The sequence below is a fragment of the Somniosus microcephalus genome, chromosome 1, assembly GCF_052327205.1.
Source record: "Somniosus microcephalus isolate GS21.2 chromosome 1, FLI_Smic_1.0, whole genome shotgun sequence".
Classification (NCBI taxonomy): domain Eukaryota; kingdom Metazoa; phylum Chordata; class Chondrichthyes; order Squaliformes; family Somniosidae; genus Somniosus; species Somniosus microcephalus.
The window spans coordinates 395,273,338-395,561,695 of NC_140987.1; the positions used below are offsets into that span (position 1 = coordinate 395,273,338).

The following is a 288,358-nucleotide window of genomic DNA, read 5'->3' on the forward strand; positions in this document are numbered from 1 at the left end:
TACTGCACCTAGATTTTTGTGCTCAAGTCTCTGGAGTGGGATTTGAACCCACAACCTCCTGACTCAGAGGCGATAGTGCTACCCACTGAGCCACAGCTGACACTCAGACATCACAGGTTAGCCCAATTTTGTCTTTGCACAATGACTAAATGACACATTTCCTATAGGACAGTGATCAGAAGTGGAAACCTTGACTTACATTTTTCCCCCTTCCATCACTCAGAGGGGCTAAACCCAACCTCCTGGCCGAGGCCGGCTAAATTAGTACAGACCAGGAATCAAAACTGTTGCCTTCCTGGTCTGTACGGCTCAGCAGCCCTCTGGGCAGAACATTTACTCACTGATCATTACTTCCTCTCACTCTCTAGTGTACTATTTGAGCCTCAGAAGGAGGGCTCGGTGTTTTCACACATGCAGGCCTCTGCCATCATGAACCTGCATCTGATCATTTGATGATGCAGCACCTCGCCTCGCCTCTCCACTGTTCAATTTTAAAATTATTTTTCACTTTTACTATGTCGACAGTTTCTACTCTTTTTGTAACAACAGCACTACTAAGAAACTGTTAATTTGGCAGAATTGTTCTCCAGACCTGGCTAAATTCCAGTGGAACACAGATCTCAAACCCATCCTCTACACGCACAACATATCATTATCAACCCTTGGAGCCAACAGCAGACAAAATGTGTTTTCATCTCGTCTGATCAGAAGGAATTGAGGAAAACTACCCAGTTTCACTGTGACGCTACTTTGTGGAACTCAGAGTTCAAGCAAAGTTCCTTCAATCTCCCTTTTTTTGTGGAAATAATAGAACAGTATTTTTCAAGTTTCATCCCTGGTATGTACGAAGTTAGTTGTGGGAGTGAATATCTTCTGTTTACCCAGCTTGACATTCAATCCTCCGCATTCCCAGCAATTCCCGGTTTCCCCAACCACTGACACCCGCCCACTCCCCTCCTCCCACCCCACAAATATCAGGGCTATCGTCTCCTTCACTGTGGCAGTTTCACAGGCAGCATTTGCCTTCAGGTGCCTTGCCCCGGTGGCTGTTATTCATGTGTGGGCCTTGATAGCAAGTGCCAGCAAGCTATCAGACTGGAGGACATCATAGCCGAGCCTGATCCTGTACTTAGCTGGCATTCACACAACAACTTCTACTGGAAATGTGCTTGGATGAGAAACAGCAGTGGTAAATCGCCAACTTTCCCTTCTCCAATCTCAGGACACTGAAATCAGTTTACTCAGCAGATACTAGCAATTGAACCAGAGAACCTCCAGGTATCGGAGTGATCTCCAGTTTACATCCCTGTGCATACCCCTCAACACTAGATTACTTGCTACTTTCCCATTCCTGCCTTTCCACCATTGGTGACTGCTCTTTAAATCATGGTGCCTCTACACACTGGAATTCTCTCCCAAAATCTTCTCTTCTTGCCACTCACCTTCACAAGCCTCCTACAAACCTTTCCCTATGACTATGGGCTGAAAATTCAGTAGGGTTAGCGCCCATTTTGCGGCGCTAGAGGGCCTAACGCCGCAATGATAGCCGTTTCTGAAATTCACTTCGGCGCTGCCATCGGCGTTAGCCGGTTGCGCTGCGCCGGCACCGATGACGTCATCGGTGTGCGCAGCGTCCCGGTTGCCGTGGCAACGCGCCCGAACGCCGAAATTCAGTTGCGGCCGCCTCGCCCGTGGCAGCCGCAACTAAGACTCTGGCAACCGAGTCTTACACAAGTTAGCGCCGGCGCATTAAGGTCGCGCGGCGGCCGGCCGCTTTCCCGCCGGCCGCCTGCCCGCACCTCCCTCCCCGGACTCCTCCACCCCCCCCGCCCCCGCGGAACAGATGCGTCTGGCCTGCAAGCCCGGCACTTGTCCGAGGTGCCGGGCTCATTTTTGAAAAAAATCAAACGGCCAGCGATCGGGTGAAGGCAGCGCCTCCTTAACGGGAGGAGGAGGCCTGCACTTCCCCAGCCTGCCGCACCGCATCGGGTGCCGCAGCGCCGGATTAGCGCCACAATGCGGCACTCAGCGCCCATTGGGAGGCACTCACGCCCGCCAGTAGCGCCGGCAGCTGTCTGGGCGCGGCGCTACTGAATTTTTGGCGCGCGCAAGGGAATTAGCGCCGGCGCTAAATTTCCGGCGCTAAAGCCCTGGCGCGGCATCAACTCAATTTCTAGGCCTATGTCTTTAGCCTTTCCCCCAAATTATTTTTCCTACTTGGTCAGTGTCCACCTTTTCCTGTGCAGTGCTTCCAAATGTTTTCATGTGTGCATAAAATTGTAAGCTGCTGCTCTTGCATCACTCAAAGACAAAGGGCTAGGTTTTCAGGCACATAACCACTGGTGCACCGTTAGCACGTACCCCGAACTGGGAAGCTCAAGGCCAGCCCAAAATTGGGCCTCAAGCCTCATCAACTATTTGGAGGAGCTGCTAGTGCCTGATGTGTCTCCATAGGCAGCTCACCCATTTTAAATAGATGAATGTCAGGCCGCTTGCCCCACCGGCATCGGCCCCAAGTTAAGTCCCAGGAGTGGGGGGGGGTAGAGTGACAATGAGGCTAATCACGTGTACTGTGGAGCTGGGGGTGCACTCCTGCTCCTTCTGGCTCCCCAACAACGTTTTTTTGAAATCATTTATAAAGTAAAGTTGACTTTTTTTGGTAGTTGCTGTTTAGGCCGCAGCAATGGCAATTCATCACAATCCAATTTCTCCATGTGGGCCTAAAACAGGTGTTAGCCTCCTCATGTACTTATGCAAGGGGCCCAACACCTGTTTTAGGCAGCCTCCAAGGACACCTGAAAAATAACCAAACCCAATATTGGGTCGAGTGTCTTTCAGGCGTCCTCGGAAGGCAGGATGTTTATCCCCAAAATTAACCTTCGTTGTGCCCATTTTACATCCATAAAACGGGCAAAATTAGGTCTAATTTCTATCCCAAAGACTCTACTCCACATCTTTTGGGACAGTTACTAGAGAAAAACAGTTAACAAAATCTCCTGGTTTTTTAAATCCCCCCTATTATTCCCTCAGACATCCTTCTGGGATAAAATGTGGTTATTAAGCACTCATCAGCAATTAATGGCTGCTCCCATTAAGTACAGCGTTTACTTGAGAAGCTGTAGATAGTCATGAAAAGGAAGGATTGGCACAAAAAATGAGGAATGTACCTGCATCAAATAGAAGTGACTTAAAAGTTGAGCCACCAACATGTAGTATTATCAATATGTACAGAATTATGTAGGATCCTCAGTGTAGCTATTCGCAAAAGCGATGTAACTTATAACGCACTATGCACAAAGAAAACAGATATCCTTCTGAACTCAATAAAAATACAAGAAAAAATAAAATACACAATGGTGCAGTTTCAGATTGAGCAAAAACTATTGCAATTTTTTTCTTCCCACAGATGTTATTTGAGCACTATGTTATACAGATTAACCCCCACTCCCACACCAAATGACTTCTCCATTAGTGAAACACAATAAACAAATGTGCTTTTTATTAGAGCTTGTCATTCTTGGACAGTGTTAAAGAAATGGGGTTGGAGGAAGAGAGATCGGATGCACTTTAGATGATAAAAGATGCTTATGAAAAAAATGGCAAACTTATATTTAAAAAATGAAAAATAAAATTTGTATCTAATTTGCAGCAGACAGTGTTACTATCTATTCTATTTACTAACCTGGTGAAATACCTTGGAAAGCTTTTACCAGTCAGCAATGCTCATTTTAAGCATGAGAAAGGTTCTTTAAATTGGCTAATTCTTCCCTCATGGAAAGTAGGGTTGCAATCTATCTGTTGTTGGATCGGACAGCCAGTTTTAGAGTGATCTATCTGATATGTCCAAGATATAAATTGGAAAGTGTTTACATTCTCTACTCAACAAAGAAAAATTCAGAACTCAAGCCATGATCCCATCCTCTATGTCTGTGTGTCTTGGTAATCCTTGCAAAATCATAAAATCATTTCAAAGGAGGCCATTCAGCCCATCATGCCTGTGCCGGCTCTTTGAAAGAGCGATCCAATTATTCCCACTCCCCTGCTCTTTCCCCATAGCCCTGCAAATTTTTCATTTTCAAGTATATATCCAACTGCCTTTTGAAAATTACTATTGAATCTGCTTATACCACCTTTTCCAGATCATCATAACTTACTGCGTAAAAAAAAAAAATCTCCTCCTCCCTGGTTCTTTTGCCAATGATCTTAAATCTGTGTCCTCCAGTTACTGGCTCTCCTGCCAATGGAAAGGTTTCTCCCTACCTACTCTTATCAAAACCTCTCATAAGATTGAACAAGATTCAACCCTGTTGAAGGATCTTTTGGATCACTTAAGATTGTCCTCCAAGCACTGCCACTCAAGTATGCATACTCTTGTTTCTGAGGCAGTAAGTTGTGGGTTAACACCCCACACCAGGATCTGGGCTGACACTACAATGCAGCATTGAGGAAGTGCTGCATTGTTGGCGATGCCATCCTTTAGAATAGGATGCCAAACAAAGGTCCTATCTGCCTGTTTAGGTGGGCATTAAAAGCTGCAATGGGAAAGTTGAAATTCTGCAAGAAAGGATGAGATTAAATGGGCTAAACAGCCTGGTCATTCATAATCTAATTTCAGGTTATAACATTGAATCCGAATTGATTTCTAAAAGTGTTCTCAGATAATGAATCTCCATATACTGTACCTTAAGTTTGTCATATCTATCACTCAGTGAGGAAACCTGGTGCTCCCGGTGACGTCCTACAAGTTTGCATAAGGCACAGATCAGCTGATCGTCCGTGACACAGTACATATTCACCTTTTCGTCTTCATGTTCCAGACACATTAGTCCGCGGAGATGAGAGTCCGGGATGGGCTCAATCAGCCGGTGGCCGGTGAACGGCTTCTTGTTGGGGTGGGTAGCCCTGAGGCACCGGTCACAGTAGGAGACCTCACAGGTCACACAGGTCTTGACGGCGTCCCGCGGTGGCTCTTGCTCGCAGAACTGGCACTGGATCCTCTCAGAGGACATGGTGATGGGATCCTTGTAGGGTCGCTCACGGCGGCATTCACTGGGGGAGTTGGGTCCGCTCAGTGAGGCTTTCTGAAAGCGATCGATAATGTTCTGCAGAGTTACATTTCGCTTCAACCCCTCCAAGCCACGGTGGTTCAGAGATATAACATACCGGCAGGTCGGGCACTGGAAGGCAGCAATTGATTGGATCGTCTCGTTGGAGGTGCAGTGAGAGACGAGGATCCGGTGGGCGCAGTTGAAGCACAAGCTGTGGGCACACGGTAACAGCAGAGGATCTTCAAATAGCTCCAGACAAATTGGGCAGGTTAATTCAGATTCAAGTGTTTCCATCTTCAGGCAAAGCAATCTTGCATCATCAGCAGTACCCAGGGAAGCTGGTCAGCTACCTACAAGGAAAAAGAAAAAAAAAAAATAAATCAACTTGAACTGACTCTACACCATTTAAAATGCGGCAAGGATATTTCCCTTGAATACAACTATAACATTAAAGAGAGCTTAAGATCAATGTTAAAGAGGCACCATTGGTTCTCCTGATGGTTCAGTCGGTAAATGTACTCCCCAGCGCAGTACTGAACAAGAAAACCCATGCTAAATCCCAGGTCTGCGCTAAATTAGTTATTAGCTTATGGTGGAAGTTCTAAAAAAAAACAAAGACCTTGATCCTACTCGATACCCAGTGACCCCTGCTGGAAATTGCATGTGTGTATAGGTGTCATGTGAAAAGGGGACCCGGTTAGGATGTGATACTCACCCTGGTTTCCTGCTAATATTTGCTCTTCTGGCTCATAGGGAAAGAATGGACACTTGGGCAAATTACTGAAGGGTCACTGGTGTCCATTGCAGCTGAGCCCAGTAAGAGTCAACATTTTCAACAGAGGAGAGGATGGTGGAGAGAATTGGAGCAGGGGGTGGGGCAGGGCTCATCTTTATGCAGAATGTGGGTGGCAAACCTTTTCCAGTTTGGAGTGCAGCAAGAGCCATAGTGCTGTGTCGTATGATGATAATGATAACGTGCAACTGATGCCATGATGTGTTTAAACTCGATTCAGAACATCTGTTTATATACAAGTGGGAAACGATTTGATAAGCAAACATTTATTTCTTTAAGAAAAAACAAACCACTGTAATAAATGACTAACATATTAAAACAGTTTAGCCGACAGGCTCCTACTTGGCCCTGAAGGAAAGAAAATCTTTCACAGGAGCACATATTGACTTTTCAAAGTAAAAACACAGGATCTTTGTAAAAAGACACCTCATACACTAGGAAGGGCGTTGGAAGTCTGTTACATCATTCTATGGTGCTCCAGCTCATTCTTACTCAAGTAGGCTTGTGCTTACTGCCAAAGATCAATCTGAGTTGTAGTGTGTCTTTTGGAGCACCATTTGTGGTCATTTGTGCAGCAAACACTCTATCCCAGTTCAAAAGCTGTTTGACGTGCACGGCTGTAAGTTCTATCATCTTAGAAATAATAATATTCTCTTCCTGTCTGTATCTAGACTTATCAATGTTTTAATCCAAAGAATGCTTTGGGGAAAAGGGGAGGTTGGGCAATGTTGTGAGGACAAAGAACAAACAGCAGGATTGTTTTGGATGGAGGACTCAGAGCAGACAGACTGTGGTTGTAAAGCAGATGTAAGAAGTCACACAACACCAGGTTATAGTCCAACAGCTTTATTTGAAATCACAAGCTTTCGGAGCGCTGCTCCTTCGTCAGGTAAGAGACAAGGTATAAACTGGAAGAGGCAGAGAAGAATGCACAGGTGAGAGAAATAAAAGATGGTCATGTACTGTGGGGGGTGGGGGGTAGAAAATGGAGACCGGGTTGTAATTGGAAGAGGGAAGATGGAGGAGAATGATCAGTTCACCACTGAAATGCTGCCATGTCACTGAGTTGGGGAGACATTTTTTGGGCCCTTCCTAGTCTGTATGGTGGAGTGCCATCTTGGACAGTGCCAGTTACCCATTGAGCCAACCTTTCTTGTAGAGACAAGGTTGATAAGTCAGTGAGTGCATCATTCTGTTTTTGTTTTAAATTTAGGCCTAAACAGTGTGAGAAAAGAAATAGCTCTGAGGAGTTGCCGAGCTGTCCGATTTCCGATTTTTCTCTCTTAGGCGAAAGTGCCTCAGCTCCAGTCAGTGCCTCCCAACAGACTAGCACACCACACAGAAAGCAGTGGGTACAGATTTGCATCCTGCCACTTCATACGGTGCTCATCCTACCTTTCAATCAATCAGTCACATTGAACAGATTTCAGATACCAGCCCAAAAGGCCCTAAGCAATAACTGAGGACACCATAAAATGGACTAGTCTGCTGCAGATCACTGCTGGCATCTTGTCAGAAGATCATAAGGTACATATGGACAGGGAAGACCATTTGGCCCATCCTAGCTCCCACACCAGTTATCCAATTGCTTCTTAACCAATTCCAATGTTTTTGCCTGCACTACTCTAACTGAAAGTTCATTCCAAATGATGATCACATTGAGAAGAACTTCCTGACATCAGTCCTAAATTTGCCTTTCACCAACTTGAACTTGTGACCTTTTATCCTACTGTTTCAGCTGAACTTGAAGTGGCAACCCAGATTTATCTTTTCTCTACCATTTAATATTTTATATATTTCTATGAGTCATCTCCTTTCAATGAGGAGCCCACATTTCTCCAATCTTTCCTTGCAATTCAGTTCTCGGACACTAGGGCCCCGATTTTCTGGCCGCCGTCGGGCGGCTTTTCATGCGGCCGGGGGCCGAAAATGCGGGTCGCGACCCCCCCCCCCCCCCCGCCTGATTCCCTGCCCCATCCGACTTTCGGACCGCCGTTTCCCCGTACCCCGCTTCAGTCCCGGCCGCCGCTGGCGGGACTGGTCATCGGCACACTAATTACCAATAATGACCTCGTTGAGGTAGATTTTCCGGGGCCGTTGCGACTTTGGGGCTTTCCCCACATGAAACCCGCCTGCGGGGAACCCCGCTGCCGAGAGCTGGCATGAAGCTTGCTGGCTTGCTAGCTGTCAGCTGCAGGTCAATGGAGAAGCTGTGATTTAAAGGGACAGCACTTGTATGTTGAAGGACCTTGTTGCTGAAGGCTTGGGGCTACTTCAAGGCTTAGGCACAGCTGTGGAAGGTTGGAGCCTCACACACTCCTCCAATGTGATCTCTTGGGAAGCCCCTCTCACCACCCTCACTCAGCGCTTCCTCAGCGGAGGCATCTACAAGAAGCATGGGACACCTTTTTTTCCTACCCTTCTTGCCATTAGAGGATCTCCAGCAGCAGAGGCGGCAGCAGCAGAACCAGGAACTGCATGATGAGCACCAGGAGCACCAGGCTGCTGCTCACTCACCTGAAGCTGCACAGGCCAGAAGGGGCCAGCGCTTGGAAGTGGCTTGAGAGCACCTTGCTGCACTTTAGGGGGCCATGGGGACCCATTTCTGCACTGGCAGTCCTACTCAGAAGGACTTCCATGAAGATCTGGTTTCTCTGTTCAACTGATGACCAACGCTCCTCAAGAGATGTCATTCTCTTATGAGCACTCACCATGTTTTCCGTACCCTGGCGAGTTATCTCCTCCATGGAGGTTGCCAACCTTTCCATGGTGATGCGTTCATGCGCCAATGACTCCACAAAGGCTCTGCTCATGGTCGCTATGGACTCCTCCATTCGCTCCACACTCGTAGCGACCCTGGAGACAAAACCTGCCAGAGACTCCTGCATCTGTGCATGGAGATCCATCACCTCTTCTCTTGCAGATGGACCAGAGGCAGAGGGTCGACATGCAGCGCAGCTGAGCTGGCAGAGTCCTGCGCCCTCTGACGAGGACTCTCCACTGCTGTCCCTGTCTCCAGAATCTGCTGAGGCTCACTTGTGAGCTGTGAAACACCAGGTGACAACACTACTCTATGTCCCAAAGGTCCCCCCGAGGTGGGAGTGTCTGCGCTGGTGCTGGGTGCGCTTACTTCTGATGACCCTGCGCCCTCAGAGGTTGGAGCTTCCTCTGAGGAGTCTGGCTGCACAGACTCTTCCTCCTCCAGTGAGGACGGGGGCTCTGGATGGTACTGTAGGGGAGTTAAGGAAGGAGTTAGAGATGTAATGCCAAGGTTCTTCTGGTGACTCCCAGCGAGTTGGCATCTGCTGACACCTGCATCCATGCAGCATTGGTCTCAGTGGGAGTCCTCTTCCTCCCTGACCTAGGGAAGAGGACCTCCCTGTGGGCCCTAACCCCATCCAATAATGCCTGCAGTGAAGCCTCATCGAATTTGGAGGCAGCTCGGGGTCTGGCACTGCCCACAGCTGCTGCAGGCTCCTCTGCCATCCTGTATGGTTCGTTTGGAAGCCTTCGGAGGATGCAATGCTTGCTATGGACCTTGAAAGCACCACGAATGATGACATCATACTGTGGGGATTTTTGACTCGAATTGGACAATTAGCAAGGCTTCCCACATGCTGGGAATTAATTGGCCACTTGAGGGAAAATTGCGTGGCGCTGGCTGACACTTTGTGTGTCAGAAACCCTACATTCGGGGAAGTCCGACCATTCCCCACACAAGCCGAAAATCGGGGCCTAGGGATTAGCCTGGTGATTCTAGGGCTTGGAATGTCTTCCTTATGGCTCAGTAATCAAAACTGGACACTTATAATCAAAATATGTTCTGACCAGACATCAAGTTGAAAGATTCTCTGCTGATACTGTAGTCCACTGATTTAGAATGACAGTTCAGCATTCAATTTGCTTTGTCGATTGCTGCTTCAGTGTGACTGGATATGTTAAGTGCCAAATCTACTAACTGTCACTACATCCCAATATTGAATACCACATGACAGAATATCATGTAAAAATGATATATTAAGCTGAAATTGTGAATCTGCTTATGATGGCAAAGGCCCTTATTAAACTAATTTATTTGATGAGATGCAGAATAATATGATCAGAAGGTGGCCCAGGAATCAGAATACAGTTATTTGTGAGTGAAGATGTATCTTGGATCAAAAAGGAATTTCCATTTGAACTTTCAGACAATTAAGTCTGAAAACCTATCCAGTAACCCACTCAAAAGGGAAAGGAGTGGGTAAACTCACTGAATGACCAATGAGCAGTTGACCCATACAGACTGGACAGATCTCAGGTTCAATCCAAGGCCTATGTTAAGTTATCTGATTTCAGCTAGGGTGGTGATAGATGCACAATGACCCACCTAAGTGTCCCATGGTTACAAACAGGAAACAGCCAGAATTCAGACTGCTGATTACTATCCAGCAGTCACTGCTGGAAGAGCATCTGGACTAATGTTGGGTGAGGGCAGGAACAGGCTTGATGTGATGCCCCTATTCCCTTGGTCAAATAGCCTGCCAGCACTCATCAGTCTCATACATGAATAATAGCCACTTGGGCAAGGTACTAGCAGACAACCAGTGCTGTAGAACTGTACCTCAGCAAGGAGGCAACACCTTTAGGAGTGGGGGAAGGGGAGAATTTAAAAAAGGACAAAGTTAAAGAATGATGTCAGCATTTTATTTATTCCCACACTCTTAGCTAACTCAGGGATGAGTGTCCATGTTGACACACTTGTTTATTCCATCCATCTGGTCGAAATCTCATAATAAAAACACCAATGCACTAGAAAGATAGATGGAAATAGAAATGGGGGACCATTTACACAAAACCAATTGAAGAGTCAGTGGGCTGATAATGATAAAGAGATCACAGGAAAAGACAGAATATTCAGAAAAGCTTTTTGTACTTTAGGTGATCAAATATTGACAGGGCACAGGTGGATTCAACTGTAACTCCCATGCTTGACGAGAACACAAAAAAACAAGATTATAGGGCAAGCCAAAAGGCACTAATGGATGTTTCAGCAGGTCGATGGTTATCTGTGCTTGAATGCCCCTGGCCATGGGTCAGAATTACAAGTCTGGAACTAAGGAAATTTTTTGGTAATAGAAAAACATTGGTTTAGTGAATTAAGAGCACTCGTCTTTTATCTACAAAGTTTTGCTCCAGTCGAGGAGCCAAAAATGGATAGCTTGAAAGACCACTTTGCTGACAGCTGCATAAGTCACATGTGAAATGCATTTGGGCCAGTATTAACCCAGGTCACAAGCATACAGCTGTCTATAATTCAACACTATTTGGCACTGAATTACCAATCTCTTCATCAGAGGCTGTAAGTAGCATTGATGTAGGAAATATTCTGGTGCAGAGAGTGGTGCCATTCTGAGATTGGGGTTAAGGCACACTTCAATCTAATTCATGCTGCATTTGACCTCGCAAAACTTGATGAGGTAGTTTGGAGGACTTTACACTGCATCTAATCCATGCCAAGGCTAACATGGCAATGCTTGATAAGGCAACGTGGAGGGAGCTTTACAGTAGATTCAAATCAATGCTGTAACTAGTATGGGAGTGCTCAGAAATGTAGGTCTCAGACTCTGTCATTGAAATAAGAACTCATGTACCAAGAGGCTAAAGCCAGGAAGCTTGCCACATGTTTACATGCTTTAGCAGTCAGGTTTCTGAAATGTCACAGCCTAACGACGCAATATAGACCAGCACCTCATGGAAAAAGGGAGAATTGGTGCACTCACAGGTCCTCTGCAGATTTGGCTATTTACATTAGGAGTGCAACTGGCGCAAGGAGGCGCTCACGTCTCCTGCCCTCCTCTAATGTAGAATTGTCTTAAATGTGATCTGATTGGAAGCCTATCCCATGAGATAATCTTCTGGATTCTTTAGAGAGAAGGTTTTATGAAAAAGCTGCTTCAAAACCACAAAACATTCAAAGTCCTGCGTTTTCTACATTGGGAAAGCTCCTGTGAGGTTTTAAACATCAAATTTTACTCTGCCTCAAAACCGATTTGAAGATTGATAAAAATTAAAACAGAAAAGTTTCTAGCAGTCAACCATGAGCATGATGGTTTTATTTCCCCCCTTGGGTATGACACATGTACTTGGAGATTAGACTGCTCATGTGTGAAATGTTTCTCAGTGCTGTCTCGGCCTCACCAGCAATCAGGCCTGACTTCAGATGGGAGATCAGGAATTATCTCACGCTTGCGCACACACCTGCCTGCTGATTTGGGGAGGAAAGGGTAAATAACACACAGAGGCCATTACAGTGCCTTTAATACCCCAACTCTAATAGAAGTGAAATCTATATTTGCTCTGCTTTAAAACAAATTGGGGGTGTGGAGGTATGGGTGGCATAATAAATCTATCACGTTGTCCTTTCAGCTTTGTGAGCCAGGTTCAAATCTAGATCAGATTGATGTGGGAAAAAAGAGTTTCCTTTTTCTCGCTGCAGTGAAGTGAATTTGAGCAGTTTTACGCAATTTCTTCTAGGCATAAGCAAAAAAACTACTCACTAATTGACAGTTCTTTTAAGAGAGGTTCTAAGGATGGCTGTTGTGAGAAATGGAAATGTCACAATGTGCATTTGGGGTTAAGGTACATTGTTGGTGTTCACTAGAGGCAGCTACCCTGCATCTAACCTATGCTAACCCTGACCTGGAAACACTTGATGGGATAGTGTAGGGGAAGTTTTACTTTGCATCAGCTCTGTGCAATATGGGAAGTAGTTAATTCTTACACTGGGTGATAAAAGTGGTAAATAATGTTATTCCTAAGCACTGAGATCCCTCACCTTAATGAGCACATTTCTTTTCAAGGGTGCATTGTGAATTGCCATGGAATGTATCACAGACTGCTGTTATACTCAATACTTTACACAGCAGCAATCCAGAAACCCAGCCTCTAGACCATTTCAAAGTTTACTGATGAGCAACCAACAAAGAAATAGGGAATTCAGAAGGAACTCCTTTACCCAGAGAGTGGTGAGAATGTGGAACTCGCTACCACAGGCAGTTACATTTAAGGGGAGGCTATAAGCATGAGGGAGATGGAAATAGAGGGTTATGTTAATAGAGTTAGATGAGGAAAGATGGGAGGAGGCTTGAGTGCAGCATAAATGCCAGTATGGACTGGTTGGGCCGAATGGCCGGTTTCTGTGTTGTATATTCTATGTAATGTTGGTTTCCTTCACATTGGTATATCCAACCAGGAATACTTCAGAATGGTTATGTTTTACAGGGAGCCTCGATTTTGGTTGAGTAACAGGTTTACACTATACCACATAGCTAGATGACTCGTGCCTTGCATCTATTAATCGGGGTCAGAGCTCACTCAGATCCTTCTCTTGGTTCTGCAGCTTGCTTGTGTTACTGTGCGTTAGAGTGCAGTCACTGACAGTCTGTGAAAATGAACTATGCAAACACTAATCAATGCTCTCCTATCTACAGAGAGCTTTATTTTTCGGCCCGGCATAATCTGGCCAAATTGGTCACAGAAAGCAAAAATACTAAACTAATGAGATTTGGGAATCTCGGTCTATTTCCAAAATAACTGCCTTGTGTTTCTACAGTTTAAAAAAAATGCTGTAAGTTACGTGTGCCATGCAAGTGATGTTACAGACCAAATTAAAGGGAGGTCAGAAATGTTTTGAGGAAGGAAAAGAGCCCAGAAGTGTTGTGTTACATCATCATGGCCTAAATTACTTTACCATAAACACGGTTGGAAAGTTGGTGGCAAGGTCCCTTGAAGTGATTGGAATACTTATTTTCCCTCCTCACCTGAAGGAGTTGGTTCTTGTTGGGATACAATTTTACAAGAATCAACTGCTCTTCAGTAATTTGCTCCAGTGGCCATTCTTCACGTGAGCAAATGCAACAAGCTATTTGACCATAGTGGGCATCAGCCTAAAGACAATCCTGCTCTTTCCCTTCTGTCCACATATGCAGACTTTCCAGCTGTTGTCACCAGAGAGTTATCAGGAGCCAGGACTCTGGATAGATTTCCAGAGGCCAATTATAGTACCCGTACTGATGCCCTGGCTGAGTTCAGCTGACTCTGCATAGATCAGGGATTGAATCTGGGACCTTTAGGGTCTGCATAGCTCAGTTTCACACTAGCCAGAACATTTATTAACTAACTCGTAGGGGGGAATGTGGGTGGAGCTCTTTTGGACACTTAACAATTGACTTCACTGCATACCAAAATGTCATCCAGGAAACATCATGGATTTACAGGGAAAATACAGCATATTGTACAGGAAAAGCCTGACCATAATCTGGGAACAATGCAGACTGAAACTACTTGATATGCCAAGCAAGTATCCTGTTTGGGATGCATGGGTGGACACAGGAACATGTGCACTGTGTGTACATAAATTAGATAAGAAAACGCCATCCATCGTCTTGCCTCCTTGACTGAGCATCAACTTCAATGAAAAAAAATGTAACGTCAAGTTCATCCCTGATTTAACAGGTATATAAATGTAAGTGGACAGACGTTAGCAAAACAGAAGAGTAAATTGCAGATGTTTATTAGAGGATATCTGGAGAGACTGGATGGTACAATCCATTAAGTGAAAAGGACAGTTAGCCCACTGTCCTTTCATTTATGGGACTCGAGCTCTAATCCAGTCACAACTGAATAGTTGCAAATTGGTTAGCTGTAAGGATCCGATGTGAAATGATTTTGGAATGATCTCAATTCAATTCCTTGGGCACGTCCCACCAATTAGCACTATGTTGTCAATCTCACTCAAAAAGGCCATAAGGATTATTGAGGTATGGAATGGAATTGTCACAGCAGCACTTGCTCTTCTGATTGAGAGACAGAATAGAGGGCACGTTAACTTGCATCTAACACACATTGCACTTGCTCTGACCCGCAGCCAGGAGGCTGCGAAGAAAGAAAAAGGCAATGTGGAAAGAGGAGAGAATATATTAATGCCACTTGAGCATTTTTACGGCCCATGTGATGGAAAAACTGTGTCACTCTTAGCCATGTTTATGTTTTGGTGCAAGTCAACGCCTCCTGTATGTGAGTCATGACTGAAAACCTTTCACTTAGGATTTGTTCTTTGTTAACAGCTCTTGCTTTTAGTGCTGCCCTTGTTTTTAATGTTGCCCTATCATTCTCTGGTATTAAGTGTGTTACACAATTTCATTCTTTTGTTCCTTTTCTTTTCTGGTGTGCAACGGCACCAAAAACAATGACATTTTGCTGATGTTTTGCTAAATCGTGCAATGAAACATGGGGACTGGCATATTTCATTAACCCACAAGTGCCTCTTCAGAAAAGGGGCCAGTGAGTTCAAAATTGTTAGTCTGCTGATTCCCATATAAATCTCAAAGTTGCACAGATCCTGCCTGTAATATCAGTTTAAAATTGCTATAAATTTCAATGGTTTGTCAGTGGGACACCAGAGCACTTCTCAGTTTCTTTTTTTTTGTCTTTCTGTTTGTGTGTCCCTGTTACTTGTTCTTTCTTTCTGTACTCTGGCATGCTCTGCTTCTCTTTCTTTATTCCACATCCTTTTTCCTTCTGTATTCCATGTCTCTCTCTCATTGTCTGCACCTTTCTCTGTAGGTCTGTTACTCTCTTCCCTTTCTGTCGACTTCCCTATACATTATGTATCCCTTTTCTGTATTTTTCCCCCCTCCTTGGTTCTCTCTTCCTTTATATATTTCAATATCCCTTTTTCTCTCTGTTCTGTGTCCTCACACTGACTCTTAGTATCGGTCTCTTCGAGGACTTCTCTTTTATTCCTTTTTGCATATCTCTTCCTATATTCTGTGCCCCTTTCGCTCTCTCTCTATTCTGTCTTGTCAGTCTCTATCACTGCTGTTCTTTGTAGCTCATTGTTGCTCTTTCCCTTTTCCTCTGGTTTTGCTGTAGATTACTAGTTTTCCTTCTTTTAGCAAAAACTTGCATTCTATAGTGCCATTCATTTAATAAAATATCTCAGTGGTTTACAAAGGCAACCAAGGTGTGATAGGAAAGAAAAAGATCAGGCGAAGTGACTGAAGACCTGGTCAAAGGGATAGGTTTTGATGTGGCATTTGGAGGGAGAGAGACAATTAGCAAGGTGAAGGGGTTTAGGGAGAGGGTTTCAGTGGAGTAAAGGTGGCTGAAGGCTCTACACTCAAAGGTGGAGCAATGGGAATGTGTTAGAGTCAGAAAAGAGTGTGTGTGATACCTTGTAGGGCTGGAGAAGGTTATAGAAGAAGGGAAGGGCAAGGCCATGGACAGATTTGTGGACAAGGATGAGGAATCTTGAATTCTAGGTGTTGGTGGATGGGGACCTAATGGAGGTTGCTGCAGATGGGGTGATATAGGTAGTAGGATTCAGTAATGGCTAGAACTGGAGTTTATGAAGGGTGGATTTCTGGAGGCTAGCAAGGATAGCACTGAACTAATAAAAGGTGTGGATAAGAGTTTTAGTGGTGGTGGGAGTGACAGAAGGGCAAAGGCAGCAATGTTGCAAAAGTAGAAATAGGTGGTCTTAGTGGTGGCTAAGATTTGGAGTTTGAAGCTCAGCATAGTGTCAAACAGGACATCAAGGTTGTGAATGGTCAGGTTCAGCTTGAGTGAACCAGGGAGGGAGGGTTGGAATCAGGGGCCAGGCTGTGGAAGTTTTGGTGGGAACTGAACAGGATGTCAGGTTGAAGAAGGTTTTTGCTCATCCATGACCTTATGTCAGATAAGCTGCCAGACAGCACAATGATAGCCTTAAAAATCAAGGATAGTGGCAGAGAAAGAGAGCTGAGTGTCATCAGTGTAAATGTGAAAGCTGACCCCATGTCAAAGGGTAACATGCAGAAAGAGGAAAAATGGGAACCATGGATGGGGCCTTTGTTTCATATTCAGATACTTTTTCCTGTGAAATACAAGAATTCCCATTAACGGCACAACTACTTTTTTCTACTGCATTATATTTGCTGGATAGTTTTTCCCATATAGCTAGCAACCCACTCAAAAGAAAACTGCATTTAACTGGACAGTGAGAACATTTAGTATTCAGTGCATGATGAGAATAAAGGATCACATGGAATCAGATACAGATTCTTCAACCATAGCACTGTACAAATGCAACAAAGGATGACATGATAAGATTTAGAGATTACAAATAAGAAAATAGCATTTCTGTAATGATTTTAATTAATGAGTCTTCTACTTATAACCACGGTTTATAATATATGCAGGATGTCATACCCAGTAACACATATTGGAAGTGAACCTACTCTGTTTATTAAGTGGGAGTTAACATTTATGCTAATTTTTTTTTAAACACACTGCCAGAAATGCACAACTTTCCTCCGTGTGCTTTCTGGAAGCTTGGATGCATTAGGGTGCACTAATGCTAATGCCAAATTGAGTGGTCAATCGGAAAGCACCTCCAAGAATGCTGTTAAATGAGCTAAACTGCCAATTAACTGGTATAAATAGTGCACTGTGGGCCAATTTCTGCTGTAGAGTATACGGATTCTGTGAGAAATGGAGGTGGAGTGCCTGAAGGTATAAATCAATTATCAAGTCCAGCAGATCATAGTAGACAGTGTGAGGGCACAGCAGAGTGCTGTCTACAGAATAGAGAGGCAAGCCCAAAAAAGCAGATATGGAAGGACATGGAAGGTCAATATGGTGTCTGGAAGAAGGTGTCACACATGGAGAAAAGGTGGGAATGAGTGTGAATAAATATAGCCTGCCAAAGTAGGCACTGATGACATAAGCAGTAGGTTACAGGTCTCAGACAAGTTTGCGTGACCTTAGTATATTAACCCAAATTGACCCAGCAAATGCAGCACAAAGAAATATTAAACATGGTTGAGAACTAGCACAGCAGGATCTAAAAAAAGGAGAAAGCATCAAGTAGCAGAGATGGATTGGAGACTGACTATAACTATTCACACTTACAGGTGATTGTTACTAACTATTCACACTTACAGGTGATTGTTACTATGTACCGTGTTAACTCCCAAACATTCTGCCGGTTAGATACTTTACATTCAGGCAAAATATGCATAAGGCCATAAAACTGTGCTGCCGCCACCTAAAGTATATAGCGCAAAATATTCAATGTATATTTTCCTTACAGAAAGGGCCACCTCCAACAGACAGCAGTGTGGAGGAACTCAGCAGGAAACCACTCATCCCCTTCTAAAATACTCAAGCACGTCATTGGATGGGAAGGTGCACACCATCTGGATGATGTGTAAGCTGCAAGACTGCACAGCAACAACATATGTGTAGTGATTTATCACATGCCTTTTCCTTCCAGTTACAGATATGCCACAATCCCACAAGCAACAATCTGCATCCCCCTTACCAGCAAGGCTCAACACTGCACCCAGTGTCTTCACTACATGATATAGACAGCAACCCACAGACACACAATCCAAAGCAAATGTGCACATTCACCTTTATTCCCAACTTTACATACCCTTAATAGGCCAAAAAAGACATTAACACGAGGCCTGTGTTCTCGTCTGGTTTGACCCTGGAAGTAATGTTGAGAACATGGGCTAAAATGTACTAATATTCCATTAATGCTAACACACCAACTTACCAACAGTTAATCCACTTAGAATGTGCATTAACCCCAAAGCAGAGTGGTTTCACCACTAGTGTGTTATTTTATAGTAGCACTCTATCTTCCTGTTAGTCAATCTTAACCTAGTGTTGTGAAGTTGAAACATTGCTCTTCTTTCTGTCATGTGATGGGGCCAATGGCACCCATAATAATGGTGCTAAAATAAATTGGTGGCAGGAATGGATGCTCTGATCCATATCTGTAGTATGGAAACTACAAAACTAAAAGCTCTATATTTAGAATAACACTTCTTGTGCCGGTTATCTACGTAGTGACCATTGAGCATGTGTGTCAATTTTCTTCTTCCTGATTGTTTACATTGCCGTGTTTTTCTTTTCCATTTGGCTCTATCTACGTTTGTTATGCAACAATCATCTTACACACAATCTTTCTCCTCAATTTCAATTTTCACTGCAATCACATTGTACCAAAATAATCTGTCCAATCTCATTTTCTCTGAGAAACAGGTGCTATGACACTCCCCATCCAAGCACAGACTACGAAAAGCTTTTAATAGTATTGATAATATCTACACATCCCAAACCTCACCTCCCCTGCCAGATGACACTGCCCCACCTCCTCCTCAGATTGCGTGCAATGCCATGGGGAATAAAATAGTAATCATTAAAAAATGATTGTAGACTTAAACAATTGCACACTTAAACAATTGCACAAAGAACCTGGAATGCAGATGAGTCAAAACTGCTTGATGTTATAATCTCAACGCTTGTGACATCATCTGAGCTCCTTGAATGTATTACAACTTTAAATCTTACAATTTTGACCCCACTAAACTTGGTAGCTGTTACTGGCATATAGTTCCATAGACTTCAGCAGCTCCATTATCTAACACTGAACAGGAAACCTGGCTCTTCCCCTTTCCTTCCTATAATCCCTAAATCAATTGTAACATGACTGTTGCTCCAGCCGAGATCAACAAAATCAACACAGATCAGGAATTGAAATAAAAACAGAAAATGCTGGAGATACTCAGCAGGTCAGGCAGCATCTGTGAAGAGAGAAACAGAGTTAACGTTTCAGGTCGATGACCTTTCGTTAGAACTGGAAAAAAAGCAGGAAATGGAACAGATTTTTAAGCAAGTATAAGAGCTGGGAAAGGGGGCAGGGGATGAAAGAACAAAAAAGGTCAGGAATTGAACCTGGAAGCTTCTGGCCTATATGGCTTACTACTCAGAGCCTTTAAAAATGGAGCCACTGGCACCCGTCATTTATATTCCCTAACGGTATACCTTGGCTGCAGAATCTTCTACTGTTCAGCTACATGTGGTGCCTCCAAGGTTTCCGTGATTGGCACTGTTCATCTTGTAATGTGATTGTTAGAGCATAAACCTACCTCCCTAACACCTGCCCCTGCTATCTGCACACCCACCCTTTGACTTCATCCTGGCTTGCACGGAGTTAACTGACCTCCGTATTGGCAGTGGGGGCAGGTTTTAAAACTGGCCTCAATACTTCTGGGAAAGGAGGAGGAAAATAAATGAACGAGGATCTTGCTCCTGATCACTGTCCAGTGACACCCGCTGTGGCTGTTAGCAAGGATTGGATGGGCTCGGCCATGATGCCTCCATGGTAGAATAGCCTGTTGCCACTCATGGTTTAGACTTGCACATAAACAATAGTCACTTGGACAAGGTTATGGAGGACTGTGGCCATGGAAATAGATCCAACAGATTTAGTATCATCAGAAGAGAAGAGAAGAAAATTGAAATGAATACATCAGGAAGTTCTTTCAAACTTCAATATAGTATCTAACTTCAGAAACCAGTTGAGCTTCACTCTTGTTATATGATTACCTCAGTGCCTTGTAGCACATTGCTGGCTAGCGTGTGTTCTGAATTTAATCCATATAAACAAATTACCCATTTAATGCTTTTCCTGCCCAGAAATGTTAGGAACGCCCATTGTCTCCAATGGGAATTTACAACTGGCTTTAGCCTCGAAATGGTGAGAAAGGCTCACATTTAGCTCAGCATTCCTGTAATATTCCACATACAAACTGTAAACAAGATAATAATATCCAGTTACCTTGTGCATCATGGCCGATACATGCACAAGCAGCCCGCACGACTTTGGAAGGAGGGCGAGGTAAATAACTGACTGATCAGCAGAGGGGCTTTTGGGGGCAGGCAAGGGGTGATATTTTTAATACTACATGTCTCCAGATCAGATATTGTGCTTTTGCACAGTAAACCACAAACACATTTCGAACAACGCACACATTCTGCAGTGAGTCATTTCACTGATATCCAACCAGAAGCAAGCCATCATCCCTCATCTGTGCCCAGCCTCAATGGTGCAAAAGATCTGAGACACATCTGATTTTCTGTTCAAAAGCACACACAATGATTTTCTTTTAATAGTTTTAAAAATTAGAATTTGCTCAAAGCACGTACTTTCTTATAGGGGAGTCTTTGTAATTAGACCCTCCACATAACCCACCGCCCCCAGACTAATTTCCACTGTGGCCCGTTTCAAAATGCAGTTGCACGAACAGGGCATGGAGCAGGCTGCAAACATACTTTGGAGAATTTGAATCTGGTCAATAGAGCCATAGATATCGAACACAGCAGCTACTCATAATTAGCCAAGCAGAATAAATTCTATTATTAACTGACTGGAGCTCAGTGGAAACATATGACTGCATTGTGTGTAGCTTAAGTAACTATTGAGAAATAGATAAGGATGGAAAAAAAGCACGCCTAACTTAAGGAGCCACATAATGCATTCTAATCAGCACCTCATGAGAGTATTAACAAAAGTATCACACATTACTACAAGTTTCTACAGCAAAATTAGGATCAAATTAAAGATATACAGTTTATTTACCCATGCTGGTGTCTCCCTCTCTCTTTTCAGTTCACAGTATTGTACCTGCACACTGAGCCAGAAATCTTTCATTTAAATAATCAGTCAGATCACAATTGCATATCATATAAACCTTAAACACTTGCCATAATTTCAAATGAAAAGAAAAGGCAGCATGCAAATTTATCTAGAGACCAAGCTCGAGCTGTGAGCATGACAGCTCCTGGCTGCAGAGGGAAGGTACTTTTTAAACTGAGCTTAGGCTGCCTCTGTTCAGTCGCAAGTCTTTTCTAGTCCTTCTCTCAGCCTCTCCCCTCTCCCCTCTCCCTCACCCCCCTCACAATAAAGAGACCGATACATAAACAGGAATGAAACCTGGTACCCAAGACCCCCCTGGTGGGAGGGGTTACTTACCAGCTGACTCTGGTATGCATCTGACTGTCCTGTCATCGTGGAGAAGTAGAAGAGCGAGAGAGAAAAAAGAAACACACAAACACTGACGAAGCAGAAGAATGTAGAAACAAGGTGGGAACAGCAAAGCAGCTGCTCCGAGTCCTGACAGCAGCACACTGAGAGCTGGAATCGGAATATCCAACTTCTGAAACGACACAATTGCAGGAAAGCAACTCCTCCCACTTTACCTCACCGACACAAAGAGAGAGCTAGCTGCAAGATTTGCTGGCGCATTGGAAGCCTGCTGAGAAGGGGCTATTTCCTTTACCATCTCCCGTGTAAATTGAGTGGGAAAGCCACAATAAACCACTTGTTAGTGACTGTGACCACTGCCTCACATAGTTAATATAATTGACCTCTGCCCACTAGACTGGGGATACTGAAACAGTCCCACCCCACCCCTTTTTCTCTCTTTTAATTCGCCCAAAAAACAAGTTCACACATAAAGTGACAAAAACCCAATAACCCTTTTAAATAGCCCTCCACCAATCAAATTAAAATTTGGTTGTCCCGATTAATTATGCACTCCAGTCCCCGCGGCGCCCACCGGTCACGAAAAAGCTCGAGCGTGCCGGCGGACACCGCGTGTCCACCCCTTTTTCATTCCCATGATTTTAAAAACAGCTGGTCTCTTAAGGCCAGCAACAACTCCTGACACAATTTAACTCTTGCAGTGCTGTGGATTTTTGTTCCTATTTACATATTGCAGAGGATGACTCCGGAAGGGGACGGAAAGGTAAAGAATGCTTCAATGGCTAAGATGGTAACTGTCTAGCATGAAATGGGCCAGAAGATCCCAGGCTCAATTCTTGATCAGTTCGGAGTTACCTACCCTTCAGGAGTATTGGTAGGACCACTACAATTTGCCTAAGCATCCTGGATGAAGGAAGGAAAATCAGCCAGGTTTCCTCCTCCTGATCGCTTTCAAGTGACATCTGCTGCAAAGTATGTGTGTGTGGACAGTAGGTGAGCACAGAATCAAGTTCAACTGTGATGCTCTCCATGATAGAAGAGTCTGTTGATACTCGAAGTATGAGCTTAGACAGTGAGTGAGTTTATCAGAGGTGCCCACACAACTGTACCCCAGAAGAGGTAGTGTCTTCAGGGGAGAAAATTGGAGGTGAATTCAAAAATAAACATGTAGTAAAGCGCAAGTTCCAGATAACAAGACAAAAAAAGTTAGAAGAACATCACTGAAATTGACAACTGTATCACAGCTGTGAGAGACAAGTTGCTTAAGAAGAATCGAGCTGCCCAAAACACTTTAATTACTGTGCAGTGTAGCCATTGTGCTATGTAGGAAAATGTAGCTACTAATTTGCATGCAGCAAGGTCTTATAAACAGCACTGAGATAAGTAAGCAGTTAATCTGGTTTTTTTTTGTGATGTTGGTTGAGAGATAAATGCTGGCTAGGACACCAAGAGAACTCCCGGCTGTTCTTCAAATACTGCCATGGGATTGTTTACACTAGCCCGAGCAGACAGCACCTCAGTTTAATGTCTCATTCAAAAGACACTACATTTGACAATGCAGCACTGCCTCAGTGTCAGTCTATAATAGATGGTCAGATCCTGACTTAACACCACAACCTTCTGATTCAAAGGCTGAGCCAAATTGACACTTAGTATATCTGCCACCGTTTTATATTGTGAATTGAACCAAGATGGTAGCAGTTGTCTGTATGAGCCACATAGCTTTTGTTTTTTTTCCCTTCTGATTTATTCTTCTTACTAATACTGTTGTGAAGGGGTGACTTAGGTTGTGATACTGTTACATAAGGATTGGCTCCAGTGCCCCACCCAGATGGCTTTTCTTAGTGCATGAACCTGGGCACTAATTTTGAGCTACATTCTTTTAATTTAATAGTTATTATTGTTGTAAATGAAATCTGATATTTCGGTTCAAATCGTGTGACACAACCTCATTAGCCTGCTGTCTTTCAATATCCAGCACGACATTGCTGGAAATAATTTTTATTCAGACTTCTCCTAATGGAATTTAAGAAAGTAGCCACAGGGTAGCATGTGAGCAGAGTACAGTACACACAGGATTGTGAATGGGGTAGGCTAATTTACACAAAGGATAGTACACTGGTCAGAGCATGTTTTATATAGAATAGTGCTTAAACTGTAGCTGCCACACACAGGATAGCACAAAGATTGGCAGGTTTCATGCAGGGTAGTGTACAGGCCAGAGTTATTATGCACAGCATAGTGAATAGAGTAGAATGCATTACACACAGGATAACATACAGGTAGACTATGTTATACACAGGGTAGAATACCAGCTAGCCTATGTTACACATAGGACAATTGTCATCTGAATCCCACAATGTATTATTGTTATGTACGAGACACCCATTGTTCCACACACATGAAGCTCTCAGTTATAACATTCTGTAATACGTCATCTTTATTATAAGTCTTAGTTTAAAACTCTGTTTACCCAACACTCATTATAAGGCGCTCAGATTTAATACACTTTCAGTTACACATCACACCCTCATTACTGAGCTTTCAGTTATAAAAGAAGAAAGACTTGCACCTTGCACTTACACAGCACCTTTCATGACTTCAGGATGTCCCAAAGTGCTTTACAGTCAATGAAGTACTTTTGAAGTGCAGTCACTGTTGTAATGTAGGAAACACAACAGCCAATTTGCGCACAGCAAGCTCCCACAAACTGCAATGTGATAATGAGCAGATAATCTGTTTTAGTGATGTTGATTATGGGATACATATTGGCCAGGACACTGGGGATAACTCACCTGCTCTTCTTCAAGATAGTGTCACGGGATCTTTTACGTCCACCTGAGGGGGCAGATGGGGCCTCAGTTTAACATCTCATCCAAAAGACGGCACCTCCGACAGTGCAGCACTCCCTCAGCACTGCACTGGAGTGTCAGCCTAGATTTTTATGCTCAAATCACTGGAGTGGGACTTGAACCCACAACCTTCTGACTCTGACTTTAAATTGCTTCACTTTATCCAGATGCTAAAGATTTTGGAACACATTTCCGGAAAACACCAGCAGCTTAAACATCCCAGTTGGATGTTGTGCGCCAGTTGGTTCAAGAGCATAATTCAGGCACTTCTGGGACTGGGTTTTGGGGCCAGGCTGCCTCCATTGCTAGTTATGCGTCATCACAATTTCATCGCAGGGATCTTTTTCTTGGCTTAGTTGCAAATTGCCATTATTGCAAATTCATTGGCCTGGCCTAGGTGCATGGTGGGTTTTGGATACTAAAATGCAACATCATGGTGTGATGATTCTGTTCCCTCCTCCACCTGTGATGAGTTCCTGATGTCAGCTCAATCACCAAATGGAAGTGAGGCGTTTCCCATGTGGGAGGAATGAAGAATTAGAGCCAGCCTATCTGCTATCATGTGCCCCTAGCATTCAGTTTGTACAATCCAGAGGTTTCCAGACAGATTGCCTGTTAGCAGACAGGGTGTGGTATGCGATGGAAGAGGGGAACCTAAGGCAATGCACCAAAATTGTCTTTATTCCAAATGTATAGCACCCTAATGAATGGAAATGTGTTAATTTGTTGAATGAGACTATCTGTTTATGGTATTTTCTTAAAGAGCGAGAGTCGCCCCACTCTATGCACATTTTGAGATCAAGAGGACAAGAGACCTGTTCCCATGCTTCTGCTGATGTTTCTGAAATACCAGAGACCTGCTTCTGGAATGATGAGACTGTTCCCATGACTTTCAGTCCATTCCTGCAAGGAAGCACCTGATCTCCACTTGGCACCTCCCAATTTTAATAAGTTAGAATCTCAGCAATGTGGATTACCATCATTTGCCTTGTTAATAGCTGGCAAGGGCAAGATAGGAATGAATTGAAAACCTTATCATCATAAGGCATCATAAGTGGACTGATATTCTTTAGAAAATCAACAGACATGTGTGTCCAGTCTGTATTTTGTCAATTTCCAAACAACCTACTCAAAAACTGAACAGGTGACAAACTCAGATATATTGGAGGTAATAAGTCCCATCTTACTACTACTACTACTCTGTGGTGCAGTGTAGCACACTGAAACTTTTTATTTATTCCTGTGTAATGTTTCAAATTTATCAGCTCTAGATTCTTCAGCATCTTATCTCATCTCGTAAAATGTTCTTGCAAAAAATTTGTCAAGAAATGTAAAGGGCTCATTTTACATACCTGGACCCGCAAATGAGAAGGCAATCCCACGTGACCAGCCTCCCAAGCACCATTCGTTTGGGCTCAGATTGAGAACTTTGAAGACAGGCCTGAAGAAGGAGGGAGGGGAAATTAGCTTTCGAAAAGAACGGGTGAGTTCAAAGGATCCTTTTCTCAAGGGTATCCCAGATAGCAGACCTCCCTGACACAGCCAGTGCCTATCGTTCAGTGCAGGTTTGTGGAAGTTATAAAACGAGAATTTTTGTTTGGGATAGGCTTTGACTTGATGAACTGGATTCAAATTACAGCTCACATCAACAGCGACAAGTGAGGCAGTCTCATAATTAAAGATAGTGCCAGAAGAGGTTAGGAGATTTACACGGACTCTCTGCTATATATTTCTGATTTTAACAAAAATCAATTCTACTTAGAAGTGGTTTGTTTGTTTAGAATTTTTTTAAAACATGTGGTCTTGTTTCTATTTCAGTCCAAGATCTCTCAGCGGTTGGTTGATTCTGAATTAATGAAACTGACCTGAAATTGACAAGTCATTCATTAAGAGGTAGTGTAGCATGGCTTTAATGAATGCTGATTAGTTGGATTTGTAGTTCACTGTGTTTGCCAGTCAGTTAAGGGCTCTGTTTACACAAAGCACGACATTGCTTCACCTTGGCTCCACTAGGCTGTGTTTGCACTGCTGCAACGAGCCAAGCTCTCCCGACTGCAGCAAGGGTGGTGGCATTTTGACATACTCAGTAGCCTGAACTGAGATTTCCCCTGCCGTGCTCTTCCACAACCCTGTGCCTGGATTTGCATGGTGCTCAATTGACGAGAAACTCCTGATTGACACTCATGGAGTCTTGAAGTGAATCTATAATCTATGACAGCGGCGCATTCAATTTGTAGCAGCAGATGGTGGTTGGATACAGGATAAAACTGGTCGAAGTCCAACCTCCATTTGGTCAGAACAATCTCCCAAATTCTAAATAAACAGTTTAGTAGCTATGCGACTTAAGTGGGGGAGAGGAGGGCAGGTCTTCCTCAGATGCCCATTCTGTGCAGACATTAACTGGCAAGAGGATTCATGACCTGAATCTGTAACATATTTCCTCTCCTCACATTGTCGCATTCTGGCTTCTTCTGCAACAGCTGAGAGTTGAAAACTAAATTGAAATATCAAAATAAATTGTGCCTGTGCACCCCCACACAATATCTATCATGTGTATATTCTGTGACCTCAGGTGGGCAGGGAGATAGGATCTATAATTAGCCTCAATGTCCCTGGGCTAGGAAGGGGAAAATCAGCCGTGGTTTCCACTCCTAATCGCTGTCTAGTAATATAAAGTGCATGTTAAGATGTCAGATGAGGACAAGACTGGGCTCAGCTGCCCTCTCTTGACAGGTGACCTGCCAAAATTCACTGTGCAGGATCACACGTGAAAAATGGCTTCTTGGGGGAGATACTGGGAGCTGTTGGCATCCTGGATCCACATCCCAGCATCTTTAGCAAAGAAAGGGAGAACATTTGGGAGAGGGTCGACAATTACTTCAAAAGTGATTGCCAGATGTTTCTGTCCCTACCCTAACAGCCATTTTGGAGGGAAGAGCAGCTGGTAATAACTGAATCCTGTGCACCCATAACCACATACAGAAGCCAACATGATGATATTATCTCTCACCAAGACATCACACCAGCACTAACAGCCTGTAGCTGGTAGAAGAAAATAAATAAGAAGCTTTAAATAAAATAGAAGCATTAAAAAACACATTGCCTTCAAAGGCTAGTTTTGCCCACAAAGACCAGTTTGTCCATCAAGCCAGGCTCTCACCATGATGGCCGGAGCATCATGACTAAACACTTCTTCCCTCCCCCCAACCTCATACCCACCCCGAAAATGACAAAAATGATACTTGACTACTCATCCTTCTAAAAGAATATAAACATTTCTTTCAAGGAGACTGTCCCTTTAAAAATGAAACAGTCAAAAGAATTTTGACTAAACTTTAAAAGAAAGAATGTACAGTACATTGATATAAAACCTTTCATGACCTCAGGACGTCCCAAAGTGCTTTACAGCCAATGAAGTACTTTTGAAGTGTAGTCACTGTTGTGACAATTGCGTACAGCAAGGTCCCACAAACAGCACTAAGATAATGACCAGATCATCTGTTCTAGTGATGTCGCTTTAACATTCTTTTGTGTTTTGCTGTCTATTTCTTTTTGAAGTTTTTTTATTTTAAACATTGAGAGCTGGTGGCATCACCAAGGGAACTGACCAGGAGGATCAACCAAACAGTGCGAGGGGGCTGAATTAACACACAAAGCTGAAATGACACAATCACCCAGGGCCTTTGACCATAACTCCACTCATGTTAACCCATCTCCTTTACTCTGTTGCACACAGCAATTTCTCCCAGCAGATGCCTCAGTGATACTGTCAACACATGTTTAAGAGAAAATATTCAAACAGATATGGGTAGATACATATAGTAATGTTACAGTTAATTCAAATTCTTCCTAATAGTTTAAGTGTGTAAAAGGGAATCTGATGGTGAGACACTCTTTACTTAAAGGGGCAGAGCATTGGCGACACTTGCAGTTCTGGCCATCATTTTGTCCAAGAAATGCAGGGGGTAATTGTAACCTAACCAGCCCGGTGGGAAACTGACGGGATTGGACAACCGCCCGTTTTACAACCCACCCAATTTTACTTTTCACAATGTTTCCCGCCAGAGAGTTAGATTAAAATTACTCCTGCAATTTTCTAACAGGTGTCGGCCTTGGTTTAGTTGGTAGCATGTTTGCTTCTGCATTAGAAGGTCGTGAGTTCAAGCCCCACTACAGATGAGTATATAATCTAGGCTGGCAGTTCAGTGCAGCCCTGAGGTAGGATTGTACTGTCGGAGGTGCTGCCTTTTGGCTGAGGCGTTAAACTGAGGCCGTCTGGCTTTTCGGGTGTAAAAGATTCCATGGCATGATTCAAAAAAGACCAGGGCAGTTTATCTTGTATCCTGGCTAACATTTATCCCTCAACCAAAGACAAATGATCTAGTCATTTCTCTCACTGTTACTTGTGGGACCTTGCTCTGCACAAATTGGCTGCCACCTTTGCCTATAGTACAACAGTGGCTATGCTTCAAAAGTATTTAAATGGTGGTGAAACTCTTTGGGATGTTCTGAGGACATTAAAGATGCTACGTAAATGCAAGTTCGTTCTTTAATTGATGGCCTTTAGGACTTTCCTGTGATATCAAGGAAAGTCCATAGTCAGGAAAGTAAAGTTGCAAAGGTATGCAAAGTTGCATATGCAATTGCTTTAAAGCTGACTTGCAACTTCTGAATAATTGATAAAGAAAAAAACTTTTGAATACTGAATTATTGTGGTGCCCTGAATCCATTGTGGATGAATACAAAACAGAGGGAGCCATGCTACACTGTGGAATGTATTCGTGCCAATATAGAAAACTAGCTAAGACTGAGCAACAGCATCAAAAAAGCTGACACATCTCCAAAAAAGCCCAGAGCTCAAAACTAGCCCTTAATATAGAACTTTTTGGCATTTGAAGACAAGGAGTTAGACTGAAAGTGCATCGGGAGAATGGCTTGTCATCACTTACACAGCAGGTGTACTCAACATTCCATCACTTATACTGCAGAGGGAAAAAAACTACAGTTCACAAAAAAATGCATTTTTCAGCAATGGATGATTTAGAGATTACTGAGGGGGATGCAAGCACTGAACCTTTGAGGTTCATTTTCTGGCAGAGTATGGGACCATGCTCAACTCTCCTTTAGGACATTTTTACTTTTGGCATTTTAATTGGCACATTTTCTAGCAGTTTGTTCTTTTGACCATGCCAAAATAGGTTTATTTCTTGTGCTAGAAATAAAAATCACTGCATCTGCAGTCATTAAAAAACATGCCTGCAAACATGTTGCAGGAATAGTTATGGATGTTGGATTTTGTGCTCTCAGATGGACCTGACTGACTGCTTTCAACCTGAGGTTTGTAATCTGTTACACTCAAAATACTCTTGCCAGACACAACCCAAGTCTGGAAGGACAAAATCTATAATTGTACTGCTGTTGGATTTTCACAGTTTAAATGGGCATAGTGCAAAAAATATACACACACATCGTGTGCTTTACTGAAATCCTAGTGACAAAACTGTTTCTATGTTTTCAATAACAGACCGAGTCCCAGAAAAGAGAATACTCCCACTGTAAACAAATACACAGCAAAGAGGATAGAACACAGTTTGATCACAAAATAGTTCCGTGCCATTGCTAATAGTCACTAATAAACTTGTAGATTCTTTTTCTGAGGTAAGTGCTGGTTCCTGAAGCTTGCTCTGCCACAACTGCTGCAGAATGGCCAGGCCATGAACTCTTTAACAATTTGGTTCTGTCTGATCATCTGAAAGCCCGAGTGAACAAATAGGGTGAAGCCCACAAGTCAGGACCCTGTTATCAATGCCCACACTATGCTCTGTGTTACAGTGAATTTTCTCTGCTGTGTGAGAAGCCAAGGAGAGATCGTGTGGTGAAATGGTACTTGCCTAACTGCGGCTGTCTCTGTGATTCCATGCATCTGTTACACTATAAATAATGACAAAAGAAATGTACTTATTTCGACGAGTGTGAATAAGGCACTCGAAATCACCACAAGTATTGATGTTCACACAGCAGTAGCAGATTGATCATTTCTAGGAATTCAATCCCTGGGACGTTTTAGATAAACCTATCAAGTAAATCAAAGGAGGAAGAGGCTCCCCTGATGATTCAGCTGGTAGATGTATTATCCATAAAGAGCAAAATACTGGGTTCAATCTCTGGTCTGTGCTAAGTTAGGTAAAGTCACACAGGCAATGCTAGGGAGGTTCAAAGTCCCTCGGCTAGAGAGGGGAACAAGTGGCCAGGGTACCCACTACTGGTGCTAACCGGTGACTCCTAGAGAGTGTATGTGTGTAGGCAATGGGTGAAGACTGGATAAGGCTCAGTAGTTACGTTCCCTATGGTTGATTAGCCTACCAGCACTGTTTAGACGTACACTTGAAAAGTCACCACTTGAGCAAGATGCTGGAGGACTGCAGGGAATAAGCAGTTTAGATCAATTTTTGGATGAAGTTTTATAGAATGTGAAGGTGAGGTAATTTAGAAGAATATTGCCATTATGAACATTTATTGGTGGAGTTTTTTTGATTGCTTTACAAACATATGATAATTCATAATGATAATTCATGCTGAGATATATTGTCATGTTTGATATAATTGTAACTGAAATATTGTATAGAACTCCCTCACCAATGAAATAATTGTTGGCCAAACACTTTTTCATAAAGACAGTGGCCCTTTAAGTAAATTCTAATCAGAATGACACAAGATAGGCTGTGAGGTGCTTGCACTTATCTGGCAAGACCCTGATGGTATTTCATTGTTTGACGGCTCAATATTTTCAGGATGACAGTAGACATACTCGATCTATTTAATCAAGTTTCTGATGGATCACACCACTGAACTCAACCAACGTGTTCGCAAAAGGGGAGCGTCTGTGATAGGAAATCAATCCTGCTAATAGCCCTGTCATCAGCTGCACTCCAACCATGCATGTAATCAGATCAAATTGTCTTGGAGACAGGAAGGAAAAATAGAAAGGTGTATTTTCGACAGGAAACATTCACATTAAAGTGATAATGGGCCACGAAACTGACTGTTAATCCTATCTCCACAATCCCTGAGCAGTGCTCCCACTTCTAGGGGCCTGCTCCATGTGGATTCGCTTTAAACTTAATGGGCACCTGAGATTGAAACTTCAAAATCCGATGCTGCAGTTTTACTGGAAATACAAAGCTGTAAATCTATGGCAAGTATCTGCTTTCTATTGGTGTCACATAAGGCCATAATGCAAAATCCATATTTTATAAAATAATTAAATTATGCATCTATTTGTCTTGCAGCATTGTACAGTTTTCACACAGCCAACACAATTATTTTTTTCCCCATTTCCAATTGTCTTCTCCTCCTCTCCTATGAGAGACCCTTGGTGTACAATTCCATAGGTGCCAGGCACCTGTTGGCATCTTGCTCAAATGGCCATTTATCAGCTGAGATAGTGAGTGTTAGTTAGCTATTCAACTGAGGGTGGAAGCACAACTGAACCAAGTCCCATCCTCAATCGATGCTCTCTGATGTGCATTTTCCACCACAGGTCACTGAATTAGGATCAGGAACCCTGGCTAATTTATCTCTGCCCTAGCTGAGGCCAATTGGCTCAATGCAGACAAGTGATCCAACCTGGGGCCTTCCTGGCATCTGCCGGTGCACTTAGCTACTGAGCCATTAGATGAGTTTCAAATAATTTCCTTCTGGCTGTGCTAACCTGGGACCCAATTGTGGGTTGAGAGCTGACTTTACTCTAATATGATATGTCAGTGGGCTATTCCGTTTATTTTGGGGTTGATGGATCAGGCTGTCAACCTTGTTTCATACTGCCAGATTCAAGGTCAATTGAAAAACAAAACTGCTGGCAGAGTGGATTCTTCAGTGGGAGCTGGGATATATTTAATGCCTTCCCACACCCTCATAATAACTATTTACAGGAAACTTTGTGCTATCCGGCACCGACGGGACCGAGCTGTTGCCGTTCCCTCAAAACTGCCGGACACTCCAGCTCTAATGTTGAAACATACGGAGATTTTCAGCTCCATGTGAATCAACAAACCCTGTTGCTTAGCAACAGCTTCTAAACAGTCGGCAAGCGTCTCTGTAGCGTCTCTAGCTGAAGCTGTTGCTTAGCTACAGACCTTGCAGAGCTTGACTGTTGAGAAAAAAGCAACGAAAAGAAACAAAAAGAAAAAAACGGCTCCTGATTTTTGCCGGTGGCTCGAGCTTGCCGGACATTTAGCCTCCGGATAATACAAAGTTTCCTGTACTGCATTTAGATCATACAATGTTATATTTAAGAAATTAATTTGCTTGTCCACCATTTGTTTTCTGGTGCTTTCAAAGATCTGATGCTTTCAGGTATCTAGAGGTGTAGTCATATTACCTCAACCATGTTTGAAAGGGCTCTGGTGGGTCATTCAAGGGGTTGCATTTGGCAAAAGGTATAATCATGTTTTCTCTGCTCCGCATACATTATGTACGCACTTTTGTTGTTGACCTTCCCTAGTAACCCTATCTACACCATTTGTAGACTGCTGCTGGTCTGTTTATTTACTGTGGGAAAGATTTATGTGCATGTATTGTACATCTGCTTATCAAGATCAGAAATCTGACATCTATAATTCTATGAATCATGATATTTGGAGATTTAGGTGTGGAGTGAGCATTCCTGTGTGACTGTTCCGAGTTGGTCTGGACCACTGACTGGGATCTGAAGTGTGCCTGGACCAAACCCGAGAGCAGGAGTTCACAAAGGTTAGGCTACAAAGATAGCTTTTGAATTCAAAAGAATTAGCTTGCAAATCCAATGCTTGTTTGAAATCCAAAGAAGGCTATAGCTTCTGAATGTTAGCCTTAGCGCTGCCCTTTGCGGGAAAAGCAATAATTTAATCCATAAAACACACAGACCAGTTTGCAAACAATCGTAGAATTAGCATTCAAAGGGGCTCATCTTCGGAGGCAACTGATACTAACATGATTATTATTAATAGAAGCTCAGTTTGTGAGAAGGACAAGTAGTTGTCTTTACATTATAGAACCTAATAAAAGAGGGAGTGAGTTTGTCTGAAGGCTCAGTGGTTAAATGCACTGTGTGGGACGATACACAGACCAGGAAGTTCTCAGATTCAATCCTTGGTCTGATCTGTGTTAGGTTATCTTAGCCAGGAAGGTGGCAAGCCTGCTACAAATGGAGCAGGCCTACCATCTGGATTAGGGAGGAGGAAAATCAGTAAGTGTCCCTGCTTCCTTGCTGTGAGCAAACATGTGTGGACATTGAACAAGGATAGGATTCAGCTCAGCTATGATGGTTCCTCCCTCAAGGTTGAATAGCCTGATGACTGGCCACAAGGGGGTGCTGTTGGCACTCACAAAAAAAAACCCTCAGGATTAATCACAACTTGAAAAATGTATGGTAAGAGAAATGGAGCCAGAGAGCAATGGTAAAAAAAGGAAACTGAAAGGTAACTGGGGAGCTCAGAGAAGAGAAACTGGATATTTTTTGACCTCTTGCACATAGATTTATTTAGCTTGCCTCCATTGATTGTACTCAAATCAAATCAAATCAACTTTTATTGTCATTGTTAGTGCACAAGTGCAGTACAACGAAATGTAGGCTTGCGGCTCCCGAGAGTGTACAATTTGGATTAGGACACTTAAACATTTCAACATACATTTGTACATATATATTAGCATAAATATGACCATAATAAAGTGCATCGGCAGATGTGCAGGCTTTAGTGTTTATTTGTGGAGTTCAGTAGGATGACAGCCCTGGGAAAGAAGCTGTTCCTAAATCTGGTCGTACGGGTGCGAATGCATCTGTAGCGTCTTCCAGATGGTAGGAGGGCGAACAGACTGTGGCTGGGGTGGGTAGGGTCTTTGATGATGGACCGTGCCCTCCGTAGGCAGCGTTTCTGATATATATGTTCTATGTCGGTAGCCGGGTGCCGGTAATGCGTTGGGCAGTTTTGACTACCCGCTGCAGGGCTTTCCGGTCATGGGAGCTACAGCTGCCGTACCATACCGTGATACAGTTTGTCAGGATGCTCTCTATAGTGCAGCGGTAGAAGTTAGAGAGGATTGGGGGTGACAGATTACATCCCTTCAGCCTCAAGAAATATAGGCGCTGCTGGGCCTTCTTCACCAGAGAGGAGGTGTTGAGGGACCAGGAGAGGTCTTCCGTGATGTGGACTCCGAGGAACTTAAAGCTGGCCACCCTTTCCACCTCCGCCCCATTGATGTGGATGGGGGTGTGACTTCCGCCTTTGGACTTCCTGAAGTCCACGATTATTTCCTTTGTTTTCTTGGTGTTAAGGGCCAGGTTGTTGTCGGCGCACCACTTCACGGGATGCTGGCTCTATGTCGAAGGGTTGTAGGTTTAAGTCCTATTAAGACTTGGACACACAACCTAAGTTGACACAGCAGTGCAGTACTGAAGCACTCTGCATTGTCAGAGGTATGTTTTTCAGGTGAGATATTAAACTCTTCTGGGGATTCGGGTGGCTGGAAACATGCTTTTTGAGGTAGTTAGGTTGGAAAACCCCGGGGGAGCTAACAATGCTTTATCTGTATGAAATGTATCTCTGAAAAATAAATGAGGGAAGGTAGACTAGGAGAGAGTGCGGTAAAAGAAGGCAAAAATGTTATCTCGATCGAGTGGATGATGAAAAGGTGAAAAAAGCATCCTACCATTAAGACATTCATGTTTTATGGAAGCATGTACCACTGCGGGGCATGTGCAATGTATGAGAGCACAAAACGTTTAACAGTGCTGCACATCTCACCTCACATAAAGGGAAGGCCTGGGCAGAGCTGTGTCCTTTGCTTTTGGAAAGGACTTTGTAATCCAATGTTCTCCCACACGATGTAACAGTTTGTCAATTACAGTACAAGAATAGGGACAAATTCAAAAGGATTTAGACCAATTAAATGTAGTTGGCTTGAAGGACGACAGATAGATTCCAATTTTGGCAAATGTAAGGTAATACACAAAGGAGAAGGAAAACTGAAATGTCAGCATGATGAAGTGCTCGTGTTTTGAATGAGCGCTGGATTGTGGGATATGGTAACCACATGGTGAAGTACCCCACGGGCATTTATCATCAGGTATCCCCAGGTACAGTTAGCATTTTTGATGGGAGGGAAAACAGGATTGGACCAGCCTGATATTTTAAACAAAACAAGTAAAAATTTAAAATTACAACAGTAAAAACCAGGGGAAATAATGAAAGAGTGGCATTAGCAAACGTTGAATAGGAAAAGGATTTGGATGTGATTGATTATTTCAAAGTTTCCTCTTTTCCAAGGAAAACAAACGCAACATCCTTAACTTTTCCTCATAAATTAGATAATCTATTTTGCTCACTTCTGTATTCTCTTAAGACGTATAATATCCTTCCTATGATTAGGCGACCAGAACTGCACACAATATTACAGCTAGAATGAACTGCTGGAAATATGCTTTGACAACATTAAATAGTGTCCTGTTTGGAGAGGACGATTACACAGATTTCTGACCATTTGTGCATTTAAGACCACACATTAGAAGCTGTGTGCTATTCATTGAGACCATTAACAATTTAAAGGAATATCACAATTTTAGGGTTTTACGCTAGATATTCTCTTGAGTTCAGAATCACTGGTTATTCCCATAAGTAGAGCTCACATTCCCTACTTTCAGACTCATAACAAAGAACCCTTGCTCTGTATATCAGCATTGAAATATCACAGGTACCACCACATGCATTCTCCTTTCTTTATAGAAGATGGACAGAAATACGTTCCATTGAGATGAGGTATGACTTTAAACTAACCACTGGTTTATTTTACACAGGATGCATGACTGAACATTACACAATTTCCTATACTCCTCGGTTATGAAAAAACAATAAAGACACCACCTTAATATCTTTCTAGGCATTGGCTCACTTTTCTAGCTAAATTATTCCAAAGATAGCTAGTTTACAATTTTCCGTTATGTGAGTGTGTGTGTGAGAGAGACCTAGGCCTAGAAATTCAGTCGCGTTTGCGCCCACTTATGGGCTATAGAGTGGTTTGCGCCGGAAGTTTTTTAGTGCCCGAAATTCAGTTGGTCCCTAACATCAGCGTTAGCCGGTAGCGCTGCGCCGGCACCGATGACGTCATCAGTGTGCGCAGCGCCCCGGTTCCAATGGTAATCCGTCCCGATGGCCAAATTCAGTTGCGGCCGCCTCGCCCGTCGTGGCCGCAAACAGCGTTTGCAAAACGGTGCCTTGCAGCTCCGAGAGGCCGGCGCATAAAGGTGGAGGGGCGGCCGGCCGCTTTCCCGGCGGCCACCTGGCCGCACCTCCCTCCCCGGACTCCTGCACCACCCCCCCGCGGCATTGGTGTGTGACTCCCGCGAGCCCGGCACTTCTCCGTGGTGCTGGGCTCATTTGCCGGGGGAATCCAGCGGCGATCTCACGGCTGCAGGCAGCTCCTCAAGAGAAGGAGGAGGCCTGCAGTACCCCAGCCTGCCGCACCGCATCGGGTGCCGTAGCGGCAGCTGGACGCCTGAAACTGACTTTCTTCGCCCCAAACGAGGCGGCCAAACCCTGCAATAGCGCCCGCCTCCGTCTTGGGGCGGCGCAACTGAATTTCAGGCGGGCGCTACGGGAATCCGGCCGAGCGCAAAATTTCGGGCACTAAAGACCTGGCGCGGCGATACCGAATTTCTAGGCCCTATTGCTTTTCATATTTTGCAATTTGAACAGATCTCTCAGTTATCCTATTGGATTGTGAGTTTTTAGTAACATAGGGCATGACTATATATAGACAAATAAAGTTCAGAATTTCAAACCTGGAACAGTTAGAATTCCTTGGACAGTTAGGAGTGTCACAGTCACCCTCTCAAGCTTGCCGTTTCACGTGGCCTATCTACTCCCATTGTCTTGATTACAGACAAGGCCATCTCTGGCCATTTCTTTTTGTGTCACCACCCAGATCTCATGGTCCCCTTCCAACACCATTTCATTCTGCATCCAGCCCTAGAATAACTCTCTCCCCCAAATCACTTATAACTGTACTTTCAAGCTCCCAACCGTTTAGCCTTTGGCCCTCAATTTACCACAATACTTCTGCAGCTGTAGGTCTGCTTAATCACTCCTTCACCTCCACCTTTGATGCCGTTTTTTCCAGTAAAACCCTTACTGTCTCCCATCCTGGTTGCTACCCCTGGTAAGGCCCCTATCTTTGCTCCTTCAAGTCCAAGGGATGCAGACTTGAGCGTATCTAGTTTAGTCATTGACGTGCCTCAATAACTTCAAGACTCGAAGTTAGCAGAATAAAACAAGGCTTTTATTAGCAAAGAAAAGATGCCGGTGGCTGCACCTAGCTTCACCTGGCGTGCTGCTGTTCTACTGCAGGACAAGCCTGGACTTGTTTTAAGTAGGGCCAGGTATGAGCGGAGCCGACACACAAAGGAGGCGGTGCCCTGTACACAATACAAGGTACAAACACCGGAGCAGGCAATACAATATATACAGTTACTACAGAGCCTGATGAATGACATATTTCATCACAGTCATCCATCGCCAGATCTGGCTGGAAACAAGACTGCAGGTTGTCCTGTCCCTACCCTCAATTTTACAGTGCATTGGCTGCATTGCCATCTATTTATTGATATTTTGCTATTTTAAAAAATCACACCTATCTCCACTCCAACAATAGTGAAGAACTCTTTATTACTGTTGGTACATAAAATGGGCTCATTGGTTGACATCCTGTCAGGCACCAGAGCAGCTCAATTGCATATTACTCTATTCACGCCATTCTGTTCATACAGTGCTCAACCAATCAAAATGCTTCATCTTCAACATCTGCGATCCGCCATCCAAAAATGCTCTTTAGTTCCATATTGACTGGAGCATCATAATGTAGGAGCTGCTCATCTGAATGTGTACGCACTGCCTGGGCCCTGAGATCCAGCCTGTGACGTTCTGATGGGAAATTATCCATGTGTGGGATTGTTCAGTCACTTGTGAGAGGTGTGTAGGAGGTACAGACTCTCTCCACATTTACTCCATGCTCTTTCTGGTATCCGAAACTAACCCTTCACCTTTCCTTTCATCTTTCATTCTGAAGGTCACATTCACACTTGGCATTTAGTATAACCTTCAAATATTAATCAATGTTTTTAAAGGGACATCATTGAACAGTTCTAAAGAAATGCCTTTTTCCACTTTGTGAACCCTACTGTTTTTGTGAATTTTTTGCTATTCGAGACGAGAGATGTCAGTGTTGGGAAATTAAATGCTTTCCATTTCAAACAACCATCAGCATCACTCACTCCCACGTCAGGTATAACAGGTTGTTATGAATTTGGGTCTGACGTAGATACCTTCTTGGATTCAGCGGCGTCAGGCACCCCTGGAAGGAGTCTCACTTTTATGGGTGTTAACTCACACTGCTTTGTATCTACTTGTACGATTGTGTAAGCCAGGGATGCAAGAATAGCATTCCCTCCCCACCCCCCCGGCCGGGGATTTGAGCTTGGTATTCATTTCTTTCCCACTTATTTCTCTCCAACGATGGACTGAGTTAACATGTGGTGAGGTGCCGTTTGATAAGGATCATTAAGCGGCTTTACTTCACAGCAAGTCGATGTACAAAGCAACAGTAATGATCAGATTCATTCAGTTCAATCAGTACAACTTATTTTCATGTGTGATACAAAACAAAGAACTACCATGTTTCAGTGGGCTATCATGTTTCACTTGAACAAGATATTGTCTAAATATTCTCCAGCATTTCTGAGCTCTTCACCACAGCAAAGGGCCCTCACAGCTTTCCCTTTAACAAGCTGATTGCCCTTATAGACCTTCCTGTTTCAAAAGCCTTTCTTTTTGTGTTCCCAAGTGTCTCTTTTATTTCCCTCTTCATAAATAAAGAGATAAAAGGGCTTTCCACCACAATGGGTGTGAGATGTTGTTTGATTACCCAGATACACTAATAAGTTGGCTTAGATTCCGGTGAAAATAGCATCAATTTAGTATTTTAACCACATTTTAACTAGTCATTTTTTGTGGGAATATGCTTTGCTAAAAACCGAACAGTATTTTGAAGTCATTTCTGTGGAAAAGTGATCCAAAAATCCTGAACTATGTGTTAAGTGCAGAGTAACAATCCTTCTGCTTTGCCCCATGTGTCTCTGCCCCAAACTCAGATAAGCAACCCTTAGATCATCAATGTGACTGTTTTCCATTTCTCACACTAGCCATCCTGTGACCTTTCTGAGTGGGATTGCCAATTAGTTTTGATTTAGGGGTAATTTTGCGGTGTGGATCCACAGCCTGGGAACTAGAATGTAGTAACTTTTATCATGATGAAAAATGCAGAAACTATTCCTGGCCCAGAATGCTGTTGTTCTATCCTTTGATACTTCAAAACCTTTCAGATGGATGCTTCGCCCCTTTATACAGTCTGTGATCCAGCCATCCACGTCATCAAATCAACAACACATTGCATGCAATGTTACGCAGTATTGCTTTTATCTTGATGAAAATACAGTACCACAATAGAAAATAAAGAAAATAAATGCGGCATGAAAGCTTTTTCTGTGGATATCTGTGCTAATCAAAGGGAGTACTTGGTGTACAGCACATAATTACATGGAATAGTTAAAACAAAATTAATGAATTCACTACTACATTATCTTGCAATCGTCATTGTCATTGGACAACTGATGCTTAATTTTCTGCACAAACGCCTAACAAAACGGGTGTAAGTATGAAATCAAACTAAACAGGGGTGATAAATGTGAAAAAGAAAATAGTATCTAATTACAGAGCTCACTGAAAGAAGGGACGATGAGACACTCACACATCTGTCTCCCTGCATACAATGCTAGGGCGTGTGTAGCTGGATGTGTAGAAATACAGAGCTTAGGTTATCTTACTTTAACAGGACATGGTAAAGCAGCTGAAACCTGTGATGTCTCCTGAGAGTGACTGGAAGAGTCCTGAGGTATATAAATTGAGGTCATTTGATGATCTTTGCTATCACTGGCAGTGTGTGACAGATGGTTTATTGCCCCAACAGATTTTCTTGGATGATTCAAAGCACAATCACCCTTATGAACCTCAACCTTTTCAGTCACTGCTCCTATGCCATGACCTGGTAGTTGACTCTATTGCAGGACACCTCCTACTTGCCTATGCATAATCCACATTAAAGCCAAGTCTGAACTTCCATAAAATACCTTCTGTTGTGCATCAGTAACTGCAGGATGCCCATTCATGACTTTTAACAAGGTCTTAACAAGTTCATTTGGTCTTTGTTTCTAGTGTTTAGCACCTGTTTTTAAGGAGCAGGAATGCTCACAACATTGATAATTAATCCTTTGATGTTTGCTCTCGACACCATTTCTTGTGAATGATACTTTTTTTGTAAAGTTTCCCAGTGGATTGTTGACTTATGATATATTTAAATGTTTGTTTTCTTAAGGAAACGTGATTCTAAGCAACTGTTGGCTCGGCTGTTGAATGAGATTCTGCCATCTGTTTGTTTTGACGGAAATTGAGGATTATTACATGCACTGTTTAAAATGTACATAGTGAAAGTGGTCTTGACTGGCACAATGCCACATCTGTCTTTGGTCTTACACCGTGCAGCATCATTGTACGGTGTTGGGTGCATTGCTAGTGTCTCCGCACTAGAATTAGTTAAGAAATAAACTGAGGAAAAATGTACTTTTGTCTAATGAAAATGCAGACATTCTCATAAGAAGATAAAAAGCATGGATTGTGAAAGGGTAATTCAGCACATCAACCCTATTCCTTCCATAGACCTTGTACAACTTATCCAGGCTAGCATAGAATTGGCACTACCCATTTACTCTCCTGAGGGATAGTTCTGAATAAATCAAGCAAGACTCCTAAAAATTAATTCTCATTATTCAACATCAGCCAGCTGCCTTGAACAGACAGCATTCCACCCCCTTCCCCGTCCCAACACCTTCCCTGGTCCCAGCATATTTGGTTGGAAACAGTATTGAAGTTTGTAGTGAGAAGCTAATGTGGAGCATTTGACCAGTTCTGATGAAAGGTCATCGACCTGAAACGTTGGGGTCAATTTTAACTCAGGTGCAGGGAATTGTCGGGTTCCCCGAATTTGGTGTTTCCCACACGAATCTAAATGGGTGTGTGAGATTGATGCAATTTTAACTCAATTGGCCAATTGATTTCCAACGTGTGGGAACCCTTGGCAAATGAGTATTTCCAGTCAGAAAGTCGCATAATATGACGTCATTATTGCTGCTGCATTTAGGGTCTGCAACAAGCCTTGCTTCTTCTGCAGGCTGCCAACCTTTTGGCATTTGCTGATACACTGAGCTGGAAGCAGAATGGCAAGAGAAAGACCGAGGTCTGCACCCCGTTTTGATGACATTGCCCTGCAGGCTTTAGTGGAGGGAGCAAGAGCTCACAAGGAGGTGCTCTTCCCTTCTTCAGGGAGGAAGATGCCTCCCCAGCAGACAAAGGCTGCATGGCTGCAAGTGGCAGAGGAGGTCAACTCCTTATCGGCTACCCGCAGAACCTGGATACAGTGCAGGAAGCAATTTCATGACCTTCAGCACACTGGAAAAGTGAGTATGAAGTTCCCATCACTCTCAATCTGATCTCCATTGCCTCTCCTCACCAGCACTCCGCTTTAGCAATCTCTTCCTCCACATCCCACTTGACACTGACATCCATGCACCCTTACCCATTCCCTCTCTCTCTATGCTCACATTCACCTAACTATTCGACTATGCAGCCCTCACACTCCCTATCACTCTGATGCTTTGAAAACAACTGACAACACACAGGGAGGGCCCTTGGTCTTGCCACCTCACTCCATCTTTGTCTCCTTCTAAGCATCTATGCTATGGATTTTCTACACTCACTCCTTCATTCTCACTCAAACTCCACTTGTCTTCCTCATTGCAGGAAAAGAGAGCTCACAATAAAAGAGAACGAGCGAGGACAGGAGGAGGGCCACTATCAGTAGCCCACCTCACCCCCTGGGAGGAGGCGGTCCTGGAGATCGTAGGACTGGAGGATGAGGCGCAAGTGGGGGACGGACAGACAGGTGCATCACAGCAAGCTGGTGACAGAATAGTTTTCCATCTCTCTCATTGACATTGCATGAGTCGCTGATAATGATTCTGAAGCTATAACAGATGGCCCTATGATCATCTGCAATAAGCAATGTGCATGCAACCTTGACCTCACATCTCTAACTCTTTCCTTTACTCCCCCACAGGACCATCGAGAGCCCCCGTCTCCACTGTCCAGGAGGAAGAGCCTGAGCTTCCAGACTCCTCAGAGAAATCTGCAACCTCTGAGGGCGCAGCGTCAGCAGAATTCAGTGCACCCAGCGCCAGCACAGACACTCATACCTTGGTGGGACCTTCGGGACATAGAGTAGTGTTGTCACCTGGTGTATCACAGCTCACAAGTGAGCATCAGCAGATTGTGGAGACAGGGACAACAGTGGAGAGTGCTAGTCAGAGGGCGCAGGACTCTGCCAGCTCGGCTCAGCTGCATGTTGACCCTCTGCTTCTGGGTCCATCCATAAGATCAGCGGGGCTGGAACTCCAGGAACAGATGTAGGAGTCTCTGGCAGGTTTTGTCTCCAGGGTCGATGTGAGTGTGGAGCGATTGGAGGAGTCCATAGCGAACATGAGCAGAGCCTTTGTGGAGTCATTGGCGCATGAACGCATCACCATGGAAAGGATGGCAACCTCCATGGAGGAGATAAGTCGCCAGGGTATGGAAAACATGGTGAGTGTTCATAATAGAATGACATCTCTTGAGGAGCGATGGGCATCTATTGAACAGAGAAACCAGACCTTCATGGAAGTCCTTCTGAGTAGGACTGCTAGTGCAGATAGGGGTCCCCATGGGCCCCTGATGTGCAGCAAGGTGCTCTCAAGCCACTTCCAAGCGCTGGCCCCTTCTGGCCTGTGCAGCTTCAGGTGGGTGAGCAGCAGCCTGGTGCTCCTGTTGCTGCTGCTGTTGTTCCTGGTTCTGCTGGTGCCGCGGCTGGTGTTCGAGCTCATCTAATGCCCAGAAGGGAAGGAAATAAATGGCTCCCATGCTTCTGGTATATGCCTCCGTTGAGGAAGCGCTGAGTGAAGGTGGCGAGCGGGGTTTCCCAGGAGGTCACACTGGAGATGTGTGTGAGGCTCCAACCTTCCACAGGTGTGGTTAAGCCTGGTAAAAGTTGCTCCAGGCCTGAAACAACAAAGTCCTGCCACCTGCAAATGATGACTGATCAAATCTCCTCTTTAATGGTTGACCTGCAGCTGATAGTCAGCAAGCCAATAGTGCTCACGCCAGGTTTCACAGGCGTGATCCCCACCAGGCGTGTTTTACATGGGAAAAGGGTTAAAAATGCAAGGGCCTGTTAAAATGGGATAATAAAGGTCAATTATTGCTGATTAAGGGCCTTAAAGACCAGTCCCGCCTGTTGGAGGCGGGACTGATTCGGGACCATCAGACATGCCTGGGTTAAAATGGCTCGGGGTCGGGAACCAGGCGAGGGGGGGGTTTGCGATTTTAACCCCCCACACGCCTCAAAGCTCGCCTCACGGCTGAGTTAAAATCGATCCCGTTAACTCTGTTTCTCTCTCCACAGATGCTGCCCTGGCTTCCAGCGTTTTCTGTTGTTATTTCGGATTTCCAGCATCTGCAGTATTTTGCTATCGTGGAGCATTTGATTATTTGTCTGTATTTATCCCAATAATCTTCATTTTTGTTCCCAATCAGATATTTATCCCGCTGTTTTCTAAAGGGGTTAATCAACACAACATGAACTCCATGAATTTTATAGATCAAAGATTTCTTCTAATCACTTATGGATTGATAGTGCTGGATGACACAAATGGCTTATTTTAACCTGGCTGCTAAAATGAAACAGGAGTTTCATACGAAACAACAACAACAGAAAACGCTGGAAAAACTCAGCAGGCCAATCATACGAATGCTGCATAGCGTAATTTCAAGGCATTAGTCTGACTTCAAGCTTGTTAATTTTAAACCTGTATTTTCCAGTTCTGTGCTCACAGTCTAAGTTAAGTAGCCTACTTGTATTTGCATTATCTATGCCTTTCAGCATTTTAAAGGTCTTTGTACAAAGTAGTGCAAGTTTTTGCTTGTAGCAATCCTTAAAAAAAGTGAATCGACAGAAAGCTTTCTGACCTTTCAACTCTGGCACTTGGGTTCAAAGCCAGCCTAGAGTGATAGAATGAATGTTCTCTCACACCCTGACCCATCCCACTGGGTCTAATGAATATTCCCAATCTTGGCTACATCCTTCCCCGATACTTCACAGTTCAGTCACCCATACTATAATTCTCACCAACCACTGCATGACCTAGTTTCTGTAACAAGGCATGTGCAAAGAGCTGTTAGCAAGATAACCAAGCAATCAGACTATAACTCCCAGAAATCATTACATGATCCCAGATTCCAGACTTCCCCACACCCTCTCATCTAACCACCCCAAAGTAGCTAAGCTTACTGTTATGTCCTGCAGAATTTGACCAATCTGTTGCTGATATAAACAAACATAGAATGATACAGCACAGGAGGCCATTCGGCCCATCGTACCTGTGCCAGCTCTTTGGGAGAGCTAGCCAACTAGTCCTGCGCCCCTGCTCTTTCTCCATAGCCCTACAATTTTATTTGTGAAGCTGTCAAACAGTGACATTCTCTGTAGTTTGATCAACAAACTTCTTTCTTTTTCAGAAATTAGATGGCTGTTGCATCTGAGAATGCAACAGCCATCTCTCATCTGCAACACGGAGGTCCAAGACTCTCCGCATAGACACCAACTGAAGCCTGCAGGGAGAAACAAAGGTAAGTACACTTTTACTAACACTTTGCACTTACCTCAGATACTCACCTCTCCACTCTTGCACCCATCACTTACCTTCACACCACACTTTTGCACCCCCCGACCCTCACTGACCTAGTACTCGCCTCGCCTTGCTGACGGGTTCTGGAGCCTTCGGGAAGCCCGCACTTGTGAGGGCAAAAAGGGGATAATCCTATTTTCTGCCTATTAACTATCTGTTAACAGGCAGTTAATAAGCTTTAATCCTTTTCTGCCTCCAAGGAGACGGGACCTGGTGTGGGATGGCTACCCGTCTCCTGGGAAGATGGCATGGCGGCGGGTTGGGGGCGGGTTGGGCACCCGCCCTCAAATTCTGCCATCTACCCGGCAGTCCCGCCTCCATACCCGCCTCCCCAGGGCTGGCAAAATCACCCCCCAATGTCTCTGGTTTCAAGCTTGAGAAGTAATACACACAATTTCAAATATATACAGATTTATGATTGGTTTAGTTTATATTTGACTGATAGCTGCTTATTATTTTGAGAGGTATTCATAATCCAGTTAGTCCTTGGATATTCTGGGCTAGTAAAAGGAGATGTTTTCTTCAAAAGGGCAGTTAGCAGTTGGGAATTCATAGAATTTACAGCACAGAAACAAGCCATTCGTCTGTGTGGGTGTTTATGAGCCTCCTCCCACCCTCCTTCATCTAACCCTATCAGCATATCCTTCTCTTTCTTTATCCCTCATGTAACTATTCCTATGAGAGGGACATTTTTGAGATTGAGAGATGCAAAGAAGCTGTTTGAAAATCTTAGAAGAGTCAGGTTGATATTTCTGAAAGACAGGACTCTGTGTATTCAGTCATTCCCTTCAGGAGACCTAGGCCTTTGATTCAGGAATAGCTTTAATGAGACTTGACAAATTTATAAAGCCACATGCTGCTGGACACTGAAATCATAAAGAAGTAATCTTACATCCATATCATTTTACAAAAATGTATTAATTATGGTTAGTTGTCCTGTTGGTCTAATGGTTAAAGGCACTGCCTGGTATAGTACTAAGCCATAAAGACCAGAAGGTCCCGGGGTCACTGTTCTTATTACAGTGGTTGATGGCAATTCCCATCACCAATTAAGAGGTAGCAGCTGCCCCCTTCTTAAAGGGGCACAATCAATAAAAACTGTAACTTAACCAAAATTAAAGGAAACTTAACAAATTAAATCAAAACTCTATTTTCTGGGGTGAGGATGCACTCCAGTCCCTCCAGTGCCCACCGGTCACGGAAGGCCTCAAACGTGCTGGTGGACACCGCGTGCTCCATCTCCAGGGATACCCGGGCACGAGCATAGCCGCAGAAGAGAGGCAGCCAGTCAGGCCGAACGACCCCCTTGACTGCCCGCTACCTGGACCTGCTAATGGCCAGGCCCAGGAGCAGTCCTACTAGGAGGTCCTCCGACTTGCCCGCTCCCCCCCGCACCGGGTGACCAAAGATCAGGAGCGTGGGACTGAAGTGTAACCAAAAATTGAGAAGCAGCCTCTTCAAATAGTTGAAGAGGGGCTGCCACATCTCTAACTCGATGTACATGTGAAACATGGGCTCCTCCAGGCCGCAGAAAATGCAGGCGGCCTGGGAGTCTGTGAACCGATTTAAAAACTTACTGCACAGGACTGCCCCGTGCAACACAAAGGTCCCAGGGTCAATTCCAGTCTGATCTGAGCGAACTGATCTCAACTGGGGCAGCAGTTGGGTACCACTGTGAAGTCTCAGCGCACCTGGTTTGGACGGACAAAAATCAACCAGGGTCCTAGCTCTTGATCATGATCTAGTGACCCCCTACTGGAATGTGTGCGTGACTGTGTGTGCAATGGGTTACGGCATAATTAGGCACATTGTGATGCTCTCATTGCCAAATAGCCTGTTGGCACTCACTGTCTAGGTCCACAAATGAAGAATGACTATTTGAGTAAGTTATAAGAGGGCTGCAAGTCATAGAGTCATAGAGTTATACAGCACGGATAGAGGCCCTTCGGCCCATCGTGTCCGCGCCGGCCATCAAGCCCTGTCTAATCTAATCCCATATTCCAGCATTTGGTCCGTAGCCTTGTATGCTATGGCATTTCAAGTGCTCATCCAAATGCTTCTTGAATGTTGTGAGGGTTCCAGCCTCCACAACCCTTTCAGGCAGTGAGTTCCAGACTCCAACCAGCCTCTGGGTGAAAAAGTTTTTTCTCAAATCCCCTCTAAACCTCCCGCCCTTTACCTTGAATCTATGCCCCCTAGTTATTGACCCTTCTACTAAGGGAAAAAACTCCTTAGTATCCATCCTATCTATGCCCCTCATAATTTTGTACACCTCAATCATGTCCCCCCTCAGCCTCCTCTGCTCCAAGGAAAACAAACCCAATCTGCCCAGTCTCTCTTCATAGCTGAAGCGCTCCAGCCCTGGTAACATCCTGGTGAATCTCCTCTGCACCCTCTCCAAAGCTATCACATCCTTCCTGTAGTGTGGCGACCAGAACTGCACACAGTATTCCAGCTGTGGCCTAACCAGTGTTTTATACAGCTCCATCATAACCTCCTTGCTCTTATATTCTATGCCTCGGCTAATGAAGGCAAGTATCCCATATGCCTTTTTTACCACCTTATCCACCTGTTCCGCCGCCTTCAGGGATCTGTGTACTTGCACACCCAGATCCCTCTGACCCTCCGTCTTGCCTAGGGTCTTACCATTCATTGTGTATTCCCTTGCCTTGTTAGTCCCCCCAAAGTGCATCACCTCGCACTTTTCCGGGTTAAATTCCATTTGCCACTGTTCCGCCCATCTGACCAACCCATCTATATCGTCCTGCAGACTGAGACTACCCTCCTCGCTATTTACCACCCTACCAATTTTTGTATCATCCACGAACTTACTGATCATACCTTTTACATTCATATCCAAGTCATTAATGTAGACCACAAACAGCAAGGGACCCAGCACCGATCCCTGTGGTACCCCACTGGCCACAGGCTTCCAGTCACAAAAACAACCTTCGACCATCACCCTCTGCCTTCTGCCACTAAGCCAGTTTTGTATCCAATGTGCCAAGGCACCCTGGATTCCATGGGCTCTTACCTTCTTGACCAGTCTCCTGTGCGGGACTTTATCGAAGGCCTTACTGAAATCCATGTATACCACATCCACTGCGTTACCCTCATCCACACACCTAGTCACCCCCTCAAAAAATTCAATCAAATTAGTCAGACATGATCTTCCCTTGACAAAGCCATGTTGACTATCCCTGATTAACCCTTGCCTCTCCAAGTGGAGACTAATTTTGTCCCTCAGAATTTTTTCCAATAATTTTCCTACCACTGATGTTAGGCTCACTGGCCTGTAGTTCCCCGGTTTTTCCCTACTCCCCTTCTTGAATAATGGTACTACATTAGCGGTTCTCCAGTCCTCTGGCACATCCCCTGTGGCCAGAGAGGTTCTGAATATATGTGTTAGAGCCCCCGCAATCTATTCCTTTGCCTCACACAGCAGCCTGGGATACATTTCATCCGGGCCTGGGGATTTATCCATTTTTAGGCCTGCTAAAACCGCCAATACCTCCTCCCTCTCGATGTTAATATGTTCGAGCATATCACAGTCCCCCCGCCCTATTTCTATGTCTACATCGTCCCTCTCCATAGTGAAAACAGATGCAAAAAATTCATTTAGAACCCCTCCTACATCTTCCGGCTCCACACACAGATTGCCACTTTTGTCCCTAATGGGCCCTATTTTTTCCCTAGTTATCCTCTTACCCTTAATATACTTATAAAACATCTTAGGATTTTCCTTTATTTTGCTCGCCAGTGTTATTTCATGGCCCCTCCTTGATCTCCTAATTTCTTTTTTAAGTATCCCCCTGCACTTTTTGTACTCCTCTAGGGCTTCCTCCGTCTTTAGCCTTTTGTATCTGCCAAAAGCCCTCCTTTTTTTTCTAATCCATTCTCGTATATCCCCTGACATCCAAGGTTCCCTGTGGTTTTTGGAACCACCCTTGACCTTTACGGGAACATGTTGCCATTGTATGATCTCAATCTCCCTTCTGAAAGCCTCCCATTGCTCCGATGCGGATTTTCCTACAAGTAGCTGATCCCAGTCCATTTTGGCCAGATCCTGCCTTATCCTATTAAAATCGGCCTTCCCCCAATTTAGAACCTTTATTTCCGGCCCATCCCTGTCCTTTTCCATGACCACCTTAAATCTCACCATATCATGGTCACTGTCACCAAAGTGCTCACCTACTAGCACTTCTTCCACTTGGCCGGCCACATTCCCTAGAATTAGGTCCAGTACCGCCCCCTCTCTTGTAGGACCTTCTACATGCTGGCTCAAAAAGCTCTCCTGGATGCACTTTAAGAATTCTGCACCCTCTGTGCCTTTCACACTCTGACTATCCCAGTTAATATTGGGGAAGTTGAAATCCCCCATTATTATTACCCTATTATTTGCACATTTCTCTGAGATTTGCCTACATATCTGTTCCTCTATCTCCCCCTGACTGTTTGGAGGCCTATAGTACACTCCCAGCAAAGTGCTTGCCCCCTTTTTGTTTTTAAGCTCCACCCATATGGCCTCATTAGAGGAACCTGCTAATATGTCATCCCTCCTTACTGCAGTAATTGACTCCTTAATTAATATTGCGACACCCCCTCCTCTTATACCTCCCCCTCTGTCTCGCCTGAAGATTCTGTACCCCGGAATATTGAGCTGCCAGTCTTGCCCCTCCCTCAACCATGTCTCCGTGATAGCAACAATATCATACTCCCATGTGTTTATCAACACCTTCAGTTCATCCACCTTATTTGCAAGACTCCTTGCATTAAAATAGATGCCATCCAGCCTTGCCCTTGTATATTTGGCCTGCCTACGAAGCTGACTTGTTTTTCTCTCTATAATTGGCAGCACATCACCCCCTATTTCAGCTCCCCTCTGTATCCCATCCCCCTGCCAAGTTAGTTTAAACCCCCCCCAACAGTGCTAGCAAACCTCCCCGCAAGGATATTTGTCCCGCTCTGGTTCAGGTGCAACCCGTCCGACTTGTACAAGTCCCACCTTTCCCAGAAGCAGGCCCAGTGACCCAGGAAACTAAAACCCTCCCTCCTGCACCAACTCTTTAGGCACGCATTCATTTGTTCTATCCTCCTATTCCTATACTCACTAGCACGTGGCACTGGGAGTAATCCAGAGATTACAACCTTTGAGGTCCTGTTTTTTAATCTGCTACCTAGCTCCCTAAATTCTTGATGCAGGACCTCATCCCCCTTCCTACCTATGTCGTTGGTCCCAATGTGGACCACGACCTCTGCCTGCTCACCCTCCCCCTTAAGAATGCCCTGTAGCCGCTCAGTAACATCCATGACCCTGGCCCCAGGGAGGCAACAAACCATCCTGGAGTCACGTTTGCGGCCACAGAAACGCCTATCTGTTCCCCTTACGATAGAATCCCCTACCACTATTGCTCTCCCACTCTTTTTCCTCCCTTTCTGAGCAGCAGAAGCGTCCCTGGTGCCAGGAAGCTGGCTGCTGCTGCCTTCCCCTGGTGAGTCATCCCCCTCAACAGTATCCAACTTGGTATACCTGTTTGAAAGGGGGATGTCCGCAGGGGGCCCCTGCACTTCCTGCCTGCCTCTTTTGCTCTGCCTGATGGTCACCCAAGTTCTTTCTGCCTGTGCAGCCCTACCCTGCGGCGTAAATGACCCAGAAATTGCTCGACTGTTCCAGCGGACTCCCGCATCCGGATACGCTGGGGTCGATTTTCAGTGTGCCGTGGAGTCGGGATTGGAGGCGTGCGGGGGGGTTAAATTCCTGAATTCGGGGGTCCCGACACCATTCCGCCAAAAACCCACCTCCATGTAAGTTTCAAAGGAGGCGGGTACCCGCCCCGCACTGGGACCCGCCGACCTGAGGAAGGAAGGGATTAGTGCCAATTAACTGCCTGTTAACAGGTAGTTAACAGGCAGTTTTTAGCCTGATCCGTATTTTGAAGGTTGTCGTGTGGGATTCCCGACGGCTCCAAACCACGCCAAGTTAGAGGAGTCGGGCCGTCGGGTTGGAGGACTTGGAGGCGTCGAGATGTCGGTGCTCAGGTGAGTGATGGGTGCATGAGTGCAAAGGTAAGTGTGTTTGGTGTGTCTAAAGTGTGTAAAGATGTTTAAATTACCTGTACTTACCTTTACAGCCTTCCTTCCTCTAGGTTTCGGGAGTCCATCATTCAGCTGACACAGAAAGCAGAATGGCTGCGATCTGTCAAAAGTGACAGCCTGCAGCTTTCAGCGCTGGTGAGATTTCTAACTGAATCCGCGTAGAAGGACTCAGGTTAGAAGTAAGACTGTCAGTGTTTGACAGCTTCAAACAGCTGTGAAACACTGATATTTCATCTGTCAACATGTCTTGACAGATGAAATTTCAGTCTGTGACGTCACCTGTTGCTGGGTGGCCCTTAATTGGCCTGCTGAGCCCGCTGGGCGGGCTCAACAAGGTTAATCAAGTGAAAATGGCGTGGATTGGCCGCATCTCGATGAGGCGGGACTACAACCCTGAAAGTTGCAGTCCCGCCTCCTTCCCGACTTCTGAATGAAAATCACCCCCGCTGTGTCTCAGATTTACACTTGAGATTCCTGTGGCCTTGTTTGAGGGGTTGAGCCTCTTCTGGTAGTTCCTTAATCCTCAGTCTCTCAGAGGCTTGACGTAACATGTCGGTACGCCAAGAAGGAAGAGGCATACCAGCCTTTGGTGTCCAGACCTGGGTTGTGGTTAATATATTACATGTTTTTAACACAAAGGGAAAGGTTTGTTAAGACAGTCCTTCTTTATGTTTTGTTTCGCAGTATAGCACAGTTATGTGATTTATGTAACTTCATTATTATAATATTATGGCCACACTGTGTAAGAATCTGTTGGATTTTCCTGGAAGGGCCCAGAGGATTCACATAGAATTAATCATTTTTTACATTTGAGGAATACCGCTGGGAGGCAAACACATAGTTCTCCTTTCCATTGTGTTCACTTCTAAGTGAAAACAACTTGATTTGCAGAGAAATGTAGGTGTATGAGTGAACTGACCCCACGCATCGGCACTCTGTAGCAATTGACCCTCGGTGCAGCCCAGCCATCCCACAGAGTTCGGCACTTGACAGCAAAGTGTAAAGGGGAAAAGTGAGTCAAGAAGTTCACTCTCCTGAGACAGGAGTTAAAAATAAGTGTTATAAAATTCCTTGCCAGGCATTGCTGTGTGTAATGTGGTAAAACATCTTACCCCAAGATTAGAGTGCTCATTTCACTGAACTTGGACCCAGAACAGAGGTTTTTTTTAGTCATTTCTTTTCTATTCCCTTGTCCTGACAGGATCTGACAATGTATTGGGCGAAGTCATAGAAAAAATTCAAAAAGGGCGGGGAAAGGGAACAGCAAACGGCTAAAAACAGAAAAGTTGCCCAAAAACTATAAGTGCCCTGCTCATCCAGGACACTCCTGCAAGTTTAGTCAGCGAAAGGCCCTCACATTCAGGATGATTGTCTCTGAAAATCAATCACAGCTCTCCTTGTCTACATATCCTTACTTCTTCCATAATTATTCATAATTAATCTGAGTATTATCTGCATGTGAATGTTCAAGTTCAACGATGAAATGTTTTTAATATTATTTACACGGGGATTTGGTTGAATGGTCTTATCTATTGTGTGCTTGCTGTACGATGGAATGGTGTTGACAGCTGCATTTCTGTAGGTTTAACATGATTTCCTTTGGTGGCTTCAGGTCTCAGTTTGAGACAACTTAATTGGATTCACTGAACCCTAGTAGATGCGAAGGGGATAATTAAAGGCGAGGTGAGGAGCAGAAATCTCAGTTGTCATGTGCACCGACTGGGAGTCAGTGGGCTGTCAATCATTATCAGTGGCAAATTGCTTGCTCTCAGTAATCTCCAATAATCATTGTGATCTAACACTGAGGGGGCATGACTTGCACTGTCAATGTAATAGAAATGATGAGTGAGATCAAGCACATTCAATTGACATCAGGGCCTAGAAATTCACTAGCCTTAGCGCCGCTTTTGAGGCGCTAGAGGGACTAGCGCCAGAGTTATGGCCAGTTGAAAAATTCCCTGGGGCCCTAAAGCGGCGTTGCACCGGTAGCGCTGCGCCGGCACCGATGACGTCATCGGTGTGCGCAGCGTCCCGGTTGCCATGCCGACGGGCCCCAGCGCCGAAATTCAGTTGCGGCCGCCTCGCCCGTGGCAGCCGCAACTAAGACTCTGGCAACAGAGTCCAACATGTGTTTGCGCCGGCGCATTAAAGGCCCCGCGGCGGCCGGCCGCTTTCCCGCCGGCCGCCTGCCCGCAGCTCCCTCCCCGGACTTCTCCCCCCCCCCCCCCCCCTCCGGAACAGATGCAAGCCCGGCACTTGTCCGAGGTGCCGGGCTCATTTTTAAACAGATTTGCGCGGGCCGCGGCCGGGTGCAGGCAGCTCCTCCTTAACGGAAGGAGGAGGCCTGCACTTCCCCAGCCTGCCACACCGCATCGGGTGCCGCAGCGCCGGAATTGCGGCGCTAAACGGCAGTTAGCGCCCTTTTCCAGGCGCTAAGACCCTTCAGTAGCGCCGGCAGCCGTTTGGGCGCGGCGCTACTGAATTTTTGGCGCGCGCAGGGGGACTTAGCGCCGGCACTAACTTCCGGCGCTAAAGCCCTGGCTAAGCCAAAACCCAATTTCTAGGCCCAGGTCTTTCTGGGGCATATTCCCTAGTGGCTTAACAAGCTCATCCAGTGAGTTGCTCAGCCATAAAGACCAGGATGATTCCAAAGCCGATCCCTGGTCTGAGTTCAGTTACCTGAGTTCAGGCAGGGTTGCGGTATGGGCACTATATTTGCCGACAGTGGGTTTGTGTTCAGGAGAGAAAAATCGAGCACGATTCCCACTCCTGATGACTATTCAGCAACTTCTGTTGGAAGTGTGCATGTGTAGACTTCGGATGAGGATTATTACGTCCATGTAATAATAAGAAAAGGACTGCAGAGAACGGTACAACAGGTGTTTACTCAACGTGGTTCAAACTGCAACTGAAACAACAGATTACTACTCAGCGTTATATACAGGTGTGGTCACTGCCGGTACTACAGGATGCATGAGCTGTAGAAAGTAGTTCCCCCCTTAAAGGTACATACATTACAATTCCTCCCCTTTTAGATTAACAGTACCATAACACTCATTTAACAATTAAATATCAAACTAATTACAATTAACACTTTTAACATGCAACATTAGCTGAAAATAGTCTATTTATAAATTCAGTCTTTGGGGAGGCTTCCTGATCCTTTCTGGATAGTGCCTTTCTCGAGTGTCTTGCTCTTGGTGCGGAGGCGATTCTGGCCCCCTGTCGTCGGTTGGTTCATCAGCTTCCGATGCTACTGTTTCTGGGGTAGATGCTACCTGTACGTCGGGTTCATCACCAGGTACGTATGAGGCATGGAGTTGACTTGTTCCTGTGACTCTAGGATCTGGTCAGCATGGCGTCTCACGATGCTCTCCCCAATGTCCACTGTGTACATTAGTGGGCCCTGCCGTGTGCATATCGCTCCTGGCTGCCATTTTTCTGTTCGGTAGTCGCGGGCCAAGACTGGTTGCCCTACATTGAAGCTCCTTGTTGGCTTCTCATGGATGTGCTGGAATTGCTTACTCTCAACATCTCTTCGTACGTTTGGTCTGAGCAAATCCAGGTGAGATCTTAACCTTCGGTTAAAGAACATCATGGCTGGGGCCTGGTTGGTGACTGCATGTGTCGCATTCCGGTAGGCGAACAGGAAATTGTCCACCTTGTGCTGCAGCGGAATGTTGTCATTGCACATAGCCTTTATTGCCTTCTTAAAGGTTTGTACGAAACTCTCAGCCAATCCATTTGTGGCTGGATGATACGGGGCGGATGTGTAATGCCTTACCCCATTCTTTTTCAAGAACCTCTGGAACTCTTCGGACACAAACTGTGGTCCGTTGTCAGAGCAAATCTGTTCTGGCAAGCCATTCCTGGCAAAAATGGTCCGTAGGACTGCAATAGTTTTCTCCGTGGTGGTGGAGGACATTTTGATGACCTCAGGCCATTTCGAGTGTGCATCCACGGCTATTAAAAACATTGAGTCCATGAATGGACCAGCAAAATCAATATGCACCCGTTGCCATGGAGATGAGGGCCACTCCCATGGGTGTAGAGGGGCCTGTGGTGGTGTATTTTGGACTTTCTGGCATCCTGAGCAGCTCTTGGTCAGGTCCTCGATTTGTTGATCGATCCCCGGCCACCGCACATAAGCCCTAGCAAGGCTTTTCATTTTTACCCCTCCCAGATGACCCTCATGACGCTCATTGAGCACTCTCTCCCTTAACTTGGGTGGAATTACCACTCGGGATCCACACATCAAGGTGCCCCGGCACACTGACAGCTGTTCTCTCCTTGTCGAGAATGCTGGCAACAGTGAGTCGCCATATGCTGGCCATCCCTTCACCGTCAAATCATATACCCGAGACAGTGTCGGGTCATTTCGGGTTTCCTTTTCGATACAAGCGTTAGTTACCGGTATGTATTCAACTATAGTTGAATGGAATATTTCGACAGGATCCACTGCTGGTGCTTCCTCCACAGTAGGCAGTGGCAGGCGTGATAGCCCATCAGCATTTCCATGCTGTTTCGTGCCCTTATATTCAATCTCATAGTGGTGCGCCCCTAGAAAAAGTGACCATCTTTGTAGTCGTTGCGCAGTCATCACCGGAACGCCCTTCTTCGGATTAAAAATGGAGACAAGAGGCTGGTGATCGGTCAGCAAGGTGAATTTCTGCCCGTGCAGATGGTGATTGAACTTTTTCACTCCCCACACTAGGCTGAGTGCCTCCCTGTCAATCTGGGCGTAGTTACGCTCGGCTGAGGTTAGTGATCATGACGCAAGGCTATTGGCCTCTCTGAGCCGTCCGAGAATTTGTGCGACAGCACCGCTCCAATGCCGTAGGGTGACGCATCACAAGCCAACCGAATTGGTAGTGCTGGGTTGTAATGGGCCAATACCTCTTTCGATGTGATTAGTGTTTTGCTCTTCTGGAAAGCTCGTCTACATTCGTCATTCCACTTCCATGGCATCCCAGTTTGCAGTAGGGTGTTCAGTGGGTGTAGTATTGTAGACAAATTTGGCAAGAACTTATGGTACAGGTAGACTATCCTTTATCCGAAAACCTCGGGACCAGCTGAGTTTCGGATAAAGGAGAATTTCGGATTTCGGAAGGTGGGTCGGCGGGGGTCCGCGGGGGGTCGTGCGCACGACTTACGCTGACGCTCAGCGTAAGTCAGTCGGGGTTGGCGGGGGTCGGGGCTGGCGGGGTACGCGGGGGGGGTCGGCGGTTGTCGGGGCTGGCGGGGTCCGCGGGGGGGTCGGCGGTTGTCGGGGCTGGCGGGGTCGGCGGTTGTCGGCGGTTGTCGGGGCTGGCGGGGTCGGCGGTTGTCGGGGTCGGCGGGGGGGGTCGGCGGGGGGTCGTGCGCACGACTTACCCTTTATCCGAACTTCCGCAACCGGAACCCTCTAAAAACCGAAGGTTTTTTCGTTCAGCGTAAGTCGTACGCACGACTTACGCTGAACGAAAAAACCTTCGGTTTTTAGAGGGTTTCGGTTTTCGGAAGTCCGGATAAAGGGTAGTCTACCTGTAGTAGTTTACCAGCCCGAGGAACGACCTCAGTTGTGACACATTTTCCGGTGCTGGAGCCTTGACTACTGCCTCAATCTTCTCTGGGGACTTATGTAACCCCTCTTTATCGATAACGTGGCCACAATACGAGATCTGTTTTCTAAAAAACTCGCATTTGGGGCGGTTAGCTCGGAGCCCATATTCCTGCAATCTAGTGAGCACCTGCTCCAGGTTGGCAAGGTGATCACTGTCATTTTCGCCCGTGACCAGGATGTTGTCCAAATAACACTGGGTCCCTGGGATCCCTTGCACGACTTGTTCCATTGCCCTCTGCCAAATAGCCGGAGCTGATGCTACCCCGAATACCAGCCGGTTGTATTGGTAGAGACCTTTATGGGTGTTGATTGCGAGGTATTTTGTTTTGATGCTTCTTCTACCTCCATTTGCAGATACGCCTGGGCCAGATCAATCTTAGTGAAGTGAAAATATCTTCAATCCGCGGAAGTGGATATTGTACGGTGTGAAGGACCGGGTTCACTGTTACCTTAAAGTCCCCACAGATGCGAACCTTCCTTGGATCCCCAGGCGTGCTGCTCAACGACTTTTTCATCACGGGGACGATGGGTGTAGCCCACTCGCTCCAGTCTACCTTGGACAGTACACCTGAACGTTCCAGACTCTCCAGCTCTGCTTCGACGGCTGGGTGGATCGCATAAGGTACCGGTCTGGCCTTAAAAAATTTTGGGCTTGCGTTTTCTTCAATTTTAATCGTCGCTGTCATGCCTTTTAGTGTTCCGAGTCCTTGCTGGAACACTTCTTTCGCGTCAGTTAGGATCTTTGACAGTCGCCCAGGTGTGACGTCATCATCCTTTTTGTCAGCCACAGTCAGTGCCTGTATGGAATGCCAATCCAGTTGTATTTTCCGGATCCATTCACGTCCCAGTAATGGTGGTCCTCCATCTTGCAATGCATACAGTCTAGTTTTGGTGTTTCCTTACTGTTATATATAACAGTCACCCTTATTTTTCCTTTGGGGTAGACTTTTTGCCCCGTGTATGTCTTCAAAATAATTTTTGTGTCTCTCAAGGGTATGTGTGAGAATAGCCGCTCGTAGTCCCGTCGGTTTATGACTGTTAGAGCTGATCCTGTGTCCAATTCCATCTTTACCTGGACTCCTGCTATCTTGAGAGTGACCCAAATGGTTCGGTGATCCTCCATTGTGATCACATTATGTAGTTTCAGACAACTCAGTTCCCTGCTTTCAGAGTCGTTATCACTCTTTTGTTCGTCTGAACTATTCTCCGTTATCTTATGTACCTTCTTGTACTTCCCTTTGGTCGGTTTCTTATTGCTGGTTTTCTTTCCCGACCTGCAGACTCGTGCTATGTGTCCTACTTTTCCACACTGTCTGCACACTTGGTCCTTGAACCAGCAATCATTATGGTCGTGTGTTGTTCTGCCACCGCGATAGCACTTCACTGTTCCGTATGACATTTCATTTGTGCCACATCCTTGCGGTCTCCGTTGTATCTCTGCAGCGCCCCGTGCTGCTGCTTCGTGTGATACTGCAATGCTGAAAGCCTTGTCCAGCGTAAGATCCTTTTCTGATAGAAGCCGTTTCTGGGATCCTTCACTTTGAAGCCCACACACAAACTTGTCCCTTAAAGTATCTGCTAGTCCCGTTCCAAACTGGCAGTGTTTCGATAGCTTGCGCAGTTCCGTTAAATACTCAGCATTACTTTCATCTTTATGCTGGTTCCTTTTGTGAAACTTAAATCTTTCTGCTATCAGCAGCGGTGTGGGGTTTAAGTGGTCCTGTAGGATTGACACTATGTTTTCAAAATCCTTTTCTATAGGCTTCTCTGGGGTTACTAGGTTTCGTAGTAAGCCATATGTTTTTGCACCCATTGAATTCAACAATACCAGCGCTTTCTTGTCATCTGGCACTTTATTCGCCTTGCAGTATACTTCTATGCGTTCGACATATGTCATCCAATCTTCGACTTCATTGTCGAATGCTGTGATACTGCCACTCTTCGGCATTTTTGGGTGTGGTTAGACTGGCTTAAAATGGTGTCTCCCGCGCTTTCCTTTCTTCCCCGCTGCGGCTTAAAATGGCGTCCCCCGCGCTGCTGCCAACGCCGCTGTCGGCGGTCCTCGTGGCAAATGACGATGCCCTGTGGGTTTTGCGCTCTGCTCCTGCGCTGCTGCCAAAGCCGCTCTCTGCGGTCCTCATGGCAATGACAGCGCCTCGCGTTTTCCTGCGCGCCTCTCTCCCCCGTTGACGCTGCTCGGCCCTTGAACACTGGCTGCGCTCTGCTCTCTCTCGCCTCTCTCCCCCGTTGACGCCGCTCGGTCCTGAACACCGGCTGTGCCCTGTGCGCTCTGCCCTCTCCCTCTCCCCCGTCGACGCTGCTCGGCCTTTTTCTGTGCCGCTCGGTCGGGCTCTAGCCCGTCGCTGTCTGGGAAGGGTCTGTGCAGTACCTGTTGCCAGCCCGTTTCGCTGGACCACCGTGACTGGAAAGCCAAGCCTGGCTCTCGACAGCCTCCCCTGCGATACTCAAATCTCTGCTGGATGACTGGGTGGTTGCCCGTGGTCGACGCCCGTGCTTCTGGACTCGACCTTCTTCCACTGTTCTCCAGGAGCGAATCCCTGGGAGGTGATGCAGAGTTGCAGGTAGGTTCGAACTTGCTCGTCGCCACTGTTACGTCCGTGTAATAATAAGAAAAGGACTGCAGAGAACGGTACAACAGGTGTTTACTCAACGTGGTTCAAACTGCAACAACAGATTACTACTCAGCATTATATACAGGTGTGGTCACTGCCGGTACTACAGTATACATGAGCTGTAGAAAGTAGTTCCCCCCTGAAAGGTACATACATTACAAGGATCAGGATTGGCTGCTATGCTCATCATGGTTGGATAGCTTGCTAACATTTGTTGTGACGGCTTACACGTAAATAATGGCAATGTACTAGAGGGTGAGCAACACCTATGGAATTATACCTCAACAAGAGGTCAGTGCTTTCAGGAGACAAAGAGGGGAGAAAATTGGTGGAAAATGAAATAAGATATAAATAAAAAGCTGGAGCACAAATTGAAATGTTTGTGAAACTTGACTGACTGCATCACCCAGTGTAATCTATTTCATTTCTGATAAGCTTTAGTGACGGGAATTTCTCAGTGAATGCCTGTAGAGACTACATTGGTGATATGTTCTGAATCTTAAGGCAAGAGAAGTTCATTACTAGATAAACACAAGCAGAGCATATGATATAGAAGACATCTCCCTGAGACTTGTCACTACACCCTGTATTGGTAATGAATGTCTTATGATGTCCTAAAGAATCCCTATTTGTGCTCCTACCTTGTAGGATTTTCCTCATCCAACTGTGGTAGGCAATTCCTCTGACCTCTTCTGTAGAATCCCTTTTTCTCACTTGCTTCCTTTTTAACTGCAGTATTCTACTCCCCACCATTTGAGCTTGAGCACTTCTTCCTTTGCTGAGGAATAATTTGAACATCATGGCCACTTTTACCAGGTTACTGCTGCAGTGTGACAGAGCTGAGTGCTAAGGAGCAATGATTGCCCCTTTTGCAGGATAGCTTGAGATGTAGGATTGCATGGGAAGTGGAGAATAAAGGCATGGTTAACAATTCATTGGCACACTTACGATCCAAGTACTGAATTAGAGAGGGAAAGTGTCCATGATGTGGATGACCGGATGTGTGGAGTGCATGGATTTTTCTGAATTCTTATCTTCTGAACTTATGCATGTATGCAAGTGAACAACACGGTGAAAAGATGGATTTCTATTCCTCCGATAGTGTGGTGAGTAAATGCACCACATTTTATGATATGGAGATCAGAAGATCCTAGGTTCAATCACGAGTTTGTCCTGAGTTAGCTGATGCAACAATTGGCTTCAGATCACTGGGCTAGGGAGGAGAAACAGCGGCGTCCACAAATTGTAATTGCTATTCAGTGACCCCTGCTGGATATCAAGTAAGGGTACCTTACCCTGTGGCCAAACCCTGCTGGTTCACAAATGAAGAATATTCACTTGGGTAGGGTGCCTGAGCACTTCTGGAAACGGTGGAGCTGGTTTCAGAGAGTTAATCCAAGAGAGAAAGGGAGAAAATTAGAAAAATATGTCTTTCCTACAAACCATTTAATCATTGAAGGATTGTATCTAAAAAGGGGCATAAAATATTGAACAGATTGGGGCCAATTTTCCTGGAATTAGTGACCAGGAAAAAACATTTCCTGGCAAAGGCTAGGAAAAAGGGGACAGAGGCTTTCCAAAGGGACCATTCCCTCCATGACACACTGTTTCACTCTTTTGTCAACCGTACTACCTGCTTTTCTTCCCCTGGTACCTTCCGATTGTAAGTGCAGGAGATAATACACCTGCCCAATCACCTCCTCTCACAGCAGTTTCCAGGGCCCCAAACACTCCTTCCAAGTGAGATAGCAATTTATATATACTTCCTCCAATCTACTATACTGTATTTGTTGCTCACAATGCGGCCTTCTATACATCTGGGATACCAAATGCATATTACTGTAGTTGACTTTGCTAAAAACATCCTTAAACCACAATCCTGAGCTCCCTGTCACTTGCCACTTCAAGTCTATGTCCCGCTCTTACTCTGATCTCTCTATCTTTGGCCTTCTACACTGATTCAATAAAGCTCAACACAATACTGCGGATGCTGGAAATCTGAAATAACAACAGAAAATGCTGGAAAAACTCAGCAGGCCAGGCAACATCCGTGGAGAGAAATTAGAGTCAACGTTTCGCAACACAAGCTTGAGGTACAGCCCTTTGGTCTTAATATTGACTTTAACAACTTTGGACCTTAACAATAGCTCCCATTTTCTCTCCAGCAGGAAGTGCTAGCAATGTGGGATGGGTGTGCCAGCATTTTTGGAGATGGGGGAAGGAATGGGTCGGTGCTTGGGGTAGGGACCCTCTGTTGGAACAACATGCTGGCTGGGTGGTCTACAGCATTTGTGTCGACCTATTTTCTTCTATCAAGCCCTTGGGCCACTGGAGCCTGTTCCACTTTTTCATGTTTCCCTTTGTTCATGTTTTCCTTTTCATGTATGTGTGGATGTTGGGTTAGGCTCAGCGATGATGTGTTCTGTGGTCAACGGCCAACTGGTGCTCATCACTTGGATGAGGTTAGCAAAGAATGAACAGATCCAGTTATTGCCTTCTAAGAAGACAGGAGAAATGTAAAAAACACAGGGAATATTGTTTTTACTAAAAATAAGAATGTTGAGCAAACATTGTAATTGATGCAAAATTTTATTTTTTTGGTGTATCTTTTGTACACATGAATCCACATGTACAAACACTTTTAGAATTGCTCTTCATAGTCTCCTGGCTATATCAGATTTTATGCACCATATGATTCCGGTAATAGATGTGAATTCAGATCAGAAACAGTGCGAGAGGCAAAGCATGTTGCACTGTCTGCCTGGGTTAGCGTGCAGTTGTATGTTTGGTTTACAATGTATTACATTGATAAGAATGAATCTCCTAGCATACCTGTGCCTATTGATAGAGCATCAGAGAGGGTATAACTTAGCAAGGAGTGCATAATCACAATGCAACCTTTCCTGGAGGCATTGTTGAGTTAGGCCACTATTCTTGTGGTGCACAAAATACTTAAATGGCCGTGACTGAGCATTAGAGAGATTGCTGTCGCCACAATTTCAGAATTTGGATGCAAGCTAGAACATGGAATACTTTATCTGCTTCATTAGGCAAACAATGTCAGTCACTGGAGGAGGTTTTCATTGTCACACACGCTGCATCTGTTGTAACAGAAACTCTTTTGACAATTTTCCATCATAGTGTGTGGTGAGCGTGTGACAGTTAATCACCAGGAGAGACCTGGAAGATGTTAACATCACCATGCACCCAATGATATATTTTAGTATATCTCACTTACTGCCATTTCAGCTGCAAGGTGTGCAGCAGGCTTCACCTAATTTACTCACAATGAATATTGTCACACATGTTTGTTTGGTGAACATTATGCTCATCACAGTGAGGGATATTAGTGCTGGGGAAGAGGGCACTTTCCCTTTCAAGCACCCAGTGTCAGCATAAAGCACTTCCACGTTTGACACAACATATTTAGATGCAGAGTGAATCCATTTTCTTTACCCCAACAATCTGAATCAGATCCAAACTTAGAACAACATCCATTCCTACACCAGAGGTGTTGGGCAGTTGGTTTATCAGTTAGAGGGGGAGTTATCGTCTCCTCCCAGTACAAATAAGGATACACTGTTGCACATCTCTGAAGCTGCTTTCATACTGGCCTTGTTTTATTTGGATTCTGGGAGACCAGAGTCTGCGATCTGGCTTCTAGCATTTACACTGATAAATTCAGCTCACCTATCCTAGTAGTAGAATTGTAGAGCCAAGGGGCCTGCATTTACCAAACAAGGGCAATATCAAAGCAGCTTAAGCTCAACCCAACATTCAGCCCAGGAATACTGCATGGTGAGGAACAATCATGTATTCCAGAAAGAGCTCCTGAAAACACAGACAGTATCTTGACATCTAACAGTTAATATTTATAATGAGATAATGCACTTGAAGTGCTGATCTGATGAAATTTCAGGAGTAATGACAGAAGTCCAAATTTCACATTATAAATTCGTGGGATCCCATCATGGACCTTAATTTGAAATATTCTTCCCAGCAACAGTGCAGTCGCTGGAGTCAATCTCCTATTGAGTCTACTCTGCTGCCATCTGCTGGTGATTGCAAAGTTCAAAAACACCTTTTTTAGGGCCCTGGATGAGATCATCTGCTTATTATCTTGGCTGATGAACAGTGCATGGAGCAGATGGAAGGAATCTGAAGAAGGGAGAACATTTCTGTTAAAGAAAATAAATCACAGGACAGCTGGGTTACCAATGACTCCATTATTTGTTTCTTTTTGCAGTTGAAGTTAGCTAGGCTATAATGTGCTCTGAAAGAATCACACTGTTAAACACGGGACTGCTCTCTGGGCCTCTTCAACAGCAAAAGAAAAAGCTGTTCTTTTGTTGACTATAAAAGATTTGTTGTGATTTTTACATCCTGTATAGTTGGTGTGTTTCATATTAACCTTCTACTTGGAGCAGACAAAGCTTGACCATCAGCTTTCTCTTTTCTGTCACATCTGATTGCTTCCTGTATTGGGAAGGTATGACGTGGAGGGTCCCCTACAACTACCCCGCAAATAAAAGTATACCAGCCCCCCAATTACTCAGTGGTAAATGCACTGGTCCATGTGTAGCTGCGCTATACAGACCCAACAAGGTGGCATGTTTGATTCTGGTATCTGCTGAATTAACGGATCTCAGCGGGGGAGGTTGTAGAACCACTACAGTTGTCTCAATGCTCTCTGAATTAGGGAGGGGAAAAAAAATCAGCCATGATTGCTCTTGACTGCAAGGACCCCAACAATTGAATAGCCTGCTGTCAGTGGCTAGCTAGGCTCAGACATGGTGAACGGTTACTTCAGGTACTGGAGGGCTCCAGGAATTTTCAGAAGAGGGAGGAAAGTTATAAATGAAAGTAAAACAAAATGAAGCATATAGTATATTATCTCTTCTAGAACCATAGACACAAGTTACTCCATCTGTCTCAATGTTTTAGTCACTCAGAATCTGGGAGGATATCAGGGGACAGGGAGGGAATATTTGTACTTTAGGACTAGTTTAAGTCTACGTGACTGGAGCTCGCACTGTTCATGGGGTTGAGGCTACAGGTCTGGAGGTGTTAAGACTAGGTGGTCAGGACTACCGTTCCCCATAGGCTAAACTTTGCATTGTCAATGCAGTTGGCATTATCCACAGGCTGCACCCTCATTAGATGTAGATCATGATTCAGTGCCATCCAAAGATTGGAATACCACTACATTAGGGATCCATGAGGGTTAGGGGAAGAGGCCAGGGAACATGCGCTGCTTCAAGTGGGGTTAGGGGTGAAAAGAGAAGGACTCAAGATATTTGCACCATAAGTCCTCCTGAGTCCAGGGCATTCAAGTGTATCTCAAATCGCACAGTTCAAAAACACCTTTTTTAGGGCACTGGATGAGATCATCTACTCACTATCTTGGTTGATGAACAGTGCATGGAGCAGATGGAAGGAATCTGAAGAATGGAGAACACTTCTATTAAACAAAATCAATATCAAATACAGAGTTAATATTTATTCGAACAAAGCAAATGAATCATTTTGCTGGATTTTTTCATAAAATTCTTGGAGTTATTTAATGCAAATTTAAAAATTAATTTCCTGATGTGATCTACCTGCACAGCATGTTCCAACTGAATAGCCGCGCTTAGCAAGATTTATACATGGAGCCACAGCCTAGGCAATCTCTGGCTTCCATAAATTACACCGCGGCAAGAGAGAAAATCTCAGCCCAAGAAACTTAATTCACTGCCGATGTCATGCGCCCAAGCTTTCCTGCTTTATTACTAGTCCAGTTTAACGAATGGCTACAATGATTTGTACAGTGAGTTTGGCAACCGCCAAACCTCCCATTGGTTTTCAGACATATCGATTTATCATTTGAAATTCATTATCATTTATGGGCATGCCTGAGTGTTTGACACAGGGTTGTTATTTATAAATCACTATAAAGTTCCAGACTAGTGCCACGTTATGCTTGGTTGGCCTGGATGTTGTGGGTTCGCATCTGCTTCCCAGATGTAAAATGTACAGGAAACTGGTGACATGTGTAAGAGAGCAATTACATTACTTGGCTGAGGCAGTGATCCCATCCTTCCACCTACAGGACTTAGACCTTGCTTCCAAGGCTAATCAATTCAATAGACTCAGTTGATGTATTTTCTATTTGTGTGTGTCAGTGTCAGATGTGACTCAAAGCACAGTCTGTTTGCTGAGGTATAATAGTAAGTGGATCTCATGCGCAGTGGGAAGTGGAGTTTCAAGATGATCAAAGTTCCAGCTTGGCTCAGTGGTAGCATTCTCACCTCTGAGTCAGTACCTTGTGGATATAAATCCTACTCCAGAATTTGAGCACATAATTTAAGCTCACATTTCAGTGCAGTACTGATGGAGTACCCAGGGTGTGGGATTAAAGAGAACATTTCCTGGCGTTCTCAAAATAAGTGGGGGACATCCTGGCTAATGGGCCAATTGACCTTCGTTGTATCAGTATGAGATAGACTCTGAGCTGTAACATTCCACATCCTGGCCCATCTGGCTTTAATACACATCTTCAATGCATGCAGTGTGTGGGTTTTTTTAAAAAAGAAACCTGTGATTATTCACTTTGTTTTAAAGCACAACACTTAAACGTAACTCAATCCCAATATCATTTCTGTGTAGAAAGGAATGATAAAAAATCCAGAATTGTGTCACAGACCAAAGTAGCATCTACTGGGCCGATTTCAACTCCCCGTCTGGCAGAAACCAGGCAGTAGTGATTTAATATCGTAGCAGTGGACATCTTGCCTGCCACTGTATTCCCTCCCAAATTTCCATGGGCAACCGAGGCGCTTGCTTAATCGGGTATCACGTGCCTCATTAATTCAGGTGGACATAGGACCACGATAGCACTTTAATAAACCTTGGAGGTACAGCATAAGAGGCCTGAAAAGGTAAGTGTTGATTTATTATTTTTGTGGGGCTAGGAGGAGCAGGAGCAGTCCTCCAGGATTCACAAACAGAACGTGGACTGCTGTCGCCCTGGGCTCCCCCAATTTTCCTGTCTGGGTCGACCTCTGGGTTGCCTGATATAGCGCGCCACGGAGCCAGTGAGCTGCATCGGGATGCCCGTCTGTGGTGTGCAGCTTGTTGCATGTATGTTAATGTGGCCCAGCCCTCAAAATGGATTGATGTCAGGCAGTTCTTCACACAAAGGAATAGATTTGTACTTTGTGCAGTAGTGTAAAACAGGTGACAGCAAATCGGCAGCCTGTTTTACACCTCTGCCGCAATTGAAATAAAACTCGGTAGAGATGTAAAACAGTCTGTCGACTCGTTATAACCCATTTTACACAATTGCACAAAGTCAATATCTACCGCTAAGAGTGGTCAACATGTGGAATGGACTTCTGGGCAGAGTAACAGAAGCAAAAACCCTGGAATCATTTAAGAAACAGCTGGTAGACTGTGGGGTCTTTCTGAATGGATGAGTTGAGATAGGACCAATAGTATCCTACATCCCTATCTATCTTGTGATGTGGCTGAACTGGAGACTGGGTGGTTCAGTGGATTAACACACAGCAAAAACCACCACTACAGCCGAGAACCACTACTGGGTTTTTTTTGCTGCAGGGAACTGTGACAGTAAATAGGCGAAGCACTTTTTCTCTCCTTGCACCCCTTCCCCCATCCTTCTTTATGACAAGATTGATTCTCTTTTATTCTTTACTAATCCAAAAATAACATTGTTTATAGTAATACATCTGGAACACCTGTCCACATTTAAACTGGACACCCATTATTAATGCAATACAAATTGTTCTTTTTATTTTTCTATTTCTAGAATCAGTTACACATTCAGAGCATTGTGCATTCACTGTGAACCAACCAAAGTAGGCTAACGTCTCCCGGAGGTGGAAATGACTCAGGTTCTGAGACGTATTTATGCACAAATCATCCGGTGAAGTGAATTTTGTCTCCATCTCCCACCTAGAACTTTTTTTAACCCATGTAAATTTCTAGGGAGACTGACTAAATGGATTAGCACATTGATCTTGTATGTCTGGGACCTTTAGTTCAAATACATCTCAGGTTGAGAGAAAGAAAGAACATAAGAATTAGGAGCAGGAGCAGGCCATACAGCCCCTCAAGCCTGCTCTGCCATTCAATAAGATCATGGCTGATCTTCTACCTCAACTTCACTTTCCTGCCCAATCCCCATATCCCTTTATTCCTCTGGAGTCCAAAAATCTATTGATCTCAGCCTTGAATATACTCAATGATTCAGCATCCACAGCATTCAGGGGTAGAGAATTTTAAAGATTCACAACCCTCTGAGTGAAGAAATTCCTCCTCATCTCAGTCTTAAACGGCCGACCCCTTATCCTGAGACTATGCGTTCTAGACTCTCCAGCCAGGGGAAACAACCTCTCAGCATCTACCCTGTCAATCCCACCCAGAAACTTTTTGGGGAAAAATTGGGTTGCTTTGCGACTCATTAGCGCCCCCTTGGGGCGCAAAGCAGATAGCGCTTGAGTGCGGCGCCCCTCACACCTCCCACAAAATTCAGCGGGAGGTTAATGGTGGCAGTAGCCGGTAGCGCCCTATGGTGCTGCACCTCCAGCGATGTCATCGCCGTGCGCAGCACCCCGGCCGCAAACTTGGCTCGCGCTCCCTGACCTAGGACCAGACACTATGTTCGACAAGGCCAGGGTGCCGTGTTTGCAGTCAGGGCGGCGCAAATTAAAGAGCAGGTGCCGGTCGGTCATTTTTTTTGGTTCGCCTACCAGCACCTGCCTCCTTTCACCTCCTGCAGGGTGCCGGCTGCGATTGGTCAGCCCGGCACTAGAATTCCCGCACCCCGCTCCCCGGTGGTCCAGCACAGCCTTGGTGCGCGCTGCGCTAGGCCCCTCCCCTTTATTCAGGGGTGGGAGGCCTGCAGTACCATGGCGCTACATGCTGATGCCAGTGGCACTGCTGCATGTAGCACCGTGATATTCAATGGGAGTGCCCCAAGAGGGAGGGGGAGCACTCCCAGTAGCGCCCCACCTCCTGCTTGGGGTGCTACCATTCAATTTACAGCACGGGGGCGCTAACATTTTTGGGGTGCTAAAAGTAGCGCCCCGGCGAAGCTAGTGCCCCAAAGGGGGCGCGACCCAATTTTTCACACTATGTTTTAATGAGATCACCTCTCATTCTTCTAAATTCCAGAGAGTATAGGCCCAATCTACTCAATCTCTCCTCATCAGACAACCCTCTCATTCCAGGGATCAATCTAGTGAACCTTCGCTGCACCGCCTCTAATGCAAGTATATCCTTCCTCAGATAAGGAGTCCAAAAGTGTGCACAGTACTCCAGGTGTTGTCTCACCAAAGCCCTGTACAATTGTAGTAAGACTTCTTTACTCTTGTACTTCAACCCCCTTGCAATAAAGGCCAACATGCCATTTGCCTTCCTAATTGCTTGCTGTACCTGCACGCTAACTTTGTGTTTCCTGTACGAGGACACCTAAATCTCTCTGAACACCAACGTTTAATAGTTTCTCATCATTTAAAACATACTGGGCTAGATTTTCAGTATAGACAGTTTTGGGGCGCTAACCTTAGCGCCCGCCCGAAGTTAGCGCCCGCCCCAAAGTAGCGCCCCGTTGCCGGAAATTCAGTGGCTTCGCCCTAAGAGGTTGGTGGAGCGCTAAAAGAGGCGTTCCACTACTATCTTTAGGCGCTAAGCCGGCGGTGCAGACACTCTGGTGCCAGTGAGCTCTTAAAGGGGAAGGGTGCATGTGTTTTTTTCGGAGGAGGAGGGAGGAGGAGGAGGAGGGAGGAGGTGGTGGAGGTGGTGGTGGCCGGAAACATAAATACACCGTTCACAACAACACACTGGATCCTTCCACACAACACATGCAGACTGCCGTTTATAGTGCAGGAGGAGTGCCCTTTAATTTGCGCTCCCCAGGGTGTGTTGCGTTCCATTTTACAAACGCTCTGGACGCCAGCCGCAGAATGGGGCGGTCCGACTGAAGTTTGGATTCGGGGCGGCCAAAGGGCGTTGCACGAGGATGTGACGTCATTTTCTGCGCGCGCATCCGGGCGGCCGCTAAACTTTGCGCCGGCGCTAACGGGCAACTTAATTTGGGGCGGGGCGCAAACTGCGCTGCGCCCAGGCGCTACACGAATAGCGCCCGAAAATCACTTCTCTTAAGGCGCTAACTGCTGGCGCAAGCAACTGAAAATCTAGCCCACTGTTTTTCTATTCTTCCTACCAAAGTGAATATCCTCACATTTCCCTACCTTATACTCCATCTGCTGCCGTATTGTCCATTCACTTAACCTGTCTATATCCCTTTGCAGGCTCTTTGTGTCCTCCTCACAGCTTACTTTCCCACCAGCTTTGTACCATCAGCAAACTTGGATACATTGGCCCAGAAATTCAGGTCCCAACGTGTGAGTACGCACGGGATACTCACACGTAGGCCCAACGAAAGTGCCGGTTTCATGCATGCACTGCGCATGCACGGGAAACCAGCACTTCCGTTCCCCTGAAAGAAGGGGTTGAGAGGTGGAACGCGTGCGCCGGAGAGGCAGCGCGTGCGCATCGAACTTACGTTTTTTTTTTGCAGGGTTCTCCGGGAGGGTAAGTCTCCAACAGTTACACTTTTAAAAAGTAGGCGCAAGGCCTGCTTTTAACAGGATAAGTGGTGAATTAATTAAAACATTTTTTCCACAGGTTTATTATTTTTAAATACTTTAAAGAAAGGTAAGTTTATTTTTAGCCCCATTAGAAAATGTAATTAATTTTTTCAAACATTTAAATTATTGTTTAAAATAGTTATTTCATGTAATTTATAGTTTATTTTAAAAATTTGATTTTTAAAAAATGTATTTGAGGTTTTAGTGATGTTTTGGGCCTTATAGTATTTATAGGTTTGACAGCTCTTCCTGTCAAACTTATGAATGAAGAATTCCCTGCTACCATTGGCTCTCCATGGCCCACATCGAACTAACTGCGCTCCTGGGATACGCAAGCACTGCGCTCCGGCAGTTGGAGGAGGCCCAGGATCGGAATCCCATGCGGGCCCACAGCTCAACGGCCGGCGCGCTAGGTAAGTGCAGGTCGGGGGCTTGCACCCGCGGGAAGCCCCCGACCCGAATTTCTGGGCCAATATACTCGGTCCCTTCATCTAAGTCATTAACATAGATTGTAAATAGCTGAGGCCCCAGCACTGATCCTTGCGGCACTCCAATAGTTACAGCCTGCCTACCGCAAAATGACCCGTTTATCCCTACTCTCTCTGTCCGTTAACCAATCCTCTATCCATGTTAGGGTGGGAGTGACCTGGGAGTGCTTGACACCGTCCAAAAAGACTTGCATTTATATAGCGCCTTTCATGACCTCAGGACGTCCCAAAGCGCTTTACAGCCAATTAAATACTTTTTGAAGTGTAGTCACTGTTGCAAGGTAGGAAACGCGGCAGTCAATTTGCGCATAGTAAGGTCTCACAAACAGCAATGTGATAATGACCAGATAATCTGTTTTTAGTGATGTTGATTGAGGAATAAATACTGTCCAGGACACCAGGGATAACTTGCCTGGTGTCCTTTGAAATAGGGCCATGGGATCTTTTATGTCCACCTGAGAGAGCAGACAGGGCCTCAGTTTAACGTCTCATCCGAAAGATGGCACCTCTGACAGTGCAGCACTCCCTCAGTACTGCACTTGAGTGTCAGCCTAGATTTTTGTGCTCAAGCCTCTGGAGTGGGACTTGAATCCACAACCTTCTGACTCGGAGGTGAGAGAATGCAAGTCTTCATTCACTATTGGCTGTAAGGGGCCACTGTCAAATGTGTTAAGAGCAATATTAATCCAGTTTCTGAAGGGCATGAGCCAACAGCACAAACCTGCCTATCATTTTAGCACAAAATTGGCAATCTAACAGTACTCTTGGTGTATGAAGTGCAAACAAAATCACACTGATGGTTTTCTATGGTTGGAATTGAGGCATGTTGTTGGTTCACAGTAGCAGGAGATTTACCCTGTGACTGGCATTAGCAAACCTGACCTGGGAGTGCTCGACACCATATATGTCAACAGTTAACATTCCACTCTGAAAGTCAGTGTTTTGCGGGCCAGTGTTTTTTGTGTCAGCATTTGCTGACACAAATCAGTGCAATCAGGACACCAATCTGCTCTACATTCTGCTCCTCCCTTCCTGAGTCTAGTGGCTAATGTACCAAACAGATCCTGTTCCTCCCCTTCGGGATGCTAATGGCTCAGATTAATGTAGGTGGGTACACCTGCAAGAACAGGAGTTCCCTCCTCCAGTTTGCAGCAATGGCAATCCCAGCCATTAACACTAGGAGCATGCTGAAAGAAGGAGTGGGACCTGTCTCATGTATTAGCCACTGTACCTGGGTAAAAGTGGACAGGGGAAATGGATGTCAAGGAAGTGGTGGGGGGGCGGGGGGGGGGGGGGGGGGATGAGGTGGTGGAGAGAATGCGGCCTAGAAATTGGTCCAGACAGTGCCCGTTTCTCGGGCGCTACTCAGACTTAAGGGCCCCAACATGGAGAGCAGTAAGCATGTAGACATTTCCGGTTGGATGTGCGCCATCCGCCATATTAGATAAAGGTAAACTAAGAGACAACCTTTACCCATACCTGAAGCAGGCATTAGACCCTTTGCATATGCAAATAGGGGGCCTTATGCCTGTTTGAGGTCTCCTCTCCAAGATTGGCATGCCCTGAGGCAGCCCGCACCCTGCACTCAGGGAAACCAGCCTTCAGATTACCTGCAACAGAGAAGGTAAGTAACTTACCTGAATGTAAGCACTCCTGCTCCTCCCCATCCCACCTTTAATTCCCCTCCCCCGCTTCCTCTCCCAACCCGATAAACCCCTGCCCCCACCTCCTCTGTCAACCCCCAATCAGCCTCCTCTCCCTCCCCCAGCCTCTTCTCCCAACCCACGATCCCGGACCTCCTCTGCAGGTGCCTGGATCCGACTCGCGGACCCAACCCCGGACCCGATCCTGACCCCTGACAACTTTGACAATGCAGTATTTCCTCAGTACTCCATTTAAGTGTGGACCATGACTATTTGGTTAAATCTTGGAGTGGAACTTGAATCTCAAATTTTCCAACTCAGAAGCATGAGTGCTACCAAATGAGCCAATGTGACACTTAACAGTTGCTCATAGTGAGCAATTTGTCTGGATCGTCTGTCAATCCTTTTCATAATCTTTACAGCAACAATTAGACTACCTCAAAGTGTATTCTTCCAAATAAAACAACCTTAACTTCCTTAACCTTTCTACAGAACTTTGGCCTAGAAATTCGGTATAGCCGCATTTGGGGCACTAGTCCTGGCGATGCGCAAAGTTTAGCGCCAGGCGCAATTTAGCGCCACCTAGCACGATATTGGGTTGCAGCGCCCCTAAAGGTGATTGCGGCGCTAAATCAGGTGCTGCACACTACTCTTAAGGCGCTAACCCGGCGGCGCAACTCAATTTCGCGGCGGCGGGGCGCAGCGAGGGTGCTGTCAATAATCACTTTCCCTGAGACACACTGGCGCCGGCCAGCTCTTAAAGGGGCAGGTCAATTGGCATCACCAGACACACTCACTGCCTTGTAGGCCTTCAAAGCGGTGGGGGCCTACCTGTGGCGCACCAGCCTAGCAAGACATGGAAAGGGTGAGGCAGAGAGCGGAATGTCTCACTGATGGGGCATTGGATGCTTTGGTTGGCGCAGTGGAATCAAGGCCAAGGAAGATGGTCGGAATGTGATTTATGTTTTGGACAGTCTCCCGGGTGTGAGAGGCAAGTTGCCATAGCTTTCTCATGTTTGAAGGAACCACATTTTGTGTAATGAAACACTTTCTTCATTTACAATGGCTATGCCTTCTATTTACATGCATCTTGCCCTTCACAGGCTTGGGGGTATCAGACCGGTTCCATTCCTGTTCTTGGAATGGCAGCAAGCATTCCGAGAGAGTGGCCTAGAAGCTACTTCTGATCAGCCTCTGATGCGCAGCCTGAGAAGAGCCGCTCGCGTAGAAGTTCACGCCAGCACGCATCTTCTCAGCCACCGACAGAGACGTCCTGCACCTTATTTGAGGCTGCAGATCTGGCTGAAGCAGCTGGCACAGCTCAGTCACCACCTCCTTTCTAAATCGCAGCCGTCTGACACACTGCTCCTCCGGCATGTTCATGTAGGAAAACTGCTGTCGGAAAACCCTGCCAGCGTAAGGTCTGCTGTGGCGACGTCTGTTGGCCCGCCTCCGTCTGGCCATGCCCACCCCCCTCTCCCAGCGTCTCAGTGCCCTTTGCAGATGATTAAGCAGCAGGATCGTCTGCCTGCGCTGGCTCAGTGGTCAAATGGCTCTCAGTGTGCAGCTCAGCAACGCTTTGTAGCTCTCGAGGAAGTTGTGCTCCAAAAATGGCTGCCGCTTTTAAACCACACCAGTCCCCTTTAAATAACGCTCCTCCAGCCCGAGAGCGACTTGGTAAGGTCCAGGTAAGCTGTCACTATTAGCGCCAGGTGCTACGGAGGGGGGCGCCACTGAATTTCCAGTCCGGGGTGCCCAAAAGGCATTGCACACTCAAATGACGTCATAATCAGCCTGCGCCCATGAGCGGGCGCTAAGATTTAGTGCCGGCGCTAAATGCATGCTCAATATGGGGCGAGGCGCTAGGCGCCTCGCGCCCGCCCGGAAATTGGCTAGCGCCCCATTTCTCGGCCTCTTTAGGCGTAAATCGGTGGCGCTAACAACCGAATTTCTCCCCCTTAGATTCCTAATATAGTGTTGTCTTTAATATTTCAATTTCAGTTGTTGTGTATCATTGTGATTTTGTTTCAATTTTCTTTTAACCTTGTAAGGTCAATGCAGACTGCACACGATGAGATGGTAAAGATAAATAGAACTATGTCCTCCAATAAATGAAAGAAGCTTTGCCATCTGGTTTATGAGGGTCAGTTTAACCTTGGCTGTTCTTAGCCAGGTTGAAATTTCCAAAAAGAGACAATAATTAAGAAAAACTGGTCTGTTTGAGTTTTGAAGATCAACTTAAGGAGGGCAAGTGAGGCTATTATATTTTCTTTGGAGCCTGTTTGCAATAGAAATCCCATTTTTTCCAAATCCTGTCTCAGACACAATTCCAGAGCTGACTGGGCTTTCACTGCTGTGACACAGAATGTCCTGAGCAAGTGCATATTACAGGTGTGTTTGTATATTGATGTGGAGTATATTCCAGCAAGGTTGGTCCAAGCTGGAGCAAAACTTTTGTTTTTGTTCAAATGAGGGTCATTTTAAGCTATGGCCTGTCTTGGGAAAATTCAGGAAATATTAGAATTCAGAGGCAGTTGGGACTAATGGAGAATGAAGATGAGGGATATAAACACCCCAATGGATACGTTTGTGGGCCAATTCACAAAAAAGCTATATTTTTGACAAATTGAAAAGACAATTATCTTTTTGTTTAATGAAGGTATGTAATCTCTCTACTTTCCCTCTTCTTCACACTGTACAGCTCGCCCTGGGCTAAGTGCTTCCTGGACCAAGGCGTTGGGCAAGTGACCTGCTCCCAAGTCTCCATCAATGCCACTTTTCACCCAGTGGATGGCAATAATTCTCCCCAAGGAGAGGCACCTGGCCTCCACTCAGCACCTCCCACAGTATGCCACGGAGATATATGATGCAGCACAGTGGGAAAGCTTGATAGTAACCCATGTCCTGTCCTTCAGTGGTGTGCTTCATTGGGCAGATCAACCAAATACAAAGCATTAAGCATCCCTGAAAAATATGTTCCCAGGCCGGAGACAATAAATCTGACACTTGCTCATTTTAGCTAAAAATTATAAGCTCTCACACTCTATGTCACTCTTTTCAGGCATAAATTTCAGGCCAAATATTTCCCCAACAGTGACAGTTCTAGTAACATAAATCAATGGCTCGAGCACTTGTTACGATGGCCTGAATTTTAACTACCAGCAGGAAACCATTCTGGCAAGTTAATTTCCTGCCTCCCCACAGCAAAATGGGGCCCGGTTGACATTAACAGCCGGGCCTCATTTAAATCCTGGCAGCTGACTTCCTGCCTGGAATGGACAGGAAGTGGGTCGGAAGGCTGCCCGCTGACACAAAGTGGATGGTGGGACCAGGTTCCGGGGCACCTCGCATTCAGGAAGGAGAGGGGAGTCCAGAGGTAGGAGGCCTCAGTTGTCCTTGTGGAGGCCCCAAAAAGGAAAGAAAAGCACTTGCTTGTTTTGGTCTCTTCTGGGGCTGATCCACTTCTGCCCTGAGTCGGCCTGGTGGGAAAGCCGAAGCGATTTCCCCACTCCAACCTGAGCAAATATTCGAGTCAGGTCAAGAATGACATCTTCGGGACCCGACATGTACTGTATATGTAAAGAAGGGTTCTGTGGCTTTGTCCTTGGTGAGCAGGAGAGCAGGTTAAAATTGTGGACAGTGGGATTGTGGTACCTCCAAGTCAGGTAAGTAGCTTGGGGCATTTTAACTGCCTACCTGGTTTCTGGTGGGTGGGGAGTGTTAAAATCACCCTCCATTTTATGTAATTACATATGTATCCAGCAGAGGGAGCGAAGCCCTGGAGGTAAGACTGTTACTTCATTAGTTAAGCTCCTGGTTAGGATACAGAACAGGACATTACAGCTTCTGAATGAACACACAGATAGCACAAATATATTTGCAAGATCAGTCTAAGCTGTACACACAACATTGGAATGAAAGATTCCACACTCTGCTGGATGTGAGGACTTCACGTGAAATGACTGTAGCAAGCTCTCTGCCCAGTTTCATTCCCAGAATTACATAGAGATTACAACATGGAAACAGGCCATTCAGCCCAACCAGTCTATGTTGGCGTTTATCCTCCAGGCGAGCAGGGATTCTAAAGCCTCTTCCTATATCCCCTTATCCTTCTTTCCTTTATCCTCCTAAAAATATTATAACTCAATATATTTATTTTCCACTCCTGCCAAGTTGATAGCCATGTCTGCTGGTGCTGTTAAAATCTATATCTTCCTGTAACATAATTGCTTCTAATTCACTCACTTTAATTTCCACTGAGCATTACAGTACATGCACTTTATCTTCTTTTGCTCGTAATTAATGCTAATCCTTTTCCCTTGATTATGTTTGTTCAAGCCAGCACATCCTTTTATCTCTTCATTTCCTTGCATATTATTGGCCACTTTGATTTTCCTTCTCTACTCCATTTACTCCTTCCACATACTATCCCTTTTGCTAAATTATTTTTTAATTGTATATTTCTCTCATCTATTTCTACCTTCTCTACTTGCTCTTTCTGATTGCTTTTATTTTCCCTGCCCCCTTCATTCCTGGTTTAAATGACTCTTCACTTCCCTATTTATCTGTTTGGCCATTACATTAACTCCCTTCCTATTGAGATGTAGCCCATCCTTGCGGAACACCTCCCGTCTTCCTTAGAACTGATGGAATGCCCTACAAAAGAAACTCTCTTACGATAGCAAAATACTGCAGATGCTGGAAATCCGAAATAACAACAGAAAATGCTGGAAAAACTCAGCAGGCCAGGCAACATCCGTGGAGAGAAAAAAGAGTCAACGTTTCGGGTCAAACCCTTTGTCAAGACTGGAGAAGCACAGGAAATGAAATAGATTAAAAGGCCGGGCTGGGAGAGAACAAAAGAGAAGTGAAGAGACATTAAGAGGTATTCAAAATGAGACGAGATGGTGATAGGACTAGTGGAGACAAAAGACGGCTCTGGAAACTCTCTTCCTGACATGACCCTTTTAGCCGTGTGTTTCTGTAATCTTCCTGTCCTTCCCCTGAAGTCCTGCTCCTAAACCCGCTTCTTAATCTCCTAAACTCCTTTTGCATTTTGATTACAGGCCATTCCTTTCCGATACTGTAGGCTCCCACATGGACCACCATGACTGGTTGCTCTTCCTCCCCTTCCATAACCTTTTCCAGTCTTTGCAAAGTGTCCCTAACCCTTGAGCACAGAGCTGGGAGATTCACAAACAGAGTGTTTCACAAACAGAGTGGATCGCAAACAGAGTGAGGAATTTGGTGAGCGCAGGAATTTGGTGGAGAGGAGGAAGGCGGGTGAGATGTCTAACTGAAGAGGAGTGGAGCCACAGAAACCAAGGTCTCTATGTTAATAGACACGAGAGCGGGCCAGCGGGTGAGCGAGAGGAGCAGCCACAGATAAAGGTAGGTTCCAGAGCCCGGAGGGAGTGTGAGTGTCAAGGAGCAACGTAAGTGACATCAGCGCAAGGGAAGGAACAGATTGGTGAGTGGTTGCTGATTGGTCTTAAGTTTATTTCTGTTAAGTTACTTAAAAAAAAAAGTTAGTTAATAGTTGAATAAATAAAGGCATGGCAGGGCAACTCGGTGAAGCGGAATGCACATCCTGTGCCATGTGGGAACTCCAGGATGCTTCCCGTGTCCTGGACAACCACATGTGCAGGAAGCATCGTCAGCTGGAGGAGCTCGGGCTCCGGATTTCAGAGCTTGAGCAGCAGCTGGCGTCACTGCGGTGCATCCGCGAGGCTGACAGCTACGTGGATAGCACGTTTCAGGAGGTGGTCACCCCGCAGTGCAAGAGTGTGCAGGCAGAGAGGGAATGAGTGGCTGCCAGACAGAAGAGGAGGACCAGGCAGGTAGTGCAGGAGTCCCCTGAGTGCATCTTGCTCTCCAACCAGTATTCTGTTCTGAGTACTGGTGGGGCAGTGGTTCCTCTGGGGAGTACAGCCAGAGCCACGGGGTCCATGGTACCATGGGTGTCTCAGCTGTACTGGGGGGGAAGAGGAAGACAGGGAAAGCAGTAGTGGTAGGGGATTCGATAGTTAGGGGAGCAGACAGATGTTTCTGCGGCCGCAGACATGATGACAGGATGGTATGTTGCCTCCTTGATGCCAGGGTTAAGGATGTCACTGATCTTATGTTCATTAATAAATAGACATTCTTATTATGAACACAGCTAGCTTTTGCTAGTTACTTTATTGAGCACATGTGGACTAGGTACAGTATCTGTAGAGGCTTCCATCTTGACTGCTGCCTTCTGGGTAGCCTAGTGCCTCATGGGTAATGTAGTCTTAATATGCATACAGCTAGGTAGTGTAGTCTTATACATACAGCTATATACAGCTCTACACAGCTCTACGGCCCCACCTAGTGTCCACTATAGAATGACATGTTATTGATCATTACATCCCCCTTTCTTTGAGGTGTAACAAAATCAATGTCAATCAACTTTCAAGAAAACAATAAAGATAATATCAGTAACACTTTTGTTAGTGCTCTATAAACATAAACATTTTCAAAACAGTCAACACATTTTCAAAGCTTTACATTGTACTCAAAGATTAAGTCTATCAGGCTCTTTTACTTCACGTGTGGATCTTCTCAACACGGGTAAGTCTGATGTGTCTTCATGAGATTGTTCTGGCGGTGAATGACAAGATGCAGTTGCGGCATTGTCATCAATCTGGTCTTGAATAGTCTCTTGTGTTTTTAGGAGGGAACAGCGGTTCCTCCTGAAAATCTGTCCTTCCTCAGTTCTAACAGTGTATGACCTTAGTCCTACTTCCTCAAGAACTGTAGCTTTCCTGTTCCATGCATCTGGATCCTCAATCCTGACAACATCATCCCTTGTCAATGGTTTTAGATGACTTGTCATAGTATGATTTCTGTTTCAGCTTTAACAGTTGAAGTCTCTGTCTCAGTTCCTCACTTTGCTGTTCTTTTGCACAGCAGGGTAGCATGGTGCACAACTTGCGACCCATTAGTAGTTCAGCAGGTGAAGAACCACAGTCTAAATGTGAGGCTCGGTAGCTCAGCAGGGCGAGATAAGGATCAGACTTGCTTTCTGTCGCTTTCTTCAGTAGCTGCTTGAGAACTTGAACACCTTTCTCTGCCTTACCATTTGACTGAGCATACAAAGGACTGGATGTGATGTGCTGAAAGTCATAATGTGCTGCAAACTGTTGCCACTCCTTGCAGTTGAAGCACGGACCATTGTCGCTAACGGCAATCCTGGGAATTCCATGTCTGGCGAAGATGGATTTCACAAGCATTATGACACTGCTTGCTGTGGTGCTTGAGAGCAGCGCCATCTCAGAATAGTTAGAATAGTAGTCAATCACTATTAGATAGTCTTTACCATTTAAATGAAAAAGGTCCATACCAACCTTTTGCCATGCTGCTGTTGGTATGTCAGCTACTATCATTGGTTCCTTTGCTTGTTTGTTTTGGTGTTTCTGACATCTCACATTTGCCTATCATGTTCTCAATGTCCTTATTTATGCCAGGCCAATAAACAGTGTCTCTTGCTCTCCTTTTGCATTTTTCAATTCCGAGGTGTCCCTCATGAATCCTTTTGAGCATGTCTTGACGTAGAGCCTGTGGAATGACTATTCTGTTCTGGTTTAGTAATAGTCCACTTGCGACACTCAATTCTGACCTTGTGAAAATATTTTGGACAGGAACCTTTTGGCCAACCATGATGAATGTTCTCTATTACTGTTTGTAATACTGTATCTTTTACTGTTTCTTCTGCTATTTGCTTTGATTTTGTGTCTGACACAGGCAGCGCAGCAGTGACCATACTCACATGAACATCCACGTCTTCTTCAGTAGAGCTCACATGACTCATTGTGGGTGCTCGGGACAGTGCATCTGCTAACACTATGTATTTGCCTGGTGTGTAGATCAGTTCAAAGTCATATCTTTGCAGCTTCATCATGAGTCGTTGAATCCTTGGAGACATCTCATTCAGGTTTTTTTTTATGATGGCAACCAGAGGGCTGTGGTCTGTCAACTGTGAAGGTGGGAAGTCCATATATGTAGCCATGAAACTTTTCTAGTCCAACTACCAAGCCTAGACATTCCTTTTCAATCTGGGTGTATCGACACTCAGTATCAGTCATAGACCTGGAGGCATAGGCAACAGGCTTCCAATCTTCACCCTCTGCTTGTAGCAAGACCGCACCTAGGCCATCTTTTGATGCATCCGTTGACACTTTGATTCTTTTTGTTGGGTCAAAGAAGGTGAGTACAGGTGTGGTTGTCAGCACTGTTTTGAGGTTTATCCACTCTTGTTCATGTCTTTCTGTCCATGCGAACTCATTTGTTCAGTCAATAACATGTCATTCTATAGTGGACACTAGGTGGAGCCATACAGCTGGGTAGTGTAGTCTTATACATACAGCTATATACAGCTCTACGGCTCCACCTAGTGTCCACTATAGAATGACATGTTATTGATCATTACAACTGAGTGGCTGCAGAGGGGAACTTGCAGGTGGTGGTATCCCCATGCATCTGCTGCCCTTGTCCTTCTAGGTGGAAGAGGTCACGGGTTTGGGAGGTGCTGCCGAAGAAGCCTTGGCGAGTTGCTGCAGTGCATCTTGTAGATGGTACACACTGCAACCACGGTACGCTGGTGGTGGAGGGAGTGAATGTTTATGGTGGTGGTTGGGGTGCCAATCAAGTGGGCTGCTTTGTCCTGGATGGTGTCAAGCTTCTTGAGTGTTGTTGGAGCTGCACTCATCCAGGCAAGTGGAGAGTATTCGATCACACTCCTTACTTGTGCCTTGTAGATGGTGGAAAGGCTTTGGGGTGTCAGGAGGTGAAACACTCGCTGCAGAATACCTAGCATCTGAGCTGCCTTTGTTGCCACAATATTTATGTGGCTGGTCAATGGTGACCCCCAAGATGTTGATGGTGGGGTATTCGGCGACGGTAACGCCGTTGAATGTCAAGGGGTGGTGGTTAGACTCTCGCTTGTTGGGAGATAGTCATTGCCTGGCACTTCTGTGGTGCGAATCTACCTGCCACTTATCAGCCCAAGCCTGAACGTCATCCAGGCCTTGTTGCATGTGGTTATGGACTGCTTCATTATCTGAGGAGTTGTGAATGGCACTGAACACTGTGCAGTCATCAGTGAACATCCCCATTTCTGACCTTATGTTGGAGGGAAGATCATTGATGAAGCAGCTGAAGATGGCTGGGCCTAGGACACTGCCCTGAGGAACTCCTGCAGCGATGTCCTGGGGCTGTGATGATTGACCTTCAACTACCACAACCATCTTCCTTTGTGCTAGGTATGACTCCAGCCAGTGGAGCGTTTTCCCCCTGATTCCCATTGACTTCAGTTTTACTAGGGCTCCTTGATGCCACACTCGGTCAAATACTGCCTTGATGTCAAGGGCAGTCACTCTCACCTCACCTCTGGAATTCAGCTCCTTTGTCCATGTTTGGACCAAGGCTGTAATGGGGTTGGGAGCCGAGTGGTCTTGGCGGAACCCAAACTGGGCATCAGTGAGCAGGTTATTTGGTGAGTAAGTGGCGCTTGATAGCACTGTCAATGACACCTTCCATCACTTTGCTGATGATTGAGAGTAGACTGATGGGGCGCTAATTGGCCAGGTTGGATTTGTCCTGCTTTTTGTGGACAGGACATACCTGGGCAGTTTTCCACATTGTCGGATAGATGCCGGTGTTGTAGCTGTAATGGAACAGCTTGACTAGAGGCACGGCTAGTTCTGGAGCACAAGTCTTCAGCACGATAGCTGGGATGTTGTCGGGGCCCATAGACTTTGCTGTATCCAGTGCGCTCAGCCGTTTATAAGAACATAAGAACATAAGAAGTAGGAGCAGGAGTAGGTCATACGGCCCCTTGGGCCTGCTCCGCCATTCAATAGGATCATGGCGGATCCGAATCTAGACTCATGTCCACTTCCCTGCCCTCTCTCCGTAACCCCTAATTCCCTTGTCTGCTAGGAAACTGTCTATCTCTGTTTTAAATTTATTTAATGTTGCAGCTTCCACAGCTCTCTGGGGTAGCAAATTCCATAGATTTACTACCCTCTGAGTGAAGAAGTTTCTCCTCATCTCAGTTTTGAAAGGGCAGCCCCTTATTCTAAGATTATGCCCCCTAGTTCTAGTCTCACCCATCAGTGGAAACATCCTCACCGCATTCCCCCGATCAAGACCCCTCACAATCTTATATGTTTCAATAAGATCGCCTCTCATTCTTCTGAACTCCAATGAGTAGAGGCCCAACCTACTCAACCTTTCCTCATAAGTCAACCCCCTCATCTCTGGAATCAACTGAGTGAACCTTCTCTGAACCGCCTCGAGAGCAAGTATATCTTTTCTTAAATATGGAAACCAAAACTGCACGCAGTATTCCAGGTGTGGCCTCACCAATACCCTGTATAACTGCAGCAAGACCTCCCTATTTTTATACTCCATCCCCCTTGCAGTAAAAGCCAAGATTCCATTGGCCTTCCTGATCACCTGCTGCACCTGCATACTAACTTTTTGTGTTTCATGCACCAGGACCCCCAGATCCCTTTGTAATGTAGCACTTTGCAGTTTCTCTCCATTTAGATAATAACTTGCTCTTTGATTTTTTCTGCCAAAGTGCATAACCTCACACTTTCCAATATTATATTCCATCTGCCAAATCTCTGCCCACTCACTTAGCCTATGTCCTTTTGCAGGTTTTTTATGTCCTCCTCACTCACTGCTTTCCCTCCCATCTTTGTATCGTCGGCAAACTTGGATACGTTGCACTCGGTCCCTTCCTCCAAATCGTTAATATAGATTGTAAAGAGTTGGGGTCCTCGCACTGACCCCTGCGGAACACCACTAGTCACTGATTGCCAGCCCGAGAACGAACCATTTATCCCAACTCTTTGTTTTCTGTTAGATAGCCAATCTTCCACCCATGCCAGTATATTACCCCCAATCCCGTGATTTTTTAATCTTGATCAGTAATCTTGTGTGGAACCTTGTCAAATGCCTTTTGGAAGTCCAGATACACTACATCCACTGGTTCCCCTTTATCCACCCTGTATGTTACGTCCTCAAAGAATTCGAGCAAATTTGTCAAACATGACTTCCCCTTCGTAAAACCATGCTGACTCTGTCCTATTAAATTATGTTTATCCAAATGCTCTGTTACTGTTTCCTTAATAATGGACTCCAACATTTTGCCAACCACAGATGTTAGGCTAACTGGTCTATAGTTTCCAGCTTTTTGTCTACTTCCCTTCTTAAATAAGGGTGTTACATTAGCAGTTTTCCAATCTGCCAGGACCTTTCCGGAGTCCAGTGAGTTTTGGAAAATAATCACCAATGCATCCACAATCCCTACCGCCACTTCTCTCAAGACCCTAGGATGTAAGCCATCAGGTCCGGGGGATATCACGTGGAGTGAATCGAATTGGCTGAATATGGATCATCCACTCGGCACTTATGGCTGAAGATGGTTGTAAACGCTTCAGCCTTGTCTTTTGCACTCACGTGCTGGTCTCCACCATCATTGAGGATGGGGATATTCATGGAGCCTCCTCCTCCCGTTAGTTGTTAATGGTCCACCACCATTCACGACTGGATGTGGCAGGACCGCAGAGCTTTGATCTGATCCGTTGATTGTGGGATCGCTTAGCCCTGTCCATAGCATGCTGCTTCCGCTTTTTAACATGCATGCAGCTTCCCCAGGTTGGCACCTCATTTTTAGGTACGCCTGGTGCTGCTCCTGGCATGCTCTTCTACACTCCTTATTGAACCAGGGTTGGTCCCTTGGCTTGATGTTAATGGTAGAGTGAGGGATATGCTGGGCCGTGAGGTTACAGATTGTGGTGGAATACAATTCTGCTGTTGCTGATGGCCCACAGTGCCTCATGCATGCCCAGTTTTGAGCTGTTAGATCTGTTCTGAATCTATCCCATTTAGCACGATGGCAGTGCCACACAACATGATGGAGGATGTCCTCAATGTGAAGACAGGACTTCGTCTCCACAATGACTGTGCAGTGGTCACTGCTACCAATACTGTCATGGACAGATGCATCTGCGACAGGTAGATTGGTGAGGACAAGGTCAAGTAGGTTTCTCCCTCGTGTTGGTTCTCTCACCACCTGTCGCAGGCCCAGACTAGCAGTTATGTCCATCAGAACTCGGCCAGCGATGGTGCTACCGAGCCACTCTTGGTGATGGACATTGAAGTCCCCCACCAGAGTTCATGCTGTGCCCTTGCTACTCTCAATGCTAGTGCTTCTTCCAAGTGGTGTTCAACATGGAGTACTGATTCATCAGCTGAGGGAGGGCAGTATGTGGTAATCAGCAGGAGGTTTCCTTGCCCATGCTTGACCTGAAGCCATGAGACTTCATGGGGTCCGGAGTCAATGTTGAGGACTCCCAGGGCCACTCCTTCCCGACTGTATAGCCACCCCTGGTGCCAGTGGGACAAGAGATACCCTAGGATGGTGATGGAGGCGTCTGGGACATTGGCTGAAAGGTATGACTATGTCAGGCTGTTGCTTAGCTCTCCCAATTTTGGCACAATCCCCAGATGTTGGTGGTGAGGATGACTTTACAGGGTCGACTGGGCTGGGTGTACCGTTGCCGTATCTGTAGCTGGTGCTGGCCGGTTTCATTCTTATTATTTTGTTTCGTAGCGGTTTGTTACAACCGAGTGGCTTACTAGGCCATTTCAGAGGGCAGTTAAGAGTCAACCACATTGCTGTGATTCTGGAGTTATATATAGGCCAGACCAGGTAAGGACAGCAGATTTCCTTCCCTAAAGGAAATTAGTGAATCAGATGGGTTTTTACAACAATCCGATAGGTTCATGGTTACCATTACTGATACTAGCTTTTTATCCCACATTTATTGAATTTAAATTCCTCAGCTGCCATGGTGGGATTTGAACTCTCTGGATCATTAGTCCAGGCCTTTGGATTACCAACCCAGTGACATTACCACTGTGCTACCATTCCCTATTATTCTACTAGGTGTATTCTATAGACCACCAAATAATGGAAAAGATATGGAGGAGCAAATTTGCAGGGAAATTACTGAGAGATGCAAGAACTATAGAGTAGTGATAATGGGGTCTTCAACTATTGTAATATGGACTGGGATAGTAATAGTGTAAAGGGCAGATAGGGGGAAGAATTTCTGGTGTGTTCAGGAGAACTTTCTTGATCAGTATGTTTCCAGCCCAACGAGGAAGGAGGCATTGCTGGATCTGGTTCTGGGGAATGAAGTAGGTCAAGTGGAGCAAGTGTCAGTAGGGGAACATTTAGGGAACAGCGATCATAGTATCATAAGGTTTATATTAGTTATGGAAAAGGACAAGGAGCAATCTAGAGTAAAACTACTTAATTGGAGGAAGGCAAATTTCGATGGGATGAGAACGGATCTGGCCCGGGTAAATTGGAATTAAAGATTGGCAGGCAAAATTGTAGTGGAATAATGGGCTGCCTTTAAAGAGGAAATAGTTCGGGTACATTCCCACTAGGGGGAAAGGTAGGGCAACTAAAGTCAGAGCTCCCTGGATGACAAAAGGGATAGAGTAAGATGAAACAGAAAAAGAGCGCATATGACAGATGTGAGGTCGCGAATACATCTGAGAATCAGGCTAAATATAGAAAGTTCAGAGGAGAAGTGAAAAAGAAAATAAGAGGGGCAAAGAGAGGGTATGAGTATAGAATGGCAGCTAACATAAAGGGCAATCCAAAAGTCTTCCATAGACATATAAATAGAAAACAGGTAGTAAGCAGAGGGGTGGGGCCGATTAGGGTCCAAAAAGGAGACCTACACATGGAGGCAGAGGGTCTGGGTGAGGTACTAAACGAGTACTTTGCATCTGTCTTTACCAAGGAAGAAGATGCTGCCATAGACATAGTAAAGGAGGAGGTAGAGGAGATACTGGATGGGATAAGAATTGATAAAGAAGAGGTACTAGAAAGGCTGGCTGTACTTAAAGTAGATAAGTCACCAGGACCAGATGGGTTGCATCCTAGGATGCTGAGGGAAGTGAATGAAGAAATTGCGGAGTTACTGGCCATAATATTCCAATTTTCCTTAGAAATAGGGGTGGTGCCAGAGGACTGGAGAATTGCAAATGTTACACCCTTGTTCAAAAATGGGTGTAAAGATAAACACAGCAACTATAGGCCAGTCAGTTTAACCTCGGTGGTGGGGAAGCTTTTAGAAATAATCAGGGACAAAATTAACAGTCACTTGGACAAGTGTAGATTAATTAAGGAAAGCCAGCACGGATTTGTTAAAGGCAAATCGTGTTTAACCAAATTGATCGAGTTTTTTGATGAGGTAACAGAGAGGGTTGATGAGGGATTGCAGTTGATGTGGTATACATGGATTTCCAAAAGGCGTTTGATAAAGTGCCACATAATAGGCTTGCCAGCAAAGTTGGAGCCCGTAGAATAAAAGGGACAGTGGCAGCATGGATACGAAATTGGCTAAGTGACAGGAGACAGAGTTGTGGTGAAGGTTGTTTTTCCAGACTGGAGGAAGGTATACAGTGGTGTTCCCCAGGGGTCTGTTTAGGACCATTGCTTTTCTTGATATATATTAATGACTTGGATGTGGGTGTACAGGGTGCAACTTCAAAATTTTCAGATGACACAAAACTTGGAAGTATAGTGAACAGTGAGGAGGATAGTGATAGACTTCAATAGGACATAGACAGGCTGGTGGAATGGGCAGACACGTGGCAGATGAAATTGAATGCAGAAAAGTGTGAAGTGATACATTTTGGTAGAAAGAATGAGGAGAGGACACAAACTAAAGGGTACAATCCTAAAGGGGGTGCATGAACAGAGAGACCTAGGGGGGGAAATTCAGTATCGCCCCGTTTGGGGCGCAATTATCGACCGGGCATAAAGTGTAGCGCCTAGCGCTAATTATCGCCTCTGACTGGAAACTTGGCTTCTATCACCCCTGGAGGTGATTGGAGCGGTAATCAGGCGCTACACACCTCTCAAGGCGCTAACGCCGAGGAGCGAGGCACTACCTCAGAGCACTGGCGAAGCTCAGGTGATGTCAGTCAGCAATGGAACACAGACACACTGGCACCAGTCAGTTCTTAAAGGGGAGGGTCGATCTTGCTCTCCATCCACATCCTGCTCATTGCAGCCTTAATTCTCAGCCTGGAGAGACCTGTACATCAAATCTGCTGGAAAGAACAATGGAGAGACCCAGGGAAAGAGCTCAGAGTGAAGCCCCCATAGTCTCTTCTAAATCGATGCAAGGAAGGTCAAATCAAAATGAACCTGGAAAGTGCTGCTCAGTACCCAAAACTCCTTCACACAGCGTTGAATCTCTCCAGAAGTCTCTCTCTCTCTCTCAGAATGCGTGGTGCAAAAATGTTGCTGACAAAAAAGGCAGGAAACGGTTGCCTTTAAATAGCGCTCCCCAGTCCCTTCCCGACTGCAAAACATTCCCCTCAACCTGTCATTGCTAGTGGCAGGCGGAAAGGCAAGGGGCGCCACTCAATATCCTCGACTGATGTCACGATCTGCGGGCGCAGGAAATCGTGGCGGTAGTGTTTAGTGCCGTCGCAAAATCTCTGGTCAATTTTGTGAGTGTCGCAAACATCGCCACGCCCGGGCGCTAGTTGCTGTGTGTCCCATTAGCGCCCTCTTAGTGTGCTAACAGGAGGTGCAAAGCAACCAAATTTTTTCCCCTAGGGTTTTATGTGCACAAATCGTTGAAGGTGGCAGAGCAGGTTGAGAAAGCAGTTAAAAAGGCTTACAGGATCCTGGGCTTCATGAATAGAGGTATAGAGTACAAAAGCATGGAAATTATGATGAAACTGTATAAAACATTGGTTCGGCCTCAACTGGAGTATTGTGTCCAATTCTGGGCACCACGCTTTAGGAAGAATGTGAAGGCCTTCTAGAGGGTGCAGAAAAAGTTTACGAGAATGATTCCAGGGATGGGGGACTTCAGTTATGTGGTTAGACTGGAGAAGCTGGGGTTGTTCTCCTTAGAGCAGAGAAGATTGAAAGGAGATTTGATAGAGGTGTTCAAAATCATGAGGGGTCTGGACAGAGTAGATAGAGGGAAACTGTTCCCATTGGCAGAAGGGTCGAGACCCAGAGGACATGGATTTAAGGTGATTGGCAAAGGAACCAAAGGCGACAAAAGAAAAAACTTTTTTACGCAGCGAGTGGTTAGGATCTGGAATGCACTACCTGAAAGGGTGGTGGAGGCAGATTCAATCATGGCTTTCAAAAGGGAGTTGGATAAGTACATGAAAGAAAAACATTTGTAGGGCTCCGGGGAAAGGGCGAGGGAGTGGGACTAGCTGAGGTGCTCTTGCAGAGAGCTGGCACGGGCTCAACGGCCTTTGTCCGTGCTGTAACCATTCTGTGATTCTATCCTAGCACCTAGGAGGCAACAAAGCATTCTGGGCTCCCGGTCTGAATTGCAAACGATAAATGTTCAAGTCTCCTGTCACTACTGCATTCCCAATTGAATTGCTAGTCTTCTCCTCCCTGTTTTTTTAGTGGCATTCTAATTCTTTTAATAGTCCTGCCCAGAGTTCTCATTCTCACAACAGGAAACCAGTACTTCAAATGTGTTGGAGAGGATAATTTGCACTGTGCATTCCTGCTTCAGCCTGTCCCTGATTTGTGGATAGTCACTACTCCTTCCTCTCCCACTGCCAGCTCCCAATCTCTTAATGGGGTGACTATCCTCTGAAACTTGCTCTGAAAACCTTTCTCCCTCCATGATGTGTCAGATTGTCTCCAACTCAAGTTCTGAGATCGTGGGTTCAAGCAGTCCCAACAGGCGACACCTGTTGCAGTGTTTATCTGAGTCAATTTGTCTGCTGCTTAAAACTCCTCCATCCTGCAGGAACCATGCATCACTGTGTTGCCATTCGTATTTTAAGTTCTAGTTAAGTTTTAAGTGCATACTCTTTATCTACTTAGAATTTCATTTAAATTCCTCTGTTCCTCCTTACCACTACTCAGCAGTGAATTCCCACTTTAGTCAAATTCCCTTTTTTTAGAAGTACAGTTCTCACTCTGTTCCCAGCTCACTTTGTACTGTGCTCTCCGCTCAAGCTGGCGTACTCCCCGTACTACCTCTCATCATACTCATACCAATTAGGTCACAAACCAGTTCCAACTGTCTGTCAGCCTAACTACACAGTAGATTAATTCACGTGGGAGTGAATCCACAGCACAGAGCAACCCATAATTTGATACAGAAATTGACACAAAATGCCAGCCTCACACAGAGAGCCCACAAGGTTGCCTCAGAAATGGAAACAATACAGAACACTCCATGCGAGTGCACATTGGAGGTGTGTATGTGCTGATGCTGTCACGGCTACATTCTGTGGTCAGAATGAATGTACGTTGATGGGATAGTGTAGAGGAGCTTTACTCTGCATACTTGACCTGGAAGTTTTTTTAACATCCATCTAATAAGAGTTGGGTCCTTAGTTTAATGTCAAATTTTTGGTCTTATAATACTCCTGTGAGGCACCTTGGGATGTTTTACTACGTTAAAGGCGCTATGTAAATACAAGTTGTTGTTATGTGAGGGACAACACCTCTGACAAGGCAGTGCTGCACTGGAGTAGGCACTCAAGTCCTAGCATGGACCTGAAATCCACAACTTCCTGACTCAGAAGTGAGAATGCTACCAGTTTAGCAGTAAGTTTGCTTTGTGTAGGTCCACGACAGTAATTTATTTTTGAATCTGGCTGTGTGTTTGGCAATTAAATAGCATCCTGGCATTACACAACACTGAGTGTTTCTGATTATATCAGCAGGGGGCAAGTTTAAGAGGGAAAACCTGACGCTATATCATTAAATATTGAGGTTTATTACCAGACATAGTACAATAGATTTTTATGAAAAAAAATAGTTTAGACCTTTCCAAGAGTTGTTTGTGTTTTGCTCTTACTGCTTTGAATTCCAGTAATATTTTATTAACTTTAAATGGGATTGGGCTTTGTTGTGATGCCCTGTGGTTCATTACCCATCCACACTATCTGCATGAGGTACTGGAGATGGCTAGCACTTGTGGAACAGCAGCCCAGTAAAGAGTCAGCAACACATTCTGGAGAGGAGGACTAACAGAAGAAAACTGATGGGCTCCGTCAGCCCGAGAGGTCTAGCTGATCTTGGCAAAGTTGCTATCAGTGATGTGATTGGCTAACAAGGTCCCTGGTGGATTCAGTTGCATTGGAATCTTTCAACTTGTGTCATTTACTCTCAGAGGAGAATATAGGACAGTGAGCTCCTCACCATAGTTCCTTGCCCACCCAGAGCACCAGCACACTCTTCACACTCTTCAAGCAACACTTCCACAACAAACCCTTCACACTGCACTCCGGTTAAGGGGGCTCCAACTTGGTATCTTGCACTATGCCTACCCAGCCCCCCAAAGCAATTATTAAATGCACAACTCAAAAACTCCTTTCTCCAAACAGCCTTGTACCCGGGGCATCTCATAGTTCACCCCTCCACTGCCACTTGGCATATAATCCACAACCGCTAGCCTTTAACACATTCACTTTATCTTCTTACAGGGCAAATTGGCACACAATGCCTGCCAAAGGTAGGCCACAGGAGGGGGCATCCCCACCTTTAAACCACTCACTCTCTTCAAGGACAAGGCTATGCAGCTCGTGGGCACTCACTTCGCTCTTGCAATGTAGGCAACGTCTTGCCAGCACCAGGTTCATAACCGAGTACCTACACTGTGACTCTGGCATCCCTTTGAAGCAGCACAAAGACAGAACCTTCCATCCCTTTTCTCTATCTCCTTGATCCCAAGGGAGTAACGCTCACCCATTCTTAGCTTTTGCTTTTCTTTCCTGCAGATCCACCAGAGCAACGGGGGGCACAGGAGGAGAAAGATGGTGATGATGATGAGCAGGAGGATCTGGGGATTTTTTTATTGTTGTTTAAATTTTCAGAGGATCACAAAATGTCTTCATGTAAAGAGTGATAAATGTTTCAAATATTCTGCCAGGGAGGGTAGTGAAGATATCGGGGTGAAATTCCCCCAGAGGGCCGTTTGGGGCGCTAAGTAAAAAATGTTTGGAAAGTTAAATTCCCATTTTTTCTTCCATGAGGGAAGTGGAGCGCTAAATCAAGCGCTCCACTTGTCTCTTGGAGTGCACGAGGTGGAATATCCCGATCCGGGGCGGTGTGCTCAGCAGCGCCACAGGTGGCCAAGTGTGGCGCTGCCGCATTGCAGGGGCTCTTCCCTGCATTAAAGCGAAGGGCCCCGCGCTGTGAGCTCTGCAGGTTTTTTGTTAACATATGTGGGCCACCGTGGAGCGGGAGTGCCGCGCGATCAGCCCAGCACTCATGCAGAGTGCCGGGCTGACCGATTGCAGCATGGACGCCGCGACTAGTGGCTGAAAATAAAGTTAAAAATCAGCAGATTTTTTTGGCTGGCCACCCACCGCGTCTTTAAGTTGCGCCCTGCAAGCAGCCGGCCTCAGTGTTCGCAACCCCTACAGCAGTCGGTAACATCACCCGGCACTGCTGAATTTTTCTCCCAGGGCGCTGCACCCGGAGAGGACGTCATGATCTCCAGGCGCAGAAGACTGGGCTGCTATCTGGTAGCGCCGCCACTAACCTCTCGCGGGAAGCGCGGTTATCGCATGGGGGGGGGGGGGGCGTTAAGCCATTCACGCCCCTTTAGCACCTCCCACCGGAGGCGCAAACGAAGGGAATTTCACCTCCATAGACTTGTATGAGTGTTCAACATGCAGCTGAATGCTAGGCTGGGAGAGTTAGAACAGTGGATGGATCAGCTTGGATTAGTTGAATGTCCTTTTCTCATCCTTTACTTGTGTCACAACAGTTATTGCCTCTTTGTCTGAGTCTACAGAAAAATAAACAAAGTGACAGGCCATACCAAGGCAGGTTGTGAATAGAGCTCCCGAAACTTAAAGAACTGAGAGGGAACAAGAATAAATTATAGAAAATGAAAGGTTCTGAGTTGCTTCTTACTAATTTATTTTTAGATTTTCCAGATCCTTTAGCTCAAGTCCGATAGCAACGCACAATGAAGAGTAACAGGAAACAGAAGATCAAAATAACTTTGGCACTTGTTCTAACACACGTGAATAATAATTGCTATGTTGTAGGCTGTGTGCCAATTGAAATGTTTTGTATCCCAGGGGTAACATGCTTGTGGGTTCTCTTCCCTAATGTGCTCTCTGATTGTTTAACTAGACCATAAACACTGCCCTTTACGCAGTTCCAGTGTGTCTACCCCTCATGGATGGTGAATGGAATGTTCTCACGGTCTCTCATTATAGTTCTCTATAAAATGTAAGGTACTCTCTGTCACTCAGAAGTTCAAGCATCCTGATTTCCTCAGCGGAACCAAGGAATGTTGCTTTTGCTAACTTAAGCCACTAAACAAGCTTTGGATGACTTTCTGGAGTTAGTCTCTATACTTCCATAAAGTTCAATTGAAGGAGACTTGGAACAGCACATTTAACCCCCAAGGGAAATGCCCCACTTTACTCAGCTACACACATGGCCTTTCAAGTGGCATTTACATTTTTTCTTGGCATTTTGATAAATACTGCATTACTTCACACCAAGAAAACAGAAAACTTTGCCAGCTCTGAAATAAACAAGCTGTAGTTTAAAAGGGGCCACAAGCTGTTTAATCTGGGCTTCTGAAACAGGATTTCATGCAGACTCCAGTCCGATTTTCAGGAGTTCATTACTGTATAGGACTCAAGGAATCAAAGTCGAGAAAATGCTGGGACAGTGCTGACATTCTTCCAAATATGTCATTAGATCTCTTTTTGAATATGATAATAGTATTCATTAATGGTGTGACAGCATACAAAGTGCGATAAAAGAAACAATTACAAATTCGGGTCTGCTGTATGTAGTGTATGTAACCGTTCCACCTTTAAGAGAACTATTTTAAGGGTTGCACTACTTTATCTTGGCTGCTGTATACTGTAATACCGGTGGTGACCACACCGGTATATAAGTGCTGTGTAATGATCTATTGGGCAGTTCCGCCCTGACCTTCAACTAGTAAAGACCTGTTAAAGTTACTCTTGTGGTCTGTGTATTAATTCTCGATATAACACAGACTTAACAGTGGCGACGAGTACGATCTTACCCTGCGGCAGAGATACATCCAAGGCAGTTTAACGGGCGTCGAGAGGAGGCATCCGCCCTCATCATTCTGCTGAGAAAAGACTCGGGTCTGCAGAGCAAAGGAAGAATTCTGACACGAAGCCTTCCATCAGCAACAGGCAGTGATCATCCCTTCTATCACGGTGGTGGGTAAGCCGATCAGCGACGAGCAGCAAGTCGGCCACGTTGGCGTGAAGTAGGGGAGGGAAAAACGGAGGATATAAGGGCGGAGAACTCGACCACGGCCGGGGAAAATAGCCGGACAAAAGTCGGGGCCAGAGGTGCTGAGACTGGGGCCAGCGTAAGGCACGGGAGCCGTGGTGCATGCAAACGCAGCCGGTGTAAAAGACCGGGCTGCAAGCGGGCTGGGAGACGCAACAGCGTCGAGAGAGAGCTCGACCGCGACCGGTAAAAAAAGGCCGGGCAGCTACCGAGGCCGCGAGGCGCAGCGACCGGGTCAGCGTAAGGCGCGGGAGAATTTTTTTTAAAAAAACCGCGGAGAACTCAGCCGCAGCCGGGGGAAAGGACCGGACTGCAAGAGGGGCTGGGAGGCACGATTTGAAAACCGCTGGGGAGGGCGAACGCAACAATATGGCAATCGCCATTACAGCCAGCGGGGGAGAAAGGCAAACGCGGGAAGCCGCCATTTTCGGAGGCGGGGGAAGAAGACAAGCGCGGGAAACCGCCATTTTGAAAAAAAAAAGAAAAATTTCTTTTTTGTCTCTCAAGAAGATTGCGGGGATGCCTAAGCGTGGTAACATCAACGATTTCGATCCCGATGTTGAAGATTGGGCCACGTATGTAGAACGCATAGAGATATATTGTAAGGCAAATAAAATATCAAATGAAGATAAAGCACTAACCTTACTAAACTCAATGGGTGCGAAGACATACGGGCTATTGAAGCATCTTCTATCACCAGCTAAACCGGCGGATCAGACTTTCGCTAATATTGTTGCTGTCCTGAAGAATCATTTGAACCCCACACCGCTGATGTTAGCGGAACGATTTAAATTTTATGCGAGAACGCAACTGAAAGAGGAAAGCAACGCGGAGTATTTAATTGAGCTGCGTAAGCTAGCGAAATACTGCCAGTTTGGGGAAAGCCTGACAGAGGCACTGAGACAAATTCGCGTGCGGATTGTCGAAAGAAGGAACACAAAAGCGGCTGCTTGAAGAGAATGATCTTACACTTGATAAGGCTGTCTCTATTGCAGCATCGCACGAAGCCACAGCGAGAGGCACTGCGGAAATGCAGCTGAAGGCAGCGGTACTCAGCGTAGATCAAATGGCTTTGGGTACAACGAAATGTTATCATTGTGGGAAGACAAAACACGATCAGAACCAATGCTGGTTTAAAAACCAGGAATGTAGAAAATGTGGCAAGCTTGGTCACATAGCTAAAGTATGCCGGTCAGGAAAGAAGACCAGCAACAAAAAGTCACCGCAGGAAAAGTGCAGAAAGGTACATAAGGTGGCTGAGAAGAGTTCGGATGAACAGAATTCGGATTCAGACTCCAACAGCAAGGAACTGGGTAGTCTGAGAATTCACAATGTGAGTAAGGAAGCTGACCGACAAGCTATCTGGGTCACACTGCAGATAGCAGGAGTCCAAGCGAAGATGGAATTGGACACCGGATCGGCATTGACGGTCATGAATAAGCAAGATTACAAAAAGTTATTCAAACATATTCCCCTACGGGATACGGAGATAGTATTGCAGACATACACGGGGCAAAAAGTATACCCCATCGGAAAGATAAAAGTCAAGGTGGTACACAAGGGCAAAGAACACCAAGGAATGGACATATATGTACTACCTGAGGGAGGTCCACCACTTCTGGGACGGGAGTGGATCAGGAAAATAAATATGGACTGGCACTCCCTAAACGCAATAATGGTAGATTCCGGAACAAAAGATGTCAAACCTGAACGATTGTCCAGAATATTGGATGAGGCTAAAGAGGTGTTCCAACAGGGACTGGGAACACAGAGGAATTAAGGCAAAAATCAAGATTGCAGAACATGCAAACCCAAAATTTTTCAAAGCCAGACCGGTACCTTATGCGATACGACCTGCTGTGGAAGCTGAGCTGGAAGGGCTAGAACATTCAGGAGTACTGTCTAAGGTGGACTGGAGTGAGTGGGCCACGCCCATTGTTCCCGTCATGAAGCGTTCATCGAGTAACAAGCCAGGGGAACCGGGGAAGGTCCGCATCTGTGGAGACTTCAAGATCACAGTTAATCCGGTGCTCCACACGGTGCAATATCCGCTTCCGCGGATTGAGGATATCTTTGCTTCATTGTCTGGCGGGAAATGCTTCACCAAGATAAACCTGGCGCAAGCGTACTTACAGATGGAAGTTGAGGAAGAGTCGCACCAGTATCTCACAATCAACACGCAGAGAGGCTTGTATCGATATAATAGACTGGTTTTTGGAGTGGCTTCGGCTCCAGCAATTTGGCAGAGGGCCATGGAGCAGGTATTACAGGGAATTCCAAGCACTCAATGTTACTTGGACGATATCCTGATTACAGGAGATGACGATGAGGAACACCTTGCAAATTTGAAACTGGTGCTCACCAGGTTGAAGGAATATGGCCTTCGAGTTAATCGCCAGAAATGTGAGTTCTTTCAGAAATGGATCTCGTACTGTGGTCATGTCATTGACCAGGAGGGGCTGCACAAGTCACCTGACAAGATCGAAGCTGTTGTGAAGGCTCCCGCTCCGGAAAATGTATCCCAGTTGAGGTCGTTCCTAGGGTTGATTAACTATTACCATAAGTTTCTGCCAAATCTATCCACGGTGCTGCACCCGCTGAATGCTCTTTTGCAGAAAGAAGTACCATGGAAGTGGAGCAAGGACTGTAAGAAGGCCTTTCGCAAAAGCAAGGCATTGATCACCTCAGAGGAAGTGTTGGCTCACTTCAACCCAACGCTACCTATTCGTTTAGCTTGTGATGCTTCTCCTTATGGTATTGGAGCAGTACTCTCACACAAGTTGCCAAATGGCTTGGAAAGGCCAGTCGCATTTGCATCCAGATCATTGACCTCCGCCGAGCACAACTATGCTCAGATAGATAGGGAGGCTCTCAGCCTGGTGTGGGGAGTAAAGAAGTTTAATCATTACCTGCAGGGCCAGAAGTTTACACTGCTGACAGACCACCAGCCGTTGGTATCCATATTCAACCCTAAAAAGGGCGTTTCCATTATGACAGCGCAAAGGCTACAGAGGTGGTCCCTTTTCCTAGGGGCACACCAATATGACATAGAATACAAAGGATCAAAACAGCATGGGAATGCTGACGGTTTATCGCGCCTACTGTTGCCAACGGTAGAAGAGGCGCCTACAGTGGACCCGGTGGAGATGTTCCACTCAACCATAGTGGAATGTCTACCAGTAACAAATTCTACGATCGAAAAGGAAACAAGAAATGACCCGACTCTCTCACGAGTCTACGATTTAATGGTGAAGGGATGGCCAGCACATGGCGAACCAGTGTTGCCAGCATTTTCGCAAAGAGGAGAACAGCTGTCAGTGTGCCGAGGAACTTTGATGTGTGGATCCAGAGTGGTGATTCCACCCAAACTCCAGCATAAAGTGCTAAAGGAGCTTCACGAGGGGCATCTGGGTGGAGTGAAAATGAAGAACCTAGCCAGAGCGTTTGTGTGGTGGCCAGGTATCGATGGAGACATCGAAGAAATGACCAAGAGCTGTCTAGGATGCCAGAAGGTCCAAAACGCCCCACCACAAGCTCCTCTACATCCATGGGAGTGGCCCTCATCTCCATGACAGAGGGTACATATCGATTTTGCTGGTCCATTTATGGACTCAATGTTCTTAATCGCGGTGGATGCACACTCCAAGTGGCCGGAGGTAATAAAGATGTCCTCCACCACCACGGAAAAAACCATCACAGTATTAAGGACCATATTTGCCAGGAATGGGCTGCCGGAACAGATCTGTTCTGATAATGGACCGCAATTTGTGTCCGAAGAATTCAGGAAGTTCTTAAAAAACAATGGGGTTAAGCACTACACGTCCGCCCCATACCATCCCGCCACCAATGGATTAGCTGAAAGGTTTGTCCAGACCTTCAAGAAGGCCATAAAGGCCATGGGTAATGAAGACATAAATCTACAACATAAGGTAGATAACTTGTTGGCGTACAGGAATGCAACACATGCGGTTACAAACCAAACTCCCGCCATGATGTTTTTCAATAGAAGACTAAGATGCCGGCTGGATTTGATCAAGCCAAACATCAGAAGGGACGTAGAGAACCGACAATTTCAAGGCATGAATGAAAGGCCAACTAGAACCTTCCAGATAGGTCAACAAGTTTTGGCCCGGGACTACCGTACCGAGAAATGGCAGCCTGGAACTATTTGCACACGACTAGGACCGCTGATGTATACCGTGGACATTGGTGAAAGCATAATAAGGCGCCATGTTGACCAGATCATAGAGTCATCCGAAAAGGGACAACCTACTCCACAACTCTATACGCCTAATGATGAAGCAGAGATACCCATAGTATCTACCTCCGATCCGGTGATACTGGAATCAGATGAACCCGACACTGGCATTCAAGCCGAATCGACCTGGCCAAAAGAACCTACTACACCACCGAAAACTACTACACCACCGAGGCGTTATCCGGACCGAGTCAGGAAGCCTCCAGAGAGACTGAATCTGTAAACTGTTTTGATATGAAGTTGTGTATATATGTTATGATGTTCTGTTTAATGGGGAATATATACTGTTACACTACAATCCTCCCTTTTTAGCTTATGTAACCGTTCCACCTTTAAGAGAACTATTTTAAGGGTTGCACTACTTTATCTTGGCTGCTGTATACTGTAATACCGGTGGTGACCACACCGGTATATAAGTGCTGTGTAATGATCTATTGGGCAGTTCCGCCCTGACCTTCAACTAGTAAAGACCTGTTAAAGTTACTCTTGTGGTCTGTGTATTAATTCTCGATATAACACACAGACTTAACACTGTAGATACCTTCTTGGGTTCAATGACATCAATCACTCCTGTAAGCGATCTGAACACCCTACTTTTATGGGAGTTGACTCATATTCCTCTATATCTATCTATATGATAACTAGACCTAAGGGTGTAATAATACTGTATAGATATCTTTTGCAAGTGTAGTTCTTCAATGTCTCCAAAGATGGTCCAAGCAAACACGGTCTAGTGCCTTCGATCTAGTTCCTTTTCTCTCCAGTTTTGAAGAAGGGTCAAACCCGAAACGTCAACTCAAATTTCTCTCCACGGATGTTGCCTGACTTGCTGAGTTTTTCCAGCATTTTCTGTTGTTACTTGGTGAGACAAGCTTGATGTGAGATTGATAAGCTGTTTTATTTCACACTAAGGTGAACATATTGAACATCAGTTATGATGAGACTCACTTAATGTAATCAGTACAATTCACCTAAATGTAATAATGCAAAATAAAAGGAGAAACCACATGGTCCTACATCAGCAGGTCATCTTACTTGACTTAAACAATGTGACTTCTAACTGTCGTTCAGCATTTCTAACCGCTTAGTCTTGGTGAGAACCCTTGCAACTTTCTCTTTAAAAACCTGACTGACCGCCTGCATCTCAGTCTCTTTGGTTGCAACCATCCAATGCCATGGTTATTGAGTTCTTCAGTGTTTTTTTAATTGGTATTTATCTTGTTTATAACACCGTAAGAATGTATGATTGTAAAGTTCCTCTTGGCTCTCTGATTGGACTTTGCGAACACGTGGTATTCTATTGTATTATCTGTCACGGACCAATCAGATCCAAGAATCTGTTCCATAAAAGCTCAGAAGGCTACTAGGACAGTTACTGTTTGGGATCTGAAATTCTCTGTGTAATCAACATGCAGTTCTCATCCTCTTTCTAATTTTTGCTGTCTCCCTGCCTTGCAAACCAAATTCATGATTTTATAATTTTGTATTATTTCTTATTTTTATTTTCTCTCTCTGCATTCTCTTGCTTGTTCCTGCAGCCTTGCTGCATGTTGCCAGATAGCAATGCACAAATACCTGACCAAAGGCATTGGCTCAGAAATTCGGGTCGGGGGCTTCCTGCGGGTGTAAGCCCCCGATCTGCACTTACCTTGCGTGCGGCCGTTGAGCTTTGGGCCCCCGTAGAATTCCGATCCTGGGCCTGCTCCAGCTGCCGGCGCGCAGTGCTTGCGTATCCCAGTGGCGCAGTTAGTTCGATGCGTCCCCTGGGATCACGTGGGCCATGGGGAGCCAATTAGAGCAGGGAATGCTCCATTCATAAGTTTGACAGGAAGAGCTGTCAAAACTTAGAAATACTACGGGCCCCAAAACATCACTAAATATTCAAATAAATTTTTAAAAAACATCACATTTTTTAAATAAACTATAAATTACACAAAATAACTATTTTAAATATTAATTTAAATTTTTGAAAAAAATAAGTTTATTTTTAGCCCCGTTAGAAAATAAAATTCTCTTTCTTTAAAGTATTTAAAAATAATAAACCTGTGGAAAAAATGTTTTAATTTTAATGAATTCACCACTTACCTTGTAAAAAGCAAGCCTTACGCCTGCTTTTTATATGTGTTACTTCTGGAGACTCACCCTCCCGGGAAAACCTGCAAAAAAATCGTAAGTTTGATGTGCACGCGCAGCCTCTCCTGCGCACGCATTCGACTTCTGAACCCCTGCTTTCAGGGGAACAGAAGTGCCGGTTTCCCGCGCATGCGCAGTGCATGCAGGAAACCGGCACTTCCATTGGGCTTACGGGTGAGTACCCCGTGCGTACTCACCCATGGAGACCCGACTTTCTGGGCCATTATATTTACCACGTACCATTATCACCAGCCACTTTCAGATTCCAGGCCATCCATACCACCCCATTCCGGTAAACAGATATTGGTGCAAGATGCTGCCATGTATTGCAATGGAATATTTGACTCTTAACATTTGAGCATTGTTGACAGCCCTGTCGTTCAGATAGTGAATAATGCATGGTCAATGTGTGGGGCGAAGGAGGGAATGTACAAGATTAATGGCAATGTCATGGCACAGGGCAAGACCAACATTGAAAACAAAAATAGGAATGAAGACGTGTTTGGTTTGTACCTACCAGCAGCTTATTGCTTCTATAGTAAAATGACAAGAAATAAAGTACATACTGAAATTTCAACTCCATACTTTTGAGGCTATGTTTGTTATTTGAGTTCAATGAAAAGAATGGAGGCACAAAGAGAGAGTGAACAAATATAGATAATCATAAAAAATGGCCGAAAAAAGTGAATGCACACTTGAAAAGCTAAAATAATTGAGCAGAGGTAAAATAGTTCAGACTGACATTGGAATTCTTCTAGGAGCAGTAATGAGCATATTATTTAAAACACACATACGAGTTCTTTTTATGGTATTCCTGCTGCAGTGATGCAGATGGTTAGTGGAATTCACATATCATTTATACAGCTGGCTAAGCATTTCTAATACTAACAAAAGAAAAAACTTGTATAGTGCTTTATCACGTCCTAAAGTGCTTCTGAACCAATGAATTACTAAGCACAGTCACTTTATTTAGGCAAATCCCATAAACTGCAAGCAAATGGATGTCCAGACAATGTGCATTTGGTAGCCTTGGTTAATGGAAAAAGATTGTCCAGGACACAGTGGGAATTCCCTGGTCTTCTATGGAATTTTTTATGCTCACTTGAGCAGCTAGATGGAACTTTGTTTTAGAGCCTCATACTTCAATGCATTAGTGAGGGAGTGCTGCATTGTTGTATCAGCCTAGATTATGTGCTTAAGTCTGCAGTGGGGTTTAAACCTAACTCGGAGCAAGAATGCTACTAACTGAGCAAAGCTGACACCTATAAGTAGGAAGCTGCACATTGCAATGAAAGTTGAATTACTTGTTGATCTTCAGCCCATCGAGTCACCAAACTAAGGGGTGAAATTGGGTGCCTTTGCGCCTCCTGTTCATGCTGCTGAGGGCCACTAATAGGGTGCAAATGGCTTTGTGACCAGGTGCGGCGCTGACATCGACTCCCGCCATAGTCGGCGGGGGTTTTGCAGCAGCGCTATGGCATTGCGTCCCGATCTCCTTCGCCTGGAGATTGTGACGTCATCACCGTGCACATCGTCCCGGACCCGAAATTGACTTCTGCCCCCTGCAGCAGCGCCGGTCGAAAACACCGACAGCTGCAGGAGGTGAGCATTGGGTGGCCAGCCGCTTCGGGGGCGATGATTAAAGGCGAGGTGGCCGAGGTAAGTGGAAAAAAACTTACCTTTCATGTTCCAGTTTTTTTCGCGGGTTCCTGCCCACGATCGATCAGCCCGGAACTTTGCTTGAGTGCCGAGCTGATCGCGTGGGATCGCGGCTGCCTTGGTGGTCCAGGTATGTACTTTTTATATTGCGGAGCCTGCAGCAATGGCCCTTCCCTTTAAGGGAGCGAAGGAGACTTTGAACGCGGCAGCACTGCACGGCCCAGGGTGCAGCGCTGCTGAAGTCTCCGCCCCGCCTGCTGCCGATTGCGCTCCAAGAAGGGAGTGGCGCGCTTGATTTAACGTTCCATTTCCTTCCTGGAGCACAAAACCGAATTTTTTTAAAATTCAGAAACATTAGCACCTGGCACTAATTTTCTCAACTTTTAAAATTTAGTGCCCCAAACGGGGCTATAATGAATTTCTCCCCCTAAATCTATTAAAATTCACAATAGTTAATATTTTCACAGAGAGTACTAATTCCTAGTCATACCCTTTTGAAATTAGGTTTAATAAAGGTATGTTAGCAGTTTTTGCACATGCCCCTTAAAAGTGCATAAACAGCAAATATTTACATCAAGATCTCACATGAAACAACTGGAATGGGAATATGGATGCATTGAGTTTAATTTTAACTCCCAAACATGGGTGAGTTGGGGTTGGGTCAGAGGTTAAAATTCAAAAAATCTGAACAGGAACCCAACCCGCTTCAAACCTGCCCACTTCCAGTTTTAAGGGAGGTGGGACAAGGGGCAGACGACCAATCCACTCGCGGGAAATGGGTTGGTCATTTAAATATTATAATGAGGCTGCCTTCTTGCATTTTAAAAGTGTTTCTATTTTTAACTCATGTCGGTTGGGTTTCCCAGGCCTCGGGAAACCCAGCATGTAAAAGGAGACGTGAAGGTCTGAGTCCATAAGGTAAGGGCCTTTACAGCACTGCTTGTGGGCCAGGAGGAGCAGGAGTGGTTCCCCCTGGCCCAAACTATCCAGTAAACCTCCCCCTCATCCCCCCAATTGACCCGACCACCATCTGCCCGCCCCCTCCCTGCCCAATCCACCTAAACGGTGACTGGGAGACCCTGCGATAGGGTCCACCCTGCGCTCGGGACTTCCGCCCCTTGATCAGGACCCACCACTGGACTTACCTGCTCTACTCAGCTGCAGTCTTGTGCTGCAGGCTTCCCACCTGTCAATCGGGCTGCCTGTGGGCGGGAAACCGACAGAGAAAAATTTAAAGGAGTCCTGCAGTTAAAAACGGGTTTCCCGACCTCAAAACAGCCCCCCACTCCCCACACGGAACGTGCCTCCAGGCTAAAATCCAGACCATCACTAATAAATTAGCTTTTTAGTTTTAAGAATGATTTTTGCATAAAATGCAGAAATGAAGGCTAACTGTCAAAGGAAGCTAACGGCATCCAGTAAAACTAAAAGAAAACATTTGCAGTGAGTTAGCTTGTGGGGTTTAGACGAATTGGCCACTGTTCATTGAGAGGGAGCTGTGAACACATACCTGATTCCTGTTACAGTAGATGTTTGTCTAGAAATTCAACCTCTACTGGGTAAATTAGGATTTTCCCAAATGTTGATGTCACTTTGCACAGTTAAAGAGTGCACAGGCAGACAGTAAATGGGTGACTGCCAGACAGAGTAAAAGAACTGGGAATGTAGTGCAGGAGTCCCCTGGGTCCATCTCCCTCTCCGACAGATTTTCTGTTTTGGATACTGCTGGGGGAGATGGTTTCTCAGGGGAATGCAGCAAGAGCCAAGTCCTTGGCACTATGAGTGGCTCAGCTGCACAGGAGGGGAGGAAAGAGAGTGGGAGAGCAATAGTGATAGGGGATTCTATCATAAGGGGAACAGATAGACGTTTCTGTGGCCGCAGACGCGACTCCAGGATGGTATGTTGCCTCCCTGGTGCCAGGGTCAAGGACGTCACTGAACGGCTGCAGGGCATTCTGAAGGGGGAGGGCGAACAGTCAGATGTCGTGGTTCACATTGGTACCAACAACATGGGTAGAAAGAGGGATGAGGTCCTGCAACAAGAATTTAGGGAGCTAGGTAGCAGATTAAAAAGCAGGACCGCAAAGGTTGTAATCTCTGGATTACTCCCGGTGCCACGTGCTAGTGAGTATAGGAATAGAAAGCTAGAGCAGATGAATGCGTGGCTAAAGAGTTGGTGCAGGAGGGAGGGCTTTAGTTTCCTGGATCACTGGGTCTGCTTCTGGGGAAGGTGGGACTTGTACAAGTTGGACAGATTGCACCTGAACCGGAACGGACCAACATCCTTGCAGGGAGGTTTGCTAGAACCGTTAGGGGGGGTTTAAACTAACTTGGCAGGTGGATGGGATACGGAATGGAGCTATAGTATGTGGTGATGCACAGCCAAATATAGAGGAAAAAACACGTCAGCCTGGAAGGCAGAGCAAATGTGTAACAGCGCAAGGGAGTATGGCAAGCCTGGATGACATTTATTTTAATGCAAGGAACCTTGCGAGTAAGACAGGTGAATTGAAGGTGTTGATGAACACATGGGAGTATGATATTGTTCCTATCACAGAGACATGGTTGAGGGAGGGGCAGGACTGGCAGCTCAATATTCTGGGGTATCGAATCTTCAGGCGAGACAGAGGGGGGTGTAAACGAGGAGGGGGTGTCGCAATATTAACCAAGGAGTCAATTACTGCTGTAAGGAGGGATGATATCTTAGCAAGTTCCTCTAATGAGGCCATATGGGTAGAACTTAAAAACAAAGAGGGCAAACACTTTGCTGGGAGTGTACTATAGGCCCCCAAACAGTCAGGGGGAGATAGAGGAACAGATATGTAGGCAAATCTCAGATGTGTTGAAATAATAGGGTAATAATAGTAGGGGATTTCAATTTCCCCAATATTAACTGGGATAGTCAGAGTGTGAAAGGCTTAGAGGGTGTGGAATTCTTAAAGTGCATCCAGGAGAGCTTTTTGAGCCAGCATGTAGAAAGTCCTACAAGAGAGGGGGCGGTACTGGACCTACTTCTAGGGAATGTAGCCGGGCAAGTGGTAGAAGAGTCAGTAGGAGAGCATTTTGGTGACAGTGACCATAATTCGGTGATATTTAAGGTAGTCATGGAAAAGGACAAAGATGGACTGGAAATAAAGGTTCTAAATTGGGGGAAGGCCGATTTTAATATGATTAGGCAGGATCTGGCCAAAGTGGACTGGGATCAGCTATTTGTAGGAAAATCTAAATCAGAGCAGTGGGAGTCTTTCAGAAAGGAAATAGAGAGAGTACAACGCCATCATGTTCCTGTAACGGTTAAGGGTGGGACCAACAAGCCCAGGGAACCCTGGATGTCAAGGGATATATAAGAATTGATTAGGAAAAAAAGGGAGGCTCTTGGCAGATACAAAGGACTAAAAACAGTGGAAGCCCTAGAGGAGTATAGAAAGTGCAGGGGGTTATTTAAAAAAGAAATTAGGAGAGTGAAGAGGGGGCATGAAAAAACACTGGCAGGCAAAATAAAGGAAACTCCCAAGGTGTTTTAAAAGTATATTAAGGGCAAGAGGATAACCAGGGAAAGAGTAGGGCCCATTAGGGACCAAAGTGGCAATCTGTGTGTAGAGCCGAAAGATGTAGGTGAGGTTTTAAATGAATATTTTGCATCTGTGTTCACTATGGAGAAGGACGATGTAGGCATAGAAATCAGGCAGGGGGATTGTGATATACTTGAACAAATTAGTATTGAGAGGGAGGAGGTACTAGCAGTTTTAGCGGGCTTAAAAGTGGATAAATCCCCAGGCCCAGACGAGATGTATCCCAGGCTGCTGTGTGAGGCAAGGGAGGAGATTGCAGGGGCTCTGACACAAATTTTCAGAACCTCTCAGGCCACAGGGGAGGTGCCAGAGGACTGGAGGACAGCTAACGTAGTACCATTATTCAAGAAGGGTAGTAGGGATAAACCAGGGAATTACAGGCCAGTGAGCCTAATATCAATGGTAGGGAAATTATTGGAAAAAATTCTGAGGGACAGAATTAGTCTCCACTTGGAGAGGCAAGGATTAAACAAGGATAGTTAGCATGGCTTTGTCAGGGGGAGATCATGTCTAACCAATTTGATTGAATTTTTCGAGGGGGTGACTAGATGTGTGGATGAGGGTAGTGCAGTTGATGTAGTCTACATGGACTTCAGTAAAGCTTTTGACAAAGTCCTGCATGGGAGATTGGTCAAGAAGGTAAGAGCCCATGGGATCCAGGGCAATTTGGCACATTGGATCCAAAATTGGCTTAGTGGCAGGAGGCAGAGGGTGATGGTCGAAGGTTGTTTTTGTGACTGGAGGCCTGTGTCCAGTGGTGTACCGCAGGGATCGGTGCTGGGTCCTTTGCTGTTTGTAGTTTACATTAATGATTTAGATATGAATGTAGGAGGTATGAGCAGTAAGTTCGCAGATGACACAAAAATTGGTGGAGTTGTAAATAGCGAGGAGGGAAGCCTCAGGCTACAGGATGATATAGATGGGTTGGTTAGATGGGCAGAACAGTGGCAAATGGAATTTAACCCTGAAAAGTGTGAGGTGATGCATTTTGGGAGGACTAACAAGGCAAGGGAATACACAATGAATGGTAGGACCATGGGAAGGACAGAGGGACCTTGGTGTGCATGTACATAGATCCCTGAAGGCAGCAGGACAGGTAGATTAAGGTGGTTAAAAAGGCATATGGGATACTTGCCTTCATTAGCCGAGGCATAGAATATGAGCAGGGAGGTTATGATGGAGCTGTACAAAATGCTAGTTAGGTCACAGCTGGAATACTGTGTGCAATTCTGGTCGCCATACTATAGGAAGGATGTGATTGCATTGGAGAGAGTGCAGAGGAGATTCACAAGGATGTTACCTGGGCTGGAGTGCTTCAGCTATGAAGAGAGACTGGACAGGCTAGGGTTGTTTTCCTTAGAGCAGAGAAGGCTGAGTGGGGACCTGATTGAGGTGTACAAAATTATGAGGGACATAGATAGGGTAGATAGAAAGGAACTAGTAAAGGGGTCAATAACCAGGGGTCATAGTTTCAAGATAAGGGGCAGGAGGTTTAGAGGGGATTTGAGGAAAAACGTTTTCACCCAGAGGGTGGTTGGAATTTGGAACTCACTGCCTGAAAGGGTGGTAGAGGCAGGAACCCTCACAACATTCAAGAATCATTTCACAACATTGAAGAAGCATTTAGATGAGCACTTGAAACTTCATAGCATACAAGGCTACGGACCAAGTGCTGGAAAATGGGATTAGAATAGACAGGGCTTGATGGCCGGTGTGGGCACGATGGGCCGAAGGGCCTCTTTCTGTGCTGTATAACTCTATGACTCTATCTATGACTCTATACCACCGTTGGATTAATGAAATTTCTGCTCTTTATATTGGTAAAGTGGTTTGTTAAATCTTTGCGAAGTAGTACCAAGAATTATTACATGTGCTACATGATTGACTGATTTATTTCCATTCCCATATCCAGTCTTCGCCCACCTTCCTCTTATATAAATAGAATTGGTATTAGCAAATCAAACAGAATGATTTCTGAAGCCAAAAAAGTTGTATATATGTAATTAAAGAATACATGCCGACAATTAAGTCATAGCACATTCCTTCATTTGAAGGGTCCTATGTACCAATGATTATAAACACATTGGGGGAAAAATTGGGTAGGGGCGCTAACGTCACTGGGGCGCTAATTTAATGCCGCGAAAAGGTTAGCATCTCTCTGCATGAAATTCATTAACAGTGCTCCAAGCAGGAGGTGGAGCATTACTGGAAGCGCTCCATCTCCTTCTTGGGGCACTACAACTGAAGATCACGGCGCTACATGCAAGAGCGCCACGCGCGTCGCATCATTGCAGGCCTCCTCCCCGGATTAAAGGGTAGGGGCCTAGCGCTGCGCACCCAAGGCCCTGCTAGACCACCGGGGAGCGGGGTGCTGTGAAAACAGCCCGGCAATCAAGAGGAGTGCCAGGCTGAGCGATTGCAGCCGGCACCCAGAGAAAAAAAGGGGAAGGGGGCAGATGCTAGCCGTCAGCCAAAATAAAAATGGCTGCCTGACACCTGCCCCTTTTACTAGGCTGCAAAAACGACCCCGACCCTGTTGGACATATCGTCCGGCGATAGGTCAGGGGTCACAAGCGGGGCGCTGCGCAGGGCGATGATGTCATCGCCGGTGGCGCAGCGCCACAGGGCACTACTGGCTACCGCCGCCGCTGCTAACCTCCTGCTGAATTTCACGGGAGGCGTTAGCGGCATCGGGCCCAGGTACTAGGGGATTTGCGCCCCGTTAGTGCCACCCGGGGGCGCTAACGAGGTGCAAATCAGCCCAATTTAACCCCCGTTGAATCTTACCTAAAATCATTCTCAATTTCCTTAAGGGGGAGGTTTGAGATGAAGAAGAAAACACACAGCTTGAACCCAAAAGACAAGCACAAGGATCACAGACCATCCTATGTGGCTCACGGTACAATCTCTTTATACTTGCAGCTCAAGTTGTTTACCCAAACAAACTGTCTAGAGGAAAAAAACAAAATCCTGCTAAAATAATCAGAATTCCCTAAATGAACACAATTTAAAATATATTTAGGAATCTGTGTCTGAGCATATCAAAATATGCACAGCGACATCAGAAATATGGATTGAAACATAAGCAACCAGCAAATGATAAGCACACATAAATATGATAAACATCACAATGCCAGGGACGTCTTTCTACCTTTCAAGTCCGGTCCTTCGAAACAAATAACAGAGGAGGAGGTATTGCTGGAGAAAAACCAGCACATACAAGACAATGCACCAACCTAGTGAAGATTTTTTCCCCCCTGCTTTGCAGGATTGAACAAACACTCTTCAGATGTCTTCTAGACCTGGCACTAATTACTTACCAGTTGTATTGTTGACGTAATGATTAAGTGCATCTCACATTCGCTGCCAGCAAATTATAAAATTTACATGAGGGGACTCGCTTCTGAAGTGTAAAAAAAGTGTTTACAAAGATGGTTGCATCTGTCATCATGAGTGTTCGAATGCTGCAGTGTTTATTGCTGTAAGCAGGCTGGGAGATGGATTTTCAGTGAGCTGTCTCTGAATTGATTACATTTTTACCTATTGCTCAATTGGTTTGCCAAAATTTGGCATGTCGGTTCCACATAAGACGCAACTCTTGATATACAGACAAGCAGTAAATATCACCCTTCCCTATGCCTCAATCAGCAAGCCTTTTTTCAGAATGCCAGTGTTAATAACTATTTATATCCTTCTGGTTACATATAAAGGTGGTATGTGCATTCCATTTAAGATTTTTTTTTCCTTTCCCAGTATTTTGTTAGTGATATCACCATCAATTACTCATTTATCAATTACTTTTTTTAAAAGCAGTTTGGTCTTCACAAATGGGAACCTTCTATCATTTACACAATTCAACGAGGTAAATTGAGTTCAAATGCATCATCACTTCTCTTCCATGAAGTAGTTGTGATGAGCTGGACTCGCAGCTCTTCTAGATACACTCCCACCTTTTCACAAAGACATTGCCCAACCAAATATTGTAACTTTCTTTCACTTTCAAATCACCCGTGATCAACTACTCGATAACTCGTTGAGCATCTTTCTGACCAAGCAGGCTTTGTTTTTTTTCATTGTTTATCAAATCATTAATGTCCTGAACAATTGGAGAAATTAATTAAAAGTTGCTGAATCGGCCAGGGCCAGAAAACAACTGATGCAAATCTGTCTTCCTGTGATTAATCTTAATCCCCTACCCTTCACAAGACCCACATTTCACACAGTTCCCCTCATGAAGATGGAAGAAGTGGTTATTAAATTAAATACCTTCTTGTCACTAGCCCCCTCCCAACAGAATCCTGGGAATATTCTCAATCATTACCTGCTGCATAACAAGAATGGAGATTTATGGAGACAGGGACCACTAATGGATAGTTTGCGCTACCATACTGAATTGAGTCCATCAGGCTTTGAAACTCTCCCAACACCCATCTATACATAAAGCCCTGATGACACAAACCACAGGTATTAGAGATATTGAAGAAGGTCAATCTCAATATATCTTGGGGAATTCTATGAAATAAGATGGGCATTTACAACCAATTCACAAATATGCTATTAGATGACTCTAAAGCAGACACATACAACAAAGCTTTTCTTCAATTTTTCTTTTTGGTGATTTCTAGTGCTCATTATGATAAACAATGTAATTGTCATTTCAAGACCCAAAGGTAAGACTTTCCTGGTCCTGTGCCTGGGCGTATTGGATTGCCAGGGCACAGTGAATACAAGAAAATTGAACTGGGTGGAGCGCACATCCATCAGGGAACCTACCCAATTTCCCATCCACTAATTTAAATGGATGGAAAATTTAGCAAGTTTGGTTCCAGAATGGACAAAAGCGGGTGTCCCTTTAATCAGCTGTAGTGTTTTAAACGCTGTGGCAGAACTCAATTTCCTTCCCTCCCAGAGATGGTAATCTAACGATCAGCTGTTTTACCTCATAAACCTGCCCTGTAGATGTAATTATAGCTACTCCAGAAAGAAGCAATGGATTAGCTGTGGGGTCACATGGGCAGGTGGAAGTCCTGCTGCACCACTAAACTGCCAATTGGAGGAAAATCAACTCCTTCTTTCCTCTTTTGCCTCTCCTATCTCTTTCCTTTATCTTTTTCTCTGTCTTCCCTTTTGTGTATTGGTTATTTCTCTCTGCATAACTTGCCTAGCGTTTTTCTTATGTTTTCTTTTGGTAACTCTAGGGAAAGAAAGCAAGTGATGTACCAATAATTATCGTACATGTCCTAACACACAGTAGATCATGATCTTCAGTTGGGTGCAAATCTTCTATTTTTCCTTCAGCTGTGTCTGTGGCTCAGTTGGTAGCACACTCGCCTGAGTCAGAAGGTTGTGGGTTCAAATCCCACTCCAAGGACTTGAGCACATAAATCTAGGCTGACACTCCAGTGCAGTGCTGAAGGGGTGCTGCACTGTTGGAGGTGCCATCTTTTGGATGAGACATTAAACCGAGGCCCCGTCTGCTCTCTCAGGTGGATGTAAGAGATCCATGGCAGTATTTTGAACAAGAGCAGGGGAGTTGTCTCCGGTGTCCTAACCAATATTTATCCCTCAATCAACATAACAAAAAAACAGTTTATCTGGTCATTATCACATTGGGAGCTTGCGCGGTGCACAAATTGGCTGCTGCGTTTCCCACATTACAACAGTGACTACGCTACAAAAATACTTCATTGGCTGTAAAGCACTTTGAGATGTCCAGTGGTTGTGAAAGGTGCTATAGAAATGCAAGTCTTTCTTTCTTTCACATTGAGGCTAGCAACCCCCCATTCCTGAACAATCACCTTTAATACACATACACTTATCTGATTACAGAGTTTACCAGTATATTATTTATCAAACAGAATAAATGAATGGTTTGAGAGAACTTCAAGGAGTCTAAATCAACCCCTGAATCACAGCAAATGTGGTTACAACTCATGCCTTCGGCATTTTGGCATCTTTAATCTAAAAAAAAAATTCCTGAGGTATTCAAAACCCTTAGAGAACTGCAGCACATCTGGGCACAAGGAAAATAACCAGTTACATTACATATTCAAAGGCCATTGCTAACTCAAGGATGGTTAAACCACTCACACCTCTCTGGTTGTTAGGGTTGATCTGATAGACAAGGAAGCACATTATACTTTCCGTAGGATAGGTGGAGGGAATACCGAAATCTTTGACACTGGCCTGTTTATGTTCCCTCTGTTGTGGCATTTCCATTTTGTTGTCTTATCCCAGTGTAACAAGAAGCTGAAAATATCCCAATATCTCTAATTTCTGCATATATAGAGTGTCAGTTAGAATAGTTAAATGCGCAGAATGCTAAGTCGCCTATTGTTGTAATCCGCATGTTATACTGGCAGCTGGCCCTGGCGGTGCTTGGTAAGTTTTGTACACAATTGAGTTTGCATATTGGGCCAGATCTTGCTGAAAAAATAACGGCGTGTTAACAACGCACGCCGTTAGTAAGGTGCAAATTAGCCAACAAGTTCAGGGGATTAAGAGATACACTGAGTTGCAAATCTCCAGAACTTGCTGCTTGATATATGCCACTCTGCTATTTGCTTCAGTAAAAATGTATGTTCTTAATTACCAGACTTAACTTTCTGTGGTGAGTTTAATGGGAAATTAATGTGCAACTCCAACAAATTCTTAAAAATAACAGGCAGGCTAAGGGTGAGAAGACACTTCGGCAAGTCTCTCTCTCTCTGTCAGTGTGTGGCTTTCTCGCTCTCTGTCAGTGTGCAGCTCTCTCTTTCTGTGTCGGTGTACAGCTCTCTCTCTCTCTATCTGATGGTGTGTAGCTCTCTCTCTCTCTGTGTCAGTGTATAGCTCTCTCTCTCGGTGTGTAGTTCTCTCTCTCTGTTGGTGTGGAGCTCTCTCTCTCTCTTACATAAGAACATAAGAATTAGGAGCAGGAGTAGGCCATATGGCCCTTTGAGCCTGCTCCATCATTCACTAAGATCATGGCTGATCTTTGACTTCAACTCCACTTTCCCACCCGATCCCCATATCCCTTGATTCTCCTAGAGTCCAATAATCTATCTATCTCGGCCTTGAATATACTCAACGACTGAGCATCCGCAGCCCTCTCGGGTAGGGAATTCCAAAGATTTACAACCCTCCGAGTAAAGAAATTCCTCATCTCAGTCTTAAATGGCCGACCCCTTCTCCTGAGACTATGCCCCCTAGTTCTAGACACTCCAGTCAGGGGAAACAACCTCTCAGCATCTACCCTGTCAATCCCTCTCAGAATCTTGTATGTTTCAATGAGATAACCTCTCATTCTTCTAAACTTCAGAGATTATAGGCCCAACCTACTCAATCTCTCCTCATAGGACAACCCTCTTATCCCAGGGATCAATCTAGTCAACCTTTGTTGCACCGCCTCCAAGGCAAGTATGACCTTTTTCAGATAAGGAGACCAAAACTGTGCTCAGTACTCCAGGTGTGGTCTCACCAAAGCCCTGTACAGTTGTAGCAAGACTTTCTTACTCTTGTACTCCAACCCCCTTGCAATAAAGGCCAACATGCCATTTGCCTTCCTAATTGCTTGCTGTACCTGCACGCTAACTTTCTGTGTTTCCTGTACGAGGACACCTAAATCTCTCTGAACACCAACATTTAATAGTTTCTCACCATTTAAAAAATATGCTGTTTTTCTATTCTTCCTACCAAAGTGAATAACCTCACATTTCTTTACATTATACTCCATCTGCCACCTTATTGCCCACTCACTTAATCTGGCTATATCCCTTTGCAGGGTCTTTGTGTCCTCCTCGCAGCTTACTTTCCCACCTAGCTTTGTATCGTCAGAAAACTTGGATACATTGTACTTGGTCCCTTCATCTAAGTCATTAATATAGATTGTAAATAGCTGAGGCACAAGCACGGATCCTTGCAGCACCCCACTAGTTACAGCCTGCCAACTGGAAAAAGACCCGTTTATCCCTACTCTCTGTTTTCTGTCCGTTAACCCATCCTCTAAACATGCTAATATATTACCCCCAACCCCATGAGCCCTTACCTTGTGTAGCAACCTTTTATGTGACAACTTAGCGAAAGCCTTTTGGAAATCCAGATTTACTACATCCACTGGTTCCCCTTTATCTACCCTGCTAGTTACATCCTCAATAAACGCTAATAAATTTGTTAAACACAATTTCCCTTTCATAAAAGCAAGTTGGCTTTGCCTAATCATATTATGATTTTCTAAGTGCCCTGATACCACTTCCTTAATAATGGATTCCAGCATTTTCCCCGACGACTGATGTCAGGCTAACTGGCCTGTAGTTCCCTGTTTTCTTTCTCCCTCCTTTCTCTGCCGCCACCTCTTTTGGAACCCTAGGGTGTAGGCCATCAGGTCCAGGGGATTTGTCAGCTTATAGTCCCATTAGTTTCTCAAGTACTTTTTCTCTACTGATATTAATTACTTTAAGTTACTCACTCTTATTAGCCCCTTGGTTCCCCATTATATTTGTTATGCTTTTAATGTCTTCTACTGTGAAGACAGATAGAAAATATTCATTTAAAGTCTCTGCCAGATCCTTATTCCCCATTATAATTTCACCAGTCTCAGCCTCAGAGGGACCAATGCTTACATTTGCTACACTCTTCCTTTTTACATACTTGTAGAAGCACACTGTTGGTGTGTAGCTCTTTCTCTCTCTCTGTTGGTGTGTAGCTCTCTAGCTCTCTCTCTCTCTGTATGTAGCTCTCTCTCTCTCTCGCTCGCTCTGTCAGTGAAGTCAAGTGTAGGTCCCTTGCAGACAGAATCAGGGGAATTTATAATGGGGAACAAAGAAATGGTTGACCAATTAAATACATACTTTGGTTTTGTCTTCACAAAGGAGGACACAAATAACCTCCCAGAGATGTCGGGGAGCATAGGGTCTAATGAGAGGGTGGAACTGAAAGAAATCAGTATTTGTAAGGAAATGGTGTTAGGGAAATTGACGGGATTGAAGGCTGATAAATCCCCAGGGCCTGATAATCTACATCCTAGGGTACTTAAGGAAGTGGCCCTAGAAATAGTAGATGCATTGCTGGTTATCTTCCAAAATTCAATAGACTCTGGAACAGTACCCATGGATTGGAGGGAAGCTAATGTTACCCCACTATTTAAAAAAGGTGTTAGAGAGAAAACGGGGAATTATAGACCGGTAAGCCTGACATCGGTAGTGGGAAAAATGCTAGAGTCCATTATAAAGGATGTAATAGCAGAGCACTTGGAAAACAGTGATAGGATCAGACAAAGTCAACATGGATTTACAAAAGGTAAATCGTGCTTGACCAATCTACTGGAATTTTTTGAGGATGTAACTGGTAAAATAGATAAGGGAGAACCAGTGGATGTGGTGTATTTGGATTTTCAGAAGGCTTTCGATAAGGTCCCGCATAAGAGATTAGCGTGTAAAGTTAAGGCACATGGGATTGGGGGCAAGGTATTAACTTGGATAGAGAACTGGTTGGCAGACAGAAAGCAAAGAGTTGGAATAAACGGGTCTTTTTCCGAGTGGCAGGCAGTGACTAGTGGGGTACCGCAGGGATCGGTCCTAGGACCCCAGCTATTCACAATATATATTAATGATCTAGACAAGGGAACTAGATGCAATATCTCCAAGTTTGCAGACGACACAAAGCTGGGTGGGCATGTGTGCTGTGAGGAGGATGCCGAGAAACTCCAGTATGATTTGGACAGGTTGCATGATTGGGCAGAAGCATGGCAGATGCAATATAACGTGGATAAATGCGAGGTTATCCACTTTGGTGGCAAAAACAGGAAGGCAGATTATTATCTGAATGGCAATAGATTGGGAGAAGGGGGAAGTGCAACGAGACCTGGGTGTCCTTGTGCACCAGTCGCTGAAGGTAAGCATGCAAGTGCAGCAGGCGGTTAAGAAGGCAAATGGTATGTTGGCCTTCATAGCGAGAGGGTTTGAGTACAGGAACAAGGATGTCTTGTTGCAGTTGTACAGGGCCTTGGTGAGACCACATCTTGAGTATTGTGTGCAGTTTTGGTCGCCTTATCTAAGGAAGGATGTTCTTGCCATGGAGGGAGTGCAGCAAAGATTCACCAGGATGATACCTGGGATGGCAGGAATGACGCATGAGGAGAGATTGGGTCGATTGGGCTTATACTCACTGGAGTTTAGAAGAATGAGAGTGGATCTCATTGAAACTTATAAAATTCTAACAGGACTAGACAGACTAGATGCAGGAAGGATGTTCCCGATGGCCGGGGAGTCCAGAACCAGGGGTCACAGTCTAAGGATAAGGGGTAAACCATTTAGGACAGAGATAAGGAGGAATTTCTTCACCCAGAGAGTGGTGAACCTGTGGAATTCTCTACCACAGAAGGCAATAGAGGCCAATTCATTAAATATATTCAAGAAGGAGTTGGATATATTTCTTAAGGCTAAAGGGATCAAGGGATAAGGGGAGAAGGCAGGGACAGGGTACTGAATTTGGATGACCAGCCATGATCGCATTGAATGGCGGAGCAGGCTCGAAGGGCCAAATGGCCTACTCCTGCTCCTATCTTCTGTTTCTATGTTTCTATATCTTGCTCTCTCTATTGGTGTGTAGCTGTCTCTCTCGATGTGTAGCTCTCTCTCTCTCTCTGTCTGTCGGTACGTAGCTCTCTCTCTCTCTCTCTGTAGCTCTCTCTCTGTCATTACAGTGAGTGCTGGGAGGTACCACAAAATATATCCTCACTCAACATTCATGCTTGACACTTCCATCAGGGGTTGTTGGACTGTGATCAAGGACAGGAACTATTTATGACTTTCCCCTCCCTATCCCATGGCACTGGGGTCAAATGTCAGACACCTAATCTACTGGAATTTTTTGAGGATGTAACTGGGAAAATAGATAAGGGAGAACCAGTAGATGTGGTGTATTTGGACTTTCAAAAAGGCTTTTGATAAGGTCCCGCATAAGAGATTAGCGTGTAAAGTTAAGGCACATGGGATTGGGGGCAAGGTATTGACTTGGATAGAGAACTGGTTGGCAGACAGAAAGCAGAGAGTAGGAATTAACAGGTCTTTTTCCGAGTGGCAGGCAGTGACTAGTGGGGTACCGCAGGGATCGGTCCTTGGACCCCAGCTATTCACAATATACATTAATGATCTAGATAAGGGAACTAGATGTAATATCTCCAAGTTTGCAGACGGCACAAAGCTGGGTGGCCGTGTGTGCTGCGAGGAGGATACCGAGAAACTCCACGATGATTTGGACAGGTTGGGTGATTGGGCAGAAGCGTGGCAGATGCAATATAATGTGGATAAATGCGAGGTTATCCACTTTGGTGTCAAAAACAGAAAGGCAGACTATTATCTGAATGGCAATAGATTGGGAGAAGGGGAAGTGCAACAAGACCTGGGTGTCCTTGTGCACCAGTCGCTGAAGGTAAGCATGCAGGTGCAGCAGGCGGTGAAGAAGGCAAATGGTATGTTGGCCTTCATAGCGAAAGGGTTTGAGTACAGGAGCAAGGATGTCCTGCTGCAGTTGTACAGGGCCTTGGTGAGACCACATCTGGAGTATTGTGTGCAGTTTTGGTCGCCTTATCTGAGGAAGGATGTTCTTGCCATGGAAGGAGTTCAGCGAAGATTCACAAGGCTAATCCCTGGGATGGCAGGAATGACATATGAAGAGAGATTGGGGCAATTGGGCTTATACTCGCTGGAGTTTAGAAGAATGAGAGGGGATCTCATCGAAACTTATAAAATTCTGACAGGTCTGGACAAACTAGATGCAGGTAGAATGTTCCCGATGGTCGGAGAGTCCAGAACCAGGGATCATAGTCTAAGGATAAGGGGTAAGCCATTTAGGACAGAGATGAGGAAGAATTTCTTCACCCAGAGAGTGGTGAACCTGTGGAATTCTCTACCACAGAAGGCGGTTGAGGCCAAGTTTTTAAATATATTCAAGAAGGAGTTAGATATATTTCTTAGAGCTAAAGGTATCAAGGGATATGGGGAGAAGGCAGGTACGGGGTACTGAGTTTGGATGATCAGCCATGATCTCATCGAATGGCAGAGCAGGCTCGAGGGGCCGAATGGCCTACTCCTGCTCCTATCTTCTATGTTTCTATCCCAGCTCAGATTAGCTAACTCAGCAAAAACATGGGAGAGGGGGGGGGGGGGGGGGGTGGGGGGGGAGTTTCAGCGGGTTATCCTGATCTCCTGGAACTTTGGCAGAAACCCTGGAAAAACAGAGTATTCAGCCATTTTAAGCCTTTTGCCATTTTTTTTAGGAGTTGCGTTGATTTCCCACCGGAGAACCCCTGCAGAAATTCCAGGCAGAATGTTCCCTGCACGCTCTCCAAGTTTTCCTGAAAGGCAGTAAAAATGCATCTTCGCTGTAGGGATTCAGTGGGTGAAGAGAATGACTCATGGTGTCAACTCCTGGGCTATCACTTTGTTTCACATGCAGAGAGTTTTGTTTATGACTTATATGGAGTACATTATTTTTCACAAAATGAACCCTATACTTGACTTTCAAGAAAATATAAACAGTATGCATTCTTGAAACCTTGCTGCACCCGACTGTGAATTGAGGCCTGAGGTAGGCTGTGGCAACATCTCACTGTTCAGTGTCTGTATACACTGCCAGCTACCTGTAAATACGGGACAGTGGACTTACCTTTTTGCTTTATTTGTTAAATTTCTTGGTCCTGTTTTCCCCCCTCCTCCCCTGAAGTCACTGTTCCAACTGTAGCAGCAGTGGCTATTGTTCACATGTGAGCCAAGACAGCAAGTATCAGAAGGGGATCATGGAGGACATGACATTACCAAGCCTTATCCTTTCCTCGTCTGCCATCCGCACAATTACACTTTCTAGCAGGGGTCACTAGTCAGCAGTTAGCAGCAACTCTGACTGATTGGGGGCGATTTTGCCAACCCTGGGGAAGCAGGTATGGAGGCAGGACTGCTGGGAAAATGGCAGAATCTGGGAGCGGGTACCCATCCTGTCCCCAACCCACCTCCGTGCCATCTTCCCAGGAGGTGGGTACCCGACCTGCGCCGGTAGTTAACAGGCAGTTTTTTGGATAATCCCTATTTTGCGACCTAAAGTGTGGGCTTCCCGATGGCTCTGAACCTCGCCAGGGTCAGCAAGGTGAACCGTGGGTCTGCGGGGGTTGGAGGGGCCGAAATGTCCGGTGTGCAGGTGAGTGATGAGTGCAAGTGTGGACAGGTAAGTGTGTGAGATCAGTCTAAAGTGTTTTAATAAGATTACTTACCTTTGCTTCTTCCTCCAGGCTTCATCCCTTTAGGCTGTGAAGCTGCCTCATCTCACCGGCAGAGAAAGCAGAATGGCCGCTGCATTCTTAAATGCAGCAGCCTTCTGCTTTCTGCTCAGGAAAGCTTTCTAAGTGAGTCTTGAGTAAAGGACTCAACTTAGAAGACAGATTGTCAGTGTTTGACAGCTTCTCAGAGCTGTCAAACGATGACAATTCATCTGTCAAAAAAATTTTCTGTCACCAGCTTTCCCTTAATTGGCCTGCTAAGCCCACTGGGCGGGCTTAACAAGTTCAATCAAGGGAAAATAGCGTGGGTTGGCAGTACGTCGATGGAGGTGGGACTAAAACCTAACAAGTAGCAGTCCCACCTCTATCACATCCCCATTGATAAAATCACCCCCATAGTCTAGAAAGAAGAAGGTGCTCTGAGACCAATTCGAGCGCTTCCATACCCCATTAATGCCTTGCCTGAGATATGCTTTATTAAACTTGAAACCATTAGGATCTGTATGCCTCAGTACCACACTGCACAGTGAATTTACCCACAAACTATGGGAGGGGGTGCTTAGTAAATGCATGTATATTTGTACATATCTGTATATTTTTCTAGGTTTCAATTATAGTCATCGCCCTCTTTTAGGTCTGCTCCTGTACCATCACTCAATGGACAAGACAGCAGGCTGGTTATTGTTCCCAGACCTCTGTCAGTATTGCATTTGAGCTGACTAGTCACTGCTGGTGAAAATCCTTCCTTAAAGATGTTATTACACTGAAGGAATATAGCTGACTGCAGGCTTAGGTAGTGTAAACAAACCAACTTTCCAGAAACTAACAGCATTGTAACCCCATAAAAATGTAGGCCAATTGATTCTGCTGTCATATTAAGGCTGGGAATACCAGTAATGTAAATACAGGGATCTGATCTCACGTGCTTGTATTCTGGAGCACAGCATGCCGACAGAGATTAGCTCCCAGTGTGGGCTACGAAAGGATAGTTGCACACAGCAACTGTCCTTTTCATTTTCATTTCCCGCACAAGCCATTCTTGCTACTTCGTTAAATGAGAGTGTGTGCATTGAGTGCTAGATTAATGCGAGTTTTGCGCTACCAATTTATGCTCACTAGTTCTGATGAAAGGTCATCGACCTGAAACATTAACTGTTTCTCTCTCCACAGATACTGCCTGACCTGCTGAGTATTTCCAGCATTTTCTGTTTTTATTTCAGATTTCCAGCATTCACTGTATTTTGCTTTTGTGTCATGCTCATTAGCGATTGGGTTGAGACTGTCCAAGTTTAACCTACATAAGACTCACACAGCCAGTGCAGAGAGGAGGCTTTTATACCATCAGTCTGGACCGGGTTTGAATCAAGAACATAGATGTGGAAGGATGGTGCTCACCTACTATGATAGCCAATCCCCAAGACCACCAATTCCAAGGTTACGGAGAATGATGCTTCCTCTATTAGGTGTAAAGTTATCATTTTGAACTTGAGTATAGTGGGTATTAATATGTGGTAGTAACCATTTTGAAAGGATACTGGGATCTAATTTATTTTTTCCTATCCTTGGTTAAAATCATAGAAAATTGATGTTTTTGAATTCCTGTCAATATAGGAACATAGGAACAGGAGTAGGCCATTTAACCCCTTGAGCCGGTTCCGCCATTCAATGAGATCATGGTTGATCTGTGACCTAATTCCATATACCCGCCTTTGCCCCATATCCCTTAATACCTTTGGCTAACAAAAATCTATCAATCTCAGATCTAGCATTAATTGCCATTTGCGGAAGAGAGTTCCAAACTTCTACCACCCTTTGTGTGTAGAAGTGTTTCCTAATTTCACTCCTGAAAGGTCTGGCTCTAATTTTTAGACTATGTCCCCTAGTCCTAGACTCCCCAACCAGCGGAAATAGTTTCTCTCTATCTACCCTATCTGTTCCCCTTAATATCTTGAAAGCTTCAATACAAACTACAATGAAAGGCCTGACACAGGACATCCTAAATATGGTAATAAAATTATGTAAAACTGATCACTGTTCCAATGCCACACCCTGTTGTACAACAACTTACATTTATATAGCACATTTAATGTAGTAAAATATCTCAAGGTGCATAACAAGAGCGATATCAATTTAAAAAACCTTTTTTTGACACCGAGCCACAGAAGGAGATCTCAGGCCAGATGACCAAAAGCTTGATCAAAGAGGTAGGTTTTAAGGAGCATCTTAAAAGAGAGAGAGGTCGAGAGACGGAGAGGTTTAGGGAGGGAATTCCAGAGCTTAGGGCCAAGGTAGCTGAAAGCATGGCCTCCAATGGTGGAGCGATTAAAATCGGGGATCCGCAAGAGGCCAGAATTGGAAGAGCGAAGAGATCGCAAAGGCTTGTAGAGCTGGAGGAGGCTACAGAGATAGGGAGGGGAGAGGCCACAGAGGGATTTGAAAAGAAGGATGGGGATTTTAAAATTGAGGCGTTGTCGGACCGGGAGCCAGTGAAGGTCAGCAAGCACAGGGGTGATGGGTGAATGAGATTTGAGTGAGTTAAGTAACAGGCAGCAGAGTTTTGGATGAGCACAAGTTTATGTAGGGTGGAAGATGGGCGGTGTTGTGTATGTACCTTTAAGGGAATAACTGGTCTCAGACTGCAGTACCGGCAGTGACCACCCCTGTATAAAAGGCCCTAGCAGGCTTCTGTAGTTTCAGTTTCTAGGTTGTCTCCATTCAGTAAAGACTTGTTATAATCAACTCCTGCAGTCCGTGTCTCAATTATACACGGACATAATACTGGTGACGAGTAAGAAACGAACTTACCTGCAACTCGGCAGCACCTCAGACGACGTTATTGAAGGTCAGAGCCAGAAGAAAAAAAAAATAATCCAAAGAAACTCGAGAAACGGGCGTCGACCGTGGGCAACCGCCCTCCAAATCATCGAAAAATTGCAGGAGAGACTGTCGAGAGCCAGGCTTGGTTCTCCAGTCTGTGGTTTCCCAGCTAATCGGGCTGGTGGCAGGTAGTGCACTGATCCTTCCTGGGCTGCGGCGGGCTAGAGCTCGATCGGGTGGCTCTGCATCGGGGCCAGGCAGCGAGTCGGGAAGCAAAGAGAGAGAGAGAGCGAGGGTGGAGCACACAGGGCGCGGCCGGTGCTTCGAAGCCGGGCAGCGTTCGGACCTAAGAGGGAGGGAAGTGTCCCAGAGGGTCCGCTCCACGACGGGAACGGTTCTTCAATTAACGGAGCAAATATTGAAGCGCGATAGAAAAATAAAAATACCGCGGAGAGCGGCGTTGGCAGCAGCGACCGGGGAGGCGCAAAGACCATAGGGCGTCGCCATTACAGGATAGTAAAATAAATATAATCGCCAGCAACAGCGTTGGCAGCAGCGTGAAAGTGCGGGAGACGCCATCTTAACTCGGTGGGGAAGAAGGAAAAGCACGGGAGGCGCCATCTTAGATTTTCAAGATGCCAAAGACTGGCGATATCACTGCCTTCGATAATGCAATAGAAGACTGGACCACGTATGTGGAAAGAGTCGAAGTATATTGCGAGGCAAACAAAAAAGCCGATGAGAAAAAGGCATCGGTATTGCTAAATTTAATGGGCGCAAGAACGTACGGCCTATTGCGGGACCTGATTACTCCAGCCAAACCGAAGGCGAAGAGTTTTAACAAAATTGTTGCTATCCTACAGGAACACCTAAATCCTACACCGCTGCTGATAGCAGAAAGATTTAAATTCCACAGGAGAAATCAGCATAAAAATGAGAGCAATGCTGATTACCTTACGGAACTACGCAAGCTATCAAAGCACTGCCAGTTCGGAGCAGGACTGGCAGATACCTTACGGGACAAATTTGTCTGTGGACTCCTGAGTGAAGGAACCCAGAAGAGGTTACTCTCAGAGAACGAGCTGACGCTAGATAAGGCTTTCAGCGTGGCAGCATCGTATGAAACAGCAGCAAGGGGAGCTGCAGAAATACAACAAAAGCCACAGGAATACGGCACCCACGAAATGACACAGGGATTTGCAAAATGTTATCGCTGCAGCAGAACAAACCATGACCAGAAGGACTGCTGGTCCAAGGACAAAATATGCAGGCAATGCGGAAAGATGGGACACATTGCACGAGTTTGCAGGTCTGGGAAGAAGACCAATGACAACAAAAAGGCTACTAAGGAACCGTACAGGAAAGTACAAAAGATGACGGACAGTAGTTCCGAAGACCAGATGAGCGATAGTGAATCCGGGAACAAGAGATTAAGCTGTCTCAAACTTCACAACGTAATCGCAAAAGAGGATCACCGAACCATTTGGGTCGCCCTCACGATAGCAGGGTCCCAAGTCAAAATGGAATTGGATACAGGATCAGCTCTAACCGTCATGAATCGACGAGACTACGAGCGGCTATTCTCACACATACCCTTGAGAAAGACATCCATTGTCTTGAGGACGTATACGGGGCAAAAAGTATACCCCAGAGGAAAAATAAGGGTGCCTGTCGAATACAACGGCAAGAAAATACGGAAATTGTATCTCTACATTCTGCAAGATGGTGGACCACCGTTATTGGGACGTGAATGGATCAGAAAGATAAGTTTAGACTGGCACTCCATTCAGGCACTGATGGTGGCTGGTAAAAAGGATGATGACGTCACTCCTGGACAATTGTCAACAATCTTAGCCGACGCCAAAGAGGTATTTCAACAAGAACTGGGCACTCTTAAAGGCGTAACCGCCTCGATAAAAATAGAGGAGAATGCAATTCCCAAGTTTTTCAAAGCAAGACCGGTACCATATGCAATTCGCCCAGCCGTCAAGGCAGAGCTGGAGAATCTGGAGAATGCAGGCGTGTTATCTAAGGTAGACTGGAGCGAGTGGGCAACACCCATCGTTCCTGTCATGAAAAAAACGTTAAACAATAATCTGAGGAGCCAAGGAAGGTTCCTACTGTGGGGACTTCAAGGTGACGGTGAACCCAGTCCTTCACACAGTACAATATCCTCTTCCAAGGATAGAAGATATCTTCGCCTCACTATCTGGAGGGAAGCGTTTTACAAAAATTGACCTAGCACAAGCATATTTGCAGATGGAGGTTGAAGAATCCTCTAGGAAGTATCTCACGATAAACACTCACAAAGGTCTTTACCAGTATAATCGACTGGTATTCGGAGTAGCATCAGCTCCGGCGATATGGCAAAGAGCAATGGAACAAGTCCTGCAAGGGATTCCGAGGACTCAGTGTTACTTGGACGACATCCTAGTGACAGGTGAAGATGACAGTGAACACCTTGCCAACCTAGAGCAGGTGCTCACTAGACTACGTGAACATGGGCTACGAGCCAATCGCCCCAAGTGCGAGTTTTTTAAGAAACAGATATCGTATTGTGGCCACGTGATTGTTGAAGAGGGGTTGCATAAGTCCCCTGACAAAATTGAAGCGGTAGTTAAGGCTCCAGCGCCTGAAAATGTGTTGCAACTGAGGTAATTCCTTGGATTGGTGAATTACTACCATAAGTTTTTGCCGAATTTGTCCACAATTCTGCATCCATTGAACGCCCTACTACGAACGGGAGTAGCATGGAAATGGAGCGATGAATGCAAGCGGGCCTTTCAGAAGAGTAAGGACCTAATCACTTCAAGAGAAGTATTGGCTCACTACAACCCATCACTACCGATAAGACTGGCGTGTGATGCGTCTCCCTACGGCATTGGGGCGGTACTGTCACATAAATTCCTTGATGGTTCAGAGAGGCCGATAGCTTTTGCGTCACGCTCGTTAACTTCAGCCGAGTGTAACTACGCCCAGATTGACAGAGAGGCCCTCAGCCTGGTGTGGGGGGTGAAGTTCAATCACTACCTGCACGGTCAGAAATTTACTCTACTAACTGACCATCAACCTCTCGTCTCCATTTTCAACCCTCAGAAGGGCGTACCGATAATGACGGCACAACGGCTACACAGAGGTGGTCCCTTTTCCTAGGGGCTCACCAATATGACATCGAGTACAAAGGAACTAAACAGCATGGGAATGCTGATGGATTGTCGCACCTACCGTTGCCGACGGTGGAAGAAGAACTGGCAGTGGACCCAGTGGAGTTATTCCACTCGACCATAGTCGAATGTCTCCCTGTGACGAATGCAAACATAGAAAAGGAAACACGAAATGACCCGACACTCTCCAGGGTCTATGATTTAACGGTGAAGGGATGGCCAGCACATGGCGAACCACTGCTGCCAGCATTCTTGCCGAGAAGAGAACAGCTGTCAATGTGCCAAGGAACCTTGATGTGTGGATCCAGAGTAGTAATTCCACCCAAATTGAAGGATAGAGTGCTCAATGAGCTTCATGAGGGTCATCTGGGAGGGGTAAAAATGAAGAACTTAGCCAGAGCGTTTGTGTGGTGGCCGGGAATTGATAGAGAAATCGAAGAGATGACCAAGAGCTGTACAGGATGCCAGAAAGTCCAAAACGCCCCACCACAAGCCCCTCTACATCCATGGGAGTGGCCCTCATCTCCATGGCAAAGGGTGCACATTGATTTTGCTGGTCCCTTTATGGACTCAATGTTTTTAATTGCAGTGGATGCACATTCAAAGTGGCCAGAGGTAATAAAAATGTCCTCAACCACCACAGAAAAAACTATCACAGTCTTACGAACCATATTCGCCAGGAATGGGCTGCCTGAACAGATTTGCTCTGACAATGGACCACAGTTTGTGTCTGAAGAGTTCCGGAGGTTCTTAAAGAACAATGGTGTTAAGCATTACACATCCGCCCCATATCATCCAGCCACTAATGGATTGGCCGAGAGGTTTGTTCAAACATTCAAGAAGGTTATCAAGGCAATGTGTAATGAAGATATACCCCTACAACACAAGGTGGATAACTTCTTGTTTGCCTACCGGAATGCGACACATGCGGTTACCAACCAAACTCCAGCCATGATGTTCTTCAATCGAAGACTACGATGCCACTTGGATTTGGTTAAGCCAAACGTCAGAAGAGATGTGGAGAACAGGCAGTTTCAGAATATGAATGAAAGGCCGACCAGGAGTTTTAAGATAGGTCAACCAGTTTTGGCCCGGGACTACCGCACAGAGAAATGGCAGCCAGGAACGATCTGTACACGGCAAGGACCTCTAATGTATACCGTGGACATTGGGGAGAGCATTGTAAGACGCCATGCTGACCAGATTCTAGAGTCACGGAAAACGTCAACTCCACACCACGATCTGTTACACCTGACGATAAAACCGAAGTACCAATTGCATCTACCACAGAATCGGTGATATTGGAAGCAGACGAACCAAACAACGACATTGATCCCGACTCAACCTTGCCAGAAGAACCTGATATCCCAAAGAGGCGTTATCCAGACAGAATCAGGAAGCCTCCTCAAAGACTGAACTTATAATTGCTTAACTTCAACCAATGTATCTAGCAACCGTAATTGTAATTGTAATTAGTTATTATTTAGTTGTTAAATGAATGTTATGTACTGTTTATCTAAAAGGGGAGGAATTGTTGTGTATGTACCTTTAAGGGAATAACTGGTCTCAGACTGCAGTACCGGCAGTGACCACCCCTGTATAAAATGCCCTAGCAGGCTTCTGTAGTTTCAGTTTCCAGGTTGTCTCTATTCAGTAAAGACTTGTTATAATCAACTCCTGCAGTCCGTGTCTCAATTATACACGGACATAATAGGCGGCTGGCCAGGAGAGCATTGGAATAGTCAAGTCTAGAGGTAACAAAGGCATGGATGAGGGTTTCAGCAGCAGATAAGCTGAGGCAGGGTTGGAGTCGAGCAATGCAGAGATAGTGGATGCACTGGTATTTATCTTCCAGAATTTCCCAGATTCTAGAACAGTCTCAAAGGATTGGAAGGTAACAAACATAACCCCGCTATTTAAGAAAGGAGGAAGAGAGAAAACGGGGAATTATAGGCTAGATAGCCTGACATCAGTAGTAGGGAAAATGCTAGAATCTATTATTAGGGACGTGGTAACAGGGCACTTAGAAAATTGTAATATGATTAGGCAGAGTCAACATGGTTTTATGAAAGGGAAAGGGAAATCGTGTTTGAAGATGTAACTAGTAGGTTGGATAAGGGGGAACCAATGGATGTAGCATATTTGGATTTTCAAAAAGCATTTGATATGGTGCCACACAAGAGGTTATCACACAAAATTAGAACTCATGGGTTTGAGAATTGGTTAATGGACAGAAAACAGAGTAGGAATAAACGAGATTTTTTCAGGTTGGCAGGCTGTAACTAGTGAGGTACCGCAAGGATCAATGCTTGGGCCTCAGCTATTTACAATCTATATTAATGACTTAGATGAAGGGACTGAGTGTAACATATCCATGTTTGCTGATGATACAAAGTTAGGTGGGAAAGTAAGCTGTGAGGAGGACGCAAAGAGGTTGCAGAGACATATAGACAGGTTGGCTGAGTGGGCAAGAGCATGGCAAATGGAATACAATGTGGGGAAGTGTGAAGTTATCCACTGTGGTAGGAAAAACAAAAAAAGAGAATATTTTTTGAATGGTGAGAAACTGGGAATTGTTTGCATTCAGAGACACCTGAAAGTTAACATGCAGGTACAGCAAGCAATTAGGAAAGCAAATGGTATGTTAGCTTTTGTTACAAAGGGATTACAGTACTGTATAAGAGTAAAGAAGCCTTACTACAATTATACAGGGCATTGGTGAGGCCACACCTGGAGTACTGGGTACAGTTCTGGTCTCCTTACCTTACTTACTTGCCTTAGAGGGAGTGCAACGAAGGTTCACTGGACTGGTTCCTGGGATGAGGGGATTGCCCTATGAGGAGAGATTGAGTATGCTAGGCCTATATTCCCTGGTGTTTAGAAGAATGAGGTGTGATCTAATTGAAACATATAAAATTCTTAAGGGGCTTGACAGGGTTAATGCTGAGAAAATGTTTCCCCAGGCTGGGGAATCTAGAACACGGGGTCACAGTCTCAGAATAAGCGTTTGGCCATTTAAGACTGAGATGACGAGAAATTTCTTCACTCAAAGGGTTGTGAATCTTTGGAATTCTCTACACCAAAGAACTGTGGATGCTCAGTCGCTGAGTATATTCAAGACAGAGGTCGATAAATTTTTGGGAACCAAGGAAATTAAGGGTTATGGGGATAGTGCGGGAAGGTGGAGTTGAGGTAGCAGATCAACCATGATCATGTTGAATGGCGGAGCAGGCTCCAAGGGCCATATGGCCTACTCCAGCTCCCATTTCTTATGTTCTTATGTTCCTCTGTAATGTTGCGGAGGTGGAAGTAGCCAGTCTTCGTGATGGAGCGGTGATGTGGTCGGAAGCTCATCTCAGGGTCAAGCACAACATCAAGTTTGCGAATGGTCTGGCTCAGCTTAAGACAGTTGCCAGGTATGGAAACGGTGGTCAGGGAACGGAGTTTATGGTGGGGACCAAAGAGAATGGCTTCTGTCTTCCAAATATTTAGTTGGAGGAAATTTTTGCTCCTCCAATATTGGACGTCGGACAGGCAGTGTGGCAAATTAGAGACAGTGGAGGGGTCCAAAGAGGTGGCGGTGAGAGAGAACTGAGTGTTGTTGGCATACATGTGGAACCTGATGTGTTTTCGGATGATATCGCTGAGGGGTAGTATGTAGATGAGAAATAGAAGGGGATCAAGGATAGTTCCTTGGGGGACTCCAGACGTAACCATGTGGGAGTGGGAAGAGAAGCCATTGCAAGTGATTCTCTGGCTACAATTAGATAGATAAGAATAAAACCAGGCTAAAGCAGTTCCACCCAGTTTACTTCCAAACTCTGCCAACTGCAGTGATAGGAATGTTCAGGTAAATCCAGCTAATGTAATCACATCACAGAGCATTTCTTACCTCAAACAGATAACTGAAACTAGTCTAGAAGAAAATAAACGTTTATGTAAAAAAACCACTGACCTAGAAATTGGTTCATGCTGGCCTGCCGGAATGGGTCGGCCCGAGGCACATGCAATATTGGACCTCTTTTAAATGAGGCTGGCGGGCTAAGGGCGCCTGCTGGGCATCGCTAGGCTTCCCTTTATGGACTGCTGGTTTGGCTGCAAGTATAGCACATTTTCCTTGAACACGGCCGATGCCTTCCCCACCTGGATCACCCCCTCCCCCCCCCCCCCCCCGTTCACCCCTTCCCCCCCCTCCCCCCCCGTTCACCCCCTGCCCCCCCTGTCCCCCTTCACCCCCTGCCCCCTTCACCCGTTTACCCCTTCCCCCCATTCACCCCTCCCCCCCGTTCACCCTTCCCCCCGTTCACCCCCTCCCCCCGGTTCACCCCCCCCCCCCCCGGTTCACCCCCTTCCCCCCTTCACCCCCTCACTACGTTGATCACCCCCTTCCCCCACCGATTGCGCCGCTCTCTTCCAATCACACCATCCCCCCCATTCACCTCAATAACCTCCTCCCTTCCGATTACCCCCTCCCCATCACCCCTTATCGCCCCTCGATCACCCTTTTCCCCCTCAATAACCCCCTCCCTCCTGATAACTCCCTTCCCCCCGATCACCCCCTCACCTTTCCGATCACCCCTTCTCCCCTCAATCACCCCTCACTCCTGATCACCCCTCTCCCTTCTGGATCACTCCCTCTCTCCCAATCACCCCTTCCTGATTGCCCCTCTCGCTCCCGATCACCCCCTCCCCATCACCTCTCTCCCGATCACCCCCTCCCCATCACCTCTCTCCCGATCACCCCCTCCTCTCCCGATCATCCCCTCCCCATCACCTTGTTCCCGATCACCCCCTCCTCTCCCCATCACCTCGTTCCCGATCACCCCCTCCTCTCCCGATCACACCCTCCCCATCACCTTGTTCCCGATCACCCCCTCCTCTCCCGATCACCTCTCTCCCGATCACCCCCTCCTCTCCCGATCACACCCTCCCCATCACCTCGTTCCCGATCATCACCTCCTCTCCCGATGACCCCCTCCCCATCACCTCTCTCCTGATCACCCCTCTCCCTTCCGGATCACTCCCTCTCTCCCAATCACCCCTTCCCGATTGCCCCTCTCCCTCCAGATCACCCCCTCCCCATCACCTCTCTCCCGATCGCCCCCTCTCCCGATCACCCCCTCCCCATCACCTCTCTCCCGATCACCCCCTCCTCTCCCGATCACCCCCTCCCTCCTGATCACTTTCCCACCCCTCTCAGGATCTACCTGCAGGGCCGCTGCCAGAAACGCAATGTTCGCTGTAGCCAGTTCGCGCGGGAAGGCTGGTACTATCCCATTTCACCCTCATGGGGTCCTGCCTATGTTATCCGGTGATCGGTGGACAATGTGCTGCTATTGAATTATCTCCCAACTGCTTTGTTGGTCTTAGTCAATTCCAATTTACTCAAATTATTCTTAATCAGTTATTCACTGATACAGGTTGATTGAAGCAGAACTGCACTGTACATAGTCTCCTCGTGTGATTCCCACTGATTCTTTCTCTTGTTATTTCCATGTTTAAAAGTGATTTGATTTGCTCATTAATGCATATATGGAATCGTAGCACACCAAAAGGACTAATGTAAGAAATTCCATTTATATTGTTAATCAGGGCTGTGAGGAAATGGAACAAAAAGCTTCTATTATTATTTTTTGTTTGGAGGCACTGGCCAATTGCTTTAATAAAACTGATGAAAAATGTTATCGGTCATTGAATACCCGGTGGTGCCATAGCTTATTTTTGCTCAAGGCTAAAAAAATAATTACTACTCTGCCTTGGGTTTGTGTCCACAAGGTCACCTCCTGGAGGGAGATTGCTGGAACTTAACAAATTGGCTCACATTAAAGAAACACAGATGTTTTCAAAGATTGATTCTGAGTCCAGAGGCAAGTGTTTGGTGGTTCGGACTCCCTGGAAAGATTAGTCTAAATCCAGTCCCCTTCATTTTGACACGTGTAGCATAATTGCCTTTAGTATTATGCTGCCAGCGATTGCAGAAAATTGCATTTTAATCAGTTACCCGAGATTAGTGCTTGACAGTGATAAACAGGGAGTGTTGCTGTAGAAACTTCTTTTAGAGAGGGAGGCTTCCCATTAGAATCTCAAATAAAGAAGACTGTCAGGATTTCTTTTGGTGAGAGTGTCATGACACAATGGCCTTTTTTTTTTTTTTATATAAAGAGAGCCGCTTGCTGGCAGCACCCTTTAAAGATTACAGACCAGAAGTTCGTCTGGGCCCATTTTTGCTCGTAGAATCGGGGCTGCACGGACAGCGCGTGTCCCAATTGGGAAGTGCATGGCCGGTCCAAAATTGGGTTTCGGGCCTCATTGAAAATGTTTGCGCGAGCTGTCATCGACTCCCGTGTCTCCACAGGCAGATTGCGCAATTACTTTGGAGTATATCGGGCTGCTTGCCGTGCCAGCAGCGGCAATTTGAGTTAGATAGGATAGGAGGGGGACACGGGAACATCGAAGCATAGGAACAGGAATGGGCCATTCAACCATTCCTCGAACTTGTTCCACCATTCCAATAGATCTGTACCCCAATTCCATTTATCTGCCTTTTCTCCATATCCCTTGATACCCTTACATAATAAAAATCTATCAGCCTTGAAAATTTCAATTGACCCAGCACCCACTGTGTTTTGGGGGAGAGTTTTCCAGATTTCATTATCCTTTGTGTGGAAAAAAATGCTTTCTGATTGACATGAATCAGTCATTCATGAAAGAAAGACTTATGAAATAATACTGAGCGGCCTGCGGGTGGCGCTGTCCAGGGAGAGTATAAATACTCGGGCATGGGCCCAGCTTGCGCAGGACATTCTTAACAGGAACTAGTGAAGGACACAACTAGACCTCCATGTTGTAAAACAGTTGATTAAAGCCTTGTTTAACACTTAGATCAAGTGCCGAGTAGTTTTCTTACTTCACTGATTTCACTCCTTTATGGCTGAGCTTTAAGATTATGCCTTCTTGTTCTGAATTCACCCAACAGAAGAAATAGTTTCTTGTTGTATTATATTATATCTATCACAAATACCACCTAATTCCTACCTTAGATACCTCGGAGATCCTTACAGTCACCTGATTTCAAGGATAAAATGGCCAAATTTCTAGTCTTACCTCATAACTCACTAATTTAATTTGACAGTCGAACCTATTTAAGAATCAGTGGAACAATTCATTTAATTCCACTTCCATTCCAGATAAACCAGTGCCGTGTGTAGGCATGAAGAGTCTTCTGAGAGTATTAGACTCCAAAGTGTTTTGATTTAAATTTCAAGCAGCTTTAAGTGAAGTGAGGTGATGTCCTGTCAGACCTCTTCAAATTGAGCATAGTAAGATACAGCCATGGCTCCAATAAAAAATGGATTTGATTGCGGTTTGCTCCCTGTGGCTTGACAGTTCAAATAATAGATACAGTATCTCCTGGGCACAATTTTCTAAATCAACATATACCTCAAATTACATTCTACAAAAGAGAAGGGAAGGAATTCATTTACGCTTAACCGTAAAAGGTATTGCGCCAGTCAATGCACGGTATGTATTTTTTCCTATTGGGTGCATGACAGCAGTGCTGCGAGCTGTACGAATTTCTAGAGTTCATGATTGTTTTTATGAAATGTTGATATTTAAAGAGATGATGTTGGTATATTAGGGAGGTCTTGGGAAGGGTGAGCTGCAGGAACAGTTCCATTTAAAAACTGTTTAGCCTGACAATCACATTAGGCAGTATATCTGCTGCCACGCCAATCTTTTTGATGTGGTTTTCAATTTTTTGAATGACTTTATTAACATTATAAGATAAGAACAATGACCGCTGACCCAATCGTGTTGCAAACTATGCTGGGGCTTCTGCCGAACTTCAGCTGAAGTCACAGCAGCGGAGCTCCAAGAAAATTCCTGGCCCTGACATTGGTCCTTCTCTGCGTACAAGCATGGCAAAGATGTCTCACAAGACGCCTCACCTGGGTGACTGTGCCCCTTTAATTAAACTGTATAAACAGGACTCAAAGTATGAGGTGTGCTAGCTGAATCTGGAGGGGAGTGGGGGTAAGACACAGAAGAATGTCAGTACTGATGCGAGACTGGTTACAATAGACATTTGAATATATGTTCCATTTTTGGTTCTCAGGGAAGATGTGTCTATTTTATGAATGCTACCTCCGTCCTTGTAAAATCCCTCTGTTTCTGCTGGAAGTGATTTCTTACCATTTTGGAGTTAATGTTAATGGCAAAAGTCTGGACAAATCCAACTTACTTCTGATAATGCCCTTTTCACATTTTGGTAGTTCAGTTTTTCACCTGCTTTAGATCTCCAAAAGGACTAGCTGCAGAAAACATACCTGATTATGATGATCTTAATGACACAAACCACTATTCTAGTGATTTTGATTTCATTGATTGTAAATAAGCTGAATTCAGCTTGCAGAATAAATGCCATGCAATACCTTTATATCAGTTGTTGATCTATACCTCCTGTTTGCTGATGTCACAAAAGATTTGTCCTATGAACTCACTGATGCAGCTCCACAGGAAGGTATGTCAACCCTGAATTCACTGCGAACGGACAAAACTATGTGGATTATGGGTAACACAATCAGACGAACTTTACTCAAGGCTGCTTCAATTAAAGGAACCACTGTCCCTGCCTGAAACTCCCTCCCAACAATGTTTTCTTGCTCTTTAATCTATGAGGAAAAGTGTTTGTGGGTGAACTCAATATATAATTTATCTGCCTCATACCCCATAGGAAATATCGGAGCTGTTTGTCAGAGAACTTTTTGGATTGCGTTCATAATTGCCAACAGTGACAGACTGTAAATCCATAGGGGTGATTCCTGCGGTGGGACAGTTCCTTGGGTGCTGGCTGTTGTCTGTTACCTCACCCAAGTGACCATCACCATTCTCGGAGGAGTAGGCACTGGCAGGCCAATCCTACAACAGGCAAAGCGTCAAAGCTGAACCGGCCCCTGTACTTATATGATAGCATATTTAGTAAATACTATATCCTATGATATCTAGTGACAGGGCATCAATTCTGCATTGATCTTTATTGTCATTCTAGTGACAGGCTGCCCAATTTGGACCCTTGACTGGTGTCTAATTGGAATGTCTGCGGTCTCCGGGATGACTGGATGTAACACTGCTGCCCTGCTGGATTTGTTGTTCAGTTCGTTCTAGCTGTCACTGGGGGCAGATATGCAGATTGCATATTTCATGGCCCATCTAACCAATAAATAAATAATACGATCCTGTGGCACTCCAAGGCAGCTCTGCTCATTACAGCGCTCGTGCTGACTCCTTAGTGAGTGCACATTACATTTCATAGCATGAGCAAAAATAACACAAAGTAGTAAAAAAAAAACCAGGAGCATTCAGAAACCATTGCCAATTATCGCTGCTTATCTTACTTTCTCATGTTCCATGTTTACATCCTGAGCCCACAACTCATTTATTTTTATTTTTATTAGCTAGTATCTGTTATTTAAAACTTAGCAATACTGGTACTGGTAATGTTTTGCAGCAGGATCGATCCAGAACAGCCAACTTCACTTTTGTTGCAATGCTGTCAATAACAGGACTGACTGTTAAGTACTATGCATAGTGGACTAGATTTTCTGATTTAGTGGAATTGGGGCACAGCTTGGGTGTGGCAGGGCTTCTGCCCCTGGATTGTCTGCATCATTGTGGTGGGAATGCTGGGCTCTGTGGGGGAGTCAGACTAGAATAGTGTGAAGAATAAATTCAGAAAATAATTTTAGTCTTTAAAATTTAATGCCAAAGCCTATGCAATCGATCGGCCAGCAATTGGCTGCATACACTTTTGAACAATTTAAGTTTTAATTAGCTACCGACCCAGCCATAAGCAACACTGGATGCCAAAAATCAACAGCTGTCCCTTGTGCCAGTATTACTATGGGTCATCCGACAGAAAACACGTCAGATGACACAGTTCCTTCATCTGAATATCATTTCAATACACCCGTAGAAGGACAGGCAGCTGAAGGTCGCTAATGGCAAATTAATGGATGGGAAAACCAGCAGGAGCGCAGCAAAATGTGTCCCTGCCCAATTTTCCAAACCCATCCCAGAAACTGCCAGTTAGTGTCTGGACAGTCAGTCCTGTTAAAGACAGGCAGTGCTGGGACAGTCAGTCCTGTTATAGACAGGCAGTGCTGGGACAGTCAGTCCTGTTAAAGACAGGCAGTGCTGGGACAGTCAGTCCTGTTAATGATGGGCAGTGCTGGGACAGTCAGTCCTGTAAATGACGGACAGTGCTGGGACAGTCAGTCCTGTAAATGACAGGCAGTGCTGGGACAGTCAGTCCTGTTAAAGACAGGCAGTGTCAAAGAGTCAGAGTAATACAGCACGGATAGAGGCCCTTCGGCCCATCGGGTCCGCACCGGCCATCAAGCCCTGTCTAATCTAATCCCATATTCCAGCATTTGGTCCGTAGCCTTGTATGCTATGGCATTTCAAGTGCTCATCCAAATGCTTCTTGAATGTTGTGAGGGTTTCTGCCTCCACAACCCTTTCAGGCAGTGAGTTCCAGACTCCAACCACCCTCTGGGTGAAAAAGTTCTTTCTCAAATCCCCTCTAAACCTCCCGCCCTTTACCTTGAATCTATGCCCCCTAGTTATTGACCCCTCTACTAAGGGAAAAAGCTCCTCAGCATCCATCCTATCTATGCCCCTCATAATTTTGTACACCTCAATCATGTCCCCCCTCAGCCTCCTCTGCTCCAAGGAAAACAAACCCAATCTGCCCAGTCTCTCCTCATAGCTGAAGCGCTCCAGCCCTGGTAACATCCTGGTGAACCTCCTCTGCACCCTCTCTAACGCGATCACATCCTTCCTGTAGTGTGGCGACCAGAACTGCACACAGTATTCCAGCTGTGGCCTAACCAGTGTTTTATACAGCTTCATCATAACCTCCTTGCTCTTATATTCAATGCCTCGGCTAATGAAGGCAAGTATCCCATATGCCTTTACCACCTTATTCACCTGTTCTGCCGCCTTCAGGGATCTGTGTACTTGCACACCCAGATCCCTCTGATCCTCCGTCTTGCCTAGGGTCTTACCATTCATTGTGTATTCCCTTGCCTTGTTAGTCCCCCCAAAGTGCATCACCTCGCACTTTTCCGGGTTAAATTCCATTTGCCACTGTTCCGCCCATCTGACCAACCCATCTATATCGTCCTGCAGACCGAGGCTACCCTCCTCGCTATTTACCACCCTACCAATTTTTGTATCATCCGCGAACTTACTGATCATACCTTTTACATTCATATCCAAGTCATTAATGTAGACCACAAACAGCAAGGGACCCAGCACCGATCCCTGTGGTACCCCACTGGCCACAGGCTTCCAGTCACAAAAACAACCTTCGACCATCACCCTCTGCCTTCTGCCACTAAGCCAGTTTTGTATCCAATGTGCCAAGGCACCCTGGATTCCATGGGCTCTTACCTTCTTGACCAGTCTCCTGTGCGGGACTTTATCGAAGGCCTTACTGAAATCCATGTATACCACATCCACTGCGTTACCCTCATCCACACACCTAGTCACCCCCTCAAAAAATTAAATCAAATTAGTCAGACATGATCTTCCCTTGACAAAGCCATGTTGACTATCCCTGATTAATCCTTGCCTCTCCAAGTGGAGACAAATTTTGTCCCTCAGAATTTTTTCCAATAATTTTCCTACCACTGATGTTAGGCTCACTGGCCTGTAGTTCCCCGGTTTTTCCCTACTACCCTTCTTGAATAACGGTACATTAGCGGTTCTCCAGTCCTCTGGCACATCCCCTGTGGCCAGAGAGGTCCTGAATATATGTGTTAGCGCCCCCGCAATCTCTTCCTTTGCCTCACACAGCAGCCTGGGATACATTTCATCCGGGCCTGGGGATTTATCCATTTTTAGGCCTGCTAAAACCGCCAATACCTCCTCCCTCTCGATGTTAATATGTTCGAGCATATCACAGTCCCCCCGCCCTATTTCTATGTCTACATCGTCCTTCTCCATAGTGAAAACAGATGCAAAAAATTCATTTAGAACCCCTCCTACATCTTCCAGCTCCACACACAGATTGCCACTTTTGTCCCTAATGGGCCCTATTTTTTCCCTAGTTATCCTCTTACCCTTAATATACTTATAGAACATCTTAGGATTTTCCTTTATTTTGCTCGCCAGTGTTATTTCATGGCCCCTCCTTGATCTCCTAATTTCTTTTTTAAGTATCCCCCTGCACTTTTTGTACTCCTCTAGGGCTTCCTCCGTCTTTAGCCTTTTGTATCTACCAAAAGCCCTCCTTTTTTTCCTAATCCATTCACGTATATCCCCTGACTTCCAAGGTTCCCTGTGGTTTTTGGAACCACCCTTGACCTTTACGGGAACATGTTGCCATTGTATGATCTCAATCTCCCTTCTGAAAGCCTCCCATTGCTCCGATGCGGATTTTCCTACAAGTAGCTGATCCCAGTCCATTTTGGCCAGATCCTGCCTTATCCTATTAAAATCGGCCTTCCCCCAATTTAGAACCTTTATTTCCGGCCCATCCCTGTCCTTTTCCATGACCACCTTAAATCTCACCATATTATGGTCACTATCACCAAAGTGCTCACCTACTAGCACTTTTTCCACTTGGCCAGCCACATTCCCTAGAATTAGGTCCAGTACCGCCCCCTCTCTTGTAGGACTTTCTATATGCTGGCTCAAAAAGCTCTCCTGGATGCACTTTAAGAATTCAACACCCTCTGAGCCTTTCACACGCTGACTATCCCAGTTAATATTGGGGAAGTTGAAATCCCCCATTATTATTACCCTATTATTTGCACATTTCTCTGAGATTTGCCTACATATCTGCTCCTCTATCTCCCCCTGACTGTTTGGAGGCCTATAGTACACTCCCAGCAAAGTGCTTGCCCCCTTTTTGTTTTTAAGCTCCACCCATATGGCCTCATTAGAGGAACCTGCTAATATATCATCCCTCCTTACTGCAGTAATTGACTCCTTAATTAATATTGCGACACCCCCTCCTCTTATACCTCCCCCTCTGTCTCGCCTGAAGATTCTGTACCCCGGAATATTGAGCTGCCAGTCTTGCCCCTCCCTCAACCATGTCTCCGTGATAGCAACAATATCATACTCCCATGTGTTTATCAACACCTTCAGTTCATCCACCTTATTTGCAAGACTCCTTGCATTAAAATAGATGCCATCCAGCCTTGCCCTTGTATATTTGGCCAGTCTACGAAGCTGACTTGTTTTTTTCTCTATAATTGGCAGCACATCACCCCCTATTTCAGCTCCCCTCTGTATCCCATCCCCCTGCCAAGCAGTGCTGGAACAGTAAGTCCTGTTAATGATGGGCAGTGCTGGGACAGTCAGTCCTGTTAAAGCCAGGCAGTGCTGGGACAGTCAGTCCTGTTAAAGCCAGGCAGTGCTGGGACAGTCAGTCCTGTTAAAGCCAGGCAGTGCTGGGACAGTCAGTCCTGTTAAAGCCAGGCAGTGCTGGGACAGTCAGTCCTGTTAAAGCCAGGCAGTGCTGGGACAGTCAGTCCTGTTAAAGCCAGGCAGTGCTGGGACAGTCAGTCCTGTTAAAGCCAGGCAGTGCTGGGACAGTCAGTCCTGTTAAAGACGGGCAGTGCTGGGACAGTCAGTCCTGTTAAAGACAGGCAGTGCTGGGACAGTCAGTCCTGTAAATGACGGGCAGTGCTGGGACAGTCAGTCCTGTAAATGACGGGCAGTGCTGGGACAGTCAGTCCTGTAAATGACGGGCAGTGCTGGGACAGTCAGTCCTGTGAAAGACACAGCTGGGGTTGGGATTTCCTCGGAGCTGATCCTGCTTCACTGCCATAACTTAGTCAGAAGTACAGCGGAAACCCTATGGGGGAAAAATTTAGTTGGTTTGCGCCTCCCGTTAGCGCCTTGAGGGCGCTAATGGGCCGCAAAGCAACTAGCGCCCGTGCGCAGCGATGTTTGCACCGCTCACGAAATTAACTAGACATTTTGTGGTGGCGCTAAACCCTACTGCCACGATCTCTTGCGCTGGCACATCGTGACGTCAGTCGAGTGTGCAACGCCCCGGTAGCGCCTCGGACCGGATATTGAGTGGCGCCCCCTGCCTTACCACCTGTCGCTAGCAATGACAGGTTGAGAGGAGTGTTTTGCAGTCAGGAAGGGACTGGGGGAGTGCTATTTTAAAGGCGACCTCTTCCTGCCTTTTTTTGTTGGTGACATTTTTGCACCACGCATTCTGAGAGAGAGAGACTTCTGGGGAGATTCAACGCTGTGTGAAGGAGTTTTGGGTACTGAGCAACACTTTGCAGGTTCATTTTGAATTGCCCTTCCTTGTATCGATTTAGAAGAGACTGTGGGGGCTGCACTCTGAGCTCTTTCCCTGGGCCTCTCCATTGTTCTTTCCAGCAGATTTGATGTACAGGTCTCTCCAGGCTGAGATTCAAGGCTGCAATGAGCAGGATGTGGATGGAGAGCAAGATCAACCCTCCCCTTTAAGAACTGTCCGGCGCCATTGTGTCTGTGTTCCATTGCTGACTGACATCACATGAGCTTCGCCAGCGCTCTGAGGTAGCGCCTCGCTCCTCAGCCTTTGTGCTTTAGGACAGGTGTGAAGCGCCTGATTTAGCGCTCCAATCATCTCCAGGGGTGATAAAAGCCAAGTTTGTAGTCGGAGGTGATAATTAGCACCAGGCGCTAATCTTTGCGCCCAGCCTATAATTGCGCCCCAAATGGGGTGGTACTGAATTTCTCCCCCTATTTATTTGCATAAGAAAATTCCTGGATTTACAGTCAGGGCAGACAGTCTCAGGACAGAGCTGTTTTAGCACAGTCAGGTAATAGTTCCACAGTGGGTTCTGGTTCCACAGTGGATTCTCCTGATTTCCCATTGTAACTTCAGTGGGAGATCAGCAGAAATACCAAGGACAGGCAATCCTGTTGGGATACATTGTTCTGTTATAAATAAAATCAGTACTTGGACACCCTGCTGTTACAGTCCCGCTATAGTAGGATAGATTGTAACTTTCACTGCTGGGCTGAGAAATGGTGGTAGCGGATTGGTCACCCGTTATACACCCCCCCTACCCCCATGCTAAGCACAATAGGAACATTTTCATCTTTAGTACTCCCGCTACATGAATCCAGGAGTGAATTCAGGAATTCGGGCACACATCCCCATGGTTTTCCATCCAGTCAAGAGTGCATAATGATTATTCAGACATGCACGCCTCTTGATTTTTCATCCACTCACTTCTGATGTGTTTGCGGCAGGAGCAGGACCGCTAAAGATGAACATTTGTCCCATTTGGTGCTGATGCATAGGATTACATAGGATATATAGAAAGAGGCCATTTGGCCCAACAAGTCCATGCCCCGGTAGGCCGCGGAGCGGCAGCAGTGCGGACCTGTGTGGGAAGCGGCGGTGGCGGTATTTAAAGGCGATCCCGAGGTGGCAGAGCAGCAGGTAGGCCCCAGAGCGGCAGAAGTGCGGACCTGTGTGGGAAGTGGCAGCGGCGGCGGTATTTAAAGGCGACCCCGAGGCAGCAGAGCAGCAGGTAGGCTTACCAATCTCCAATCTCAGCTCCGAGAGCAGGAGAGAGAAGTAAAAAGTAATCGAACTGTGATGTCACCAGAAAGCAGGTAAGTGATTGGTTGGTGAGTATTTTTCTCTTTTTAAACTTTAACTCTGTGGTTTATAGTTTCTAAGCTCTTTGTAAACCAGGGCCCTTGAATATACCATTTAACTGTAGTGTAATTGGGTGGGATTGATTTGATTTAATTTAATTGCAATTAATTAAAGGGTAAGTCATGGCAGGACAGCCTGGTACCATGGTATGCTCCTCCTGCGCTATGTGGGAACTCGGACACTTCCTGTGTCCCTGACAACTATGTGTGCAGGAAGTGTATCCAGCTGCAGCTACTAGCAGACCGCATTGCGGCGCTGGGGCTGCGATTGGATACATACTGGACCATTCGCAAGGCTGAGGATGTCGTGAATAGCACGTTTAATCAGTTGGTCACACAGCAGGCAAAGGTTGGACAGGCAGAAAGGGAACGGGTGACCAACAGACAGAGTACTAGGCACAGGCAGGTAGTGCAGGGGTCCCCTGTGGACATCCCCCTCTCAAACAGATACACCACTTTGAGTGCTGTTGGGGGGGATGGCTTATCAGAGGAAGGCAGCAGCAGCCAAATTCCTGGCACCAGGGCTGGCTCTGCTGCACAGGACAGGAGGAATAAGAGGGGTAGAGCTAGTAATAGGGGATTCTATTGTAAGGGGAATAGATAGGCATTTCTGTGGCCGCAAACAAGACTCCAGGATGTTGTGTTGCCTCCCTGGTGCAAGGGTCAAGGATGTCTCAGAGCGGCTGCAGAACATCTTGGAAGGGGAGGGTGAACAGCCAGTTGTCGTGGTGCATATAGGTACGAACGATATAGGTAAAAAACGGGATGAGGTCCTAAAAGCTGAATATAGGGAGTTAGGAGGTAAATTAAAAAACAGGACCTCAAAGGTAGTAATCTCAGGATTGCTACCAGTGCCATGTGCTAGTCAGAGTAGAAATAGAAGGATATTTCAGATGAATACGTGGCTAGAGGAATGGTGCGAGGGGGGAGGGATTCAAATTCCTGGGACATTGGAAGCGGTTCTGGGGGAGGTGGGACCAGTTCAAACCGGACAGTTTGCACCTGGACAGGGCCGGGACCGATGTCCGAGGGGGAGTGTTTGCTAGTGCTCTGGGGGAGGGTTTAAACTAAAATGGCAGGGGGTTGGGGACCTGAGCAGGGGGACAGAGGAAAGGGAAACAAGGATAAAAGCAAAAGATAGGAAGGAGAAAAACAAAAGTGGCAGTCAGAGAAATCAACGGTTTAAATCAAACATGGCCACAGTAAATAATAATTCTAATAGGTCTAAGAGCGTTAAAAAAACAAGCCTGAAGGCCTTGTGTCTTAATGCGAGGAGCATTCGTAATAAGGTGGATGAATTAGCTGCGCAAATAGAGGTAAACGAATATGATTTGATTGGGATTATGGAAACATGGCTCCAGGGTGGCCAAGGCTGGGAACTTAACATCCAGGGGTATTCAATATTCAGGAAAGATAGGCAAAAAGGAAAGGGAGGTGGGGTAGCATTGCTGGTTAAAGAAGGGATTAACACAACTGTAAGGAAGGATATTAGCTCTGATGATGTGGAATCTGTATGGGTAGAACTGAGAAATACCAAGGGGCAGAAAACATTAGTGGGAGTGGTATATAGACCTCCAAACAGTAATGCGGAGGTTGGGGATGGCATTAAAAGGGAAATTAGAGAAGCGTGCAATAAGGGCACAGCAGTCATCATGGGTGACTTTAATCTACATATAGATTGGGCTAACCAAATTAGTAACAATACTGTGGAGGAGGAATTCCTGGAGTGTTTAAGGGATGGTTTCCTGGACCAATATGTCGAGGAACCAACCAGAGATCAGGCCATCTTAGACTGGGTATTATGTAACGAGAAAGGATTAATTAGCAATCTTGTTGTATGAGGCCCCTTGGGTCGGAGCGATCATAATATGATCGAATTCTTCATTAAGATGGAGAATGAAGTAGTCGACTCAGAGACTAGGGTCCTAAATTTAAATAAAGGAACTACGATGGTCTGAGGTGTGAGTTGGGTAGGATTGATTGGGGAAAGTCACTCAAAGGGTTGACGGTGGATAGGCAATGGAAAACTTTCAAAGACCGCATGGATGAACTACAGAATTCGTTCATCTCTGTTTGGCATAAAAATAAAACAAAAAAGGTGACTCAACCGTGGCTAACAAGGGAAGTTAAGGATAGCATAAGATCGAAGGAGAGGACATATAAATTGGCCAGAAAAAGCAGTAAACCTGAGGATTGGGAGCAGTTTAGGATTCAACAAAGGAGGACAAAGGGATTAATTAAGAAGGGGAAAATGGAATATGAGAGTAAGCTTTCAGGGAACATAAAAACTGACTGTAAAAGCTTTTATAGATATGTGAAGAGAAAAAGATTGGTGAAGTCAAGCGTAGGTCCCTTGCAGTCAGAATCAGGGGAATTTATAATGGGGAACAAAGAAATGGCAGACCAATTAAATTCATATTTTTGTTCTGTCTTCACAAAGGAGGACACAAATAACCTCCCAGAGATGTCGGGGAGCATAGGGTCTGATGAAAGGGAGGAACTAAAAGAAATCAGTATTTGTAGGAAAATGCTGTTGGGGAAATTGATGGGATTGAAGGCCGATAAATCCCCAGGGCCTGATAATCTACATCCTAGGGTACTTAAGGAAGTGGCCCTAGAAATAGTAGATGCATTGCTGGTCATCTTCCAACATTCGATGTAATCTGGAACAGTACCCATGGATTGGAGGGTAGCTAATGTTACCCCACTATTCAAAAAAGGTGGTAGAGAGAAAATGGGGAATTACAGACCGGTAAGCCTGACATCGGTAGTGGGGAAAATGCTAGAGTCCATTATAAAAGATGTAATAGCAGAGCACTTGGGAAACAGTGACAGGATCGGACAAAGTCAACATGGATTTACAAAAGGTAAATCGTGCTTGACTAATCTACTGGAATTTTTTGAGGATGTAACTGGTAAAATAGATGAGGGAGAACCAGTGGATGTGGTGTATTTGGACATTCAGAAGGCTTTTGATAAGGTCCCGCATAAGAGATTAGCGTGTAAAGTTAAGGCACATGGGATTGGCGGCAAGGTATTGACTTGGATAGAGAACTGGTTGGCAGACAGAAAGCAAAGAGTTGGAATAAACGGGTCTTTTTCCAAGTGGCAGGCAGTGACTAGTGGGGTACCGCAGGGATCGGTCCTTGGACCCCAGCTATTCACAATATATATTAATGATCTAGACAAGGGAACTAGATGTAATATCTCCAAATTTGCAGATGACAAAGCTGGGTGGGTGTGTGTGCTGTGAGGAGGATGCCGAGAAACTCCAGTATGATTTGGACAGGTTGGGTGATTGGGCAAAAGCATGGCAGATGCAATATAAAGTGGATAAATGCGAGGTTATCCACTTTGGTGGCAAAAACAGGAAGGCAGATTATTATCTGAATGGCAATAGATTGGGAGAAGGAGAAGTGCAACGAGACCTGGGTGTCCTTGTGCACCAGTCACTGAAGGTAAGCATGCAGGTGCAGCAGGCGGTTAAGAAGGCAAATGGTATGTTGGCCTTCGTAGCGAGAGGGTTTGAGTACAGGAACAAGGATGTCTTGCTGCAGTTATACAGGGCCTTGGTGAGACCACATCTTGAGTATTGTGTGCAGTTCTGCTCGCCATATCTGAAGAAGGATGTTCTTGCCATGAAAGGAGTTCAGCAAAGATTCACCAGGCTGATACCTGGGATGGCAGGAATGACGTACGAGGAGAGATTGGGACGTTTGGGCTTGTACTCGCTGGAGTTTAGAAGAATGAGAGCAGATCTCATTGAAACTTATAAAATTCTGACAGGACTCAACAGGCTAGATGGAGGAAGGATGTTCCCGATGGTCGGGGAGTCCAGAACCAGGGGTCACAGTCTAAGGATAAGGGGTAGGCCATTTAGGACTGAAATGAGGAGGAATTTCTTCACCCAGAGAGTGGTGAACCTGTGGAATTCCCTACCACAGAAGGCAGTAGAAGCCAATTCATTAAATATATTCAAGAAGGAGTTGGATATATTTCTTAAGGCTAAAGGGATCCAGGGGTATGGGGAGAAAGCAGGGACCGGGTACTGAAATTGGATGATCAGCCATGATCGCATTGTATGGCCTACTCCTGCTCCTATCTTCTATGTTTCTATGTTTCTATGCCAGTGTTTATGCTCCACTCGAGCCTCCTCACGTCTTTCCTCACCTAACTCTATCAGCATAACCCTCTATTCCCTTCTCCCTGATATGCTTATTTAACCGCCCCTTAAATGCAGCTATACTATTTGCTTCAACCTGTCCTGTTCTATTATAGATGCAGTCTGTCCAGTTATAGACACGGATACATTTTACGAGAAAGCACTCCTGGAGCAGAGCTCTGCATGACTGTAGTGCATGTTGGGAATTCGGGTGTGGGCCTCAGCATGCCTGATTCCCTGGCTGTACAATGTTGAGTGATTAATTACCACTGACCTCCACGCCCAATTCTGCAATCTGCGTTGCTGTTGAACGAGGATCCTGCCGGGAGCAGTCTTCCTCAAATTTACCCGATAATGTTCATCATGTACACAGTTGCATATAATCCACACTTTTCCCTGTCTCTAAAAATTTGTTCGCATTCAAGTGGGTTTTGCAAATATTTTCTAATATGAAATAGTTAGCTGAAGTGATCTGGTGTGACGTGACAACTCATGACAAATCATGTGAATTTCTAAACTTACAACCAATTTTCAGTCTGACTGCTGTAATTTTGAATAACAAAATCCCTGAGGCAATGGAAATGGTGATTTGTGGGCAGATCTGAATAACAATGGTGCATATTTTATTAATATAAATTGATGGTATATGCCCATAGGAAGATAAACCTGGTCTAATCCCAGTGACTGAAGTATTCATAATAGGGTGTCAGTGTTCTCAGATCTATACATATAACAGTCAGGACAACTGATCTTTCTATGTGGCTGCTTCCATTAGATTCCCTTTTCCCCTTCTGTAAAAGACCCTGCTTTAAATCGATGTAACGTGACAGGACCCTTAAGCTTAATACGATGATGGATTGGACATCCCTGGAAGGCTTCTGCATCAGCTGACGCTTTAGCAATTTGGATTTCAAAGAAGAAGGCTGTAGTTCTCCAGTAATGTGTTTTAAAAGTTTTGATTTTGCTTAAATCATAATTTGAGATCAGAAAAAAAAAATTCTGAATTGGCTGAGCTGGTAAATGCACCGTGCAGTCGAGCAATACAAACCAGCAGGATTGAAGGTTTGATCTAGTCTTTGTTGAGTTAGCTGATCTCAGCAGGGGTGGATGTTGGGGTGCTAAAGTGGCTTCAGTGCACTTGGGCTAGGGAGGGGAAAATCAACCCAAGTTCCCATTCCTAATTGTAGTCCAATGGCCTCTGCTGGAAACTGTGCAGATATTGTGTGACGACATCATTGCACTCAGCTGTGATTTCCTTCGTGGTCAGATAATCTGCCAACATCCCCCGTTACAACAACAACTTGCATTTATATGGCACCTTGAATGTAGAAAAATGTCCCTAAGTGCTTCACAGAGGCATAAGAAAAACAGGCACCAAACCAAAGAGGTCATGAGGGCAGAGGGTTTAAGGAGAGTCTTAAAGAATCCACGAGAAGTGCAAAGGCAGAGGGGTTTAGGGAGGGAGTTCCAGACAGTGGGATATAGGCAGCTGAAAACACGATCATCAATCATAGGGGAAAAGGGAGGGGCAGATGCATAGGTGGTTGGAGTCAGAGCAATAGTGAGTTCAGGTGACATATTGTAAAACTGGAGGAGGTTACAAAGAGGGTGAAAAAACGTATAAAATTCTGACAGGACTAGACAGACTAGATGCAGGAAGGATGTTCCCGATGACCGGGGAGTCCAGAACGAGGGGTCACAGTCTAAGGATAAGGGACAGAAATGAGGAGGAATTTCTTCACCCAGAGAGTGGTGAACCTGTGGAATTCTCTACCACAGAAGGCAGTAGAGGCCAATTCATTAAATATATTCAAGAAGGAGTTGGATATATTCCTTAAGGCTAAAGGGATCAAGGGGTATGGGAAGAAAGCAGTGACCGGGTACTGAATTTGGATGATCAGCCATGATCGCATTGAATGGCAGAGCAGGCTCGAGGGGCTAAATGGCCTACTCCTGCTCCTATCTTCTATGTTTCTATGTAAAACAGGGACAGATTTAAACACAAAGATAACAATTTTAATTTGAGGCTTGTGGAACTGGGGTGATAGGCAAATGGGATCTGGTTCACAGGCAGCACAGTTTTGAATGAGCTAACATTTATGGAAGATAAAGGATGGGTGGTCATCCAGGAGAACATTGGATTGATCGAATCTGGAGGTGATGAAGCCATGTAGTTTCATCAGCAGAGGGGCAATGTTACAGAGTTGGAAGTAGTTGGCCTTAGCGATGGAGAGGATATGGAATCAGAAGTTCAGCTTAGAATCATAGAATTTTTTTTTTTTTTTTTTAATTTGTTTTTATGGGATGTGGGCATCGCTGGCAAGGCCAGCACTTATTGCCCATCCCTAATTGCCCTCGAGAAGGTGGTGGTGAGCCGCCTTCTTGAACCGCTGCAGTCCGTGTGAAGGTACTCCCACAGTAATGTTAGGGAGGGAGCTCCCCCAGGATTTTGACCCAGCGACGATGAAGGATCGGCGATATATTTCTAAGTCAGGATGGTGTGTGACTTGGAGGGGAACTTGGATATGGTGGTGTTCCCATGAGCCTGCTGCCCTTGTGTTTCTAGGTGGAAGAGGTTGCAGGCTTGGGAGGTGCTGCCAAAGAAGCCTTGGTGAGTTGCTGCAGTGTATCTTGTAGATGGTACACACTGCAGCCATGGTACAGTGGTGGTGGAGGGAGTGAATGTTTAAGGTTGTGGATGGGGTGCCAATCAAGCGGGTTGCTTTGTCCTGGATAGTGTCGAGCTTCTTGAGTGTTGTTGGAGCTGCACTCATCCAGGCAAGTGGACAGTATTCCATCACACTCCTTACTTGTGCCTTGTAGATGGTAGAGAGGCTCTGGGGAGTCAGGAGGTGAGACACTCGCTGCAGAATACCTAACCTCTGACCTGCTCTTGCTGCCACAGTATTTATGTGGCTGGTCCAGTTAAGTTTCTGGTCAATGCTGACCCCCAGGATGTTGATGGTGGGGGATTCGGCGATGGTAAAGCTGTTGAATGTCAAAGGGAGGTGGTTAGACTCTCGCTTGTTGGAGATTGTCATTGCCTGGCATTTGTGTGGCGTGAATGTTACCTGCCACTTATCAGCCCAAGCCTGAACGTCGTCCAAGTCTTGTTGCATGCGGGTATGGACTGCTTCATTATCTGTGGAGTTGTGACTGGCACTGAACACTGTGCAGTCATCAGCGAACATCCCCATTTCTGACCTTATGTTGGAGGGAAGGTCATTGATGAAGCAGCTGAAGATGGTTGGGCCTAGGACACTGCCCTGAGGATGTCCTGGGGCTGTGATGATTGACCTTCAACTACCACAACCATCTTACAGCACAGAAGAAGACCATTCAGCCCGTGCTGACTCTCAGCTAGCCCCATACCCCTGCCCTTTCCCTGTAGCCCTGCAATTTTTTTTCCTTCAGATAATTATCCAACTCCCTTTTGAAAGGTATGATTGAGTCTGCCTCCACTACCCTTTCAGGCAGTGCATTCCAGATCTTAACCACTCGCTGCGTAAAATAGTTTTTTCTTACGTCGCCTTTGGTTCTTTTCCAATCACCTTAAATCTGTGTCCTCTGGTTCTCAACCCTTCTGCCAATGGAAACAGCTTCTCTCTATCTACTCTGTCCAGACCCCTCATGATTTTGAACACGTCTATCAAATCTCCTCTCAATCTTCTCTGCTCAAGGAGAACAACCCCAGCTTCTCCAGTCTATCAATGTAACTGAAGTCCCTCATTCCTGGAAACATTCTCGTGAATCTTTTCTGCACCTTCTCTAAGGCCTTCACATCCTTCCTAAAGTGTGGTGACCAGAATTGGGCACAGTACTCCAGTTGGGGCTGAACCAGTGTTTTATACAGGTTCATCATACGTTTTCACACTTTTGAACTCTATACCTCTATTTATGAAGCCCAGGATCCCGTAAGTCTTTTTAACTGCTTTCTCAACCTGCCCTGCCACCTTCAACAATTTGTGCACGTATACCCCCAGGTCTCTTTGTTCGTGCACCCCCTTTAGGATTGTACCCTTTCGTTTATGTGTCCTCTCCTCATTCTTTCTACCAAAATGCATCACTTCACACTTTTCTGTGTTAAATTTCATCTGCCACGTGTCCGCCCATTCCACCAGCTTGTTTATGTCTTCCTGAAGTCTATCACTCTCCTTCTCACTGTTCACTATACTTCCAAGTTTTGTGTCACCTGCAAATTTTGAAATTGTGCCTGTACACCCACATCCAAGTCATTAATATATATCAAGAAAAGCAGTGGTCCTAGAACCGACCCCTGGGGAACACCACTGTATACGTTCCTCCAGTCTGAAAAACAACCGTTCAACACTACTCTGTTTCCTGTTACTTACCAATTTGGTATCCATGCTGCCACTGTCCCTTTTATTCCATGGGCTTCAACTTTGCTGGCAAACCTATTATGTTGCACTTTGTCAAACGCCTTTTGGAAATCCATGTACACTACGTCAACTGCATTACCCTCATCAACCCTCTCTGTTACCTCATCAAAAAACTCGATCAAGTTGGTTAAACACGATTTGCCTTTAAAAAAAACTGTGCTGGCTTTCCTTAATTAATCCACACCTATACAAATGACTGTTAATTTTATCCCTGATTACTTTTTCTAAAAGCTTCCCCACTACCGAGATTAAACTGACTGACCTGTAGTTGCTGGGTTTATCTTTACACCCTTTTTTGAACAATGGTGTAACATTTGCAATTCTCCAGTCCTCTGGCATCACCCCCGTATTTAAGGAGGATTGGAATATTATGGCCAGTATCTCCGCGATTTCCGCCCTCAATTCCCTCAGCACCAGAGGGCTGTGGATGCTGAGTCTTTGAGTATATTCAAGGCTACGATAGATAGATTTTTGGACTCTAGGGGAATCAAGGGATATGGCGATCGGGCGGGAAAGTGGAGTTGAGGTTGATGATCAGCCATGATCTTATTGAATGGCAGAGCAGGCTCGAGGAGCCGTATGGCCTACTCCTGCTCTTATTTCTTATGTTCTTATGTACTTATCCCATCCGCTCCTGGTGATTTATCTACTTTAAGTACAGCCAGCCTTTCTAATACCTCTTCTTTATCAATTTTGACACTATCAAGTGTCTCCACGATCTCCTCCTTCACTATGTCTATGGCAGCCTCCTCTTCCTTGGTGATGACAGATGCAAAGTACTCATTTAGTACCTCAGCCATACCCTCTGCCTCCATGCATAGGTCTCCTTTTTGGTCCTTAATCAGCCCCACCCCTCCTCTTACTACCCTTTTGCTATTTATATGCCTACAGAAGACTTTTGGATTACCTTTTTATATTGGCTGCCATTCTATTCTCATACCCTCTCTTTGCCCCTCTTATTTTCTTTCTCACTTCTGCTCTGACCTTTCAATAGATAGTCTGATTCTCAGATGTATTTGCAGCTTGACATCTGTCATACGCGCTCTTTTTCTGCTTCATCATATTCTCTATCTGTTTCGTCATCCAGGGAGCTCTGATTTTAGTTGCCCTACCTTTCTTCCTCGTGGGAATGTACCTCGACTGTACCCGAACTATTTCCTCTTTAAAGGCAGCCCGTTATTCCACTACAGTTTTGCCTGCCAATCTTTGATTCCAGTTTACCTGGGCCAGATCCGTTCTCATCTCACTGAAATTGGCCTTCCCCCAGTTAAACATTCTTACTCTAGATTGCTCCCTGTCCTTTTCCATAGCTAATCTGAACCTTATGATACTATGATCACTGTTCCCTAAATGTTCACCAACTGACACTTGTTCCACTTGACCTAAATCATTCCCCAGAACCAGATCCAGCAATGCCTCCTCCCTCGTCGGGCCGGAAACTACTGATCAAGAAATTTCTCTTGAACAAAAAAATTCTTCCCCTTCTCTGCCCTTAACACTATTAGAATTCCAGTCTATATTAGGATAGTTGAATTCCACCATTATTACTATTCTATAGTTCTTGCACCTCTCTGTAATTTCACTGCTAATTTGCTCCTCCATATCTTTCCACTATTTGGTTGATCTATAGAATACATCTAGTAGTGTAATGGCACCTCTTATTTCTTACCTCTAGCCATATAGATTCTGTCCTTGACCCCTCCAGGACATCCTCCCTCTCCAGCACTAACATTCTTGTTAAGAAGCCATTGTTGGAGATGTTCTGGCTACAATTGGATAAGTAAGAGTGGAACCAAGCAAGAGCTGGAGAGCGGAGGAGAGGTGTTAGAGGAGGATGGTGTGTTTGACTGTGTCAGAGGCTGCAGAGTGTTAGGGAAGGATGAGGAGGGATATTGCACCATGGTCACAGTCACAGAGGATGTTGTTTGTAACTTTAATTAGGGCCTTTCAGATTGGAGGGTCTGAGGCAGCAAGGCGAAGACGACTAAAAAGGTAAGTAGCCTATTTTCTCCCGCACAACCCAGCAAATCCTCATAAGTGAAGGCATTCTGACTGTTGTTTTTAGACAGCAGTCTGAAGGTCATGCAGCCCAGAGCCTTTACTGCTGCAGTCCTCTCAGGCTTTGTCATGTCCAACTTCTGGGTGCAGGCTTCTGTCAGGGAACGGTCTGTTCCAAGTGCACATCAGGGCCATGCAAATTACATGAGCCTACAAGTTTAGGTGGGTTCAGGCCAGGTCAGGTTTAGTGCACTTCAGTTCCGTGGTGCCCTGCTTGCGCCTTGGTGCAGGCAGGGTAAAGGAATATCGGAGTCTTAATCTTCTTTTGTATTGTTTTAGCGTCATATTAGCACCACTGACATGGCAGGGCTCATTCAGCTGTCACCAAGCCCAATGTAAATTCTCTGGCTTTGCTTACTGGCCTGAGGGAAGATTCAGTAAAAAACAGATTCTCCTATTCACCAGTCTTAGTGAATCCTGCAAGTTTACTTTGGGATTGTCGCCGGCTGCACAAGACCTACACATTGGGAGCAAGCGGCACTAACATAGCACGAAACCCAACACAGAAGGTGCAAACTTTTCTACTTCTTAAATCTATCTAGTGGGGTGCCTGCCTCACTTTGTTAATCAAGAGATAAGAATTTGCAGCGACGGGCTCCCCCCTTTAGTAGTGGGATTCTTGTCGAGAGTCTACAGTGCAGGGAAGATGACCCCCTCCCCCCGACCTGTGAAAATGGGTTGGAGTTGCAGGCCTTTAAATCCTGCACAAATACCTAATATCCTGCCGAGGAGCTAGCACTCTCCCAATCAGAGGATTATTTTCACGCCAGGAGCTCCCCGAAATTATGTGAGTGATGCTAATCCCTGGAACCTGCCCATTTGGAACATCTAGACTAACCGCTCCATTACTGACTGTCTGTAGCAGAACTGATTGTCTCAGGATTGATTGCATAAAGAGTTTAAGAGAGACATGGCTGATTGCTGGAGATTTCTTCTCAATAAATGAATTATCTGCTTTCAGACATATATTCCATTGTGACAATTGGGTGGAAGTTCATTTTCACACAGATTAACATGACTTGTGCACTAATCAGTAGTTTTTCATGGTCTGTCATTTTGATGAAAGCAATGGTCATGCTGGCCGTAGCTCAGGTTGATTTCAGTTTGCAGGCCACTCAGCCATACTGACAGATATTGAGCAGTTATAATAAGGATTCTGATAAATCAATCACAAGCAGGTGATTTACAAGTTAAACGGAATCAGCGTTCATAGATAGTCCAGTCCCAAAAGTGGGTGAGCCCACAGCACCAGACTACCTCCATGTAACAAAAGTGTTAGGGGGAAAAATTCGGTATCACCCCATTTGGGGCGCCATTATTGGCGGTGAGCAAAGTTTAGCGCCTGGCGCTAATTATCGCCTCCGACAGCAAACTTGGCTTTTATCGCCCCTGGAGGTGATTGGAGCGCTAAATCAGGCGCTTCACACCTGTCTTAAGGCGCAAAGGCCGAGGAGCGAGGCGCTACCTCAGAGCGCTGGCGAAGCAAGGAAGGGCAAATCCAAATAAACCTGCAAAGTGCTGCTCAGTACTCAAAACTCCTTCACACAGCGTTGAATCTCTCCAGAAGTCTCTCTCTCTCAGAATGCGTGGTATAAAAATGTCACCGACAAAAAAAGGCAGGAAGCGGTCGCCTTTAAATAGTGCTCCCCTAGTCCCTTTCTGACAGCATAACGCTTCCGTCAACCTGTCGTTGCTAGCGGCAGGCGGTAAGGCAGGGGGCGCCACTCAATATCTGGTCCGGGGCACTAACGGGGCGTTGCGCACTCGACTGACGTCACAATCTGCCGGCGCATGAGATCGTGGCGGTAGTGTTTAGCGCCGCCGCAAAATGTCTAGTTAATTTTGCGAGCGGCACAAACATCGCCGTGCCCGGCCTCTAGTTGCTTTGCGCCCCACTTGGCACCCTCTTAAGGCGCTAACGGGAGGCGCAACCAACTGAATTTTTCCCCCTTAGTGTTAGGAGATTGAATACACTCCCATTCTGGGCATCCAGTGTCAGTATCAAGCTCTCTTAGACCTTTGCTCCTATATTATGCCTTCAAAGCCTCTCCTCCATGCAGTTCAAAACACAGGGGCCAAAAAAAGGGTGGACCTCATGGCACACCTCCACCATATGTCTGGCAGAAGTGTGTCAGAAGGGGTTGGAAATTAGGCCGGGACCCGGATATGCAAGTCCAGGCTTTTCCCGCCAGTTTCCGCTGGCCCGTGAATGAAATGGAACCTCCACCCACCCCAAAGATGGTCACGGTTTCAGAGGCGATATGGCTGGGGGAGGGGATACCAAGTCGAGATTTTCTACACCGCCAGCCTGGTGAAGCAGCAGGGGGCTGGTACCCTGAGTGAAAGGAGGTGTACTAGTCTGCCCGTTGGCATACATAGACCCACCTGGAGATCCAGGGCTGGTTTCTGGCCAAGACCACTAAAGGTTGAAATTTTGTTACTGTAATTTTAAAGGGGATCTGATAGGTCACTGCATCATCCCCCAGAGTCGACTTCTAATGCCAGGACTTTCAGCGTTCCCCTCTGCCAGGTGCTTGAGATGCATCCCTAGTGCACAGGCACCAGCCTGGATTATGTAAATAGAGTGACCTCGCTCTCACCCTACATACTGTGGCAGTGTCAGAGGTCACCAGTGGGTGTATCCCATGGATTCTCAGGCTCAAGATCTATTACAGTATTTTTTCATCATCCGTAAATACATGAAAAATATCAACACTTTATTCTGTGCTCATCAAGCATTTTCAGTGCTGGAGAACAGGGCATTTTTCTACTTTTTGATTCAGAAACGTCGATTTTAACCCTACCCACCCAGCGGAAACCAGGCCAGTAGAAAGTTAAAATCAACCAGGTGACTTACCCGCTGATGCCCCGCCTGGATTTCGCCACCTTTGATCGGAACCTGCTCTTCTGAGCAGGGGCACCCACCTGGAACTGGCGGGGTCCTTCTTTAACTATGTAGATCAGGGTCTGATGATGATCGGGGAGCAGTTCAAAATGCACGGCAGGAGTACATAACTGCCAAAAGAAACACTCACAGGACCTATATGTAAGTTAAGCGGCCTCACCAGATAGGACGTTATATGAAGTAGATGTGTAAACTACACATTGAATATCAGAGTCTTCACTTCCCATCAAATAATCTTACAGTATTTTGAATAGTTACCATGTATACACATTTACCAACAGGGAAACATAGAAGATAGGAGCAGGAGTAGGCCATTTGGCCCTTCGAGCCTGCTCCGCCATTCAATGCGATCATGGCTGATCATCCAAATTCAGTACCCGGTCCCTGCTTTCTCCCCATACCCCTTGATCCCTTGAGCCTTAAGAAATATATCCAACTCCTTCTTGAATATATTTGATGAATTGGCTTCTACTGCCTGCTGTGGTAGAGAATTCCACAGGTTCACTACTCTCTGGGTGAAGAAATTCCTTCTCATTTCTGTCCTAAATGGCCTACCCCTTATCCTTAAGACTGTGACTCCTGGTTCTGGACTCCCCGACCATCGGGAACATCCTTCCTGCATCTAGTCTGTCCAGTCCTGTCAGAATATTATAAGTTTCAATGAGATCCCCTCTCATTCTTCTAAACTCCAGCGAGTACAAGCCCAATCGACCCAATCTCTCCTCATACGTCATTCCTGCCATCCCAGGTATCAGCCTGGTGAATCTTCGCTGAACTCCTTCCATGGCAAGAACATCCTTCCTCAGATAAGGTGACCAAAACTGCACACAATACTCCAGATGTGGTCTCACCAAGGTAGTGTACAACTGCAGCAAGACATCCTTGTTCCTGTACTCAAACCCTCTCGCTACGAAGGCCAACATACCATTTGCCTTCTTCACCGCCTGCTGCACCTGCATGCTTACCTTCAGCGACTGGTGCACAAGGACACCCAGGTCTCGTTGCACTTCCCCTTCTCCCAATCTATTGCCATTCAGATAATAATCTGCCTTCCTGTTTTTGCCACCAAAGTGGATAACCTCGCATTTATCCACGTTATATTGCATCTGCTATGCTTCTGCCCAATCACCTAACCTGTCCAAATCATCCTGGAGTTTCTCAGCATCCTCCTCACAGCACACACGGAAGACAGCACCAACGGCTAGTACCTGTAACTCTTCTCTCACTCTATTCATTTCAACGTGGCTGCAAATTTCATATCTATCGAAGGACATCTACAATGGGCTGCAACATGGCACCTGGCTGCCAATTTATATGTTTCAGATCATTTCAACTTCAGGACTTACCCGTGCCTCTGCTGGCTTTGATCCTGCTTGCCGCCAGTTTTTTTTACCTTATTGTACCCCGGTGCTCCTAAAATCCTGGGAGTTAAAATGGCGGGAGTGAGGGCGCGAACTCTGCGGGAACACTAGGGGTAGAGCATGCCTGGCATTTTAACCCCCGCTCGCACCATTCCCGCCGCGCAGGCAGTGTTAAAATTGTGGCTCTAGGTTTACGGCATCCATAACAGCAACAACAGTGCTGAACAGGACAGGGAGTCAAAGGGGAAGGTAATCAAAAGACAGTCGCGTTGGTGAACTGCTATTCCTTACAGCACCAATCAGAACATGGGCAGAAGGGGGCACAAGACCACTCCACCGCCAATGGAAGGTCAAAAAATTATAGGAAAATTGGTCAAAAGAGACATATGAACAAATGTTTGCTCCATTTTTCTGCCCCGTTTTCTCCACTATTTGCTGAAGGCTCGGTCTCTGGCTGGAGTGTAGATCCACGGTGCTGGCAGCTCTTTGATACCTTACTCAAGTGGCCGTTCTCCATGTGTGAGCCTAAACAGCAAGTGTGAGCTGGACATTCCACCATGGATGGCATCGCAGTAAGCCCTATCCTGTCCTCACTCGCAAGCATTTTATAGCAGGGGGTCACTGGATAACAATCAGGAGCAGGAATGCTATTTATTCCTCCAGCCCCAATGCGTCAATGCTGAGGCCAATTGTACTGCCCCAACAGATACCTGAACTGAGATCAATTAACTTGACACAATTGATCAAATCGGGGGATCATCCTGGTCTGTAGGCTCAGTAGCATATTGAACAGTCCATTTACCAGTTGAACAATTTTATTGATCAGTGCGTTTTCCTTTGGAACTTGAGTATATACCTGATAACTAGCATAGAGAATTTAATTAAGAGCTTTTCAGGTGAGCAGGAGGAGGGGAAAGGTTGGGACAGACCCACTGGATTATGAGAGTTTGTGGGTTTCTTTGAATTTCCAGCAAGATGTCAGCAAAGAATCAGAAATTGATTAGACCAGTTGCTCATCTCATATTATGTAGGTGTCGAGTTCAGATAAAATTGATTAAGCTTGCCTGTCTTTAGTCAAATGCGACAGATGAATTAGGCTGATCAAAGAACTGTGGTTCCATAAACATGTGCAAGGACTGATAACAGATTCAGTGCTGGCAAATGCATACAGTGCAATCTGTTATATTGAATAGATTGGACAAACAACAGTGACTGTCTCAGACAGTATAAACTGTCCCAGTACTGACTGTGTCTAGAATCGGACTGATTCTCCGATACTGCCTGTATCGACAGCAGGGCTAACTTTGCTGGCACTGAAGCCCCGATTTTAACGTGTGGCGTACGGGGGCCGGAATGGGAGGGTAGTGCAATAGTGGCATAAAAGCAGGAGATTCCCAGGCACAGTGTCACCAGTTGAGTGGCACTCCTATGCAAATGAGCCCTGCAGGTTGTCAAAGCTGGCAAAAAGATCAAGCCAACTCGTGTCTAGCCTATTATGCGGCTTTAAGGTGCTAGATGCAAATTTCATCGATCTTTTTAGTGCAAAACAACATATTAACGGTGTAAGTGTGGAAGATAGTGAGGAAATTCAGGGCCAATTGTGTGATCCCCAGTGGCAGGACTAAGAGAGTTTCCTGTATAACTAGAGAAAAGCTGGCGGCCAGCAGGATCAGAGCCAGAAACGCACAGGTAAATTCTTTTTTGAAAAAAAATTAAATGGAGTGCTCCTCCTGGCCCCACAAGGAAGCCTTGAGCCTTCCTGAATTCCCTGACTATCTTCTACACTTACAGCGTTATTATGTTGTGACTGCACTAAAAAGATCGATGAAATTTACGTCTAGCACATTCAATTCTCGCCTGTCCTCGGCTGCGGCCCCCCTCCTCACTTAACCTTACTGGGAACCATTTCCCTGGGTCCCTGGCAGTGGTACACAGCCGGCCGATTACCCACTCCCTCTCCCGTGCCCCCCCACCCCGGGCTCCATGTCATCCCCACTGATTTCAGGCAGGAGTCAGCGTGCAGAAATTAAAATGAGGCCAGGTGTTAAAATGGCCCAGGCCTCAAACTGCAGAGGGCCGGGCCGTTTGCCGCCCACATCGGCCACACTTACGCCCTCTGCCCAACTTGTTTTTATCTTTCTCGTGCTTCCCCCAACAAGCTCTGGCCCTAGCCTGGTCTCCCCTCCACCCACAATAAAACACCTTTGAATATGAAAGTCAGAGAGAGTATTTCACATGCTGGAGTTGGACAGCTACCAGTGGCTGGACCTTTTCCCCCAATTAATCACCTTACTTAAATCCCCCCGCTCCGCCAGCCTTTCAATCTTCCTGTCAAAGCCACATGGGCCAAGATTTCACTAACATTACATAAAATAGCCTGATCCTGCCTGCTCCCCATCTGACCTTTAAACATTTCCCCCAAATCAATGCCATTCCCCTCCTTGAGTAGTAATACCCAACCTCACATCACTGTCCGTTTATCTCCCTGCTTGAGTGCAGCATGATCTAAAACGTACCATGGCTGATTTCCATTTTTAGTCCCTGAGAGATTGTTTTTTTTACTTTTGGTTCCAACATGACCAAATTTCCTTCTGCCTCTCAGGGTCAATGGTGGAAATGTTTGTTTACAGGAAGCCTCAGCTCTTATTCCGTTTAATGGATAGCAGGTCAGTTACAGTAACTGCAGGGGAAACTCCCCGAGCACAGACCCAGCCTCAATTCACGTCCACAGCTGTTCTCTTTCATCAGGTGAGCTGTGTGTGATCTTGGTTAGGTTGTCAAATCGAGCGACTTGTAGAAAAATAATTTCGCTTACAAATCATAATGCTACTCTTGGGAAGGAAGAATTGGATCGGTGCATCCGGCTCCCAGGGCTCTCCAGCTCCTGCTAGCGGATCTCTCATTAGTAAGACTAGCCCACAAGGCCCAGACACTCCTTCCATCCTGGTTTAATGAGGCAGTGTCTTTTTTCAACTCTTTCTTTTTCCCTGCTCCTCTCCTGAATGCACCGATTCTCACTGTGGGACAGTTCAACAGGTGTTGGCAGTCCTCCAGTACCTCACCTAATTAGCCATTCTTTATGTGTGAGCCGAAACAAAGAGTGCTGGGAGGCTGTTCAACTGTGGGGGCATCACTGCTGTGCCCAATTCTGTCCTTAACTACATACACACTCGTGCATTTTCCAGCTAACTTTTACCCTTCCCAGCTTGGGAGGGTGGGGTGAGGGTGGGGTGGGGTACTAAGGTAACTGTAGTAACCCCTACTACCACCTGAGCTCCGACCAGCTAGCTGTATAGAGCAGCTGGGTCTTTGCTGATCTGTGTGGCCTAGGACTACAGCATGCAACGCATTCACCCACTGAGCACCAGGCTCTTTTAAAGATGAAATTTTTGAATGGGGAATTAGTGGGTGAAAATACAAATTATAGAAGAGAACATATTAACATGTAATTTTCTAAAACACACCAGTACTGTTGCATTGTTCAAACTCATACAATTTAATTATTACCCTCCTTGCTATAAAATGAGAGCACATTTTTCTACCAGCACGGTGTTCCACTCAATCTGTTAGTAGCACAAGTATCTTTGCACTAGCTACAAATGTGCAGAAAGCCAGTCATCATAAAGATCTGTAACTAAGGTCACACCATGCAATTTAAATACAGAATATAACCTGTCCTTCAAACATCCTGTCTCACTTGATAAACCTCTTTCAATGGTACTGAAAGACTAAAATCTTAACATCGTCTCGTAACAAATTTCAGTTTAAAAGGTTTCGGTGTACATTTTTTCCATGCAAGAATACTAAGCTGTGGAAATGAAGAAGTAAGATTCTTATATGTGCCTTTAATAAACTTCTTGCCGCTAAAAAAAGTATTTCGCAAAATATTTCAAAGTTATGCAGAGAGAGGCTCTGGACAAGCCCAACAACAATTGAATCTTTAACACACCAGCTGTGCTGTTGATTTCTCACTTGCACCAGCGTAGCTTTCTCCATTCTTTACTTCTTTAGGTCTTACCTTCCATCCGTCAGTGTTCACTTCCCTTGCCAACAGTCTGTGTTTACCTCTCCCTCTCTGTATCTCTTTCCCTTCCGCTGCCTAGCTCGCAGCAACGTGAGTGAAGCTCAGTCTCTCTCCTGTGCTCCGGTCTCTCCGTGCAAGAGCTTTTCAAACTGTGCTCATTGACTCTACTCTATCGCCCCACCCCCCATCCCGCTCCCTCCCTCCAATCTCACCAGCAAATGGCAAGGCGGGAGTAGAGATGCACGGCCCAGAGCTCAGCGACCAGCTTCCCAGGGGACACGTGACTAAAGCTGCCAGAATGACTTTCATCTCACAAGCAGCTGGGATCAATTAAAATGCTGCTTCACTGCAGTTGGCTGGGCCACGGATATCCTCCCACCCTCCGCTGATTGCCTTTTCCTAGTTCCAGCTCTGTAGGAAGCACCAACATTCTTTGTGCTATTAATCCAACTGTCTGGAAACACTCTGGGTAGTGGAAAAACAATGGAATTCTCTTGCTGCTATATATGGTCACATGCCATCCACTTTAACAGTTTTGGAGGAAATCATTTCTTGAGCTATTAGCAATCTAGATTTTAAAAGAGATTCTGCTGCCTTAAGCAATTGGCTGGAGCAGTGTCACATCAACAGGGAAAAACAAAATCTGTATTTCTAGGATTTCAGAAGTTATTTAATTCTTATTTTGTTACATTTCTCCCCTCCAGTTTACTTTTATGTTTTCCTGTTCCAATTACTCTGGCTGGAACTCTCACCTCTGAGTAAAAACGTTGTGGGTTCAAGCCCCACTCCAGAAAGTTGAGCACACAATCTAGGCTGACACTTCAATGCAGTGCTGAAGGAGTGCCGCACTGTCGGAGGTGCTGTCTTTCAGATGAGACATTAAACAGAGGCGCTGTCTGTCCTCTCAGATGGATGTAAAAGATCCCACAGCACTATTTCGAAGAAGAGCAAGTGAGGTCTCCCTCAACCATCTCGAAACAAAAACAGATGATCTGGTCATTATCCAGATGTGGGGTCTCTGTTGTGTGAAAATTAGCTGCCACATTTCCTAAATTACGACAGTGACGACACTTCAAAAGTACTTAATTGCCTGTAAAGTGCTTTGGGACAACCTGAGGGCATGAAAGATGCCTATAAATGCAAGTTATTCCCTTTCTTTCTTTCGACTACAGTTCCATGGACTTTCCCATAACTTGCCCAATTGGGCATCCTTCATGGTTGTGCCTATTCAACCATTAGAGACACCACAAACAAGCCTGATCCTGTTTTCATCTGATACCTATACATATACTTTGTTCATGGGATGTGGGCGTTGCTGACAAGGCCAGCATTTATTGCTCATCCCTAATTGCCCTTGAGAAGGTTGTGGTGGTGAGCTGCCTTCTTGAACCATTGCAGTCCGTGTGGTGAAGATATTCCCACAGTGCTGTTAGGGAGGGAGTTCCAGGATTTTGACCCAGCGACAATGAAGAAATGTCGATATATTTCCATGTCAGGATGGTGTGTGACTTGGAGGGGAACTTGGAGGTGATGGTGTTCCCATGCGCCTGCTGCCTTTGTTCTAGGTGGTAGAGGTCGCGGGTTTGGGAGGTGCTGCCGAAGAAGCCTTGGTGAGTTGCTCCAGTGCATCTTGTAGATGATACACACTGCAGACACGGTGCACCAGTGGTGGAGGGAGCGAATGTTTAAGGTGGTGGATGGGGTGCCAATCAAATGGCCTGCTTTGTCCTGGGTGGTGTGAGCTTCTTGAGTGTTGGTGGAGCTGCACTCATCCAGGCATGTGGAGAATATTCCATCACACTCCTTACTTGTGCCTTGTAGATGGTGGCGAGGCTTTGGGGAGTCAGGAGGTGAGTCACTCACTGCAGAATACCCAACCTCTGACCTGCTCTTGTAGCCACAGTATTTATGTGGCTGGTCCAGTTGCGTTTTTGGTCAATGGTGATCCCAGGATGTTGATCTTGTGAGATTCGGCAATGGTAATGCTGTTGAATGTCAATGGTGGTGGTTAGACTCTGTTGTTGGTGATGGTCATTGCCTGACACTTGTGTGGTGCGAATGTCATTTGTCACTTATCAGCCCAAGCCCGAATGTTGTTCAGGTCTTGCTGCATGCGAGCATGGACTGCTTCATTATCTGAGGAGTTGCAATTGGAACTGAACACTGTGCAATCATCAGTGAACATCCCCACTTCTGACCCTATAATGGAGAGAAGGTCATTGATGAAGCAGCTAAAGATGGTTGGGCCTAGGACACTGACCTGAAGAACTCCTGCAGCGATGTCCTGGGACTGAGATGATTGTACTCCAACAACCACAACCATCTTCCTTTGTGCTAGGTATGACTCTAGCCAGTTGAGAATTGTCCTCTGATTCCCATTGACTTTAATTTTACTTGCACTCCTTGATGCCACACTCTGTCAAATGCTGCCTTGATTGGATATGTCCTGCCTTTTGTGGACAGGACATACCTGGGCAATTTTCCACATTGTCGGGTAGATGCCAGCACTGTTCCCACTTATTTTTTATTGGGGTGCGCAGCCCCTTTAAGGGGCTATATGGCCCATTCACAATGCGCAAAACTTTACATTGAAAAAAACAGTCCCGGGATGCGTGGGACCAGCAGAGTGGCCGCGCACCTTATAGGGAACGTTGGATACCAGTGTTGTAGCTGTACTGGGACAACTTGGCTAGAGGCATGGCTAGTTCTGGAGCACAAGTTTCAGCATGACAGCTGGGATGTTGTTGGGGCCCATAGCCTTTGCTGTATCCAGTGCGCTCAGCCGTTTCTTGATATCACGTGGAGTGAATCGAATTGGCTGAAGACTGGCTTCAGTGATGATGGGGACCTTGGGAGGAGGCCGAGATGGTTCATCCTCTCGGCACTTCTGGCTGAAGATGACTGCGAATGCTTCAGCCTTGTCTTTTGCACTCACATGCTGGGCTCCACCATCATTGAGGATGGGGATATTCATGGAGCCTCCTCCTCCTGTTAGTTGTTTAATTGTCCACACCATTCACGACTGGATGTGAGAGGACTTTGATCAGCTTTGATCTGATCCGTTGGTTGTGGGATCGCTTAGCCCTGTCGATAGCATGCTGCTTCCGCTTTTTAGCATGCATGTAGTCCTGTGTTGTAGCTTCACCAGGTTGGCACCTCATTTTTAGGTACGCCTGGTGCTGCTCCTGGCATGCTCTTCTACACTCCTTATTGAATCAGGGTTGGTCTCCTGGCTTGATGTTAATAGTAGAGTGAGAGATATGCCAAGCCATGAGATTACAGATTGTGGTGCAATACAATTCTGCTGCTGCTGCTGGTCCACAGCGCCTCATGGATGCCCAGTTTTGAGCTGCTAGATCTGTTCTGAATCTATCCCATTTAGCACGGTGGTAGTGCCACACAACCCGATGGAGGGTGTCCTCAGTGTAAAGATGGGACTTCGTCTCCACAAGGACTGTGCATATTCTTCACATATGTACTTTCCTGCAGGTCAGCGAGGGAATGCTTCCCTTCCCAGGGCCACTGATGCTGATTGTAGCACCTCAGCTAACTCAGCACAGACTGGACATTGACCCTGGGACCTTCCTGATCTGTATCCCTCAGTACTAATCTGAGCTGTGCACTCACCAGTTGACCCATTGGGGGGAAATCAGGTATTCATTATTCACAAATACATATTAGTAGGTATATAGATCGCTGCATACCATTAAGTAGCACTGTGTATAACTAGGCATGAAATCACTTTGCAAAGGATATAGGCTGAACACAGGGAGGAAGGGTCAGGGCCTTATGATCACTAGACATGGGTAACAGAGAGGTTGTTTGGAGTTTGTGTGGGTAGATGGTGACTGCCGATTTTCTGCCATTCTTGACCTGCCTGGAAATTTTTAATAACATATAGCAAACATTTTCATATTCTTCGCTAAAGCATTGGACACAAGGCGGGGGTGGTCCAAGCGTTTGTCTTCATAGACCAAATGAATGGATATCATCGAGCCTCATGGCATATACAATGGGCCAGCTTTTACTGTAGCAGGGCAACTATCTGCCATGAGGTAGACTTGCCCTATCACTCATCAGCTCAATAGAATTTTGCCCACTAAGTTGCTGAAAGTGCGAGCTGTTAATGGCGCAGCGAGAGAAACAGGGCATCTGGGACCTGAGTGAACAGGGTAACCAACAGGGTATCTCCTTAACCAATGAGATTTAAGATTGGGAAATACACACAGGAAGGACTGAGAAGGGGTGAATTAAAGGGGGTGAATTCAATGTCAGAGCAGGTACAGAAAGAGAAATAAAGAGAGGGAAAGAAAGATTGGATTAAGAGAGAGAAAAAAAAGAGACAGAAAGGAAAATTAAGAAAAACAAAATTTAATTTAAAATTTGACATTTTTAAAATGTCCTCGAAAAAATTCAAAACCTGAAGGAATTAGGCTGCACACTTGTAATGGTTAATTTTCGGTGCCAGAGAGGTTGATTGGCAGTCATTAACATTTATCACATCGTTAACAGAGTACTTACGCTTGTAATGACAAGACTCAACTTTCTGTGGCGAGTTTAATGGGCAAGTAATGGACAAATACATGAAGTTCCTAAAAAATGGGGAGGCTAAGGGCGAATGCCATTTTTGCGAAGCAGCACAAATCAGACAGCAACTTTTGGATATTAACACTTAACCGCGCCTCTGCTCCTCACCTGAAGTTGCTGTACCATTTACACATAGATAACGGCAAGCACCATTAGCCTTGATATTATTTTGACAGCAAATTTTGGCCCTATATTTAAATCCAGGTTCCCACTAAATTCCATATATCTCAAGTTGGTAATACAAACAGGTCTTGGTGTTCTCATTTAAGATTTACAATCAAGAAATCATAGATCGTTAAGGTACAGATGTAAGAAGTCACACAACACCAGGTTATAATCCAACAGCTTTATTTGAAATCACAAGCTTTCGGAGCGCTGCTCCTTCGTCAGGTGAAATGGAGAAATGCATAAAGACACAGCTTATATAGACAGAGAATAATGTCAGATGTTTACAGGTAATCTTTCCAACTGCCATTTATCACACCTCGGCAGAGAGATAATCACAGCAATCAAAGGTGTGAATGGTGTCCAAACAGGTCAGTTAGGAAAACATTACATCAAAGAACAATGCGGTGGGGTCACAAGGGGTCAAATGTTGCAGATGCTGGGGTCTGTATGAAAAACAAAAAAACAGACAAAAAACATTTTTTTTGCTGGAAATCACAGCAGGTCCGGACGCATCTGTGTAGAGAGAACAAGCCAACGATGACTCAAGTCTGGATGACCCTACATCAGGTGGGGTTACATGTAGCATGACATGAACCCAAGATCCCGGTTGAGGCCGTCCTCATGGCTGCGGAACTTGGTTATCAGTTTCTGCTTGACGATTTTGCGTTGTCGTGTGTCTCGAAGGCCGCCTTGGAGAATGCTTACCCGAAGATCAGAGGCTGAATGTCCTTGACTGCTTAAGGTACAGAAACAGGCCATTCAGCTTGTGTTTTTCTCCACATATGCTATGCTGTCTACTTCCGCTCGCCTGCTCGCTTACATCATTTTAAATATTCCTCTTTTTCAAGAAACTATTCATTTCCTCTTCAATTAATTTATGAACACTGCTTTGACAACGCTTTGTTGCACAGAATTCCATATTCTAACCACCCTCTGAGTAAAGACATTTTTATGACTTCCTTTAATTATTTTTGTATCTTAAATTATCTTAAATTTGTGCTCTTTTGTTACTATTTCACCAGCAAATGGAAATAATCTATTACTACTTACCTTATCATAATTCTACATAATCCTCTGTCAGGTCACTGCTTAACCTTCTCAGTTCTAGTGAAAAAAAACCTGTCAAATCTTTCTTCATAAATGTAACCATTCATCTCTCATAACATTCTAGAGAATCTATGCTGCACATTTCCATTACCTTTAGATCTTTCCTATAATGAGGTGACTGTGGTCTAACTAAGGTCTTGTACAACTTCAACATTATTACCTTGCTTTTGTATTGCATGGCCTAGAAATGTGGGATGCCTATTTTTGAGCAGGGTATTTGACAAGTGGTGAGGGTGTCGAGGGCATGGGGTCTGTGGGGGAGAGAGATTAGGAGATCGGGGCTGGGGTGGGGGGTTGGGAGTTGCTCATCTCCGGGATGTGATAGGAGATCGGCTGTCAGGAATCTCAGGGCCGGGGCTACAAGTGGCAGCAATCAGGTCCGTTAATGTGGGGTCGGGAGTCGAACTTTTGCTCCTCCTGGCTCCACATTTACCGGGATTCTGTAGGAGTGCTTTCCCTGAGTGAAGCCCGTGTTGGCACTGGCTGCCTCAAAAACCAATGTTGGAGCGGGTACCACAAGCAGGCATTAAACCCCTTATTTTCATGTACAAAGAGCCCAACACCTGCCTCATGCATGGGTAAAGGACGCCTCTTGTTTGCTCTTACCCAATACGGCAGGCGGCACACATCCAGCCAGAAGTGTACACGCACTTCCTGCCTGCCATTTTGGGGCCTTGGTAGGTGGCGTAGCGCCTGATAAACGGGGGCTACGTGGCCCAATTTCTGGGCCTCTAAAACCAAGGATTCCATTTGTCTGTGTTATGGCCTTGTCTAACCTTTAGGTTAAAATCGGGGCTGTACAATCCCAATTTCTACCTTCTCTTAAAACTGAGGCGCAGTACTTATTTAGTATTATTACCATTCACTCGCACTCCATGACAAGCTTGCTTCCTTCGTCTCTGAACAAATGTCACATTCTTGTTTTTTTTAATGCTCGTCTCACATCCCTTATGATGTGGCGTCTACCAAATATCTAGGTAAACAATAGTGAGACCTGAAGTGTATGTACCTTTAAGAGAGAACTACTTTTATAGCTCCTGTATACTGTAGTACCGGCAGTGACCACACCTGTATATAAGCCTTGAGCATGCCTCTGTACCCCAGTCTTGGGACTACCCTACTCCAGTAAATACCTGTTGATTGTTAAGTTACAGCATCCGTGTGGTTATTGAAAAACATCATACTCTCAGAATCACGGATCTAACAGTGGCGACGAGTGTCGATTCGAATCTACCTGCAACTCAGCATTTCCCTTCGAGGATTCGCTCCGGGAGGGCGGTGGAAGAAAGTCGAGGCCAGAAACACGGGCGTCGACCATGAGCAACCACCCAGTCGTCCGGCAGAGAGTGAACATCGCAGGGGAGGCTGTGGAGAGCCGGGCTTGGTTCCCCAGCCACGACGATCAGCAACAGACTGACGACAGGTACAGCGCAGACCCTTCCCGGACAGCGGCGGCTGGAGCCGACCGACGGCGGAGAGAAAGCTGAGCAGCGTCGACGGGGTAAGAGAGAGGGAGAAGCGCACAGGGCGCAGCCGGGTGTTGAAAACCGAGCGGCGTCGAGGAAAAACAAAATGGAGAGAGAGAGGGTAAAGCAACAGCCGGGTTCAGGACCGAGCGGCGGAAACGGGAAAATCAAAAAAAAAAAAATCAAATTAAATCAACTTTTATTGTCATTGTTAGTGCACAAGTGCAGTACAACGAAATGTAGGCTTGCGGCTCCCGAGAGTGTACATTTAGATTAAGACATTTAAACATTCAACATACATTTGGCTTGTAATACATTAACATAAACATAACCATAATAAAGTGCATTGGCAGATGTGCAGGCTTTAGAGTTTATTTGTGGAGTTCAGTAGGATGACAGCCCTGGGAAAGAAGCTGTTCCCAAATCTGGTCGTACGGGTGCGAATGCATCTGTAGCGTCTCCCAGATGGCAGGAGGGCGAACAGACTGTGGCTGGGGTGATTAGGGTCGTTGATGATGGACCGTGACCTCCGTAAACAGCGTTTCTGGTATATGTGCTCTATGGTCGGTAGCCAGGTGCCGGTAATGTGTTGGGCAGTTTTGACTACCCGCTGCAGGGCTTTCCGGTCATAGTAGCTACAGCTGCCATACCATACTGTGATACAGTTTGTCAGGATGCTCTCTATTGTGCAGCGGTAAAAGTTAGAGAGGATCAGGGGTGACAGGTTACATCCCTTCAGCCTCCTTCGGAAATATAGGCGCTGCTGGGCCTTCTTCACCAGAGAGGAGGTATTGAGGGACCAGGAGAGGTCTTCCGTGATGTGGACTCCGAGGAACTTAAAGCTGTCCACCCTTTCCACCACAGCCCCATTGATGTGGATGGGGGTGTGACTTCCGCCTTTAGACTTCCTGAAGTCCACAATGATTTCTTTGGTTTTCTTGATGTTAAGGGCCAGGTTGTTATCGGCGCACCACTTCACGAGATGCTGGACCTCCTCCCTGTAGGCTGACTCATCGTTGTTGGTGATCTGGCCTACTACCGTGGTATCATCCGCAAACTTGATGATGGTGTTGGAACCATGAACAGCCACACAGTCGTGGGTGAAGAGGGAGTAAAGGAGGGAGCTCAGCACACATCCTTGTGGGGCCCCCGTGTTCAGGGTCAGGCGGGGGGAGGTGTGGTTACCTAATTTGACAGGCTGGGGTCTGTTTGTTAGGAAGTCCAAGGTCCAATTGCAGAGGGAAGTGTTCAGGCCAAGAGTTTGGAGTTTGGTGGCCAGCTTGTTGGGGACGATAGTGTTGAATGCTGAGCTGTAGTCTATGAACAGCATTCTGATGTAGGTCTCCTTACCATCTAAGTGATTCAGTGCTGAGTGTAGAGCAGTTGTGATTGCATCCTCCGTTGATCTGTTTGCACGATAGGCAAACTGGTGTTGGTCAAGAGAGGCGGGAACACTGGCTTTGATGTGAGCCAGGACCAGTCTCTCGAAACACTTCATTATGATGGGTGTGAGTGCGACAGGTCGATAGTCGTTCAGGCACGTCACAGCCGTTTGTTTTGGCACAGGAATAATGGTAGCGGTCTTGAAGCATGTAGGGACTACTGCCTGGGCCAATGACAGATTGAAGATGGCGGTGAAGACATCAGCCAGCTGATCAGCACATTCCTTGCGTACCCACCCAGGGATGCTATCCGGTCCAGCAGCCTTTCGTGTGTTCACTCCGCGTAGAACACCCCTTACGTCGGAGGTCGACAGAGTGAGCACCTGGTCTTCCGGGGGTGGCAAGGCTTTGGTAGCCGGCTCCCTGTTGTCCCTGTCGAAGCGAGCGTAGAAGTTGTTAAGCTCCTCCGGAAGGGAGGCATCGCTAACCGGGGGGCTGGTGTTTTTGCCCTTGTACTCAGTGATGGACTGGATGCCTTGCCACATGCGTCGGGGGTCCGAGTTGTTGTGGAAATGATCCTCTATCCGCAGTGTCTGTTTCCTTTTGGCAGTCCTGATACCCTTTTTTAGGTTGGTCCTAGCTGCACTGTAAGCCGCCGCGTCGCCAGATTTAAATGCTGCGTCGCGTGCTTTCAACAGTGAGCGCACAAAAAAAAAAAAAAGAACGCGCAGAGCACAGCCAGGGCTCAAGGGCTGAACAGTGTCCGCGGGGAGAAGAACGGAGAGCGCGGGAGACGCCATTGAGCCGCGGAGAAGAAGGAAGAGCGTGGGAGACGCCATTTTTAGAAGCCGCAGCGGAGAAGAAGGGCGAACGCGGGAAGGAAGGAAAGCGCGGGAGATGCCATTTTGTGCCAGCGGAGAAGAAGGGGAAGCACGGGAGACGCCATTTTTGACAGTTAAATCACACCCAGGGATGCCGAAGAGTGGCAGTATCTCTACGTTCGACAATGAAGTCGAAGATTGGGCGACATATGTGGAACGTATTGAGGTGTACTGCAGGGCGAATGAAGTGCCAGATGCTAGGAAAGCACTGGTTTTGTTAAATTCCATGGGTGCAAAAACTTATGGGTTACTGCGAAACCTAATAACCCCAGAGTAGCCTGTGAACAAGAATTTCAAAAGCATAGTAGAAATCCTACAGGACCACTTAAACCCCACACCGCTGCTGATAGCAGAATGATTTAAGTTCCATAAAAGGAACCAACACAAAGGCGAAAGCAATGTTGAGTACCTAACGGAACTGCGCAAGCTATCGAAACACTGCCAGTTTGGAGCGGGACTAGCAGATACGTTAAGGGACAAGTTTGTGTGTGGGCTGCAAAGTGAAGGAACCCAGAAACAGCTTCTATCAGAAAAGGATCTTAAGCTGGACAAGGCTTTCAGTATGGCAGTATCACATGAAGCAGCCGCAAGGGGTGCTGCAGAGATACAATGGAGACCGCAAGAATATGGCACCAATGAAATGTCCTATGGAACAGGGAAGTGCTATCGCTGCGGCAGAACAACACATGACCAGAAGGATTGTTGGTTCAAGGACCAAGTGTGCAGACAGTGTGGAAAAGCAGGACACATAGCAAGAGTCTGCAGGTCTGGGAAGAATACCAACAGTAAGAAATCTCCACAGGAGAAGTACAAAAAGGTACACTAGGTGATGGACAGTAGTTCAGACGAACAGAAAAGTGACACAGACTCCGGAAGCAAGGAGCTGGGTTGTCTGAAACTACATAAGGTAACCAAAATGGAGGATCACTAGACTATCTGGGTTACACTCAAGATAGACGGAGTCCAAGTGAAAATGGAATTGGACACAGGATCAGCCCTAACAGTCATAAACCAAAGGGACTACAAGCGGTTTTCACATATACCCTTGAAAGCTACAGAGATTGTCTTGAAGACGTACACGGGGCAAAAAGTCTACCCCAAAGGAAAAATAAGGGTGAAAGTGATATATAAAGGCCAGGAAATACTTAAAATGGATATATATGTATTGCCAGATGGAGGACCACCACTGCTAGGATGTGAATGGATCCGGAAGATACAATTAGATTGGCATTCCATACAGGCACTGAAGGTTGAGGCCAAAAAGGATGACGACGTCACACCTGGACGACTGTCAAAAATGCTAACTGACGCAAAAGAAGTGTTCCAGGAGGGACTCGGAACACTAAAAGGCATAACAGCAATGATTAAAATAGAGGAAAATGCAAGCCCAAAGTTTCTTAAGGCCAGACCAGTGCCTTATGCGATCAGTCCAGCTGTTGAAGCAGAGCTGGAAGGGTTGGAACATTCAGGAGTACTGTCCAAAGTAGACTGGAGTGAGTGGGCTACACCCATCGTTCCTGTAATGAAGAGGTCGTTGAGTAATACGCCTGGGGAACCAAAGAAGGTCCGCATCTGTGGGGATTTTAAGGTGACAGTGAACCCAGTCCTTCACACGGTACAATATCCGCTTCCACGAATTGAGGATATTTTCGCCTCGCTATCTGGAGGTAAACGCTTCACCAAAATTGATCTAGCCCAGGCGTACTTGCAAATGGAGGTAGAAGAAGCCTCGAAACAATACCTTACGATTAACACTCATAAAGGTCTTTATCAATACAACCGGCTGGTGTTCGGGGTAGCATCGGCTCTGGCTATTTGGCAAAGGGCGATGGATCAAGTCCTGCAAGGGATTCCAGGGACCCAGTGTTATTTGGACGACATCCTGGTCACGGGCGAAAATGACAGTGATCACCTCGCCAACTTGGAGAAGGTGCTCACCAGATTAAAGGAATATGGGCTACGAGCTAATCGCCACAAGTGCGAGTTTTTCCAGAAGCAGATCTCGTATTGTGGCCACGTCATCGATGAAGAGGGGTTACATAAGTCCCCTGAAAAGATTGAGGCAGTAATCAAGGCTCCAGCACCGGAAAATGTGTCACAACTGAGGTCGTTCCTCGGGCTGGTAAACTACTACCATAAGTTCTTACCAAATTTGTCCACGGTATTACACCCACTAAACACCCTACTGCGAACAGGGGTACCATGGAAGTGGAATGACGAACGTAGACGAGCTTTCCAGAAGTGTAAAGAATTGATCACATCAAAAGAGGTGTTGGCCCATTTCAGCCCAGCACTACCAATTCGGTTGGCATGTGATGCATCACCCTATGGTATTGGAGCGGTGCTGTCGCACAAATTCCCAGACGGGTTGGAGAGGCCAGTAGCCTTTGCGTCTCGGTCACTAACCTCAGCCGAGCGCAACTACGGCCAGATTGACAGGGAGGCCCTCAGCCTAGTATGGGGAGTAAAAAAATTCAACCACTATCTGCATGGGCAGAAGTTCACCTTGCTGACTGACCACCAACCACTTGTCTCCATCTTTAATCCTAAGAAGGGCGTTCCAGTGATGACAGTACAACGGTTACAAAGATGGTCCCTGTTTCTCGGGGCGAATCAATATGAAATAGAATATAAAGGCACGAAACAGCATGGAAACGCTGATGGGCTATCGCACCTGCCACTGCCTACTGTGGAGGAAGCACCAGCAGTGGACCCTATCGAGATATTTTATTTGTCAATAATTGAACGATTGCCAGTAACGAACGCGGATATAGAGAAGGAGACCCGCAATGATCCGACGCTGTCTCGGGTATATGATTTGACGGTGAGGGGATGGCCAACACATGGTGACTCACTGTTGCCAGCATTCTCATCCAGAAGAGAACAGCTGTCAGTATGCCAGGGGACAGTGATGTGTGGATCCAGAGTGGTGATTCCACCCAAGTTAAGGGAGAGAGTGCTAAATGAGCTACATGAAGGTCATCTGGGGGGAGTGAAAATGAAAAGCCTTGCTAGGGCTTATGTGTGGTGGCCGGGAATCGATCAACAAATCGAAGACCTAACCAAGAGCTGCTCAGGATGCCAGAAGGTCTGAAATGCACCACCACATGCCCCTCTACACCCATGGGAGTGGCCCTCCTCTCCATGGCAACGGGTGCATATTGATTTTGCTGGTCCATTCATGGACTCAATGTTCTTAATAGCAGTGGATGCTCATTCGAAGTGGCCTGAGGTGAAAAAAATGTCCTCAACCACTACAGAGAAAACAATTGCAGTCCTACGGACCATATTTGCCAGGAACGGCTTGCCAGAGCAGATTTGCTCTGATAATGGACCACAGTTTGTGTCCGAAGAGTTTCGGAAATTTATGAGAAGGAATGGGGTAAGGCATTACACATCCGCCCCGTATCATCCAGCCACAAATGGATTGGCTGAGAGGTTCGTACAAACCTTTAAGAAGGCGATAAAGGCCATGTGCGACGATGAAATTCCACTACAGCATAAGGTGGACAATTTCTTATTAGCCTACCGAAACGCGACACATGCAGTTACCAACCAGACCCCGGCCATGATGTTCTTTAACCGAAGGTTGCGATCTCGTCTGGACTTGCTTAGACCAAATGTGCGAAGAAATGTTGAGGATAAACAATTCCAGCACATCAATGAGAAGCCGACAAGGAGCTTCAATGTAGGACAACCAGTCTTGGCCCGTGACTACCGAACAGAGAAATGGCAACCCGGATCGATATGCACACGGCAGGGGCCATTAATGTACACAGTGGATGTCGGGGAGAACATTGTGAGACGCCACGTTGATCAGATCTTAGCGTCACAGGAACGAGTCAACCCCATGTCTTGCGTACCTGGGGATGAACCCGACATACCGGTAGCATCTACCTCCGAACCAGTAGCAGTGGAACCCGATGAACCAACCGATGAAAAGGGGCCAGAATCGCCTCCGCACCAAGAACAAGAACCTCAGGAAAGGCGCTATCCAGAAAGGATCCGGAAGCCGCCCCAAAGACTGAATCTATAAATGGACTATTGTTGTTTAATGTACATGTTAAAGTGTTAATTGTTATTTGAATATTATGGGTACTACTAATCTAAAAGGGGAGGAATTGTAGTGTATGTACCTTTAAGAGAGAACTACTTTTACAGCTCCTATATACTGTAGTACCGGCAGTGACCACACCTGTATATAAGCCTTGAGCATGCCTCTGTACCCCAGTCTTGAGACTACCCTACTCCAGTAAATACCTGTTGATTGTTCAGTTACAGCATCCGTGTGGTTATCGAAAAACATCATACTCTCAGAATCACGGATCTAACAAGGCCCAGGGATGATAACAGAGAACCCTTACCCTGTACACCAACTACTGGAATGTATCACATGCCGCCTCACGATCTCTTTGACGAGCGGACTGAATTTGCAGACTGGGACTTAAGGCTTTTGCAATCTTTCTCACTCTTTTCAGCTCAGAAACATCACTCCTAATATTTCCCTGATGCTGACAGCTTTGTTTGTAATGGAAAGAGGAACAAGTTGCTCATTGACATGATAATATTTCATATTGTAACAATTAAGATCAGGGAATGCTGAGTGGAAGGGAAGGGGAAGGAATGCCTGAAGGGGCCCAACAGTGCTCCCTCCAGGGATTTGTAGTCCTTGATTTTAAACTCATTCCCTCCCCAGTACAAAGCACTTCTGATAAAAGTCAATAGCTCCCAAAATGTAATGTTTTTTGCACTAACACTAAACTTTGTACAATCTCTAATCATCTATTGAGAACAGATTGTACTCATTAAAGAAGAGAAAAATACACAATTAATGGAAACAGAGAGCTGTCCAGGCCTTTACACAAGGGGATTTTAATAACAAGAAACTTGATTGATTTGTCCAACACTGAAGCAACAGCGTTAAAAACAACTCTTCCCAAAACTTTAGGTCCACAACATTCAAACAGAACAAACCAATGAATAAGAAACATATAAATTCAAGTAGGTCTGAGTTACCTGGGCTTCAAGGGCTGAATGACCAGAGCTTGGGGGCCGCAAGTTGGACTCGTCTGAGAAAATGGGCTCACACGAGGGATGACGATGCTCTGGTGCTGCTGTAATCTGCCAAAACACGTGGAAGAATTCACAGCTGCCATTGATAAAGCTATCCTAAGATAAATCTAGAGCAGTTGCTTTAAAAGTGAGCATCTTTCAGGAAAGTCTTTGGCAACCTTATTTTTGTCCAGCGAGAGAGAAGTAAAGCTCTTTTGTCATCATGTGCAGGAGATGCAGTGATGTATTTCAACATGATTTACATCATTATATTGTTTGTAGAAAAACAGAAAATGGTTTGTGAAGTACTTTATCATGAAGACAGTAAGACCATGCGGTTTTAATATCTTCTGCCAGGCACTGAATTGGTGTAACTCAATTAAGGAATGCATCAGAGTAATGCACCTGCCCCACCCCCTCCCAGTTGGGATTTTGAAACAGGAGTTCTGATCACTTGTACATCAAGTCAGATGGGTACTCGGCAACACACTGGGTACTTAGATGGGGGTTTTCATCGTCAGCTTTCTAATAACCAGGGGCAGTCTTACCACCAGAAACTCTTAACAGTCACCATCCTGACCGCTTTTAAAAACAAGTATCCAAAAATCAAAGTTCCAGAGCTTTCTGATCAACTGTAACATTCCTTTGTTTCATTCTGTTAAATTAATACATTATATGTAAAGTACTTTTATTGAACATGTTTGTCGAGTCAGGGAACAGGCTGGCAGGAGCTTTTGATTCTCACAGCATGAAGGAACTGGATTAATATCTGTAGAGGCACAGTAATTAATCCAGGGTGATTCTTTCATCTGTATTTATGTTAATTCAACTCCTTCGCATTGTCAGTAACTCCTGCTATCTCGTTCCCTAATGAGGTCATTAGCAAAAATGGGAAAAAAATGTTAAGATTAATTGCATCTATTTTAAAGGGAATCTAATGGTCATATACATTATTTATCAGGGATCCTGATGACCAAATAAGAGGGCAGAATTCAGGGTTGTAAAAGGCAAGTTTAGGACAGATACCAGGAAGTATTTCTTTACTTAGAAGGTCATCAACAGCTGGAACAGGTTGTCAGGTAGGGTGATTGATGCCAGGACACTCAGTTAACAATCCGCTAGATGTTGGAAGGATGAGACAAAATGGGCTGAAGGACTTTCTTCATCCAAATCTATTTTGTGATCTTGTGCACCAATACTAACAGTCCTTTCTTTTTCCCTCCCATTTTCTCCCCTTAACAGTTGAACGTGCTATCTTTTCTTGCCGTACAGTTCCCTGGATGCCAGTTTGCTTCCAACAGCCACGCTTCGTGTATGATGCAAAGGTGGAGCATGTCAGCAGGTTATTCAACCATGGAGACCATCATAGCCTGTCCTCAGCCAATGTCCACACGTATGCACTCTCTGGGTTGGGGCATTGGTAGGAGCACTTGAAAGCAAGCAGGAATGGGCATTTTGGTTGATTGCTTCCCCCCCCCCTGCCCCTCCTACCCACTCCTACCCCAGCCACAGTAGAATCATAGAATCATAGAATGGTTACAGCACAGAAGGAGGCCATTCAGCCCATCGAACCCATGCCGGCTCTCTGCAAGAGCACTTCAGCTAGTCCCACTCCCCTGCTCTTTCCCTGTAGCCCCGCAATTTTTTTCCCTTCAGGTACTTATCCAATTTCCTTTTGAAAGCCACGAGTATAATGGTCTCTTCACTTAGTAATACTTTCAATGCAAATTTAATTTCCTTATCCAGTTACCTTTTAAGATTGTCAATTTATGAAGAGGATAAAAATGATGAGTAAATAAAGTCCTAACTGTGCGTATCTAAATAGTTTATAAAATTAACATGCAACAATTGATTCCTTTCAACACATCATCCCATCAAAATAGGGCTGATATAAACTGAAGGATCAACCAGTCGCAATGTATTTCCATTATTGATCAACTAGTCTCAGTGTATTTCCATTATTGATCAATTAGTCTCAGTGTATTTCCGTTATTGATCAACTAGTCTCAGTGTATTTCCATTATTGATTAACCAGTCGCAGTGTATTTTCATTACAGCATTGCTGCTGACAGCAGCCCAACTTTAATGGTAACATTGCAATGTGAGTCAGGCAGCATTACTGAATCCAGAGGCACTGAGACCCATGTCAAAACATTGTTCCTTCAGGCATCTCTAGATGCCACAGCAATGAGAATGCTTCCACTGGTAATGCTGGCTGACATTTTTCTTGTTCACAAACAAGCTGAATACTCAGCCCGTAGTTCCCTGATTGCTAGCCTGTATGACCATCCTCAGCTATTAGGAAAGTTCTGGCAGCCAAAAAATAAAGTATGCATTTGTTTGTCCCATGTTGCTGGTGGTTTGGATCTGTTGTGCAAAATAAACAGACCAGAATTCACAGCTCCCGTAGCCTAAGATATAAACAGAAATATTTCTACAGCAAATGGTTCTGGCACAACACAAGTCACTTATGCACAATAAGCAATTCTTGTATCACACATATATATTTTTACCCCAGTTTTCTCCCCTCCTCTTGCTGTGCTACAGTTCCACAGGCACTGGCAGCCTCCAGTATCTCACTCAAGTGGCCTTCTTCATGTATGAACCTGGACTGTGAGTGTTGACAGGTGACAGTGGAGGGTATCACAGACCACGCCCAATCCTCTCCTCACCCAGCATTCACATATGCCCAATTCCAGTAAAGGTCACAGAATGGCAATCAGAAACAGAAACTGTTTGATTTTTTTCCCCTCCCTAGACTGGGGTATTTAGATCAATCATAGTGTCCCTATTGCTGCCCTAACTGAGACCAGCTAACAACACAAACCAGGGAGAGTCTGTAAAGCTCGGAGCCACACTGCGCGAGTGAGGAGCAAATGCCCATTTCTAATATACTCTGGATTCAGAGTTTTCCAGTAATCCATTGCAGACTATTTTCCAACCGACACAGTGAGTCACAGCCATCAATCCAATCATGTGACCACCATTACATATCAATGATGTGCATTGTGCTGACAGTTGCTATTGGGCTGATATAAAAAATGGAATAAAACAGTCTAAAATTTGACCAGCATACATTACAAACCAGATACCACAGCGTTCAACAGTCAACGCTAATCTAATCATCAGCTTTAAATGAAATTTATAAACCACTCAATCCTTATTTCTTGTAAAGTTATCTGAATAGATTCCAGTCTATATCTCACACCTGCACATCTATTATTCCAAACATAAACCATCCAAACTTAGAAGTAAATTCCTGTATCTCATTTCTCAGTATCCACTATTTTATACAAAAACAATCTGAACTTCTTGATTAGATTCCAGCCTGTACTTTACTCCTTTGTATCCATTACTCTCTGTGGCTGATTTTACAGGCTGTGAGCCTTATCTGCCAGGACCACATACCTTTAAATCACCGGTGTGTCCCCCACAATTTTTTAACCATAATTGCAGCCAATTGTGGGGAATGTATCTGCGATTATACGATGCACACTATCCCACGATGGACCCAGCAGGCAAGGCTCCACTACTGGCAGCGTACATTCATCAAATCATCCCTCATATAAATCATCAGCCTGATTAGATTGTAGCTGTTCCTCACTTCCAGATATCCTTTATTCTACAGCGGTCATTTTATGAGTACTATTCCTGGTGCGGGGAGCATATTGGGAATGTGGATGTGACCCCTATGATTTTCCATTCAGGAAGAATACTCATAAAATTACCTTGTAAGATGAAGGACACTTGGAAGCAAAAAACAGGCTGGAATATCATTTCTGGATGCTTTATGTGCAAGAGATGATTTCAGGAAGATAGGTTGCCCGTGGAGAATGGACGCTGCCCGTGGCAAATGGAAGCTACCCGAGACCAGCGCCCAGAGCGAGAGCAGCGGCGAACTTAAAAAGGAGCGCCCGAGACCAGCGCCCAGAGCGAGAACAGCGGCGAACTTAAAAAGGAGCTACCCGAGACCAGCGCCCAGAGCGAGAGCAGCGGTGAACTTAAAAAGGAGCGCCCGAGACCAGCGCCCAGAGCGAGAATGGCGGCGAACTTAAAAAGGAGCGCCCGAGACCAGCGCCCAGAGCGGGAGCTCGCTGGGAACTTTAAAAGGAGCGCCCGAGACCAGTGCCCAGAGCGAGAGCAGCAGCAAGCTTAAAAAGGAGAGCACGAGACCAGCACCCAGAGTGGGAGCTCGCTGGGAACAGAGCGAACGGACCTTTGAGGGGGGAAAAAAAATCAAAGTGTGACAGGAAAGCAGGTAAGTGATTGGTTGGTGAGTATTTCTTTCTTTTTTTCTAAACTTGGGCATTGGTTCAAATTATGATCCGTGATTACAGATTAAAAACTATACATAGATAATTGATATTTCAAAACTTGGAAACCTAATTAGTTAAAGAAAATACAATAGAGATGGCAGGGCAGGTGATGTGTTGCAGCTGTAGCATATGGGAGCTGGTGGACACCAGTGTGATCCACGGCGACCATATCTGCAGTAAGTGTTGGCAGCTCGAGGACCTTGGGTTCATGTTGATGAGCTGGAGTCCGAGCTTCGGACACTGCGATACATCAGGGAGGGGGAGAGTTACGTGGACACTGTGTTCCAGGAGGCAGTCACACCCCTTAGGGTTAAATACTTCAAATTTGGTCCGTTGTCAGGGACAGGAGGGTGTGACTACGAGTGAGGCAGGTATGGGGATCCAGAAGGTAGCATTGGAGGAGCCTCAGCCCTTGCACTTGTCCAACAGGTACGAGGTTCTTGCTCCCTGTGTGGGCGAGAGCAGGGACTGCAGGGAAGATGAGCAAACTGACCACAGCACCGTGGTACAGGGGGCCATTCAAGCTGGGGGAGTAAAAAGAAATGTAGTAGTGGTAGGGGACAGTATAGTTAGGGGGATAGATACTGTTCTCTGCAGCCGAGAGCGTGAGTCCCGAAGGCTGTGTTGCCTGCCCGGTGCCAAGGTTAAGGACATCTCCTCTGGGCTGGAGAGGAACCTGGAGTGGGAGGAGAAAGATCCAGTTGTCGTGGTCCACGTAGGTACCAGTGACATAGGTAGGACAAAGAAAGAGGTTCTGCTAGGGAGTATGAGCAGCTAGGGGCTAAATTAAAAAGCAGAATCACAAAGGTAATAATCTCTGGATTACTACCTGAGCCACGAGCAAATTGGCATAGGGTAAATAAGATCAGAGAGATGAATGCGTGGCTTAAAGATTGGTGTGGGAGAAATGGGTTTCGATTCATGGGGCACTGGCACCAGTACTGGGGAAAGAGGGAGCTGTTCCGTTGGGACGGGCTTCACGTGAACCATGCTGGGACCAGTGTCCTGGTGAATCAAATAACTAGGGCTGTAGATAGGGCTTTAAACTAAATAGTGGGGAGGGTGGGTTCAGGTGAGGGGAAATTTAAAAAGTCAAAGAGAAAGGAGAAGGCAATAGTGCAGGGTAGCGATAGGGGTAATGATAACCAGAGTGTGACAGGAAGGGACAGAGCGTATAAATATAAGAGTGCACCAGAAAGTAGAGTCAGAGTAGGGAAAAATGGTATAAAGACAAAATTAAAAGCTCTTTATCTGAATGCACGTAGCATTCATAACAAGATAGATGAGTTGATGGCACGAAGAAATAAATGGGTATGATCTAATAGCCATTACAGAGATGTGGTTGCAAGGTGATCAAGGCTGGGAACTGAATATTCAGGGGTATTTGACATTTTGGAAGGATAGGCAGAAAGAAAAAGGAGGTGGGGTAGCTCTGTTAATAAAGGATGAGATTAGTGCAGTGGTGAGAACACCTGCCCCTATACCTCCCCCCTTCCCACTGTCCAGGGCCCCAAACACCCCTTCCAGGTGAAACAGCGATTTACTTGTACTTCTCGCAATCTAGTATACTGTATTCGCTGCTCACGATGCGGTCTCCTCTACATTGGGGAGACCAAACGCAGATTGGGTGACCGCTTTGCGGAACACCTCCATTCAGTCCGTAAGGGTGACCCCGAGCTTCCGGTCGCCTGTCATTTTAATTCACCGCTCCATTCCCACTCGGACCTCACCGTTCTTGGCCTCTTGTATTGTTCCATGGAAGCTCAACGTAAACTCGAGGAACAGCACCTCATCTTCCGATTAGGCACTCTGCAGCCTTCCGGACTCAATATCGAGTTCAACAATTTCAGATCATAACCTTGGCCCCTATTACATTTTTTCTTGTAATTTTTCCACTCCTTTCCCCCCCCCTTTCCTTTTGTTTCTCTCTCACACCTGGCAGCTATCTCTTGCCCTGCCAGTACACTTTACACCTAATCTCAGCCTATTACCATCTCGTCTAGCTTCGAATACCTTTTATTGTCTCTTTTACCTCTTTTGTTTCTTTCACTTCTTTTGTCCGATCGCAGCCCTGCCTTCGATCTATTTTCTTTTCTTTCCAGTTTTGAAGAAGGGTTCGACCCGAAACGTCAACTCAAATTTCTCTCCACGGATGTTGCCTGACCTGCTGAGTTTTTCCAGCATTTTCTGTTGTTATTTTAGTGAGAAATGATATTGGCTCAGAAGATCAAGATGCAGAATCAGTTTGGGTGGAGATAAGAAATAATAAGGGAAAGAAGTGAAGAGATCGCAAAGTCTCTGTTTGAAGAATGGATTCAATCGAGAATATTTTTGTGGACCTTATGGGATTTTCTGAGGGCATTTTCCCTGTGGTGGGATCGCCCTGTGCAAATGCGTGGGGGACTGGTTTGTTAAAACTCCAGAGAACGCATGGCAGCTTGTCGAGTGATGTAAAGGTGATGGGAAAGCAGTTGAAGGATATTCTGGTGGCATACAGAGCCGCCAGCACTGGAGGGTTTGATATGGGTAATCATGGTCCTTGCCAGGAGCAGATCTGGAATTTGACCGATGCTCTATCTAAGGCCTAAGGGATGGTCTGCTTGGTAGCTCCGGGAATGGCCCGGGTAGATGAGGAAGAGCAGGAGGGAGATAGGAGGGCTGTGAGGCAGAGGAGGACGCTTGACCACCGCCCGAAGTGCCGGGACCAGGACCCATGTGCCCTGTCCGGCAGCGGAAATACGGTGCGCCTGTAGACGGTCAAGAGCAAAGAGCACTGCAGAGTGACTTCGTGATCCCGTATACAACCCCCCAGCTGCAGGAAATGGTCTCTAACCTGACCAAACTGACCAGCACAGGGGACCCATCTGTCCATTTTACGGATGTGGAGCAGGTGGGAGGGGACCAATAATTGTAACGAAGCTGAGACAGCTAAATTACTTTTATTTTTCCTGGATAGTAGGTTGTACCAGTCGCTCTCAGCGGCCTCAATGATGGAAGTCCCTTCTCCTGAGTGGAAAGGACACTGCAGTCAGCTGGGGAGGCACCGCAGGCTTTCGCGGACAGGCTTTGGCCTGTCTACTGGAGTGCCTGTGCGGGGGTGCCCGACCGGGCGCAGCTGCAGGGGGAGCCTAGGGCTCATTGGTTGAGGACCCTGGTGGTGAACAGCCTGCACAGGATCAAGGCCAAAGCAGAGGGGTGGTTCGAATACCAGGGATCCCCAGACCACAGAAGAGTGTGTGATCCGGCAGTTAACTCTCTCTTTTAAGAATGGTAGGGGTGAGGATGACAAACCAAAGGGCAGAGTACACGAGTTAAAGCTTAGTGGAGGCAACGTTAGAAGAGAATGGCGCCAGGAAGCGGGTAGCTCAGAGAAGAAGCAGGGTTGTTCTGGGTGCGGGAGTAAAGGGCGCTGGAGGAGAGACTGCCCAGTCTCTGACAAAAGGAGCGGGAAAGGGGATCTTCCAGCGCCAGTGCAGAAAGCCGCAGCTGTGGCAGTGATCCATTCGCGGTATTAGTGGCTGCTCTCCGCACAGTCTTTCCGGCAGGGCATAAGAACATAAGAAGTAGGAGCAGGGGTGGGCCATACGGCCCCTCGGGCCTGCTCCGCCATTCAATAGGATCATGGCTGATCCGAACCTAGACTCACGTCCACTTCCCTGCCCGCTCCCCATAACCCTTAATTCCCTTATCAGTTAGGAAACTGTCTACCTCCGTTTTAAATTTATTTAATGTCGCAGCTTCCACAGCTCTCTGAGGTAGCAAATTCCATAGATTTACTACCCTCTGAGTGAAGAAGTTTCTCCTCATCTCAGTTTTGAAAGGGCAGCCCCTTATTCTAAGATTATGCCCCCTAGTTCTAGTCTCACCCATCAGTGGAAACATCCTCCCCGCATCCACCCGATCAAGCCCCCTCTCAATCTTATATGTTCCGATAAGACCGCCTCTCATTCCTCTGAACTCCAATGAGTAGAGGCCCAACCTACTCAACCTTTCCTCATAAGTCAACCCCCTCATCTCCGGAATCAACCAAGTGAACCTTCTCTGAACTGCCTCGAGAGCAAGTATATCTTTTCCTAAATATGAAAACCAAAACTGTACGCAGTATTCCAGGTGTGGCCTCACCAGTACCCTGTATAACTGAAGCAAGACCTCCTTGCTTCTATACTCCATTCCCCCTGCAATAAAAGCCAAGATTCCACTGGCCTTCCTGATCACCTGCTGTACCTGCATACTAACCCTCTGTGTTTCATGCACCAGGACCCCCAGATCCCTTTGTACTGTAGCACTTTGCAGTTTCTTTCCATTTAGATAATAACTTGCTCTTTGATTTTTTCTGCCAAAGTGCATAACCTCACACCTTCCAACATTATATCCCAGCTGCCAAATTTCTGCCCACTCACTTAGCCTGTCTATGTCCTTTTGCAGGTTATTTATGTCCTCCTCACTCACTGCTTTCCCGCCCATCCTTGTATCGTCGGCAAACTTGGATACGGCGCACCTGGTGGACGCGGCAGCGGGCAGCGTACTCCCGTCTGCCCCGAACAATCCCGACCCATGACTAGGGGCTTCTCAGCCCATTTACCTGTGCCCACTAAGTTGTGATGCTTGGAAGAGACCGTGCACGAAGATGGGGGTGGAGAAGGTGCAAGGGACCTATCTGCTGGACACTGGAGCTTCAAGTTTATGCAGCTAACCCGACCACATCACCTCTATCGAGCAGGGTCCCCCATAACTTAGTAGGGTTCACCGGGAACAAACAGGCTGGGCCTTTCTCCATCCCGCTAGCCATCAATCTGGGTACACTCCACACGGAGTGGAAATGTGTCCTGATGCGGTGGGAGTGGGAGGGAATAGACATTTTGGGGGCAGACTTCATACTGGCCCACAAGATATTGGTGGATTTCCGGAATCACTGTCTTTGGGGGGCAGTATGCACGGGAAAGGAGAAGGAGGTGGTAGTTATACCAGGGAAGCAAGGCAAGGGAATCGTGTGTACGATGAAGCCCAAGGGTAGTTATGACCGTGAACTTTTGGTCACTTCTACCCCGGCGGAGTACATAGTGGGTGTGCGAGCCAACCTCGCGGCATTTGCTACACACAAGCATGACTGTGGGAGGGTAATAGGGGTGGAGGTCAGAGTAGAAGGGGACCCCATGGCCCGACCACAGAAACAGTACAACTTCCCCAGAGAGGCAGAGACGGATCTAGAGACAGCAGTGGGACCACTGGTTGAGCAGGATGTGTTGAGACCCATAGCGACCCATGTGAACTCTCCGATTTGGCCGGTTAGGAAGCCGGACAATTCGTGGAGAGCCACTGTGGACTGTCGGGTTCTTAACAAGAACATCCCAGCCTGTGCCCCCACCGTCGCAGCCGTAGCCGACCTGATCGGGAGTATCCCAGCATCCGCGAAAACATTCACGGTGCTGGACATTTCGAACGGATTCTGGTCTATCCCTCTCAAAAGGGAGGACCAGTATAAGTTCGCATTCACTTTCAAGGGTCAGCAGTACACATGGACCTGCCTTCCCCAAGGGTTTCACAACAGTCCTTCTATTTTCCACCAATGTATGGCCAACTGTTTAAAAGGGTTCAGCAGACCGCAGCAGCTTGTGCAGTACGTGGACGACCTGCTTTTGTTCTCCAACGGGGGGGAGGAGCATGGCCCACTGCTGGCTGAACTGAGTCTGCTAAAGGAAGCTGGGTTCAAGGTTAATCCCAAGAAAGCACAGATCGGCCAGCAGGAAGTAAAATTCCTTGGGCTGACCGTGCGTGCTGGGGAGAGGAGGCGAGGAGGAAGGCGGTACAGGAGCTACCTGCCCCGACCACGGTAATGGGGGTAAGAGCCTTCCTGGGACTCACAGGGTACTGCAGGGATTTCATAGAGGACTATGCCGCTACGGCAGCTCCTCTACTCCGGCTCCTCCACAAGGGAGTGGGCTGGGAGTAGGATGAGGACTGCATGGCAGCTTTTAGTCATCTGAAGGGAGATCTGCAGACCGCACCGGCTTTAGGAGTGATTGATGGGGGAAAGGAGTTATATTTGGAGGTAGCTGCCACAGGGGACAGTTTGAGCGCAGTGCTGCTCCAGGAGAGCAGCATGGCAAGCTGAGGCCTGTGGTATACTCATCAAGAATCCTCACAGATGTAGAGAGGGGGTACTCCAATTGTGAGAGGCACCTGCTTGCCACACATTGGGCTGTGAGGAGATCACAAATCTTCACGTGGGTGTCCCCGGTAACTCTCTTAACCCATCATACGCCCACTCAGATGCTTCTGGATGGGAGGATAAAGGACGGCACGGTGAGCAGTGCACGCATTGCTCACTGGACTTTATTGCTCTCCCAGATGAATTTGAGTGTGAAAGGCCTCTGTGAGCCCAAGCTTGCCGCAAATTTGATCTACCCAGGGGTGGCCCACAAATGTTCTGTTGAAGGGGTATGGGACGTAGACATAGGTTTTCGGGCTGGGATCCATCCCACGGGCCGCGAGATCTATGTAGACAGGTCCAGTACAGTGGTGGCCGGGGAGCGACTCACTGGATGCAGGATTTTTGATCCAAAGGCAGGCATTGCCAAGGCCATTAAACTCCCGAGCACCATGAGCACCCAGCACACTGAAATGTCAGCGGTGGTGTATGTGGTTACCCACCCCGAAGAGTTCCCTACACCCTACACGATTTGCTCAGACAGCATGTTCACTTGCAATTCATGTACAGAATATTTAGCCATTTGGTCTCATCGCGGGTTCACATCTGCAGACGGGAAACCCCTAGCATCCAAGCCATTGTTGCGACAGATCCTAACATCGATAGGAACCCAGGGGGATTTCTATATCCACAAAGTCAAGGCCCATTCTAAGACAGAACCCCGTGCGGAGGGCAATCAGCAGGCCGATGTGCTGGCCAAAAAGGGAGCTCGAACGGGCACGTTTTGGGATCCATATGGGCCGAGTCTGGTAGCAGCGATCAGAGACAGAGGTGGGACCCAAGGGAGTGCAGGGGTAGCATTGGCCCTGGATCTAAAGATGGTCCAGGCACAGGATCCTGCCCCAAAGACTGTTCTGGAGATGCTGGCTAAGGGAGATAAGGTAGAGGGTCCATACGGAGTGGCAGGTATTACGGTAAAGGAAGAAGCCTTCCCATGCTGAATAGCCACAGCTTTGGGGACTGCAAGGATTCTAGTGAGAGAAGTGTTCTCTAGGTGGGGGCTACCACAGTATGTGGAGTCTGATCAGGGGAGTCACTTCATAGGGGCAGTCATGCAGGCGACTCTGAAGATGCTAGGTGTAGAGGGTAAATGGCACGTCGCACACAACCCGCAGTCATCGGGGATTGTGGAGCGAATGAATAGGACCATCAAGGAAAGGTTACGGAAGGAGATGGGAGACTCGCCTAGAAAATGGGCGGCGGTCTTGCCGTTAGTTCTGATGGGGGTCCGAGCCAGCCCATCTAGAAGCACATGGTATTCCCCGCATGAGCTCGTGACTGGCAGGGTCATGAGAACGCCCAGCCATGTACTGGCCCCGGTTCTCACGGAAGGTCAGTTGAGAGAGGTGAACCAGGACGGGTTTGTTAAGAATTTGCTTGAGCATCACAGACAGAGCCATTGGCAGGCTGCCAGTAACATGGGGAAGCAACATCGTAGAAATCGTTTATTGCTTGAGCCTCAGAGGCACCACGAGTGGGAGGTCGGAGATCAAGTAATGGTTAGAAACTTCACCAGGGTAGGGACTTTTGAACCGCTATACATGGAACCGTACAGTATCGTGGATAGGGCGAGTCCGATGGTATATGCGGTCAAAATGCCCCGACGCACTAAGTGGTTCCATATCAATCAGTGCAAGCTTTTTAACCCTGGGGAAAGAGTTGTTAAGAGGAGGAAACAGCAGGGAATGGTGAGCTGCGCTACAGGTGTGGGTCTCCAGCCCCTAATCTGCGACTGTGAGGAGCCCACAGAGGGACCAGTCGTTCCGCCTGTTGGGGCAGGAGTGAGAAGGAGTGCCAGGATCCCACGGCCGAGGGTGCCGTGGATGCCTCCTTACACACAGGTGAACAAAGGAAGCCGGAGTCGTAAGAGGCCCAGGGTCGAGGAGACGGGTGGCACTGTACATAATTTCTTTCTCTCCTGTCTGTTGCCTTAGCTTGTCTGTATAGTTTGGATTTTAATCATGTGTAGCTGCGTCTAAAAAAATTATAAAGAGGGAGAAGATAGATTATAAGAGTAAACTAGCAAGAAATATAAAAACAGACAGTAAGAGCTTCTACAGGTATATAAAAAGGAAGAGAGTAGCTAAAGTGAACATTGGTCCCTTAGAGGATGAGACTGAGGAATTAATAATGGGAAACAGGGAAATGGCAGAGACTTTGAACAAATATTTTGTATCGGTCTTCACGGTAGAAGTCACTAAAAGCATCCCAATAATAATGGAAAATCAAGGGGCAAAAGGGAGGGAGGAACTTAAAACAATCACTATCACTACAGATAAAGTACTAGGCAAACTAATGGGACTAAAGGTGGACAAGTCCCCTGGACCTGATGGCCTGCATCCTAGGGTCTTAAAAGAAGTCTGAGGAAGGACGTTCTTGCCATGGAAGGAGTGCAGCGAAGATTCACCAGGCTGATACCTGGGATGGCAGGAATGACGTATGAGGAGAGATTGTGTCGTTTGGGCTTATACTCACTGGAGTTTAGAAGATTGAGAGGGTATCTCATCGAAACCTATAAAATTCTGTCAGGCCTGGACAGACTAGATGCAGGAAGGATGTTTCTGATGGCCGGGGAGTCCAGAACCAGGGGTCATAGTCTAAGGATAAGGGGTAAGCCATTTAGGACTGAAATGAGGAATTTCTTCACCCAGAGAGTGGTGAACCTGTGGAATTCTCTGCCACAGAGGGCGGTGGAGGCGAGTTCATTAAATATATTCAAGAAGGAGTTGGATATATTTCTTAAGGCTAAAGGGATCAAGGGATATGGGGAGAAGGCAGGGACAGGGTACTGAATTTGGATGATCAGCCATGATCTCATTGAATGGCGGAGCAGGCTCGAAGGGCCGAATGGCCTACTCCTGCTCCTATCTTCTATGTTTATATGTTTCTAAGTGGCTGCAGAGATAGTGGATGCATTGGTTGTAATCTACCAAAATTCCCTGGATTCTGGAGACATTCCAGTGGATTGGAAAACTGCAAATGTAACACCCCTATTTAAGAAAGGAGGGAGACAGAAAGCAGGAAACTATAGACCAGTTAGCCTAACATCTGTCATTGGGAAAATGCTGGAGTCCATTATTAAGGAAGTAATAGCAGGGCATTTACAGAATCATAATACAATCAAGCAGAGTCAGCATGGTTTTATGAAAGGGAAATCATGTTTGACAAATTTGCTAGAGTTCTTTGAGGATCTAATGAGCAGGGTGGATAAAGGGGAACAAGTAGATGTAGTGTATTTGGATTTCCAGAAGGCATTCGATAAGGTGCCACATAAAAGGTTACTGCACAAGATAAGAGCTCACGGGGTTAGGGGTAATATATTAGCATGGTTAGAGGATTGGCTAACTAACAGAAAACAGAGAGTCGGGATAAATGGGTCATTTTCAGGTTGGCAAACTGTAACTAGTGGGGTGCCACAGGGATCAGTGCTGGGGCCTCAACTATTTACAATCTATATTAATGACTTGGATGAAGGGACCGAGTGTAATGTAGCTAAATTTGCTGATGATACAAAGATAGGTGGGAAAGCAAGTTGTGAGGAGGACACAAAGGCCTAGAAATTCAGTGGCCTGCGCCACCAGTTTGCGCCCAAAGAGGGCTTTTGCGCCAGTCTGCAAACTTCAGGTGAAATTCAGTGGGGCGCTAATGGCGGCGTTAGGCTGTAGCGCTGCGCCGCCACCGATGACGTCATCGGTGTGCGCAGCGCCCCATTTCCGCGAAGAACGCCATATTAAGTCGCGCCCGCCTCTTCAGCGCCGGCCGCAAACAGCGACCGGTACACAGGGCCTACCTGTGGCGGTAGTGGCGGTAATTAAAGTGGAGGTGCGGCCGGCTGCTTTTTCGGCGGCCGCCTGCCCGCACCTCCTTCCCCGGCCTCCTCCACCACCCCCCCCGCGGCATTGCCGGCTGGTTTCCGGGAGCCCGGCACTTCTCCGTTCTGCCGGGCTCTTTTGCCGGCACTCGCGATCGGGGCTCCGGCTGCTGCAGGCACCTCCCCCTTAAGAGAGGGAGGAAGGCCTGCAGTACCGCAGCCTGCCGCTCCGCTGCGGGTGGCGCTGCAGCCACTAGCGCGCCGATAATCAGTTTCAGCGCCCAAGCGGGGCGCCGAAACCCCTGTTTAGCGGCCGCCTTCCACTTGGTGCGCTGACACTGAATATCCCGCTTGCGCAAGTGGATCCGCGCGCAGCGGTAATTCCGGCGCCCAGGCGAGCTGGGCGCCCCATAATGAATTTCTAGGCCAAAGAATCTGCAAAGGGATATAGATAGTTTAAGTGAATGGGCAACGATTTGCCAGATGGAGTATAATGTGGGAAAAAATGACATTATCCACTTTGGTAGGAAGAATAAAAAAGCAAATTCTTATTTAAATGGAGAGAGACTACAAAATGCTGCAGTACAGAGGGATCTGGGGGTCCTTGTATATGAATCACAAAAAGTTAGCATATAGGTACAGCAAGTAATTAGGAAGGCAAATGGAATGTTGGTCTTTATTGCAAGAGGGATGTATAATAAAAGTAGCCATGGTGTGGAGATGCCGGAGTTGGACTGGGGTGGACAAATGTAAGAAGTCACACAACACCAGGTTATAGTCCAACAGCTTTATTTGAAGTCACAAGCTTTTGGAGCGTTGCTCCTTCATCAGGTGAAGTGGAGAGATGCATAAGGACACAGCTTATATAGTCAGGGAATAATGTCAGATGTTTATAGGTAATCTTTCTAACTGCCATTTATCACACCTCGGCAGAGAGATAATCACAGCAATCAAAGGTGTGAATGGTGTCCAAACAGGTCAGTCAGGAAAACATTACATCAAAGATGGACGTCTCGGCACTCTACACCAGTATCCCCCACGATGACGGCATCGCTGCGACAGCCTCAGTACTCAACACCAACAACAGCTAATTTCCAGACGCCATCCGACAACTCATCCGCTTCATCCTTGACCACAATGTCTTCACCTTCGACAACCAGTTCTTTACCCAAACACACGGAACAGCCATGGGGACCAAATTCGCACCCCAATACGCCAACATCTTCATGCACAAGTTCGAGCGAGACTTCTTCGCTGCACAGGACCTCCAACCAAAGCTATATACCAGATACATCGACGACATTTTCTTCCTATGGACCCATGGTGAAGAATCACTGAAAAGACTACACGATAACATCAACAAGTTCCATCCTACCATCAAACTCACCATGGACTACTCCTCAGAATCGGTTTCATTCTTGGACACACGAATCTCCATCAAAGACAGACACCTCAGCACTTCACTCTACCGCAAGCCCACGGACAACCTCACGATGCTCCACTTCTCCAGCTTCCACCCTAACCATGTTAAAGAAGCCATCCCCTATGGACAAGCCCTGCGAATACACAGGATCTGCTCAGATGAGGAGGAACGCGATGGACACCTACAGATGCTGAAAGACGCCCTCATAAGAACGGGATATGACGCTCGACTCATCGATCAACAGTTCCGACGGGCCACAGCGAAAAATCGTATAGACCTCCTCAGAAAACAAACACGGGACACAACCAACAGAGTTCCCTTCGTCGTCCAGTACTTCCCCAGAGCAGAGATTGGGCAGGGCTGCCTTGAGGATGAGTTCATTGAGTGTATTAGGGATGGGTTTCTTGAGCAGTATGTAACTGAACCGACCAGGGGGCAAGCAACCTTAACTTTGGTCCTGTGTAACGAGACAGAATTAATTAAAAATGTCCTAGTAAAGGATCCCTTTGGAATGAGTGACCATAACATGGTTGAATGCCATATTCAATTAGAGGGTGAGAAGGTTGGATCTCAAACAAGCGTGCTAAGCTTGAATAAAGGAGACTATGAAGGTATGAGAGTGGAATTGAGTAGACTGGATTGGGAAAATAGATTAAAGGGTAAGACGATACATGATCAGTGGTGTACATTTAAGGAGTTATTTTACAACTTCCAAAAAAAATATATTCCACTGAGAAGAAAAGGGTGTAAAAGAAAAGACAGCCACCCATGGCTAAGTAAAGAAATTAAGGATAGTATTCGACTAAAAACAAGGGCATATAAGGTAGCCAAATCTAGTGGGAGGATAGAGGATTGGGAAAACTTTAAAAGACAGCAAAAAATAACAAAAAGATTGATTAAGAAAGGGAAGATAGATTATGAAAGTAAATTATCAAAAAATATAAAAACAGATAGTAAGAGTTTTTATAGTTATATAAAAAGAAAAAGGGTGGCTAAAGTAAATGTTGGTCCCTTAGAGGATGAGACCGGGAAATTAATGGTGGGAAATATGGAGATGGCAAAAACATTGAATGAATATTTTGTATCAATCTTTACAGTAGAGGACACTAGGAATATCCCAACACTGGACAAACAGGGGGCTATAGGGGGGGAGGAGCTAAACACGATCAAAATCACTAAGGAAGTGGTACTCGGTAAAATAATGGGACTCAAGGCGGATAAATCACCTGGACCTGATGGCTTACATAAGAACATAAGAAATAGGAGCAGGAGTAGGCCAATCGGCCCCTCGAGCCCGCTCTGCCATTCAATAAGATCATGGCTGATCTGATCCTAACTGCCAATCTACTATCACTGAACCATCTCCTGAATCTAACAGAATTAGACACACAAAATAGGAGCAGGATCAGGCTACATGGCCCCTGGGCCCGCTCCGCTACCCACAGGGCCATGACCGATCCGAACCGAGACTCATGTCCAAATTCCTGCCCGTTCCCCATAACCCTTTATTCCCTTTACTTCTAGGAAACTGTCTATTTCTGTTTTAAATTTATGTAATGATGTAGCTTCTACAGCTTTTTGGGGCAGCATATTCCATGGATCTACCACCCTCTGAGTGAAGTAGTTCCTCCTCATCTCAGTTTTGAAAGAGCAGCCCCTTATTCTAAGATTATGCCCCCTAGTTCTAGTTTCACCCATCATCGGGAACATCCTCCCCGCATCCACCCGATCCAACCCCTTCACAATCTTATATGTTTCAATAAGATCACCTCTCATTCTTCTGAACTCCAATGAGTAGAGTCCCAATCTACTCAACCTCTCCTCATATGTCCATCCCCTCATCCCCGGGATTAACCGAGTGAACCTTCTTTGTACTGACTCAAGAGCAAGTATGTCTTTTCTTAAGTATGGACACCAAAACTGTATGCAGTATTCCAGGTGCGGTCTCACCAATACCTTGTACAACTGCAGCAATACCTCCCTATTTTTATATTCTATCCCCCTAGCAATGAAAGCCAACATTCCATTGGCCTTCTTAATCACTTGCTGCACCTGCATACTAACCTTTTGAGTTTCGTGCACCAGGACCCCCAGATCCCTTTGTACTTCAGTACTTTCCAGTTTCTTGCCATTAAGATAATAACTTGCTCTACGATTTTTCCTGCCAAAGTGCATAACCTCACACTTTCCAGTATTGTATTCCATCTGCCAAATCTCTGCCCACTTACTTAGCCTGTCTATGTCCCCTTGCAGGTTTTTTATGTCCTCCTCACTCACTACTTTCCCTCCCATCTTAGTATCATCTGCAAACTTTGATATGTTACACTCGGTCCCCTCCTCCAAATCGTTAATATAGATTGTAAAGAGTTGGGGAACCAGCACTGACCCCTGCGGAACACCACTAGTTACTGATTGCCAGTCCGAGAATGAACCATTTATCCCAACTCTTTGCTTTCTGTTAGATAGCCAATCCTCTATCCATGCCAGAATATTACCCCCAATCCCATGATTTTTTATCTTAAGCAATAATCTTTTGTGTGGCACCTTGTCAAATGCCTTTTGGAAGTCTAAATACACTACGTCCACTGGTTCCCCTTTATCCACCCTATATGTTACTTCCTCAAAGAACTCCAGCAAATTTGTCAAACATGACTTCCCCTTCATAAAACCATGCTGACTTTGTCCTATTAAATTATGATTATCCAAATGTCCTGTTACTGTCTCCTTAATAATGGACGCCAATATTTTACCTACCACAGATGTTAGGCTAACCGGTCTATAGTTTTCAGCCTTCTGTCTACTGCCCTTCTTAAATAAGGGCGTTACATTAGCAGTTTTCCAGTCTGCCGGGACCTTTGCTGATTCCAGGGAGTTTTGGAAAATTATTACCAATGCATCCACAATCCCTACCGTCACTTCCCTCAAGACCCTAGGATGTAAGCCATCAGGTCCAGGTGATTTATCCGCCTTGAGTCCCATTATTTTACCGAGTACCACTTCCTTATTGATTTTGATCATGTTTAGCTCCTCCCCCCCTATAGCCCCCTGTTTGTCCAGTGTTGGGATATTCTTAGTGTCTTCTACTGTAAAGACTGATACAAAATATTCATTCAGTGTTTTTGCCATCTCCATATTTCCCACCATTAATTTCCCGGTCTCATCCTCTAAGGGACCAACATTTACTTTAGCCACCCTTTTTCTTTTTATATAACTATAAAAACTCTTACTATCTGTTTTTATATTTTTTGATAATTTACTTTCATAATCTATCTTCCCTTTCTTAATCAATCTTTTTGTTATTTTTTGCTGTCTTTTAAAGTTTTCCCAATCCTCTATCCTCCCACTAGATTTGGCTACCTTATATGCCCTTGTTTTTAGTCGAATACTATCCTTAATTACTTTACTTAGCCATGGATGGCTGTCTTTTCTTTTACACCCTTTTCTTCTCAGTGGAATATATATTTTTTGGAAGTTGTAAAATAACTCCTTAAATGTACACCACTGATCATGTATCATCTTACCCTTTAATCTATTTTCCCAATCCACTCTACTCAATTCCGCTCTCATACCTTCATAGTCTCCTTTATTCAAGCTTAGCACGCTTGTTTGAGATCCAACCTTCTCACCCTCTAATTGAATATGGAATTCAACCATGTTATGGTCACTCATTCCAAGGGGATCCTTTACTATTACATTTTTAATTAATCCTGTCTCGTTACACAGGACCAGATCTAAGGTTGCTTGCCCCCTGGTCGGTTCAGTTACATACTGCTCAAGAAACCCATCCCTAATACACTCAATGAACTCATCCTCAAGGCAGCCCTGCCCAATTTGATTTGTCCAATTAATATGATGGTTAAAATCCCCCATAATTATAGATGTTCCCTTATTACAAGCCTTAACTATTTCCTGATTGATACCCCGTCCAACAGAGTTGCAACTGTTTGGAGGCGTATAGACTACGCCCACTAGTGTTTTTTCCCCCTTATTATTCCTTACCTCCACCCAAACTGTTTCATTATCCTGATCTTTTGACCCAATATCATTTCTCTGTATTACAGTGATTCCTTCCTTTATTAACATAGCCACCCCACCTCCCCTTACTTCCTGCCTGTCCTTCCTGATCGTTAAATAACCTGGTATGTTTAATTCCCAGGCATTGTCACCCTGCAGCCATGTTTCTGTAATGGCCACAAAATCATACCCATATGTAGTTATTTGTGCCATTAACTCGTCTATTTTGTTACGAATGCTACGTGCATTCAGATAGAGAACTTTCAAATATGTTTTGTGACACTTAGTTCCTGCTTTTGCCCTTTTTATTACTTTACCTTTTACTCCATACCTTCTGCCCCTCCCTGACACACTCTGGTTTTTAATTTCCCCACTGCTACCTAAGTCTATGACCTTCTTTGTTGTCATTTTTATTATTTGCTCTCTAGGAACCTCCCCCCCACTAGTTAGTTTAAAGCCCTCGCTACAGCCCTAGTTATATGATCCGCCAGGACTCTAGTCCCAGCACTGGCCAAGTGAAGCCCGTCCCAACGGAACAGCTCCCTCCTGCCCCAGTACTGGTGCCAGTGTCCCAGGAAGCAAAACCCATTTCTCCCACACCAGTCTTTGAGCCACGCATTTAACTCTCTAATTTTATTTGTCCTAGCCAAATTCGCTCGTGGCTCAGGTAATATTATTACCCTTGAGGTTCTGTTTTTTAATTTGACCCCTAGCTGCTCATACTCGTTTAACAGAACCAGCTTCCTAGTCCTATCTACATCGTTTGTACCAACATGGACCACGACAACTGGATCCACCCCCTCCCACTGCAAGTTTCTTTCCAGCCCAGAGGAGATGTCCTTAACCCTGGCACCGGGTAGGCAACACAGCCTTCGGGACTCTCGCTCTCGGCTGCAGAGAACTCTATCTATCCCCCTAATAATACTATCCCCTACAACTACAACATTTCTATTTACTCCCCCCTCTTGAATGGCCCCCCATTCCACGGTGCTGTGGCCAGGTTGCTCATCCTCCCTGCAGCCCCTGCTCCTGTCCCCACAGGGAGTAAGAACCTCGAACCTGTTGGTCAAGAGCATGGGCTGCAGCTCCTCCAGCTCTACCTCCTGGATCCCCGTACCTGCCTCACTCGTAGTCACACCATCCTGTCCCTGACCATGGGCTACATCTGAATTGCTTAACTTCATAGGTGTGACCACCTCCTGATACACAGTGTCCAGGTACTTCTCCCCCTCCCTGATGTGTCGCAGTGTCTGAAGCTCAGACTCCAGCTCATCAACACGGAGCTGGAGTTCCTGTAGCAGCAGACACTTGTCACAGACGTAATCACCGTGAGCCTCAATGGGGTTCACCGCTCCCACATCTCGCAACAGTAACACATCACCTGCTCCATTCTATTTAATTAATTAAATTTTTTATTGTTAGTTATGGACACCCTCTGCCCGATTTTAGATGCTAGTATCCCCTTTAATTAATTGGATTTCAATTAAAACAATCCCTCCCGCCACTTCCCTACATCCTAGGGTCTTGAGGGAAGTGGCGGTAGGGATTGTGGATGCATTGGTAATAATTTTCCAAAACTCACTGGACTCAGCAAAGGTCCCGGCAGACTGGAAAACTGCTAATATAACACCCTTATTTAAAAAGGGCAGTAGACAGAAGGCTGGAAACTATAGACCGGTTAACCTAACATCTGTGGTAGGTAAAATTTTGGAGTCCATTATTAAGGAGACAGTAACAGGACATTTGGATAATCATAATTTAATAGGACAAAGTCAGCATGGTTTTATGAAGGGGAAGTCATGTTTGACAAATTTGCTGGAGTTCTTTGAGGAAGTAGCATAAAGGGTGGATAAAGGGGAACCAGTGGACGTAGTGTATTTAGACTTCCAAAAGGCATTTGACAAGGTGCCACACAAAAGATTATTGCTTAAGATAAAAAATCACGGGATTGGGGGTAGTATTCTGGCATGGATAGAAGATTGGCTATCTAACAGAAGGCAGAGAGTTGGGATAAATGGTTCATTCTCAGACTGGCAATCAGTAACTAGTGGTGTTCTGCAGGGGTCAGTGCTGGGTCCCCAACTCTTTACAATCTATATTAACGATTTGGAGGAGGGGACCGAGTGTAACATATCAAAGTTTGCAGATGATACTAAGATGGGAGGGAAAGTAGAGAGTGAGGAGGACATAAAAAACCTGCAAGGGGACATAGACAGGCTAAGTAAGTGGGCAGAGATTTGGCAGATGGAATACAATACTGGAAAGTGTGAGGTTATGCACTTTGGCAGGAAAAATCGTAGAGCAAGTTATTATCTTAATGGCAAGAAACTGGAAAGTACTGAAGTACAAAGGGATCTAGGGGTCCTGGTGCACGTAACTCAAAAGGTTAGTATGCAGGTGCAGCAAGTGATTAAGAAGGCCAATGGAAGGTTGGCTTTCATTGCTAGGGGGATAGAATATAAAAATAGGGAGGTGTTGCTTCAGTTGTACAAGGTATTGGTGAGACCGCACCTGGAATACTGCATACAGTTTTGGTGTCCATACTTAAGAAAAGACATACTTGCTCTTGAGTCAGTACAAAGAAGGTTCACTCGGTTAATCCCGGGGATGAGGGGATGGACATATGAGGAGAGGTTGAGTAGATTGGGACTCTACTCATTGGAGTTCAGAAGAATGAGAGGCGATCTTATTGAAACATGTAAGATTGTGAAGGGGTTGGATCGGGTGGATGTGGGGAGGATGTTCCCGATGATGGGTGAAACTAGAACTAGGGGGCATAGTCTTAGAATAAGGGGCTGCTCTTTCAAAACTGAGATGAGGAGAAACTACTTCACTCAGAGGGTGGTAGGTCCATGGAATATGCTGCCCCAAAAAGCTGTAGAAGCTACATCATTACATAAATTTAAAACAGAAATAGACAGTTTCCTAGAAGTAAAGGGAATTAAGGGTTACGGGGAGCGGGCAGGAATTTGGACATGAGTCTTGGTTCGGATTGGACATGGCCCTGTGGGTAGCGGAGCGGGCCCAGGGGCCGTGTCGCCTGATCCTGCTCCTATTTCGTGTGTCTAATTCTGTTAGATTCAGGAGATGGTTCAGTGATAGTAGATTGGCGGTTAGGATCAGATCAGCCATGATCTTATTGAATGGCAGAGCAGGCTCGAGGGGCCGATTGGCCTACTCCTGCTCTTATTTCTTATGTTCTTATGTTCTGATGCTCTTAAACTACGCCATGTTCTTCGCAGCCTTCAACATGTCATCGATGACGATGAACACCTCGCTAAAGCCATCCCCACGCCCCCACTACTCACCTTCAAACAGCCGCCTAACCTCAAACAGACTATCGTTCGCAGCAAATCACCCAGCTTTCAGGAGAACAGCGACCATGACACCACACAACCCTGCCACAGCAACCTCTGCAAGACATGCCAGATCATCAACACAAATACCATCATCACACGTGAGGACACCACCCACCAGGTACATGGTACATACTCATGAGACTCGGCCAACGTTGTCTACCTCATATGTTGCAGGAAAGGATGCCCCGGAGCATGGTACATCGGCGAGACCGTGCAGACACTGCGACAACGGATGAACAGACAACGTGCAACAATCGCCAGGCAGGAGTGTTCCCTCCCAGTCAGGGAACACTTCAGCAGTCAAGGACATTCAGCCTCCGATCTTCGGGTAAGCATTCTCCAAGGCGGCCTTCGAGACACAAGACAACGCAAAATCGTCGAGCAGAAACTGATAGCCAAATTCCGCACCCATGAGGACGGCCTGAACCGGGATCTTGGGTTCATGTCACGTTACATGTAACCCCACCTGACGTAGGGTCATCCAGACTCGAGTCGTCGTTGGCTTGTTCTCTCTACACAGATGCGGCCGGACCTGCTGTGATTTCCAGGAAAAAAAATGTTTTTTGTCTGTTTTTTTGTTTTTCACACAGACCCCAGCATCTGCAACATTTGGCCCTTTATGACCCCACCTCATTGTTCTTTGATGTAATGTTTTCCTGACTGACCTGTTTGGACACCATTCACACCTTTGATTGCTGTGATTATCTCTCTGCCGAGGTGTGATAAATGGCAGTTAGAAAGATTACCTGTAAACATCTGACATTATTCTCTGACTATATAAGGTGTGTCCTTATGCATCTCTCCACTTCACCTGACGAAGGAGCAATGCTCCGAAAGCTTGTGACTTCAAATAAAGCTGTTGGACTATAACCTGGTGTTGTGTGACTTCTTACATTAATAAAAGTAGGGAAGTCTCGCTACAATTGTACAGGGTGTTGGTGAGACCACACCTGGAGTACAGCGTACAGTTTTGCTCTCCTTCTTTAAGGAGGGATATACTTGCATTGGAGGCAGTTCAGAGAAGGTTCACTAGGTTGATTCCTGAGATGAGGGGGTTGTCTTATGAAGAAAGGTTGAGCAGGTTGGGCCTATACTCATTGGAGTTTGGATGAATGAGTGGTGATCTTATTGAAACATATAAGATTCTGAGGGGGCTTGACAGGGTAGATGCTGAGAGGATGTTTCCCCTCGTGGGGGAATCTAGAACTAGGGGGCATAGTTTCAGAATAAGGGGGTCGCCTATTTAAAACAGAGATTATAAGGTATTTCTTCTCTCAGAGGGTCATGAATCTTTGGAATTCTCTACCTCTGAGAGCTGTGGAGGCGGAGTCACTGAATATATTTAAGGTGGAGATAGACAGATTTTTGAACTATAGGGGAGTCGAGCGTTATGGGGAGCAGGCAGGAAAGTGGAGTTGAGGCCAAGATCAGATCAGCCATGATCTTATTGAATGGCGGAGCAGGCTCGAGGGGCCAAATGGCCTACTCCTGCTCCTATTTCTTATGTTCTTATGTACCCGTGATGAATGGGCGCTGCCTGTGGGGAATGGTCGTGTCCATGGGGACCTCACTTGCTGAACACATGGTAGGATAGCATGGAAATCATGGGTACACTCCCCACAAACCCCTTGATTGGATTCCAGCCGGTAACTCACTCATAATTCTAATTCTCAGTGGCTTTCAAGTTTTCCTGTGTGGGACCTTTTGCAAATACTGCGACATTCCCAAGTAGCATCTGTAAATATTAACACACTCCCTGGAACTCCCTGCTCTAACTTCAGACAGTGCCAGTTACCAAACAAAACACTATGGAAACATCTTGTTTTAATTGGTACACACAGAAATGACATGAGACTCCATCAATAAATACTGGAAAACACAGAATTCTCCAGTTCTGTGTTCACAGTGCATGAGAGACACAGCCGTAAACTGACAGAAATCTAATGACCTTGTAGAACCTCTAGAGTTTCACTCTCTCTCTCTTTTGCTTCTCTGTTCTCGGTATCACATTCTACTTCTTTCTCCTATTGTTTTTCTCACAGTCTGTCTCTTGATTATTTCATCATTCCTTTGTTTTTCTCTGTCTCTTATTCTCGCTCTGCTTCTTGTTTTTCTCAGCCTCTTGTATTCAGAGCCTGCATCACCTCTGGCTGAGGTTCAGCAGGTTATGTGCGTCGGCTGAAAGGTAAAGCAGCTTAGAGCCGAGAGTTGCTGACAGTAAAAGCCTTTTTTTTCTGTGCGCCCAGCAGTTTAAGGCTTCTCTTTGTGGCTTCTTTGGATTTGGTGTGTCCCTGGGGTTGGGCCCAGGACTCAGTCATTCACATTTTCCCTGATCCTCACATTTCCTCTGTTGAGAGTAGAGCAGGGCCCCAGGCTTCCAGCAAAAGCTGAGCAGCGTTCTAAGAGAAGCGTTGCCTACTAAAGAAAAGCTACGAGTGTAAAAGATGCCTTTTACAGTTGGCAGTACTCCTCTCTGGGTCCAATATTTAATGGGTTTCACCAGAGGCTCCTTTGGGAAGAAATCTGATGACCTCACAGACTCCGAGGGATCCCTTTGCAGAACCCCTAGGGTCCACTATCCCAGATATATTTAAACAATTTGAGCTTGTTCCCAGCCTGTAATTCACTTCCAGTTATCTGTTATTCAATATATAAACCATCTGAGCTCCTGGATATGCATTGTTCTATCTATCTCCTTCCTGGGTAAGGGCTATTTTTTGTAAACCATCTGCACCCATGATTAGATTCCAGCATGTAACTTACACTCCAATATTCTATTTTAAAAAGCAACAGACAGTGACTTGTTTGTAATTCACGTCTACCAATCATACAATTTATATCACAGATTAATTTATATCACAAATTCTTATAAATAATACGCAGTTGATGATATCACAAGGGCTGCAGCTAAACCTGAAAAAGACTTGCATTTATATAGCGCCTCATATTTACGACCTCAGGACGTCCCAAAGCGCTTTGCAGCCAATGAAGCACTTCTGAAGTGTAGTCACTGTTGTAATGTAGGAAACACAGCAGCCAACTTGCAGACAGCAAGCTCCTATAAACAGCAATGACCACATAATCTGTTTTTAGGTATTGATTGAGGGATAAATATTGGCCAGGACACCGGGGAGAACTTCCCTGCTCTTCTTCAAAGTAATGCCATGGAATCTTTTACATCCATCTGAGAGGGCAAACGGGCCCTTGGTTTAACATCTCATCTGAAAGACAGCACCTCCGACAGTGCAGTACTCCCTCAGTACTTCACTGGAGTGTCAGCGTAGATTTTGTGCTAAATGTGATGAAATATGCCATTCATCACTCATCTGTATTCTCTGTGTGATTGTGCCTGTGACTGTGGTTTAGTTTCAGTTTCATTTCCCTTACCTCAGTTCCGTTTCCTCACCTTGTATTGTATTATGTGTAGGGCTCCGCCCATACCGGGCCCCTATGTAAGCAGGCTCAGCGTGCCTCACATCCAGTACTGCAGACCTCTGGATGGAAGACACCTCTCCACTGTGTGTTACCTTCTAAGTTAATAAAAGCTTTGTTTTGTTCCGCTAACAGTGAGTCTCGGATTAATTGAGGCACATCAATTTTATTAACTTACTTTTCAACACAATGGATCAACTCTTGAAACCCGAACGTTTGGATTTGGACCAGCATGCTTCGGACACATCGGCACGCTTCGGACACTGGTTTATGTGTATGGAATTCTTCCTGGACAATTCCGCAGCCATCACAGGCGCTACGGACGCTGAAAGTATGAAACTCGGAATCCTGCGGAATTGGGTAAGCCACAGGGTTTACCCCCTCATCCAAGACGCCGACACGTACCCGGCCACCTGCGACATCTTAAAGGCGCATTACCAGCAGCCTACGAATGAGGTGTATGCTAGGGATCTGCTCGCTACTCGCGCACAGCGACCTGGGGAATCGCTGGATGAGTTCCTAGTCACCCTGAAAACGCTTGGCAAAGACTGCAAGTGCCAAGATGTAAAAGCCGCAGTGTACACTGACGAGCTTGTTCGCGATGCCTTCATCACAGGCCTCAGCTCCACTTACATCCGGCAGAGACTGCTGGAAAAAACGGGATTGGACCTGAAACAGGCTGTGGACACAGCGCGATCCCTGGATGTGGCCCAGAGAAACTCGGACGCCTACTCTTCAGCCCGCGCCGCCCACGGCGCCACGTGTGCACCAAGGGCGCCGCCATCTTGGAAGGCATCTTCCCCGCCCGGCAGCCCGACACTGTCGGGGCCCCGCTCTCCCCCCAGAAGCCCTACGACAGCCGCGACGCGTCGGGGACCCAACTGCTACTTCTGCGGGCAGTCGAAGCACACCAGAAACCTGTGCCCGGTGAAAGGCACCACCTGCTTTAAGTGCGGTAAGAAGGGGCACTTCGGGAAGGTGTGCAGAGGGAACCCCGCCGGAAAACCCGCCACCGCCGCGTGTGCGCCGTGGGAGCGGCCATCTTGGACGCCATCTTGCCCGACCTCGTGGGGTCCGCCATCTTGTGAGCAGACAGCGTGGACGCCATCTTGTCTTGATCAGGGCCCTACAGTGGCATCGGTCACAGTGGACCAGACCAGGCTGCACCCGCTATCCAAATCAATGGTGGACATCAAGGTAAACGGGTGCGGGGTTAAATGTTTAATTGACAGTGGAAGCACGGAGAGTTTTATCCACCCTGAACTAGCACAACAACTCTCCCTAAAGGTGGTCCCTATTCGGGGTACCATCTCTATGGCTGATAAAACCCAGACAGCGACCATTATGGGTTACTGCATGGTACAATTGTCCGTTAACGGAACTGTATACGATAATTTTAAAGTACTAATCATGAAGAATCTATGTGCGAGCGTGATCTTGGGCCTGGATTTCCAGTGCCACCACCAAAGCATCACGCTCAATTACGGTGGGTCCCAGCCGCCCCTCACAGTGTGCGGTCTGGCTACCCTGAAGGTAAAGCCGCCTTCGCTATTCGCGAACCTTACCCCTAACTGCCGGCCAATAGCGACCAAAAGCAGGAGGTACAGCTGGGAGGACAGGCAGTTTATTGCGACCGAGGTAGACAGGCTCCTGAAGGAGCGCATTATTGAACGCAGCAACAGCCCGTGGCGCGCCCAAGTGGTGGTGGTAAGGGGTAGCGAGAAGAAACGGATGGTGATCGACTATAGCCAAACGATCAACAGGTACACCCAACTAGACGCCTACCCGCTACCCCGCATATCAGAAATGGTGAACCAAATCGCCCAATACCGGGTGTTCTCCACCATCGACCTCAAGTCAGCGTACCACCAGCTCCATATCAGACCAGAGGACCGCCCGTACACCGCCTTCGAGGTGAACGGACGCCTCTACCAATTCCTCAGAGTCCCCTTTGGGGTGACGAATGGGGTCTCGGTCTTCCAGAGGGAGATGGACCGCATGGTCGATGACCACCACTTGCAGGCAACCTTCCCCTACCTCGACAACGTCACCATCTGCGGTCACAACCAGCAGGATCACGACTCGAACCTCGAGAGGTTCCTAAAAATCGCACAAAAACTCAACCTCACTTACAACGAGGACAAGTGCGTTTACAACACCACGCGCCTCTGCATACTAGGCAGCGTGGTGGAGAATGGGGAAATCGGACCAGACCCCGACCGATTGCGCCCCCTACAGGAGCTTCCCCTTCCCAACACTCCCAAAGCCCTGAAAAGGTGCCTGGGGTTATTTTCTTATTATTCCCAATGGGTCCCCAACTACACCGACAAAGCCCGCCCCCTCTTGAAAGCATCCTCTTTTCCGCTCTCTGCTGAGGCCCACGCCACCTTCAAAAGCATTAAGCGGGATATTGAGCGGGCCACGCTACAGGCAGTGGACGAGAACGCTCCCTTTCAAGTGGAAAGTGATGCGTCTGACTTTGCCTTGGCGGCCACCCTCAACCAGGCGGGGCGGCCCGTAGCTTTCTTCTCGAGGACCCTCCAAGGGCCCAAGATCAGACACTCCTCCGTGGAAAAGGAGGCCCAAGCCATCGTGGAGGCAGTGCACCACTGGCGCCACTACCTAGCCGGCAAACGCTTCACCCTACTTACCGACCAGCGGTCGGTAGCGTTTATGTTCAATAATAAACAGAGGGGGAAGATTAAAAATGATAAGATTCTTAGGTGGCGGATCGAGCTCTCCACCTTCGATTATGACATCATTTACCGGCCAGGGGCCCTTAACGAATCCCCCGACGCCCTCTCACGAGGGATGTGTGCCAGCGCCACTGGGGATCGGCTACAGCCCTCCACAACGACCTCTGCCACCCAGGGCTCACGCGGCTGTTCCACTTCATAAAGTCCCGTAACTTACCCTACTCGATTGAGGAAGTTCGGTCTCTGACCAGGAACTGCCGCACTTGCGCTGAGTGCAAGCCTCGATTCTACCGCCCAGATAGAGCCCACTTAATCAAAGCTACACGGCCCTTTGAGCGGCTCAGCTTAGACTTCAAGGGCCCCCTCCCGTCCGTCGACCGCAATGTTTACTTCCTGAACATTGTGGACGAATACTCCCGTTTCCCATTCGCCTTCCCCTGCCCAGACATGACCAGCGCCACGGTCATTAAATGCCTCAACAGCCTGTTCTGCCTGTTCGGTATGCCGAGCTACATCCATACGGATAGGGAGGCGTCCTTCATGAGTGAAGAGCTACGCCAGTACATGCTGTCCAGGGGGATCGCCACGAGCCGTACCACCAGCTACAACCCCCGGGGTAACGGTCAAGTGGAGCGAGAGAACGGGACAGTATGGAAAGCAGTCACTCTAGCTCTAAGGACCAAGGGCCTCCCTATCTCCCGCTGGCAGGAAGTCCTCTCAGATGTGCTCCATTCGATACGGTCGCTATTGTGTACTGCCACTAATGCCACGCCTCATGAACGAATGTTTGTCTTTCCCCGGAAATCCACCTCAGGCGTATCCATGCCGTCATGGCTCTCCACCCCAGGTCCGGTATTCGTGCGAAGGCATGTGAGGGGCCACAAGATGGACCCTCTCGTGGAGTCAGTGCACCTACTCCACGCTAACCCCCAATATGCGTATGTCCGGCACGCCGACGGAAGGGAGGACACCGTGTCAATAAAAGACGTCGCCCCAGCCGGTAACGACAACAACCACGACAACAGCAGCAACAATGATCACAGCAACTCTTACCCACCCACTACTCTTTCATCACCCCCGGAAGAACATCGACCAATAGTACCCCCACCAACTACCCCTTCAACAACCCTGGCAGCGCCCCCGGCAGAGACCCAGGAGGCCACCGGGGACACCCAGCTGACACCCGCGGCACCACAACAGCCACGTCGGTCTCAGAGGACTATCAAACCCCCGAACAGACTAAATCTATAGAAGGGGTGAATGTGATGAAATATGCCATTCATCACTCATCTGTATTCTCTGTGTGATTGTGCCTGTGACTGTGGTTTAGTTTCAGTTTCATTTCCCTTACCTCAGTTCCGTTTCCTCACCTTGTATTGTATTGTGTGCAGGGCTCCGCCCATACCTGGCCCCTATGTAAGCAGGCTCAGCGTGTCTCACATCCAGTACTGCAGACCTCTGGATGGAAGACACCTCTCCACTGTGTGTTACCTTCTAAGTTAATAAAAGCCTTGTTTTGTTCCGCTAACAGTGAGTCTCGGATTTATTGAGGCACATCACTGAAGTTCCTGGATTTGGACTTGAGAGTGCTATCACTGAGCTACAGCTGATACTGTAGGAATGGCTAGATTCCTAACTAAAGGACTGAGGTCGAGTCAGTCTATCAAACAAACAATGTTTAATACTAATCAACAGAGTTTAAAACGAAAACACAGGAGAACTACATTACAGGTCTGTACTCTTTGCTGGCTCCATGAGGACTGGCTAGGGCGGCTCCCCAGCCTGACGTCATGACGTCATCACGTTTTCCTGCTGCTGGAGGATCACGTGATCAACGTGATGACATCATTGTGTTTGGTCTCATTCTTAAAGGGACCGCGCTATGTACATGCAATGATATGAACAAAGATACAGATTCATTCTGTAGCTAATAATTTGTTAAAGATAATTATGTACATTAGATCAGAGTCCCCCTGGTGGCTCCACCACATGAGCCCTCCCAGAATTGTCAGTTGGAAGCGGCAGGAAATCTCCCGGTACGCGGAGTGGCTGGCCGTACACGAGCTCCGCGGCAGACGATTGCAGGTCCTCTTTGGGTGCCGTGCAGAGACCCAACATGACCCACAGAAGCTTATCCATCCAGCCTTGGAGGCTGGCCCTCAGCGATGCCTTTAACGATCTGTGGAAACGTTCGCACAAACCGTTTGCTTGCGGGTGATAGGCCGTGGTGCGGTGAAGCTTGGTGCCGAGACCCTGGGCCACAGCGTTCCAGAGCTCGGAAGAGAACTGTGGACCGCGGTCTGAAGAACTGTCCGCCGGAACGCCGAAATGTGCGACCCAAGAGGAGAGGAATGCTCTGGCAACATCAGCGGACGTAGTAGACGCCAGAGGAACTGCCTCTGGCCATCTAATAGTACGATCGACCATGGTGAGGATGTGTGTGAACCCCTGCAACGGTGGAAGCGGCCCAACGAGGCCCACGTTGACATGGTCAAATCGACGTTCTGGTACTGCGAACGTGGCCAATGGGGCCTTAACGTGATGTTGCACCTTAGACGTTTGACAGACGATGCAGGTGTTAGCCCAGTCACGGATATCCTTACGCATTCTTCTCCAGACGAACATAGCCGACATTAATTTTTGAGATGCCTTCACGCCAGGATGCGAAAGCCCATGAAAGTCCTAGTGCGAGCAAGCACTGAGTGTGAGTCATCAAAGAGTGCTGTGAGTTTGGGTAAGTGTGAGAGTTCTTTAATTGTTATTTCTCTTTAAATAATTCTTGATAAGATTACTTAAGCAGTTTAAGTAAAGGGGAAAAGTTAAATATTTGGGATTCTGTTGGTTTAAGAAGAGCAAAACAAGGTTACACTGCAGTAGGAGTAAATTGGCACAGCAGGCAGTGGAAACCAGTTTTCTAACCAATCAGCAGGGGTGACTCATTTGGCTGTAAACAAACAAACAGTATAAAAAGACCAGTCCTAGTGCAAGTCATCAAAGAGTGCTGTGAGTTTGGGTAAGTGTGAGAGTTCTTTAATTGTTATTTCTCTTTAAATCATTCTTGATAAGATTACTTAAGCAGTTTAAGTAAAGGGGAAAAGTTAAATATTTGTGATTCTGTTGGTTTAAGAAGAGTAAAACAAGGTTACACTGCAGTAGGAGTAAATTGGCACAGCAGGCAGTGGAAACCAGTTTTCTAACCAATCAGCAGGGGTGACTCATTTGGCTGTAAACAAACAAACAGGATAAAAAGACCAGTCCGAGTGCGAGCAAGCCCTGAGTGCGAGTCATCAAGAAGTGCTGTGAGTTTGGGTAAGTGTGAGAGTTCTTTAATTGTTATTTCTCTTTAAATAATTCTTGATACGATTACTTAAGCAGTTTAAGTAAAGGGGAAAAGTTAAATATTTGGGATTCTGTTGGTTTAAGAAGAGTAAAACAAGGTTACACTGCAGTAGGAGTAAATTGGCACAGCAGGCAGTGGAATCCAGTTTTCTAACCAATCAGCAGGGGTGACTCATTTGGCTGTAAACAAACAAACAGTATAAAAAGACCAGTCCTAGTGCGAGCAAGCACTGAGTGTGAGTCATCAAAGAGTGCTTTGTGCATTGAGTGCTGCTGGAGTTTTGGTAAGTGGGAGAAAAGTCATTTAAGTGTATTTTGTGAATTTTAGTGTGTTAAAAAGTCAATTATTTGAAGTAAGTTAAATTTTTTAAGTGTATATTAAATTATAGGGGAGTTTAAACCGGAAGTAGAATCCGGGTATAAAAGGGGCGGGGCTAGTGCTGTGCACGGAGTGCTTTGTGCATTGAGTGCTGCTGGAGTTTTGGTAAGTGGGAGAGTTCGGGCAAGTGGGAGGTGAGGGTGTGTTTTTTGCTCTGTTTTGTTCCCCACTCCCAGGCTTAGACAGCACTGCGGAAGCGGAGCAGCGAGACGAGTCAACCAAACAGGCCCCACAGACAGTATTCAAGGAGGAGGTTGGTGATCAGCTGGTTGGTTGGTTTTCTTCCTTCTCTTTTATACCTTTAAGTTGGTAAGTCCTATTGAATAGTGGTGTGATATTATCATCTATATCCGGGCAGGGTCTTCATAACTAATAATAAGAAATGTAATTAATTATATAGAATGGAGCAGGTGATGTGTTACTGTTGTGAGATGTGGAAGCCAGTGGACCCCATTGAGGCTCACGGTGATTACATCTGCGACAAGTGTTTGCTGCTAGAGGAACTCAAGTTCCATGTTATGGAGCTTGAGACCGAGCTTCAGACACTGCGACACATCAGGGAGGGGGAGAAGTTCCTGGACTCTATGTTTCAGGAGGTGGTCACACCTATGAAATTAATTACTGCAGATGTAGTCCGTGGTCAGGGACAGGACGGTGTGACTATGAGTGAGGCAGGTACTGGGATTCAGGAGATAGTGTCGATGGAACCACAGCCCTTGCTCTTGTCAAGCAGGATCGAGGTTCTTACTCCCTGTGAGGGCGGGAGCGGGGACTGCAGGAAGGATGAGCAACCTGGCCACAGCACCGTGGTACAGGGGGCCATTCAAGTGGAGGGAGTAAAAAGAAATGTTGTAGTGGTAGGGGATAGTATTATTAGGGGGATAGATAGGGTTCTCTGCAGTCAAGAGCGGGAGTCCCGAAGGCTGTGTTGCCTGCCCGGTGCCAGGGTTAAGGACATCTCTTCTGGGTTGGAAAGAAATTTGGAGTGGGAGGGGGAGGATCAAGTTGTCATGGTCCATGTTGGTACAAACAACGTAGATAGGACAAGGAAGACGGTTCTGTTAAAGGAGTATGAGCAGCTAGGAGTCAAATTAAAAAACAGAACATCAAGGGTAATAATCTCTGAGTTATTACCTGAGCCACGAGCGAATTTGGCTAGGATAAATAAAATTAAAGGGTTAAATGCGTGGCTCAAAGACTGGTGTGGGAGAAATGGGTTTTGCTTTTTGGGACATTGGCACCAGTACTGTGACAGGAGGGAGCTGTTCCGTTGGGACGGACTCCACTTGGCCAGTGCTGGGACTAGAGTCTGGGCTGTAGAGAGGGCTTTAAACTAATTAGTGGGGGGGAGGTTTCTAGAGAGCAAATAATAGAAATGACAACGGAGAAGGTCATAGACTTAGGTAGCAGTGGGGGAATTAAAAAACAGAATGTGTCAGGAAGGGACAGAGGCCTAGAAATTCATTGTAGCCACTTTTGGGGCGTTAAAGTCGGGCGGCCGCTAAAGTTTGCGCCCGCCGCCAAATCGAGGCCACTTCTGCGATATTCATTAGCTTCGCCCTAAGAGTTTGCTCGAGCGCTAAAACTGGTGCTGGACGCCTCTCTTTAGGCGCAAAGCCGGAGGTGCTGAGCGAGAGCGCCCAAGCCGGGTGCAGCGCAGGTGCAGCCATCTCGTGATTGACAGCAGACACCCTGGCGCCGGCCAGCTCTTAAGGGGGAAGGGTCGACTTTGTCTGCTGCCACGCCCTGGATAGTGGAGCCCTCCAGCTAGGCCTGAACACTGCTGCTGGACCCAAATAGCGCCTGAAGCCATGCAGAGGGCCCGTGAACGAGCGCAGCGCTTCTCAGAGCGTGATCTGAGTGTGCTGGTTGGTGGTGTGGAGAAGAGGCGCCATATTTTGTACCCGGACAATGGCAGGAAGGCGCCGGTCCGCGCCTACCGGAGAGCCTGGAGGCATGTCGCCAGCAAGGTGTCAGCCAACAGCGAGGTCCCCAGGACCGGTGTCCAATGCCGCAAAAAGTTTAATGACCTCACGCGGTTTGTCAGGGTGAGTACCCTTTCCAGTGACTTCCTCATCCTTGCATGTGCCCTCACATTATGGGCAAAGGGACCTGAAAGCCCTAATGGCCAGCCCTCATCCAGCAGCTATGGGACAGGCATGAACATCAATTGCACATTCTGCACTTAACACACTGGCCAAGCTATTCCACCATGGGAGGCAGTGCACACAAGATCAGGGCGACACACTGGCCAGGCTCTTCCACCATGGGAGGCAGTGCACACAAGATCAGGGCGACACACTGGCCAGGCTATTCCACCATGGGAGGCAGTGCACACAAGATCAGGGCGACACACTGGCCAAGCTATTCCACCATGGGAGGCAGTGCACACAAGATCAGGGCGACACACTGGCCAGGCTATTCCACCATGGGAGGCAGTGCACACAAGATCAGGGCGACACACTGTACTTAGAGGCCGTCCTTTCTCTTGCAGGCCAAGCTGGCTAATAATAGGAAGAGCTGGACTGCGACCGGGGGAGGCCGACCCCAGATCCAGCCGCTCACCGAGCTTCAACATCGCGTGGAGCGCATCACGGGTGCCCGGGTGATTGGCCCCGTTGCATGTGGAGATGCCGACCCTGTTCTGGGCACCAATGGTAAGGACATCAACGTTTGGACCTCTCTCGTCCCACTTGCGCATCAGATCTACATCCTTTGCCACTGTCCGACCAATGCGCTGAATGCCACCACTCATGCATCCCTCGCTGACGCCCTCTCCTCACTCTAAAGCTACTCTTGTGCCTTCCTGGTTTCAGATGGTGAGGAGGAGGTCCCTGAACTTGCCAGTGACAGCCCCTCAGAGGAGGAGGAGGAGCAAGAGGAAGGCGGCCCATCAGGGGAACCCTCAGCCGTGGCAAGCCATGCCAATGTAGGGGACACGTCTTCCCTGGAGGGGAGCGTCGCGGAAGTGTCGGAGGGGAGGGGAGCTCATGGGACCTGCGGCCTGCAGAAACGCGGGAGGGGGGTGCCAGCTCAGCGGCCTTCTCCCCAGAGGGGGGAAGGGTCGGAGGGGAGTCCAATTGCTGGGCCCAGCGGCCTCCAGCAACGCAGGAAGGGTTGACCAGCTCGGCGGCCTTCTCCCCAGAGGGAGAGTCCGGCCTCCAGTCCGGAGGTGGTCTTCGCCGAGGGGATGGAACGCCTCGAGGACTTGTCCGCGGACTCGGCGCGTCGGCACACGGAGCTCATGGGGGTAGTGGCACGGTTGCCTGAGGCCATCGAGTCCCTCTCTCGGAGTGTCACCGACGTCGGGGCCTCACAGGCCATCAGTTTGGCGGAATTCGGGGCAGAGCAGGCAGCGAGTCGGGCGGCATTCGGGGCAGATCAGGCAGCGAGTCGTGCGGCATTCAGGGCAGCTCAGGCAGCGAGTGGGCAGCTGATCAGTGGTGCCGTGCAGTCACTGGGTGCTCTGATGAGGTCACTGAACAGGTCAACACGGGCACTCACTGCTGCCACACTCGCTGTGTCAGCCAGGCATCGCCAGGGCACCCGGCGCGCTGCAGCAGCACAGCGGTCTGTCCCTTGGCAGATTGGTGCGCATGCTGCAGTGCTGGCCCGGGCGAGTGCCAGTGTCTCAGGCGACCAGCGAGCGCCTGCCATCCGCCAGCTTGCCCCCATTCCTCCAGCCGCCACTGCCACTCCCCCAGTGGAGCTGCCAGGAGCTGCTGCAGCGACTGATGCTGGCCAGCCACAGCTGCAGCATTCAACAGCCGCCCGCTCGACGGCCAGACCTCGACTAGGCCGACCCCCAAGGGCATCTGCCATCACGACATGTGCCCCTCTGGAGCCTGCCCCCAGCCTTGCAGCAGCCAATGGCCTTACTTTGAGGAGGAGCAGCAGGGCGGGCAGGGGCCACACAAAGATGGCCAAGGCATCGACCTAGCGGGCCAAAAAGTCGAATGTGTGGCCAGTTGTGTTTGTTTCTTGAGGCCGAGAATTGGATGTTTGTTTTTTGAAGGACGAGGATGTGATGTTTGTTTTTTACGAAGGCCGAGGATGACGGCCATTTTAGTTGCACTGTTTTGTTAATCCTCTCCAGGTTGTGGGAGCGAGTAATGTGTTTGAGTGTTTTTTGGGGGTTTCGTCTGTTTTTGGTTTTCATGTGGGAGGGGCCCTGAGTTTGTACAATAAAGCATTTTATTTATTAACATTGTCCATGTTTGATCTTTGAAGTGTTTGTTGCCTTAACTGGCTGAGGGCTTGCGGAGCGGCTGCAATCATGTTCTTTCATTGGCACAAGCCATTCCCTGACAGGGGGCCTAGAAGTGACGTTCAATAAGCCGCCGACGGGCGGCCCTTGGACCTTGTGCCTCCCTCCTGGGCTGGTACTCCTCGTCCTCCTCCTCCTCATGCTCCTCCTGCTCCTCCTCCTGAGGTGGGGGTCCAACGTGAGGTGGCAGTGCCTGAGTCCTGCGGATAGCCAGGTTGTGCAGCATGCAGCAAACGACGACGAATTGGGAGACTCGCTCCTGCGAACACTGGAGGGCTCCCCCGGAGCGATCGAGACAGCGGAACCATTGCTTGAGGACGCCGATTGTTTGTTCTATGATGTTCCTAGTCGCTTGATGGCTCTTGTTGTATGCCTCTTCAGCAGGGGTCGTGGGCGCGCAGAGCGGGGTCATGAGCCAGGTACACAAAGGATAGCCTTTGTCCCCGATAAGCCATCCTCTTGGGGGAGGCTGTGCCTGGAACATGTCAGCCACAGTTGTCTGTCGCAGGATAAAGGCATCGTGGCTGCTGCCTGGAAAGCGGGCATTGACAGCTAGGATGCGCTGCCTATGGTCACACACCAGCTGTACGTTGAGGGAATGGTAGCCCTTCCGGTTGCGGTAATCCTCGGCATGCTCCAGAGGTGCCCACAAAGCCACATGCGTGCAGTCAATGGCGCCCTGCACCATGGGGAAGCCCGCTATTCTTGCAAATCGCACTGCACGCTGCTGCTGCTTGTCCAGGGTCATGGGGAAGGAGATGAATTGATGTCTCCTTCTGAAAAGGGCATCGGTCACCTGGCGGATGCAGCAATGCACGGCGAACTGGGAGATGTTAGCGATGTCCCCAGCAGCGGATTGGAAGGAGCCGGTGGCATAGAAGTTGAGAGCCACCGTCACCTTCACTGCCACCGACAGAGACGTCCTGCGCATCAGCTGTGGCTGCAGATCTCTCTGAAGCAGCTGGCAGATGTCTGCAACCACCTCCCTTCTGAATCGCAGCCTCCTTACACACATCGCGGCAGACATGGTCAGATAGGAGGACTGCTGGCGGTATACCCTGGGTGGGTAAGGCCTCAGTTGGCGACGCCTGTTGCCCCCTCTGCGTCTAGCCAGGGCTGCCACTCTCTCACGGCGTCTGTAAGCCCTTCTGGCATAAGGCTGAAAGTCAGCGTTGGCACCCAATGCAGCCCCCATTATATGCTGGCAAACAATGAGCTCTCAATGAAGGCAAAGATAATTGCTAAGCTCTGGTCTGAGCCAAAAATACCTGTCCTAGTGTTGGTCCAAACCAGTAAGCTCTCCTCCTTGGTCTCTCTCCAAAAAACCGTTGCACAAGAGTGAATGCTGCAAAATGGCTGGCCTTTATAGTACAGGGTAAGTGCCCTTTAATTTGCGCTCCCCGCAGCCCGCCTCGGCTGTGTACCGTTCCACTTCACAGTCGTTTGGGCTGCCCGGCGCACAATGGGGCGGCGCGAGTGAAGTTCCAGTTCGGGGCGCACAAAGGGCGTTGCACCAGTAAATGACGTCATGATCTGCGCGCGCAGCAGGGCGCGCGCTAAGACTTTGCGCCGGCGCTAAATGTGTACTGAAGTTGGGGCGAGGCGCAGATCGCGCTGCGCCCGGGCGCTGAGCGCCTAGCGCTCGAGATCTACTCCTCCTAAGGCGCTAACGGCTGGCGCGCCCAACTGAATTTCTAGGCCAGAAGGTATGGAGTAAAAGGTAAAGTACTAAAAGGGGAAGAAACAGGAACTAAGGCCTAGAAATTCATTATAGCCACTTTTGGGGCGGTAAAGTCGGGCGGCCGCTAAAGTTTGCGCCCGGCGCAAATTCGAGGCCACTTCGCTGATATTCATTAGCTTCGCCCTAAGAGTTTGCTCGAGCACTAAAACTGGCGATGCACGGCTCTCTTTAGGCGCTAAGCCGGCGGTGCTGAGCGATACCGCCGAGGCCGGGCGCAGCGCAGGTGCGGCCATTTCTTGATTGACAGCAGACACCCTGGCGCCGGCCAGCTCTTAAGGGGGAAGGGTCGAGTTGGTCTGCTGCCACGCCCTGGACACTGCAGCCCTCCAGCTAGGCCTGAACACTGCTGCTGGACCCAAATAGCGCCTGAAAGGATGGAGAAGGCCCGTGAACGAGCGCAGCGCTTCTCAGAGCATGATCTGAGGGTGCTGGTTGGCGCTGTGGAGAAGAGATGCCATATTTTGTTTCCGGACAATGGGAAGAAGCCGGCGGCCAGCGTCTACCGGAAAGCCTGGAGGCATGTCGCCACCAGGGTGACATCCAACAGTGAGGTCCCCAGGAGCGCTGTACAATGCCGCAAAAAGCTAAATGACCTTGCCAGGATTGTCAGGGTGAGTACCCTTTCCAGTGTCCTCCTCATCCTTGCATGTGCACCTCACATTATGGGCAAAGGGACCTGAAAGCCCTAATGGCCAGCCCTCATGCAGCAGCTATGGGACAGTCATGAACATCAATTGCACATTGTGCACTTAACACACTGGCCAGGCTATTCCTCCATGGGAGGCAGTGCACACAAGATCAGGGCTACACACTGGCCAGGCTATTCCACCATGGGAGGCAGTGCACACAAGATCAGGGCTACACACTGTACTTAGAGGCCGTCCTTTCTCTTGCAGGCCAAGCTGGCCAATAATAAGAGGAGCCGGACTGAGACCGGGGGAGGCGGACCCCAGATCCAGCAGCTCACCGAGCTGCAACAGCGCGTGGAGCGCATCATGGGTGCCCGGGTGATTGGCCCCGTTGCATCTGGAGATGCCGACCCTGTTCTGGGCACCAATGGTAAGGACATCACCTTTTGGACCTCTCTCGTCCCACTTGCGCATCAGATCTACATCCTTTGCCACTGTCCGACCAATGCGCTGAATGCCACCACTCATGCATCCCTCGCTGACGCCCTCTCCTCACTCTAAAGCTACTCTTGTACCTTCCTGGTTTCAGATGGTGAGGAGGAGGTCCCTGAAGTTGCCAGTGACAGCCCCTCAGAAGAGGAGGAGGAGGAGGAGCAAGAGGAAGGCGGCCCGTCAGGGGAACCCTCAGCCGCGGCAAGCCATGCCAATGTAGGGGACACGTCTTCCCTGGAGGGGAGCGTGGGGGAAGTGTCGGAGGGGAGTGTAGCTCCTGGGACCCGCGGCCTGCAGAAACGTGGGAGGGGGGTGGAAGCTCAGCGGCCTTCTCCCCAGAGGGGGGAAGGGTCGGAGGGGAGTCCAATTGCTGGGCCCAGCGGCGTCCAGCAACGCAGGAAGGGTTGGCCAGCTCGGCGGCCTTCTCCCCAGAGGGAGAGTCCGGCCTCCAGTCCGGAGACGGTCAACGCCGAGGAGCTGCGCCTCCTTGAGGACATGTCCGCGGACTCGGAGCGCCGGCACACGGAGCTCATGGGGGTAGTGGCACGGATGCCTGAGGCCATCGAGTCCCTGTCTCGGAGTGTGACCAAATTCGGGGCCTCACAGGCCACCAGTTTGCCGGAATTTGGGGCAGGTCAGGCAGCGAGTCGGGCGGAATTCGGGGCAGCTCAGGCAGCGACTGGGCAGGTGATCAGTGGTGCCGTGCAGTCACTGGCTGCTCTGATGCGGTCACAGAACAGGGCAACACAGGCACTCACTGCTGCCACATTCGCTGTGTCAGCCAGGCATCGCCAGGGCACCCGCCGCGCTACAGCAGAACAGCGGTCTGTCCCTCGGCAGTTTGCTGCGCATGCTGCCGTGCTGGGCCGGGCGAGTGCCAGTGTCTCAGGCGACCAGCGAGCGCCTGCCATCCGCCAGCTTGCCCCCATTCCTCCAGCCGCCACTGCCACTCCCCCAGTGGAGCTGCCACGAGCTGCTGCAGCGACTGATGCTGCCCAGCCACAGCTGCAGCATTCACCAGCCGGCCCCTCGAGGGCCAGACCTCGTCTAGGCCGACCCCCAAGGGCATCTGCCGTCACGACATGTGCCCCTCAGGAGCCTTCCCCCAGCCTTGCAGCAGCCACTGGCCTCACTTTGAGGAGGAGCAGCAGGGCGTGCAGGGGCCGCCAAAGTTTGCAGAAGGCATCGCCCTCGCGGGCCACAAAGTAGAGGGTGTGTCTAAATGTTTTGTTTTTTGGAATGGGTGTTTTGTGAAGGCCGAGGATGAAGGCCATTTTTGTTTACATCTTTTGTTAATCCTCCCCAGGTTGTGGGAGTGAGTCATGTGTGTGAGTGTTTTTTGGGGGTTTCGTGTGTTTCTGGTTTTCATGTGGGAAGGGCCCTGAGCTTGTACAATAAACCATTTTATTTATTCACATTGTCCATGTTTGATCTTTGAATTGTTTGTTGCCTTAACCGGCTGAGGGCTTGCGGAGCGGCTGCAATCATGTTCTTTCATTGGCGCCATTCCCTGACAGGGGGCCTAGAAGTGACGTTCAATAAGCCGCCGACGGGCGGCCCTTGGACCTTCTGCCTCCCTCCTGGGCTGGTAATCCTCCTCCTCCTCCTCCTCCTCCTCCTCATGCTCCTCCTGCTCCTCCTCCTGAGGTGGTGGTCCAACGTGAGGTGGCAGTGCCTGAGTCCTGCGGATAGCCAGGTTGTGCAGCATGCAGCAAACGACGACGAATTGGGAGACTCGCTCCTGCGAATACTGGAGGGCTCCCCCGGAGCGATCCAGACAGCGGAACCGTTGCTTCAGGACGCCGATTGTTTGTTTGATGAGGTTCCTGGTCGCTTGATGGCTCTCGTTGTATGCCTCTTCAGCAGGGGTCCTGGGTGCGCAGAGCGGGGTCATGAGCCAGGTACACAAAGGATAGCCTTTGTCCCCAATAAGCCATCCTCTTGGGTGAGGCTGTGCCTGGAACATGTCAGCCACAGTTGTCTGTCGCAGGATAAAGGCATCATGGCTGCTGCCTGGAAAGCGGGCATTGACAGCTAGGATGCGCTGCCTGTGGTCACACACCAGCTGTACGTTGAGGGAATGGTAGCCCTTCCGGTTGCGGTAATCCTCGGCATGCTCCAGAGGTGCCCGCAAAGCCACATGCGTGCAGTCAATGGCGCCCTGCACCATGGGGAAGCCCGCTATTCTTGCAAATCCCACTGCACGCTGCTGCTGCTTGTCCAGGGTCATGGGGAAGGAGATGAATTGACGTCTCCTTCTGAAAAGGGCATTGGTCACCTGGCGGATGCAGCAATGCACGGCGAACTGGGAGATGTTAGCGATGTCCCCAGCAGCGGATTGGAAGGAGCCGGTGGCATAGAAGTTGAGAGCCACCGTCACCTTCACTGCCACAGACAGAGATGTCCTGCGCATCAGCTGTGGATGCAGATCTCTCTGAAGCAGCTGGCAGATGTCTGCAACCACCTCCCTTCTGAATCGCAGCCTCCTAACACACTGCGCGGCAGACATGTTGAGATAGGAGAACTGCTGGCGGTATACCCTGGGTGGGTAAGGCCTCACTTGGCGACGCCTGTTGCCCCCTCTGCGTCTAGCCAGGGCTGCCACTCTCTCACGGCGTCTGTAAGCCCTTCCGACATAATGCTGAAACTCAGCGTTGGCACCCAATGCAGCCCCCATAATATGCTGGCAAACACTGAGATCTCAATGAAGGCAAAGATAATTGCAAAGCTCTGGCCTGAAGCCAAAAATACCTGTCCTAGTGTTGGGCCAAAGCAGTAAGCTCTCTTCCTTGGTCTCTCTCCAAAAATCCGTTGCACAAGAGTGAATGCTGCAAAATGGCTGCCCTTTATAGTGCAGGGTAAGTGCCCTTTAATTTGCGCTCCCCGCGGCCCGCCTCGGCTGTGTACCGTTCCACTCAACAGTCGTTAGGGCCGCCCGGCGCACAATGGGGCGGTGCGAGTGAAGTTCCGGGCGCACAAAGGGCGTTGCACTACGAAATGACGTCATGATCTGCGCGCGCAGATGAGCGCACGCAAAGACTTTGCGCCGGCGCTAAATGTCTACTGAAGTTGGGGTGAGGCGCAGATCGCGCTGCGCCCGGGCGCTAAGCGCCTAGCGCTCGAGATCTGCTCCTACTAAGGCGCTAACGGCTGGCGCAGCCAACTGAATTTCTAGGCCTAAGTGTCACAAAACATATTTGAAAGTTCTTTATCTGAATGCACGTAGCATTCGTATAAAATGAATGAGTTAACGGCACAAATAATTACATATGGGTATGATCTTGTGGCTATTACAGAAACATGGCTGCAGGGTGACCATGACTGGGAATTAAACATACCAGGTTATTTAACAATCAGGAAGGACAGGCAGGAAGGGAGGGGAGGTGGGGTGGCTATGTTAATAAAGGAAGGAATCACTATAATACAGAGAAATGATATTGGGTCAAAGGAGCAGGATAGTGAAACAGTTTGGGTGGAGATAAGGAATAATATGGGGAAAAAAACACTAGTGGGCGTAGTCTATAGGCCTCCGAACAGTTGCAACTCTGTTGGACGGAGTATTAATCAGGAAATAGTTGAGGCTTGTAATAAGGGAACAGCTATAATTATGGGGGATTTTAATTATCATACTAACTGGACAAATCAAATTGGGCAGAGCAGCCTTGAGGATGAGTTCATTGAATGTATTAGGGATGGGTTTCTTGAGCAGTATGTAACTGAACCGACCAGGGGGCAAGCAACCTTAGATCTGGTCCTGTGTAATGAGACAGGATTAATTAAAAATGTACTAGTAAAGGATCCCCTTGGAATGAGTGACCATAACATGGTTGAATTCCATATTCAATTAGAGGGGGAGAAGGTTGGATCTCAAACAAGCGTGCTAAGCTTGAATAAAGGAGACTATGAAGGTATGAGAGCGGAATTGAGTAGAGTGGATTGGGAAAATAGATTAAAGGGTAAGACGATACATGATCAGTGGTGTACATTTAAGCAGTTATTTTACAACTTCCAAAAAATATATATTCCACTGAGAAGAAAAGGGTGTAAAAGAAAAGACAGCCATCCATGGCTAAGTAAAGTAATTAAGGATAGTATTCGACTAAAAACAAGGGCATATAAGGTAGCCAAATCTAGTGGGAGGATAGAGGATTGGGAAAACTTTAAAAGACAGCAAAAAATAACAAAAAGATTGATTAAGAAAGGGAAGATAGATTATGAAAGTAAATTAGCAAAAAATATAAAAACAGATAGCAAAAGTTTCTATAGTTATATAAAAAGAAAAAGGGTGGCTAAAGTAAATGTTGGGCCCTTAGAGGATGAGACTGGGAAATTAATGGTGGGAAACATGGAGATGGCAAAAACGCTGAACAAATATTTTGTATCAGTCTTTACAGTAGAGGACACTAAGAATATCCCAACACTGGACAAACAGGGGGCTCGAGGGGGGGAGGAGCTAAATATGATTAAAATCACTAAGGAAGTGGTACTTGGTAAAATAATGGGACTCAAGGCGGATAAATCCCCTGGACCTGATGGCTTACATCCTAGGGTCTTGAGGGAAGTGGCGTTAGGGATTGCGGATGCATTGGTAATAATTTTCCAAAACTCCCTGGACTCAGCAAAGGTCCCGGCAGATTGGAAAACTGCTAATGTAACACCCTTATTTAAAAAGGGTAGTAGGCAGAAGGCTGGAAACTATAGACCTGTTAGCCTAACATCTGTGGTTGGTAAAATGTTAGTGTCCATTATTAAGGAGACAGTAATGGGACATTTGGATAAACATAATTTAATTGGACAAACTCAGCATGGTTTCATGAAGGGGAAGTCATGTTTGACAAATTTGCTTGAGTTCTTTGAGGAAGTAACATACAGGGTGGATAAAGGGGAACCAGTGGACGTAGTGTATTTAGATTTCCAAAAGGCATTTGACAAGGTGCCACACAAAAGATTATTGCTCAAGATAAAAAGTCACGGGATTGGGGGTAATATTCTGGTGTGGGTGGAGGATTGGCTCTCTAACAGAAAGCAGAGAGTTGGGATAAATGGTTCGTTCTCAGACTGACAATCAGTAACTAGTGGTGTTCCGCAGGGGTCAGTGCTGGGTCCCCAACTCTTTACAATCTATATTAACGATTTGGAGGAGGGGACCGAGTGTAACATATCAAAGTTTGCAGATGATACAAAGATGGGACGGAAAGTAGTGAGTGAGGAGGACATAAAAAACCTGCAAAGGGACATAGACAGGCTAAGTAAGTGGGCGGAGATTTGGCAGATGGAATACAATACTGGAAAGTGTGAGGTTATGCACTTTGGCAGGAAAAATCGTAGAGCAAGTTATTATCTTAATGGCAAGAAACTGTAAAGTACTGAAGTACAAAGGGATCTGGGGGTCCTGGTGCACGAAACTCAAAAGGTTAGTATGCAGGTGCAGCAATTGATTAAGAAGGCCAATGGAATGTTGGCTTTCATTGCTAGGGGGATAGAATATAAAAATAGGGAGGTATTGCTTCAGTTGTACAAGGTATTGGTGAGACCGCACCTGGAATACTGCATACAGTTTTGGTGTCCATACTTAAGAAAAGACATACTTGCTCTCGAGTCAGTACAAAGAAGATTCACTCGGTTAATCCCGGGGATGAGGGGATGGACATATGAGGAGAGGTTGAGTAGATTGGGACTCTACTCATTGGAGTTCAGAAGAATGAGAGGCGATCTTATTGAAACATATAAGATTGTGAAGGGGTTGGATCGGGTGGGTGCGGGGAGGATGTTCCCGATGATGGGTGAAACTAGAACTAGGGGGCATAGTCTTAGAATAAGGGGCTGCTCTTTCAAAACTGAGATGAGGAGGAACTACTTCACTCAGAGGATGGTAGGTCCATGGAATATGCTGCCCCAAAAAGCTGTAGAAGCTACGTCATTACATAAATTTAAAACAGAAATAGACAGTTTCCTAGAAGTAAAGGGAATTAAGGGTTACGGGGAGCGGGCAGGAATTTGGACATGATTCTAGGTTCGGATCGGACATGGCCCTGTGGGTAGCGGAGCGGGCCCAGGGGCCATGTAGCCTGATCCTGCTCCTATTTCGTGTGTCTAATTCTGTTAGATTCAGGAGATGGTTCTGTGATAGTAGATTGGCGGTTAGGATCAGATCAGCCATGATCTTATTGAATGGTGGAGCAGGCTCGAGGGGCCGATTGGCCTACTCCTGCTCCTAATTCTTATGTTCTTATGTTCTTATGTATGGCATCGAAAACTTTGCGGCGCCAGACGACTGGAACGATCGGGCGGGGATCTCCCATGGAGACATCGCAGAGTAACGAGGTGCCTGCAGCGTGGAATTGTACATCGGTCGGTTGGAGGCTAGAGGTGTCGGTGCGATATGCCTGTGTTTCAGGGTCGGATGCCTGATCGGTAGCCATGAGGGCATAATCGATGCCCAGCTGGACCGCCCGTACGGTCACGCGAGAAAGGCAATCAGCTACCAAGTTGTCCTTGCCAGCTACGTGTTGGACGTCTGTCGTGAATTCTGAAATGAAAGTTAGCTGTCGCTGCTGTCGAGCCGACCACGGTTCGGCGGTCTTGGCCATGGCGAAGGTCAGTGGTTTGTGATCTACAAACGCAGTGAAGCGATGTCCTTCTAACAAAAAATGGAAATGGCGGATAGCCAGGAACAGCGCCAGCAACTCCCGGTCGAAAGTTCTGTATTTGCGTTCATTGCGCCGGAGTTGGCGGCTGAAAAATGCCAGTGGTTGCCACGTCCCGTCGACCCACTGTTCCTGCACAGCGCCTACGGCATAGTCGGAAGCGTCGGTGGTAAGGGCGATGGTGGCACCTGGCAGAGGGTGCGCCAACATAGTTGCATTGGCTAGAGCGGTTTTTGTGTTGTCGAAAGCGTTGTCCATTTCGACCGTCCAGGCTATTGTATCCTTTCCGGCCTTGCCTTTGAGGGCCTTGTAGAGGGGCTTCATGAGTCTTGCTGCCTTGGGCACAAAGCGGTGGTAGAAATTCACCATGCCCAGGAATTCTTGAAGAGCCTTGGTGGACTGCGGCCTTGGGAATGCCGTAATTGCTTCGACCTTTGACTGCAGCGGAATTGCGCCCTCCGAAGTAATGCGGTGGCCCAAGAAGTCAATCTGTTGTAGGCCGAACTGACACTTGGCCAGGTTGATTATGAGGCCATGTTGGCTGAGGCGCCGAAAGAGGGTGCGGAGATGGCAGACGTGTTCCTCTTTGGTAGAGCTGGCTATCAGGATGTCATCAAGGTAGACAAATAAAAAGGGAAGATCCCGCAGGACCGAGTCCATTAGTCGTTGAGAAGCCTGTGCAGCGTTCTTGAGCCCAAATGGCATCCGTAGAAACTCGAACAGTCCAAAGGGAGTGATGACAGCCGTTTTCTTGACGTCCTGCGGGTGTACGGGAACTTGGTGGTAGCCACGGACGAGGTCGACCTTGGAGAAGATTGAGTTTCCCGCCAAATGGGTGGAGAAATCCTGTATATGCGGGATCGGGTACCGATCGGAAGTAGTGGCGTCATTAAGGCGTCGGTAGTCCCCGCATGGCTACCATCCACCGCCGGGCTTCGGGACGATGCGGAGAGGCGAGGACCAGGGGCTATTCGACCAGCGAATAATCCCCAGCCATTCCATTGTGGCAAACTCTGCCTTCACAGCCGCGAGCGTGCCGGGTTCCAGGCGCCGAGCTCGCGCGTAAACTGGAGAGCCAGTCGTAGTAATGTGGTGTTCGACACATGCTTAGTGGCCGAGGAGGAGAAAGTGGGCTTGGTCAGCTCCGGGAATTCACCTAATAGGCGAGTGAACTCGTCCGGTGAGGACAACACGCAGGAGACAGTGTGCGATGTTGCGGAACTGCGGAAGCAAGGGATGGAGTGGAAGGTGGCCGCGTTGACCAACCTACGATTTCTTACATCCACCAAGAAGCTGTTGGCGCATAAGAAATCCGCGCCGAGGATGGCTTGCGAAACCTGGGCTGTAATAAATTCCCACTGAAACCGTTGCCCGCCGAATTACACCTGGACCCGCCGTTTGCCAAAGGAACGAATGGCCCCGCCATTAGCTGCCACGAGGGAGGGGCCGTGCATCCCAGACTGAATATCGAGTGCTAAGGCAGGAAGGATGCTACACTGCGCCCCAATGTCACATAAAAAGCGCCGGCCTGAGAGGGAATCTGTAATGTAGAGGAGCTACCTGGAATTTCCAATCGCCATGGCGGCCGCGTAACGTCCCTCAGACTCGGTCCTCCTTTTCTGGAGTTGCTGCTGGTGTTGATGTCGGTTTTGTTTTTTAGGCGCGAAACTGCAGGGAGGGCGGCAGCCTCTGGCTTTTGCGCCGAAACGGGCGTGGTAAAAACACAAGCCGGGGGATGGAGGTGTCGGGGCGGCGTTCGCCAGGGAGGGGTGCCTTGTGGCTGCGCAGAATTGCTGCGTGACCGCATAAATCGTATCTGCTTCTGCAGCAAGTGCTGCGCAATCTGTGGCTTCCAATCTGGCGAGGGCAGCCTGAACCTGCTCGGGTAGTTGACTCAGGAATAACTCTCGAAAGAGGAAACATTGTGGTTCTGAGCCAAGGAGCGTGAGCATCTGGCTCATTAACTCGGATGGCTTGGAATCGCCAAGCCCGGGCAAAGCGAGTAGCCGGCGGGCACGCTCCGCCTTCGTGAGCCCGAACACCTGTATTAACCGCGCTTTAAGAGTATTATACTTGCTGTCAACCGGGGGGTTTTCGAGCAGGCTGATGATTCGTGAGGCCGTGGAGTTGTCGAGTGCGGAGACCACGTAAAGGTAACGGGTCTGATCCACAACGATGTTTCGGAGATCGAATTGTGTTTCTGCTTGGACTAACCAGGAGGCCGCCTGTTGTTCCCAAAACTGTGGGAGCTTCAAAGCCACGGAGTTTGCTTCCATGTTTCATCACGCTTCGCTTCTTCCGCAAAAATTGTTCATGAAAATTCGGGGTCACCACTGTAGGAATGGCTAGATTCCTAACTAAAGGACTGAGGTCGAGTCAGTCTATCAAACAAACGATGTTTAATACTAATCAACAGAGTTTAAAACGAAAACACAGGAGAACTACATTACAGGTCTGTACTCTTTGCTGGCTCCACGAGGACTGGCTAGGGCGGCTCCCCAGCCTGATGTCATGACGTCATCACGTTTTCCCGCCGCTGGAGGATCACGTGATCAACATGATGACGTCATCGCGTTTGGTCTCATTCTTAAAGGGACCGCGCTATGTACATGCAATGATATGAACAAAGATACAGATTCATTCTGTAGCTAATAATTTGTTAAAGATAATTATGTACATTAGATCAGAGTCCCCCTGGTGGCTCCGCCACAATACCACATTTGACACCACAGAGAGTCATGAGCCTGCAAGTGCCCACAAACAGCAATGTGATAATGACCAGATAACCTGTTTCTTTTTAGTGATGGAGATTGAGGGATAAATATTGGCCAGGACACTGGGGATAACTCCCCTGATTTTCTTAAAAACACTCCCTCAGCACTGCACTGGAGTGTCAACCTAGATTTGTGTACTCAAGTCCCTGGAGTGGGCCTTGAACTCACAACCTTCTGACTCAGAGACAAGAGTGCTACCAAATGAGCCACAGCTGATACCACAGTGAATTTTGCAGTTTCGCTAAATAATTATTTTATGCACTGATGTATCTTCATACCCACGTTTCCCCATGCAGCATTTTCCTGATCTCAGATAGAGCCCCGAATGAACTCCGAGCTGTGCTCCCCCTGGAGGCTGGTGATGGAATGTAATTTGCAGTGTCCTGGGTGTGAGCTGCTATTCTTCCGCTGCCAGGGGATGGTTCTTTTTGTACCTGGATGGAGGGGGTGTGGGGGAGGGGGTGTGGGGGGGGCTGCGGGGTTGGGGGGATTCTAACTTGCCAGTTGAACTACACATTGTGCATCAGTGCAAACCAATTTTGGCTTTGTATTAACATAAAATGTCTACTATAACTCACCCAAATCAAACGTAGGCAAGTGATTAGACACCACCTCCAAGCCTCTGGATTTGTACCCCGTTTAGTATAACTGCAAGTGGTATGAAGTAAACGTTTAAAAGGTTGGTTAAATGTCCAACGAATTTGTAAAATGTTATATTTCACCTTTTACGTTCTAGAGACCCACAATCCAAATGCACAGGACAGGTTTGTTGCATTTATTTAAATTAATCCAGGGAATGTATGGTTGTATGGTGACTTCAGTTTTTTGTAGATTGGCTGACTTACACTGTGGAGAGCAGCTGACAGAGGAAGAGGCACATGTATGCAGTCAGCTGGGCCCTTGTATTGTAAAAGCTCCTTAAAATACAGCTTGCATGTGGATGCTGGCGAGCAAAACTTTATGTATGAGCGCTTACACAACTGAACAGAGCTCAATTTTCCTTGACTAGAGAGTGCTGTAGAGCCAGGAGTGTAACTCCAGTCTGACATCCCTCTTCACTGTAAGCCGGCACCAGTGTCAAAGAAGTACCTGTAATGTAACTGGGCATCAAAAGGAGGAATAATGTCTTAAAACTAGGCAAAACTACTCAAAGCAGTAATACAATACAGTACGGATACGTGTAATTTACGGTCTTCATCCTTTGTTTTTAAGATCTGAAACCTTATTGTTGTTACTCCCTCTTTGCCTTTTCTTGCCTAGCTGTTCACCCATTCTCTACACAGAGACTCCGCTGTCATTATTAATCATCACTCCAACAGTTGCTAAGCAGTCCCTTAAGACAGTAATTGTTGCAACTTCTGAGCTGCAAGTGTCAGTGGCTGAGCAACATGCTGGCACCTAAAATATTTAGTGTGTTGTTACGCTGCAATTCATACCGTGTTTCACCATCACAGAGAGTGTCATTAAAATATCCCTGCAGGCTAGAGTAGAGCAGGGGAGGAGGCAGGGAAGGGGCACAGGGAAAGGCAGGAGGAGGGAGAGAAGGGGGAAGGAAGAAGTGGGGGAATGGAGCAGGAAAGGTAGGCGATGGAGTCACCTTAATACCCCCTCTCCTCCCTTGTCCTTCTGTTCCTCTTCTCCCACTTCAAATGGAATGTTGGCCTTTATTTCAATGGGGTTGGAGTATAAAAGCAGGGAAGTCCTGCTACAACTGTACAGGGTATTGGTGAGGCCACACCTTGAGTGCTGCATACAGTTTTGGTCTCCTTATTTAAGGAAGGATATACTTGCATTGGAGGCAGTTCAGAGATGATTCACCAGTGTAATGTATGTACCTTTAAGGGGAGAACTACTTTTTACAGCTCCTGTATACTGTAGTACCGGCAATGACCACACCTGTATATAAACCCTGAGTAGTGATCTGTAGAGTTAGTTCTAGAGTAACCCTCATTCAGTAAACACCTGTTGTACCGTCTTTCCTGCAGTCTGTGTCTTATTATACACAGACACAACATTGGCGACGAGCAGATTCGAACCTACCTGCAACTCTGCATCACCTCTCAGGGATTCGCTCCTGGAGAACAGTGGAAGGAGGTCGAGTCCAGAAGCACGGACGTCGACCACGGGCAACCGCCCAGTCATCCAGCGGAGATTTGAGCATCGCAGGGGAGGCTGTCGAGAGCCAGGCTTGGCTTTCCAGTCACGGTGGTCCAGCGAAACGGTCTGGCAACAGGTACTGCGCAGACCCTTCACGGACAGCGGCGGCTAGAGCCGACCGAGCGGCACAGAAAAAGGCCGAGCAGCGTCGACGGGGGAGAGAGGGAGGGCAGAGCGCACAGGGCGCAGCCGGTGTTCAAGGGCTGAGCAGCGTCAACGGGGGAGAGAGGCGCGCAGGAAAACGCGAGGCGCTGCCATTGCCACGAGGACCGCAGAGAGCGGCATTGGCAGCAGCGCAGGAGCAGCGCACGAAACCCACAGGGCGTCGCCATTTGCCACGAGGACCGCCGAGAGCGGTGTTGGCAGTAGCGCGGGAGACGCCATTTTAAGCCGCAGCGGGGAAGAAAGGAAAGCGTGGGAGACGCCATTTTAAGCCGCAGCGGGGAAGAAAGGAAAGTGCGGGAGACGCCATTTTAAGCCAGTCTAACCACACCCAAAAATGCCGAAGAGTGGCAGTATCACAGCGTTCGACAATGAAGTCAAAGATTGGATGACATATGTCGAACGCATAGAAGTATACTGCAAGGCGAATGAAGTGCCAGATGACAAGAAAGCGCTGGTATTGTTGAATTCAATGGGTGCCAAAACGTATGGCTTACTACGAAACCCAGTAACCCCAGAGAAGCCAGTAGAAAAGGATTTTGAAAACATAGTGTCAATCCTACAGGACCATGTAAACCCCACACCGCTGCTGATAGCAGAAAGATTTAAGTTTCACAAAAGGAACCAGCATAAAGATGAAAGTAATGCTGAGTACTTAACGGAACTGCGCAAGCTATCAAAACACTGCCAGTTTGGAACGGGACTAGCAGATACGTTAAGGGACAAGTTTGTGTGTGGGCTTCAAAGTGAAGGAACCCAGAAACGGCATCTATCAGAAAAGGATCTTAAGCTGGACAAGGCTTTCAGCATTGCAGTATCACACGAAGCAGCAGCACAGGGCACTGCAGAGATACAACGGAGACCGCAAGAATATGGCACAAATGAAATTTCATACGGAACAGTGAAGTGTTATCGCTGCGGCAGAACAACACACGACCATAATGATTGCTGGTTCAAGGGCAAAGTGTGCAGACAGTGTGGAAAAGTAGGACACATAGCAAGAGTCTGCAGGTTGGGAAAGAAAACCAGCAGCAAGAAATCTCCACAGGAGAAGTACAAGGAGGTACATAAGGTAACGGAGAGTAGTTCAGATGAACAGAAGAGTGATACAGACTCCGGAAGCAAGGAGCTGGGTTGTCTGAAACTACATAATGTGATCAAAATGGAGGATCACCAAACTATCTGGGTCACGCTCAAGATAGATGGAGTCCAAGTGAAAATGGAATTGGACACAGGATCAGCCCTAACATTCATAAACCGAAGGGACTACAAGCGGCTATTCTCACATATACCCTTGAGAGATACAAAGATTGCCTTGAAGATGTACACGGGGCAAAAAGTCTACCCCAAAGGAAAAATAAGGATGAACGTTATATATAACGGCAAGGAAACACCAAAAATGGACCTATATGTATTGCCAGATGGAGGACCACCACTACTAGGACGTGAATGGATCCGGAAGATACAGCTAGATTGGCATTCCATACAAGCACTGACTGTAGATGCCAAAAAGGATGACGACGTCACACCTGGACGACTGTCAAAAATGCTAACTGACGCACAAGAAGTGTTCCAGCAGGGACTCGGAACACTAAAAGTCATAACAGCGACGATCAAAATAGAGGAAAATGCAAGCCCAAAGTTTTTTAAGGCCAGACCGGTACCTTATGCGATCCGCCCAGCCGTCAAAGCAGAGCTGGAAGGTTTGGAACGTTCAGGAGTACTGTCCAAAGTGGACTGGAGCGAGTGGGCTACACCCATCATTCCTGTAATGAAGAGGTCGTTGAGTAATACGCCTGGGGAACCAAAGAAGGTTCACATCTGTGTGGGCTTTAAGGTGACAGTGAACCCAATCCATCACACTGTACAATATCCGCTTCCGCGGATTGAAGATATTTTCACCTCACTATCGGGAGGGAAACGCTTCACTAAGATTGATCTGGCCCAGGCATACCTGCAAATGGAGGTAGAAGAAGCCTCGAAACAGTACCTCACGATCAACACTCACAAAGGTCTCTACCAATACAACCGGCTGGTGTTCGGGGTAGCATCAGCTCCGGCTATTTGGCAAAGGGCAATGGAACAAGTCCTGCAAGGGATTCCAGGGACCCAGTGCTATTTGGACGACATCCTGGTCACGGGCGAAAATGACAGTGATCACCTCGCCAACCTGGAGCAGGTGCTCACTAGGTTGAAGGAATATGGGCTCCGAGCTAATCGCCACAAATGCGAGTTTTTCTAGAAGCAGATCTCATATTGTGGCCACGTTATTGATAAAGAGGGGCTGCATAAGTCCCCTGAAAAGATTGAGGCAGTAGTCAAGGCTCCAGCACCGGAAAATGTTTCACAACTGAGGTCGTTCCTCGGGCTGGTGAACTACTACCATAAGTTCTTGCTGAATTTGTCTGCCGTACTACACCCACTGAACACCCTACGGCCCAGGGGCTGTGTAGCCTGATCCTGCTCCTATTTCGTGTGTCTAATTCTGTTAGATTCAGGAGATGGTTCTGTGATAGTAGATTGGCGGTTAGGATCAGATCAGCCATGATCTTATTGAATGGCGGAGCAGGCTCGAGGGGCCGATTGGCCTACTCCTGCTCCTATTTCTTATGTTCTTATGTTCTTAAACGGGGGTACCATGGAAGTGGAGTGACGAATGTAAACAAGCTTTCCAGAAGAGCAAAGCATTGATCACATCAAAAGAGGTGTTGGCTCATTTCAACCCAGCACTACCAATTCGGTTGGCGTGTGATGCATCACCCTATGGCATTGGAGCGGTGCTGTCGCACAAATTCCCGGACGGCTCGGAGAGGCCAGTAGCCTTTGCGTCTCGGTCACTAACCTCAGCCGAGCGTAACTACGCCCAGATTGACAGGGAGGCCCTCAGCCTAGTGTGGGGAGTGAAAAAGTTCAATCACTATCTGCACGGGCAGAAGTTCACCTTGCTGACTGACCACCAACCACTTGTCTCCATCTTTAATCCAAAGAAGGGCGTTCCGATGATGACTGCGCAACGGCTACAAAGATCGTCCCTTTTTCTAGGGGCGCACCAATATAAAATCGAGTATAAGGGCACGAAACAGCATGGAAACGCTGATGGGCTATCACACCTGCCACTGCCTACTGCGGAGGAAGCACCAGCAGTGGATCCTGTTGAAATATTTCATTCGACTATAATTGAATGCTTGCCAGTAACTAACGCTGGTATAGAGAAGGAGACCCGAAATGACCCGACACTGTCTCGGGTATATGATTTGACGGTTAAGGGATGGCCAGCACATGGCGACTCACTGTTGCCAGCATTCTCATCCAGAAGAGAACAGCTGTCAGTATGCCAGGGGACCTTGATGTGTGGATCCCGAGTGGTAATTCCACCCAAGTTACGGGAGAGAGTGCTCAATGAGCTTCACGAAGGTCATCTGGGAGGGGTGAAAATGAAAAGCCTTGCTAGGGCTTATGTGTGGTGGCCGGGGATCGATCAGCAAATTGAGGACCTGAAAAAGAGCTGCTCAGGATGCCAGAAGGTCCAAAATGCACCACCACATGCCCCTCTACACCCGTGGGAGTGGCCCTCATCTCCATGGCAACGGGTGCATATTGATTTTGCTGGTCCATTCATGGACTCAATGTTTTTAATAGCCGTGGATGCGCACTCGAAATGGCCTGAGGTGATCAAAATGTCCTCCACCACCACGGAGAAAACTATTGCAGTCCTACGGACCATTTTTGCCAGGAACGGCTTGCCAGAGCAGATTTGCTCTGATAATGGACCACAGTTTGTGTCCGAAGAGTTTTGAAGATTTATGAAAAGGAATGGGGTAAGGCATTACACATCTGCCCTGTATCATCCAGCCACAAATGGATTGGCTGAGAGGTTCGTACAAACCTTTAAAAAAGCAGTAAAGGCCATGTGCGATGATGACATTCCACTGCAGCATAAGGTGGACAATTTCCTGTTAGCCTACAGAAATGCGACACATGCAGTCACCAACCAGGCCCCGGCCATGATGTTCTTTAACCGAAGGTTGAGATCTCGTCTGGATTTGCTCAGACCAAATGTACGAAGAGATGTTGAGAGTAAGCAATTCCAGCACATCAATGAGAAGCCGACAAGGAGCTTCAATGTAGGGCAACCAGTCTTGGCCCGCGACTACCGAACAGAGAAATGGCAACCAGGAACGATATGCACACGGCAGGGGCCACTAATGTACACAGTGGATGTTGGGGAGAACATTGTGAGACGCCATGCTGACCAGATCCTAGAGTCACAGGAACGAGTCAACCCCATGTCTCGCCCATACGTACCTGGTGATGAACCCGACATACAGGTAGCATCTACCCCAGAAACAGTAGCTTCGGAAGCGGATGAACCAACCGACGACAGGGGGCCAGAATCGCCTCCGCACCAAGAGCAAGACACTCGGGAAAGGCACTATCCAGAAAGGATCAGGAAGCCTCCCCAAAGACTGAATTTATAAATAAACAATTTTCAGCTAATGTTGCTGTGGTAAACCACTGTTTGTATTCCACTGTGTACATGCCTGGACATGCCTCGGCTGACTCCTCCCACAAGTCCTAGTATAAAGGTGACTGCTCCCCAGCCCTTTGTATTTCTGGACCGGTCGACCACTCGAGGCAGACCTTCATTCTTTTGTTAATAAAAGCCTTTAGTTACTCTCTTAACTCTCAGTCTTTTATGAGTAATTGATAGCGCATCAATTTTATTAACAAAATTTTTATAATGGAGAAGATCCTCACACCAGCATGCCTGGACTTAGATCATCGGGAGGCGGACTCATCCACCAAGTTTACTCACTGGCTTAAATGTTTCGAAAAATTCCTGACCGCCTCCGCAGCAATCAAATCAGACGAGGACAAACTGGATGTCCTGACCTCCAAAGTGAACCACCGAGTGCACTCGGTCATCCAAGACGCGACCTCGTACGCGGACGCTATCAAGCTCCTCAAGGACCAGTACACGCGCACAGTGAACGAAGTGTACGCCAGGCACCTTCTGGGGAGTCATAAACAACAACCTGGGGAATCGACCGTGGAATACCTTCAGGCACTGTCTGTGCTTGGCCGGGCCTGTGGTTGTAAGGATGTAAAGACCGCCGTGTACACAGAGGAACTTATCCGGGACGCTTTTGTAGCGGGCCACAGATCCAATTACACCCGACAGCGACTGTTGGAGCAGAGTGACCTCGACCTCAACAAGGCCTCTGAACTCGCACTATCATTGGATGCAGCCTACCGGGGCATGGATGCCTACTCCTCTGCACTGTGGACGCCGCGGGGAATGACAGCCTGGGACACGGTAGGACCGCCTCATAGCGCCGTGCCATCCCAGCCACACCCCAGCAACGGCCCAACTACCGCAGCAGTGTCCCAAGGCCAGACAGCAGTGCCCCAAGGCCAGAAATACTACTTCTGTGGCCAGGCAAAACACCCCAGAGCGCGCTGCCCGGCGAAAAACGCGATCTGCTCGGGCTGCGGGAAGAAGGGACACTACGCTAGCGTCTGCAGGGCCAAAGCCACCCCGAACCCCAGCAGCGCCGCGTGTGGGCCATGCGGGCCGCCATCTTGGGCCTCCCCGGCCATGTGCGAACCACCGGTACAGCAGCCATTTTGGACGCCTCCAGCCACATGGGGATCATGGACGCCGCCATCTTGGACGACAGCCGGAACACAGCAGGCCCCCAACACCGCCTCATCTGATACCCGCAGCGACACACCGACCCCTACGCTGGCATCCGTTACACTGGACCAAGTGAGACCGCACCAGCTGGCCAGTTCCACAATGGACATTAAGGTAAATGGCCACGATACAATCTGCCTTTTTGACTCTGGGAGCACGGAGAGCTTCATCCACCCCGACACGGTGCGGCGTTGCTCTCTCCCAGTCCTGCCTGCGCACCAGCGGATTTCTATGGCCTCCGAGTCCCAGTCGGCGGACATCGGCGGCTACTGCGTAGTGACACTCGTAGTAGACGGGACCGTGTACGATCATTTTAAACTTCTGGTCCTGCCCGACCTCTGCGCTGCCGTCCTGCTGGGGTTAGATTTTCAGTGCCACCTTAAAAGTGTTACGATGGCGTACGGTGGACCCCTACCCCCACTCACAGTCCGCAGCCAGCAGCTCCCAAATTGCCCGCCGCGCACCAGGTGCAACCTCTCCACACTCAGAGTCACCCCCCCCCCACTGTTTGCTAACCTCACCCCCGACTGTAAGCCCATCGCCACAAAGAGCAGGCGATACAGTGCCGGGGACAGGGTTTTCATTAAAACCGAAGTGGAGCGGCTCCTGAAGGAAGGGATTATTGAGGGCAGCACCAGCCCCTGGCGAGCCCAGGTTGTGGTTGTTAAGACCGGCGAGAAGCAGCGCCTGGTCATCGACTACAGCCAGACAATAAATCGCTACACCCTGCTGGACGCCTACCCACTCCCCCGCATAGCTGATATGGTCAACCAGATCGCGCAGTACCGCGTCTTCTCGACCATTGACCTGAAATCAGCGTACCACCAGCTCCCTATCCGCCCTGAGGACCACCAGTATACTGCCTTTGAGGCAAACGGCCGCCTCTACCACTTCCTTAGGGTTCCCTTTGGCGTCACCAACGGGGTCTCCGTCTTCCAAAGGGAGATGGACCGGATGGTAGATCAAAATGCATTGCAGGCCACTTTCCCATATCTGGACAATGTGACCATCTGCGGCCGTGACTTGCAGGACCATGACGCAAACCTCGAAAAATTCCTCCGCACCGCCCAACTCCTGAACCTGACATATAACAAGGAGAAGTGCATATTCCGCACAAACCGCCTCGCCATCCTTGGCTGTGTTGTGGAACACGGAGTCATCGGCCCCGACCCCGACCGGATGCGTCCCCTTATGGAACTCCCACTGCCCCACTGCCTCAAGGCCCTGAAGAGGTGCCTAGGGTTTTTCTCCTATTATGCCCAGTGGGTCTCCTACTATGCGGACAAGGCCCATCCGCTGATCAAGTCCACCTCTTTTCCCTTGATGGCAGAGGCCCGCTTAGCCTTCCACCGTATCAAGGAAGACATTGCCAAAGCCACCATGCACGCAGTGGACGAATCCATCCCCTTCCAGGTGGAAAGCGACGCGTCCGACTTTGCCCTGGCCGCTACCCTCAATCAGGCGGGGAGACCCGTGGCCTTCTTTTCACGAACCCTCCAAGGCCCGGAGACCAGACACTCCGCTGTTGAGAAGGAGGCCCAGGCGATTGTGGAGGCTGTGCATCATTGGAGGCACTACCTGGCCGGTGGCCGGCAAACGATTTACCCTGCTCACTGACCAACGTTCAGTTGCTTTCATGTTTAACAACAAGCAGAGGGGCAAAATCAAAAATGACAAGATCTTGAGGTGGAGAATCGAACTTTCCACCTACAATTACGAGATCTTGTACCGGCCCGGGAAGCTCAATGAACCCCCGGATGCGCTATCGCGTGGCACCTGCACCAGCGCGCAGATCGATAGACTGCGGGCCCTCCACAATGACCTCTGCCACCCGGGGGTCACCAGGTTCTTCCACTTCATCAAGGCCCGCAACCTGCCTTACTCTATTGAGGAGGTCAGGACCATGACCAGGAACTGCCAAGTCTGCGCTGAGTGCAAACCGCACTTTTATAGACCAGACAGGGCCCACCTGATAAAAGCCACTCGCCCCTTCGAGCGCCTGAGCGTTGATTTTAAAGGGCCTCTCCCCTCCTCCGACCGCAATGTGTACTTCCTCAATATTATTGATGAGTACTCCCGTTTCCCGTTCGCCATCCCCTGCCCGGACATGACCAGTGCCACGGTCATTAAATGTCTGAACGACCTCTTCACCCTGTTCGGTTTCCCCAGCTATATCCATAGCGACCGGGGCTCATCGTTTATGAGCGACGAACTCCGTCAGTACCTGCTAACTAGGGGTATTGCCACAAGCAGGACCACCAGTTACAACCCCCGGGGGAACGGACAGGTGGAAAGAGAGAATGCGACAGTTTGGAAGGCCGCCCTGCTAGCCTTAAAGTCTAGGGGCCTTCCAACCTCCCGCTGGCAGGATGTGCTCCCCGATGCGCTCCACTCTATTCGGTCACTGCTCTGCACTGCCACTAACGCCACCCCTCATGAGAAAATGTTTGTCTTCCCAAGGAAGTCCACATCGGGGACATCGCTACCGCCATGGCTGACGTCCCCAGGGCCGGTCCTACTGAGAAGGCACGTGAGGACCTATAAAACGGACCTCCTGGTCGAGAGGGTCGACCTCCTCCACGCCAACTCCCAGTATGCTTACATTGCATACCCGGACGGGCGGGAGGACACAGTCTCCATAAGAGACCTTGCACCCTCGGGGGCCGCAGTAACCCACTACTCACTACCACCCCCCCCCACGATACGATATCCAGCCCCAGCAGACGGCAGGCCTGGGCCCCGCGACCCACTCGACATCTACGAGGACGACACGCCTGTGCCACAGCCCACGCAGGACTCGACGCCGGAAGCTCCACTACCCCTGCCGTCGCCACACCGATCACAGCGGCAGACAAGACCTCCGGAGAGACTCCAATACACTAACTTTTAATACACTTCACCCCGCCGGACTCAATTTTAAACAAGGGGTGAATGTGGTAAACCACTGTTTGTATTCCACTGTGTACATGCCTGGACATGCCTCGGCTGACTCCTCCCACAAGTCCTAGTATAAAGGTGACTGCTCCCCAGCCCTTTGTATTTCTGGACCGGTCGACCACTCGAGGCAGACCTTCATTCTTTTGTTAATAAAAGCCTTTAGTTACTCTCTTAACTCTCAGTCTTTTATGAGTAATTGATAGCGCATCAGTTGCATGTTAAAAGTGTTAATTGTAATTAGTTTGATATTTAATTGTTAAATGAGTGTTATGGTACTGTTAATCTAAAAGGGGAGGAATCGTAATGTATGTACCTTTAAGGGGAGAACTACTTTTTACAGCTCCTGTATACTGTAGTACCAGCAGTGACCACACCTGTATATAAACCCTGAGTAGTGATCTGTAGTGTTAGTTCTAGAGTAACCCTCATTCAGTAAACACCTGTTGTACCGTTTCTCCTGCAGTCTGTGTCTTATTATACACAGACACAACAACCAGGTTAATTCCAGAGATGAGGGGGTTGACTTATGAGGAAAGGTTGAGCAGGCTGGGCCTAAACTCATTGGAATTTAGAAGAATGAGAGGTGATCTTATCGAAACATATAAGATACTGAGGGGGCACGACAAGGTAGATGCAGAGAAGATGTTTCCCCTCATGGGGAAATCTAGAACGCGGGGGCACAGTTTTAGAATAAAGGGTCGCCCTTTTAGAATTGAGATGAGGAGGAATTTCTTCTCTCAGAGGGTCATAAATCTGTGGAATTCTCTGCCCCAGAGAGCTGTGGAGGCTGGGTCATTAAATACATTTAAGGTGGAGATAGACAGATTGTTACAAGATAAGGGTTATGGAGAGCGGGCGGGGAAGTGGCTTTGAGCCCAAGATCAGCCATGATCTTATTGAATGGCGGAGCAGGCTCGAGGGGCCAAATGGCCTATTCCTGCTCCTATTTCTTATGTTCCCTTTCCGCCCTTCCCCTTCTCCTCTTTCCCCTCTGCTCCTTCCTTCCCTCTTCTCCTCAATTCTCACTCCCCTCTCATTTGTTCCTCATCTTCATTTCCTTCCCCTACCCTCCTCTCTCCTTCCCCTACCCTCCTGTCCTCCTCTGCATCCTCTCCTTCTACATTTACACCCCTCCCATCTCTCTCCTTCATTCCCCGCTCCGTCCTTTCCACTCCTCCAACCTCTCGCCGCCCTTCTTTATACAGGAGGATCTGAATGCAAGGCCGGATAACTTGCTCAGCAAGGGAGGGTGGAATAGTTGGGCTTCCTATGCTGCTTTGTTGGGGGGGAATTTTCAGCAGGAGTTACACATGGTGCTCAGTGGGGGGAGTAGGAAGTTCGCTAGGGGCTACATATGCTGTTGACTGTGGGGAGGGCGTGTGCTGCTCAGTGTTGGGAAAAGGGCAGCTCAACAAAGGTGTTTTTTCCCCTCACAATCCAATTATGATTTTATCTGTGGTTACTGATTCTCCAAAGGATCATTTGTTTTCCATGTGCCTCTGTCCATCTGCCGCTCATGGTCTAGTGCTGGGGGGGCCATTATCTTCTGTGTATTAAATTGCGTAACGAGGGTCTTCCCTCTGGGCCATAACAGTTTAGATGATTAAAATATAATCTTTTGTATTCATTGTATATCGTGGGTTTCTGCATTCACTACACAAGGTCTTTCAGTGCAAGCGGACTACTGAAACTATAGCAGAGAGGAAGATTTGGGGTAACTAATAAAAGCAAAAGGCTACAGGGGAGGGAGATTATCTAGTTATGGTTAAATTTAAAATAAAAAAGGGTAAAAGCTGAAATACCAAAAGTAAATAGCAAGATCACAGAATTTAAAATTGCAATTCATACATACAGCAACTCAGTTTTTACGTACAAAACTCCATCTTTGGACTCCTGGCGAATGTATGGATCTAACTGGCTACCTGATTGATAAATGTCAGCTAATGGTTGTTGAAGGAACATTAATTGTTTCATTGATACAACCTGCCAAATTGTCATTGAAATTTATCAGCATGCATTTTGAAATCTGTGACAAGGTTAGTGCAGACCTTAAATTTTCCACTGAGTAAGAGGTTTTCCTGTGCACTGCTTCCCATACAGGATGTAGCCGAGTTTGGTATTCACACTGTTGACCATTACCTGTTGCTAGGCCAAACAGTGGCTTCTCCAAGTGCTGATAAGAGTGCCGCCAAGGGTATATCTACCGAAGACAGCACCACCAAGGAGGAAAAGAAAATTAGATAGGGATGAGGAAGCAGACTTTAAACCCCAACACTACCACATCTGTCAAACGTGGATAAGCTAAGACATGAAAATAGACCCAGGAGGGTAATGCAAGTAGAATCACTATTTGTTGGTATTACATTTGCTAATAAGGAACTTTGTATGAAGAAGGAATTAAGTGCCATTATGTTATGTTTTCCAGGAGCCAAGATAGCGGCCATAGATTAGTGGGTGTGCTATAGGTGGTACCTAAAGGAACTGTAGCTATTCACATGGGGCCAAATGATATTATGGAGCAAAGGTCTGAAATTATGAAGCACGTGTACAAAAAAGATACATAACTTTAAGCAGTATGGTGTTCAGGTTGTTATTTCAGAGGAACTGCTGACTAGAATAGTAGAATTCTGGACTTCAACGTGTTACAGCGCTAGTCAAGGAAGAAGCTGCAGTACATTAACCGGAGCCAGTTTGTAAGTTGATCAGGGTTATTCAACAAGGGTAGTGTTTACCAAAGTAAGGTAGCTATCAATGTGGAGAAAACTTTCAGGGTTATTTTAATCGGATAAAGCCAGCGGGAAAAATACATATCCTATGGAATAAAGATGGGAGTCTAACCAGAGTGTCATTGTAGACACTGGGAATTCTAACTCCACTCTACCGTTGCATCCATTACTAAAGGATGTTGCCAGGAGGTAACATTGCTTCAAATTGTTTATTCACTACTTCCACACAAACATCAAAATCATTAGAAATAAATTGACTTAACTGCAGCTATATGCTGCTCCTGAAAAATGTGAACTGATAAGCCTCACAGAAACATGCTGGGCTTCAAGACACACACTATTCAAATAAGATAGACTGGGTAGTGGTGCGGAGTGACATCCTTGTTAAAAGAATAAATGCAGTTGAATGGGGGAATATTGCAAGTGTGGAAATATTCAGGCTCCAATTGAAGTTTACAGAAATGCTGTAATTTTACTCGGTTTTGTTACAGAGCATCAAACCAAGTAGGGGATAAGGATCTGCAGCTGTGCAATCAAATCAATAAGGTAGCCAATGAAGAAAGGGACTAGTGATTGGAGATTTACAAAGGAGGGGCAGACACAAGAGACAGGAAGCCCCCAGGGGCATTTATTGATGCAGTTAATGATTGCTTCTTAGCTCAGTATATAGAAACCAACTCTAAAGGTATTTAGTGTTCAGTAATGAGCCATAGCTGATTGGTGACCTCGTGGTGGGGGAGCATCTTACATATTTGGACCATTTCATTAAAAATATGAGGCAGTCCTAAGTTTGGGGATAAAATGCTGTGGTGCTGCATTTTAAAAAGGTATGGTTTATAGAGACTTGGCAGCAGAGGGAGGAGTGTTGCACTGTCGGAGGTGCTGTCTTTCAGAAATCAGTAAAAAGTAGAAGTGGACGTGGTGTACTCTTTTGGTGTAAATAATAAACTGTAACTTAACAAAAATACATTAGATGAAACTTAACAAATTAAATAAAAATTTGGTTGCCGGGGGTGATGATGCACTCCAGTCCCTGCGGTGCCCACTGGTCGCGGAAGGCCTCGAGCTTGCCAGTGGACACCGCGTGCTCCATCTCCAGGGCCACCCAGGTGCGGAGGAGAGGCAGGCAGTTGGGCCGAACGACTTGGACGTGGTGTAAAGTGGGCGGCCAATCTGATCCCATCAGTTTACTGCAGGACGAATTAGGTTAAAATTACCCCCTATGGCACATGGGGTGAAATATGGAAGATGGATAACAAATTGGGTAAAGGACTGTAAGCAAAAGGTGGTTTTAAATGGAATGGCTTCCCAATGTGGTCTAGGATGCACTAGGGTTCAGTGCTAGGGTTCTGTTGATTATAATCATTAATATAATCTGGTGTCGACCAAATTATGTTACAATCATGATGTCAGAAGAGGGTTTTTGTTTCATTCGTTCACGGGATGTTGGCATTTATTGTTCATCGCCCTTGAGAAGGTGGTGGTGAGCCGCCTTCTTGAACCGCTGATGTAGTAGTTTGGTACAACTGAGTTGCTCGCTAGGCCATTTCAGAGGACAGTTAAGAGTTAACCACATTGTTGGGCTGGAGCCACACATAGGCCAGACCAGGTAAGGATGGCAGATTTCCTTCCCTGGGTTTTTATAACAATCCAGTAGTTTCATGGTCTTGTTACCATGGTCACCATTACTGATACTAGCTTTTTATTCCAGATTTATTTAATTAATGAATTTAAATTCCCCAGCTGCCATGGTGGGCTTTGAACCACTACGCTACGCTACCTCCTAAATAATAGATTGAAAATGGATTTGGATAGATATGGAAATCTGGCCCAAGATTGGCAAATGCCTTCATACATACATGTCTGCAATTATACACTTAAGGGCATAGAATATGAGTAAGTGTGGGTTAAAGGTGGCTGAGAAGAAGAAAGACTTGGAAATATCATTAACTGCTACCTCAAAATTTCAACAATGTTGGGAGGGTGTGACCAAAACAAGCGCAATTCTTGACTGTATTGCCCAGGCCATGGATCCTGATAACAAGTTTTGGTAATACCTCATTCGGAGTGCAGTGTCAGGTTTTGATCTGCCCAACTAAGGAAGGATATTATAACTCTGGAGCAACGAAGATGATCCTTAGCCTGAAAGCCTTGAGATATGAAGATAGACTTGATGCTTTGGGCTTGTAATCACTGAGGATATTCAGACACAAAGGCGATCTGATCCAGGTATTGCATCAAATTCCCTACGAACCCAAGGGAGAAGCAGGCCTGTGACTTCTGATTCTTCAGAATGACAGGATTTCTCAAAGTCCACAGCATGATAGACAACATGCATATTGCCCTTTGAGTTGCAGATGAAAGAATTGCTCCCTACCTGAACCTACTTGGAAGCTACCTGCCAGGATGTTTGGCAGATCCTAATTTGAGACACTTCTTTTTCTTAAACACAAGACAAACTCTTCCTTTCCCCATCCAAACACCATCTACCCCATCTTTTGCAATAAACGAGTATGTTGAATATTCCCAAGCCCACCCTCGTTCTCCTCCTGCTCCCGTCTCCCCTTTCCCCCCCCCCTTCTTTCCCCCCCCCCTTCCCCCCAACGCTATTCTCTGCACATTTCAGATCTCAGCTTTTGCAATGAAACTCTACATCTGCGGTGCCCAATTCAATCATTAAGGAACTAGCTGTGCCTTTATATCTACTGCCTGCTACCACAGCACTTCCTCTTTCTATGAGTTAATGCCTGTTGTATTTGTTTGTTCATTCACAGGATGTGGGCGTTGCTAGCAAGGCCAGTATTTATTGCCCATCCCTAGTTGCCCTTGAGAAGGTGGTGGTGAGCCGCCTTCTTGAAGCGCTGCAGTCCGTGTAGTGAAGATACTCCCATAGTGCTGTTACATAGGGAATTCCAGGATTTTGGCCCAGCGACAATGAAGGATCGGCGATATATTTCCAAATCAGGATGGTGTGTGACTTGGAGAGGAACTTGCAGGTGATGGTGTTCCCATGCACCTGCTGCCCGTGTCCTTCTAGGTGGAAGAGGTCGTGGGTTTGGGAGGTACTGTTGAAGAAGCCTTGGCGAGTTGCTGCAGTGCATCTTGTAGATGGTACACACTGCAGCCACGGTGTGCACCGGTGGTGGAGTGAGTAAATGTTTAAGATGGTGGATGGGGTGCCAATAAAGTGGGCTGCTTTGTCCTGGATGGTGTCTAGCTTCTTGAGTGTTGTTGGAGCTGTACTCATCCAGGCAAGTGGGGAGTATTCCAGCACACTCCTTACTTGTGCCTTGTAGATGGTGGAAAGGCTTTGGAGAGTCAGGAGGTGAGACACTCACTGCAGAATATCCAGCCTCTGACCTGCTCTTCTAGCCACTGTATTTATGTGGCTGGTTGACTCAAGTTTCTGGTCAATGGTGACCCCCAGGATGTTGATGGTAGGGGATTCGGCAATGGTAATGCCATTGAATGTCAAGGAGAGGTGGTCAGACTTTCTCTTGTTGGAGATGGTCATTGCCTGGCACTTGTGCGATGCAAATGTTTCTTGCCACTTATCAGCCCAAGCCTGAATGTTGTCCAGGTCTTGTTGCATGTGGGCATGGACTGCTTCATTATCTGTGGAGTTGCGAATGGAACTGAACACTGCAATCATCAGCGAACATCCCCATTTCTGACCTTATGATGGAGGGAAGGTCATTGATGAAGCAGCTGAAGATGGTTGGGCCTAGGACACTGCCCTGAGGAACTCCTGCAGCAATGTCCTGGGGCTGAGATGATTGGCCTCCAACAACCACAACCATCTTCCTTTGTGCTAGGTGTGACTCCAGCCAGTGGCGAGGTTGCCCCCCCCCCCGATTCCCACTGACTTCAGTTTTACTAGGGCTCCTTGATGCCACACTTGGGCAAATGCTGCCTTGATGTCAAGAGCAGTCGCTCTCACCTCACCTCTGGCATTCAGCTTCTTTGTCCATGTTTGGACCAAGGTTGTAATGAGGTGTCTCACCTTGTAAAAGTCACAACCCTGGATCTGCAAGGCTCTCTCTTCAATTGGGTCAGGTAATGTACTGAAGCTTGTATATTTGCATTCTGCTGGCATTCATCTAGAAAAGAAGAAGCAAGGATAGTGAAGGTTATAATTTGTGTGTGGAATCTGCACGGATAAGCAAAAAAGCCATTAAACTAATTATTGCAGTTATGAAGGGTTGATGGAGGCTCCTTGATGTGATTTTTTAAAAATGATGATGAATGTGAACAAGAAAAATTACTTGTGTGTAACAGCTGAATAAATTAATTATCGTTGTGCTGTAGGACAGCAGTTGCAAAGAAAATCAAATGCTGCAATGTGTAAGTAAATTCATAGAACTTAAAGAATACTGACCATACATGAAGCATTGTGTCCAGTTGTCACTGTGCTTAAAGTCCCATAGTCAGTGGAAAGGATTCAGAGTAGAGCAACAAAAGTGATTTAAAGTTCTGGATCACTTGATTTGTGAAGAAAGGTTGAGGAGACGAATTTACTCGGTTGAAGATGATTAAAAGCATTCAAAAATGAGTTTCATCAATTGCTAGTTCAGGGGGGCATGCAAGAACCGGGGTCTGGAATTGGAAAAAGATTGTGTTCTAAAGTGGGACCTGAATGGCAAAATTAAATGGATGGGCTGAATTACTCCTCATCCCCAAGTTATTTTGGTTTGAGCTTCCAATGAGGTTAATTCCTTGCAATTACCCACAGGATGCCACTATACCATGCTAATTTATTAAGAACCTAGGTGAAGGACTATAGTTTGAGGTTGGAAATATGAGAGAAATCAAGAAATGGTGATTTTAGTTGATGCCAGGCATTTTTTTAAAAGCCTGTAGATTGTAGGAGGTAACAAAAATTGAGGGAAGTAAGGAGTTGCAGAGTTTTTAGGTCTGGGAAAGAATGAGCGGGACTAGAAGACTATGATGGGTATACTTTTCAAAATGAGGATGCAAGGAGCAGGAACAGCATGTGGGGTAATGTATTTGGAGCTTGGGGTGAGCAGTCATTGTCGCTGTTGTATTGAGAGAGACAAAGGTTGTGCTGGGGCAAGAAAGGTTGAGCCTCGAGGCGAGGCTAGGATCCATGACCATATCTTATCCAGGGGTGCAAGAGATGTGGTGGAATTATTCCCCCAGCCACAGAAATATAACGGTATCATTCTGCAGTGGGGCTTGTCTTGCACATAATATAAGGCAACAACCAGGAGAGGAAAATGAAAACAATCAAACATGCAGGAGGTTGTTTTACAACCAAGTGACTTCATATCTGAAATATTTCCTGTGTTTTTATTAACTTTGTGTTGTGAATAGAATATGTGGGTGGAATATTCCCCTCATTTGAAAGGCACAGAGCATAAAATACTCTTCAAAACAAGGTGACATCTTGCATAACCTGAACATTTCTTGATGGGAATAAAAAGTGAATTTAAGCGACCCAGAAACAATCAATCATAAAGAAAGCTCTATATTTCATTTGGTAGGACAATGATGGTTGGATCATTTGCTGGCCTGACACCAAAAAAAGGTGATTTTTACTTGTGCTTCATAAAATTAACTGCTCTTTAGGGTCCATTGTGAAGCATTATTATCTCTGATAACCTCAGTAACAGAAACAGCTGTCCAATCTGTCACAGACACATGAATATTTCTTCTCTTGGGATCTAGAGCCTGACAATCAATTATAAAGCCTGCATTTGGACTGAAGTTCTCTCTCATTGTTCAAAAGAACTGTCAGAGCAAATGTTAATTTCCTACTGCCGTATAATTCCCATACAGTTGTCGTTTAGACTATGAGTAACAAAATTAAAGAAATGGCTGCGCTGTAGCCAAGCACAGTCATGTGTTTATCAGCGTCATTGCCAAGGAGAGAATTTTGTGTGTGGATCATTATAAAGGCTCAATGCACACACCAGCATAGTATGAAGCAGTCTTCAGAGGCACATGAGGGGATATGAGGCCATACCATGTAACTATTAGTGATCCCTGACTATGAATTTCCAATGAAACATTCATTGGCTCCCTTATTAATAGAGAGTCACATTAAAACAGCATGCGAATAACGCTGCTCTCACCAAGTAACACATCCTTCATCGCAGCACGCATGTTATAGCTCTGACAGGCAATCTATGGATGGTCTATATTAAAGCATTTGATATTAGTTCTGGGGAATGCAACACTTCAAATTTTTGATCAGAATGTCAGCATCAAGCACTCCCAAGTTCACTTGTGTAAAGCAAAGGTTAGAGGCAGAGCTAAGCTCCCTCTACGTTCCTCAGCAATGGCAGAAGCATTTTGTCGGTCACCATAAGTTGCAGCAATGTAAATGCATTTGTGAAGATCTCCTTTGTTCAGTATTTCTTGCAAACCTGATTTTTTTTGTGATATTCAGTGAACCTTGCCTTTCATTTGAAATTTTTAGTAGGCGTTTCATAATTAAGCCTTACTGTGCCCCAACTAACCTTCATACGGAGATTAGTTCGAGTAAAATAATGCAGCTGCTGCAGATTTATAAAATGAGAGTTGATTTTTTTTTCCATTAATGATTATGTATTTTATTTTGATTGAAGGAAATTTCTGATTTTAATTGTTGCCTGCAGGGAATCCACTTAAGCTTTGGATTTAGGGAGGAATGATTTGTATGACACTGGTCCTCGTAGTTCCAGGTCAGACATACACAACATGTCGTTTGGTCACAACTTACTCTCTAGTCTCTTACTTTTGGCAGTAATTATTTTCTTTTGTACTACAAATTGAGCTTCTGTACAATCTGAAGGTATTGACTCTCTCACTGGGATATGGTTTCACGGACATTGGCAGCCCTCTAGTATTTCGACCATGTGGCCATTCTTCATGTGTGACTGCTGGCAGGCTAATTGACCATGGAGAGCCTCACTGGTGATCTTCATCATGCTCTACTGGAAGTGTATGCACATGCACTTTTCAGCAGGGATCATTGGACAGAAGTTCGGACCCAGAACCCTAGCTAATCTCTTCATTCCCAAACCCAGGGGTAATGAAACCAATTGTCACTGAGATTAGTTAATTCAGAATAGATGAGATATTGAAGCTGGCACTTTCCGGCCCATATGCTGTCCTACTGTGCCCATACATGCCAAACTAGAAAACTAGCAAAGGTTGACCAAAAGCTTACAATAAAACTGGCCTAGCCCCCAAAAATCTGACCACTCAAGAACAGTGCAGACGTGTGAAAACAATTCCCTGGGACTTGTAACTTAAGTGGTGAGTCCAGACAACATTCCTTCACATTTTATTGGAGGGGGAAAAAAACATAAGCACATGAAAGCTTGACGGGAAAATCCAAATGTTGAAGGCACAAAATTGGGGATGCATATCTGGGGGAGTCTAAGGTATGTTTCCTGAATTTTAACAGTATGCATTCTGGATCATTTTAAGCACTTTTATGCACAATTAATATATTTTTAATAAAAGTAACACAAAGCAACATTTGGATTTTCAATAAAATTATTTATCCAAAAGTTACCTCAACAGTCACGCTCCTACATCCAACCCCCTTCCCCTTGGTTAATATTGTAGACAGGAACTCCATTTTTTTTGTGTGGACCCAGTCATAGTGTCGGTGTTTTCTGACACAAATTAGCATAACCACCAACCCCCTACACCTCAGTCATACTCTGACAAAATCTGGTGCCTAATGAGCAGGCTCCATTCCTCCTCTTCAGTTGCCCCCATACTAATGGCTCAAATTGCCTTGTCTGTACACTGTAGGTGGAAACTCCGTGACAATGAAGTTCTGGCCTAACGTATACATGGGTGGTAATCTGGGCCATTAGTTCACTAGTGTGAATAGGAGCAGGACCCATCCAGTGCATTTGCCACTGGACTTGGATAGGAACAGGTGGGAGGAAATGGATGCCAAGGGGAGAGGAGAAAATGCATGGTGAGAGGAAGGGATAGGCAAAGTGCATGGTGTAACATTATCATTGATTAGTTGGTTTTTAGAATACTTGCTTTACTACCTTATAATCATCAGTATCTTATCATTAGTAATGGATTTATTATCGTGTGTAAGAATTAAATATAAACGTCTGTAATCATCAACGGTATGCAATGGTAACCTGAATTATATATGACACGTAACCCTTTTTATGTTTAAAAGTCTGAGGCCTAGAAATTCAGTTGGGCGCGCCAGCCGTTAGCGCCTTAGGAGGAGTAGATCTCGAGCGCTAGGCGCTTAGCGCCCGGGTGCAGCGCGATCTGCGCCTCGCCCCAACTTCAGTACACATTTAGCGCCGGCGCAAAGTCTTAGCGCGCGCCCTGCTGCGCGCGCAGATCATGACGTCATTTACTAGTGCAACGCCCTTTGTGCGCCCCGAACCGGAACTTCACTTGCGCCGCCTCATTGTGCGCCGGGCGGCCCGAACGACTGTGAAGTGGAACGGTACACAGCCGAGGCGGGCCACGGGGAGCGCTAATTAAAGGGCACTTACCCTGCACTATAAAGGCCAGCCATTTTGCAGCATTCACTCTTGTGCAACGGTTTTTTGGAGAGAGACCAAGGAGGAGAGCTTACTGGTTTGGACCAACACTAGGACAGGTATTTTTGGCTCAGGCCAGAGCTTAGCAATTATCTTTGCCTTCATTGAGAGCTCATTGTTTGCCAGCATATAATGGGGGCTGCATTGGGTGCCAACGCTGACTTTCAGCCTTATGCCAGAAGGGCATACAGACGCCGTGAGAGTGGCAGCCCTGGCTAGACGCAGAGGGGGCAACAGGCGTCGCCAACTGAGGCCTTACCCACCCAGGGTATACCGCCAGCAGTCCTCCTATCTGACCATGTCTGCCGCGATGTGTGTAAGGAGGCTGCGATTCAGAAGGGAGGTGGTTGCAGACATCTGCCAGCTGCTTCAGAGAGATCTGCAGCCACAGCTGATGCGCAGGACGTCTCTGTCGGTGGCAGTGAAGGTGACGGTGGCTCTGAACTTCTATGCCACCGGCTCCTTCCAATCCGCTGCTGGGGACATTACCAACATCTCCCAGTTCACCGTGCATTGCTGCATCCGCCAGGTGACCAAAGCCCTTTTCACAAGGAGACATCAATTCATCTCCTTTTCCATGACCCTGGACAAGCAGCAGCAGCATGCAGTGGGATTTGCAAGAATAGCGGGCTTCCCCATGCTGCAGGGCGCCATTGACTCACGCATGTGGCTTTGCGGGCACCTCTGGAGCATGCCGAGGATTACCGCAACCGGAAGGGCTACCATTCCCTCAACGTACAGCTGGTGTGTGACCACAGGCAGCGCATCCTAGCTGTCATTGCCTGCTTTCCAGGCAGCAGCCACGATGCCTTTATCCTGCGACAGACAACTGTGGCTGACATGTTCCAGGCACAGCCTCCCCCAAGAGGATGGCTTATCGGGGACAAAGGCTATCCTTTGTGTACCTGGCTCATGACCCCGCTCCGCGCGCCCACGACCCCTGCTGAAGAGGCATACAACGAGAGCCATCAAGCGACTAGGAACATCATAGAACAAACAATCGGCATCCTCAAGCAATGGTTCCGCTGTCTCGATCGCTCCGGGGAAGCCCTCCAGTATTCGCAGGACCGAGTCTCCCAATTCATCGTCGTTTGCTGCATGCTGCACAACCTGGCTATCCGCAGGACTCAGGCACTGCCACCTCACGTTGGACACCCACCTCAGGAGGAGGATCAGGAGGAGCATGAGGAGGAGGAGGACGAGGAGTACCAGCCCAGGAGGGAGGCACAAGGTCCAAGGGCCGCCCGTCGGCGGCTTATTGAACGTCACTTCTAGGCCCCCTGTCAGGGAATGGCTTGTGCCAATGAAAGAACATGATTGCAGCCGCTCCGCAAGCCCTCAGCCGGTTAAGGCAACAAACACTTCAAAGATCAAACATGGACAATGTTAATAAATAAAATGCTTTATTGTACAAACTCAGGGCCCCTCCCACATGAAAACCAAAAACAGACGAAACCCCCAAAAAACACACAAACACATTACTCGCTCCCACAACCTGGAGAGGATTAACAAAACAGTGCAACTAAAATGGCCGTCATCCTCGGCCTTCGTAAAAAACAAACATCACATCCTCAGCCTTCAAAAAACAAACATCCAATTCTCGGCCTCAAAAAACAAACACAACTGGCCACACATTCGACTTTTTGGCCCGCTAGGTCGATGCCTTGGCCATCTTTGTGTGGCCCCTGCCCGCCCTGCTGCTCCTCAAAGTAAGGCCATTGGCTGCTGCAAGGCTGGGGGCAGGCTCCAGAGGGGCACATGTCGTGACGGCAGATGCCCTTGGGGGTCGGCCTAGTCGTGGTCTGGCCATCAAGCGGGTGGCTGTTGAATGCTGCAGCTGTGGCTGGCCAGCATCAGTCGCTGCAGCAGCTCCTGGCAGCTCCACTGGGGGAGTGGCAGTGGCGGCTGGAGGAATGGGGGCAAGCTGGCGGATGGCAGGCGCTCGCTGGTCGCCTGAGACACTGGCACTCGCCCGGGCCAGCACTGCAGCATGCGCACCAATCTGCCGAGGGACAGACCGCTGTGCTGCTGCAGCACGCCGGGTGCCATGGCGATGCCTGGCTGACACAGCGAGTGTGGCAGCAGTGAGTGCCCATGTTGACCTGTTCAGTGACCTCATCAGAGCACCCAGTGACTGCACGGCACCACTGATCAGCTGCCCACTCGCTGCCTGAGCTGCCCCGAATGCCGCACGACTCGCTGCCTGATCTGCCCCGAATGCCGCCCGACTCGCTGCCTGCTCTGCCCCGAATTCCGCCAAACTGATGGCCTGTGAGGCCCCGACGTTGGTGACACTCCGAGAGAGGGACTCGATGGCCTCAGGCAACCGTGCCACTACCCCCATGAGCTCCGTGTGCCGGCGCTCCGAGTCCGCGGACAAGTCCTCGAGGCGTTCCATCTCCTCGGCGAAGACCATCTCCGGACTGGAGGCCGGACTCTCCCTCTGGGGAGAAGGCCGCCGAGCTGGCCGACCCTTCCTGCGTTGCTGGAGGCCGCTGGGCCCAGCAATTGGACTCCCCTCTGACCCTTCACCCCCTCTGGGGAGAAGGCCGCCGACCTGGCACCCCCCTCCCGCATTTCTGCAGGCCGCAGGTCCCATGAGCTCCCCTCCCCTCCGACACTTCCGCGACGCTCCCCTCCAGGGAAGACGTGTCCCCTACATTGGCATGGGTTGCCACGGCTGAGGGTTCCCCTGATGGGCCGCCTTCCTCTTGCTCCTCCTCCTCCTCTGAGGGGCTGTCACTGGCAAGTTCAGGGACCTCCTCCTCACCATCTGAAACCAGGAAGGCACAAGAGTAGCTTTAGAGTGAGGAGAGGGCGTCAGCGAGGGATGCATGAGTGGTGGCATTCAGCGCATTGGTCGGACAGTGGCAAAGGATGTAGATCTGATGCACAAGTGGGACGAGAGAGGTCCAAACGTGGATGTCCTTACCATTGGTGCCCAGAACAGGGTCGGCATCTCCACATGCAACAGGGCCAATCACCCGGGCACCCATGATGCGCTCCACGCGATGTTGAAGCTCGGTGAGCGGCTGGATCTGGGGTCGGCCTCCCCCGGTCGCAGTCCGGCTCTTCCGATTATTAGCCAGCTTGACCTGCAAGAGAAAGGACGGCCTCTAAGTACAGTGTGTCGCCCTGATCTTGTGTGCACTGCCTCCCATGGTGGAAGAGCCTGGCCAGTGTGTCGCCCTGATCTTGTGTGCATTGCCTCCCCTGGTGGAATAGCTTGGCCAGTGTGTTAAGTGCAGAATGTGCAATTGATGTTCATGCCTGTTCCATAGCTGCTGGATGAGGGCTGGCCATTAGGGCTTTCAGGTCCCTTTGCCCATAATGTGAGGTGCACATGCAAGGATGGGGAGGTCACTGGAAAGGGTACTCACCCTGACAATCCGCGTGAGGTCATTAAACTTTTTGCAGCATTGGACACCGGTCCTGGGGACCTCGCTGTTGGCTGACACCTTGCTGGCGACATGCCTCCAGGCTCTCCGGTAGGCGCGGAGTGGCGCCTTCTTGCCATTGTCCGGGTACAAAATATGGCGCCTCTTCTCCACACCACCAACCAGCACACTCAGATCACGCTCTGAGAAGCGCTGCGCTCGTTCACGGGCCCTCTGCATGGCTTCAGGCGCTATTTGGGTCCAGCAGCAGTGTTCAGGCCTAGCTGGAGGGCTCCACTATCCAGGGCGTGGCAGCAGACAAAGTCGACCCTTCCCCCTTAAGAGCTGGCCGGCGCCAGGGTGTCTGCTGTCAATCACGAGATGGCCGCACCTGCGCTGCGCCCGGCCTGGGCGCTCTCGCTCAGCACCTCCGGCTTAGCGCCTAAAGAGAGGCGTCCAGCACCAGTTTTAGCACTCGAGCAAACTCTTAGGGCGAAGCTAATGAATATCGCAGAAGTGACCTCGATTTTGCGGCGGGCGCAAACTTTAGCGGCCGCCCGGCTTTAATGCCCCAAAAGTGGCTACAATGAATTTCTAGGCCTGAGAGTAAGCTATAACCAGACAACCTGGGGTGAGGAAGAGGATTGCTATAGTCGAATAGTGAGGCTGTGGGTGAAAGTTGGATATTAGCCAACAGTAAATATGAGACATAGAGTACAGTTAGCCTGGGATCCAAGGTTAGCTGTAGTTACCATTGTGCTGGAATGTTATAACATCCGCAGTGAATTATACAAACCGCAGGGGGCCGTGTTTCAACCTATGGAGGCATATTCCTTTTGTATTGCCATAACTGCCCCGATATGAGTCTTGATGGTCAAAAACAGGCAATGTAAGAGTGTCATCAGGCTAAAAACCTGTGTATGGCAGGGTGCTACAAACGTGACATCTTTATGATTGGATTTTGGGTTTGGGTGTCAGCCAGTGATTGGTTCAGGAGTACTCCATAGGTTTTGAATAAGAGTAAGGGTATAAGAAGGAGGTCTTAACAGCCACAAATGGTGGAAGATTAAGGCCACAAATGGTAGAAGATTTCAGGAGTAGAAGATTTCAGGAGTAGAAGATTTCAGGGACACGGTAGAAGATTTCAGGAAGAATCAAAGAGACACCCGGGCGATGAAGAGAGCCGAGAGACAAAAGACACCGGGTGCAGCTTACTCACGGTTGCAGCTTCTACCCAGAGTATAAGTGGTAATATAAGTTGCAATTCTACGCTGTAAACTGCTGCTTGAATACTGTAATGTATTACGTCTTGTTTGTTCTGAATAAAGTTAAATCACTGTCCCCAAGGAGAGAAGGGCCTGCAATTAGAGAATTGAGCTTCGACTGCACCTGAAACATAACTCTCAGTTAAAATGTCAATGTCAGGGATTAACCCTTTGACAGCATTTAAAAATTGTGTGAATTATTGGGAGGTTGGCAGTCAGTCAGAAATTCAACTATAAGTTCTTTGATACTTTCATCATCTTTTTGTTTTCCCTCCTGGTGCTGCAGTCTCCCTGACTCTGCTAGACTATTGGTTCCTGGGCCAGCATTGTGTACTGAGGGACAGCACAGATTCCTGCAGGATTATACTCCTGGTATAAAGAGGTCAAGGACAAGGAGACCTGTATCAGTAGACAAAGCCAATAGAGTGTGCCGTTCTGAGGTAGGATGATCTACTTCACCTTCCAGTGAGCTGCTCTCTTGCATTAGATAAAGTGCCACATAAACGGTTGTTACGCAAGATAAGGGCACATGGGGTTGGGGGTAATGTATTCTGATGGATAGAGGATTGTTTAATGGGCAGAAAACAAGGGGTAGGGATAAACGGGTCATTTTCTGGTTGTTAGGCTGTAACTAGTGGGGTGCCGCAAGGATCGGTGCTTTGTCATCAGCTATTTACAATCTATATTAATGACTTAGATGAAGGGACCGAGTGCAATGTATCCAAGTTTGCTGATGATACAAAGCTCAGTGGGAAAGTAAGCTGTGAGAGGATGCAAAGAGCCTGCAAAGGGATATAGACAGGTTAAGTGAGTGGGCAATAAGGGGGCAGATGGAGTATAATGGTAGGAAGAATAGAAAAGCAGAATATTTTTTAAATGGTGAGAAACTCCTAAATGTTGATGTTCGGAGAGATTTAGGTGTCCTAGTACAAGAAAGACAGAGTTAGCATGCAATTAGGAAGGCAAATGGCATGTTGGCCTTTATAGAAATATAGAAGATAGGAGCAGGAGTAGGCATTCGGCCCCTCGAGCCTGCTCCGCCATTTAATGAGATCATGGCTGATCATCCAAATTCAGTACCCTGTCCCTGCTTTCTCCCCATATCCCTTGATCCCTTTAGCCTTAAGAAATATATCTAACTCCTTCTTGAATATATTTAATGAATTGGCCTCAACTGCCTTCTGTGGTAGAGAATTCCATAGGTTCACCACGCTCTGGGTGAAGAAATTCCTCCTCATCTCTGTCCTAAATGGCTTACCTCTTATCTTTAGACTGTAACCCCTGGTTCTGGACTCCCCCGCCATCGGGAACATCCTTCCTGCATCTAGTCTGTCTAGTCCTGTTAGAATTTTATAAGTTTCAATGAGATCCCCTCTCATTCTTCTAAACTCCAGTGAATATAAGCCCAATCGACCCAATCTCTCCTCATACGTCATTCCTGCCATCCCAGGTATCAGCCTGGTGAATCTTCACTGCACTCCCTCCATGGCAAGAACATCCTTTCTCAGATAAGGCGACCAAAACTGCACACAATATTCAAGGTGTTGTCTCACCAAGGCCCTTTACAACTGCAGCAAGACATCCTTGCTCCTGTACTTGAATCCTCTCGCTACGAAGGCCAACATACCATTTGCTTTCTTAACCACCTGCTGCACCTGCATGCTTATCTTCAGCGACTGGTGCACAAAGACACCCAGGTCTCGTTGCACTTCCCCTTCTCCCAAACTATTTCCGTTCAGATAATAATCTGTCTTCCTGTTTTTGCCACCAAAGTGGATAACTTCACATTTATCCACATTATACTGCACCTGCCATGCATCTGCCCAATCACCCAACCTGTCCAAATCATACTGGAGTTTCTCTGCATCCTCCTCACAGCACACACATCCACAAAGCTTTGTGTCATCTGCAAACTTGGAGATATTACATCTAGTTCCCTCGTCTAGATCATTAATATATATTGTGAATAGCTGGGGTCCTAGCACCGATCCCTGCGGTACCCCACTATTCACTGCCTGCCACTCGGAAAAAGACCCAGTAATTCCAACTCTTTGCTTCCTGTCTGCCAACCAGTTCTCTAGCCAAGTAAGTACCTTACCCCCAATCCCATGTGCTTTAACTTTGCATGCTAATCTCTTATGTGGGACCTTATTGAAAGCCTTCTGAAAGTCCAAATACACCACATCCACTGGTTCTCCCTTATCTATTCTGCCAGTTACATCCTCAAAAAATTCCAGTAGATTATTGCTGGAGGATTGGAATATAAGAGTAAGGAAGTCTTGCTACAATTGTACAGGGCCTTGGTGAGACCACACATGGGGGGAAAAATTGAGTCGCGCCCCTTTTGGGATGCTAACTTTGCCGGGGCACTATTTTAGCGCCCCGAAAAAATTAGCAACCCCACTGCCGAAATTCATCGGTAGCACCCCAAGGTGCCACACAAAAGATTATTGCTCAAGGTAAAAAATCACGGGATTGGGGGTAATATTCTGGCGTGGGTGGAAGATTGGCTCTCTAACAGAAAGCAGAGAGTTGGGATAAATGGTTCGTTCTCAGATTGGCAACCAGTAACTAGTGGTGTTCCGCAGGGGTCAGTGCTGGGTCCCCAACTCTTTACAATCTATATTAACGATTTGGAGGAGGGGACCGAGTGTAACATATCAAAGTTTGCAGATGATACAAAGATGGGACGGAAAGTAGTGAGTGAGGAGGACATAAAAAACCTGCAAAGGGACATAGACAGGCTAAGTAAGTGGGCAGAGATTTGGCAGATGGAATACAATACTGGAAAGTGTGAGGTTATGCACTTTGGCAGGAAAAATCATAGAGCAAGTTATTATCTTAATGGCAAGAAACTGGAAAGTACTGTAGTACAAAGGGATCTGGGGGTCCTGGTGCACGAAACTCAAAAAGTTAGTATGCAGGTGCAGCAAGTGATCAAGAAGGCCAATGGAATGTTGGCTTTTATTGCTAGGGGGATGGAATATAAAAACAGGGAGGTATTGCTGCAGTTGTACAAGGTATTGGTGAGACCGCACCTGGAATACTGCATACAGTTTTGGTGTCCGTACTTAAGAAAAGACATACTTGCTCTCGAGTCAGTACAAAGAAGGTTCACTCGGTTAATCCCGGGGATGAGGGGGTGGTCGTATGAGGAGAGGTTGAGTAGATTGGGACTCTACTCATTGGAGTTCAGAAGAATGAGAGGCGATCTTATTGAAACATATAAGATTGTGAAGGGGCTTGATCGGGTGGATGCGGTGAGGATAGAAACATAAACATAGAAGATAGGAGCAGGAGTAGGCCATTCGGCCCTGCTCCGCCATTCAACGAGATCATGGCTGATCATCCAAACCCTAGCACCCGGTCCCTACACCGACAGCCATCCCACCCAAACCCTATCCCCGTAACCCCACGTATTTAATCCCCCCCCAATTTTTATCATGGCCAATCAACCTAACCCGCACATCTTTGGACTGTGGGAGGAAACCGGAGCACCCGGAGGAAACCCATGCAAACACGGGGAGAATGTGCAAACTCCACACAGACAGTCACCCGAGGCCGGATTTGAACCCGGGTCCCTGGCGTTGTGAGGCAACAGTGCTAACCACTATGCCACCGTGATGTTCCCAATGAAGGGTGAAACTAGAACGAGGGGGCATAATCTTAAAATAAGGGGCTGCTTTTTCAAAACTGAGATGAGGAGAAACTTCTTCACTCAGAGGGTGGTAGGTTTGTGGAATTTGCTGCCCCAGAAAGCTGTGGAAGCTACATCATTAAATAAATTTAAAACAGAAATAGATAGTTTCCTAGAGGTAAACGGAATTAAGGGTTACGGGGAGCGGGCAGGAAATTGGACATGAGTCTAGGTTCGGAATGGTCAAGAGCCCGGCACACAAGAGAAGTGCTGGCCTCACGGAGCACAGCTGGCACCCTACGGGGGTGGGGCTGGTCAGGAGGCCGGGGACGGCAATAGGGGGCAGGTGCTGGCAGGTGGCCAGCAACAAAAATGGACGCACGGTTCCTGGCCTTTACTTAGCGCTGCCCGGACCGCAGGTAGGCCCCCCTGACCCCGTCGGACATAGCGTCCGGCAGTAATTTGGGGGCGCTACAGAAGATCGCGAGCGGGGTGCTGCGCACGGCGATGACATCATCGCCGGAGGCGCAGCGCCATGGGGTGCTAACGGTTACCACCGCCGCTGACCTCCTGCTGAATTCCGTGGGAGGTGTTGGCGGCGCTGCGCCCGGGCGCTAGTTGCTTTGCACAAAGCAACCGAATTTTTAGGCCCTGGAGCACTATGCACAGTTTTGGTCTCCTTAACTAAGGAAGGATATATTTGCCTTGGAGGCGGTGCAACGAAGATTCACTAGATTGATCTCTGGGATGAGAGTGTTGCCCTATGAGGAGAGATTGAGTAGATTGGGCCTATACACACAGGAGTTTAGAAGAATGAGAGGTGAGCTCATGGAAACATCTAAAATTCTGAGTGGAATTGACAGGATAGATGCAGGGAGGCTGTTTCCCCTGGCTAGAGAGTCTAGAACTAAAGGTCATAGTCTCAGGATAAGGGGTCGGCCTTTTAAGACTGAGATGAGGAGGAATTTCTTCACTCAGAGGGTTGTGAAACTTTGGAATTCTTTGCCCCAAAGAGCTGTGGATGCTCAGTTGTTGAGTATATTCAAGGATGAGATAGATAGATTTTTGGGCTCTTGAGGAAGCAAGCGAAGGGGATAGGGTGGGAAAGTGGAGTTGAGGGCGAAGATCAGCCATGATCTTATTGAATGGCGGAGCAGGCTTGAGGGGTCCTCTGGCCTATTCCTGCTCCTAATTCTTATATTCTTAGATGTTAAACTGAGGCCCCATCTGCACTTTTTGAAGAAGAGCAGGGAGCTCTCTTGGAGACCTGGTCAACATTTATCCCTCAACCAAAGCCACCAAAACAGATTATCTGGTCATTTATCTCATTGCTATTTGTGGAACCTTGATGTGTGCAAATTAACTGCTGTGTTTCCCCACATTGCAACAGTGACTACACTTCCAAAGAAATTAATTGGTGATGAACTGTTCTGGGTAATCCTGAACTCGGGGAAAGATGTTATAAAAATGCAATTTCTTTCTTTGATTATTATTTACATTTTGTGTCAACCAAAAATCTCTATGATGAACCAGAAACGCTGTTTATGGAGGTCACTGACCATCATCAAAGACCCTACCCACCCCAGCCACAGTTTGTTCGCCCCCCTGCCATCTGGGAGACGCTACAGATGCATTCGCACCCGAACAACCAGATTTAGGAACAGCTTCTTTCCCAGGGCTGTCATCCTACTGAACTCCACAAATAAACTCTAAAGCCTGCACATCTGCCAATGCACTTTATTATGGTTATGTTTATGTTAATGTATTACAAGCCAAATGAATGTTGAATGTTTAAATGTCTTAATCTAAATGTACACTCTCGGGAGCCGCAAGCCTACATTTCGTTGTACTGCACTTGTGCACTAACAATGACAATAAAGTTGATTATGATTATGATTATGATTATTGGTCAGGAAAAGACCAGCTGATTCATCGAGCTTGTCCCATACACTCGTCTTGCAACTAAACACCATGAACCCCCCCAAAGCTCCCCATTCACCAGCAGACATGTGATCTCCTGGGAGAGGCAAAAGAGCAGATGAAAACATTGCTAAACGAATTCAGGGGAAAAATTGACAATTCCACTTTAACTTCGAAGGTGATCATGCTGGAGATCACAGGACCATGAGGCATATCACCCAACTGTTGACCAATGGAAATAGACCCCGGCAAGTTAAGCCAGGAATTGGGAAGGGATCGGGAAAGTCCATTGGGTGGGGGGGGGGTGGGGGGGTACTGGGCGTTGGGGGAAGCAGGAGTGCCCCTCCTGGCCCACAAAGAAAATTTAGTCGGGCTCGCAGTTAAAATGGCGTACGCATCCCAATGAAGTCATCTGAATGCAACTGCCATTTAAATTAGGCCATTGAGCCTCTGGGGCAGGCGACTTTCCCATGCCTGAATTCCAGCAAGTTAAGCTGGGAGGGTGGGAACGTGGTGCATAACCTCCTCTCGCCCCCCCAACTGCCATTTTGACCTCTCACCCACACTGTTTCAGTCGGAGAGGGAGGGTTAAAATCAGGATTTTAAACTAGGTATCAAACTAATGGCCCTCCTCTGAACCTTTTCCAGGGCCTTTATATCATCCATCAGGTGAGGGGACCACAATATTCTAAATAAGACCTAATGAGGGACTTGTCCAAGGACATTTGTACAATGGGCACATTTACCATTTATTTTTTAGCACTCTCTGGTAAATGTTGTTAGGATTCAGCAGCCCAATTTGATTGAGACCTCTTCTTTCCTAGGTTACATCTGCATCCACTTTGACATGATCATCCTAGTAATGCATCCTGATACTCTTTCTTTTCTATGGCCTGGTTTCATTGGTTGTTAACCTTTAATGACTCATCGAATATAACAGCTAGGTTTCTCTCCCGTTCAACAGCCTATAGTTCAGCACCCTGCAAAGTATATACATGCTTGTTTTCTGGCCCTATCCACATGTATGACACTACATCTGCCAACATTAAATGTCATTTACTAGACATGGGCCATTCCCCCATCGCATACAGATCTGACTGCAGTCTTTTGTTTCCTCATCCAAGGTTCTAATACTAGCACAAATCTTTGTGTCATCTGCAAACTATCAGGCAGCTCCCCCAATGCTATCTTCCATATCGTCAATAAAGATTGTGAAGAGCAATGGTCCGAATGCCAATCTCCACGAGAATCCATTAGTAGCTAGTCCCCACGCGGAAGCACTACCTTTTTAACAACACTCTGCGTACAAGAATTCAACCAATTCTTTATCCGACCCACAATCTACTCTTCTATCCCACTGGACTCTATCTTATAGCCTATTGTATGGCACATTGCCAAAGGCTTTTTGAATATCCAAATATACTATGTAGACAGAGCTGCCTTCATCCACCAACCTAATGACTTCCTCAAACAAATTCATCCAGGTTGGTGAAACATGACCTTTTCCAGAAGCTATGTTGAGACTCTCTAATGACCCCCTTCTCTTTCCAGGTGGTCATACAGATTATCTTTAATGATCCCTTCTAGCAACTTGCCAATAACAGAAGTAAACCTACTGGGCTTATAACTTCCTGGTTCTGACTTGTTGGCTTTTTTGAATATTGGTATTCCAGTCCATCGGAACAATCCCTGACTCTAGCGAGCTGTTAATTGTATAAGCAAGGGGCTCACAGCAAATTTCCCATTTTTTGAGCACTCTCTGGTAAATGCCATCAGGACCAGCAGCATCTGTATCCACTTTGACATTTATAAGTTCTGTTGTCTATAGCTGAGCTCTATGCCCATCCCTATGCTCCCGAGTTATTTTCTTTCTTTCCCTCACAGTATGATTAAAGGAGGATTTCACTCCTAGGTGTTAAAGTCACTTAAAGGGATAAAGTCTTCATGAAAGGAGAGGAAAAAGAGCCATGTACCTCTTTTGTTGCAACAACATCACGAGCAAGTGATGCGACAATGCAATTTGATTTGGCTAAGTATCACAACATTTATTCAAGAACCTTGATGGAGCGTGGGGAATATCCCTCAGCATTGCCAGATTTGTCAGAGAACCTGCTCAGTGCATTGTAAAAGAAAAGAAAGACTTGCATTTATACAACACCTTTTACGACCTCCAGAAGTCCCAAAGCGCTTTACAGCCAATGAAGTAACTTTTGAAGTCACTTTTGTAATGGAGGAAACGCGGCAGCCAATTTGCACACAGCAAGGTCCCACAAACAACAATGGCCCAGAACTTGGTGTCGGGGGCTTGCCGCGCGTGCAAGCCCCCGATGTGCGCTCACCCTGCGCGCTGACATCTGAAACCTGGCCCGCAGTGGATTTCCTTTCAGTGGCCAGGCTCTGATGTCGGCGCGCTGTGCTAACCTGACCCAGCGGCGTAGTTAGTGCGATGTGCCGGCTGGGATCAGGTGAGCACTGTTCAGCCAATCAGGGGAGGGGAAACTTCATTCATAAGTTTGAGAGTAAGAACTGTCAAACTCATGAGAAGTACTGCACCCCAAAACACTACTTAAACTTTAAATAAAATTTAAAAAAACATCCCAATCATTAAATTAAGTATAAATAAGTTAAAAAAAATAATTTAAACTAATTTTTTTTTTGAAAAAATAAATTTTTAATAAAAAGGGTCTAAAACTAAACTTACCTTATTGTAGATTCTTTAAAATAATAAACCTGTGGAAAAAAAATTCTAAATTGCACTAAAACACCACTTACCTGTAAAAATAAATACTTACATGTGCTTTTTACAAGCGTAAAGACCGGAGGCCTTTACACATGCACAAATCCCCCAAAACAGAGGAAATCCAAGACGCACGCGCTGCCCCCTACAGCGCACGCGCTAGCCTCTTCAACTCTTGGGTGAGAGGAGAGGAAATGCCGGTTTTCAGCGCATGCGCTGTGCATGCTGAAAACCGGCATTTCCTCCGGCCAGACGCGTGAGTACCCCTTCCGTACTCACGCATTTGGGGAGGAATTTCTGCCCCAATGTGATAATGACCAGACAATCTGTTTCTGTTATGTTGATTGAGGGATAAATATTGGCCAGGACACCAGAGATAACGCCCCTGTTCTTCTTCAAAATAGTGCCATGTGGTATTTTACGTCCATCTGAGAAAGCAGACGGGTTCTCGGTTTTACATCTCATCTGAAAGACAGCACCTCTGACAGTGCAGCACTCCCTCAGTACTGATTTTTGTACTTAAGTCTCTGGAATGGGACATGAACCCACAACCTTCTAACTCAGAAGGCAAGAGTGCTACCCACTGAGCCAAGCTGACACAGACAGTCTCCTACAATATTTATTCAGGGTCCACCACAAAACCTGCTGACTGGGTTATATGCTTTTTATTCATGTTCCATGAAAAAGACCGGCAAATAATAATATTCTGCAGGTTTCATTCAAGGGTCTTTCCTAGAGCCAAGTGGCTGGCATATATCCTGCAATAGTCCCTGATGGGACTTGCTAAGTGGGAAATACCCTGCAGTATTTGTTCACAGTGCCTGCCAGAGCTTGGTGACTGAGGAATATCCTGCAGGCTTTATTCAAGGTCTCGCACAGAGCTTGATGCCTGGGAAGTATCGTGCAGTATCCTCCCTTGCTTTTAGCAGCTGCTGTTGATGGCTATGTGAGAATGGTCTGTGGTGACCTGCCCTCCTACTTTCACTCCATCATGGTGTGGAAGTGGCTGGATTCCACGTGGTTCCCCCGATGGATGGGTTGAGATGAAGAGCATGTAATGTAGGAAGTGATGGACATGGTGCTTAATTCATGGCACATATCACATATCAGTGCCATATCACAGTAAAGCACTGTCCCATCACACTGCGCAGTTAGTCATATCAGAGCTGTCAGATGGTTTGATTGTCACATAACCTGTAGGACGTGTCAAGTTATGGTGTTAGAGGGGCCATACTGCCAGGTTAAGATGTTGGAGGGTGTCACATTGTCAAATTAAAATGTTACAGGTGCCACACTGTTAGGATAAATTCTTGTAGGTCTCATTATCAGGTTAAGGTGTTACAGGGCTCACATTAGTTGGTCCCGCTATTAGTGTGTCAGATTGCCAGGTTAAATAAACTATGATAATATGTCACACTGCTATATTAAGATGCTGCAAGGGACACACTAAAATTCTATAGGATTTACAGCACAGAAACAGGCCACTTGGCCCAAGTGGTCCATTCCGGTGTTTGTGCTCCACACGTGCCTCCTCCCACCCCTCTTCAACTAACTGCCTGGTTAAGCTGTCACGCTGCCAGGCTAAACCCCAATAGATGACACAAGTGTCACTGCCAGATTAAAGTGTTACAGATGTTGTACTGTCAGATTAAGGTGCTACAGATATCAGATTACTAGGTTAAGGTGCTACAGGATTCACACTGCTAGGTTAAGGTGTTACCTGTGCCACATTGCCAGGTGACAGTGTTACAAGAGTCATATTATGAAGTTAAGCTGTTAAATGTGTTACACTGCCAGACAAGAGTGTTGCCAATTAGCATTCCCCTCGCACCTTCTTGTGCCATCCTTCAGTTGGGGGGTGAACGCAGCAAGGCCACAGGACAATGCTGCTGTATGGTCGGCGATGGCTGGTGACAGTTTTTCCCATTTTCCAAAGTGAAGTGCTCCCCCTGGTGCCTAACTGAGAACTGATATTACAACAAACAGGACAATGAGAGAGGAACATTGCAGGGGTTCATAATGTCAGGGAAGTTATTATTACTACTGATCAGTCAGTCACATTTCAGGAACCCTGTTGTGTATGTACCTTTAAAAGAAGAACTGATTTTATACTGCAGTACCGGCAGCGACCACCCCTGTATAAAAGGCCCTAGCAGGCTTCTGTACTTCAGTCTGACGTTACCCTCTGTTGTACCTCATTCACAGCATTGCTGGCTGTGCAGCTGCAAGCAGAAGGAGAAGGAGCAGCCAGACTAGGAGAGTGGACGAAAGTGGTGGTCCCCTGACCAGGAAGAGGAGGAGAACGCTGGACCACCACCACCACCAACTCCACCATCATTACATCAACTGAGGTGCCTGGAGAGAGAGGACAGAGGAGGAGAAGGAGAAAGGAGGCCTACATCAACATCAACCAGGGGAGAGGCCTTTTCTATCACTGCCTCCCCAAATTGGCCTCCACTTCAGGAGAGGGAGAGAGGGGAGAGAAACCAACTGCTTGAAAGGAGGGAAGAAAACTTCATCCAGAACATCTACAGGTGGGTGTTATTTGGGGCACTCTCCCAAGACTTTGTATTTTAGGTGGGGGGAGAAAAGAAGAAGCAAGGCCGGATCATCAAGGGGTGTAGTGTGTGTATGTGTGCCTCTTGTTAAAAGCTAGGCTACACACACCACTAATTAGCATCCCTTCTATTGCCTGCCCTGGGAGAGCTGGAGCTGCCCAAGGTGAAGTCCTTAATTTAATTTAATTACATCGTTAAGACCTGTTGCAGGACTGAGCCTGGGCTTCTCCAGCTTTTCCAGGTGAAGACGTCTTCTCCCCCTGCCAGAAGACCACCACCACCAAAGACTTTTTCCATCGGAGAGTGCAACCCTGCCAACACCCACCCACCATCCTGAGTGGCAACACTGCCCTTTATGGCCTCCCTCCTTCCCACCACCCCCCCTCTCTCTCTCTCTTTGTCTCTCTCTGCCTGTCTTTCTAAGGCACCTTAGTTTCATCTTTTTTATTAATTGCCTATTGAGCAGAGGGGAAAAGGCCCCTCTCCCAATTTAAATCAATAAGGGGAGAGGTGTGTCCTCATTTTAATCAGCTCCCTCTGCTCAATAGAGGACAAAAAAATATATACACCGAGGCCATTAACACCTTCAGGCCTGTGACTTGGGGTGAGTGTAGCCCTTAAAAAAAGCACCCCAGAATGGCGACTGCGTCTTCGCCGGTGGCAGGGCAAGCCAGGACCTATGCGGGAGTGGTAGCCACAGCCACAGCTGCTCCCGCTGTTTCTGCTGCCCCGTCACCATTTCGATTAATAACAAAAAAGCTTGGGGTGAAGAGCTACACTCACCCCACTATGACCATCGAGGCCTGCGTCAAGGCCATGGCTGGGGTTGTTGGCCCCTCAGCCATCGTCGCGGCCTCAAAAATGTATGGGAAGGCTGTGTTCTTCCTGGGGTCGGAGCGGGCGGTGTCCCTGGCTATCGCCAAGGGGCTCAGAATGGGCGGGACCTTCCTGCCGGTGGATCCTCTCGAGCCCACCGCGCAGAGGATCATCATTTCCAACGTCCCGCCCTATGTTCCTGGTGAGCTCCTCCTTCCCCATTTGCGACAACTTGGGGAGGTGAGGTCGGGGATCACACCCATCCCGCTCGGCTTCCGGGAGGCCAGCATTCGCCACATCTTCTCCTTCCGGCGCCAGCTGTTCCTCCAGCTGGCGCGGGAGGAGGACACTGATGGGGCGTTCGTCGTCCTCCACGAGGGGACCGCCTACCGCGCCTTTTGGACGTCGGACGGTGTGAGGTGCCACGCCTGCAAGGAGGTGGGGCACATCAGGAGGAACTGCCCTGCCTCCAAGGCTGCCGGATCATCTCGTGCGGCCGAGGCTGGCGCCGCCGCCACTCCTCCCCCCGGGTCTGCCCGCGCGTCAAGTACGTCTGATGCGCGGTTGACGTCGGGGGCCGATGCCACCAAGGCCTCCGGCGGGGGGGAGGGAGCGTGTCCGGCCGGAAAGAAGGCGCGGGGAAAAAAGAAGCACCTTAGGGCGGGTCCCCCCGTGGATGGCGAGCCCTTGCCCCTTGTGCCCCTTACACCTGCGCTCCTCGTGGAGTTGATCAGGGCAGATGTGAGCGGGAGGGGCCTCGTGCCCGAGCCTGTGGCCGCAACCGCCGCAGCGGTAACTCCAATACCTGCGGCCGGGCTCGGGCCCGACAAACCTGCTCCGCCGGTGGGAGTTGAGGAGGAGGAGGCCTTTGCAGACATGGAGGTCTCCCTCGCTCCCTCCGTGCTAAAAAGAAGGCGCGACCCCCTGGATGAGGAGGAGGACCGGGAGGAGGAAGGTCCCTCCGAGCAGGGGGAGTCGTCGCCCGCCGCGGGTACTGCGCCCCCCCCCCCGCTGTCGTCATCACCAGCGATCGGCAGGGGTCGCCTGTCCCTCGGGAGGCTGAGGCAGATGTGTCTGTCCAGCACGTGCCTCCCGGGGGTGGGGACGGGACCCTGCCCGTGGGGGGGTCGCGGAACAACCCGCGGCGGAGACTGAAATCGACATTCTATCGGTGCCGTTACCCCTCACCGGGTCGGGCGGCCTGGGGTCTAGGTCGGGTGAGTTCGAGGCTAATGAGCTTGCCCAATGCGACCCGGACATCTCCCAGGGGCTGCTCGACCTGGTAGAGGGTTTAATTCAGAACACCCCACCCGCTGGGTCGGAGGTTGGTGGCGGGGTGGAGGATGGCCCCCTGGCTGCGTCTCTGGTGCCGGACGTATTGGAGGAGCTGGGAATTGTTCTCTCCCCGGTTTCTCCGGTCCTTCCGGCGTCTGGGGCGGAGGGGAGCTCTGAACCGCCGCCGTCTTCTGGCCTAGCACCCCTAGAGGAGCCCAGGGAGAAATCCTCTGCCGCTGATCCTGGGGGTGGGATCTGGGCGGAGGCGGGGCTGGCTGGTGCGGCCGAGCTGTTCGCTGCGCACTGCGCGGTGGACGGGTCGGCCGCTGGTGACGACCCCCTGGAGGAGGATGGGGACTCGGTGATGGGCACGGAGGACGAGTCGGACTCCGGCGCCGACGAGGCGGTGGACGACCTCGTGCCCCCTGCCGAGTCTCCCCTCATTCCCGTAAAGGAACTCCGGGATTTTATGGCCACATGCCTGGATGCCTGGGTCGGTGCGGGAAGGTCCGGCTGGCCCTCGACAGGTGGTCGGAGCTGGCGCTGCTCATCATATCCGTCCGCGCCGCCCTTAAGATCATGGGCGCGGACGAGGGTGTGAACCTGCTTGAGCTGCGTCGGCTCAGAACGTTTCTCACTGGGCTGCTGAGGAAGTGGCGGCTGACTAGCGGCCGCGCTTCCTCCCCCCGTTAGTTGTAGGTAGAGGTTGCACTATGCTTCTGACATGAAGATAACCATAGCCAGCCTCAACATCAACGGCAGCAGGGAGGCACGTCGCAGATTCAATAACTTCTCGGTCCTTCGGGACGGGAAGTATGCGGTGTGCTTCCTGCAAGAAACCCACACCGTTCCGGGAGACGAAGCCACGTGGCTCCTGGAGTGGCAAGGAGGGGTCAGCATGAGTCACCTCTCCAACAATTCCAGCGGGGTGGCTATCTTGCTGGCCCCGCATTTTCAGCCGGAGATCTTGCCGGTCAAGGAGCACGTGCCGGGCCGCTTGCTCCAGGTCACTGTTCGCCTGGGGGGCGTGCCGCTCCATCTAGTGAACGTGTACGCCCCTCAGACCGGTGCGCAGCAAGTGCGCTTCTTCGAAGAAGTGTCCACTCTTTTAGGCTCCGTCGACGTGGGCGAGTGCGTCATCCTCGGGGGGGATTTTAACTGCACCCTCGAGGCGAGGGACCGTTCGGGTCCCCCGCGAAGCCCGGCGGCGATGGAGAAGTTGAGGGACCTGGTTGGGTCCTTCGACTTGGTGGACGTCTGGCGAAATCTCCACCCCGACTCCAGCGCCTTCACTAGCGTGAGGTCTGGGGGAGGAAGGTCCAGAATCGACCGCCTCTACATTTCCCGGGCGTACGTCTCCTGCGTTCCGGCAGCTTCCATGCGGCCGGTGCCGTGCACGGACCACCACCTGGTGTGGGCGGAGCTCGCTCCGCTGCGCGCGCGGGGGGGGGTCCGCGTACTGGCATTTTAACAACCTGCTGCTGGAGGACGCACGGTTCCGGGATTCGTTTCGTCGATTCTGGGCCGACTGGAGAAGGAAGCAGGGGGGCTTCCCCTCCTTGAGGCTATGGTGGGATGTGGGCAAGGCTCACATCCGTCTCTTTTGTCAGCAGTACGCGAAGGGGTCGACCAAGAGGCGGGAGGCCCGGGTCGGGCGGTTGGAGAAGGAGGTGCTCGACCTGGAGTCCCGTCTCGGTCAGGTCGTCGAGGACCCGGCCCTGCGGAAGGTGTACGAAGAGAAGAAGGGCGCGCTGAAGGACCTGCAGCTCGTCGGGTCCCGAGGCGCGTACGTGAGGTCGCGGATCCAGCTCCTGCGGGACCTGGACCGCGGCTCCCCCTTCTTCTACTCGCTGGAAAAAAGACGGGGGTTCCGTAAGCAGCTCTTGGGGCTGCTGGCCGACGACGGATCTCTGGTCTCGGATCCGGAGGGAATCAGCGCGGAGACCCGCACCTACTACGGGGCTCTGTTCTCTCCGGATCCGTCCAGCGAGGATGCGCGCAGAGTTTTGTGGGAGGACCTGCCGAAGGTTGGCCCGGAGGGCGCCGAAAAATTGGACGCTCCGCTAAGCCTGGCAGAGCTGACCGGCGCCCTCCGCCAGCTCTCTAGGGGAAAGTCCCCGGGGCTGGACGGGCTGACCGTGGAGTTCCACAGGACGTTCTGGGATGTCTTGGGGGGCGACTACGCGCGGGTCCTGGGGGAAAGTTTGGCGACCGGGGAGATGCCCCTCTCTTGGCGCAGGGCGGTCATTGTCCTGCTGCCTAAGAAGGGCGATCTCCGCCTCCTTAAGAACTGGCGCCCGGTCTCCCTCCTCAGCACGGACTATAAAATCTTTGCCAGGGGCATGTCTGCTCGCCTTGGCACCTTGCTGGCCCACATGATCCACCCCGACCAGTCCTACATGGTCCCGGGCCGGACCATCCGCGATAACATCCATCTGGTCTGGGACCTGGTCCACCACTCCCAGAGGGCTGGTCTGTCGGTCGCCTTCCTTTCCCTGGATCAGGAGAAGGCGTTCGACAGGGTGGATCACGAGTATCTCTTCGGGACTCTGCGCGCATTCGGGTTCGGGACGCATTTCGTCGCCCGGATCCGACTTCTGTACGCCGCCACGGAGTGTCTGATTAAAGTTAACGGGTCCTTGACGGCGCCCCTTCGCTTCGGGAGCGGGCTGCGTCAGGGATGCCCCATGTCCGGTCAGTTATATGCCATTTGCGTGGAGCCTTTCCTGCGCCTCTTGCGGAAGAGGTTGACGGGACTGGCTCTGCAAGGGCCAGGCGTGGAGGTGGTCCTCTCGGCTTACGCCGATGACGTGCTCCTCACGGTCACGGATCCCACTGACTTGCGGAGGATGCGGGAATGCCAGCAGATTTACTCGGACGCATCCTCCGCCAAGATCAACTGGGAGAAATGTTCCGGACTCCTGGTGGGTCAGTGGCGGGTGGACTCCCTGCCGGTGGAGTTCAGGCCTTTCGCCTGGAGCACCACGCACCTCCTCTATTTGGGAGTCTACCTTAGCCCTGCCGAGGACGCCTGGCCGGCGAACTGGCAAGAGCTGGAGGCCAAAGTCACCGCTCGCCTAGGACGCTGGACAGGACTGCTCCGAGTGTTGTCCTACAGGGGTCGAGCGCTGGTCATAAACCAGTTGGTGGCCGCCATGTTGTGGTACCGGTTGGTCACTTTGATCCTTCCCCCTGCGTTTGTCGCCAAGATGCAGAAGAAGCTCATCGACTTCTTCTGGGACAAAAGGAAGCACTGGGTCTCTGCCGCGGTTCTGTGTCTCCCGCTTAGGGAGGGCGGTCAGGCGCTGGTGTGCCTTCGCACCCAGGCTGCGACTTTCCGTCTTCAGACGCTGCAGAGATACCTGTACGTCAAGAATCCTCTGAGATGGTGTGCGCTGGCGACGTTTTTCTTCCGCCAGCTGCACGGCCTCAATTACGACACGCAGCTCCTGTTCGCGAAAGTGGGCAGCAGGCGTGCCGGCCTGCGGGAGCTGCCTGTCTTCTACCAGGAACTACTATGGGTTTGGAACTACGTCGCTTCCAGGCGGCGCTCTCCCCCGTCAGGAGCGGCGGCTCTCCTTCGGGAGCCGCTGCTCAGGAATCCGCACCTCCACGAACACGTGTTCGGGCGGCTGGCGGAGGGTAGGGCTGTGGCTGGCAAGGTGACCAGAGTCGGGGACCTGCTCGATGGCGGAGGAGCGGGCTGGATGGCGCCGGAGGAGCTGGCGTGGCGCCTGTCCTGGGCCAACGTCCGGCTCGCGGTCGAAACCATCGAATCGGTAAAAGCGGCACTAGGCCCCGACTCCACTAGGTGTATCGAGGCGGCTCAAGCACGTGGGGCGATCCCGTCCGAGCTTACCCCCGTTCGGATGGAATTCCTCATCGGCGCCCGGCCCCGAAACTCCCCTCGGGAACCGGCGCCTCACAACTTGAGCCGTCTCGAGGAAATACCCTCCGTGCCTTTTCATTCCGCGCGGAGGGGTTTCCTGTACGGGCTGCTCCTGCACATTCTCCACTTTGCCATCTTTGTCTACCGTCCGGACACGCCTTGGCGTGGCGTCTTGCCGACTGGCGGTCGCGGAGGTCCCCAATGGAGGGCTCTCTACGCGGGAGTCCTCCCTTGTTCCATCAGGGACTTGGCCTGGAGGGTGTTGCACGGAGCGGTCCCGTGCAATAAGGTTTTAAGCAGTTTCACAGACTCCCAGGCCGCCTGCATTTTTTGCGCCCTGGAGGAGTCCGTGTTTCACGTTTATATAGAGTGTGAGAGGTTGCAGCCTCTCTTTCACTACTTGAAGGGGCTGCTCCTCGATTTTTGGTTGCACTTCAGTCCCACGCTCTTGATCTACGGTCACCCGGTGCGGAGGGGAGTGGACAGGTTGGAGGACCTCCTTGTGGGCCTGCTCCTGGGCCTGGCTAAAAGAGCCATCAATTGGTCCAGGCAGCGGGCGGTCGAGGGGGTCGTCCAGCCGGATTGCCTGCCTCTCTTTCGCGGCCATGTTCGCACCCGGGTGGCCCTGGAGATGGAGCACGCGGTGTCCGCCGGTGTGCTTGAGTATTTCCGCGACCGGTGGACGCCGCGGGGACTGGAGTGCATCATCAACCCGGATAACCACATTTTAATTTGATTTGTTAAGTTTTAGTTGAACTTTTGTTTACAGTCAATTTGGTTTTTTTTTTGTTACAAACAGGAGAGTACCCTCTGTTCAGTACCTCATTCACAGCATTGCTGGCTGTGCAGCTACAAGCCGAAGGAGAAGGAGCAGCCAGACTAGGAGAGTGGACTAAAGTGGTGGTCCCCTGACCAGGAAGAGGAGGAGAATGCTGGACCACCACCACCACCAACTCCACCATCATAACATCAACTGAGGTGCCTGGAGAGAGAGGACAGAGGAGGAGAAGGAGAGAGAAGGCCAGCAACAACACCAACCAGGGGAGAGGCCTTTCCCATTACTGCCTCCCCAAATTGGCCTCCATTCCAGGAGAGAGGGGAGAGAAACAACCAACAACCACCAACTGTTTGGAAGGAGAGAAGAACAACATCATCTTTCAGGTGGGTGTTATTTGGTGCACTCTCCCAAAGACTTTGTATTTTAGGTGGGGGGAAGAAAAAAGGGTCGGATCATCAAGGGGTGTGTGTGTGGCTCTTGTAAAACACTAGGCCACACACACCACTAATTAAGCACCCCTTCCTATTGCCTGACCTGGGATAGCTGGAGCTGCCTAGGTGATCAGCCCAATTGTACATCGTTAAGACCTGGTGTGGGACTGAGCCTGGGGCATCTCCAGCTTTCCCAGGTGAAGACATCTTCTCCCCCTGCTAGAAGACCACCTTCAAAGACTTTAATTTTTCATCGGAGAGTGCACCCCTGCCGACACCCACCCACCCACCATCCTGAGTGGCGACCCTGCCTTTGTGGCCTCCCTCCTTCCCACCCCCCTCTCTCTCTCTCTTTGTCTTTCTCTGCCTTTCTCACTGAGGCACCTCATTTCATCTTTATTTATTTATTGCCTATTGAGCAGAGGGGAGAAGGCCCCTCTCCCAATTTCAATCAATAAGGGGGAGAGGTGTGCCTTCAATTTAAACAGCTCCCTCTGCTCAATTGAGGACCAAAAAATACCTGAGGCCACAATTAACACCTTCAGGCCTGTGACTTGGGGTGAGTGTAGCCCTTTTTAGAAAACACCCCAGAATGGCGACTGCATCTTCGCCGGTGGCGGGGCCAGCCAGGACTTATGCGGGAGCGGCAGCCACAACCACAGCCACAGCTGCTCCCGCTGCTTCTGCTGCCCCGTCACCATTTAGATTGATAACAAAAAAGCTTGGGGTGAAGAGCTACACTCACCCCGCTATGACCATTGAGGCCTGCGTTAAAGCCATGGCTGGGCTTGTCGGCCCCTCAGCCATCGTCGCGGCCTCAAAAATGTATGGGAAGGCTGTGCTCTTCCTGGGGTTGGAGCGGGCGGTGTCCCTGGCCGTCGCCAAGGGGCTCACCATGGGCGGGACCTTCCTGCCAGTGGATCCTCTCGAGGCCACCGCGCAGAGGATCGTCATTTCCAACGTCCTGCCCTATGTTCCTGGTGAGCTCCTCCTTCCCCATTTACGTCAACTTGGGGAGGTGAGGTCAGGGATCACACCCATCCCGCTCGGCTTCCGGGAGGCCAGCCTTTGCCACGTCTTCTCCTTCCGGCACCAGTTATTTATCCAGCTGGCGCGGGAGGAGGACACCGGCGGGGCGTTCGTCGCCCTTCACGGGGGGACCGCCTATCGCATCTTTTGGACGTCGGACGGTGTGCGGTGCCATGCCTGCAAGGAGGTGGGGCACATCAGGAAAAACTGCCCCGCCTCCAAGGCTGCCGGATCATCTCGTGCGGCCGAGGCTGGCGCCGCCGCCGCCGCTCCTCCCCCCGGATCTGCCCGCGCGTCGAGAACATCTGATGCGCGGTTGACGTCGGGGGCTCATGCCACCAAGGCCTCCGGCGGGGGGGAGGGAGCGCGTCCGGCTGGAAAGAAGGCATGGATAAAATCAAAACACCTTAGGGCGGGTCCCCCCGTGGAGGGCCAGCCCTTGCCCCTTGAGCCCCTTACACCCGCGCTCCTCGCGGAGTTAATCAGGGCGGACGTGAGTGGGAGGGGCCTCGTGCCCGAGCCTGTGGTCGCAACCGCCTCTGCAGAAACGCTGAGACCTGCGGCCGGGCTCGGGCCCGAGGAACCCGACAAACCTGATCCGCCAGAGGGAGCTGAGGAGGAGGCCTCTACAGACATGGAGGTCTCCCTCGCTCCCTCCGTGCTAAAAAGAAGGCGCAACCCCCTGGAAGAGGAGGAGGACCGGGAGGAGGAAGGTCCCTCCGAGCAGGGGGAGTCGTCGCCTGCTGCGGGTACTGCACCCCCCCCCACCCCCGCTGTCGTCATCACCAGCGATCGGCAGGGGTCGCCTGTCCCTCGGGAGGCTGAGGCAGATGTGTCTGTCCGGCGCGTGCCTCCCGGGGATGGGGACGAGACCCTGCCCGTGGGGGGGGTCGCGGAATAACCCGCGGCAGAAATTGACATTCTATCGGTGCCGTTACCCCTCGCCGGGTCGGGCGGCCTGGGGTCTGGGTCGGGCGAGCTCGAGGATAATGAGCTCGCCCAATGCGACCCGGACATCTCCCAGCGGCTGCTCATCCTGGTAGAGGTTTTAATTCAAAACACCCCATCCGCTGGGTCGGAGGTTGGTGGCGGGGAGGAGGATGGCCCCCTGGCTGCGTCTCTGGTGCCGGACGTACTGGAGGAGTTGGGAACTGTTCTCTCCCCGGTTTCTCCGGTCGTTCCGGCGTCTGGGGCGGAGGGGAGCTCTGAACCGCCGCCGTCTTCTGGCCCAGCACCCCTAGGGGAGCCCAGGGAGGAATCCTCTGCCGCCGATCCTGGGGGTGGAATCCGGGTGGAGGCGGGGTCGGCCGCTGGTGACGACCCCCTGGAGGAGGATGGGGACTCGGTGATGGGCACGGAGGACGATTCGGACTCCAGCGCCTACGAAACGATGGATGACCTCGTGCCCCTTGCCGAGTCTCCCCTCATTCCCGTAAGGGAACTCCGGGATTTTATGGCCACGTGCCTGGGTCGGCGCAATAAGGTCCGGCTGGCCCTCGACAGGTGGTCGGAGCTGGCGCTGCTCATCGTGTCCGTCCGCGCCGCCGTTAAGATCATGGGCGCGGACGAGGGTGTGAACCTGCTCGAGCTGCGTCGGCTCAGAACGTTTCTCACTGGGCTGCTGAGGAAGTGGCGGCTGACCAGCGGCTGCGCTTCCTCCCCCCGTTAGGTGTAGGTAGAGGTTGCACTATGCTTCTGACATGAAGATAACCATAGCCAGCCTCAACATCAACGGCAGCAGGGAGGCGCGCCACAGATTCAATAACTTCTCGGTCCTTCGGGACGGGAAGTATGAGGTGTGCTTCTTGCAAGAAACCCACACCGTTCCGGGAGATGAAGCCACGTGGCTCCTGGAGTGGCAAGGAGGGGTCAGCATGAGTCACCTCTCCAACAATTCCAGCGGGGTGGCTATCTTGCTGGCCCCGCATTTTCAGCCGGAGATCTTGGGGGTGAAGGAGCACGTGCCGGGCCGCTTGCTCCAGGTCACTGTTCACCTGGGAGGCGTGCCGCTCCATCTAGTGAACGTGTACGCCCCTCAGACCGGTGCGCAGCAAGTGCGCTTCTTCGAAGAAGTGTCTGCTCTTTTGGGCTCCGTCGACGTGGGCGAGTGCGTCATCCTCGGGGGGGGGATTTTAACTGTATCCTCGAGGCGAGGGACCGTTCAGGTCCCCCGTGAAGCCCGGCGGCGATGGAGAAGTTGAGGGACCTGGTTGGGTCCTTCGACTTGGTGGACGTCTGGCGAAATCTCCACCCCGACTCCAGCGCCTTCACTAGCGTGAGGTCTGTGGGAGGAAGATCCAGAATCGACCGCCTCTACATTTCCCGGGCGTACGTCTCCTGCGTTCCGGCGGCTTCCATGCGGCCGGTGCCATCCACGGACCACCACCTGGTGTGGGCGGAGCTCGCTCCGCTGCGCGCGCGGGGGGGGGGTCCGCGTACTGGCATTTTAACAACCTGCTGCTGGAGGATGCGCGGTTCCGGGATTCGTTTCGTTGGTTCTGGGCCGACTGGAGAAGGAAGCGGGGGGGCTTCCCCTCCTCGAGGCTATGGTGGGATGTGGGCAAGGCTCATATCCGTCTCTTCTGTCAGGAGTACGTGAAGGGGTCGACCAAGAGGCGGGAGGCCCGGGTCGGGCGGTTGGAGAAGGAGGTGCTCGACCTGGAGTCTCGTCTCGGTCAGGTCGTCGACGACCCGGCCCTGCGGAAGGTGTACAAAGAGAAGAAGGGCGCGCTGAAGGACCTGCAGCTCGTCGGGTCCCGAGGCGCGTACGTGAGGTCGCGGATCCAGCTCTTGCGGGACCTGGACCGCGGCTCCCCCTTCTACTCGCTGGAAAAAAGACGGGGAGTCCGTAAGCAGCTCTTGGGGCTGCTGGCTGACGACGGATCTCTGGTCTCGGATCTGGAGGGAATCAGCGCGGAGACCCGCGCCTACTACGGGGCTGTGTTCTCTCAGGATCCGTCCAGCGAGGATGTGCACACAGTTCTGTGGGAGGACCTGCCAAAGGTCAGCCCGGAGCGCGCCGAAAAATTAGACGCTCCGCTAAGCCTGGCGGAGCTGACCGGCGCCCTCCGCCAGCTCTCTAGGGGAAAGTCCCCGGGGCTGGACGGGCTGACCGTGGAGTTCCACAGGGCATTCTGGGACGTCGTGGGGGGCGACTACGCGCGAGTCCTGGGGGAAAGTTTGGCGACCGGGGAGATGCCCCTCTCTTGGCGCAGGGCGGTCATTGTCCTGCTGCCTAAGAAGGGCGATCTCCGCCTCCTTAAGTACTGGCGCCCGGTCTCCCTTCTCAGCACGGACTATAAAATCTTTGCCAGGGGCATGTCTGCTCGCCTTGGCACCGTGCTGGCCCACATGATCCACCCCGACCAGTCCTACACGGTCCCGGGCCGGACCATCCGCGATAACATCCATCTGGTCCGGGACCTGGTCCACCACTCCCAGAGGGCTGGTCTGTCGGTCGCCTTCCTTTCCCTGGATCAGGAGAAGGCGTTCGACAGGGTGGATCACGAGTATCTCTTTGGGACTCTGCGCGCATTCGGGTTCGGGACGCATTTCGTCGCCCGGATCCGACTTCTGTACGCCGCCGCGGAGTGTCTGATTAAAGTTAACGGGTCCTTGACGGCGCCCCTTCACTCCGGGAGGGGGGTGCGTCAGGGATGCCCCATGTCCGGTCAGTTATACGCCGTTTGCGTGGAGCCATTCCTGCGCCTCTTGCGGAAGAGGTTGACGGGACTGGCTCTGCAAAGGCCGGGCGTGGAGGTGGTCCTCTCGGCTTACGCCGATGACGTGCTCCTCACGGTCACGGATCCCACTGACTTGCGGAGGATGCGGGAATGCCAGCAGATTTACTCGGACGCATCCTCCGCCAAGATCAACTGGGAGAAATGTTCCGGACTCCTGGTGGGTCAGTGGCGGGTGGACTCCCTGCCGGAGGAGTTCAGGCCTTTCGCCTGGAGCACCATGCACCTCCTCTATTTGGGAGTCTACCTTAGCCCTGCCGAGGACGCCTGGCCGGTGAACTGGCAAGAGCTGGAGGCCAAAGTCACCGCTCGCCTAGGACGCTGAACAGGACTGCTGAGTGTTGTCCTACAGGGGTCGAGCGCTGGTCATAAACCAGCTGGTGGCCGCCATGTTGTGGTACCGGTTGGTCACTTTGATCCCTCCCCCTGCGTTTGTCGCCAAGATGCAGAAGAAGCTCATCGACTTCTTCTGGGACAAAAGGAAGCACTGGGTCTCTGCCGCGGTTCTGTGTCTCCCGCTTAGGGAGGGCGGTCAGGCGCTGGTGTGCCTTCGCACCCAGGCTGCGACTTTCCATCTTCAGGCGCTGCAGAGATAGCTGTACGTCGAGAATCCTCCGAGATGGTGTGCGCTGGCGACGTTTTTCTTCCACAAGCTGCACGGCCTCAATTACGACACGCAGCTGCTGTTTACGAAAGTGGGCAGCAGGCGTGCCGGCCTGCGGGAGCTGCTTGTCTTCTACCAGGAACTACTATGGGTTTGGAACTACGTCGCTTCCAGGCGGTGCTCTCCCCCGTCAGGAGCGGCGGCTCTCCTTCGGGAGCCGCTGCTCAGGAATCCGCACCTCCACGAACGCGGGTTCGGGCGGCTGGCGGAGGGCAGGGCTGTGCCTGGCAAGGTGACCAGAGTCGGGGACCTGCTCGATGGCGGAGGAGCGGGCTGGATGGCGCCGGAGGAGCTGGCGCTGCGCCTATCCTGGGCCAACGTCCGGCTCGCGGCCGAAGCCATCGAATCGGTGAAAGCGGCACTGGGCCCCGACTCCACTAGGTGTATCGAGGCGGCTCAAGCACGTGGGGCGATCCCGTCCGAGCTTACCCCCATTCGGGCGGAATTCCTCATCGGCGCCCGGCCCCGAAACTCCCCTCGGGAACCGGCGCCTCACAACTTGAGCCGTCTCGAGGAAATACCCTCCGTGCCTTTTCATTCCGCGCGGAGGGGTTTCCTGTACGGGCTGCTCCTGCACATTCTCCACTTTGCCATCTTTGTCTACCGTCCGGACACGCCTTGGCGTGGCGTCTTGCCGACTGGCGGTGGCAGAGGTCCCCAATGGAGGGCTCTGTACGTGGTGGTCCTCCCTTGTTCCATCGGGGACTTGGCCTGGAGGTTGTTGCACGGATCGGTCCCGTGCAATAAGGTTTTAAGTAGGTTCACGGACTCCCAGGCCGCCTGCATTTTTTGCGGCCTGGAGGAATCCGTGTTTCACGTTTATATGGAGTGTGAGAGGTTGCAGCCCCTCTTTCACTACTTGAAGGGGCTGCTCCTCGATTTTTGGTTGCACTTCAGTCCCACGCTCTTGATCTACGGTCACCCGGTGCGGAGGGGAGCGGACAGGTTGGAGGACCTCCTTGTGGGCCTGCTCCTGGGCCTGGCTATAAGAGCCATCAATTGGTCCAGGCAGCGGGCGGTCGAGGGGGTCGTCCAGCCGGATTGCCTGCCTCTCTTCTGCGGCCATGTTCGCGCCCGGGTGGCCCTGGAGTTGGAGCACGCAGTGTCCGCCGGCGCGCTTGAGTATTTCCGCGACCTGTGGGCGCCGCGGGGACTAGAATGCATTATCAACCCGGAAAACCAAATTTTAATTTGATTTGTTAAGTTTTAGTTGAACTTTTGTTTATTTACAGTTCAATTGGGTTTTTTTTTTTGGGTCCAAATAAAAAGAGTACCCTCTGTTCCAGCATTTCTGGCTGTCCAACTGCCTCAGTCAGCAGGAGGAGAAGGAGCAGCCAAACCAGGAGAGTGGAAAGTGGTGGTTTCCTGACCAGGAAAAGGAGGACAACGATAGGCCACCACCACCACCTCCACCTCCACCATCACCATCACTTCAACAGAGGTGCCTGGAGAGAGAGGACAGAGGAAGAGAAGGAGAAGGGAGGCCAGCAACAACATCAACCAGGGGAGAGGCCTTTCCTATCACTGCTTCCCCAAATTGGCCTCCAATTCAGGAGAGGGAGAGAGGGGTGAGAAACCACAATCAAAAAAAAAACAACCAACTCTTTGGAAGGAGGGAAGGAGAACATCTCTCTGAACATCTACAGGTGGGTGTTATTTGGGGCACTCTCCCAAAGACTTTTTATTTTAGGTGGGGGGAGAAAAGAAGAAACAAGGCCGGATCATCAAGGGGTGTGTGTGTGGCTCTTGTTAAAAACTAGGCCACACACACCACTAATAAGCACCCCTTCTATTGCCTGACCTGGGTCGGCTGGAGCTGCCTAGGTGAAGTCCTATTACATAGTTAAGACCTGGTGTGGGACTGAGCCTGGGGCATCTCCAGCTTTCCCAGGTGAAGACATCTTCTCCCCCTGCCTGAAGACCACCACCATCAAAGACTTTAAATTCCCATCAGAGAGTGCACCCCTGCCAACACCCACCCACCCACCATCCTGAGTGGCAACCCTGCCCTTGCGGCCTCCCTCCTTCCCAACCCCCCTCTCTCTCTCTCTTTGTCTCTCTCTGCCTATTTCTCTAAGGCACCTCAATTTCATCTCTTTTTATTAATTGCCTATTGAGCAGAGGGGAGAAGGCCCCTCTCCCAATTTCAATCAATAAAGGGAGAGGTGTGTCTTCATCTTAAACAGCTCCCTATGCTCAATAGAGGACCAAAAAATACCTGAGGCCATTAACACCTTCAGGCCTGTGACTTGGGGTGAGTGTAGCCCCTATAAAAAACACCCCATAATGGCGACTGCATCTTCGCTGGTGGCGGGGCCAGCCAGGACTTATGCGGGAGTGGCAGCCACAGCTGCTCCCGCTGCTTCTGCTGCCCCGTCACCTTTTAAACGTATGACAAAAAAGCTTGGGGTGAAGAGCTACACTCACCCCACTATGACCATTGAGGCCTGCGTTAAAGCCATGGCTGGGGTTGTCGGCCCCTCAGCCATCATCGCGGCCTCAAAAATGTACGGGAAGGCTGTGTTCTTCCTGGGGTCGGAGCGGGCGGTGACCCGGCCGTCGCCAAGGGGCTCACCGTGGGCGGGACCTTCCTGCCGGTGGATCCTCTCGAGGCCACCGCGCAGAGGATCGTCATCTCGAACGTCCCGCCCTATGTTCCTGGTGAGCTCCTCCTCCCCCATTTATGCCAACTTGGGGAGGTGAGGTCGGGGATCACGCCCATCCCGCTCGGCTTCCGGGAAGCCAGCCTTCGCCACGTCTTCTCCTTCCGGCGCCAGCTGTTTATCCAGCTGGCGCGGGAGGAGGAACCGACGGGGCGTTCGTCATCCACCACGAGGGGACCATCTATCGCGTCTTCTGGACGTTGGACGGTGTGCGGTGCCATGCCTGCAAGGAGGTGGGGCACATTTGGAAAAACTGCCCCGCCTCCAAGGCCACCGGATCATCTAGTGCGGCCGAGGCTGGCGCCGCCGCCACTTCTCCCCCCGGATCTGCCCACGCATCGAGAACCGCTGATGCGCGGTCGGCGTTGGAGGCCGATGCCACCAAGGCCTCCGGGGGGGGGAGGGAGCGCGTCTGGCCAGAAGGAAGGCGCGGAATAAAACTAAACACCTTAGGGCGGATCCCCCCGTGGAGGGCCAGCCCTTGCCCCTTGAGCCCCTTATACCCGCGCTCCTCGCGGAGTTAATCGGGGCAGACGCAAGTGGGAGGGGCCTCGTGCCTGAGTCTGTGGCTGCAACCGCCGTAGCGGAAACGCCAATACCTGCGGCCAGGCTCGGGCCCGAGGAACCCGACAAACCTGCTCCGCCGGAGGGAGCGGACGAGGAGGCCCCTGCAGACATGGAGGTCTCCCTCACTCCCTCCACGTTAAAAAGAAGGCGCGACCCCATGGAAGAGGAGGAGGACCGGGAGGAGGAAGGTACCTCCGAGCAGGGGGAGTCGTCGCCCACCGCGGGTACTGCACCCCCCCCCCCCGCTGTCATTACCACCGGCGATCGGCAGGGGTCGACTGTCCCTCGGCAGGCTGAGGCAGATGGGTCTGTCCGGCACGTGCCTCCCGGGGATGGGGACGAGACCCTGCCCGTGGGGGTGGGCGCGGGACAACCCGCGGCGGTGATTGACATTTTATCAGTGCCGTTAACCCTCGCCGGGTCGGGCGGCCTGGGGTCTGGGTCGGGCGAGCTCGAGGAAAATGAGCTCGCCCAATGGGACCCGGACATCTCCCAGGGGCTGCTCGTCCCAGTGGAGGTTTTGATTGAAAACACCCCATCTGCTGGGTCGGAGGCTTGTGGCGGGGAGGAGGATGGCCCCCTGGCTGCATCTCTGGTGCCGGATGTACTGGAGGAGCTGGGAATTGTTCTCTCCCCGGTTTCTCCAGTCGTTCTGGCGTCTGAGGCCGGGGGGGACTCTGAACCGCCGCCGTCTTCTGGCCCGGCGCCCCCTAGAGGAGCCCAGGGAGGAATCCTCTGCCGCCGATCCTGGGGGTGGGATCCGGGCGGAGGCGGGGCCGGCTAGTGCGGTCGAGCCGTTCGCTGCGCACTGTGCGACGGACGGGTCGGCTGCTGGTGACGACCCCCTGGAGGAGGATGGGGACTCGGTAATGGGCATGGAGGACGATTTAGACTCCACCGTCAACGAGGCGCTGGATGACCTTGTGCCCCTCACCGAGTCTCTCCTCATTCCCGTAAGGGAACTCCGGGACTTTATGGCCACGTGCCAGGGTCGACAAAATAAGATCTGGCTGGCCCTCGACAGGTGGGCGGAGCTGGCGCTGCTCATCGTGTCCGTCCGCGCCGCCGTTAAAATCATGGGCGCGGACGAGGGCGTGGACCCGCTCGAGCTGCGTCGGCTCAGAACGTTTCTCACTGGGCTGCTGAGGAAGTGACGGCTGACCAGCTGCTGCGCTCCCTCCCCCCATTAGGTGTAGGTAGAGGTTGCACTATGCTTCTGACATGAAGATAATCATAGCCAGCCTCAACATCAACGGCAGCAGGGAGGCGCGCCGCAGATTCAATAACTTTTTGGTCCTTCGGGATGGGAAGTATGCGGTGTGTTTCCTGCAAGAAACCCACACCGTTCCGGGAGACAAAGCCACATGGCTCCTGGAGTGGCAAGGAGGGGTCAGCATGAGTCACCTCTCCAAAAATTCTAGCGGGGTGGCTATCTTGCTGGCCCCGCATTTTCAGCCGGAGATCTTGGGGGTCAAGGAGCACGTGCCGGGCCGCTTGATCCAGGTCACTGTTCACCTGGGGGCGTGCCGCTCCATCTAGTGAATGTGTACGCCCCTCAGACCGGTGCACAGCAAGTGCGCTTCTTCGAAGAAGTGTCCGCTCTTTTGGGCTGCGTCGACGCGGGCGAGTACGTCATCCTCGGGGGGGATTTTAACTGCACCCTCGAGGTGAGGGACCGTTCGGGTCCCCCGCGAAGCCCGGCAGCGATGGAGAAGTTGAGAGACCTGGTCGGGTCCTTCAACTTGGTGGACGTCTGGCGAAATCTCCACCCCGACTCCAGCGCCTTCACTAGCGTGAGGTCTGGGGGAGGAAGGTCTAGAATCGACCGCCTCTACATTTCCCGGGTGTACATCTCCTGCATTCCGGTGGCTTCCATGCAGCCAGTGCCGTGCACGGACCACCACCTGGTGTGGGCGGAGCTCGCTCCGCTGCGCGCGCAGGGGGGGTCCGCGTACTGGCATTTTAACAACCTGCTGCTGGAGGACGCGTGGTTCCGGGATTCGTTTCGTCGGTTCTGGGCCGACTGGAGTAGGAAGCGGGGGTGCTTCCCCTCCTTGAGGCTATGGTGCGACGTGGGCAAGGCTCAAATCCGTCTCTTCTGTCAGGAGTACGCGAAGGGGTCGACCAAGAGGCGGGAGGCCCGGGTCGGGCGGTTGGAGAAGGAGGTGCTCGACCTGGAGTCCCGTCTCGGTCAGGTCATCGAGGACCCGGCCCTGCGGAAGGTGTACGAAGAGAAGAAGGGCGCGTTGAAGGACCTGCAGCTCGTCGGGTCCCGAGGCGCGTACGTGAGGTCGCGGATCCAGCTCCTGCGGCACCTGGACCGCGGCTCCCCCTTCTACTCGCTGGAAAAAAGACGAGGGGTCCGTAAGCAGCTCTTGGGGCTGCTGGCCGACGACGGATCACTGGTCTCGGATCTGGAGGGAATCAGCGCGGAGACCTGCACCTATTACGGGGCTCTGGTCTCTCCGGATCCGTCCAGCGAGGATGCTCGCAGAGTTTTGTGGGAGGACCTGCCGAAGGTCAGCCCGGGGGGCGCCGAAAAATTGGATGCTCCGCTAAGCCTGGCGGAGCTGACCGGCGCCCTCCGCCAGCTCTCTAGGGGAAAGTCCCCGGGGCTGGATGGGCTGACCGTGGGGTTCCACAGGACATTCTGGGACGTCTTGGGGGGCGACTACGCGCGGGTCCTGGGGGAAAGTTTGGCGACCGGGGAGATGCCCCTCTCTTGGCGCAGGGTGGTCATTGTCCTGCTGCCAAGAAGGGCGATCTCCGCCTCCTTAAGAACTGGCGCCCGGTCTCCCTCCTCAGCACGGACTATAAAATCTTTGCCAGGCCCATGTCTGCTCACCTTGGCACCTTGCTGGCCCACATGATCCACCCCGACCAGTCCTACACGGTCCCGGGCCGGACCATCCGCGATAACATCCATCTGGTCCGGGACCTGGTCCACCACTCCCAGAGGGCTGGTCTGTCGGTTGCCTTCCTTTCCCTGGATCAGGAGAAGGCGTTCGACAGGGTGGATCACGACTATCTCTTCGGGACTCTGCGCGCATTCGGGTTCGGGACGCATTTCGTCGCCCGGATCTGACTTCTGTACGCCGCCGCGGAGTGTCTGATTAAAGTTAACGGGTCCTTGACGGCGCCCCTTCGCTTCGGGATGGGGGTGCGTCAGGGATGCCCCGCGTCCGGTCAGTTATACGCCGTTTGCGTGGAGCCATTCCTGCGCCTCTTGCGGAAGAGGTTGATGGGACTGGCTCTGCAAGGGCCGGGCGTGGAGGTGGTCCTCTCGGCTTACGCCGATGACGTGCTCCTCACGGTCACGGATCCCGCTGACTTGCGGAGGATGCGGGAATGCCAGCAGATTTACTCAGATGCATCCTCCGCCAAGATCAACTGGGAGAAATGTTCCGGACTCCTGGTGGGTCAGTGGCGGGTGGACTCCCTGCCGGAGGAGTTCAGGCCTTTTTGCCTGGAGCACCACGCACCTCCTCTATTTGGGAGTCTACCTTAGCCCTGCTGAGGATGCCTGGCCGGCGAACTGGCAAGAGCTGGAGGCCAAAGTCACCGCTCGCCTAGGACACTGGACAGGACTGCTCCGACTGTTGTCCTACAGGGGTCGAGCACTGGTCATAAACCAGCTGGTGGCCGCCATGTTGTGGTACCAGTTGGTCACTTTGATCCCTCCCCCTGCGTTTGTTGCCAAGATGCAGAAGAAGCTCATCGAATTCTTCTGGGACAAAAGGAAGCACTGGGTTTCTGCTGCGGTTCTGAGTCTACCGCTTAGGGAGGGCGGTCAGGCGTTGGTGTGCCTTCGCACCCAGGCTGCGACTTTCCGTCTTCAGACGCTGCAGTGATACCTGTACGTCGAGAATCCTCCGAGATGGTGTGCGCAGGCGACGTATTTCTTCCGCCAGCTGCACGGCCTCAATTACGACACGCAGCTCCTGTTTGTGAAGGTGGGCTGCAGGCGTGCCGGCCTGCGGGTGCTGCCTGTCTTCTACCAGGAACTGCTATGGGTTTGGAACTACGTCGCTTCCAGGCGGAGCTCTCCCCCGTCAGGAGCGGCGGCTCTCCTTCGGGAGCCACTGCTCTGGAATCCGCACCTCCACGACCGCGGGTTCGGGCGGCTGGTGGAGGGCAGGGCTGTGCCTGACAAGGTGACCAGAGTCGGGGACCAGCTCGATGGCAGAGGAGCGGGCTGGATGGCGTCGGACGAGCTGGCGCGGCGCCTGTCCTGGGCTAACATCCGGCTCGCGGTCGAAGCCATCGAGTCGGTGAAAGCGGCACTGGGCCCCGACTCCACTAGGTGTATCGAGGCGGCTCAAGCACGTGGGGCGATCCCGTCCGAGCTTACCCCCGTTCAGACGGAATTCCTCATCGGCGCCCGGCCCCGAAACTCCCCTCGGGAACCGACGCCTCACAACTTGAGTCGTCTCGAGGAAAGACCCTCTGTGCCTTTTCCTGTACGGGCTGCTCCTGCACACTCTCCACTTTGCCATCTTCGTCTGCCATCCGGACACGCCTTGGCATGGCGTCTTGCCGACCGGCGGAGGTCCCCAATGGAGGGCTCTCTACGCGGGAGTCCTCCCTTGTTCCATCGGGGACTTGGCCTGGAGGGTGTTGCACGGAGCGGTCCCGTGCAACATGGTGTTAAGTAGGTTCACGGACTCCCAGGCCGCCTGCATTTTTTGCGGCCTGGAGGAGTCCGTGTTTCACGTTTATGTCGAGTGTGAGAGGTTGCAGCCCCTCTTTCACTACTTGAAGGGGCTGCTCCTCGATTTTTGGTTGCACTTCAGTCCCACGCTCTTGATCTACGGTGACCCGTTGCGGAGGGGAGTGGGCAGGTTGGAGGACCTCCTTGTAGGCCTGCTCCTGGGCCTGGCTAAAAGAGCCATCAATTGGTCCAGGCAGCGGGCGGTCGAGGGGGTCGTCCGGCCGGATTGCCTGCCTCTCTTCCGCGGCCATGTTCGCGCCCGGGTGGCCCTGGAGATGGAGCACGCGGTGTCCGCCGGCACGCTTGAGTATTTCCGCGACCGGTGGGCGCCGCAGGGACTGGAGTGTATCATCAACCCGGAAAACCAAATTTTAATTTGATTTGTTAAGTTTTAGTTGAACTTTTGTTAATTTACAGTCCAATTTGTTTTTTTTTTTTTTGGGTCCAAACAAAAGAGTACCCTCTGTTCAGTAAAATACCTGTTTAATTGTTCTCCCGAAGTCCGTGTATTATTGAGGCGCGGACTTTACAAACCCAATGTATTGGAGCAAAATTAAATGTTCAAACATATTGTTCCTGGCCTAGTTTAGTGGGGCAGTGGGTTCATTTAACTCACCACATTGATAACTGCAAGAATTCAGGTCTGCACTTGGGTCTCAGCACACAGCAAGTTCCTGATCGCAAGTCCGCTTTGGAGAAGAACTTGGAAAGGAGTGTTGAATCTATTTCAAGTTATCAACATGTGAAATGGTCCTTCAGATTGGGAGAAGGGGAAGTGCAAAGAGACCTGGGTGTTCTTGTGCACCAGTCGCTGAAGGTAAGCATGCAGGTGCAGCAGACGGTTAAGAAGGCAAATGGTATGTTGGCCTTCGTAGCAAGAGGGTTCGAGTACAGGAACAAGGATGTCTTGCTACAGTTGCACAGGGCCTTGGTGAGACCGCACCTTGAGTATTGTGTGCAGTTTTGGTCGCCTTACCTGAGGAAGGACGTTCTTGCCATGGAGGGAGTGCAGCGAAGATTCACCAGGCTGATACCTGGGATGGCAGGAATGACGTATGAGGAGAGATTGTGTCGATTGGGCTTATACTCACTGGAGTTTAGAAGATTGAGAGGGGATCTCATCAAAACCTATTAAATTCTGTCAGGCCTGGACAGATTAGATGCAGGAAGGATGTTTCTGATGGCCGGGGAGTCCAGAACCTGGGGTCATAGTCTAAGGATAAGGGGTAAGCCATTTAGGACTGAAATGAGGAGGAATTTCTTCACCCAGAGAGTGGTGAACCTGTGAAATTCTCTGCCACAGAGGGCGGTGGAGGCCAGTTCATTAAATATATTCAAGAAAGAGTTGGATATATTTCTTAAGGCTAAAGGATCAAGGGATATGGGGAGAAGGCGGGGACAGGGTACTGAATTTGGATGATCAGCCATGATCTCATTGAATGGCGGAGCAGGCTCAAAGGGCCGAATGGCCTACTCCTGCTCCTATCTCATATGTTTCTATGTTTCTATGTATTGGAGGCAAAAACCCTGGAATCCATTGACGAAATGCTGACTGGGGAACAGTTGATTATTGGATTGATGAGAGAAATGGCCTTCCCATTGAACATCTATCTTTTGGTTCTTGTGCAATCTCGTTGCTCACACATGATGGCTAAACAGCGGCTTTGCTTGGGACATGAGAGGCAATCCTATGAGTCCATGATGCTGGTGAGGAGCCTTGCTTCCAATGGTCAGAAAATTTGTGGGTGGTGTGCACCTGAATTTCTGTCATATGTCGCTGGTGGTCAAGGCTTCCTGCCGGCAGTGTGGACATAAAATTACCCCAGTGGGAATAATATTTGACCCTTGGTTGAAACTGGGCCCTAGGTATGAGTGACCTCACATGGGATAGGCAATAATAAAAAGAGGGCAAATAAAGAAGTTCTGATGTGTGTCATGGTGATAATTGTATTTTGTCACAGTTTTATTTTCATTTCTTGTCTTTGGGTTTCTTTGTCCTGCTGACCATTCGCTGGTTAAACAAGCAGGCAAGCAACCATTAGTACTGTATAATCACAAGCATCTCCAAGTGACCTTGAAGAAAACTACATGGAGTACATTTGATTCTCCCTCCTAATGGTGCTAGCACAAGTATGAAACATCAGTCCTATCATTTTATAGCCAACTGCAGTACAATATCAAAGGGGTCTATAAAAACTGAATATTGCATGAACATTAGTTCTCCATGAATTTCTTCAAAATTCATTAGAGCTGTATAGATAACTAATGGATGTGGAGAAATATGTCAAATATTTAACACAATGATTGTTTACTTGGGTTACATTGCATTGTTATAAACCAGATGTGTCCCTAGCCAGGTTTAAAATGGGCTCTAAAATAGAATTGGGTGGAAAACACTCTCTCAGGGCCAATTGTTCTGTAAAAGCATTTCCTACAACGTGATGAGAGCTGAATGGAATACATTAAAATATTACATCAAGGGAGATGTACGGGGATACAGTCCTTCCGCTGTCAGCCAATATGCTAAAGCTCACTCCAAACTGCCACCTTTCACTGGGGATTCAAAATAGTAACTCATTTGGATTGAAATTGAACTGTATTATATTAATAATGAACCTCTATCCACTATTTTATCAAAGACATTATTACATTTAAAATGACCAGATAATGCCTTTTATTAAAATCGTAGACTGAAATTTCTTTAAAACGTGGTGACAGGTTCATTATTAATATTGGCCAAACCTGCCAGGGCCAGAAGAGGCCCAGCAAGGTAAGTTTTTAAAAACATTTTATTAGTTTCCTGATGGGCCAGTAGGAGTGCTACCTCGGGCCCCACAAGGTAACCTTGGGCCTCCCTGGCCTTGAGCCTTCACCTCACATCTTTCCCGACCAAGATTTCCCTCTTGGAACACTTACCTTGTGATGGAGACCGTTCCCACAGGTCCCTGGTAACAGCCTCCTGCCGCCCGATTTTGCTTCCCGGCCCTTTAGGTCAGGAAGTCGGCAAACGACATGTTAATGAGGCCCGGCTGTTAGAATCGGTTGCCTACTGCCGCTCCCGGACAGGCACGCGGTTCATTTTGCCGCATTCTCACCCGGGGTGGTGCCTTAGGTACTGGTGCCCTCTGATCCTTCAGCCAGGTTCCCATTAATCATGTAGGACCTCAGCAGTGAGACACAGCCTTTTGGGCTGATCTTATCCTTATCTGACATCCAGAGACACTCTCAACCAGCTGGAGCTTCTGGAATAATGGGAACCCTGGCTTGTTTACCTCCATCACTGAGGCCACTTGTAGTGCACTGACCATTGCCTCAGCTGAGATCAACTAATGCAGCACAAACTAGGAATTGAATGGAGCCTTCAAGCTTCACTACTCACTTAGCCCTTGAGGGAGCCCTCTTAGCCTTGTTTTAAGTCTCTTTTCTTGTTTTTACCCATTCAATAGGAAATTTTTCTCTCCTGTTTCCTCCCATAAGTGTTTGTGGGCCGGGAATTTTTTTTACTGATCCTGTTGACGAGGTGACACAAGATTCGCCACCATTTGTGTTGCGTGTCAAGCGAAACGTTGTACTTGAAATTTTGCATTGCTTGTTTATTTTGTAATGTGTTCTGCGTGGTTGGGAGCAGTTGAACTTCTTTCATTTATGTTTATCTGTGTATATCTGAAAAAGATCAAAAAAACCCGAAGAGCAGAGAAGTCGTTAACTTAAAGGTGGAAATCCTGGAAAGACGAGGGCTGTATTCTCTGACTGAGGTTGGCTGTGATTTTACCTCTCATCAAACACAGAATTGGGTGCTGTATTACTCCATTGTGCACAGAATTAGCCTTGTGCCTCACACTGGCTTCCCTTTCATTTCATTTTGACTGGCACTTCTTCGCTCCATCTCCTTATCCCCAACCTTGTCAAAGGTTGACAAATATATCAAATTAACTTCCATTTTAATAGTTGTCCCTATATGCAGCCATTGATATTTGAGAGCCTATTCCTTTAAATTCTGGATATTCTATGATTTGCTCCTTGCACAAGGCCAAAGCTGCACAGGCAGCTATGAATAATTTATCAACTGAATTGATCACAGAACATCGGGCACAGTGAGCTCACAGTGCTGTTGCTAGCTTTGCACCTAAATTTAGGCTGGAGTGGGAAATCTGCCCTATCAAAAGCAACATGAGACATTACACAGATCCACTACATTCCCTGAATTTTCCAAATTCCCCTTGAAGTTTCTTTGTGTCTGAATCTTGTCGCTGATTGAAGCTGACTGTTATGAAACATACCAATATGTGTTAGGAAAAAAGTTTTCTCCTTGATTCATGCACATACACTCATATCTCAAGTAGCTGCTCAGCACAAATTTGGGCTGTTCAATCTCCAATGGTAGTGAAAGGGACCATGGTACAGGTCCTGTACCCAACTGAGAAGCCAGTCAAAGGTTTACTGTACTATTCCTAAAGCAGGCATATTGAACATCTCAACACCACCGCTTTACTTGAAGGAACTGTGCATCTGCATCACAAAAATTTGAATAGAGGATGTGCTCACTCCTCTTTGACCTTTACACCAACTATTTTCTTGAGCCCCAGGAAACACATTGTTGTACTTCTAAAATTAGCTGTCAAAAAGAAAAAGGCCACCAGTGTCCTATTGTTTCAGTAAAGGCAGTGAGCAGCTGGCTATTGATGTGGTGATTCAATTTTTCCATCCAATCCAAGTAAATCTGCAGTTACTGTGGTCACCAGCTCCCTTGTCCATTAAAAGAAAAATAATCCAAATGAAAGAAAAGCTGACTCTTGGCCCTATTTTATTTCCCCATCTCTTCTGAAGGCAGGAAGCGACTGTTGCTGGGGTTCCATGGGTGCTGCCTGCCTGCTGGTACCTCAACCAAGTGTTCATTCTTCAAGGGTAAACTTGGAGACGAGTGTCAGCACTTCATGAAGGGAACCATAGCTGAGCCTAATCTTGTCCTCGCAAGGTGTAATAAGCCAAAAATGGACACTGAGCCAAAAAAGATGATGTTAGAAGTGGCGACCAAAAGCTTAATTAAGGAGGGCCTTAAAGAAAGAGAGGGAGGTGGAGTGGTTTGGGATGAACTCCAGACCAGGGGACCTGGATGGCTGATGGTATAACCAATGCTGGGTGAATGTAAGGTGAGATGTACAAGAACCAGAGGAACAGAGTTCTGGAGGGTGCTGTAGGGCTGGAGGAGGTTACAGAGATAGGGAGGGGCAGAACCACAAAGGAGTTTAAAGGTAAGTTTTTGTTTAAGTTAAAAAAACTTCCCTTTTTGATCCTCTTTTCCTGCGAGGTTGTCTGCCGGAAAGCTCACTGTGGCTTTATGCTCAGGTGGCTGAGTTAAAATTGCATATGTGAAAAAGGCACCGCTGGCTTTGGGCAGGTGTCCTTGCCCCCTGTTCAGTTGAGCAGGTGAAAATCCAGAACCATTAGCTCCTGGCATCTCCAGGGCCAGAAAGGGACCTGGGCAATTTTAACTACCAGTTCCTGCCGGGCGGGTAAGGTTACATAAGGAATAGAGCAGGAGTAGGCCATTCAGCCCCTCGAGCCTGCTGATCTGATCTTGGCCTCAACTCCACTTTCCCGCCCGCTCCCCATAACCCTTGACTCCCCTGTAGCTCAAATATCTGTCTATCTCCGCCTTGAATATATTCAATGACTCCGTCTCCACAGCTCTCTGGGGTAGAGAATTCCAAAGATTCACAACCCTCTGAGAGAAGAAATTCCTCCTCATCTCTGTTTTAAATGGGTGACCCCTTATTCTGAAACTATGCCCCCTAGTTCTAGATTCCCCCACGAGGGGAAACATCCTCCCTCATCTACCCTGTCAAGCCCCCTCAGAATCTTATATGTTTCAATAAGATCACTGTAGTGTATGTACCCGTCTACCTTTAAGAGAACTATTGTATGTAACCGTTCACCTTTAAGAGAACTATTTTAGGTGTGGCACCACTTTGTTTGGCTTCTGTATACGGTAATACCGATGGTGACCACACCAGTATATAAGTGTTGTGCCAGGAGTTATTGGGCAGATTCGCCCTGACCTTCGAATAGTAAAGTCCTGTTTTAAGTTACTCTTGGAGTCTGTGTATTAATTAACTAAACAACCCACAGACTTTACAGTGGCGACGAGTCCGATTGTACCCTGCGGCAACAATAATTCCGAAGCAGTTAACGAGCGTCGAGAAGAGGCAACCGCCCTCGTCATTCTGCTGGGGGAGAAAACTCGAGTCTGCAGAGCTGGAAAGGAGGAAGAATTCAGAGACAAAGACTTCCATCAGCAACAGGCACTGACTGTCCCTTCTGCCACGGTGAGGAGTGAGCCGATCAGCACGAGAAGCAAGGCGGCCACGGTGACTGTGAGTAAGGGAAAAGTAAAAAGAATAACCGGAGGATAAGGGCGGTGCACTCGACCACGGTCGAGGGGGAAAGGAGCCGGACAGAAGTCGGGCCCAGAGGCGCTGAGACTGGGGCAGCGTGGAGCAAGGAAG

The 288,358-nt window shown here is 47.7% G+C and overlaps 1 protein-coding gene across 2 annotated transcripts; it reads right to left on the reverse strand.

The window, feature by feature from the left end:
• Positions 1-3,347: 3,347 nt before the first annotated feature.
• On the reverse strand, positions 3,348-159,590 carry LOC147125123 (putative E3 ubiquitin-protein ligase MID2). Of its 2 annotated transcripts, none has more exons than XM_085997696.1 (3): positions 159,400-159,590; positions 4,683-5,398; positions 3,348-3,834 (listed from the first exon to the last, which is right to left on the reverse strand). In XM_085997696.1, exons 2-3 carry the CDS (start codon positions 5,340-5,342, stop codon positions 3,724-3,726), a joined length of 771 nt encoding a protein of 256 aa, XP_085853822.1. In that variant the 5' UTR covers positions 5,343-5,398; positions 159,400-159,590; the 3' UTR covers positions 3,348-3,723. The 2 variants fall into 2 exon arrangements, with proteins under 2 accessions (XP_085853822.1, XP_085853827.1); XM_085997701.1 differs by lacking the exon at positions 159,400-159,590 and adding an exon at positions 21,689-22,305.
• Between the last annotated feature and the right edge of the window lie 128,768 nt (positions 159,591-288,358).

What these genes read in the sequence shown, in the direction of transcription:
- LOC147125123 (XM_085997696.1), bottom strand. Translation starts at nt 5,342, where the DNA reads ATGGAAACACTTGAATCTGAATTAACCTGCCCAATTTGTCTGGAGCTA. An exon ending in ATAGATATGACAAACTTAAG is followed by an intron (nt 3,835 to 4,682) that starts GTACAGTATATG and finishes TGGACATATCAG; the next exon opens with ATAGATCACTCTAAAACTGG.